Here is a 288,358-nt window from a genome sequence, read left to right as displayed (position 1 = left end):
AATGAAAAAAAAATATTTTACTGAATTCTTGGTTATGTGGTTTTCCTCCTCAGATTTCTGTGCAAGTGTGTGTTTCACAAGGCATATTGAAGTTGTATCACAGGCGAAACAGGCAAACAACTTTGCCATTGCCTAAATACCTCCTGTAAAATGGCAAGGAGCACTGCTTAACCAAGCTCCATTGCAGGAGCATCTCAGAAGAAGAATTTTGCAGGTTCCCAACCCGGGGCTCAGATCTAAGTGGTGACAGTGGCACTATAGGTGTCTGTTGAGACGTCACCTCAATTTTTGCATTTGTGAGATGGTGAGTGTATAAAGCATCGGAGTCTACTAATGAAAAATACAACACAAGTTCCACATATTGCTGGGCCAACTAACTTGACTAGCCCTTACTAAGGGGGAATGCAGGGGAGGAAAATAAGCTGTCTCACTTCTTGCCTTAATCCCCTGCCTGGCTGTTTAGTGAATCATTAACTAAGCACTTGTGTCCGGCAAAACAAAAATGTTTTTTGGGCTGCTTCCACAGACTGCCCCACTGTGCGGAGCCTCGGCCTCTGCAGGAGACGCTGCTGTTTCTCCCAGCTCAGGCACTGCATTTCCAGTGCTTTGGTGCGCAGACAGGTTGAGGATCTGCTCTTGAATCTTGGGGTGAGAAAATGGGGTGTACTAGGGGGAAAGGAGTGATGAAACGCGCTAACTTTGCCTTTGATTCCTCCTCTGTGCTTGTGAGTATTCGGCAATAGGCATGGGGATCCTTTTCTCAGGGTCTACTACTACTGATCTGGAGCTGTTCTCTGAAATGGTGCCAAAGTGGCGATTCTCTGTACTGGGAAAATGATGCCGAAAACCCCCCAGGAGAGGGCTGTACAGTCTGCGAGAGCTACAGAAAAGATGCCTCCCTGCCAAAGGTGGGCTGGTTTTGTCAGTGGCTGCTTTCTGTATTTTCCCCACCGATCCTGCTGCTTGCGCTGAGACCATGGCATGGGTTTGATGCCTCCAGTCCCGCAGGGTGTTGAGGAAGGAGCAGCAGGGCCCAGACAAAGCTCTGCTGAACTCATCTATTCAGGTCAAGTTTACTCATCGTTGTCCTCTTTCCATTAGCCAAGACCGGAGAATGACTGAAATGCCACAACGTTATGAAAAGTGTGAGTGCTCTCATGGTAAATCTGTGCATCCTCCCAACCCTTCTTGGCCAAAAGTGAAGGGCAGCAGTGCAAGGGCACCTTCTCCTGGGGCATCAGTCCTGTCCAAACCACAGGTAAAATGTGAATACCGATATCTCCCTTTGACATGCAAGAGCCATGTATCTGCCAATCCTCAAGCCGTATTTTCTTGGTAAGGAGAGTTGTCTGGACGCAGTACAGTAACAACTGCCTCAGTTTGAGCAGATGTTCTTGTCTGTACTTTGGTTTTGCAGCAAAGTTGGGGAGATGTCATCAAAACATGGGTATATGAAACCTGTTGCAGAATAAAGCCTATATTTATATTTTTCCCAGAAAGTGTCACTACGTTGCATTTAGAGAGTTTTTTAACTGCATTTAGAGAGTTTTTCCAAGACTGCAGGTTCGAGTGCTTAAAAATTATGAAATGACAGCAGCGAATTGCTCAGTTCCACACTAATCCAGCTGTGTCCATGCGCAAGGTAACTGTCCTGACACTTATCCTCCGCAGCAGTGTTATGGTTACAGCCCGACAGGCTGATGTCCCGGGCAGGGACAGCGTTCCTGCCTGGGTCACAGTGACACGATGCTCCTGTTCTCGTTCCTGGTGATATATATACATATATGCACACACACACACACACACACACACATATATATATATAAAAAGCTCTGCTACCCAAACGAGCTCTGCAGTGCTCTGGCACCCTTCGCCCAGCTGGCATCACTGCAAGGAGAGATGTTATTTCGGGGGTAGAGATGAGCTTCCTGTTGCTAGAATTTCTCGGGGTTTTATTTTACAAAGCAAGCGAACAAGTAAATGAAGGGAGGAAGGAAACCGGTCCTGCTCTCGCGCGCTTGCTCTCGCTCGTGCTGGGTAACGGCCTTTTCCAGGTCTGTGCTGTGCAGCCCTCCGTGTAACTCCCCTTGCAAGGCAGCGAGCGGGGCTGCTGCCCCAGCGCAGGCCTGGCGGTTTTATTAGCAGCAGAGCTGCGGGTATTTCCTTTCGTAAACACCGTGCTCACACAGCACCGTGCTGGGCACCTCCGCCTCGGTGCTGCTCTAAGAATAGCCAAGAAAGATAATCTCAGAAGTTGCTCACCTTGCCCCAGGGAATAGGGAAACTCTCTGGGCTCTCCAGCTTCAGATGCACAAGCAGCTACCAGGCATTACTGCATAGCCAATGCACTGTGAGACACTCATCCTTATATATATGTGCATATATATATATTTATAGATGTATAATTCTCCTTTATGTTCTGCTTTGCCTGCTGTTTTCTTTCCTCTGAGGCTGATGCATTCAGTGTTGCATGGGGCTGAGCTCTATGTGTTCTGCCAATCTGCGGCAGTTATTTCTCCCAACCCATGCAGGCAATGGTCGGACAGCACCTGCCGTGCTGGGCTGAGCCTGTCAACTTTCTGAGCAGGCCCTGGGGTGCATGAGGCCTTGTGCAACGAGCAGCAGCCTCCGCAGCCTCTCCGGTCTGGGGCGATAACAGTAGCTGCAAAAAAAATGTGGAGCAGTCCATGTTGGTGTATTATCCTCCAGAAGACCAAATTAAGCCTTAGGATGACTAAGTGCCATTTTAAAGGCCACAGCATGAATCAGTGATTGAACGCCACAGCCTGGCAGTCCAAGCCCCGCTTCTTGCTGCACAGCAGTGCCTCCTTCCCTATATTGAGATGTATACATGGGGCATACATCGCATATCAAACTAACGTAGTTCAGAAGAAACTGGTATATTAATATTTATACTGTAACAATTCCACTGTCCTCCACGCTCTGTAAATAGCAGCACCACAACAATGTGAATTATTCCTTTTATGCAGAACCCCGTCCAGTGAAATAGCTTGTCAATGCAAAATAAAATTTCTGCACAAAAGTTTGACAGCTACATTCATTGTAGGTGTCAATCAAAGAGTCTTAAAGGCTTTATTATCATTGTACAATGTCTGAGCAATCTGCTAGTCCAATATGCCACAAAGTTATTTTCTCACTACTTTTCTTCATTTAAAAAAATAAATACCCACCAATAACTTTTGTCAAACAATGTGAGAGAACTGCAGGAACAGCAAAGAAATCTTTGTTTTTCTTGGGTGTCTGTGGTCTGAAGACTTTCCAGTCTTAACCTACCACGTTATACTAATGTATCACAGCACTTTAGGGTAGATGAGACGTCACTGGAAATGCAGAACATACGAATTAAATTACTGCAGAAAAAATTGGGGCAGACTGAGGGGGACAGGTTGCATTCTTAGCAGGCATGGTGGTGATGGGTTTACAGTTGGCCTTGAAGGACCTCTTCCAACCATAATGATTCTGTTCTAAAAGAAGCGACCTTAACCATTTCACCCTCTTTTTCTTTGTTCTTTCCAGGTGTCGTACATTCCCCCTCTTTTATTCCAGTGTTCCCAACAGGGTTAGGATCAGCCTCTTAACTGATCATGGGTTATTTTCTGGAATGTGGTTTCTTTGTTGAGGTTTGGTTCTAAATAGCCGGTCCAAAGCCCAGACGCTTTCGGGTTGACTTTTCCAGCACGGTCTCTTCCCTGAACACCTCCCGGACCAGATCCCTCATGGCTAAAGCTGCTGCTGAGGAAGGTGAACGTGCAGCCGTCTCCTCAGCAGGCGAGGGGCTCTGGGCGCTGCAGCGGCACCAGGTTCATCCCTTGTGAGGGCAGAAGCGACGGCTGCGTTTGCCCTCTGCACCTCGGCGCGGGAGGCCGAGCAGCCGCGAGAGGGAGCTTGCACGGCTCCGGGAACGTCCCCAGGGGTGATGCCGCCACGCAAGTTAACTCCTCCGGTGCTGCCTGCTTTGCCCCAGCCCCAGGGTCACGCTGGCAGCACCCGTGACGTGTTTCTGCTCGACAGGAGGGTCAGCGTGTGGTCCACCAGTGTCCCCTTTGTGGGCAAGATATGGTACAGTGCTCTTGTGCCACTGCATGCTAACTGCAAATCTGGTTTATGACAATTTTGTAACTTGAGCAGCTTTACTTTATCCTGGACTGGAGTTTAAATTTTATTTCCTGTTTCAATGTGTTTTGGAGGCTGGTTGTTTCTTTTAAGTTGCCAGCTTTGCTGTTAGTGTGCATTGGTGTGCGCTCGGGCTCTTGGGCACAGGTGACAGGTACTGCGGGAGCAATGAAATCACCGTGCTGATCTCCTCTGGTTACTCCTCTCCCATGGGGCTTCCCTGGCTTCCTGTGGGACAGGGTGCCGCTTCTGTGCTGAAGTGTTTTCTGGGCATCTTCCAGCTATGGAGTTAAACAGGCCACAGGAGAATTGCTGCTCTCATGTCTGAGAGTAGAGCAAGGAGATGTTTGGAGAGGATGCTCTTCTACAGAGGGGATGCATGCAGCAGGACCACTGCTTATGACGATTAATACTTATGCAGAAGAAGTGTGGTGTAGATATGGAAAAATGGAGACTATGGGAACTGTGTTGTTAAATCATGTGCTGAGGGAGCTGTGCCATCGGGCTGTGAGCTCCACGTGAGATTTCTCTGAGGCACGCTGTTTGTTGTCACATTATGAGGATGTGCAGCACAGGCAAAGTTAACAATGACTTTGCAACACACAGACTCTACAAGCAACCCAACTGCTCCAAGGCCACCTTTCTTCCTAGAAAAATCTGCTGCAAGAAGGAAATTATCAGTCCACTCTTGGCTTCTGAACTGGTCGGTCAAACAGGGCCTTTCTGAAAGAGGGTGAGATTACATCTTGCGGATGACAACCCTGCTCAAGGGTCTTGGGACCATGTGTCTTTTCCAAGATGTGATGCTAACACATTTTGGTGGCAGCCAGCTCAAGGGAGCTAAATACACAGACTAATGTTTTTGATGGGTGTTCTCAGGGTGCTGGTAGGTCTTGATGCATTCTCGCCACAGACCACGTTACCCTCTTTTCAAGGCCTTGCTCAGGACCTGTCGTAGTGCTGGAGTAGCACTGGCGCAGCAATGGAATAGAAATACTTCAGTGTATCTGCTTCGTGGCAAGCGGCAGAGCGTCCGTCACCTCTGACGGGGCTGATGGTCATGACAGCAACTGTGTTCTGCTTCTGTTTTGCAAAACTCAAATCAGTTGAGCTAAGTTAAGTGACGCTGGCAGGACATATGTTGTAGGTGGGATGGGCTGTGTTTGTCTTGCTTTCTGCCTCCTCAGTGATGCCTCCCGGAGGAAGGGGAGGGCTGTGTCAAAGCCGTGAGGCTGGAGGGAGGCCGAGCGCTGGCTCCTCAGCTTTGGTGCGTGCAGAAGGTGCCGCCTCTCCCTGGAGCTGCCCCAGCGCGGGGCTGCCTTGCCTGCCTGCCTGACCTCCGCGGGAAAAGATGCAATCCTGTGCAGCCTCCGTGCGGCCTCCATGCGGCCTCGTGCATCTGTGTTCACCCAAATATTTCAGCTGAGAACTTCTAGCAGAAAAGAAGTACCGCTGCTTTTGCCAGCTAGGAGCCATTTCCCGTTGTCGCCCACTTTTCGTTGTCATGTGCAACTGTTGTGTTTTTTTCAATGTTTAATGTGACCTAATTGTGCACTTCCACTGTCTGGGAGAATCAGCTGCTCTGGTGTGAGCTGCACTGAAGCTGGGGCCGTCCCAGAGCCCTTACTGCGTCTGCAGCTGGGTGTAAGACACAAGTTCCTTGATTTTTGCTGTATCAGCCCAGCAAAACACTGTGTGGCTGCGTGTGCTGCCAACTGCTCTGTGCTGTGCCTGGTAATGGGTCAACAATTTTCCAAAGAAATATAATGTCCAGCTTTCTAATTTGCTCTAGGGAAAAAAAAAATCCTGTTTCTAATAATCCTCATTTTTAATTCGCATGTTTGATTTGAAGTACATGGAGGTAATGGGATGACCTAGAGGACAAAAAACAAGGCAAGATGAGGAAGAGTGCAACAAAACTGTAATCTTCCATGCTCATGCTAGAGTAGGAAAAGGAATTTTTTGACACTGATGCCTTGGCACTGGCCCCTTCTAGCATTTCTTTCTTTCTTTCTTTTTTTTTTAAAGTCACTGTTGTGTAACTGCAACCGCCAACTTGCCCCTTGCACAAGGAACGTGTGAGTCTGCAGGCTATTTGGAAGTTCTCTTTAGCTCGCACTTGAAAACAGGCCTTCATAAACCACCTGTGGTTAAGATAACTTTTCAGCTTCGCAGCTTAGCCAACTGTCCTAGAAAGGGTTAAAAAGTTGTCCTAGAAAAGTAACCCTGCAAAAGCTGTTCCTGAAAGTCCCTCTGATCCCGAAGTGTTTCCATGCATCAGGAAATCAGTGCATCACGTTCAATCTCTGGCTGGGCGAAAGAATGCAAATAATCTTATGCAGTCTGTATGTATGCACTTGGCTCTTTGAGAGAGTTAAGCTGCAAATTCCAAACCTTGAAAGTTGAGAAATATCAGAAATGCGCTTCTTGACCCTCCGTGTGTCACTGATGACACATGCTCTTGGTGCACGTCCCATTCCTGCTTCCCACCTCCCTGGGTGCTCCTGGCGCTGCTCGGGATGTTGCTCGGGGGATGGCTCAGGGTTCTCTCATGGGGCAGATGCAGCCAGGGGCCAGTCCCTCACCTGGAAGCCCCGGCACGAGGCAGGGGCAGCGGGAGCACGGCCAGGCCTCGCTGGTGTGGGGGGCCGGACCGCGGCCAGGAGAGCCTGTCCTGCTGCGGCGTTCCTGGGTGCTGCACCTCAAGTCATTAAAGACAAAGTTATCCGTATGAAGTACAAAACACATTGTGGGGGAAGCCATAGCTGCCTCTTAGGTTCAGAAGCCCCTCTGGTGCAGGGTCCCTGCCTGGAGGGGGATCTGTGAGGAAACCTGGGGGAAACGTGGCCTGCCACATGAGCGGGGCAATGAGCCTGGTGCCAGCTTGTTAACTGGAAGAGGGTGTTCTCAGGCCACCCCGGCACATGTCCTCAGAGCACGGTGCACTGAACAACTGACATGTTCTGGGCCTACGCTCACCTGCAGTCCATCTACTGCCTCATACCAAGGCTGAGAGGCTGCAGAATGAAGTCTCTCGGGCATCATATACAGAACAGCTAATCCCCCCACCTCAAAGTATCTTCATCTAAGCAAGTTGCTGTTATGTATCAGGGCATACTTCTAAGAAATTCATCAGTCTGGAGGTGGATATGGAGTGCCGGCATTCAGAATTTGAGTATTATGCACTTTAAAAGGTATCTGAATGTTGTCAATCTCCACGCTTCCACCTGAGGGTCTTGCAGTGCTCAAATCACAGTTTCCACCGTGGCAAACCCAAGTTTAGAGTGTCTTTGAGACATTCTAGCACACAGAGAAGGTGGCTCCAGAGGCTGCAGCTGCAGAGACCGACCCCAGAGGGAGATCCCAGCAAGAGGACTCCAGTGCTCCCTGTCTCCCGTTGCCAGTGCTGCTGATCTGAGCGGGAACAAGGACCTCCACTCCTCACTGAGGTCAGAAGAGCAGCAAAAGGTCAGTGCCAGTGAAGGTCCCCAAGTGTTTCCTTCCCAACTGAACCAAACACTACCCAAATGTACAGCGATAAAGGCAGAAACTTCAAAACCAACAATGGGTGTTTCATAACTGAAATGGCGAGTAGAGAGATGAGCCTTTGGGGGATTAAAACAGAGATTTGTCCATCTTGTGTCTCTGGAGCTGGACGCATGCCCGTAGCTGTGGTTCTGAATTGCTTCTTAAGATGGAAGGCATGTGGAAGGGAAATTGCAAAATATGAGATCTGGCAGGATTTCTGCCATTTGAAGTTGGTTATGTTGCAAGACTTTGGCACTGTCAAGACTTAGTCTTGTTTTTGAAGTGTAGACTTTGTGTTAGTTCTAAAATAAGCTTAACAATTAATCTGAACTGGATCTTTACAAGCACCTCTCCCTGTCCTTACAGGAATGCCCTTCAGAATGGCTATAAATAAAAAGTATTGAGTATTACTTAAAAATTGCAAAAGCAATGTGCATCCTGAGTATTAAGACACCATAAACTCTCCAAGCACTGTGTGTGCAAAGAGCTGCTGGGAGCTCTGGGAGCCTCTCTAATGCAGAGAAAGTGCCTCCTCCATTAAGTGTGCACTGTGGTCAACATGGGCTGTCCCTACATGTAGCTGCTTTGGCTGTTAATGACACAAGAAAATGGAATTCATGATTCCTAAAAGTTCTCTTTGTGGCATAGTTTTCCCACGGCTTGTATTTTTATCCTGCTTCTAGTCAAAATATGGATGTTTAGAGGAGCATTTTGGTGGTATAGGGATTTGATTTTTTTTTTATACTTCAGTGAGAAGGCTCTTTTGGTGGCTTCATGTGATGTAGTTCATATCATGCCCAATCATAATTTAAAGTAAGAGAATTGAAGATTCAACCATCACAAATGTCAGACTGAGGAAAGAATCAGATTAGGTCCTGGCCTGTGTGAATTTGCCATGCTGTGTTGTGCTGTGCTTTGGCAAACTTAGCCCCACGCCTTGTGATAAGGGCCTGGTGGACATGTGCGAGCTGTGATTTTGTTATTTTTATTTATTTTTTTCTTATGGATTGTAGCCGATCAGACCTGGAAGGCTGTCTAAAAGCACTCTGGTAGCCTTTGCCAAATTCTAGTCTCAGACTGTTCAATAGTCTGGAGGCAACAGAAATGCTTTTTCAAAAAAATGAGTTTGGCTTCTTAAACACGGGCAAAACAGTGCATGTCAGAACCTCCTTTGGGTGAGCACTGAGACATCTTAGTTGTTTATAAGGAAATACCTAATTGCACCAGACGAAGTGCAGAAAAATTCAGTTATATCTTGACAAAGTTATGCGAAGCTGGAAAAAATATGTAACAGGATATATCAGGCAATTTTTGGTGATAGGTGGCCCTATCACTGTCTACAATAATCCTTTCAGTCAGTCATTTGGTTGAATGCTACCATATTGTGTCTCAAATTGTTATTTTTTTAACTATCCAGTGCTCAGAAGATCAAACACTGACTGAGTTTAGAGGTGCAGAACTCGTGGCTGCTGCCTGCTCCCATCAGTGCTGTACATTTTGCAGTGCCTCAGCTTTTTGTGTGTGTTAAAGCTTCAGCTAAGATTAATTTGGTTCAGAAAAAACAGCCCTATGCAAGAAGGGCTTAAACACACACTTAGATTCTCACACAGCTCTGGCTGACCTACCCTGTTAAGCCTTTAAATTAAACCTATGTTTCCTTGCATTCTTCAGGGTTTCCTTGCAGGTACTTACTAAATGGTCACATGCTGCAGTGTTAGAATGAAATTCAGAATTTCACTGAACACAGACACAAGTGTGGTTTTGCTCTGATTTTCCTGCTTCGGGCATTTACAGCTTCCTGGGTCTTTCTAAACTAAGTGCTGTATATGAAATAATTTTGTTCTACTTAATCTGTTTCTGTAGGAAAAAAGAACATATTTTCCTACATATTATGGAGAGTTATGAAGCAGAGGACTGTTTATTTCTAGATATACTTTTTCTGATTTTTTTTAGTGCTGTCAGCCTTGTCCTGTGTTATTAGGATAGTAGCTTTCAACACTGCCTACTCTTAGATGTAAAGCAGTGAGATCATTTCATTTTGCAATTGGTGGAAAGCTTTGCATTTGCAAATCTTTTCCTGATATAAGATGGAGCAAACTTCCAAAATCTTTCTAATCAAATAATGCATAATGGAAATGGTTTCTTTTGGCAAAACTTGAAAAAATCTAGTAGTTTTGTATTTACTATATTTCATAGATTTTTTTTAACATTTTCAGAATAGAAAATAGAATGGTCTATTATAGAAAGGTTAAAACAGAGCATATTCATCTTATTACATTTCTCCTTTTTACCAACTTATACTGTGAATTTTTTCCCAAAGCTGTAACATTTCACTTTCAGCTGATCAGCATTTTCCAGCAATTTGCAACAACTCTAGTCCATTGCCATAGAAATTTCTTGTCAAACCAACCAACCTGCAGGACTTCACAAACAGCAAGCTATAAAAAATAATCTTTCCTCATTCATTTCCTTCTCTGTAGGAATGCTCAGTTCATCAGTGTCTGGGTCCAAAGTTTCCTTTTTCAATAGTATAAGAAAGTGTCCTGAAACAGGTGGTTTCTTTCTGTCGCTCTTACCACTGAATGGGCCTTATGTGAAATCTTGCTCAGACTTATTTTGAGCTATTATGGACAGAATGCAAGTTAGAGAAATGAGCTGCACTTCATCCAGCAGTTATGTTTTATGAAAATAATGCTGCTGGAAACAGGGATTTAGGATAACAGATTCAGGAGCCTTCACTAAGCAGCCCATAGTACTGCCGAGCACCGTTCTCATAAGCTCAGCACCCAAGCAAAGATACAGCTTTGCCACTATAAAGAAACTGCTCAGGAATAATTTAGAGCATGCTCTCAGAGCCAGTCCAATACAACTATTAATGCCCCCAAAGGGATAAAATTGTCTCTCTTCTGTGCTCTGACTATATCTTTGAACCATTAAATATAAACTCTTTATCTTACCCTGATATATGTGTACATATTTTAAGGGTGAGATAGAAAGCCCGGCAATTAGCTGACTAAACATGTAGGGCAATGAAGATCAGTCAAGACTGAGCACATCCCTGGATCCTACCTGTGCCTCCTGGTTGCTTCTAGCTGTTACATGTCTTGAGTAGAATTACAGGGAAGGGGAAGAAAGGCAGGACTCTGATATCATTCACCCTTCCAGCCCCAACCCCCCAGCTGTCAGGCTTTCTCCATTTGTCTTTCTAACTGCATTACTTAGAAAGGACTTCATTATCTAGTCATACTGGCTTCTAAAATAATGGTACTTTTAGTTCATTGATGAAAACCTTTTCTTCCGCAAGGCCTTTCAGAGTATTTTGCCGCAAACCATGAAGTCTGAAGTAACTGTCTTAACAGTATGGTGGAAGGTTTTGGGTTTGTTTCTTTCTTGGTTGGGTCTCCTTTCCTAGAACTTCCATCTTTCCATGCTGCCATCAAAGAGGTCTACTGGCATCATCAAAGTTTGTTTGAATCTACTCCAAGGATGTTCTTGTAGCATCAGAGATCTGGATCTTGTAGGAATGTGCATGGACCAGATGGAAACCCCCCCAAAATCATTCTCACCATTGAACAACCCCAAAATGATGCCACTCTTCTACACCCCGCCCTTCTGCTTTACCAAGTATGTCGTATCGAATGAGTGCAATCTTGGAACTGGGCTTTGCCTGTATTTATAGTAACCACGCAGGATGTGCAGTGTTCCCGCTTCTTCTCAAAAGAGCCACTCGTAGAGGGGAAAACAGTCTTTCTTGCTCTGCTCCTTAACAAAGATTGCAGTATTCCTTCAGAGCAAAATATGCATGTCATCTGGAAGCAATTACTCCTTTAAAAAGCACTTCTGTGAGTCAACATTGAAAACGCACTCAGCACTGAAAATGAAAACTAATAAACAGTGAAATTTCCAGTTATCCCACAGCCTGAATGACCCACTGGAACAAAGTCATTTCTAGAAAACCTGAGCAGAATAGGCACAAAGCCGGCCTTGGATCCCAAAGCCGTCCAAGCTGTGTTGAGACAAAGGAATAATGTTTGTGTGAAATCAGATGGCCAGAGTGGATTTTGTTCTGGCATATTACAGGAATAGGGGTGAATACAAGAAACCAGATCACGCTAAGAGACCTTGCACATCGAGAAACCTTGTGTTGGAAATAACTAAGCATGGTGCTTGTTGATTTAGAGACAAATCTTACTTTTCAGTGATATCACGCATGGTGATGCTTGCCCCTTTTGCAACAGCCTAATGCAAGATTGTCTTTGCTGATTGACCTTTGCTGATGGATTTGGTCTCAGAGGGCTTCTAGAAAGACCCGATGGCAAAGCAGAGCCTGATGGTCTTAGTTTTCACCAGACATTGCCTTCTGTTTTCATCTGTAACATGGAAGGTGGCTGGGAGGTGGTTTCTCTTCCCTTGGGAGTACCGAGGTGTCCTCTCATACAGCCAGGTTCCTATGGGTCTGCGTGAGGAGACGGTGCGAGGAGTGCAGCAAAGACAGAGCATAGCCTCCCTTAAAGGCTATAAATGCAAATTGTGTTCACGTGGGCTTTTACATCTCAAAGAGCAAAAGCACTTGTAGGAGTCTTTCCAAGCCTTTGCATGATGTAATAACTCTATTAAATTTAATACCAGCTGGAATTGCTTTAGGTGTGCTATGACAGATTCAGCAAAGTATGATGCACAAGAAGCATAGGGCAGCCTTTTTGACCCCTCTCTTGGGACTGGCCAGAAATCCCTAGACAGTACAGAACCAAAATGACCAGATTCTCACCATGTCCAGTACTACCACTCAGAAAGGGTAGAAAGGTGCTTCAGAGGTGCAAACCCACATGGTGGCACTATCAGGGGAGTCAGGAGAGATCCAGAGGACCCATTCCTGCCCCATATATGGTTCAGCAAGCCAGGCCCACTCAGAGGGACCAAGTTTGTGCAGCCTGGCTATGAGAGAGACTAAAAGGGCACCCCTCATGCAGGGACTGGGCTTCGTGAGCAGCAGTTAGTGTGATTTCTAGATAGGTCATTTTATTTAATTACCAGGGAAGAATATGGGGCCTTAGCAGGCCATCCATAGCCTGGTTTCCTAAGGAAACACTTTATCTGATTATGCTGTGTTAGTTTGTCTTCTGGCCACACTTGAAACAAGAGGAAAATACTACATTCCTGTGAGTTTTATGAAAACAAGTGGTTGAGTAGAAAAGAAAGATGCAAGCGTGAGCTCAGCGGTGTTTAAAGGCAGTAAGGTTTAAGTGCCTCATTTCCTGGTATCCTCTGCAAGCCAAAAAAACAATAGCTGGAAGCAAGAGACATGCATGTGAACGTGCATCTTAAGCAACAGCTGAATTACCATGGGGTATCTTAGATTTAAAAAGAAAAAAAAAAAAACACATACAAATTTTGTCAGTAGGATGTGATTGGTAATGCCTGGTGATCTGAGCGTGCTCTGCCTCCATCTTTTAGTCTCTGTATGCACAGATGCTGGGGCAATGTTAGCAGACTGAAAAGTTTCCCTGCCTCCAGGGAAGATGCTCCTTTGGGAAATGTAGGTACATCAATGCAAAAGGAGTGAAGCTATCCCACAGAGTAGCCTTTGCTCTATCTCCCAGTGAGGAGGGATTTGATCCATACAGCTCTTCTGATATTTACTGGCTCCTGACCTTTTTGCCTGGCATTTCTCTGACTCTCTCTCTTGATGCTTGCTGTGACGAATGATCTGACCATTCCTCTCCCCTTTTCACCCCTCCATTTCCCTCGTAACATCGTGCAAACTTCTCTTCACCTGTTCTGGTCACCTCTTTGGGGTGCTGTGCATCTGCTACTGGCTGTTGACAGCAAACTGCTTCTCTCCTGTCCCTTTCATCAGGGCCCTCTGCTCATCAACACAGCCAAGGACAGGGGTATTGGAGGACTCATTAAAACATATTAGTTTTTATACGGTATATTTTTAGGAGAAAGCTGCTGGGGGACCATCAACCTCAAACCCTCTGTCTCCCATCACTGTTCATCTACTTGTCAGGTGCTTGCCTCAGGGATCTGAGGATTCCCTGCCCTCCTGCCATAGGGTGGAGGCAGCAGAATTAACATTAATTAACAGCAGTAAGAGATGAACAAGAATGGAAATGGGTCCCTGTTCGAGGTGGCAGGAGAACCCAGGAGAGATTGTGGCTGATCTCCAAAGGTCCCTTCCAACCTTAACGATTCTGTGATTCTGTGTGTTGGTTTGTGTGCCCCACGCAGACAGAGACACGGTCCATGTTGAACATGCCAGTGGGCCACCAGAAGGAAAAGGCAGAAGTTTGCCTCTACGCTTGTTGGGGCAAAGACTTGTTGATTAGCTAGTTGAAAAAGGGTGCATCTTTTAGTTAGGAATAATGGCCTGGATAAGGGGGAGAGAGAGATCTGAGTAAAATTAAATCTGTCTGGAACTGGTAAATAAAAAAAAGAAAAAAACTTCAGAGGAGAACAGACTGTTAAAGCAACTGTGTTCACCAAGTGGCCAGATAAGCTGAGAAAGGCTCCCTGAGAAGCTGTAGAAGCTATGACCTGAGATGGCAAATATGCAGCGGAAAGGAGCTACATGATAGGTGCTTAAACACCTTCTTTCATTTTCCACAAGATGGGAATAATATTTATTGTCAAGGGCTGCAGGAAACTCAACTGTTTAATGGTCAGGCAGATCTTTGAGTACCTCCAGTTCTCCAGAACGGCTAGGTGGTAGTGCTGATGAACATATTTGTGCTGATAAACATTGTGCCCAATTTGCATGCCAGCTGGATCAGCTACTTACTTGCTATTCTTTTTGCAACCATAATTTTTATCATAAATATTTTCCAGACGTACATCAGTAGCTCATATCGCTTGGCTGGCAAGTCTAAGACAAGTCTGTCTTAGTAAGCCAGACGGTTTGTATAAAACAAGCTGACTCTGTACCCTATAAAGTGGTCATTTCCTGTTGCTTTTGCTTCTCTGATCTCTTTCTTATTACCTACGGTACATCTGCATGCGAATGACAGCAGGGCAAAACTGTTACTGCTCCACAGGCATTACCAAAGGAAATGCTGTTTTGCCAGCTTGCAAGTATTTTCAGCATTGTACTTCTTTCTAGTGAAAAACTACATGGAAAATAACTTTAGGTTTGCTGGGTTTTGAAGGGAGGGATGTAGACCCCAGTTCTTGAGCTCGAAAGGACATTTGGCAGCTGTGTGAAAATGCAGCACTGCAATGAAGGTGTCACCCTGAATTGTGGGACCCATGCAGGAAAAGAGGGCAAAAAGCCGCATGGACACTTGGGGTGAGGGTAAGGTGATAAAGAAAGACTGAATTGTGAAGGGAGAAAACGAGAAGGCAATGGAGCTGATATGCAGAAAGGGGCAGGAAGAAGGAAGAGAAGATTGGGAGGACGTTAAAACAGCAGATAAGGTCCTGTATGTGTCGCAGCCCTCTAAGGGGCTACAGAAGGTGGATCTGGATAGGATTTCTTTCCCATTTTGGGGAGGCAGGGAGGTTTTTAGCAACCTGGAGCAAGGTCAGGTTCTTCAGTCCATCTGAGCTTTTCCAAACGATATTGTTATATGGTGTTAAAGAGTAGTTACGGCTTGGGATGAGAGCAGGAGGCGCAGATTTGGGGGGGCTTTGCCTGTGTTTTCTGTCCGTCTCGAGGTTACCTGCAGTGGTCCCCAGGCAGCACCACCGGACTTCACTTCACCCTTGCTAAGCAGTAGCTGCACTGGCATATCCAAGATATGCAGCCAAGCTCTCTTCAAAATCCTGCTGCTTAGTTTGATGCCCAAAGCAGTGGCTATGCTCTTCCAAAACTGTTGGCAGTCTACTGTGCAACTGCATGGTATGGCTGGAAGGTGTTACCTTAAAGAAGTTATTTGGTCAGGCCCGAGCTCTGTCTAAGCATGCCAGGACATCTTTTTATACCGTTTACTGTCAATTTCTCCAAGATTATCACTTATATCACTTTCACATACTCTTTACTCTGGGCAGATAAGCAGTGAGGAGAGAATTTGTTTTATTTTGGTGTCCTGACCTAAGGGATTTGCTCAATTTATCTGATGGCACCTAGAGGACATGACAAAATATCTGTTATTGATGAATCAACAAGGCTGGCTTAATAAGTTATATGGGTATTTATTTGCACTTTTAAAAGCTTGGCCCTGTTGATAACTGGTGTGTAATTTAAATTCTCTTTCCTGGGGTTTGCCAGAGTGCAAAGGGGTCCATGTGAGAAATGCTGTGTGCTTGGGTCATTTTTTTAGATCATGGGTGCAGTGAAGAAACAGATTGTCCAGTTCTAAATATATTGCCCTTGAGAGACGTGAAATAAATCCACAGATTAAAAGAGATGCCTAGTTCCCAGTTGAAAATCTTACTGTATAACATCAGTGTTTGGCTGCCCTTCTGATAAACTTGGAGAAGAACTGATTTCCATTTTACTCCTTTCAAAATGAAAGACATTTGAGGATTGTCATTCAATAAGAATGTACCAATTCTAAGAATTTCTAAACAGGTCCTACTTTATAATGAGTGACAGCGGGAGCCTAGATTTATGGTAAGATTATTTGGTTAAATGTAGCCTGGAGGAATGAAAAATGAGCAGCTTAAAAAAAGAAAATTGCTGAATATCTTGGCAATGAAATTGCCTGATTTATGAGAAATACTGAGTTATCTCTCTACAAACAGACTTCGGAGAGTGATTTTAGGTCTGTGCCCTTTGGAGGGGTAGCTCCATATTAAACGAACATCTGGTGCACCTACTTCTTGGGAAGGATCATGGGGCAGATTCTCTTTAGACAGATCTGAACCTGGGTCTGGATCCAGACAGATCTGGATGTTAAGCTGCCTTAAATGGATGTTAAGCTGCCTTAAATGGGTGTTGGTGTCGCCCTTTCTCAGCTTTGGCTCTCCAGGATGAGTAGATGTGGAGGGAGCGAGGCAGGCTTGGCTGCTGAGCCCTTGGGATCCCTGCGGAAAGATCTCCGGGGGTGATAAACCACAGAGGGCTGGAGGAGCCCGGGGGCTGTGCTAAAGTGAAGCAGGTGTCTGGCAGGTTCAGGGCCAGATGGTGAAACTGAAAGACATTTTGGTCCCTTCACCCTTGCAGGCCCTGCCATAAGGATGGTCCATGCTTGTCATGGTTGGATGTACACATGGTTGCTGTTGGCTGAAACAAATGACCATGAGACCTCCAAAGCAAGAGGTGACAAACCCCAGGCAACATTTATAACAGTTATGGATGAAGTCATGGCTCTGTTGAAGTCTTTTTTCATTCTGTATTGACTTCAGTGGGACCCCTAATTTTCCTGTAATGATTTTTGCATATGTGTATGCATTGGCATACATGTATACGTGAATTCTAGAGGCAGAGAGAACTGTTTTTTTTTTTTTTTTTCTTTTTTCCCAAGGGCTAAGCTAAGCATCCAGGGGGTGCCAGTTCTTCCTAAATTTTCCATTCATTTGTCTGCACAAAATTTATACTGTGTATGTCACCAGGAATCTTGTTTTTGTCTATGAGAAGCTAGCTGTCTGTACTGAAGACATAGTAGTTATTTGACTAAAATAAGAACCCCAGCTTCAAATAAGAAACCAAAACCCAAACCCACAGATTTTTTTTCAAGGTCTAAAAAAGCTGCATTTCTTTTTAAATGAGTCTCTCAGTGCTTACTCTGAACTTGCAGCCCTGCAAGACACTGAGCTGTTTTTAAGCACATGCTAAGCTTGAAGTCAGTGGAGCATGTGCTTTAAGCAAGTGCTTAAAGCTAAGCTGGTGCTCATGGACTTGCTGATGAGGGACAGAGCTTTCAGTGTTTTCCTCAGTGGCATCTTACATTTCAAAGGAAGGACCTTTGTTTTGCCAAACGGTTCATTTGTGTTTTGCTATGTGCTGAGAGCTCAGGATAATCCCATTTGGAGGCAAGCACAGACGAGGGAATGCTACACTTGGGAAAAGTTATTTTCAGTAGCTCTGTTTTCTCTGACCCCATTTTCCTAATTAGGATCAGTTAATGCTGACAGATGGATTCACAGAAATTAAGCCCCTCTTTATGGTGCAAACAAGTCAATGAGGCCTGGAGTTGGGCCTTGCTTTAGTAGAAGTAAAATAAAGAGCTCCTGTGGCTTTTAATTCCTTTTTATTTAGTTACTTAATTGAACCTGTACTGTTCTTCATTTGTAATTGATTACTACACAGAAAAGGTAATGAAACAGAAAACTTTATTTTCTCTCCAGTGATTTTTACGGTTATCATGAAAATGTTTTCATGCTTCCTTTTGGGACATAAAAATTCTCAATATAGGCAAAGGGAAATCAATGCTAGTTAATTGAAGCTATTTACATGGTTGGAAGATTAAAAGTTTTTTTTTAAATTTTATTTTTTTACAGTAACTCAGGTAAGGTTTTTCAGAATGAGAAATAAACTGACATTTTATTGTTCCTTTTTATTTTCAAAGCTGGATCTGCAAAGTTTGAGGAATGAGTTCCAGAACTCACTGAAGCCAAATGGGAATCGTTCCACCTATTTCAATGGCTTTGGATCATACTTGGGAAACACATATTCAAGACATGTTTATGTATGTGTATATATATACACACACACGCACAGGCGCCTCTGCTCCACATGCAATTTGTCATAACTTGGATTAATGTTTGAGTAAGATAACAAATGAAAAAATGATATCTTTAGCAGCTGTATTTTTTTTTCTGTATTTAAAGACAAGCTGATGTAAATTGTCCAATTCTATTATTCCATTTAAATCTCATTCCTTCTTATATGTATCTCTGTTCTTTCAATTCAGGAAACGTGTCCTTCTTCCTTTTGTAAATGTTCTTCCATCTCTTTTTCTCCATTTTTATTTGTTGCACAGGGCAAGGACCCCTTGGACTCAATTTACCCAGTGCCAACAAGGTCCTCAGCTGTCCTACCCTTTGTGAAGCTATGGGTATTTCTTCATGATGCATAGAGCTGCCTGAGAGTTAAAGAACTTAAGTCTGAAACTATAAATGAGGTGCCAATTTTCCCCACCCTTTGCCTTTGTGCATGCAGCTTTTTGCCTTCAAGCAATTTTAATAAAGACTGTGTAACAACATGGTGTTGGCATAGCATGAGCAACATTATTCCATCTGTTTCTAGGCAAATGTAAAAGCATGTGTTAGTATAACATTAAGGTTCCAATTTTCAACAGTTAAAACTCAGGCAACAGTGAAGTTACAGACTGCTTTTCAAAGCTATTTAGTGATTTTTTCACTGTCTTTGTTTTGGGGAACTCAACTTCAGGCACCTTTACAAAAGGTCTCACATTCAAAGAGTGCTGAGCACTGGGCTGTGGAAACTGAGGTTCTCTTAGCTATTTTGGTTTGTGCAGCCAAAATCATTGCTTTTTGCTGACAGTGTTGCAAGGCTAATATGTTATAGTCTATTCAGTCTCTCATTGTAGAGATGAATGAGGGCTGTAGAAGTGTATTTGCAAACATTTATCTTAAGTTTTAAATGAATTAACCATATATTATGTAGGAGCTATAGCATGTTCTCTTCAGCCCTTTGCCAAACCTAGATGAAAAAAAAAGGAGCTTTAAAGGGAATATTCTGTGCTCCCTGGAATTGGGATCCTAACACCTATTTTTATTTGCTATTTTGTTAGTAGTCAAGCAAATAATTATAAAGATACATCAGGTAGAGTTTTTACTAAACATCCCAATTTAAATGGTGATGATAGAATATTCTGTCAGTGCAATAATGACTATTTGTGCCAAAGGCTCATTTTAAGAGTTATACTGGTACAGTCAGGAAACAAAGCAATGCAGCATGTGGCTTCCTGGCATTCGTACCTAGTGAGAACAGCTTTCACTGTCAGTGCTGCAAACTCAAAACAATATTCATGGGGAGATATTGAACCACACAGAGAAGTATGATCACACAAGGTACTGAGCAAATAACGTTGAGCAAACATGCCCCTTGGTACGAATCATGCTCTCGGCTTCTGCGGTAGGAAATTCTGTCAATAAAGAATTAATACAGAATAAATAGTATGAAATTAATAATAATAAAGCTGTTCTGCCATTTCAAGGGAAGATAGCTGTTACTGAATTATGTTCAAGTGACAAAATCATCTCTACTCCTTTATCATACCCAAACTTAACCTGGTGGTTTGGGCACTGTCTTTTGGAAATGTCTTAGAGATGTCATAGATGGATTTGTGGAGGCGACTTTCAAATGAAAATTGCTTTCTGTATTTCTTCTTTCTTACATGGCATTGCCTCCATGTTAGCTAAAGGGCAGCATGAAGCCGCTGCACTGCGTGATGGATTCCCCGGGCAGGTCCACAGTCAAACAGCCAAGACTGGATATCCCCAGATGACCAGGACTTCACCTTTCTGCTTCTGGCACCAAAGACAGAAGTCATGTCTGTGGACTGAGCCTGCAAGTAAGCACTTAACTCTGAGCACCTGCTTCAGTCCTGTTTGGAAATTCTTATTTTCCAAAGAAAAGACTTTGGTTTTCCAAATATCTGCCGGGCAAAGGAGAATGAAAAACAAGCAAAGGGAAAACATGAATAGATTCTGTTTTTAAATATCCCAAGCAATTCTGTAAATAATGAACAATGACCTACCTGAAAGTTCCTAGAGAAAAGGTACAGTCCTGCACAAGCAATTTGTTTCCTTCCTAGTTTAAATGATCATCAGTTCATGGAGCAGAGAAGGTACCATGCCATAGGTGAGTGACCACCTAGCACAACTATTAAATATTTAACAGCAAAGCACAGAACAAGGGTAATCTGAAGGTTATTTTGAGAAAGCTTTTTAGTAAATATTCATAAACAAACACACATTGAGAGAATAAAGGTCAAGTTGTCAATGATCCATTAACTGATCTTAGATTAGATGTGTAATACTAATGATTCAGATAACGTTGCTACTGCTGATGTCGCAGGACTGTGCACTAGCATCCATGGCTGTTGGCTTGATTCAGAAAAACCAACAGGACTTGGTTGTCTTCAAGTGGCTGACTCCTGTAGGATATTTAAAGTTTTCTATAATAGCTGGATTAGTTCAAGGCCTTTTTGAGGTCATCCTTTGAGTGACGTTGTATTAAGTATGCACTAAAAATATCTACCTTTTTTAACAGGTGTTATACAAAAATAATGGAGAAATAAAATTCTTTATTTAGAAAAGAACTGCTGTGTATGCTAGATAAGGATACTACTCCATATCTGACACAACAGTTTCTTTTTGTGGCTGCTCTCTGTGGTGCTTGCAGTAAATTCCATGTTTGTCACCTGGCTGACGAACCTTTCCATGGGCTGTCGTTCAGAGAGGTTTGGTGGTGGAGGGGTGGCTGTGGTTCTTTCTGCTTTCTCTGCTTCCTTCTTGTAGCTAAGCTAGTTTGCTGTGGATGCCATCGCCTGCTATAGCAGGCCACAGAAAAGCCTACTTTTAATATGGCTGATGTGGTGTCTGCTAGGCTTGTTTGCAAACAGACCCAAGCACATGCTGGGAAGTGGCCTCCCTTGGTAGCTCTTCATCCTTTCTGTGCATGTGGCTCCTTCTGTACTCTCCCTACAGCACCATGTGCATGAGATTGACCTTCTGAAGGGCCAGCATCGAGCAGCTCTGTGCTCCTGCTGAGACCAGCACAGGCCCTGCTTGCTGACCTTTTGCAGCCCTGTTCCATGAGCAAGGCCCCCGGTGACCAGTAATATAAAAAAAATGCCGACCACAAGAGCTGGCTGCCTTGCAATCCGCATTGTCTTCATGCAGTGTGACTCATCTGAGTCGTCAAGCTGCACCCCCATAAAAATGGCTTTTCTAGGGCTGTAGAAACCACAAGATCCCATTACAAGCTGTTTCGCTTTCAGTGGCTCCTAATAGGAGGTCAGCAGTAATCAGAATAAAGGAAACCTTAACTCGGTCTCAGGTTCCCTCTTCCCGCTTTAGTAAATAAAAACAGAATTGGCTCACCAGTAAAGGCATTTTAGCTCAGATGCGTCTCCTTCACGCACAAGGCACCCCTGCCTGGCTGGCTGGCAGTGGACTGCAGGTGTCCGCTCAGTTCCTTGTTCCTTGTCTTTCTGCAAAACCAATTTGCTCTTGGAAGGTGCATTTCAGCTGCTGCAGATGGCTCTTTTTCATTCACATATATGATTTTGGGGCTTTAATTACCAAGTGCTTTTTACGTCTGGTGGGGGGGTCACTCAGATTTGGGACAAGCTATTGAATACAAATACAGAGGTCAGGGGTGTAATGGGCTCTGTGTTGCGTTTCATGTTGAAGTAAGACTGTTGCTGGGGCTCCGAGACCTACCCAGACAGAGCTTGCTAGATGACTTTAATGTCAGCATGAGTGTATGGAATATAATGCAAAGAATTTATGGGAAAATGAAAGAAAAATGTGATTTGTTGCTTTCTCCATGCTGCTATCGTCGTTTTAAGCTCAATGGGGGTCTGTGGGATAGCAGGAGGTGACTCATGGCCTGGACACCAGCACATTTATCCCGTGTCTGTTGGCTCAGGGCTACGGACTGAAATCGCTGGCTCTGCTCCGATACACAGCAGTAACATGTCTGGTCTTGCTTGGATCTGCTTGAGAAGTGCTACTTACTTTCCTTATCCATGCTCTCTCCGTATGAAATCTCCCAGCGCATGAGTAACTGTCCTCCCCCACAGGGCGAGCGTGTTCGGGGAACCTCTCAGCAGCACACGTGAGGGGGCTGCTTTTTCTTGGAGTGCTTTATTTGAATGTGTGAAGGAAAAATATCTAAAAACGTCTGGTAATTGCAGGTGGGGAGATGGCTCTGTGGCAAATGCAGCTCCTCTGGGCACAGCCTGTGGGAGGTTAGGAAGTCGTGTAACTGCAGGGATGGTTCTTTCCCAGCTGAAGCGGCTGGTCCTGTTATAGGAATCGTTTTCTGGAAGCCAGTGACAGGCAAAAGCATTCTCAAATCTTTACTCCTGGCAAGGAGAAAGAGAAGGGAAGTTTTTAGTGCAGGCCTCTGAATCTCTGTTTCAATCAGCTGCTGAAATGGGAGGACCTCATAATGAAAAATGAAACGTGGACTTAATGTTTCATTTATACCAGAAGGCCTGAGTCCTTTGGAGATCCGGCTCAGTTGTGCTGTTTTTAGTAACTGTGTGCCTGTCACCTTCTTTCAGTCTCATCGAATGAGGAAAAGTGAAGAAAAGCAAGGACCTTTTGGTCCAAGGTGACTCCCTGCAGGATAAATAGCATGTGGTGACAGATCAGAGGCAATAGCAGGCTCCCCTGCCTAGGACAATACTCAGTTGATGGCTGATGACACAAGTACTTCTGTCCCATGGATTTTACTGGAATCTAGATGTTTCTGGCCTGTGACAGGTAGTGAAGAGACATTTTCAGGTTTTTATTAAAAAGTCTTTCAAAACAGCATCTTCCACAAGGTCATCAGTATCAACAGCACAGGTGCCTCTTAGAAGCCCTAAAGATGAGAGTAAGAGGATTTCAATAAAAAAAAAATGCTATTTCCACTCCCTTCTTTAGACGTTGTTGTTGATCATCTTCATGGCTGTCATTTTATGGCTTTATTTTTGCAGTACCAAGCGGTCCCTAATGGGGCATTCGCTTATAGTTAGAATCTAGAGTTTATTTGGCTAAAATTGAAAAGAATATACTTTCTTTGGCTTGTTTCTGTTGTTTAGTTTACTTGCTTCCCACTGCTTGGGAATTGCCTAAAAGAAAATCACAAAAATAAAAAACTCTGCCCCACACTATGGTGATGAGCCCCAAGGAGAAAAGCAGGCTGCCTCATTTTTAGTACAGAGCAAAAACACTTAATCTGGGAACACCCAAAGATACGTCAGGCTGCGTTAGAGGTAGAATTAATCCATTCAAACACATGAATAGAAAGGGTTTTGTGTTGCTCTTAAGCAAAGCTTAGATATTGCAGTGAGTGTTCTGCCTGGCTTTAGTAGTAACTTCTGACAAAGTCACTGCAGCATGCTCTACAGTAAACAGTATATTAAAGTATCCTCCAAAATCCTAGAGCAAATGCTGAGTATTTGAAGATTTAAAATAATTCACACCCTGTCAGCTGCAGAAATGGGAACGGTGTTAACCTAGAGGATGTGAATTGGCTCTTTTGCTGGGAGGTAGATCCATGAGCTTCAGTTTGGAACATCACTCAAAAACGGTCCCACAATGATGGGATAATTTACGTTGGAACAATGTGTGTATGTAAGTGTATATGAAATGCACATAGTAGGTGACCTGAAGATAATCAGATGAAAATATTCATGGACATCAACTTAAAAATCAGCTTCTTGTCTAATTATCTAACACATATGAAGCACAACAAGCACAAATTCTTTTAAACAATTATTTCCTAAACTCCCACTTTGCCTTCACCTTTTCAAACTCACAATTAGAGCAAAATGTGGAGCTTAACTGATTAGGATTATGCGTATCAGGTTTTACCTTTGCTTTCCAGCTTCTGCAGGAAAATTGTACGTGACCCCTTGAATAAAATGTAATGCAAATCCAAACTGAATATATGGGGCTTTTAGATATGATATTGCATGTCCCGGCCTGCTGTGTTCATTAGCTCTCCTCAGAAGGACACCTGAAGAGATGGTTTGGTACACATTCGCTTGTACACAAGAGCTTTTTTTTTTTTTTTTTTTTTCAGTGTAAAAAAGGCCATTTGCTTTCTTTTAGTCTCCCCTACTAAGCCTATGAAAGCAGCTCCTGGAGCCCAGCATGCCTTTGCTTTGCAGCTCTGGCATTTAGGAGCATCCTCCAGTGCAGCACAAAGCCTGGGAAACAACCATCGCGCTCCTCCAACCTGGGAACAGCGCAAGGCTGGTGAGAGAACCTGTTTTAGCAAGTATCTATCTTAGACATGTGCAGCAGACGTGGTTGCACCAAAGCTGGGCTAAGACATGCAAGGTTTAGAAACAGTAAAGCTTGCAGGTGTGTCTGTCTGTGCAGAATAGGTGATTCAGCAGCACCTGGAGCTGACAGAGTGTAAGTACTCGCTGGAAGGACTGGCATGTACGAGATCATCTGGGCCTTCCTTGCAAACCTCTGTCATACAATATACATAACAAAATAGCCCTTTTTTAATGACTTCGTGGAGTACAAAAAGAGAACAGAAATGGAAGAGATATATGTGAGGAAGATATTTTTTGCTCTAAATCAATGAGTAGTGGACAGGAAGGAACTTGAAAGTTATGTTTATTAAGAAGTTGCTATGCTTTGTGTTTAAGTGGGTGCTGGAAAGGATAAAATCCTGTTTTCCTCCTCCTTTTGAATGAGCATGATGGGGTTCAACTGCAGAAATTTTAGCATAGATTAAGTGCCAGGTATCTGAAGCAAACTGTAGCGAATCCCATTACCTCTATTGCATTGGACAAAGTCAGAGTTTACTTCCTATTTTTGCAGCATGGCAACATGGTTTCCTCACCTGTGTTTGCTTAACTGGGCAACAGATGAGCTCAGAGTGAACAGGTCAATTCAGGAATCAGATGGGCCTACACAGATCAAAATGCTGGTAAGTGCCAATGTGCACAACGGGGAGTTTTCCTACATAAAAGCAGCAGATTAGTCTCAGTGCTCTTGATCACTGAAAGCTCCCATTTTATTATTGGACTGAAGTGGAATTTAAGCAGTAGCTGTAGCCACAAGCACACTGCCTCTGAGTTGGGGTAAACATGCACCATCTCGTGGAAATGGTGCAGAATTTATTCCCACTCTTAACTTAATCCTGTGTGGAAAATTAAGATCTAAGAATTACATTAAAATATAATTGATTTATGAATATATGGAGATTTGAATCCTGATGTGAGTTATTTGAACAGATGCCACATAATAATAATTGCACAGAAAAAAAAAACAACCTGCTGCCCCACCTATCTGGTTGTATTAGTGGAATTTAATGACTTAGTAAATAAGACATGTCCTCTGGCATGTGCACGTTCTGCTGGAAACTGTTCAGATGGCAGTCCAGAGCCCTCAGCCCAGCAGAAACAGCATAACTGGCTAGAAAGTGTCTCACTGGCATCACTAGCAGAGGTGGGAAACCCAAGGGAAGTGTACAGGGGCAAGTTTGCTCTGCTGTTTGTAATTAAAGATTGCCCCTTGCCTTGTACTGCAGCACTATCTGATTAATTTCCTGTGCCCTCCCTCTGTTACCTGCCCAGCAGCATCTGAGGCTTTGCTTGTCGTCTGCTAGGGGCTTCTTACCTTCACATCTTGTATAAAATATAAAATAATTATCTAGTTTACTAGAAGTGTGCTGCTTTTGCCTTTTTGCTAAGTTAGTTTATTATCTTAATTTTAAGCATGTGCTTTTGCTGTGTCCTGCCTCTTGTTTCCGCGCGTGTCTGGGAAGGCAGGGCAGGACCCTCCTGTCCTAATGGGGTTCTCCGTCCTCCTTGCAGAGAGGAGGCCAGGGGCAGAGCCAGGCACCTGGAGGGTATGGAAGCAGGATACTACAGGAACACGCAGGAAGTAATTGCTGATCACGGGAGGCAGCAGGGCACTTGGTGCCCTTATTCCACCCATCTGCAGTGCTCTGCTTTCCTCTCTGCCTCTGCTTTTCCTCCAGCGGAATCTGCTGCACCAAGGCAAGGAGAAACTTTGTGGCCTTTAAAGTGAACGAAAGAGGAAGAAAGATGCTTTACTGTTTTGTTGTGTGGAGCAAAACCCTGCGTTTAAACACAGCAAAGGAATCCTGTGGTGCCTTTCCCCTCACCTTAGCAGAAGTGCAGCATCATGCAGCAGGACAAGGCAGGGGGACGCCAGTGGATGAAGAAATAGGGGTGGGAGGGAAGATGCAGGATATGAGCATTCCCTTTTCCAGAGCTTTACAGGGCTCGGGAGAGATGAGCACAACTCCAGTAAGACCAGGGCATTCAGCATGGTGGTAGCAGCTTTCATTTTTCAGCTTTGAGCCGCACGCTTTTTTGTCATTTCTAAGACTGCAGAGCTGATGATTCAGGCCATCCAAAGTCACACAAAGAACCATCTCTTGTTGGAGCCCTTCATTTACTAATGATTTTAACACAGTTTTAATCGGCAAGTCAGAAGTCCAGTAAAGGACAAATCGCTGAAAATAATGAAGTAAAGCCATCTCTAGTGTTAATGTTCAGTTCCTTTATGCACATGGTTATAAAAACCAAATCATTCTCCCTTGTCTCTGCCAATATGTAGTTTCAGAGGAGAAATGAGCAATGCAGTGACTAGCTACCATTTGGTTTCCTTACAGAGATTGCATGTGGCAGCATCTTGTTGCCATGATTATTGTATGAACTAGCTAAGAAGTTAAATATTTCATTATGGAGATTTTGTTGTTTGTACTGATCTCCCATGGATTCATAATTGAAGACATCACAAAAAAGAAAAGAAAAAAGAAAAAAACACTAACCCTCTATCAAGAAATTGTGTGTGTAGCTGACCTACATATGTTTCTTGTTCCTCGTTATGAATGGGTTTCTTTTTAATATAACTCTTGGCTCAGCTAAAACCATACTACTGACTTTATTGATACTATTGGCCTAGAATGTTTTTAATAACAGAGAATTTGTTGGGAGAGAGCATGAATTGGTTGTCAGTGCTTGGACACTCAAAATTGAACTGCTGATCAAATGTTCAAAATATGACTTATATTAATGATCGCTTTCCATTTCTTTTTCCATAACCATTGGGCCAGAAGCCAAAAACTGACAGTGTGGCAGCTCCATTTAATAGCTACAGTCTGGAATTCAGGCTCCAGGCTTCTATTCCTGACTGAATTTCTCGTGTTTTTCAGAATTTTTATTTTTTCATTTTGGCAGGAAAAACTAAAAATGAATTTAGGCAAGCCTGAAATAAATCCTCCTTCCATTTTATTTTCCTGGGTAGTGGTCAGGCTGACAAGTCAGCTATTACACAGTTCTTTCTATTAGTCCTCCTATGGTTCTTATAAATCTAGAGTCCTACCAGAGTGTTCCTCAGCACCCTGCCTTCTTCCACAGCCATGGTAAAATAGACATGGAATCAAAGTGTTTCTCGTGGGCACCTTTGTGTCTTCTACCTATGAAAATATAGAAGGTAGAGTAAACAAGGCAAGATCTTTTATTTTTTTAACTGAGTTCAGCTCCAAATAAGTTGCGTTTTTGCGGATAAACCTGTACTTCCATGTCTGTGCTGGGATTATCAGCCCACCAGTGCTGTTCTTCCCTTCTTTTGACCTGCACATGACTCTCTTGGCAATGTGGTGTGCAAACTGGTTATTCACACTCCGCTGAAGTACCGTTCAGCTAACAGATAGGAAAGTCCTAGGCCAGGGAGAGGCAGGGAGAAGCAGAGTTTTGCTGTGGGAAGAAATACTGTGTCCGAACAGGAGCCCATGGCTGGTGGGGAGCCCGGGGCACCCCTGCTTGCTGCTCTGTCAGCACCCCCAGCTCAGAGCTTTTCTTCTGCAGCTGTGGGAGGGAATTAAAAAAAAAAAAAAAGGTTAATCCAGGATTAATGATGTCAAATTCCCTAAATGCAGAGTCATAAATTCAGGATAGACATTCCAAGGATACCAGACCAAGTAGGTCATCTGTCAGTACTAGTACAACAATTCAAAGCTCCTTAGACCTTCTTGTCCAGCACCTTTTCCTTGCTCTAAAAGCAAGATGTGAAATCTCCTTGTCTCATGGACTGGCAAAGGAGCCTATTGCCACTATAACTTACTGCCATATTGCTACACTTCTAACCAGATTTCCAGAAATGCCTGCTGAAAGACATGCACAAGAGCTGATTTACCCTCATAACAGTATCTTTCTCCAGAACAAATCCCTTTCTCCTTTCTCTGACTCAATATTTCTCAATAGTCATTTTTTTTTTTTTTTTTGCCTGTACTGTCATCGTCTGGAATTTGCCTTCAAGTTAATCTTGTTAGCTAATGTTTGCACCATGCTTGAAAGGTCTGCAAGACTAAAATTAACTATTATTTCACTCGTTTCTTTTCCTGATACTCTTTCCAAGTCAAGATCACACACACACAGAAATATAATTCCCCAGCCTATGGTCTTACTTCTCATAGCAGATCCCTGCTTTCTGCTCAACCCCTGTCTCTAATCCCTATGTTGTGAGAAATCTGTTGTTGCACTGGTGAGAGTTAGGCGCTGTTAAGCATTTCATATTTTAATTATGGTGCTGGCTTTATGTGTTCTTGTGCAGTGTACATCTCGTGCATCCATCTGTCTATTTTATTGGCCACAGACCTCTCAGTATCTTCTGTGTTTTTCACCAGCGTATCAAGAAGAGGGGAAAGATGCTGAGTGTGAGGGAAGTTTTGGAGGATGTGGAAAAAATTGTCCTGAGAGTGGATGAACTATTAGGGGCATAGACTTGGTTTTGTAGTTTCTTCTTCTCTCACCCCTAACCCCAAGAGATTCATATGTAAGGGAGATTTTTATAGAAATAGAAAAACATACTCTTCAGAAAAAAAGCAGCAAGTATCAGGTCCCTGATGCAGAGTGTGCGGTTCAGAGTAGTTAATGCAAATATATAATGGGATGTAATCCCAGAATCCCAGAACAAAGCCTTCTGCTTTGGAAACAACTATTTTCCTGGAAATATTAAAAAAATAATAAAATCAGGTTATATTTATTAGACTTAAAGCTGTTGGGTTAGATTCAGAGTAAGTGGTTAAAGTTTGGAAAAAAGAATATACTAAAAATGGAGCCCAAGAATAGGAAGTGCTGAGTACTGGTGTCTATAATATGACAGAAATTGATTACAACAGTGGGTTTTTTTGTTTGTTTGTTTGTTTTCCTGGAGTGCATATAAGCATTCAGCAGTAGAGCCTAGCTAGGGCAGAGAGGGAAAAAAAAAATCTCTTTTGTGGTAGTTTTGCTTCCTGAGGGAAAGATCAATTTCCAGTTGTGATGAGTTTAAGTAAGCTGTATCAGCATGTGCCAGCAGAAACGATCTGATTTCTGCTGAGTTACTCTTGATTTGCAGTGCTGCGAGATCTTTCAATGGTAAAAAGTCAAAAGAGCTGGGCTATCAGCTGAGCTTCTTCCAGCTGTGAATTCAGTTTTGTGCCTTGCTCTGATGAGACAGGAAAAAAAAAAAGCACATTGCTGTAAACGTATGTAAAGCGCTGCTGCTCTTGCTGTGTCAGAGGTGGGCACGAGTGAGACGGGCTGCAGCGGGAGCAGCAGCCCCCCGTTTGCTCTCTGTGCTCGTGGCAGCTGGCGTCGGTGACACCCCGTGTCAGGTGGGAAGAGCCAGCGGGGCTCTGCAGGGCACTGCTTGCTGCTTTGTCTCTCGGTTCTCCAGGCTGATGGATGCGGCAGAGCAGGTACCCGGAGCAGCTGATGTTAAACGTTGCCGTTGCTGCAGCCCAGCTGCAGGATGTTCCCGCAGCCGTGAGGACTCGGTCGAGCCGGGCAGCCCCACCAGCCCCCTCTGGGACTGCGTGGGCTGAGCTCACGCAGCTCTAAAACGCGGGCTTGGACGCCTGCTGCCCAGCACAGCTCTTGGCTGTGCTCTGACAGGCCCGTGGCCAAGGTGTCCTGGGAGCCTCGGGGTGCTCTCGTCCTGTCCTTGCTCTGCCTGCTGCATCAAATCTTTCTTTTCCCTGGCCATGGCATCTCTAGCTACTCTCCAGTCTATCAGAAATCTGCATCTCACTTTCTGCTCTTTGTCCCTTTGTTTGTACAGAGAAAGGCAAGAGCAGAAAGGAGGCTCCTCTGCTACAAGGATTACTGTCAAAGATGTTACTGAGGCCATGAACCCACCAGGCTTCAGAAAAAAATGGACAATTTCAGACACAATGCTTGGATAGATTGGAGAGAGCCACCACATCATTAAGTTTTTGGACTCTGTTTCAGGTAGGTTACCTAGTCTTCAGATTTCACTTTTTACACTCCCCAGCAATCCCTACCTCTGACTTTATATTCCAACTTGGTAATTCCACCTGTACTTACTGAGCTGCTTCAGTTGGGAAGGGGATCTATTTATCTACTTCACCCATCCGTTGTGTTTTCTTTTTCTGGGAGACTTGCCAGCTTTGGCTGAAATCTCTCTACTACTGTCTTGCTGAAAGAGAGAGGTTCCCTAGTCTTTTGAAGTCAGCAAACACGATTACTTTGGTCTGTCCCTAGAATCTTTAGCGAAATTGTCCTGTCAGAGCAGAGCAGAGCATGTTTTTGCTCTGTAGACACAACCTGGGGCCTTTTCCCATCGCTCAAGAGTCACAGCCCACACCTATCCCAGACCCTCGCCAGCAGGATGTTTGTGCCTCAGTGAATCCAGTCACGCCTATGGCACCAGAGCCCCTCAGAAACTCAAACTTCTGCTTTAATGAAAAATTTGAGCCAATTTCTGGTGAAGCAAATTTACTGATCTTGGCTTGGTGACCTTTCTCTCCTCCAAAAGCAGTCTTGAATCTGAAAAGTTTTATGACACTATCAGCACTCATGACAGTGCTAGAGTCAGTGAGGAATTTTCCATGTATGCTCTGAAAGGAAAAAAAAAAAAAAAAAAAAAGAGAGACTGTCCTTAAAATTGAAGGACTGACCAAAACACCCTGATGAGGCATTAAGGCATCAGTGAGTCACATCGTGGGATGGGCTAAATAATAATACAAAATAGCTGCTTGTTTCTATTCCTTTCTGGGGCCAGAAAGTTAATTCTTTGTCACTGACTGGTTTCCTTCTTCAGTGAATTACTAACTGCAATTTATGACAAAATAATTTGTTTGGGAAATTATTCCTTTTGGGGAAAGAAATTTAAAAAGAAAAAAAAAAGAGCAAGAGGGAACCTCCTGCTCTTCCTATTCAGCAAAACAAAGAGAATGTTGTTCAGAAAAGTCTGATAGCATGGAATGGGCTAACCCTTGCTTTGGATTTTGTTTGACTAATTGTTCTGAAAGTGGATGGGGCAGTGCCCATGGGAGAAAGTTGTGTTACTTTTTTCCCCTCCTAAATACACATTGGAGAGAAGCAAACAGTTTTACTGTGAAAAACAGCTTACATTCCCCAGGTGTAATATTGTCCTTGGCAAACATGATTTTGCCAAATCATTCTGTTCTGGTAATATTTGTGTTATGATAAGCAGTTTACCAGGACATCTCTGGATTAAATCAAAAAGTATCTACCAAAAAGATCCGTCTTCTGTGATCTACATTCAGTGCTTCTGTGGATGGGTGTGCCTTACTCAGGGCAGAGGATCAGGATTTTGGAGCAAAATGTGCCAAAAGATGAGGTTGTGGCGGAATTCTGTCATCCACAGTCATGGTTTTCCACACTGTAGGAAGAACCTGTTTGTTCCTAATCCTGTCATGACTCTGCAAGTGTGAGTGCCCATTCTGAGTGCCTCTCTTATACCCCCACCTGGGAAAGCCCAGAAAATACTAATGAGGGATTAAGGTCCTAGTGTTTGTTAAACTACATGGAAAAAGCCAACATATTTGTAAAAGCGAGGAAGGGTCAGATTTAGCAGACGTTGTCTGAGCAATTCAGGTTGAATGTTAAACTGTGCAGCAAAAGTAGCTCGGTCTTACAGATATAGTACAAATTAAAACATCAGCCTGTACATCTGGTCATGCTGAGGTCATGCACAAAGAGAGCAGAGTTAAGGCTGTATGGGTGAGTACTTTGGTCAAATTCAGCCTTCAGGAAAGTTGTAACAATTCAGGATTTGTCAGTGAATGCAAGGATATTTTGCTCTCAGCTGTAATACAATTATATAAATAGTCTCAGACTCCAAAAGCATGTCTTGGTATGCAATAATGGATTTCTGACTTTCATTTAAATGTTCAGCAATGAGCTTATTCTACTTGCAAGAAAAATGAGATGTCTTCTTCCATCATCCACTGTTATGGGAAGCTGTTTTGCTGATGCAGAGAATGGAAACTTGGCTATCTCTAAGCTTGATGTCCTAGACTACAGAATCAGATTAGCAGTCCTGTAGCGGGTGTTTTATTTTATGGTATTAGGGAAGATGAATGATGGCTATGTTTGGGAAAACTGTTTTCATAATTTAAGAGAAGAGAATCAGGTCATTGGTGATCCAGATTTTGTCATAAGTAATTTGAAAGCTGTCTGTGGGTTCAGCTGAAAGCCATTTGGAGTAAAGGAGAAAAATTTATATTAATGTGCATTGGATCTGAGTGAGCATCTTGAGAAAACAATATTTTACGATCATCTTGGCTCTCTGGGCTTTCCATATAAAGCAGTTCGCAATTTATTTGCAAGTTCTGGGAGAGTCCAGTTGTTCTTTTCTAGCTCTTTCTTTAAAAAAAACCTGTGCTCCACAGATGCCTTTAAGAAAAGTATCCAAATGCTGCCAATGTTAGCTAAAACTTCAGAAGACTGAGCCAAACTAACAGACTTAATTTTTCCTTCCTTCCACCTTCTATTTTTCACTCTTTTCCTCACCACTGCAACTAAAAATAATGTGCCCTGCTTGCCTCATTTGCTAACTAAAACACGTATACCTACTTGTTTAACTGTAATTTTAGTTTCACTTTGATTGATGGCTCAAGGAGGAAAGGTTTGAATTTTTGTCTTGTACAGACACATTCAACTTACTTGGCAAGTCTGTTAGATGCGTTGCCTTTGTAGTCGTCACACAAGGCTAGAGCTTCCCAAGTGATTGGGCAAAGTTTAAATGAATTTGGGAGTTTTTTGCTTGTTGGCAGTGTGTTTTTTTTGTTTTGTTTTGTTTTGTTTCTCTTAGCTAGTGCTTTAATAAGGTCAATAAAGGACTTGATGTTTTGGAATTATGATCACACACCTCCTGAGTGAAGTGCAGCCAAATTTGCAGCTGCAGCTCTCTTCCTACATGTGCCGTTCAATGGGTTTATGGGAACCGATGGAGCAGAGCGCTCGGCTGCCAGGCGGGAAGGTTAGGCTGTTGTTGTTGGCTCGGGCCCAGGTATTAAAATACCTTGCATGTAGCTGAATGCAAGAGGCATGTCGAAGTGGTGTTACCAGAAAAGTGCTGCTTGAAGATGGGTCCCTTAGAAAAACTTAAATCATGTTAATGCCTGTTCTCATAGCGCCATGCTAGTACTTGAGGAAGAAAAAATTGCTTCATTTTCATTTATTTTATTTTATTTTTTAATTTAATGGCTTCATTCCTAATTTCAGTCAAGGGGTCGAGCACCTTGCCTGTCTGTTAGTCCATGAGCAGTGTGAGAGACTGTTTCTATATGAAGTCCTTCCTCTATAAGAAGGCTAGAAAAAAGAAGAGACAAATCCAAGTGGTCCAGAAGGAGTCTGAAGCCACTGTTCACTTAATATTATTTGTAAGTAACTAATGCAGAGCAACTCTGGCAAGATAAAAACAACCCTATATGCTATAGGTGACTAGCTACTGAGGAATACTGAAAGAAGGTGTATCAATATACATCCTTTCAGCAATCAGAGGCTTTATCCTCAGCATCTGGACCATCAAGATCCAGGAACTGGTTGACTTGCCCTCCACCAATAGTATTTCATCTCCTTCTGAACTCATGCAGACTTTTTTCTGCCACAAATGGCCATGACAATGATGACTAGGGGTAATCCTATTTCCTCTTGAAATACAGGAATGAGTTGTGCATTTAATTCTTCTATTGTATGAAAAATCATTTTCTTTTGACTTTTCTGTTTTGTTTTGTCTTAAATTTGCTTCCAGAAAGTGTGCCTGGATGCTCGGTGTTTATTTCACTAGAGGGATGATTATAAAAATAAAAGGTTCAGCTAAAACACCTTGTCCATTGGAGACAGACTTCCACCCAGCTCTGCTGATGAGAAAACTCCCTAATCCACTTGAGATAAAATTAGCTGGGAGATGTTAGTCTCTCATTAGAAACGTGGGAGTGATATCTTCAGGTGGTAGCAGTAGATCTAGAAGAGAAACATCTGTTCATGCCTCATGCTGTGAAAAGCAGCTTGTAAAACACGTGAGGTGAGCACTGAATGGCTTTCCCTGAACTGGTCCGTCTGAACTTGAGGGAGCATCTCTGTGTTAGCATGGTTTGCTTGTTATATCTTATTTCAGGTTTGGCTGGACTTTGTTGTCTTTGGGCACACAGTCTATGTCTCCTTGTGTGTGTGTCTTAAACAGTCATGCAAGTAAACGAAGTCTAATAATACATGTGTGAAATTGCCAGTCCGTTCATTTCTCTGCCCTCGTTTCTTTGTAATCAGCAGATGAAATAATTCCCGAAAACGCAGAGGAGGCTAGGCTATCCATGCCATGCCTGCAGAAAGCACACGTTTTAAATCACGGTTTTAGAGCTTATTTATACAGCTAAATGTCATATGTTTAAAAATAATGAGTTTATTCAGTAAGAAAAATTCTCCACACAGTGATTAATTAAGGGAAGGAGACTCATTCTCAGCATAACAGCCAGCTAGAACTATTCCAGGCGTTCTCATGAAGTCAATTACCTGTTGGCAAATCTGTTCATTCCACCAAGTCAGTCCAAATTCAACAGCTAGAAATAACAAAGCAAGGTCATATAGCGTGAAGCAGTAATTTTTTCATAATTGCTTGTGCATCTCTCATCGTAACATGTCAATCAGATTCTGAGACAACAAACTGCTTTTGAAATTTAAAGTTAAAAATAGTGGGGCTTAGGCAAACAGCAGCTTAGCTGTTTTTCATAGTAAAACATTTTGGTTTTTTGCTCATGTGTATATATATATCTCCTTGAAAAAGTGAATGACAGTTTAAAAATAAGTTAAGAATAGCATTCTTAAAACCACATCTGTGATTTAAGAGTCACCATCAGTCACTGACTCTTTAGCATTTCATCTTATAGTGAATTTAATGTGAAAGAAAATGGCAGCGTCCTAGAGCATTGTCACAAAATTGCAACTGCTGCTTTCCAGGATCATCATCTTGGTTTACGGGCAGTTGCTGAACACACACAGAAACCCATGGACAGTTTGATCTGCCTTGTTTGCTTGTTTATTCTTTCCTGTTTGCTTGTTCTTTCAGCTGACAGATTTGTGTAGGCCCCAACTGAGCAACATCGGATGAACTATAAAGACAATGAGGCGGTTGCTGGACTCAGTATCCTCCTCATTTAGCTCCCTTGCCCCCTACTTTCAGGGTTTCGTAGTGGAGTTGTAAGTGCACATTTTATAGTGAAACAACAGTTCAGAAATGATTTTTCCCCGTTAAATTTAAAGACATCATTTTAGTCACTCACAAGATATTCTAAGAAACAGAGGACAAGGGAATAAAACATTTTGAAAAGCTTGGTGCCTCAAATTGATTCCGAGAGGGAGTTGTTATTTGTCTCTTCTTCATAAAAGAGATCTGAGATCCAATAATTTTAACATATTAGCAGCATACCGCTAAGTATTAAATGAATATGTTGACTAGGGCTGGGACTGCCCTTTTCCACTGCATTCATAACATGTCTTGTCTAGTAAAAAGAAAAATGATAATTGCAGGTATTTACTCAGTTGACAGACCAGAAAAGCTCCAGCAGAATTGTTCTTGTCTCTGAAGTAAATTAAATGCACCTCTTAAAACTTTCTAATTACATATTTACCCAAGAAACTTTTCTGGGGTGTAGGGTAAATACTACCGAGCTTATAGGAAACTGGTTGAAAGGGTTTTATCCTTTCTTTCCTTTTCGTTTACACAAGTACCAAACTTATGACATAACCTAAAAGCAGTTCAGTCAGGAAATTCAAAACTCTGTTTGATCATGTGTTCCTAACTCGTTGTAGTGGTAGTCTTTCCCCTTAAAAAAGTAACATCTCTGTCAGATGTATAGTAACTTCAAATCGGTAGGGTGGAGTTTCTTTGATTGGTATCTTGAGGTTATTTATAAGGTGCTTTCAATATTCAAAATTTTTGTTTTGTTTTTCAAATATGTTTTCTATCATTCCTATTCGGGATGGACCTTCTGCTGCTCTATACAAATAAAGACTCTGTCTAATTGAGAGTGTGTGTTGGTCAGGGAAAATGAGATGGAAAGATGGTGCCAAGATGGAGCCAAGAGGTGAGGTGAAGAGGCAGTTGTGTCTTGAGAAAGGATAAAGCGGAAGCTGAAGGGATCTGGGCTGGCAGTGCAGGGAAAGGATGGAAGTCAGGGGAAGTTTGTACATACTAATATTTTTAAAGCAGCAAAATCCTCAGTTCTGCTGAGAGAAATACAGAAAAACAGCTCCTTATTTTCTGTGGAACTACTCCTGTTTTCATGCTGTTTCTAACATCCAGCCTTGCGTAACGAAGAAGTTTTTTGGAGATATTTTTAACTTGTATACCAAAAAAAAAAAAAAGTGGGTCTTTGTTTTCTGATTATGCCTGTGAAGGAAGAATCCTACTGATTCCCATTGCTGTGACGTACAGCAGCATTTGTTTGTATTCTAGGCAGGGGGAGTGAAACAATCCCACATTCAGAGGAAAACACTTAATGAATCCACATACATAAATGTGCCACCAATAGAGAGCCTTAGCAACAAAATGGATCATTACCCACACAAAGGAGAAAGATGACTGAAAACCATAAAATGCGTGTTCCCTGCAGTACCCATGAGTGAGACAATGCTATGCAGATTTCTGTGACTTATGGTGTTCCAGTTTACTGTTTTCTAGGTTTGTACCTGAGGAGAAAGAAAAGACCCAAGAGATGGCAAAGAGCTCCCTTGTTTCATCTGCCCATTTTCTTCAGTATGTTTGAAAGATTTCAAACAGGAGGCAGATATTCTTTGTTTTGCAGCCATGATATTCTTCAGATATACAAGCAATACTGCAGTACAGACCAGCAAAGAAGAAAAGACTAGTAATAATCTGCTTTTGTAAAGCATCTTTCATATGAAGACTTCAAAAGGTGGCAGATATTGTCTCAATGTGTCAGTGGGATAGGTAAGTACTATTAATCCAATTTTATAGTGGGAGAAATCTGAATATCAGAGATCTGAGAACACTGCTTCCCACCTGTGGAGTTATAAACAACTGACAGCTGAAAGTATTATATTGCTCTTAAATTCCACTCCTTAAGTGCAATTTAGCCTTTTACTTTCCATATTTTGTTTATCAAAACTTCTGCTTCTGTAGTCACAGATTATAGAATAGGCAAAGGTAGGGAGGGATGTGAAATATGAGCAGTCATTCCTGAGGTGTATAACATGTATCTGAAGTTAGTTGCAAGGTCCTAAACAGGCATTTCATAAATGTGTCAAAATGGACATTGATTTCTTTCTTAAATTTCCTTTAAACCTGAAACTGTTTAACCTACCAATCTGTTGCTTGTCTAAGTTTCCATAGCATGGACAGATTTCCCGAGAACTTTTGTCCCTAATGATACTAGTGGCTTTTCAGAAGTCATAGGCATGTTAAACATTGATTACTAGCTACCAGTAGTCAATAACGTCACTTCCATTTTTTCCAGTAGGTACTTCAGAGATATAAGGGACTAATAAGAAAATTATATTCATTATTAAAAGATGAACCTAAAAACACTGCAGTCTACAAGGGATGAACATCACAGAACAGTTTTCGGTTCTCAGGACATACGCCTTTCCTTCTAGGAGGGGATATATATTGAGGTAGGCTTGCTTAATGGGTTGGAGACCTCAGCTCCTGGACTGATACATGCTTAACCTTTTATATGCAAGGGTTTGTCTTTGCCTTACCTGTGCTAATAAAAACCATGCAACACAAGATGTATTCATATAGTAATCATTCCTCATGCTGCCTTTCCTGGGCTAAGAGATTTAACATATCCTTGGATGCTGCTGTATACTATGTGTGGTTTGGGTACGCTGCAACAGCCTAAACAGAGTGGGTGAAGATAGATGGGTGAGATGTCATTTAAAGAAAGGAAAGGGGCTGGAGCTCTTTCTTGCTATTTGATCGGTGCATGAGACCTCAGAACAAGACCCAGTAGCAGGGCTGAGAGATAACAGAAATAGCACAGCATGTCTTAAATTGAGTTTGGACTCCTGAGTCCCAAGCTTTTAGCAAGACCAAGCGGTGCAGAGAGTTACCTAGGCAGTTTTCTAGAAAAATCTGATTTTGGAAAGAGCCCTGTGAGAATATCTGAAAATCTCATTAGGAGTCTGTTTATACTTTTGAGCACCAGCAATTTTCTGCTGAAAGTCTTCTGTACATTTGCACACCCCACAGAGATATAACACAGAACTTACTGGAGGACAGCTCAAACTGGATTACTTCCTTAATTTGGTTAATAAGAGAGGTGGAGTCCCATCGTTCTGGCCTGTGAGAAAGTGGAAACTTCAGCACACAGCAACCGAAAGAAAAAGAGAACAGGATGAAAAGCATCTGCAAAACACTGAGCATTTATAAAGAGAGAGGGAGATGTAAAAATATTGCCTAGTTCAACACTAGATGAAGGTGAAGAACTGCCCTGTGTATTTTGGATATCTAAGATTTTTGAAGTGAAAGTAAAAAATAAACCACAAAAAGCAGAAAATGTCCACAGAGTTGCCAACAGAAATAAACCCAGGGTGTCTGTCTGGGTATTATTTGGGTTGGGCTCTGCACTTGCACTGAAAACATCTCCAAATCTCGTCAGTAATTATGCTTCAGAGCAGGGCAGAACTAGGGACAAGGACAAGAATCCTCCTCTCCTCCATCTATTTTACTCACACCTCACTTAAAATATGCAAATGAAAAACTGGGAATAGTCACTCTTTGGAGACAGGCTTTGATCTTGCAAGAACTACTCAATCTTTGTATTAAAGTAGGCTGTATTAATAATTAGTGCCTTTGACCATTCTCCACTCTTCACTAGAGATGAAGAGAGCAGCTGAGCAAAAAGACTTGGTAGTTCTGAATGTTCTCCAACACTGGATGCCTAAAAAAGAAACTCAACATATTGCAAATCACTGGGAGGAATTTTCTTGTCTGCAGGTACAGTTAAAGAAGCCTTTAAGGAGAAAAATGAAAGAATATTTTGATTCCGTATGTGTAATATCTTTAATGACTAGTTTAGATCTCTACAGAACTTTTTAGGAGATGTATAGTTCCTTGTAAAGTATGCTAATGGAAAAACACCAGCACTACAAAGATGAGCATTAGCTTGAATTAATAGCACTAGGAGGGAAAAAAAAAAAAAGAATGAGCAAACTCTACGATCAGCAGCCATAGCCAAGATAAATACCACCTCTGTGGAATTAGATCTACTGCTAACACCAAGAGCCCATGATATGACCTTTTAAAAACGCATGTTTCATAAATGGAAAAATGAACTAATGAGGCTGCTGATGAAGCTTTCAAGAAATTGGACTGCTCAGTTATCCGTTAACATGGCAAAACCTTTGCCAACCCAGCAGTGAGGGAGGGAGCAAGGGAGGATTAGATGTTTTCCTTGTCAAATAAACCTATACAGAAGTTCGATAGTACAAAAGTTGATGGGGACTTCTTACTGCTAGAGACATTGAACCAAAATTGTTTTGTGAAGTGCTGATGTTCATTGCCTTTGGTGACAACTCCAATTTTGTAAGCAGAGAGTCTCATAGTGGTGCCGGTGTTTGCCACTGCTGCAGGGTGTGGGAATCATGAGCCTGACATTCCTTGTGCAGCAAGTGGAAGAAGTGCAACCAAGAAAACGGAGCCGTGCCTGTGGAGAAGGAACTGGATGAAAGGGAAACAGACTTCAGGCCTTTGCTGTGAAGAGTCCTCTCATGTACTTGAGGTACATTTTGGGACAGGACATACCCAAGGTTTGGGGACATCGTGTTGAGCTGAGGTTTCTTCTCATGACCTCCATGCTGCACCTCACCACAGGGCACAGCTGTGGGTTCAACGTGGGGTGCATAACGTGGGGTGCACTGTCCCAGGACAGTGCACGTCCTCCAAGCTAGTGCACATCCTCCAAGCTACTACACTGAGCAGAAAGGGAGGCTCTGGGCCCACAGCCTGTGTCAGCAGTCCCAGAGTCTGTGTGTGAGGCTGTGAGCACCATGAGGATTCAAGAGCAGGGACTGCAGGCGCAGAGGCCAGGGCATTGCTCTGACAAGCAGTGCTAAATGCCAGCTTTGTTAGTGTGTGTGGCAAGTTACCAAGAACTCAGCACATTCCTGAACGTGGGGAGCCTGGCATCGGGGATGAAAAATGAGCTGTGAAATCATAATGATAATAATGGGATTCAATGAGGCAGAGGCAATCCACATTTCTTTCATTGATCCTGGCTTGTGGCACCAACACTACTTAACAGACTTTTATTTGTGGTGATCTTTTCTATCATTTTCAGAAGTAGACACTCAGGTGGTCTCTCATTCTAGAGCTAGAATGTAGCATTTTTTAATTGGAAGTAATATTTGCACAGTATTTAAGTGAGGCAAGTACCTCAGAACAATTGCCCATGAAGATTAGTAGTTTTAGGAAAGGTTTTCTACTCATTTATAATAAACTGAATGCATTTGTGCTCTTCTGGCTTGTGGTCAAGAAACGTTGGTGGTGCTGAACTTCATGCACACATATTTAAGGCAAGCCCATAAGATCCAGAGAATAACAAATATTGACCCTCTTTTGTCAACAGAAAAGCAAGTGCAAGACTGTGGGAAGATCACATTTCATTGTCAAAACAAATATTTCATGTATTCTTTCTGCTTTCAGCTCAGCTGTAGTTGTTGATGCTAAGAGATTGAAATCCCTGCTCCTTCAGTTTGTCTCTATTCAAGAAATTGTTCATATGTCAAATTCCCTGGGATTCTTGGGGTCCTGGTGGGCCCCATTCATGTGACCTTCAATACCATATCTCACACTGCTTGCTAGGGACACGTTGCTTTACCCTTGGACTACTCTGGAAAGGGCCTGGGGAAAGGCTTGGGCTCCTGTGCACGTGATCTAGAGCACCAAGTTGACAAGGCCTCACTACACCATTTCCATGAGAAATGTCTGCAAGTTACTGTGAAATCACTTATTTCAGGTAGGTTAAGGTAAAATGGAAGGGAAAATACTACTTTATTAGGGCAAGCAAACAGTTGCAGATATTACTGGGCAGCTCACCTCTACTTCGTGCTGTTATCGGGTGGTTTTTTGCCAGATCGTTTCTTTGAGCCTGTATCCCACGAGGCTGCACCGACGTGCGGGCCAGCCCAGCGAGAGGCAGGTGAAGGAAGGCGCCGCTGGCTCCAGGCCTCTCTGTGAGCACAGCCGGGCTCCGCGTGCTTCTCCTGCAGCATCTCTGCCTGCGGGGCCAGCCGCTCCGCATCCGTCTGCTTGTAGCAACGATACTCCTATGGCTGTCGGAACGAGTTGGTTGCGTGTGAGCCCCATCGGACTTTCACTGAGACTTGGCATGACGGTGATTGGCCACCTGGGGACAGCTTTTCTCCTAGGGATTACTGCAATGGATGGGTGGATGGAAATCCCCGCTGGTGCACAGAGCTGCCCCTCCAAGCAGCTGTGAAGTGCCCAGGCACTCAGGGAAGCTTGCGCAGAGTTTCAGACTGATGGCTGAGCCATAAAGGGGCTCGTATTTGCAAGCAGACATAATATAAGTTATGCTTCACCACATCACACATAAATTATGCAGCCCACACCTAAGCAGTGCATCTTTAAATGCTCATTTTGTTTTGTTACTGGACAAAAACACTGCGCTAGATGTTATTTAATTAGAGAAGGCTTGGGTAGTTATTTTTCTAGTTCTCCTTTTCACGTACAAGTCAGGTCACATGGGTTCCTAAATTCAGTTCTTTGGAAAAGAGTTGGTAAGAGTTGGTATCAAGTTACAGACTGGATAACTGGGCAACGAGAAATCTTATGCAGTTCAACAAAGACAAGTGCAAGGTCCTGCACTTAGGGAGGAGTAATCCCAGACACCAGTACAGGCTGGGGACCAACCTTGTGGAGAGCAGCTCTGCAGAGAGGGACCTGGACGACGTGGTGGACAACAAGTTGACCATGAGGCAGCAGTGTGCCCTCGTGGCCAAGAAGGCCAATGGGATCCTGGGGTGCATTAAGAAGAGCGTCTCCAGCAGGTCGAGGGAGGTGATCCTGCCCCTCTACTCAGCCCTGGTGAGGCCACATCTGGAGTACTGTGTCCAGTTCTGGGCTCCACAGTACAAGAGGGATGTGGAGCTGCTGGAGAGAGTCCAGCGCAGGGCTACAAGGATGATCAGGGGCCTGGAACATCTGCCCTACGAGGAGAGGCTGAGGGAGCTGGGCCTGTTCAGCCTGGAGGAGAGAAGGCTGAGAGGGGATCTAATCAGTGTCTATAAGCACTTCAAGGGAGAGAGTGCAGAGGATGGTGCTGGTCTCTTTTCATTGGTGGCCAGCGATAGAACTAGAGGAAACGGCCACAAACTGAAGCACCAAAAGTTCCACAGGAACTTAAGGAAAAATTTCTTAACAGTGAGGGTGACAGAGCCCTGGAACAGGCTGCCCAGAGAAGTTGTGGAGTCTCCTTCTCTGGAGATCTTCAAAACCCGCTTGGATGCAGTCCTGTGCCACGTGCTCTAGGTGACCCTGCGTGTGCAGGGGGGTTGGACTAGATGATCTCTAGAGGTCCCTTCCAACCTTGAGCATTCTGTGATTCATTCTATGATTCTAAATCTTTATTTTTGCGATCTGGACGGTATCACTCAGTGTCATGTCCAACATTCTCCAGTGAAGACTATGAAACTATGAAAAAAAACACACAACAAGAAGAAACAAACAAAAAAAAAAGAGATGAAAGTAAAGAGAAGAGATGAAGAGTGCAGCCCAGTGCTTTCTTTCTGTAATCAAATTGCACTCAGTGTAGATCTTTAAAATCTAGTTTAACATTTATCATGGACCATGATTATTTTTTCTCCCAGGAAAACATATGTGTGTTGAACCTAAAGGTGAAAAAATAATAGAAGTGCTATGAAGATTATATTTTCCTCTTGTTCCATATGAAAGGACTGACCATGGCAAGTTCGGATCAAAAGCAGAGGCGCCTGAGGCATTTATTTCAAATGTGTGGGATTGAGGAGAGATCTGGGGGAGGATTGCAGCCCTCAGGAGCACCATGGCAGCTCAGCAGATGTGCGTATCCATTTCTCCACCAGGCAGGTCTGGGCAGCTGAGGGGTCATGGCTGCATAAGCCAGTGTGAATCAGAGGTCTATACCAAATACCCAAGAAAGAGTCCCTCAAAAACAACAGAAGTTATATGCAGGGGGAGACAACCACGTCTCTTGGCAACATGTATATTGGTGGGGCTTTGGAAAACTAATGTAGGTGACATGTATAGGCAAAGTGCGCTGGAATAAGGTGTTCCAAGAGAATCAATTTCACCTTAAAATGCATCAGGCAGCAGCCCCAAGCCCATATCAGTTTGATGACAGGGCTGTAGGGCAAGGTAGGCTCGTCAGTGCCTCTCTGCAGAGCCCTGCTCCTGTGGGCCTTCTGCATCTCCAGATGGGTTAGCTGGTTTCTGCTTACGTAACTACTTCTGTTTTCAATGAGTCAAAGTGAAAAGGTGAGTGTTGGCCCCAAGGATGCTGGTGGATGAATGAAATACTAAAAAATAGGGAAGTCATGGGGAATTAAGTCAAGATTCTGGTCAAACCATAACTCATACTGCTGTAACAGAGAGCTAAACAAACTCTGAAAAAAAAATTTCTTTTTTCTTTGTAAAGGTTCTGCTAATGAGTGACTCAACCTTACATAAGAAGAGAAGTCTGGATGGGGCATAACAAATGTGAGTCACTACAATGCATTTAAAAATTTTCTGTGGGGCTCTTTCTTACAGGGTCTTTGGTCTTTAAAGAGGTAAGGGAAAGGCAAAGGGGAAAGGAAAAATGGAAAGAGAAAGGAGAGTTGCTTCAAAATTTATATAGCTATAAATACAGATGAGATTATGCAAAACATAAGAAAATGTCACTTGCCTCTCTTTGCATAAATACATGATAAGAAGATGGTAAAAGCACATACAAGGCAATTTTCACAGGAGAAGCAAAGTGCAAGACTATGGTAAAAAAAGACCAGACATACTACAGACATGAATTTATGAAGATACAACAACTAGACCGTGAATTTCATTGCTTTATCCTTTTGCAAAACGAGGCTTTCTACTGTTGTTCAGGGTGTGAAGCCTGGGGCACACACAGATCATGTCTGTTTGAGGATATTATTCCCTCACCCCGGCACCCTCACACTCTCAAACATTACTTAGGTGACCTTTGCAGTCTGCTGCAATAACCACCCATGTCTGAAAAAACTACTGCTCCCAGGGCAGACATATTTTATGGCATGCGGACAGACACTGAATCTACCTTGCTTTTGGAGCTTTTCTACCTAAATAAAAATTTTGGAGAGTGACAACCCTATCTTTTGTTTCAGTCATCTCCAGAAGCCCTCTGGTTAATCAGTTTTCCTTTCCCTTCCAGTCACCACATTTGGAAGCTGGAATATTTGCTTATATTGGAAACAAAGCATTAAGTTGCTTGAGCTGTGTCTGAGTCACCCTGTAGAATCCATTGCGAAAGCAAGAAAAAAAGAAAGAGAGAGGTTCAGGTTCTAACCTGAATATCCAGCTATCACCCGTCTGGTCTCCTTGAAGCAGATAACTCCCATTTGGTTTAATATGAAATATTCTTAGTAAATGCTAAAGTTTTTTCATGTCCCAGAGTCAATTCCAAGTTTTACCTTTCTTTTTGAAAATCACAGTCACTCAAGGGCTAAGTGGCTTGTGCTTTTCATCTTTGTCCCTCTCAAATATTGAAAATGTTGGATGTGCTCTTGTTCTTAGAGAAAAGCCCAATATACCCTTATGCCAGAGCACTCCTCTGATAAGGTCTATGAAGACTTTGCAGAAGTTACTTCAGAGGAAACCTCTAAAACCAAAAACAGTTTTGGGAAGGCAATATCAAATCAATCAGTTATGAAGAAGATAACTGATTTAAATAACACCTGGAGATAAAATTAGAAGTGAGTAGAAATATGAAGTACTATTAAAAGGATCTAGGAATATAGCCCATTCTCAGTTTTTGGTTGGTTTCTAACTCTGGAGAGCAGGTGAAAACGTATCTCATAAAATGAGGTTCCTGGAAAAAAGCTCAAATTCCAGATGGCTGATACCATCCAGGCACCAGCTGTGAGTAGGTAATAAAGTCTGCTTTTAAAAAGACATAAGCAGTGCCAAGCTGCTCGTGCTGCACTTAGGGGGCTTGTTCTGCTGATTTCAACTAGTTTTAAGAGGGATAGGCACCCAGGGTTTGCACACAGTCCTTGCTGTGAGTCTCCTCTTTTTAATTGTCATTAGACTGTGTAGCCTGTACTGAAAAAAACCTCTCATTTTGGGAGGAGTGAAACCTATGTCAAACCACATCAAGGAGCAGGCTGGATATGCTCTCCATGAAGATGTAGCTCAGGATGCTTAAAGAGTCCACAGCAATCTCCAGAAGAGGAAAGATTTATTTATTTATTTATTTATTCCACTGGCCAGGATGTACAGGGGCCTGCTGTCCTCTGCATATCAATTTATCAGGGTAAGGAGCAGGGAAGAGGGGAAACAGGGAGCAGGAAGGAACATTGTTTTTGCACAAGCTCCTGGTGCTTGAGGAAGGAGGAAAGAGAACACAGATGAGAAGAGAAAGCTGAAGCTCAGGGCAAGACATACCAAAGGTAGATAGGGCTGGGAGCAACTGTATGAATTTATTGAAAGGTCTCAGGTGTCAGAGGCAAAGACTGAATCAGACTTCCAGATCCCTCTCTGCTAGTAAAAGTGTTTGGGATGTCCTTAGCTCGTGGTGGACATAAGGGCCTATTCCTTGCAAACAGTCAGAAGTTTATGTTTTGATGCTGGCTGGATTGCCACCTCCAGATGACTTAGTTTGGCTTCTTGCCAGATGTGCACCTCTGTGCTGAGACCCAGCTCCTGCAGCCGTGTTCAGAGCCGGGTGTGCAAGCACCTGGGGACACAACTGGTGGTGTATGAAATGAATGCATATATAATATATATATGTATGCACACTAAGCACACACGCTCTTATCTTTTTGCATGTGGAAGGGTTCATCTCTTATGAGATGTTATCAAACACAACTCAGCTACCAGGAAACCAGTTTATCTTTGAGTTATTATTACATCTAGGTTGCTACGGAGTATTTCATGCTACAAAGGGGTAAGGGGCATAGGACCAACTCTTACAGCAGAGCAGATGAGATAAGTAAAACTGTGAGGATTTCTTGTTCTTGTTTTTGTTCTTGTTGTCACAGAAGAATACAAATTAGATGTTGTTTGAATGAATGTACGTTACCTAACTGCTCCCAAGGTAATACTAGATTGCCTGGAAAAAAAAAGAGTTTTTGAGGATCTGAAATTAAACAACACATAAAATAGAACTTAGCCTGTTCTTCTGAAAAGAAGAAAAAAAAATACAAGGGAAAAAAAGTTTTCTCTGTTGTTCCTAAATGGAATAGTTTACTTCAATATTTTCAAAATAAAGCATTGCCTTTCCATTTTAACATAGTACTATTTGGTATAAAGATACGCCTTTTCTTCCTTCCTTCCTTCCTTCCTTCCTTCCTTCCTTCCTTCCTTCCTTCCTTCCTTCCTTCCTTCCTTCCTTCCTTCCTTCCTTCCTTCCTTCCTTCCTTCCTTCCTTCCTTCCTTCCTTCCTTCCTTCCTTCCTTCCTTCCTTCCTTCCTTCCTTCCTTCCTTCCTTCCTTCCTCCCTTCCTCCCTTCCTCCCTTCCTCCCTTCCTTCCTTTTTTCTTTTTTCTTTTTTTCTTTTTTTTTGAAGAGGGTCATTAGAAATATGTTGGGGCACAATATCATGCCCCATGCACTCTTCCTAAATTTCGTTTTAACTGTTTGTAGCAGATGAGGCATTGGATGTATCTCTTTGAGTTGGTCATTCTGGCAAGGACAGTTCTTGCCTGTTTGGATCCTACTAGCCTGTCTTTCGTTATGGCATTGAGCTATACATATGTTCAGCATTCAGCCGGTAGCATTCAGCCTTTTCTGAATTAACTGCAGTTATTTAAATGACTGAATAATTTAAAATGACAAACAGACTGGAAACTGTGTAGGGTTTATAATTTTCTGGGAACAATTTCAGATAGAGAAGAAAGTGAGGAATGAGAACTCTGGCCTGCAGTATCAGCTTGGTCTTCATGTGTGTTTCTGGAGATCATGGTCAAACCCCTTCCAAAGGACCAAGTCCTGCCATGCTCTGAGAATCGCTTGTTGCTTCCCCTCCAGGGAACACGGCTGCAGTCCTTTCTGCAGGATCACGTGGAAACATCCAGGATTTCCTGCTTTCATGAAACATGAAAGTATAGTCAGACTTACCTGCCTTGTGGGGAGGTGGCAGCTGACACCTCCCTCGGGTTTTCAAGGTGTTTAGCATCTTCATGTGAAAAGAAATAGCTACAGTGTTGATACAGAAAAGTGAATGAGCACTTTTGGGGCAGATTTATTTGCATATTTTGCAGAAATGTTTGTCAGAACCAAGGATGAATCAATGACATGCTCAGCTAAAGCAAGAAGGATTTGAAGTTTTGTTGTGGTGGTGGTTGTCGTGGTTGTTGCTGTTGCTTCTGGAGTGCTTCTGCTTCCTCTCATTTCCAGGGAATGAGAGAACCAGCTGGCATAGAAATCTGTCTCACCCCTGTTTTTTCCATTTCTTTTCCATGTCTTTCTCTTCTCTTTGCACCAGCTACACGCAACTCTGTTGAGCAAGCTGAGTGATGAGGCTTTGCAGAGGCAAACAAGGGAGTGAAAGGCTGCTTTGCGCTCTGTTTAATGTAAAGCTGTTATCAGGTTCTGCTTTTTAAAAAAGAGCGTCTTCCTAACAGGCCCGGTACAGAAAAAAAAAATGGCTGAATCTATGAGTTCTCGCAGGCAGATGTCGATCCTTCATCTAACCAATGTTTTGTCTGCTCCCTACTAGACCATTTTGCTGGTATGTAAATGGTTCACTCTCATTTGGCCCTGAATAGTTGCTTCATAGAGATCTACTGCTCCCTGACATGGTGGTGCCTTGGTTGCTTTACCTGTAAGCCCACTTATGCAGGTACTGTTTTTCCAAGTTCTTCATCTAAATTAATAATACTAAGGGAGACAAAATTATCTCAATTGCTCTTTTCACTTAGATAGAGCACTTGCTGAGATAAAGGAAATAATGATATGCATCTTTTTCACCTTGTTTGAACAATAACCATACTCCAGGAGACAGAAGACTGATTTCACCAAGATGGGGACCAAAGGTTTTCCAGTGTGTGTGGAAAACTGTGCGTCTGCAGCACTAGCCAAGATATGGGATGAAACTGGATTTTAGTCAGTCTTGCATGACACTGGATCTGGAAAATGACTGGACTAGTACTCAGGGCTTCATGCAGGTCTGGCCAGTCCTGCTGTCACTTGGAGGTGACCTGGTGTAAGTCACTAGGGCTTTTTGCTGTGATACAAAGCGAGTTAGAAACTTCCACTGCTTTCCTTGCAATGTTGCAAAACTTGCCTTGCCCAAGAGAGCAGGCTATGGGTGAAGGTGGTGCTCCTGACACAAGCGACCTTTCAATTTTAGAAACTACTACTCTACTCTTACTTGTGGTCAGAGGATAGATAATATTTTTCTTTATTTTATCAGCTTACTGGCTGTTCTCATGTTATGGTCTCTGTCTGGGGAGGGCTGTAGAGCCAGCAGCCTAGAGTCTATGCCAAGAGGACTGACGTATTTGTACATTCCTAATGAAAATTTGGGATGAGCGATGGCAGCCCACTTTCCAGCCTCCTAGATGCTCCTTCATGCAAAAGTCTTCAGGTGTGAGTTTTCAGGTAAGAGACTGCCTTGTGGGATTTTTGGTGTATTAGCCTTCCAGTAGGGAATACCAGAGTAGGTGGGCACGTGCACCGTTTGACCACAAGAGAGACCAACAGGCTAAGACATCCTATGAAACCCTGTGAAGTTGTCTGGTGGGAGCAAGATCTTTCTTGTGTATTTTGCTAGCTTTGCTAAGCCACTTCTCTGCCTGTGGCTCCTGGGGTCCCAGGGGAAGTCCCCAGACCAGGGCTGAGGCTGCTTTGCTGCAGCGAGGGCAGCAGAAGGGCTGTGGGCCATGGGTGTCCTCTGGGCTCGGTGCCGCTGAGCTCAGTGGAAATTATGTCCTTGGCAGTAGGACTAGACCTTATTGCATTTCAGAAGTGACGTTACTAGTGCAGTTGCCCCTTTACAGAAACCCTGGCTTTACTCAGTGCTCTGCAGTATATCTCAGTGAACCTGACGCTGATGACAGAGGCCCCTTGCTTGTACAAGCCTCAGTTCCTTTCTGCTCTAAATTGCTCCTTTCATACAGGAGAGCTTTTTAAGCATTAATAGCATTTTTTTTTTTAAGGAAAACCTTGTCAAAGAAACAATGTCCCTTGAAGATCTGTCTTCCCAGCATCCTACAGCACTAGGGACACAACCTTGGGAGAGTTATTTAAAGTTATATATGTTTAATTGCATCCTCTAACTAAGCAAAATACTGGGACCTCAATATAATTCCATTCAAGGTGACCTGTGCATGGTTGTGTTGTCTGGACAAATCATGATGCCACTATTATAAGGACACTCATTGGCCAAAAATGATCAGCCTGTGATGTGCTGTGGCTTACTGTATAAAACTGCCCAATGCCTAAGAAGATGTTGGTATAACCATGCAAGGAGATCTTGGTCTCATGGAAGCCACTGGCAAGGATCCTACTGGGCTTGTATTAGCCAGAGCTTCCTCTTCTTGCCATTAGTGGAGGAGCAGAAGAAATGGGCTGCACGAGTGAGGGCTCTTGTTCTGCTGCTGTGTCGTGCACAGGAAATACTGTGGTTATGAATGTCCTACTGTCTTAGACAAGAGATTGACCTACAGACTTCATGGTTGTAAATATATCTGTCGCTCAGGAGTCCATCACGGTATCACATGGACTGATATGGAGGCAGACTTACCCCTTTCTCCTAAGTGAGTTTACATCCCCAAACAACCTCAGAGCTGGTGTGTACCTGCTAGGGAGGTTGCTCTTCCTCAGCTGTTGTTTTTGGCCAGTCATTTGCAGTAGGTAAGGCCAGTGGCTGTGCAGAGATTACCGAATTGGAACAGTGTGTTCCCAGGCTTTGTGCACTCATCTACAAAACAAAAGTCAGTATCAGGGAAAGTTTATGACCTCCAGGTTTCTGGCACCTGCCTGAAAACTGTTGCCAGCTGATGGCTGCTTCAGGAGGCTCTGTGCAATGAATTGGTGATTAGAGTTCAGTTCCTGTTGACAGGCGTCCGCTGTACAACCTCCGCAATTGGCAACCTCGGTGGCAGGCACAGCAGAGAGGTCCAAGACTGAAGGAGCAGGAAAAATAAACAGTGCTCTCATAACAGGATGTGACTGCCTTGCTTCCATGATTCATATCCCGAATGAGCAGCAATCACCCGGACCGGCGCAGCTCCATGACCAGACCTGTGGCCTACTGGCTCCACTTCCAGTTCCAGGAGACTTACTGATATTGCTGCTGTTTGTAAGGAAACTGCTCCAGGCCTTTTTTTTTTTTTTTTTTTTACTGGAATTAGCACTCTTGACTATCTTGGGTTATGAAAACTTTTGGCCTCAATGAGAGCTCTCAATGGGACTTTGTAGAGCTGCTGGTGCTACCTGGAATATAGAGTCATTAAAAGCGGAGTCTGCCTCACCTTATAGCCCTTCCTCTGGATCTGGTCTGATCATTAATCACAGAGAAAGGTGGTGAGATTTTTGACAAAAATGCTCCTCCTTTACATAGTCCAACTGGCTTTGAGGTAAATTGAGCTTCCTTTTGAACGACCAGAAAATTCCCGGCTGCTACTACACAGACTTGTCTGGCATTTCCGTGCCCTTCCCGAGGAGTTTTGAGGACCGTTTTCACCCCAGCGAATGTTCTGAGAAAGAGGAAGATGGAAGATACTTTAGCTGATGCCTGGGGAAAAAAAAGAGTTTTTATGATACACTCACAGCATCAGGAAAAAAAAAAAAAGAAGGAAAAAAAAAAAAAGCATCTTCCTCAGATACATACCTATCCAAACTCAAGTTCTGTACAGATGTCTTCCCAGATCCCTGCAAGATGGATTCTTCTATCTCCCTAAAGGCTATTTTTTTTCTAAATGCTTGCACTTCTCCTTTCAGAAAGACCAAACCCCTGCACCTGACAACAATTTTTATAGCCTGCTTTCTATTTCATAACTAAATTTATCTGCTGACAGAAATTGCAGTAGTTCTGCTACTTGTGCTTTCTCTATGCCTTTATCAAGTAATTTTTGGTAAAAAGAAAAAAAAGGTGCTACACCAGCTTGGTGGGGAAAAGGAGAAGAGAAACCCAAAGATCTTTTCTGAAGTTCTTGTGCCACTGCAATGACTGCAGCAAAACAGGACTTTGCTGAGGTTGAATTTATTCAGTCCCATAGAAATGTTTCTGTGCAAGAATTTGTGTTTCTCATGTATCTTGGTGAGCTGTGTTCCCAAAAAGTCCCAGGTCCCTGTCCCACATGGCTACTGACCTGTTGCATGTGTCGTGGTTCCCCTTTGCTACAGACAAACCACACTGTAAGGCAGAAATCCTCCCCTGGCCATAGCTGGTGGCCTGGGCATGGCTATCAGATGTCTGAGACGCTCTTGTGTCTTGATGGCCTCACGAGGTTCAGGTTAGATATTAGGAAAAAATTCTACATGAAAAGAGTGTCAAAACATTGGAACAGACTGCCCAGGGAAGTGGTGGAGTCACTGTTCCTGGCAGTGTTCAAGAAACATGCAGATGAGGCACTTAGGGTTTAGCAGGCCTGGTGGTGACAGGTTTATGATTGGACTTAATGATCTTGAAGGTCGTTTTCAACCATAGAGATTCTATGATGCCACTTTCTACCTTCTGATACTCTGTGGTCCTCTGTTGCCATGGAGGCTTAATATTTATTTATGTTGTTGTTGAGGCAACCTATGTTGCAGGGCTGCAAATACCTGGGAAAGCAGGCCTGCCTTGAAACTTTAGTGGTCCAAGTATGTGACAAAGTGCAGTGGTCAACGAAGCTAACAGCTGTGGGAAAGCTAAACTGACTGTAGATGAGCACTAGAAAGTGAGGATGGAGGTTGTAAATGAGGCTGTTAGCTGTAGATCATGAGCTGACCTCAACATCTGCTCATGCTTTCCCTTCAGGCACCACAGGGGATGCTCTGCAGACTGCTGCTCTGAAGGATCTGAGCAGAGGTGGATGCTCAGGAGGGATGGAGGAGGTGGGAGGAGGAGAGGGAGCTGGTCGTTCCTGGGATTCCTGGCAGTGCAGAAGCCAAAAACCCTCCCTGCCGGGTGAAACTCCCAGTCTCTGCAGGCTGGAGGTAAGGTTGTGGGGTCTGCCCAGCTCCTGGGGAGGACTGGGGCGCTTGTAAGGTGATTTTATCCTCACAGCAAAATCATGAAAATCATGGGCCAATTTTTAAGGCCACAAAAAGTGAAAGAACTCCCCGGCGTGATTGCACTGTTTGATTTGAACAAAAAAAGCTTGCCTAAAGCAGAGCAGCAGATCAAAAAGGAGTTGAGCACTCCCAGCAGCTTGGTAGCTTTCTCAAGTGATCTCAGATATTTTTAGTAAGCTCAGATTTTTTTTTCCTCTATGGAATTAGTTTCCTTGGACAGGAGATTAAGGACTTCTAAATTAATTAGTGATTTCAGTTTCTGCCATCCTTGCATGTTGCTGCAATGGAGTCGCAGGGCAGTCTCCCAGTTGCCCTACTGCTATTACAGAACCAAAAAGGTTAATAATGACACAACCCAAAATTAATGGATCTGTTTAGGTGTGGGATACTTCATTATCCTGTAGAATGGACATCTGATATTTGTATAGAATTAAATTCATACTCCTGCACAGACATGGTCTGGCTATCACTTATCAGAGAGTTTTCATGATGAATTATGAACCAGACTTGTGTTGGCTTTTTCCACAGGGTAAATTCCACTTGACTTGGACAGATTCCTGCAGTGGTTCATTTAATAGACAAGGAAGTGTCTTAAAGGTCGAATGTTGAATTACTGAAGAAAAATATATTTGATCTGTGGTCAAAGTGTTAGAAACCCAGGCCATCATTTAGACAGGCATTGCAGCTACCACCGAAGCTAAACAGATAAAATTAGTAATCTTAATTCCAAAAGCAGAGATGGAGGGAAGGGGGATTGTCGTTAATTTCTGTAGTGTCAAGATACACGTTCTTTATAGACCGTGAGCCCAGAAAGTGGAGCTGACACAGTCTGTACTGACTCTAGAAACAGCTCTCACACATTATATTACTAGAAGACGTCAGCTTAGTCCCTACAAGGGACTGTACTCTTCCCTGTGACTGTATTTTGTTTGACTGTAGCGCATGAAGTGTCACCCAGCTGTGCAGTCTGGAGGTCTCACCTGAGGTGCTCTCACATCCTCCGTCACCTAGAGTTTCAAAGCTCCTTTAATTTTCTCTCCGAAGCTATTGAATTAAATGAGAGCTTTTCCATTGACATCATGGCGTTATTTTTACTCTTAATACATAATACATTGTTTAAAATGTAAGTCTTAATGTCCTTATCCAGTCTGCAGACATCCAAGTTAAATATGAATAAACAGAGAGAGAGAGAGAAAAAAGAAAAAAAGAAAAAAAAAAAAAAGTTTAAGAGATTTCTGCATGTCTGCTAGCGGGAGATCTTGGCTAATGCCAAAAGGCAGTGAGTGGGAAAGGCTGTCTCTTGTCTAGGAATTCAGAGTCTGTGGCACCTCTCGGCAGCCAGGACGCAGCACCACTGAGATATGTTCTATCAGAAAAGCAAACTGAACCTCTCATGCAGTGGATAGACCAATAAGAAAGTTAATGTCAAAAAGCTTGTATATTTATGTTAATTAAGTCTGCCACAATGTTTTCCTTCTATTTTTAGCCTGATTTTCTAAGGAAATGAGGGTTATTCAGTGGCAGTGTCTGCCTGTCCATTTGTTGGCCTCCTTTCTTCCTCCCGATAACTTTCAAACAGTTGGCTGATTTTGGCCAGTTTGGAAAAACCAGGAGACACTTCAAAGACATGACAACTTTTATGAATTTCATTGGGACTGGTGGAAATTTTCCAAAGATTAATAGCCCTTCACTGTAAAGCACTGCTCAGTAGCCTATTACTCTTCCCATTTGCCCCACTAATCAACACACAAGAAACACCTGCCCTCTCACCATACGAGTGGCTTCAAAGCAGCTGCATGGGGTACAGTCCTTTGCTCTCCAGCAGCTCAATGCAGAAGTGCAGGTTTTGTTGGCATCCAAGGGGATGCCACAGGCGAGCTGGAAGGGACGGAAGGGGAACTGTAGGGATGGGAAATAGAAATAAGTGAGACACTGAGGGTTTTTCTGGGATTTGGCTATTTTTGAGGGACTAGCAGACATCAGAGAACCTGGGGATTTTTGATGGGCTGAGGGATTCAGAGTGGCCCCAGAGATGCTCCTGGGAAGGGAGCAGGCTAATTTCAGCAGTAATTTGAAGGGGACAAACTGTACTTTTTTGCTTCATCTACTAAGAGAAAAAATTATTTTATTAAGCTCTTTTTTGGCAATGTTATAAGAGGGAATGATATGCAGAAACTGTGCTCTCCCGGCTCCTTTGGGGCTGCGCTGAGGCGGATGGTGACTCTTGTTTGTGATCAGGTATGACCTGAAATCGCACATACCTTCTGCTGCCTGAGCTAGTTACAGCACCCGCCGAGTCTCTTCGCCTCCAGGACTTAGTTTTTCTTAAAAGGGCGACTTCTTTGCCGTGGTCATACCACTTGGAGCCAAGCTGATTAAATGGAGTCTGTGTGAGCAGTTCCTCATACAACATGAGGAGGATCCGGCTCCACAGCTATGTGAAAACTTAGACTCGCTTGGACGGTGACCAGGATGCCGTGATAGATGAAGCACAGGCCGTCTGTGTGTCATTAAGGAACCGGGAGAGCCAATTCGGTCCAGACAGTCAACAATGAATTGCTGACACTTCCAGCTCTGCTGGGGCTAAAAATTACCAGCATACACATCTGAGCTGTATCAGTGGGAACACACGAGGATTAGACTCTTTTCGTGACGGTTGCATTTTTATTGTGAGTAATCTGATGAGAGCCTGATGCTGGCCAATATAGCCATTCTTTCCTTGTGATTCTTTTGCCATCTGAAGTGTTGTTAGTCTTAATGACATAATTATTCCTTATATGTTCACTTCTTTCTTTCTTTCTTTTTTTTTTTTTTGAGTTATAATTAGTTTCCTTGAGAGGCATCAGCTTTAATGCTTGGGTAGTTTTCTGAGAAGCTGGGACCGAAAGAGGCTTTTGGGAAATGACAATTACAGGCCCATGGTTTTTATTTGGTATGCTTTATTTTAGGTTTCATCTATGCTGAAAGCTCTTGTTGGCTGGTGGAATATGGATTGAATCAGTGAAATTAGACAACTTCAGTACCCCTCCCTCAATGAAAACATACAAAGAACTTGTATATTGACTGCGAGTAAAGTGGCTTTGCTGAATTTATACAGTGCAGAACAAAATGAACCTCCCATTCCCCAGGTTTGTGCTCACTGAACTTTTTTGAAAGTTTATCTCAACAGAAAAAAATGTAATCAATGTATATAGGTGTGTGTCAGCCATATCCTATAAATATCCTATAAAACAAAAACAGTATAGATTAGCCATCAAGATAATTCTAACAAGATGAGAATGTTTAGTTATTATACATAGGAAAACTCACAAATAAATAAGCATAAGGCTCATAAATGACCTTGTAACCTTCTCCCACTTTCCCTTTCCAATGTCAGCCCAAGTTGACACCTGCTTATTTCTGGGACCTTGGGGTAGCCTCCAAAATCCCAGATGGCAATTACTGCACCCAAAGAGAGGCGCTAGAGCCAGACAGGGATTTAAGCATCAGTAGAAGAAAACAGTTATGGAAACTTGTTACCAGTTGCACAGGTTGTCACACTTAGTGGTGTGACACAGGCTGTTAGTTGCCTATTGCATGATGCTGTGGCCACATGTCATGGCTGAGGCAGAACAACATTTTTAGAGAGATTTGTTGGGACACACTAGGCTAAAGGCTGCCACAGCACCAATAGAAAAAAAATATGGTTTGCCTGTAGTTTAAGGTGTGTTCTGCAGAAGAAAAAAAAAAAAAGTGAGGAAGATGATTAATGCTGGTTCATCTGAAATGTCTCATATGTCCTGCCTGGGTGGGAAGTTGCTTCATCGACCATACATGGTTTGGATTCTGGGCTCTGCTCCCCACGCTACTGTCCCGCCATGTCCTGTGGTTGGAGCAGAATGGTGGAAAGTCACCCCCTTCCCAGTGCCAGGAGGCTGGGGCTGGCTGGGGAGCACCCTGTAGAGATGGGCGCAGAGAGGGGCTCCAGCTCTGCCTCCAAGGGATTTGCAGGCTACACCGCAGTGCGGGGGGAAACCAGGGCTTATGGGAGGCTGCAACTGGTCTCCCTCCAATAGAAAGCCCATGGCAGCTAGAAGTGAACCCTCCCCTTATTTCCCTTAACCTCTATTTTTTTCCTTATTTACAGTGTCTTGGAGAACGATGTATCCATGCTAGTTTTGCCGGTCTCTTGCAAAGGGCTTCCAGTCTCTTAGTTCAAATGGATTATTACTCCCACACGGAAAAGCTCATCTACTGGCAGGGTCAGTGACATAACTTGTTTGTATAGACTCAATGCAACTTAAAGGGGGATCAAAAAAAAAAAAAAAGGAAAGAGGAGAAAAGAGAGGAAAAAAAAAATTCCTTCAGCATCTAGTACTTGTCACTTGTGTGTCCTGTCAGAAAAGTTGTGATCTTGGATTTTTCGGAATGGTGTGGCCCCAAGTGACTGTAATGGGGAGGAATAGTCTGTGTGTCTGTTGCTTGGGCTTGGAGAGAGTGCACTACATAGTTTTCATTTTCTTCATGCATGATTAAAAGTAAAGACACAGAAATCTTGGCTCTAGCAGTGGGAACCATGCAGATGTGGACCGAATGGAAAACTAATTTTTAATTTTTTTAGTTTTGCTGCTATGCCACCACTTCCCGTGACCCAAAGGATAGTTTTGTCAGGTGTTTTCTTGCAGAACGCGCGAGGACACGGGTTAGCAATTTCAGTGCTCGGCACCGCAGACTGAGGCTGCAGGGGGGTGGCTGCCCAGACACCCCAGAGCTGCAGCCCCACTGCGCGCCCAGGCTCGCGGCGCTCTCGTCGTGCGCACCTTGCCCTCTGCAAGGTCGCGTCCGCCCGCCCCGGTGCCGGCAGCGCTGCCGAGGGCGCCGCGGGCACCGCGCGCTGCCACTGCGCAAGGTCACCCGGGAGAGCAGAGTAGAGTTTCACCGCTGCAGAGCTGGGTTCAAATTCTGCTCTGGGTCATGGAGGGAATTATGTTTAACGGTTTTTAATCCCTTGGGAAGCTTTCCAGTCCATGGGGATATCTCTGCTTAATCACTCCCGCAGGGTCACTCTTGCTCAAGATACAACTTGTTCAGGGACTTTTATGGATTTTTGTTCACTTGCTTGCTTTAAAGTGAAGCTGTTTTTTCATTTAACTTGGAGTTGCTTGTGAAAAGTGTCTCTTTTTCGTTGTCTCTTCTGCATGGAAAAGCTGAATATCCTTCTTCCGTCTGATGGGACATTGCAACAACTCCTGGAAACTTATTTGGGAGTAAGGCATGCAAAGGGGTTATGGGAGCATGAGGTGCCTAAACCACAATTGTCCTGAGACACCCATAGAAATTTCCAAATTGAAGTAGTTCAGATGGGTCCGATGTAGCTAACTCTTTGCTAACTCTTTGCTGGCCTATGCCTGTCAACTATACCCTGAGGCACAATTAGACTTTGAAAGAGGAGAGGAATGGCAAATGGGACAATCTCTGCCTGCACCTTTGCATTTCAGTTCCAATCTCAACAGGCCAACTTTTATGATATAGCAGCAGTGTAATTTGCCCTGCTTCAATAGCAGCATGCGATTACATATTACTGGCTTGTTAGAAATCTGATGATCGCCTAAAGTTTTAGGCAAGGGGCATATTTATTAAGCAAGTACAGAGTGCTCAAATGATGCCAGCAATAACAATCTGTAAACTACAGATGAGGTGAACTGAGTAGCATGTTATCTCTCTGTGTTTAAATTTTTGCACATTTTGGCAACCTCCTTAAAGAAAGCAAGAGCTGGACTGTCAGCACTGATTTCAGCTTTGCGATGCTTGGCTTTCTATTTATAACAGACATGAAAGAGGTCCTGAAGGCAGCCTGTCTTGTCAGTGTTTTAAAAATTCACTCATGTCTGCAGTATTTGCTTTAATTTAAATATTTGTCATGGTTAACGAAAGATAGCCTAGGAAAGGGGGAGCAAGGCAAGTTTCACAGGTCCCGTCAGTTTGTTTGTGCTGCTTTCCTGGTTGTGCTCAAAAATAGTCTTGTACAAAAGGTTATGAAGCTCTGCAGATGGCAAAGTGGGCAATGTCCGTGGCTAAGGGGATTTGACTTCATGCAGTTATCCGGGAGCCTTGGAGAGTATATGGAGAGTACCTGGCCTATCTTATTTATAGCAACTGTTAAAATGTAAAGAGCCTATTTTGAGTGCTGTGCTTCTGTGCTGAGACAATTTCCTAGTGTCGTCTTTATGTGGCCTGAGAAACGCACACAGGGAGAAGAACCTCTGACTATATTTCCAGTTCCAAAACTGGCCGTGGTTTCCCACTGCAGCAAGTGTGTCATTGTAAGTAATAATAATAATAATAATAATAAACAGACATGCTCATATCATTTAATAAGCATTAGAGGCTGCTCTTACTTCAATTCACATTGTATAACTTTGGGCAAAATTCAGACTCTCCAGTGGCTGCTAATTAATTTGTTTTCATCTTATACTTTACTGAGATCCAGATTGGCACCAAAGCCCAAAGGGAAGAATCTAGCTGTCAGAAAGCGAATGTCTATAATGAGCACAAGGTGTGGACAGAAACCACATAGTTGTCACACTGCAGCTATGGCATGAAAGATGCTATTGTTTCTATACTGCCTCCCATAAGGGAGAGAGGTATTTGAGGAGTACAGACGACTGTGATTAAGGGAGACAGCTACATGGAAAGCTGTCATTGTATGCTCCACATGCTGAAACGGAGTAGTGTGCGGGAACAAGGCTGTTGGAAGTATTTTTAAAAATTTTAAGCTCATGGATGAATAACAAAAATATCTAAGCATTAGTTAAACGCTGCTAATCCATGCAGCCTTGTCCAGCAGGGAACACAGGATTCAGAGCGGGGAAGCTGAAGTTTTCTTCCTGACTCTAGTGCTAGTTTCTCTAGAACCTCAGGAAGGAATATATTCCACTGCCTTTGTGCACTTCGGATCAGCTTTTCTCTAAAATTCTTCTGTTTGCTAGCATAAGTCCCAAATCATTGTCCAGTATTGTCTGTAAATTATATTGGGACCCTGGGGTGAATAGCTAGAGAAGTATGAGGTTTTAGGTAATCATTAATGTTTTTATGCATCCGACCCTTTGCTGAGGGACAGTGGACTCTCTTGGCCTGTGCACTCGTGCCAGCCTCCCACAGACAATAATATCTGTTGAAATAGTCTGGGAATGAACTCTAGAGCTGTCACTCTTAAAATAGTTTTAATGCAGTCTAGTGACCATAGAGAGTAACCCTAAAGTACAGTATCTCTTTCCATACAGCATGGCACCATGCATGCCTGTATCTCAGGCAAATACTTAATGCTGCTTTTAATCATTACATGTGTGAACTCTACCTGGTTGCTCTTGCAACATCTTATTTTCCCTGTGACACTTCAGGGAATCTGTGGCATCTTCAGAAGTACCCTTGAAAAGGTGCATGAGTAGGAAGTAAGCCTCTGCTTTAAATAGGTTGCATCACCACAAATGACCTGAGTGGTGAAGCAAGACTGTGCAAGGCTAGTGGATAGCAAAGGATAAAAAACAGGAGGGTGATGCATGTCTCATTCAGTGACTGCAAGTTCCCTCCCTGCTTTCCGAGCAGAGCGCTGTGCTGCTCATTAAGCCTTACAAACCTGAGCAAGGCAGCATGGAAACCAACAGCTCAGTTGACCTCCCAGCCGCTGGAGTCGTAGCGAGGTGGTAATGGTCATGCAGGAGCAGATTTTACTGGCCCCCGTTGTGTAGCTGCAGAAATAACCGAGCTGTAGTCTCCAGGCCTGCACCAGCAGCAGACAGCCCTTGCTGAGGATGCAGTGGGAGGTGTGGGGGCTGCCTCCTGCTCGTTTTTAGCAAGAGAACATCTCTGCAGCTCACCATACCACCTTCTGCAAAATGACAACCAACATATGACTTGGGTTTGAAATCCTTGCAGCTGATGGAAAAACAATTATGATCTCATTAAAATTCTTTGTAGACAGCCAAGAAAAGGAAGATAATGTCAGAGGAAAGGTGATCTGTAGGACAGTACCAAGAATTCTCTTAAGTTAAGCCTGTCATTAGGCAGGAGCACAGGAGGTGCTAATTGTACAGTGCTTTTCATTCATCCCACAAAGAATAATTAACACTTTCCCTTCTGCCTTTCCTCCCACTGACATGAATGGGTTCAATGCACATGTCCTCAGGCAGTTGTCCTCCTCTGGAGTCATATGTTCAGGAGATTTTTGCTGATAGATTTCATCTGCTGACTGTTGAACAGGAATTGTTATTAGTCATGTGAAGGAATGCTGGTTTCATTAACCCCTTTGTATGTCTTCACTTCTTCTCCTGATACAGAATTTATTGCCACAAGATGAGGAATCACTGCAAGAACAAGCGTGCACTTGCTTGTAGGTAAGCACATGCTCAAGGACTGCCCTGAATAGGGAAGGACATGTCAGGGAGAGCTCATACCTTGAAAGTGGGCTCCAATGTGCTCTTGTGAAGCGAGCACGGGCACTCCTTGGTCCCTGGCAGGCCTCTGAGGATTTTGCATTGAGACTGATATCTTGCCTGGCTGATGGGAACAAAAGCTCTTGCAAAGTGTGGGCTCAGCCCTGCCCTGCTGGCGTGAGACTTGCTCTGATCAGATCTGCTCCCGGGTAATATTGCTAAGGGCAGAGCTACATTCTCTTGCACAGAAGATATTAACCCAGTTTGGATATCTGCCTGACCTCCTACATTCATCTTGACAATTCAATAGGGTTTATTCACTTCTTTTTAACCTGGAGTGAGATAGTGCATATTGCTCTCTACCCCAATAGTAGCTACACTTCAGGATTTGGGTGAAGTGATCCATATACAGCTTACAGCTGTCAATTTCTATTCCACATAAATAATTTGGCTTGTTTAATTAATGATTGCAAAGCTCTCTGACATTCTTGCTTGAAAATACTATTGGCAAGAATAACAACATGAAACTTTAGAACCTGTCATCCCCTCAAGCCCATTCCACCAAGGTGAGAACAGCCTCCACTGCCAGCGGCCATGGGACATTTGGGCACCCCCACCTCACCAAAGGACTCCTGCACATTCATAGAATCATAGAATGCTTAGGGTTGGAAGGGACCTCTAGAGATCATCTAGTCCAACCCCCCTGCATGCGCAGGGACACCTAAAGCACGTGGCGCAGGACTGCATCCAAGCGGGTTTTGAAGATCTCCAGAGAAGGAGACTCCACAACCTCTCTGGGCAGCCTGTTCCAGTGCTCTGTCACCATCACTGTTAAGAAATTTTTCCTTAAGTTCCTATGGAATTTTTGATGTTTCAGTTTCCGGCCATTTCCTCTAGTCCTATCAGTGGCCACCACTGAAAAGAGACCATCCCCGTCCTCTGCACTCCCTCCCTTGAGGTATTTATATACACTGATTAGATCCCCTCTCAGCCTTCTCTTCTCCAGGCTGAACAGGCCCAGCTCCCTCAGCCTCTCCTCATAGGGCAGATGTTCCAGGCCCCTGATCATCCTCGTAGCCCTGCGCTGGACTCTCTCCAGCAGCTCCACATCCCTCTTGTACTGTGGAGCCCAGAACTGGACACAGTACTCCAGATGCGGCCTCACCAGGGCTGAGTAGAGGGGCAGGATCACCTCCCTCGACCTGCTGGAGATGCTCTTCTTAATGCAGCCCAGGATCCCATTGGCCTTCTTGGCCACGAGGGCACACTGCTGCCTCATGGTCAACTTGTCGTCCACCATGACACCCAGGTCTTTCTCCGCAGAGCTGCTCTCCACAAGCTCGGTCCCCAGCCTGTACTGGTGTCTGGGGTTATTCCTCCCCAGGTGCAGGACCTTGCACTTGGCCTTGTTGAATTGCATGAGATTCCTTGGTCCACTCTCTAGCTCCATGACTAGACTGCGTGTTTTCTCATGTCTTCATGTATACGCTCTGCTGAAAGCACCCAGTCCAATTTGCACTCCAGCAATGTCAGACTGAACTTGGTCTTGAGGGAGGAAGAATTGAGTGGGTAAAACAGGATGTCAGGATCACATTCCTTCAAATTTCTATAGTGCACTGAGATTATTCCCGTCTAAGCACAACTAGTCGTATATGAAATCAGTCATGAAGGGTGTTCTTCTTTGGACCAGTCTGCCTATGGCTACATTGTTATTACTTTGATTTTGCCCAGCTTTTGATTTCATTCACAGAGTCTTCACCATCCATCTGTGAAGCTTATGTTCCCCTAACATTAAGCAAAACCTTAAAGAAAGAAGTAGGAAACGAGAATCCTTTGGTGGTTTGCTGACAGCTAAAATGGAAATCCTAAATCGATATCCTAAAATGGATAAACCTGATTGCAAAGCTGATTGCAAAGTAACTGTTAGTAACTGGTGTACTGCTCGGCACGGAGATATGAAGGAGGTGAAAGCATGTGGAGTTTTGGGGAATAAAATGTTGCAGGCTGGTACTGTAAGTGAGGTGCTCTCTCCAGCAATGAAGAAATCATATTTTGTTAGAGTCAGGGAGCTGTTTGCTTATGGGATCGATAATGCTTGTAGACACAGATCATCATCCTACACGTCTACAGATGTTACTGGAGTGGTAATAACAGCTAGAGAATTCCACACACAGGGTGTAGTGTTTAATATAAAAGTTTACTTGGAAGATACATGATGTTACCCAGAATTTTTTGATTTAGCAGAGAGATACAGCACTATACTGAAATCACAGTACAAGTGTATACAATTAGCAAAGGATAGTAATTGCAACATACAGTTCAATCACAACATCAACATGATTCCAAGTACCAGTGTCTATAATATGCACAGCATCCCACCAGGGGGTAACCCTAAATGCTGGGAAGAAGTGCATGGGTTGAAGCGAGTTCACTTGAAGTTGCTCTCTTCAGAATTCCTTTGGAAATTGTTTAGGTTTTATACTCTGTTGGGCTGAGATGCATCTACACTTCCCCCATGTTGGCTGGGCTGCCTCCAAGAGAAGCATCTACGCCTGGTCCAATTAACAGCTATGGGTGGCTTATTTACAGCAAAGGTCACCCTCCAGTCCCCTTTGTGTTGAGATAAAATCAGGTCTCTGTGCAACAACTATGAATAAGGAGTCACATCCTACACGGCTGCTGAGCTTCCTGGGGCACCTTGTCCTGTGAGCCTCTTCCCATTGCAGGGCTCATTGTTCAGTCACGGAGGTTCCCACACGGATGAGGAGCAGTTACCCATCTGGATATCTCCAACCAGCCTGGGCGCCTGTTTTAGCTTCATTCCTTCATAATCTGCATGAGCAAACAAAATCAACTGAACTGAAAAACGCAGGGGAAGCACTTCCAAAATAGCCACTATAGCCCCCACCCTCCACACTGGAAAGGTAGGCCAAAACAAAATCTGTTGTGATTTTGACACAATTTCTTTGCTGCAACGAAGAGGTACTTGTGTAAGGGCTGTAAATGCAACTCAGAGCTGTTGGTGATTGTGAGGGAAAATCTCTGTTGGTTCAGGAGACTTATCAGCTACCCAACTTTCTGAAATACCATGATTTGGCATATCTAAGAAGATTATCCTGCTGGGCACCCAAATCTGGAGGCAACTTTTAAACTCAGTTTTGTTTTTTTCCTATTTGAAATGGAGGGAGTGTTTCTAATAGGAAGCCCATTCTTACAGCGATATTAACTTGAAAGTTAATCATAGTTCTGGCCCCAGATGGTTACAATGCATCTGCTTCTCCATCTGTGGGAGTCTTAAAGGATACTTGATAGCAGTCCAAATAAGTGTTTAAAAATTCCATCAAATAAAGGCAAAATAACAAGATAGTATAATGCAGCCAGCCAAAGGAAATAAAGATGGTACAAGTGCTCGAGGCTCTCAGCTACACTGCATAGATTTCACCTGGAATACAGATTATTGTGTGGCCAGCACAAGGTGTAACTCACTGTAAGTACACTCAAAATGTTCTACCTATTCCTATTTTCAGCATGAAAATATGATTGAAATGCACTCCCTGGTTTGCCGTGGACATGAAACTTACAATTAGATAAAATATAAACATATGTAAACAAAATGTATTTCAGCCATATTATGTTATATGTTTTTGCATGTGGAGCTCTGTAAGTAAAATTGCTCTGTAATTTGATTTCAAAACAGCCAGCACTCTTTTCCATAGCAGGAGCCCCTGATAAGTCAAGAACTATTTACAGTCTCCTTCTGTCCTCCCTGTAAACCAAGGCAAGAAAAATATAGGAATCTCTAGGCTGAGGTGTGAGATGCAGTATAGATGAGCAAATGTGTATCAGACCTTACTGAAAACATTATTAGATCAACTGATGACTTACAACAGAGATGGAGCTAATTTAAATCCTGTTTGGAGCCTTCTGGGCCCCTCTGAGGCATATAGAGAGGCCAGTGATGATAAGGCCTGAGAGTGTGGGAAGCTTAAGGTGCTGCAAAGCTTGGCCCAAAGCTCAGTGAAGCAAAGGAAGACTCTTATGGTGTATGAATACTGCATGTGCTGTGGGACTTAGCTTTTTGCAGAGCAGTTATCCCAAACACGAAGTTGCAAGAAATCCACTAAACCTCAGCCCCATTCCGGGTGAGGGTTATATGGGATAGCAGGGAGGAAGGAGTTTCCCACTCAAGCTGAGTGTGATGACAAAGTTAATTTCTGGACCATTTTCCAGAGTTACATCCAAAGCTATGGGAGAGATAAGCATGGCTCTCCACACTGAGAGCTGAGATGTGAAGAACACAGGGAGTCAGTAACACACATCTTCCAGGAGCAAGAAGGGAAGGGTAGAGGGAAATGGGCATGACCCTCACCTCACCTTGTTTGATCTGCTCGCCAGAGCCAAGACTGTGACAGCAAACTGCATCACTGCCTTGGATGCAGCAGCTTCCTTCTCTTCTGGGGCAAGCACTGACTATTGCACTTAAGTAACCCCTCTCAAGGCATTACTTAACCTTTATAGGTAACACCTTTACAGCTACCTCTATCAAGGCCCTGTGATAATGGTTTGCAAACAGGAATCACATATTTTGCTTTGCCATAATGAACAGCAGTACCTGGGAGCAGCCCTGCTGTCACAGAGACTTACTGCTATAGCCTGAAAAAGCTCCTGTTTCTGGTATGAATCATACAAGGGCTGCTATTTGTGTTGCTTGTCAAAAGATATAGCAGAAGTTCGCTGAGCAACAGGCAAAGTATGTAAATCCAGACATCATAACAACATGTTACCTCAGGAATAAGTATCACAATAGGTAACACTGCTGGGGACAAACCATTAGTGTATGCTGCGCTGTGTAAATAGTACTGCAAACAACACTGTGTACAAGCATCTGTATTTACAATGCTCCTTACAATTACTAATGCCACACACAGCAATTCTGTATTAAAATTTGTATTTGTTATTTAACACATTGCTTGGGTCTGATTTACAGTTTGGTTCCAAGTCCTAAGTGAATTGCAATTATTTTGGCAGTTATTAATTGTGTAAATTGATGTGCAGAAGTTTATCTCATGGTATCCAATCTGTTTTTTATGGCTGCTATTTTATTGCTCTGTGATTGCTTTAGGGCTGGCTATGCTCCCCAGTCCTTACAAGTTAAAAACAAGTTTTGATATATTTGTTCACTTAAATGTAAGGTTGGGGGAAGAGGATTCATTAGTAATTTGAGGGGTTGTGCATTTCATCTTCCTGAGTATTTCCCATTAGTTTCTAATGCAGTTTCTTTAAGTCTGTGGTATAGCAGTGTTTCATATAAAAGGAATAATAATGTTTCCCTGAATAGGTGACAAAAAGTTGTGATGCATCTTCTGTTTAGGCAGGAAAGAGAGACTCCAAGAAGAAACAGTGCTCCTCAGTGAGGCGCAGATGTATCACTGGTGTAACATCATGACACCGCTACAAATTTCTCAGCAGAACGTGGGTCATGGGATAGGAAGGCCTTGGCCTTTTCCAGTATTGAATATCCTCATCCCTCAGATTTCTTTTTCTTAGAGACATTCCTCCTCTGCCTAGGGCAGCAGTCAGAGCCGGAATCAATAACAGTGATCAAGGAAATCATATCATAGAATCACAGAATCACAGAACGGTTAAGGTTGGAAGGGACCTCTAGAGATCATCTAGTCCAACCCCCCTGCACACACAGGGTCACCTAGAGCACATGGCACAGGACTGCATCCAAGCGGGTTTTGAAGATCTCCAGAGAAGGAGACTCCACAACCTCTCTGGGCAGCCTGTTCCAGGGCTCTGTCATCCTCACTGTGAAGAAATTTTTCCTTAAGTTCCTGTGGAACTTTTGGTGTTTCAGTTTCCGGCCGTTTCCTCTAGTTCTATCGCTGGCCACCAATGAAAAGGGGCCAGCACCATCCTCCTCACTCCCTCCCTTGAGATACTTATAGGCACTGATCAGGTCCCCTCTCAGCCTTCTCTTCTCCAGGCTGAACAGGCCCAGCTCCCTCAGCCTCTCCTCATAGGGCAGATGTTCCAGGCCCCTGATCGTCTTTGTGGCCCTGCGCTGCACTCTCCAGCAGCTCCACATCCCTCTTGTACTGTGGAACCCGGAACTGGACACAATACTCCAGATGTGGCCTCACCAGGCCTGAGTAGAGGGGCAGGATCACCTCCCTCAACCTGCTGGAGACGCTCTTCTTAACGCACCCGAGGATCCCATTGGCCTTCTTGGCCACGAGGGCACCCTGCTGCCTCATGGCCAACTTGTCCACCATGACGCCCAGGTCCCTCTCTGCAAAGCTGCTCTCCAGAAGGTCAGTCCCCAGCCTGTACTGGTGTCTGGGGTTATTTCTCCCCAGGTGCAGGACCTTGCACTTGGAAGGGGGTCACATCATGGGACACAGGGTCATGATAGCTGGTCCCCAGCAGAGTTAGAAGAAAGGGATTTGCTGGCCCAATTCCAGGTCAGAGGCTCTCTAAGAGACCATTAAGTCTGAAACTCCAAGAAAGCAGAGACACATACTACCTTCTCTCAAAAAGTTGCAGTGCTTGTCCTTAGCAGCTGCTTCTTGGACACACGTGTAAATACAACTAAATCAAACACTTCCTTTTCTGAGCTTCTGCAACATGGAAACACCCTTAGGGTTTTAATGCAAGCTTTGGCTTATAGCCATTATTTCCAGTAATAATGAGTTGAATGATTGCTGCCATCAAGTCCCATCTGCAACACATAACAAAGAAAAATATTTCAATTATTTATCAAGAAGAACTTCTTTACTGTGACGGTGACAGAGCACTGGAACAGGCTGTCCAGAGGGGTCGTGGAGTCTCCTTCTCTGGAGGTCTTCAAAACCCTCCTGGATGCCACCCTCTGCCACGTGCTCTAGGTGACCCTCCTGGAGCAAGAGGATTGGACTAGATGATCTCCAGAGGTCCCTTCCAACCTCAACCATGCTGTGATTCTGTGATCAAAAGAAGCAATAGGAAACAAGCCTTTTTCTTCTGGTCCCAAACTATGGTTTCAGCTAGTTCGGAAAACTAGAAAGTGGAAAAATCTGATTTTAGATCATCATTTTAGATCATCATTTTAGATGGCAACTGTAAAATATGATAAAGTAGGTGAATATAAAGTTAGTGGCTTGGAGATACAGAGCGAGCCTGTGATACAGTGATTAGTAAAGGACCTTTGGGTAGATAGTGTTTATCTCACTGATATCTGGACTAGGCCTGAACTTGTTAGACATGACACTTCAATCTAAGAGTAGATTAGTACAGCAGCTCTTTACTGAAAGACATACATACTCCATCCTGCTAACTTCATCACAGACAAATTTTCCTGATACCTATAAATTCCCTATTAAGAACATCCAAACCGGATCATGCCTGGAATGGTAATAAGCAGAATGTGAGCATATTCAGTAATGCCTTCATATCTCTGGGCATGGTCTTGTCTCCCCATCTTTATATAGGCCTCTTTAAGAGTCTCATCTTAGGCCGAAAGACCAGAAGACATGGGGATATTTTTAAGTGTTTGATATAATGTGGTGCAGGTTGGCCTTTCAGTCTTGATGAGGGCTGTACTCTTTTGCCTCCAGCAAAGATAGACTCATCAAAGTAGTTTTGGTTTTGGGAAAGGATTTCTGCTGGTGTGAGCTGCCCAGGAACATAGGCTGAGGAGCTGTTTACAACGCGAGAAAGAGAGAAAAGAGTGAATTTGAAGTGCCTGGAGGAAAGAACATCAAGAGGACAATGCATCCTCTTCTGCCAAGGAGTTTATTAAGTCTAGCCTGAATTTTATGGGTCGAGGAACTTTGGATACTGCTACCCAAATGATTAGTCATGTCTGTTCTGAAAAGCTCACAAAGTTGTGGAGCGCTGTTGGTTGCCTGGCTTCTTTACAGTGGGAGGAAGACTTTAACAGATAAACTAGGTAGCTCTTGTGATAAATTCCAGTGAAGAGAGCATGGCTACAATCATGAGGGACAAGAGAAGAGTACAAATCAAGATGAAGGATGGTAAAAAGGAGGAATTTGGCCATCCTGAATGACTGTTCTGGAGATGGAGTAGTTTGTCTGTGGAATTAACATGTGAGGAGACTTAGGCTAGGAATAATATGAACAAGGCTATATAAAAGTGTGGAAACAGATTCTTCTCAAAAGCTTGTACTGACAGGACAAGGAACAAGATGCACCTGTTGCAATGGAGGAAATTCTGATTAGATATTAGGAGTTTTTTCTCACTGTGGGGGTGGAGTAGCACTAGAGGGATGGACAGGTGTCTGGAGAAAATATCTGATCTCCAACCTTGGGGATACCCAAAACTCAACTAGACAAGGTCCTGAGCAGCATGACCTCAGTGAGCCCTGCTCTGTGCAAGCGGTTGGCCCAGATAACCTAAAGAGACATCTTCCAGTCTGAATTATTCTGATGATTGCTAAATTATTCCTGTGTTTCTAATGAATTTAGACCTCATGGCTGAAGACTGAAGGACCTAGTGCATGAAGATGGTATATGACTAGGCTGGAGTCACTGATCAATTTAGTACGTTTCATAACTGTAATTTTATTGGGAACCTGAGAGCTGCAAGTTTAAAGACTCTATGAGGCAAGAAATGATTTGCTTACTCATATCACTAAGAAATGCTTGTATTTATCCTGTCCAGCATTGGCAGTTGAAGACTTTTGCTCTTTTGTGATGCCTTGAAACCCAGCAGAAGGTTATTTCCCTTGAAAGCTGCCTTTTTATGAATACTCTGATAAAAACTTCAAAAGTCTCCAGTCCCCTGGAGTCCCCTCAGCCAAGACTTGGTCTGCAGAGGAGAAACTTCAAGCAAATGAGCAGCCAGATGGATCAAGCAACTGCTTTGTGCTACTCGCTGTTGTTGAGGGATGCTCAGGTGAGAACATTGTTGGTTCTTCATCACAATGATGATATTCTGCCTTGCAGTAGATGAATTGCTGAATTACTGTTTATGTCAATAGTCTGCTGGAAAGCAAAATCTAGGGAACAGCTCTGATATACTTCAACTGCTCTCTGTGGGGGAGATAGTAATTCATTCCATGTCCATAATTCATACCATGTCTGTGATGCTGGTATGTCACATAGTTTATTAAAATTGAGAGCAACTGCTTCCAGTATAAAGCTTAGCTGTAAGCATGCATTTCAGTAACCATCTGAAATACTATATGTAAGAGCTTCTTAAGAAGTAGGCTTATTTAGCTGGAGAAATACCACTAACAGAGGGGTAGGGGTACATTAGTTTCGACAAACGGCCATTTTTCAGTCAGATTTAGAGTATGGGGTTTCATGGAGATGCATGGGAAAGAGTTTGGTGGTACCAACAACAGTGCCTCAGATGCCTGCAGCAGCTGGTTATATGTTTGTCCCCCAAAAGCAGTTCCTTGTCTTGGCATGAGCACACGCATGTGTGCGCGCTGTGTGCAGTCTGTTTGATTACTCTTGTCAGGCGTAGCCTGGCAAAGATGCGGTGTTTCCTACACGAACTGCCATCTATTCCCAGCTTGCAAGTGAAAGGCTAAACATTAAGCAGAAACTAGCAACATTCCAGTTTTGCAGTACATTTTAATTTTCGGCAGTTTTTATTCTGCCATATACCCAACACCCTCTTAAGGGAGAAAAGGCAACATAATTAGCATGGGATAGATTTGGTTCAATTTACTGTTTCCTTTCATTATTCCATTCGTCGGAGGAACTACTTAGAGAGAAGGATTTTCACAATATTTTGTATGGTCCAAGTTTTCAGAGTTTTTTTTCTTTTTTTTTTTAAAGAAAGTGCTACTTTAGAGGTTACACTTTCAGAAGCCACTGGTTTTCAGCCATTTTGGATGCACTGAGGAGACAGTAAGAACTAAAAAGAAAAAAAAAAAAGATGATTTTTCCCTTTACCAGCAGAAACATCTTCCTCTGAGTCTTATTAAAGCAGTATCTGCCTCCATTAATAAAATAAACTGATACATAATCACTACCAATCTTAATGTTGGGGCTGAATGACCCAATTTAGTACACTCATCTAGGCTGTGTCCTAATCCTTCAGCCTCTCTCATATTATCTGGGTAAAGAGACAAGGTGCAGATGCTGGCCAGAAGTTCAGGTTCTCATGAAGTTATCTCTACAGTGGAGCTTGGCTGTGCTGTGTAAATTCTCTGATCTCTACTTCTTGGACTCGAGCTTCAAAGCCAGCACAAAAACTAGCCATGCAGGATTTATACTTGGAGGTGCAGTTGGTGTAACTCAGATCAGTCAAACAGCAAGATGACTTGGCGAGGGAAACAACAGTAGCATATGAAGCTCCTTTTATATTATTTTTTTCCATTAGCTTTACTGAGCCTGTCTTCCTTCAGTGTCTCAGACATGGTGAAGATGGTCATTTCAGAGGTGTTTTCAAACTTTTGTAGATCTAGTTAACTAGTTCAGGGACACTTGTTTTAGAGATGAATATGACCTTTTCTCTGTGGTTTGTCTTTCTTTCTGTGATTCCCTCCTGTTTTTCTGTGTTTATTCCACGTGGGTGCGTCCATTTCCAGTGAAAGACACCTGTGTGCTTTGGAGCGGCTTGCCCAAGGATGACGAGACAAGTGCGTCAATAGCTGTAAATAAATGTGAATCTGCGAGAAAATCCAGTTCTCCAAAAATAACCAATGAAAACAAACACGGGGAGGCGTGTTGTCCTTCTATCCCTGCAGCAGGCCTCATCCAAGCTCCTCCGAGGTTCGTGGGCACCCACCGGTGAGGAGGTGGCACCGTGGTGCTGTCCAGGTCCCCTTCACTTCCCCTTCCCCCAAAAGCTAGTGGCCATTGTCCCTTGGTGCCAGGTTCCTGGCAGACACCACGATGTCCTTACATGACTGCTGGTGCCGGGGAGATTCGCCAGGAAAACGGGACTCATCAATGGAGCCATGGGAGAAGTGACAGTGTCTGCTTTAAGACTTGACTTGTTCTTTCTTTCTTCTTCTTTTTTAAAAAGCACTAACAATATTATTTTTCCTCTCCCAAAACAGATAGATCTGAATCCCTGACTTGCAAGTGTTTTTTCCATAAGCATATTATATCTTTGAAAAAGAAATCAGTTTTTCCAGTTGCCTTCTTAATCTCACAAGTTTTTCTCCTTCTCTCCCCATCACCAGATACACTGTCTCAGATGATGAAGAGGCTCTTCTCTGGAGGAAGAGAGCACATGACTAGCACAGAAAAATATTTCCACCAAAGTTTTCAAGGTGCCTGGTGATTATGGGGTCCTCTGTTTCAAACACTGAATTTGAAACATAAAGTGACTGAACTTGCTGCCCTTTGATCCTCAGTACTATCTGAGGTATGTTAAACTGGCATGCAAGATCATACTCATTTCCAGTCTAAACCTTATCTCAGGCCTTCAAAAATCTAGTTTCCATACTTCTTCTTCTTCTCTGGATCAGAAGATTGGTTCAAAAGAGATAAGTAGGAGCTTTAATATAAACAAATGCACACAAATAAATAAACACTTTGCTCTTTTTAAGAGCTTTTTTTTTTTTGACTTTTAGATTCATGTATTGAAGCGCAGTCACATTGGAATCTAGCTGATCCTGGCTTTCAGAAGCAAAAGACTGCCTTGCTTCATAACTAATTGACTAGCTAAATAGGGCTAAAATAAAAAAAAAATGCACAGCTGAAGTAGCTTTCCCACATGGGTTATATCTACACTAATTTAAGCCAGGCCTGAGTAGAGAGGATTGATCTCTGTAAATGAATGCTGTTATGCCACTGTCTGGATAGGGTTGCAGATCATTTTCTGTGCTTGTCTAGCACTGATCTTCTCCTTCTTGCCATTCTGCACAATCTCTCCCGTTCCTGAGCTTGTGAGCCCTGTGGCTCCTGCCTCCTGCTTTTCCACCAGCTGCTCAGCAGTTCCCTGCTGCCTGTCTCAGCCTCCCCTCAGGAAAGGATGTGGGATGGTGACTACTGGCCTTTGCCAATGAGGTACAACTGGTGCTACTTGTGTTCTCCACTGCTTGGTCTAAGTCATGATTTTCACTTTTGAGATTTCCTGTTTAGTCTTGTTTGAAATGGAGGATGTTGGCGGAGACTTCCTCCCTCTCAGGCACAAGCACCCGGAGGCACGACGGGTATTTACTGAGCATTCCTTAAGGAATGACTCAACATGGGAAACGCTCTCACAACTCCTACGTGACTCCATGAAAACAGCCCTGCCAATGCTCTGAAGCCTGAAAACAAGTGAAGAGCAGGGCTGCAAGCAGTTAACTTCAAATAGCTCATTTTCTCTCGTCTCTGCACCAATTCCTGTCATGTTGCATTACATGTAAACAACTCAAACTTAATGACATGTCTTTCAGTCAAAACTGGTATGGCTTTTCGGTCTGAGCAGATTAATTGCAGTAACAATTAAAAGGATATAACAATATAAAGGGATGTTGCCTGAATTGAGTTTCTATTGCTTCTTGGGATACAATATTTTATGTGGATGTAAAGCCACGTTTTCTGCTGGCATGACTTTATTGACTTCTGCGGAAAAATAAAATACCCCTGTAAAATCCATAAACCAGTATGGTCTGCATGCTATTATAGTAAAGAAATGTTATGAGCTTCTGTAAACTAGATGTGTCAAATCAGATGCCAATTCCTACGGAAATAGAATTGCCGGAGAATGGAGGAACTAGGAATATTTTGCACTGGAGGTGACACTTGTGGAAAAAATCTTTCAGCACTTTATGGCTTTTGAGGTGTCTCTCGCCTTCACTTTTTTGGTGGCCTTGTCTTCTCTCTGAACAGATTGCTCTTACAGCTTGTCTTGTTATTCTTTTTGGTTTTATTCCTATGTGCTCTCATGCTCTTTGGCTATTCTGGTGACAGTTACTCCATTTTGCAGCCATTCTATAGACCTCAACTCAGGAGTCCTGAGACACAAGTTCTAACAGGATTAATGTGAGGAACTTTGATGAAGTCTCTCTAAATATGTTCTTGGAGAAGTTCCTCAGTGCTTTAGTGATGGAATTTTCACCTTTATTTCTTTCCCTCCTGTTTCTTCCTTCTAAACAACTCATATCAGGAAATAAAGTGAGTAATTAACCCATTTTTAAAACTATTTTTCTTGGGGGTGAGTGAGGAGAAAGAGTATTGGAGATATCTCTGAGAAAGATGCATTAATGCATAGCTACTTGGCTTGGTCTTTTCTTTTGTAAGCTTTTTGATTTGGTTGCATAAAGGCGCTTTCTGAAGATGCTGGGGTTTGTTTCCAATTTGCAGAATGGTGTGGGTGATTAGGAGTGATCTTTGCTCATCAAAGAGAGTTCAGAGGGGTGTGGTTTGTTTTTTCATGGCTTTTTTTGTGGTGTTTTAATTTCTGTGTAACTGTACCAGTAGGGGTGACTTACTTTTGGGGGATATGTAAGCTTGCCAATGCAATTCCCTCAGTCCACATTGCTGGACTAAAATTAAAAGTCAGAAATATGCTGCAGCAAGTGCCAATGTGTGCTTGTTTTGCCTCCTGCTGAGTTATTAGGACTGCAGCAGTTTCACTTTTATAGGACTAGCACATTTCATAAAACAGGAGACACTTTAGATGTAATATTTGCAGTATTGTGTTTCAGTATAACAGTCCTGCCTGACACTGGGGACCAAACCAAAGGTGCTAGATGGAAAAGTACAAACTGCTGCACTTTGAACTAAAGCTGTGCCTATTGGCACAGGGGAGCATGTAATTCATATCTCCAATGGGATATGTTACATATAGATCATGTTAAATCACTCTACAGAACTGGAGATATTTAAACCATCACTGTAGGACCCTCAAAGAGTATAAAAATAGGGAAAAAAATGAGTCAAATCATTGAACACTTTTTTTTTTTTTTTTTTTTTTTTTTTTTTTGGCAGGTTTATTTCCTGTTTCTATGGAAGTAGACTCTTCTTCCCTGGTCATGTCTACAAGGCATCCCATTTATTTTATATGGTAGCGATGCCCATTTGTCTCTTGAAGGTTGTCTCTTGTGTATGTTCTTGTTTTGGTTTGGTTTTCTTCCTGTTTTATTTTCATGATTTATTCAGCCTATCTTGTTAACCTTTACTTCTTTGACAAGTACATAGAGCTTTCATCTCAGATTACATTTTGTGTGTAATTTTTGCTTCTTATGAAAAACTTCAGATGAAATATTACTTAATTGTCCAATGAGTGCATGAAATTGGATGACCAATGAACTGCTTTTTGAGGGTGACATTAATAACTGAGTTATGAATACTGGAGCAAGGTACAATTGTTTTTCTCATGAGAATGTTTACCTGTTCTTGAGACACAGGCTGTTGGGAATACAACAAAGCGTACAACAGAATCAGGTGTTCATTTAAAAAAAAAAAAAAAAGTGACATCTCTCTATAAAGGGATTTTTAAACAGAAGCATTAATGCCACTTGGGCATTACTGATTAATTGTGTAACTGAATAACACGATTTCTTTTACAGCTGTGGTGGCAAAGCATCAGGGAACTGGTAGCCCTGAAAATGAGTGTGAATCTTCCCTAGCTCAGCACTCCCAAAGCAATGTGGGCTAGGGCACATGGTGGTGACTAGATGGGCAAAAAGAATATGCAGTGTAACCAGACAAAGATGGAAGTCAAAAGTAGGAAGGGTTTTAAAGCAACTGTGGTCATCTCCAGAGTCTGCCAGTTAAGAACTGTTCCTGGTAGTAGAAATCAGATTTAATTGAACACTTACAATCTGTTGCACTTCCTAGTTGTAAGTAAGTATCGGTAACTGAAAACAGGATTATGTTTCCTGCTTTCTTCGGACCCCACTCTGTAATGAGCCATAGCCATGCCCAGAGCCATGTGCTGAGAGCCCCTCTTGCCTAGTGAAGTGGCATGTCCATGACATGTGGACACCTTCACCTCTGGGTCACTCCTGGCCACCAGCAGTGGCCAGAAGCTGTGATCACCTACCTGATCTCTCATGTTCCGGATGAGGCACCTGCTAGAACCTCTGCACTGTGAAATCCCCTGTGTCAAACACTGCCCAGAGCTGCCTCAAGTCCTCCTTTGAACTTCTTCAGTGCCAGCATTATGAGGGAGGACACCCATCCCTGACTGCTGTAGATGTAAGGTGGGTAAATGCATGAGCTCAGTTACCCTGCACTTCTGGCCAACAAAAGCACTTCAGCAGCATCTGCAAAAACACAAGTCAGTCCAAGCAGAGGTCGCTTTCCAGGAGATCAGATTTACTTTCTATTACTGGAAATATGCAATTTCCTTTTTATCTCTTTTGTTTTCGCCATACATTTTTCTTCAAAGTGACTGCCTAAGTGTGGGTTTTTTGTGTGTGTGTTCTTTTCTTTTTTTTTTTTTTTTTTTTGCTGTTTGTTTGTTTTTAATAAGAAACTTGTGAGTTATTGCTTAAAATTAGGGTTATATATAATATTTGCAAATCTTGGTATAAGCTGACATTTGACATGTTACTGTATTTATTTTATTCTAGCGTACTAAAACACAGTGTGTAAAGGCAGTAAGAAAAAAAATATTATCTGAGTGCAATGGGCATTGAATCAGATCTTCGTGTGACTGGTAATCCATAGGTTTCTGCCTGTATAACATGGTATGAAAGAAGCGCTAGTTCTCAGAGGTACTGTCAGCCAAGGATGACAGCTGCTCTGTGCTGTGTGTTTGCAACTTGTCCTTCTTGTCAGCGGACATCTCCGCCGCTGAAGGCAATGGAGATGTCCCTACGCGAGTGGTGGAAAGGCATCTAGCTGCACTTAGCAACTGCTACTTCGTGTTAAGCCGTTACCAGACAAAGAATTAGCCCAGACTCCGTTGTGACGTCCCCCAAACCTGAACCCACTGTTACAGGGCTATATTTAAACAAGCACAGGAAAGGGTCTAAAGACTCTCTGACCCTGGTGAATGGAGGATTACTTCTTTCCTAAAGTGGAAGGGGAATGTCAGAAGATAGGATTACTTGTGTCTGTCGGTGTGTTTTTGCTGCCTGGTGGGTCAGCTGGAGTTCATCATCTCCAGACACCGTGGAGGTGGCTCCAGAGCACTTCAGCAATTCCTAGCTCCAGTGGCCTGAAATTGGGAAGAATTTCATAGCATGTCTGAAAGCCAAGAGCTTCTTAAACTGTTAATTCAATAAAGAAGAGTGAACCACTGGGCAAGTCCCTGGAAGGTAGACTAAATCGAGCTAATTTGTTATGTAATCCCTTTTTAATGTGGAGAATTAAGGTGACGGCAAGATGACTATGTGTTTAATTCTCCAAATAATTACTGGTGGGTACTGACATTAAAGATGGGAGAGAGCAAGTTTAATTTCTGCTTGTTGTTTTCAAAATGTGCCAAAGTCTTACTTCACACCAGTGAGGAAAGGCAAGAATTTGTGTGTTCCATATGCATGAAGTAACAGTTGGCTCAAATCACTGAGGGGAGAAAAATAAAAAACCACAAAAGCCCAGCAACCCCAACTGTCACTTGCTGACAATTTCTTGACTCTCACTGCTAAAAATAAATAAATAAATAAATAAAGCATGGCCTCACACAGAGTATTGCACCCAAGTAAACTTTGATTTCTGATCTTCTCTGAAGCAAATAATTTGCTGAGATGCCAATGCTAACCTCAGTTTTCCAACCTCCTCTTTCCCCCTTTTTTTGGGAGTGCTATCATGGACAGTCCTGGAGCAGGATGAGAAGGAAAGTGGGGATGAAGAGAACACCTGACTCAAGCTGGGCCCTGTTCCTCTGCACTGCTAGAGCTGGGCATGCTGTAAGGACCGTTCATTGTAAACAACGTTCACCCTGCTCACAGCGATGCTACCACATCAATCAGGGTCATGGAATGTATGTCCTTCCTCCACCAGTGTTAGTGGATTTACCCCAGAACAACTAGAGGTGTCCTTATCTGCACTGCCTGCCTCTAACTACAGACCATATGTTTTCAGGTAGTCCTGGCCTTTCTTTGGTGTTAGGGCTATGGCACTCTCTGAGGTCACCATCAATGCCCTGTTGGTGACCACAGACCTAACTCCTTCTATAGGAGTAGACACTCACAGCCACCACTGCCTAAATGAATATACACTATGTATAAAAATACTCTGAGTAAATATATGTGTTTTTTGAGAATAGAAACATCTCATATAACACATAAGTGCTCTGTACTGTTCTTCTATTATTTATTCTCTTGCTGATTGGTATTTGTATTCCTTAATTTATGTGTATTTGAAAAAAGATGAGCTGAGGATATAATTTTTGAGCCTAGAAAGCATGTACTGCTGGTGGGCAAATTCATATCGAGGGTTAATTTCTGCATGTTTCCTATCAAATCCCTCCAGAATCGCACACATATACTCTTCTATTTTATTGTTGACTAGAATATTACTTGTAAGCTAAAGCTTGCTTGTTCAGATAACTTTCTCATTTTCTTTTTAAAGAAAGAAAGAAATTGGGTTTGCAGTTTGGCATGTTTCTTGTTTTCAGGCTATGTTGATTATCTGTATGGTTTACTCCAGGCTTCCTGTGACTGACAGCTTGTTATCTCACCTCATGAAAATCATGCATGACTTCTGGGAGCCATCTATCAAAAGGGGAAAATATACCAAGATGCTGGTACTTTCTACCTAATTAGCTGAGCTGATGGTTGTTCAACGAACCTATTAACTGCTTGAAATTACTTGTATCTTGCAGGTACAGTACTGCAGGATCTTTCTCCATAATTCTTAAATAGCAAATGCTCTCCCTGTCAAGTGACCTAGCCTAGCTTCTCTCATCTCCTGGTTCCTGGGTCCAGCTGGTCTTACTCATGTCCTGTCTCTCCAGAAGTAATGGCTGCGGGTGAACATGGCCACTGCCTCTCACTTCCATCCTCTGACAACAGCTTCAGTTCAAGGTTCAAGCTGGTCAGTGAAGCATCGAAACACCTTCTTAGCTCTAAGCACTTCATACCTCTCATTTCATTGATTAAGGATGGATTTAAGTACTTATTTGCAGTCCATGGCTAGCCAGCATGTCAATGGCTTCTTTTCCAGAAGCCAGAAAAGGAAAGCAGGAGTCAGCCCTGACAGCCCTGTTCCACAGGAATAGTCCGCTTTCTAGTAGTGATGGGCAACAACATTGAAACCTTTCATGATGTTCTGAAGTGGTGGTGGGTAAGAAGTGCCCTGCTTGTTGTTGGGGATCATGTTTCCTCCATTCCCAGAAACCTGGTCCTGACTTGTAAAGAAAGAGGTGGAAAGCATCTCCCCACTTCCTCTGGCTATGGGTCACAGGCTACGACCCTGCCCTCTGGGGCACAACCCATGGTGGTAGCATGGTTGGGGAGCCTGACCTTCCTGCCACAGCCATGGAAATCTCAGTTCCCCAGCACAGGCCTGGTGGAGGCAGCCCTGCCCTGTATCTTCAGTCTTGTATCACCAGCCCCCAGCCACCCGCACAAGCCTGTTCCCTCCTGTGCCTCCTCCCACCATCAGTTTACCTTTAACAGTGGAGTGTGTATGTTTAAGGACAGGTTAAAGCATAAAGACAAGAGCATCATTACCTCATGGTGTTTGAGTGGGTTCTAGCTGGGCTTGTAAAGTCTAAGCGCTTCATCCAGACTGTGACTTGGTAAAGAAATAACTGATCACAAAGGTAAGAGGAAAAATAAACAGACCACATTCATTTGGATGTCAGAAACTCTCTGTAGGCATGGTGGCAAAATGAAATTGAATGTGCTGAACTGTGGCCAGTTACAGACTCTTCTTTTTCACACTGGTTCCGACAGATGAATTTAGAAGTTACACGTGTCCCAGGAGGAAGGGTTGAAGGGTGGCATGTAGTAATCTGTCTCAGATCAAGACTTTTCATACCATTTTTGGCTGGTGTTTAGAAGTATTCTTGGAAGCTTTACAATAGTCTTATTTTGCTTGTATTGGTGTGCATTATCATTTGCATTTATGGCAATGAAAAAGGAGGTTGGCTTAGGACTAGCTGTCACTGGCTTCCTGAGGAGTAGATGAGCCAAGCTAGTAACTGACCTTGACCAGCTGGCAAACCTCTGTCTTGGCCCCTGTACTCCAGAGGTGACTGAACCCAGCCAGTTTCTGGCTCTGGGGGAGAGTGGACTGCTATGTCCACCAGAACCTTGGCAGAGCTTCAGCTGTAACCAGCTTTATTTAAAGGCTTATTTAGAACATACACTAGAGCATATTCTGCTCTCAGTTACACCAGGTAAAAATATGACATAAGTTTCTGGCCATGCTTCATCTCTTTTGTGCTGCCACAGCAACAAAGGGAGCAGAGAAAGCTCTGCTCAGGCCTTCAGCGTGAAGGAGCCCTTCTGCAAAGGAGCCATCTGGCTTGAGCAGCCCTTGCCCTTGCTCTGCTCTCCATGCTGCAATGTTGGGATCGCAGTCACACAGAAACTCTGGGCTGCCAACGTGGTGAGTGGCACGGCTCTGTGGGAAGAGCCCTGCAGCCTCAGTGCCTTGTGCTGGTGGGTGCAGCTAAGCTGTGCCGGGGGGTTTGCCCAGCGTCCAAAAGGTGCAGCCAGCAGGCATGGCTGGTTGTATGCCACCCGTGACACCTCTCACCACTGTGAGCAGAACTGAGCGCCTCTGCTGATGTGAGGCTTTCAAGTTGTGTAGCTGAAAATTGTCGTGTTCAGTCGGAAAAGTGCCTGTAGTCAACCTTGGGAGTTCCTCTTTCTGAACATAGATGGTATCTATCATTGTCTTGCTTTGGAAAAACCTTGTGCAAATCCCTGTATTTTTTTTAAGCCGACCAGTGAACTATCAGACAAAAAAGAAAGCATCATATGTCAATTCTGAATATGTACTTGCTGTGAATAAACACAAAGACCTATTCATTGCTCCTAGTGCTCACATAACTGACACATTAAATCACTCTCTAGCTGTGAAGATGATGGTGGTCTAATAACTAAAACTGTCTAACACTTTCCATTAGAAAGTCTAGTTTTTAACTGTTCATAATTTTGCCAGACTTTAGTTTTCTGAGCTGAGATTTCCCAGGCTGTGTGTCACCACAGACTGAATTTTTGTGTGTGGAAAGACCTACATGAGCAGGCATGGCATTTCCAAGCTCATGTGTCACGCTGTTCTCTGAAAAGTCACTTGGACACAATTTTTCAGGGACTAACTGTGAATCTTTCCATTTGTGAGTGACCAGCAAAAACATTCAGAGCTCCCCAGAGGTCAGTGCTTAAGGCGATGCTGGCCTTGTAAACATCAGAGTGCAAGGGAGTCAATACCTGAAGCTCTCAAATTGGTAGATTTTCTTGATTGTTTTAACCTTTTCCTTATCTTTTCCAGAGTGATCAAAACAGCTCTTATCTTATAATAGACTGCACTTTGATCCCTTGATGTATCTAGCCCCATATTAAAGCCCGTGTTGTGGACAAAGTAGTTTTGAGCAGACTGAGATTATGTTACCAAGGAGCAGGTTGGGAGGGTGGCATCTAATGGCTTAAGGCCGAGTCCATCTCGGGTTTGAGTAGTATGTCTACTATCAGCTCTCCTCGGCTTACCCTTTACCTTCACTACTACAGCCACTCAGCCACTACTGCCTTATTGCAAACCAATGTTTCCTGTCCGATGGCATCAGGACCAGATTTTCAGATCTCCATGCTGCCTGGAGCAGCAGTCTGAAGTTGAAAGCTCCTGGAGTGGAATGAGCTTGACAGCCCTTAGAATGTCTCCTCTTTGGTCCTTTGAATCCATTTTTTTTCCACTTCCTGCCAATATTTCTCTTTTGGGGAAATCAACAGGAGGAGCTTTCAAGCTGAACTGAGTTGCCCCAGGTGGGGTGCTTGTGCTGGGAGGCCATCAGCTGACCAGAAATCAGTTGCATCAGTTGCATGAGAGTCAGGAGTGGGATAGGGTTGAGTGAACAAGAGATAACCTTGAGAATAAGGTGATATTTATGGTGTATCCACAGATGACAATTCAACTGCAGATTCGAGGAACTGTGTTCAAAGCATTGTAGCCTATATAGCCCTTTCCTTTTTCCTATGAATATTTTTTATTAAAGGAATTTTACAAGACCCTAGAAAGGACTTCTAGCTGCCACAGGAATCTGAGAAGACTTTTGTTAAAGTCACTGGAGGAGTTCTGCCCTAACCACTGGTGAAAGCCAGAAAAAGAAAAATCGTATCTTAATTAAAAACTCCTTTTGTATTATGTTTTCCAAAAGGGGCCTAGTAGGATCTAGGAACTGTCTAAAGATAGATTTTACACTTTCCCAGGATACTTTCATTTAACTACAGGACCTTTCAGATGAAAGGTACATTTAGAGCTTGCTCTGAAATAGCTGAATTAAACCAAATAGCTTGGGTGCAGCTAGTAACAGAATTCCAGGAGCACAGTGGTCAGCATAGTCTGAAAAAAAAACTATTTTTTGTACTCAGTGGGTTTTACGGTTGTGCCGTGTTTTGTAATGGTGCTAGCAGTGCCTTAGTTGGCTAATTTAAAGGTACTTAGCTATGTCAGTGCCTTCCTGCAGTTTTAATAAGGTCTGTGGCAGCGATATATCTGCAATCAGAAATTGTCATCATCTTGCTCTGCCAACACTGTGTAATACTCAGCATAAATCCTTAAGCCAGACCTTAGGAAATTAATCTGGCTCCTATAAACATTTTCTAATAGGAGGAAGCAAAATGTGTGTGACCTGCCAAATCTCCTTCTCTCATAGGTAGGACTTCATATGTGGGTGGTGTTCTTTTCCTTTGGTGACTAAATAAAAGAGTCCCTTTATTTTTCTATAGTGGAAAGACCATGCATTATAGAGATCAAACTGAACCATATTCAGTAAACTGCAGATGTACTTAAGTTTCTGTTATATATTTGATTTTATTCCTATTCCTCACTTTGTTGAAGTTATCCCAATGAACCTAAAACTTCACAGGCATAATCTTATTCTGGGATAGATTTTCTGGAAGAGTTGAAGGAAACTGGACAAGGTGTTTAAGAGATATGATGCTTAAAAAAAATGAGATCATCTGCTTGGAGATTTTCCTAAAGACTTTTTGGCTTGTCATTTCCTGAAAATTCCTTTGCCTGGAGATTCAAAAATATTTTAAATCTGTTGGTCTTGGCTGGAAGTGGTGCCTTAGAGTAGTTTTGGGCTGTCTGGTGACAGAATTATTTGGTTATTGAAAGCAGTTTATGCCTGTGTGTGTGTGTGTCTCTGTGTGCTTTGTGTTCTTTGGAGATCTTAGTTCCACTAGTCAGTGCCAACATGCTCATAAACTTATAACGGCATGTGTAAAGTTTCTAAACAACTCCACATGCATCCTAAACATACACATTCCTTCTGTAAAACTAGTCCTATCTCCATGTTCTGCTGTCCAAAACGCTTACCCGGGTGTTTCCTGACATCCAGTCCCCACTGAGGCTGACAGCGTTGTTGCATGGTCACCTCCTCATGATCCCTGGAGATGTCTCCCAAAGGAAGCAGCATTCAGGTCTCATAGGTCTCATTCTAATGTTACAAAAGTCATACCTGCCATGATCTGTGCCAATGTGTCATGCGGATGGATGTGAGTCACAGACATTGATACTTAAGTCAATATTATTTTTTCACCATGTATGTTTTGTGGCTTATTTCTGCTTTTATGACAAAATACTTTCAGAGGCCAAATGCTGTTATTCTTAAACAGAACTTATTTCAAAACATATGCCTAAGGCTTTCTCAAACTTGGGCCATTTTTAAAATGTTTCTTGAAGTGTGACCAAGAAGAGGCAAATTGCTAGACAACTTTGAAAGTCTCATTAAATAAGAAGAATGCGACATCTGGAAATGGTATAGTTGTGTTACACCACTGCACTAATGCAGCCTTGTGGGATAACTGTTTACATGCTGCATCATCCCTTTTGCTTATACAGAAGGCTGTAGAGTAGCAACATCATCAGTAAAGCCCATATCAGTGACCATGGGACATTGGTCATGTCTCCTAAGACCTGATTTTTGGTCAATAGCATTACCAGGCCTTACCATTTAAACCTTTATCTTCACTGAGTCCCTACTCTATTTTGCTATTGTTGAAGCCCCTGACCTACAAACTGCTCAAGTCTGTGACTGTATTTGTGGAGAGTATGACTGTTTTCTCTGTTCTTTATTCTTCCCTCAGCATCTATTCCTGGCCGCTTTCTGAGACAAGCTGTTGGCCTAGGTGGACCTTCGTTCTGACTAGTCAGCTGGTCAGTAAAAACAAAACCAAAAATACCTTAATAGTATTTTTACTTTCTGGACAATCTGGGTTTAAACATGCTCGGTAGAAAAGTGGTCAGGTTTTGCGCTTGGACCCTACCGTCAGTGAGCATGCTTTGACAGGACCGCGAAGGACATTCCTTGTTGTAGCTTGCAGCAGAGGAAGTGAATGTGGCACCACTGTCCTCCAGCAAGTGCAGATGGCTGTTGTTCTCTGGGACTGAAGCAGAAAGCCTGCCTGGAAAACAGAACTGAAAAACAAGCTTTTAGGGAGTTTGAAGAGGGCAGGTGGCTTATGGGGGTAAGAAAGAAGCTGAGGTGTAAAACTGATATCCAGAGGGACTGGGGGAAAGCTGAAATGTGGCTGAATCAAGAAGAATCTAGAGAGATTACATGGAGAAGAAAGTCGTACAGTAGGGTGAAAGAAGAATGATTTGTGGTCTTAAAGGAAAACTAAGATCACTGCAGGTTCATGAGGACCTGGAGCAGAGCTTGGGCTTTCTGTGTTTTAGCAGGCCTCTGCCCTTGGCTAAGGCGAGTCATCTCTCATCTCTGCACAAATACTGCCTGCCATAGATTCAGAAAGAGACTTGGACTGGAGGAGATCTGGAGAAGTGCTGTACTCCACCCTTCTGCTTCAAAACAAAAGCAAATTATAGTCTTATTAATGCAAGCTATGGTATCCTGCCTTGGACATTAAACTTCAATGTGTAATCTAGATCTCTCAAGCTGAAATTCATATATATTGGGTTATAGTTCTGTAGATATGAGTCTTTTTGATCCATCTATCTAGAACAGGTCATTTTCTTGCTCTTTGCAACAGCTTTTTACATGCCTGAAAACTATTATTAAACCTCTCTTCTCCTTTCTTCCTAATTGTCTCCCCTTTAGGCAAAAATATCCCATTTCTTACAGTCTTTCCTCATGATTTCTGGACTCCACTCATTCTTCTTGATCTACTCTGGCCTTTTTCCAACTAGTCCACTTTTTTTTTTTTAAAGTAAGGGCAGGATACTGTCTACTAGGTGAGTCTTTATGAGTGGGGAGTGGACCAGAAGGACTCTTTCAATTATCTTGAAGGCCCTTTAGACACCTCAGTGTCATCTTTGCCTTTTCTGTGGGGGCGAAAAAAAACACATGGCTTTGCCATTCATGCTCAGCTTGTGATCTATTGCATTCCATCCATTTTAGATGACTTCTCTTAATTTATCAAGACCACTTTAAATTCTGATTGTGTCATCCATCATACTTGCAGCCCTTTGTAGCTCCATCTGCAAGTTTAATAATCATTCTTCATATTACATCATCTGTGGCTTCAATGAACATGTCAAATAAAACTAGATACATGCCCAAGACTCACAGAATTCCATGCAAAATGTGTATTTTGATAAATATTATCAACAAGAACTCTGAAGATACAATTATCTAATCAGATTTGACCCCAAGTCCTTTCCTACAGCAATTCCATTTCTGTCATGATTCACTAGCTTGGTCATGAGAGTATTATAGGAAATAATGTTGAAATTCTTTAAAAAAAAATAGAAGAAGAAAAAGAAACCTATATAATATCTGCAGCTTTCCCTATGTAACAAGATCATTTACCCTTCCATAGACAGGCAAATTAGTGTGACTGAGTTTATTCTTGGCAAATCCATTATTAGCTGCTACTCATTTCCTTCTTATTTCTAAAAGAAACAGATGTACACTAAAACTTTCCTGGGGATTGAAATTAGGTTTGCTAAATTATGAATTTCCTTTACAAAAAGGCAGGTATTAAATTCATTCTGCCCAGTTTGTAATCCAGCCTCCAGAAGATCATGTACTGACATCATTTCAACTGCCCTTTAAGTCTCCTAAGGTGATCAGGCCCAGGCAATTTGAAAATATCTAAATTAGCTGATTACTTTCTAAGTAGGTTTACCATATTTTAGGCAGAAATTCTAAGCTTTTATCCCTGGTACTAATTGCACTTGTCTGCTTGCTGTTGACTTTATTAGTAAAGATGGATTAAAAAGGAAAAAAAAATGCATTAAACTCTTCAGCTATTTAATATCCTCTGCTGATAGTGTCCCCTGTCTTTGAGTTGTGGCCCAAACTTTTCTGTTTTCTTCTTACAATATTCTTGTTTCTTTTTCCTTTTGATAAGTGTTGCTCGTTGCAGCTTCTGTGCTTTGCCCTTATGGCTGGTAGACAGACAGACACACACACGAACGGGGCATTGTACCAGATTCTCAGTCATCTGACCTAGTTTCTGTTTAGCAGATATAATCCTCTCTTCTGCTTGAGGACAATTTAAAAAGTTGTGAATTAGCTGACTTCTCTTGAATTTCCTTGCAATCCTCCAAACTGGTATAGTTCTGCACTTCCTCTGTTAACAGCATGTCTTGCAGAAACTGACAGCTCTCCTTAATTTGCTTTTCCCTTAGACTTGCTTCCTATGAGATATTCCTTCCCCAGTCTGAGTTTATTGACATCTGCCTTCTCTGAATCTAGTGCTGTCAGTCACTAGGTTGGATCAAGTGGCAGAAGTTGACACTATATTCTGTGCAGCACCAATTCTTATAAAATGTACTATCTGGCAGTATATTTTGTAGTCATATGCTACACTGCCCTCTATTTAAGTGCAAAACTGCCACTCAGCTGAAGAAGACGGTGACAATTTGAATATGTATTGGCTGGAAGGGTTCGGATGCGATTCAGAAGTTGGAATGAAGAACAGGAAGGAAAATGTAAGTGCTGAAAAACCTTCTGTAAGGTGTTAGCAGCTGCCCTTGTAACAGCTCCTGCTCCATGTGAACAGAGCAGCTGTGCTGCTGAAATGCTTAGGACTCGGATGCTTTGTGGTAATAAATGATGTAGACCAAGGGACATAATGACCCCTGATGTAATTCATTTGCTAAAAGCTAACAACACGATTGATAAGCAGCTGTTTCAAGGGGCGACGGGCAGACCACAAGACTGCAAATGGGCGGGGGGAAGGAAGGGAAAAAAAAGCACTAAGCTTCACTTGAAGCAAAAATTCTGGTCAGACCACACTGGGACTATGCCTTATAAGAACAGTGACAGAAGCTCTTATCAATGCCTATGCAAAACCAGTAAGAGCTCAAGTTCTACAGAAAAGTGTCTAATATTCCTTAGTGACTGTTGTGAGCACTCAGAGGATCCTCTCACCATCAAACTCCTGATATCAATCAGGGAGGCCAAATCTGGTACTTATACTGCAAAGGCTTCCTGTTACCTAGTAATATTTACTGGTAATATTAAAATGCAAGTTCGTTTACTTGCATTTCAAGTAAACTTGGAGACTCTAAGCGATGAAAGTTAATTATCAGTAATCATATCTCAGCTATGATCAAATTTTGTGGGAGCTGTAAACTAATCAAAACACAGACATCCTAATGGGAACGTGATGTTGGAAGACACAGGAGCAGGCGTTGGCCGATAATCTGTGCAGGGGTGATGCTACAGTGAAATCCCCACTCCCAGGTGCACCAAGCTGCATGCTGCGGGGAAGGAATGGGCAGTGTTGACACGCTATCTAGTGGCTGCACCAGTTATGACTTTAGTCCTGAATTCCTCTTACTGCTCTTGTGAATTGCTTGTGTGAGAACAGTACTTCAGCTGAAATCAGGACTTGTAAACCTTTAGTAATTCTGCACAGAATCCAAGATATTTTGAGGTCCTAGGTAATTAAGAAAAATAACAAAAAAGGTTCTAAAATCTTTGTGAATTTGCAGCCCCTCTGGATGGTTGTTCTTGTGATTAATAATATTCCAATGGTCACTGGATAAACAGTACAGATTTTTCTCTTCCATAGGCCAAGTATGTCTCAGAGGACCAATAAACAAAGGTCCTGTTTGTCAATAGCTCAAGAAGCAGAGTCTTTTCAAATATTTTCTTTGCTTGCTATGTTGTTTGATACATGAGGTAGAAGATTACAACCTCAAACCTTTGACAAAACCACGTGTAGTTCACAGTAGTGCAAGGCCAGATGTGTTCTGCACTAATTGAGGCAGGGAAATCCAACACTCTTCCCCTCAGGATCATAGACTAGGAAGAGGTGTAAAACATGCAACAGGCTTTTGCTTTCTGTTCCTGCCAAAGGTGTGCTTGACCTTCAGAAAATCATGCCCTCTTTTGCTTAATTTTTCTTATCTGTTAAACAGAGAGACTACTACTTTATAGAAGCAAAAATAGTCTTGTGAGTCTGTTGCAAAGACCCACTTTTATATATATTAAACATAAATATATAATTTTACATATGCGTGTATTTGATTCCATATGACCTGTACCAGTTTGTTTACAGTCCTATGAGCTACAGCTAGCACATAAACTTATTTTTTAAAATTAAGTCTGGCCGTGCTAGCAGTTTTATATGCGTATTTGTTTTGGAAGGCTAAGTAAAGACACGATGCTGCGGGTTTCAGCTTGGACAGCATTTCTTGAATTGTTCTTTTTCTTGGAAAGCAAAAGCACTAATTTGGTATTTCTTCATGCATTGTGAAATGCAACTCACATTTGTTCTGTTTTAGGTAAATTCTGTACTTAATGTTGTTTTAACTTGTACTAAATCAGGTTGAAAATAATTTGAAAAAATGTTGTCCACATTACCTATATTTATTTTTTATATGTAGCTGCTACTGTGCATGTCATGTCACTTACTATACAGTAGTGTTTGAGAAAGTTGCTGGACTGCTTAAGGATTTATAGCTCAGTCTCTAAGATCAGCTCCTGGCTTTTCTGGCCATTCCAATTTACAAGGAAACCATATTTTCTCAGAATAGGGCAAAAAATGCCAGTTTTTCTTTCACCTGAAATATATCCAATGCTCAGAGGTTTATGGAATAAACACATAAAGTTGACAGGTTTAGAGGTAACCTGCTTTAAATGCTCAAAGCTGAGGAGCTTAATCTTCTTTCCCCTCCCTCTCCCCCCAGCATTTTCTATACTTACCTTTGAATCAACATTCACTCCAGACTAATCACCCTGATAAATGGTATAACAAAAATGCTTTGAGGAATTTAGATTTTTTTGAGGAGTTTTTAAGATTACTGCCAGTAATGGAGCCAGGCTTAGAAATACAACAAAAAACTAGGTACATTCCAGGATTTCCTGCATTACACTTCGAGCTCCAAAGTGCATGAATCCCAACTTTTTATTGCTTGTATAGCCTGCACAAGCAATACCCTGACAGAGAGTGTCAAAATAATCAGCTGTTGCGAGAAAAAAAAAAAAAAAAGAATCGGACACTCGGCATTCATTGCACAAACATTTAAAACAAAGAAATAATTTCTTTTACAAATGTATTTCTCTTGTATAAGAATAATTTTGTAAAGAAAATAGCTCTTTATACATTTTACAGAAATATGCTAACATTTATATTTTCTATTCATGGATAATGATTAAATGCAATTTAAGATTTCGGCTATGCTTTATAGTTACCACATATCAATAAAGCAACAATACATCACTGTAATATCCTTAGGCTACTGCACTTATCAAGTATTGCGTCAACACAGCAAAAACACTCCTAGGACCATGTTCATCTGCAGACATTCAAGTATCTTGAAACTCTTAGTTATGAAATACCTTTGCATTTTTCTAAAAGTAATACCGTAATTTAAGTGTCAAGGAATAGGAATCTAAACCTCAGCAAGGCAGCAGTACTTTCTCACTTAGATTACCCCACTGGCTAATACTGTAAGAACCAATTGGTACAGAAGCTTTTATACTTAAACCAGCTTACTGTTAACATGACCTTCAAAACGAGATAGCAGAAGCTACTCTAGTAAATGCTACACAGCATTAATAAACATATAAATGTTGTAAAAATATTTTAATTTTCTTTAAAAAAGACCATTCAAAGTAGAGAAAAATCCAAAATACTACACTATAAAAAGTAAATCTGTGAAGGATGAGAAGAAATCGAGAAACATGTACATATTTATATATAAAATATAAGGGTATGCTAGAAAGTACATAAATTTAAAAAAATACTCAATTTCTTCAAAGACAGTGTTGAAGTCCATGTGGTATCCCATAGAGCTCAAGTATAAACCACATTCAAATACTTTTCTCTGCAAATGCTGTTTCAAGCACTTGTACTCATATGCAGATTTTCTTTGAAAATGAGTATGAAATATGGAAATGTCTCCTCACAGTACTCACAATATGTAGTCATGTTCTCTGGCTTTCCAACTATTTTATCCATTTAAATAAAATAGGTAGGCAAACTGAATTTCAGTAGAAAATTGAAATTTAGATTACATGGGATCTATTAAGTATTCACACATAGCTATTTTAAAGAGTTTGTCAGCTGTGTGAGTACTGTTGATGTTTCTGTGCTTCAAGATTCAAATGTGTAGCTACATTTAGTCAAGCTTGGCTCTTCAAGTTAGCCAGTCACATACAATTTTCAAACGAAATCAGTTGGAATTGATACATCTTCTCATGAATGTTGCAGCACAAAGGTTGATATGAAACAGTAATGAATCACATTATACTGGGTCACATTTCCACATAGCTAAAAGGAGAAAGAACCTCCTCGCAAACCCTTACTCCAGGGATTTTGCAAATTCTGCATAGTCAATGTATCCATCATTGTTCTTATCGTCATCTCTTAAAACATCATCTATTAGACTAATTAGTTCTTCTTCTTTCATTGCCTGGGTATGTTCGCCACCTTCCTAGAAAAGCAAAAACCACATTAAAGAATTTAGCAGGTCCCACTTTGTGACATACACGGCACATTACTGACAACTAGCTGCTTAGATTGCAAAACATCTTGTTACTTAAGTCTTGTTACAGCAAACTATTCAACATCAGTTCACAAACATGTTGACTTACTGAAAGAACAGACTAGTGGAAAACAAAAGAAAAAGCAGGTTAGGTACATTGCAGCTTAGCTTCAGCATAATTCTTAGTATCATCCCTTAGAAATAAAGGTGTCAGCAGTTAATTATTCTTTCCTTGGCTTTGTATCTTCTGACACAGATGGGCACAATAAGTTACATCGTTTTGAACTTCCAAAAGATTGCTAGGAGATATTGTGTTAATATTATTTTCCCAAGAACTGTATCTTCCTGCTTAGTCTTTAAATGCTCCCAGTTGTACAGAGTATTTGCATTTACAAAAGGGTAACAAACAAAAGCACACCATGATCTACTCTCCTAATTATATGCAAGAAGTTTCCTACAGTTTGCACATCTGTAGCAGTAGCAGTTGTGAGTTGAAGATAACATTCTTAGAAATATAAGTTACACTGTATTGTATGCTATTTTCATAAGCTCTTATCACCATTATTCCATTCTGGCCACAGTTTTCCAATTTCCCCTTTTCCTCTCACAATCCCTGGCTACAAAATCATTTCCACTCCAGAGGATGTAAAGTTGAAACCAGGATTGAGTCATCTTGGAACACTGTCAAGTGACATGAAAAGGTGTGATAGACCTCATCCACTTATAAATCAAACCAAAACTGAAAGAGGAAGAGGTCTCATTTTCAAACAAAACCACTCCCTTGTGACTGTACTGCAACACTGTAAATGTTCTATTGCAAGTTGTTTTTAGAAAGCCTGGACTGTTTCCAAGGACGCATGCTATTACGGTATTCCACCTACCTCTTTGTGGACATGGGATATAGCAGCAGCAAGTTCTAATCCATCTAGCAGATTATTGCCATCGTAATCATGCATTTTGAAATAATGAAGCTGCAGCTCTTGTGGAGACATCTCAGACTCCGGTTTCTCAATAACACCTTCCAAATGTTCCATGATGTGGCTTAGGAAAAAAAAAAATCAGTTAATATTTAATACACTGTTTACATCATCTGTAGTATTTGATCACGTAGTCAAATACATAGGCCCTGTTTCTAAAAGCACGAGCAAACACGAGGACCAAAAGCCCCAACCTTAACCAACCTTTGTACACCCTTCATCCTAGTACAGTACAGGTCCGTACTGTACTGGCCTTTGGAACAATTTAGACAGCTGTTCTTCCTCTCACCTACTTAGACTGGGTTTGGGTTATCAAAACAACCCAAATGATGCCCCAGATTCCTTTATGGCCACCTTTTAAAGCAAAGGAACTGTAGGAAAATCTTTCATAGCAAAATATGGGATATACTAGGGACTTTATTGCTATCACACTTTTTTTGTGTGCATGAAGAAGCAATTGAGAACAAATTTCTAACTGTCCAAATAAAAGTTTTGTCCAGAGCATGTTGATCTAGATAAGTAGAATTATTGTAAGAAACTCTATACAGTATAAATAGGGCTAAAGGTCCTAGGGAGAGCTTTCTGGATCCTGTATCTCTAGTAAACTTGATGAACAAACCTATCTTCGTATCTGACTCCAGCTATTCATACAACATCCTTAGATGAAAAGGTGCCTCAGGCTTAAGCCCAACTTGCATAACAACATTTAAGAGAAAAGCAAATCATTGGGAAGTAAAGTTTACATTTTCAGGACATGGAACACATACTCTTTATCTTGTACCAGGTTCTTATCAAGCCGAATATTTGCATGTTGACTCTCTCCCACAGACTCCCCAGCTAAGGCAGAGATGAAGCAAGCAGCCACAAGGGAGAACAGCAGCCACGTTCTACAATTCCACAGGGCCATCGTGATCCCCTAGAAAAAGAGAACGGGATGAAAAATGCAGTCTCTAAGGGGCTTAGGATGCACAAAGCTACTTTTCCTCAACACTTCAACCCCTTAAAAAGCTGAGGTCTCCAATTAAGGCATTTTTATGAAGGATCTGACAGTAAGTAGTTTTCAAAGAACAGCTCGTTTCACACTGAGAATGTGCGGTGCCTTGCCCCCTCCAGGGCTCCAAATATTTTCTGGCAACTTCATGCCTTTTCCCCTCACACCTCTCCTACCAGCACGGGGGCAAAGGTGGCTCAGAGTGCCAGAGGAGCTGCTTCTGGTTGGAGAGTTTGTTAAGATCTCATGTATTAACAAACTTATTTACACAACTCGCAGTATTTCACGGTGCTCGTAGCTCTTACTTCCCTTCACCAGGTCAGGCGCCTGCCGTATGGAGGCCAGCAGAAGAGCTCCTGATTTATTTTTTTTCTTTTTTGATTCCTTGTCCCCCGCAGCCTCTGGGGAAGCACACTCCGGCGCCAGGGTCCCCTGTAATAACGGCTACGCAAGCAGAGCCGTTAACCCGCCACCGCAGCGCCCGTTACAGCACGCCGGGCCGGAGCAACCCCACGCTGGGCCTCACCCCCCTTCCCCCCGGTGGGGCCCCACCCGCCGCCCCGTGCCGGGGCCCGCCCGCCCGCGGCGCCGCGCACGCACCCGCACGCGCCCGCCGACGGCTCCGGCTCCCGAGCAGGCGGCGCGACCTCCGGCCCGGGCCGGCCACCATCCCCAGCGCCGCCTCCGCGCCGGCGCACGCGCGCGCCCCGCCCCGCCGCTCCTTCCCGCCCATTGGCTGCGCCCGCCCCCGGGGCTGGCGACGTCACCGCTCCGGGTACTTCACGTCGCGGGGGTGGCGCCTGCGCGTGCGGGGCAGCACGTGCGGGCGGCGGCGGCGCCGCGTGCGCGGGGCGGGGCGGGGCGGCGCGGGGCGGCGCGGCCGTTGGCGGTGGTAACGGCCGTTAACGGCTCCCTGCCCCGCAACTGTCCGCGCAGGCGCGCGGGGAGGCCGCGGCGTTGGGGATGCCGCTGGGTGGGATTCCCTCCTGTAGGAGCGGTCCGGGCTAGTCCTGAGCAGCTGCGGAGGGCTGGCAGGAAGGCGGGCGGTTCTTGCCCTCGGTGAGGGGCTCGAAGCGTGGGTGGTACCAGTGAAAGCATCGGGGGTCGTGGCTGTCTTGCTGTGCCGGTTTAGCTAAACTCTTTTTAAGTGTCTCTTCTGAGCCCGCGTAAGTGATGCTTTAAGTACAAAACCTCCTCGCTGGAGCAGAGTATGTGGGATTTTCTGTGCACAGTGTCCCTTACTTCCCATTCTCCCTCCCCTTTTTGTGTTTTAACTTCTCATGCAGCACCACCCAGCGTGTTACAGGGCTGCTTGGCTTTCTTTTCCCTCTTCCCCTGCTGCTTTGCAAGGTGCTGCGCTCACTGTCACTTCCAGCGCTTCTTTCCCTTCGGACACCCGATGTTCGTGTGAATGGGAAAGGGCAGCGCTTCCCCGCTCATCACTGCGTGTTGCGCCCAGGCAGTTGCTTCTCTGGAGAACGAAGGAGCAGCAACCCTCGTGCACCGGAGATGATGATGGTGATGAAGGCCCCTCAGAACAGCGCAACCGCCGGGTACCCGTTAAGCAGCCGGGCCCCGTGCGGCCGAGAGCGGCGGCGGCTGCGGGCGGGCGGTGCAGCCGCTCGCCGGGCCGGGGCGGAGCGCGGCGGGGCGGGGCGGCGCTAAGATGGCGGCCAAGGGCTCGCACGGGCACGTGAAGCTGGAGGGGGAGGTCGAGCGGAGCCGCGCCGAGGGCCGCTGGGGCCGCCTGCAGCGCCTGGCGCGGCAGCTGCAGCCGGCGGCCGGCGCGCCGCGCAAAGCGGCGGGCGCGCAGCACGCGGGTGAGCGGGGCGCGCGCGGCCGGCACGGGCCGCGGGGCGGAGCGGGGGCCGGCGGCTGCGCGGGCCGGGAGGGCTGCGAGCCGCGACGGGGCACTGGAGGGGGGCCCCGAGCGAGCTGAGCTGCGGCTTCCTGCTGCTCGCGGCGTCTCCCTGCGGTGCAACGGGAGAGCCGGCGGGGGCGGAGGGGCCGCGCCCCGCTTAGCGGCGCTGCCCTCGTGCCGAGCTCAGGAGTATCCGAACGCGGCTGGCGAGCAGTGCTAGGTACCGCTTTCTTCGGTGAGCGAAAGCCTCTGCTGGCGCCTTCAGGCTACGCTTCTGAAAACCAGAAATATTTACAACCTCTTGATGTTAGTGACCCCTATTCTCTCTCTGGGACTTCTCTGCACCCGCTCTTGCATCTACCTGGTGGGTCGCATCGTCCCAGCCGAGGCGGCTCGTGCCTCCTGCCCGCTCTGTTACGTGAGATTGCTGTGCCTTGGAGTCGCATCGTCCGTCTTGTCTGCGCATACTGCACATCTTTATAGTTGTTGTTCAGAGAACCAAAGCCCCTTTTCTAGAGCAGTGTTTATAAGAAGGGGGCCTGGAGTTTATCAGAGCTTGCTGGGATACCGTACCGAAAGCAGGGCTTTCTCACAGCTGGGAAAGTGTGTCTATGGGGGGAAGGGTTGGCAGCTTTATATATATTTATTTACAAGACTTTTTAAGTGCATGCCCTATGTTGAGAACCACACAGCTGATCTTTGAGCTTAGTTTTATTTCAGCGGCACTTTGCAGAAATGCAAAGAGCATCATGCAGTTTGGGGGCATTAGCAGTGAAAGAGCTGTTACTCGTTTGTTTCCCTTTAATTAAGAGGAATAGCAGCAGTATGTTTGTTGTAAAAACATTATTCGTTAATCCGTTGCTGTCAGTGTAATTTGCTGGTAATGAATGAATCATGCTCTGCTATTGCTACAGACCTTTTACCCTGTAAGGACCAAGCCAGTTCCGTGTTTCTAAAAACAATAGCATGTCTAGATGGGATTTTTTTTAAACGATAATATTTCCTTTAGAGATTTTGTATGTGTGCTTATTTCTTTGTTGTGCATGTTCTTTTATACACAATTAAGTTTAGCAAAGATGTTAATGACCTTACCTGAGCGCTCTTCAGCATTGTGTGGAAACGGTGGTGTATGTGTAAAGAAAACCACCTTTGAGTGCGGTGTGTGCCACTGTCTGCTCCGCTCGCCTGGTCCTTGAGATGGCTTTCAGAGCTATTTTATATACGCACCCCACTCTGTGCAAGTTAGATTATTAACTGTATACCTGCAATTGAGTAGGTAAAATACGACTTCAATGCGACATGCAACCAAACACTTTATATTTTGTTGTTGTTTTGGATTACGAAAAGAATTGATTAATGCTGTGTGTGTGTGTATACAGAATAAGTGTGACTAAGCTATCCCACAGACTTAAAATAGAGAAAGAGACTACTGTTTCCTCTGTGTTGTAGAGGTGGAAAAAATCTATGTACAGTGTAGCACTTTGAGCTTTGATTTACAAAACCAAGACTTTTGTTTTGACTCAGCTTGAGCTAGACGGTTGAACGAGGACCTAGTTGTATGGATGAAGAACTGTAGAACTGAACCCATCACACAAGGACTGCCAGAATAGTGACAGATGAATCATTTTACTTGCATGATCCTTTGCACTGTATCCAGCACTATCACCTGTGTTTGAATTACTCTCCAGGGGAGCTGCGAATAGGCATGGATCTTGATGTAGAGAGAAATCCATGCAGCGTATTAATTATTTTACAAGGTCAACCTTAAGTTTGTCTGTGATAATGGATATATAGGATATTTCTAAGCAAAATCTTTAATTATTTTCTTTCAACAAAACATTGAAAGTTTCTGATGGAGTCAGTGCTCTTCAGTGAAATAAATAGCTTAGCCATAGTCCAAAGCATCCACTTCATGCTTGTGCATTTGTAAATTTAAAGCATGCACTTGAATGTTTGCTAAGATAGGGCCTGATTTTTAAACATAATTTTGTGATGAAAATTCAGAACAATTGCATGACCGATAACATGAAAATGAACTATCCTGTCAAAATTAAAGCATCTGACTAGGGAAAAATCTTCAAGTTAAAAGGAAATGTCTTTTTTCTTTTTCATAGAAGATGCAGTGTTTCCAATACCTAAAAGTTAATATATCTTCCTTTTTCTATGCACTAGTTCTTCTTAGACCTCACTTTGAGTTGCTGTTGATCTGTGTTTTTTTTTTTTTTATTATTATTACTATTTATTGGCGATACAATGCTAACTGATGTTTCTTCTTGATTGATTTGTGTTTGCAGAGGACTACGTCAGTATGCTGCTTGCAGAGGCCCTGCTGGAAGAGTGCTTGAAGGAAAACTTTGCCAAACTGAAGGACTCCATTCCACTAGCAGAAAAGAATGAACCGAAACTGAATGACGCGAAAAAGTATTTGACCAATATCTTAAACAGAGGAAAACTACCAGTAAGTGTGTTATGTAGGTGTAACTCTTACGCAGCTGCCGCTTCTGTCATGCAAAGGGTCTGCATTGCTTGTTCATATTTCTCTGCTTGATGTAGGGTGCTCCATTACTAAATATCAGTAACATGCTGGGAATTCACCACCTCTCTGCAGTGTTATCTCTTGGGAAACTTAACTTTTTTGAGTATAAAAAAGCATGTGCTTGTTTTCTCTTACACGTGCGCACACACACACACCTCATACATATATATAGCCTCTTTATTTCTGATTAGAAATAAGTGCTCCTAAGTGTTCAGCAGCAGCCCGTAGTGATGGGACATGGCTACATGACAGTGCAGATTGGTGCCACAGCCTAGTGAGCTGTTCCTGGGCTGAGGGAATTCTATGCGCCTGGCCAGCTCTAGGTCTCACACTGTCAGGCACTTGAGATTGTGGTAAAAGTCCAGGATTACAGCATCGTTTCCCATCCCTGCCAGAGCAGTTATGCGAGGGCTGGTTTAAATTCCTCTGTTTTAGTTTGCAGTCAGGGCACATGGCAGGTTGCTGCCCATCCCCAGGCTGCACAGCTTTAGGAGCGTTTTAAGACTCTGTGACTCAATGACTGTTGCTGTGTTGGTGTCCTTGGATGCACTATAGCAAAAATGACTTTAAAGAGGAAATAAGAATTACAAGAATCTGAAGTTCTAGATTTGTTATACTACGATTGTGCTTGAAACTTACTGGATAGTTAGCTTGGAAGCATATATTTCCCTTAATTCTGTTATTTTCTAGAGAACATGTGTTTTTAGCTGCTCTTCTGGGGGAGATCCTTGTTTTTAGCTTCTTGGCAGCTTTTTGATTGATTGATTGATTGGCTAATTTTTGTTTGTTTAGAGGGGGAAGGGAGATTTGTTGAACCCTTTGGTTTTTGTTGTGTTTTTCTCCCCCTCGCTTAGGCCTGGGGAGCAGTCAAAGCCCCTGTGAGTTCTTGTGGGTCTTGGTATTGGCAGTTGTCACAGTCCGTACATCCAGGTTTTTTTCTTAGTGACGACTTGCTTACATGTGCAAGATGGACCCTGTGTTGTAGTCTATTCAGCATGTATTGAAAAAATGAGGGTGTAGGTTTGGGAGCCTTTTCATGCTTTCTGGTCTATAAGGAGGGTCTGTAAAAATTTACTTATTTTACTTTTTTTTTTTATTGGGATTTTGTTTTTCTTACGGATTTGTGTGCATGCTTTCAGTCTTTCAGACCAAACAAAACCTTACAGGTAGTAAGAATACATTCTGTATTGTTTGTGGTGTGTGTTTGGGGCCTTTCTTGCTCATCACTCTGTGCAGAGGAGAAAGGAGTGTTCGACTAGAGGGTCAGGCTCTCTGCCCAGTTCTTCAAAAGCAGGGGAATCGTGTGCATATGCGAGTAGTTCTAACAAGGTTAGTTTTACGTGCAGTTCATGCTTGCTGAATCACTAGCTCTGCTGAACCCAGTGAGGTGGCTGGTAAACTGTGTGTTCCCAAACTGAGCTCTGAAGTAGCTACCTGGTCCTTGTCACCTGCTGCTCCTGTGGGTGTAGCACTAAGATCTCTCTAGACACTTAAGTCTTTCCTAATATGGTTGGTCTGTGAAGCCGGCACAATTGAAAATAAAGCATTTTGTGTCTGCCTAATGCAGGGTTGGTCTGAACTGCCTTTTTTGTTTGTTTTTTGCCCCTTTGTATCCTACCATGTAAACACTTCCCCCCCCCCCCCTCTCGTTTCAGCCTAAGTATATGACAGAAGCTATGCTGATCCTAGGAAAGCTTCATTATGTGGAGGGATCCTACAGAGATGCCATCAGCATGTATGCAAGAGCTGGAATTGATGACCTCTCAATAGCAAATGCACCACTGTACATGCTACGTTTGGTAACGGAAGCCTTTGTTATTAAAGGTAAAGGACCATGTAAATATTTCTGAAACGTCCTGTGTTTAGATTGAAGATGAAGGGACTTCAAGTGGTTTAGTTGGAGCAGAGTTAGGCCAATGCTTTTGCTTTTAGAAAATCCCACTAGTAAGGTCTGTGTAGTTTAAAAATAAAGGCATTGTGGAGTCTTAGTCCATGGTTTTTAAACTTGGCTGATGTTTAGTGAAGAGTTTGAAAGTAGCGGAAATCTTGTGATAACTGTGACTGTGAGTCAGCAACACCCTTGAGCCTGTGTCCTCTTCAGGAAAATCTAAATCAAGCTTTGTTGAATCGGGGCCTATGCTTTTGCTTAGAAGGAGTTCATCTACCTGCAAATTTGAATGACTTCAGTGAAATAAGCAGGTCTATTTTTCCAAGTTTCAAACTTTGGACTAACAGAATATGTGCTTTGAAAGCAAGTAATATGTTTTTGCAATGCATGTTGCACAGTATTGGGCACTATGTACAAACAGGAGTCTCTCCTACCTCTTAATTCTACAGACCTTGTCACTTTCTGAGAGATCTTAGTGAAAGCGTTCTCTAAGTAGTGAATTTGCATTCTGTTTTTGTCAGTGGGGAAGGAAGATCCCAGTAAATTACTGACACGGGGGAAAAATATCAGTAGTCTTCTCCTTCGTTTGCTTTCAGTTCCTTTATAAATGTTGCTCAAGTACTGCTACCTATCTACTGCTTTCTACTCTTTTCAGCATGTCCACCAGCTAATTAGGTGAATGAGAACTGTGATGATCAGATACCTTCAACTGGTATGTAAAAGACTGAACCCAAATCAACCCCAAAAAGTGTTTGACTGGGCTGCTAGTATTAATGATGATAATTTGGGTGTTTCATGATCTCACACAGTCATTCTGCTTTTTGAAAACCTGTTTGTGCTGCTTTGCTTGCTTTGGATTTGTTTTCTGTGGCACTGAGTGAATCTGCTTTATTAAAAAGCTGTTGTGGAGCAAAACTGATTTAGCTGTAACTTGCACTAACACTGGGATGGGGCGGGGAGTGAGTGACTGCAGTGCACTTATATCTGAGTATTTGAGAGCAAGCAATGGTGCATTCGAATGGTGCAATGCTCTGCATTCTGCAGAGCTTCACCGATTTCACTAGGGAAAAGGCTCTAGATGAGGTGCGAGTGTGATGGTAAACTATGCATGAGCACAGGTGAAATAACACTGCTCCTGTAAGGCTGCTTCTATGGGAGCTGGCTCCCTTCACCTTTTGGTAGGCTGGGCCCTATTTTCCTTTTTTTGCCATGTGAGCTAGCACGGAACATGAATGCTCTTTTGTTATTGTGCAGTTTTGAGGAACACCTGCCATCCCAACATAACCTCTGTGCTGTTCCTATGCCACACCCTTTATCTCTCATGATTATTTTCAGATTAGCCAAAGCCACCAAGGGCACAATAAGTCACACAACATTGCACCAAAGCTACCAAGGGCATGATAAGTCACACGGCATAGCACCAGAGTCTCTGACAAATAAGGAAGTCTATCTGAGTGGAGCTTGTCCAGCTGAGTTTGGAGAGGGAACAGATTGTTGGGATCACTGTAACCTTATTCCATGTGCTGGAGCTCCTGGTCTTGATGGAAGCGAGCCTCAAATGCTATGAGTTTTCACTGAAAACTATGGTGATAGTGTAGATTTAAATTTTCAGTTCAAAATATGTCCACCCAGACTAGCTCTGGAGGACAAGTGTCAGATGATCAATTTGAACTACTTTAAACTTATTTACTACCTATTTATTTCTATAATAGTATATAGATTTTCATATTCTCCTTTCATTAGTTATCTATGAAGAAATTCTGTTTATCCATGCTACCTTATCGCCTTTGGTTGAACTACTCAACTTAGACAAGCTGAAACCAGCTTCAAAAAATTCTTGAACATCACTAGTGGTAAATTTTGTGCAAGGATCATACAGGAAACAATCCCAAAGATTTACCTGCTTTCAAAGCAGAACTTAGGTTCTCCGCTTGATTCCTTTTTCAGTTTTGGCAATATTGGGAGAAGGAAGTCTATTTTTATATAATAATCTTGTTTATCCAGCATTAGTTACTTTACAACTTCATAAAACTTGAGTGTGATCCTGAAACCACCTTGACTTTGTTTAGCCAGTGTGTTACTATTGCAGAGTTGTACCTGTATGATGAATGGCAGTATCAGCTCTCCAGCAAGGGAAATGGAAGAAAGGAAAAGCAAAGGCAAACCAATATATAACCTGAAGGAGACAGATACCCTAGTTCCTCCTAGGGTTTAAAAAAAAAAAAAAAAGTTTGCTTTCATATAGCACCATTCATGTGTAATGACATTGAAGGTCACACATGGAGCTAAATCTCTATGGACTGCTCTGAAGATTTCTAGAATGCAGTAGGTTTGTGTTATGGTGACAAGCAGTCCGTATTAGAAGTTTTGTTATTGTAATAAAACCCCTTTTCTTGTACATTACTTTTTTCTTTCTGGCCTCACTCAGGCTTCCACCCAAATATCAAGCAGTAAACACTGAAGTTATTTATAAATGCGGAGACCAGCTGACAAGTTGCAGGAGAAAGAAGAGACAGTACAGAACCCTTCCAATATCTCAGTGGAAGAGATATTTTCTGTCTGGCTGGCATCTTCTGCCTGGCCTGTTTCTAGGCCTCTAAGCTGAGGGAAGAGAAACTTGGCATCCTTCTGTGGATGCTGTGAGTGGAGCCCTGACAATTTTTTAAAAAAGCCCTTTTTTTCTTTTAATTTTTTAGCAGTGACTACTTGTAACCTCTAATTGTAACTTCATAACTAGTTGTGGTGTGGTTGGTCTGTATACGTCTGTCTCTCTCCCTCCACCTGCCATGAGGTTAATTATTCTTAAAACCTCTGCTCAGTTTACTGCATTGCGTAGTGTCTCGTGCGAGCAGTTCTGCCTGTTGCATAAAACAGAATTGAGTAAGCACACTTGTTTGTGTTTTGCTTCTGCTGAACTTGGGATGTGTGGCTTTGTTATCTGGTGGTGTACGCTCAGAACAATGAGAAAAAAACAACATCAGAAAAACTGTCAGGGTCCACTGTTTTGCCTCTGGCTGTGCTTGCTGCAGACACTCTGCAGGGATCCCTGTTGGCTCTGGTGGAAAAGGCTTCTTGGAAGTAGGATAGGTCAATGCCTAATCCTTTACAAGACAAAGTACATTTCCGGCCAGGACTTGAGCATGCCTAGGTTCCAGGTTTGTAGTATGGCTGTGTATGTACGTAACTTTCATAGCAATATAGTGTTTAGGACCAAATATATCTCCATAAGCTGAGCTGTAGCAGAAGGCGCCTGTCGCCAGCAGGGCAGGGCTGACGTGGCTTGTGGGTGCTTCCCCACGGCGTCCACGGGCCTCCAGCTGACTGCTGCGCGTGCAGGCGAGATGAGGCAGCGCTGCGCAGAGCAACGCCCTGCGTGTCCGGCCCTGCTGCCTGAACTTCACCCGTGTGCATGGGTGTGCCTGGACACTGGCAACCAGCTCGAGCTGTGAGTGCACGCTACAGGATTGCAAAGCTTTGGGCTGATTTTCTAGGGAAACTGTCCCACTGCCTCTCTCTGCTTTTCCTCCCTGTCTATTGTCCAATAATTTTACTGTCATTGACTAATTCCAGCTCAGTACACTAGAGAAGTAGGAATTTCAAAGGTACAGAATGGGTTTCGGTTCTGGGGTGATTCATTGTGTCCCCAGTGGTGCGTGATATGAGGTGCTTGGTGTTGGGCAGTGCTGCCCCCTCTTCAGCACCTGGGAAAGGAGGCTAAATAGTATTGTTTGTGGGTGTCTAAAGTTGGGTGTGATATAACCCTTGTAAATTTGTTTTAAAACATTCTTGAGAACAGGTGGCAAAGCACAGTAGAGAACTTTGTTCTAAGGAATCAAAAGGCCGCACTGTCAGCTCAGCCTGTGTTAGATGCCAGAAAAATCCCCATGCAGGTGAATGTTATATCATACTGTGACTCTGGGAAACTCTCATCAGAGACTGCATGTTGTTAGCCACAAGTCCAGCTGCGTGGATGAGGAAAGGGGCTTTGTTGTATTAGCGTCATGGGGCACTGTTTATGTTGTTGTTTAACCTAGTCAAGTTGTTTGAAGATCTTTAAAATCTGTAACTTGGTGTTTTCAGGACAAAACTATAAGCCCATGACGCTAACTGCACTGGCTGGGAGTAGCGCGTGAGCTTTAAGGGACAGCATGAGTGCTCCTGGTAGCTGTGGGTTGGTGAAAGCCAAGCTCTGAAATCAGCACATGAGGGTTATTCCTGCATGTGATGGTGCTGAACAATCTGGAGCTCAGTCTGGTGTGTTTTTTTTTTTTTTTTCCTCCTTCCTTTCCTAAAGCACAAACTGCTGATCCTATGTTTTTTCCCATTTCTCTGTTTCATTTTAAGATACTGTGTTAATGAGGTCCTTATTGCTTAGAAGGATATTGCTACTTCTTCTTTCTCCCCACGTGAAGTCTTTGTCTTGGGTTTGTCATACTGGAAGTGGTGGTGTTGGAGGTTATGTTAGTGTCCTGAATGGAAAATGGTGGCATCAAGTAGAAACAATGAACAGAATAACTGATCTTTTGCTCAGCCTATCTGAAAACTGCCCACTTGGTTTTAATCGGAATTTTAAATGGCCAACAAAAACCTTAATTATGAATTATTTTTGAACTTACTTTGTGTTGTGTTTATTAGTTTGCTTCTTACAGAGGATATTTTTGTTGGTTTTCAGAACAATTAAAAACGTGAGGGTTTGCAGTCACTAAACATAATCATGGCATTAAAATTGTGCTTTTTAGTTAATCGGCAGATATTTCCTCATTTGTTCACACTCTTGATTAGTGTCTTAAATTTTATTGTTTGTGCCATTCATTATTTTCTAATATGTTTGTCTGCAGGATGACTAATTTTCCTGCATATGATTTCTTTCAGACTGTATTTGTACAAATTAGAGTAAGAGGTACAATGTTCAAAGATGTTTTTGTCATAAAGCTGAATTCTGAGAAATGTACCTCTTTCTCTCTACTGTTCAAGGTTTTGATTAAAGTAAGTAAATCTTTTCAGTTAAATGAATGTCACTTGCTGCAGGTAGCTTGAACTTATAATCACTCTCTCCAACATTTCAGAACTGGTAACCTTCCAGTCATACCAGTTTTTGTTGTTTTTTTAGCATATGGATTAGAAGAGGAAGACCAGCTTGCTTGGATGAATTTATGCAACCAAAACTTTGTTGGTTCATCATCTTTGAAAGGCTAATCATTGGACTAAATTAGTGGAGTGAACTGAAAATAAAACATTTCTTCCTTTCCTCCTGGAGGAAGGATCTGGTTATTTTAACGACTGATTTCAGCACTTTGTTAAACTGATTTCATATTCTTGACCGGTGACTTCGGTAGTTTAATTTTTACCGATTGCTATCAATCGGGTTTGCTAGGGTCTATTCTGTGTTATTCACTGAAGCAGTCTCACTTTTAAATAGAATTCTACTAGAAATAGGATTTCCAGTTAGTTTGGATGGTAATACTCTTTTTGAGGAAGGCTGATGCTTGGCTGTATACAGCCATGTTAACCTAGGTTTTGTTTAAGATGGTACACTGACATGTAGTGTTGTCCTCCGTATCCTTAACTACTCTTTCTGTCTCTTGGTAGCTGCTCACTGAGGTTAACTTGATCAGGATTTTCTGCTGCTCCTGTGACTAAATAGAACTGATAGAACAACAGAGAAAAATCTGTTGTTTGGTTTCTTGTTCTTAATAAAACAAGGAAAGATTCCCTGCTCTGACAAACAAATTCATTTTTGTTAGAATTCTGTCACTAGAAATTTGTCTTTTTCTGAGGTCAGTAAAAATGGAAGGGACTCATCCCTGAGCATTAAGGGGGAACGTTCCTCTGAACAGAGCCTGGGTAATAAAACTAGTTTTCTTGTCTTGCCTGACAGGCAAATTGACTCCCAGCCAGGAGGATTTATGATGCAATACGATACTGAAAACTGAGTAACCACCAATAAGGCATTTTGTTGGCAGAACTTGTTTTCATTTTTGCTTGACAAAACCTGCTTTTTTAAAATGTTGATCCACATTTGAGCGAGACTGTTCCATGTCTAATGTATACTTCAAAGTGCTGCTGTTGGTAATTACAGCAACTATACAGGAAACATGCTGCTTATTTATGTTGGCATCGGAGTAGCTGTCTGATAGGCAAAAGCCCCAGTTTGTAGATGCTGATTTCTTGATAAAAGGGACTTGTACAAGTCTAGCTGGTTTCTCATTTCAGAATTGTCTTGAAATCCTAGTGATGCTAGAGTTCTCTTACACTGTTGAAGTGCTGGCTTCGAAGCCGTTGCAGCCGGTGAGTTGAGTGCCCCAGCTTTCCAGCTCAGGTGTGAAGGACCGGAGTTGCGCAGCTCAGCCCTGGTGTTCTTGATACTTAAACTGCCTGAGGCAGTCAGTGAGGTTAGAGCTTACGGCTACGATCCTTGAATTTGTCTTGCTGTAGTATAGGTGAGTTCTGTTCTTTTCCCCTATTTGCATTTTGTAAGCAGTTTGGGCCATCAGTGTTATGCATTGGGTGCATAAATGCAACATGGGGTGTGATTTTTAGGCTTGTGAACAAAGGCTGCCTGATGGCATCAAAGTGCAAATAACTGAATTTTACTGGAAAAAGAAAATAGTATGTTCTTCCTTAATTAGTGTGGCCTGGTTTCTGTGGTGGTAAGATCTTGTGCCCTGTTCCCCTCTCATACCCTTCTACACACAGTATCATAGAATCATAGAATGCTTAAGGTTGGAAGGGACCTCTAGAGATCATCTAGTCCAACCCCCCTGCACACGCAGGGTCACCTAGAGCATGTGACACAGGACTGCGTCCAAGCGGGTTTTGAAGATCTCCAGAGAAGGAGACTCCGCAACCTCTCTGGGCAGCCTGTTCCAGTGCTCTGTCACCCTCACTGTTAAGAAATTTTTCCTTAAGTTCCTGTGGAACTTTGGGTGTTTCAGTTTGTGGCCATTACCTCTAGTTCTGTCTGCATGTATACATTCATGTGCTGAACTTGCACGGGCATAAAACCTTCCTCCTTTCCTGTATTCTGGTGCCAGATGCATTAGGAGGTACAAGAACAGTCTCAACCTGCTTTCCTGAGGAGTATGAGTAAGGAATGCACAATTTTTAAGTGTAGTAACATGAGAAAAAATGTTATAGTGGTATTTTCACTAAAATTACAAATCTGTTCACTTAGCCTAAGCTAGAGGGAGCCTTTAGATGGCTCTGATGCTGTCCCTGGGCTGGAGCTGTGCTGTGAGGGTGACAGTGGTGTGTCAGATGCCGGGCACTGGCTGGCTGCCAGTACTGGCACTGGCTTTGGGAACAAGTGAGCAGCAGCCGGGGTCGCTGAGGCTGTGCCTTCATACACTGCCATAGAGTGTGCTCACTGGTGAGCTCTTCTCCTGGGGTCGTGAACTTGCTTCCAGCTTTTTGCATTCTTCTGCTCCATGAGGATGCATTTCGATGTGTGGTTTACCCTGGAGTAAGTTCTGGACAGGTGAACAAGCTTGCTAGTTGTCATCTAATAATTTAAGGTAGAACTAGCTTGAGAGCTTGATGTGAATCAGTGCAGTTTAATAGGAATTAGCCTCTTTACCGCCTCCTGCTCCCAGAGAAGAAACACAGTCGCAGTGGTTGTGCCTGCAGCTGTACTAGAATTTTCTCACAAATGATGATGCCTGGCCATGATGCAGAGGAATTCAAACTGAATAAACTAGTCATCTCCTCCATCTCTCTGTCCCTTGCACCACATCCATCCTATTTTTGTTCTCAGCTTCTGTCCACTGAATTTACACAAGGGGAAAAAATGTCATTCTTGCAGCATGCCAGGCAAGTGTATGGACATAGATGGTGCTAAGTTGTTCTCTCCATGCAGGGCCCTAAGGGAATGCAGATCCCGTCAATCAGCTGGGGCATCTCTTTAGCTGCTGTAAGGTATAACCTGGCAATGGAGGAGTCCACTTATACCAGTCCACTTTAATATGTCATTTGTTAAAGCCAAGGTGCAAAGATCGTCCAGGAGGCTTAAGGGCAACCAGCTGATAGGTGAGAGGTTTTGATATGGTAGTGTAAATAAGCATTTTGATGATAAAGGCTTGTGAAAGAGCTTTTTGATTAAGATGAGCCAATTTTCCTACACAGGAACAAGTCTCCTAAGTTTTACTTTAACTAGGCAGCCATGAGCAAGTTATTTAAATTTTCAGGCTGTGTTTGACCCTTAAAAGGGCTGGGGAGAAGGTCGTCAGCAAAACGTTAGTCTGGGTTCCTGGGGTTTTCTGCTTTTCCCCCTTTGAGCCTTTTAGATGAAAGTGACTGTGAGGTTATCATGGATTGCTGTGGTTGCTATTGTGATTGTAAAGGACTGTTGCTACAGAGGCAATGATGAAAGATCTTCCCCATGCTGCTCTCCTGCAAAACAAAACTCTTCTTTCTCCTTTCTTCCCCTTTCCAAAAGGTGTAATACAAATGTCCTCACCATCTAGACCTTCTAGGGTGTTTTTTTTTTTTTTCTTTTTATTTGCATTGCAAGTAAATGGTGCTAGGAGCTTCTTATTCAATAGCTGGGGAAAGGAGTATCAAGATGAGTGATGTGAATTATTTAAGCTGCTGTGAATTTTGTCAGGGATAACATGCAGTGCTGCATCTTGCCTATATTGAACTAATTCAGACTGTTGAATTGCAACAAGCCAAAGCAAATTTTTATTTTCCAAGACTCCATAGTGTAAGAGCACAGCCCTCAAACAGCCTATGAAGACCCCCCAAGAGTGTCTAAGAAAATTTACTGCTGCTTTTAAAATAGAGATGGTTTGGTTGTGCCTTTCAGTTTTGTGGTCTTTCAAAAGGTTAAGTGTTTGGTATTTTGCTGAGCTTTAAGTCATTAAGTATAAATTATATATATGTATTCTTTTGAAGAGCTTGTCTTAAAATAGTCTTGTTTCAGTGCTGACTGGTTTCCTAGAGCCACCCTTCCAACACAGGCTGTGGCTGGGTATGTAAGCCCTTCCCCTGGGGATGGCCGCCTCGAGTGACCTGCCGTCCCCGCGGGGCAACGTGATCACAGCCAGTCTCCGGGCAGTGGTTGCCGTACAATATATTCATGCCACCGTTTACCTCAAGGTAAATGATTTATGTTCCCGTGACCTGAGAAAAGCTGTCACATGCTGTGAGCGCAGCATCATGCTCTGGCTTCCGGCCAGAATTACCTGTCTGTGCTGCTTGTGAGCATGGGCGCTGTCACCTTGCTCTGCAGCCTGGGGCTGAGGCTGTTGGCAGGACGGGAGCTTCTACCCTAAGCTATCTTTCACTTAGAGTTCCCTTGGCTGTGTTTGATGCTGGCGGACACCGGGACCCAGCACGGAGTCCTCCCCTGGGTGCTGTGGCCTGCCTTTGGTTTCTGCCTTAAATTGCCATCTACCTCTGCCTCTGGACTGTGGACATGTAGCAGCTACTGGCTAGACCTGTGCATGCGAAGGGTTTAAAATAGTGTCCTGCTACTGCTGCTTCTGATGACTAGTGCCTGTGCATGCGCTGTTTTCCAGCAGTTATGTTAATGCAGCTGTGAACGTGAAGCTATGAGCAAGTATTGACAGGAAAATGAAAAGAACCTGTGGGTGGATTAGCTTCTCCCTCCTGCTCAGGAGCAGCAATGCTGCTATTTGATGAACTAGTGAATGAATTGGCAGGGAAAAAGAAGCAAGTCACCTTAGCTTGCTGTTCTCCTCAGTAGTAATGCTGTCTCCATCCACGCTCAGAGGTTTTCAAGACCAGACCAGGTAAAGTCCTGACCAGCCTCATCTGACCTCATAGCTGCCTTTGCTTTGAGCAGGAGACTGATCTACACACCTTCTGAGATTCCCCTCCATCCTGAATTTTTCTGTTGTGCAGTGTCCATTTGCAAGTGTGTGCTCCAGCTCTGCTAATAACTTTACCTGCAAGTATTAGAGCCTGATGATATACTCTCTTCTCTTGGGAAGGACTGGATAAAAGGTTGGGAAATAAGCTTTCATAAAATGCCCCCTTTTAGGTTTCCGTGAATGCTAGATGCTAGCAGTGTGTTTCATTTGCAGGAAGGATTTTCAGTCAGTTATACTTCTTGTAAACCTTTTTTGGTTTTATTTTTGGCATAAATGCAGATTAGCTTTAAAAAGAGAGAAGAAGGGAGAAAGATTATAGAGAGATCAAGGAAAGAGATGAAGCTATGGCAGAACTAGAGAAAGTGAATGGAAGCCTTATCTTTGTTGAGGAAAGAGAACTATTATTTCTGGGCATAGTAGGCTGCTGCCTCTGAAGTGGGTGGAAAGTAAATGGTTTATTCTCTTAAAATAACCATGAAATAAGTCTTTCATTAATTCTTAAACTTAGACCAAACTCCATTAGAAAGCTCTATTTTCACTATATATTTTTATGGTGTTCGATATATAAAAAAAAAATGGACATCAGATTCAATAAAACTATTTTAAAGTAGATATAAACTAGTATTATCTTAACATGGTTGACTGTGATACCCACTAACGGCTTGGGTAAATACCTAACCCAAGCGGTTTTAAGAGTGAATAAATTTGTGCTTTTCCGGGAGGTCATGCTTTCTTGCTAAATGCACTATGCAGTATCGTGTATTTTGCAGGTGTCTGAGACTTCTGAGGGGGCTGTGCTAAATTCAAAATGGAAGAGGCAGGGAAGAGCTAGCGAGGTTCTTGCTAGCAGGGCTGGGCAGCCTAATTTGCACTGTTGTCACAGAGTGGTTAAGGACTCCGCCCTGGGATGGGGCACAGCAAGATGGGGAACCCTTTTGCTGTTGTTTTCTACTTTATCTACTGACTTTGCATTCTGCTTGCTCTAACTGCCCTTCTTACCGCATTTTTTGGTGGGGAAAATGGCCCTGTTGGGGTCTGTGGAGGATTTTATACCCTGACTGCATCAGTTCAGCACATGTGGTATTAGTGGAAAAAAGTGTGACTCATGTTGCATCATGAGGGTCATTTTCCTTTTTTCCGTTTACAAGTTGACAGTTGTGTGTGGTGTAGCCTGGTGTATCTGTGTGTTAATGCATCATGTACTGCTTGACATTTACAGAGGCATGGCTCTTAGTGGCAGGAAAAGATGGGAGGGTGCCAGCAGTGGCCTTTCTTACTTTTCTGGGGCTATTTACTTTGCCATCTCTGATCAGCTCCAGCTCTATCCTGTGCCCTGTATGGATGGACATGTTTGCTGTCAGTATTTGGGAGTCTGAGTGAGGACTGTTTACTCTTTCTCCTGTATCTGAGCTTAGAGATAGTAGCTCCCTGCAGTGGGTTGCAGCACAGATGTAAACGACTGTTTATCAGACTGTTCTCTGACATCTCCCACAATAACCGCCCCCGCACAGGCTGTGCCACGATGGCTCTTGCAGCCTGATGAGGTGCTGCTTGTGTGTGGATGTTGGGGGGTTGTAGTGGGCTTCTTCTGGGGTCCTTGCCCCACTTTGCATGGAAAGGGGTGATGACTCTGACATAGACATGTTTTTGAATTTATGTTCAGTTGTGGGGGTTGATCAGAAATTCAGGACTAAATTAAAATTGGGGCAGATCAGAGAAGAATATTTGTAAGTTACTCATCATAGCTTCAGCACTTTGTAGCTCCTTATCTTTTTCTGTGTAGGGAGTGGATATCCTCCTCTCCCCCTCATGACATAGCAACAGGGTGAGGAAATAGAAGCTTTGAAATAATAGAGAGAAACATAATCGAGAGTTCAAGACTTTGCAGACAGGTTGGAAAACAAGGTCCTCTAATGCAAGATAGATATCGGTAGAAGGGTGAGAACATGGAATGGGGTGTTGTTAATATATCATCATACCCTCCCTCCCCCTTTTCATTTTGAAGTAAATCCATTCCCTCTGCTCCAGCCAGGCCAGCATTTCTGATAGGGTTTATCCTGCTAGATAGGTCCTTGGGGTCTGTGCTTTGCACTTCTGGGGCATCTGACCTTCTTAGTGCCCTGAGTAAGCTGCTTGTGTCTGACTTGCATGCAAAACAGCAAGTAGGGAACCCCCAAGCATGGTTACCAAGGGGATAAAGCTTGAAAAGTAAACAAATGTAGGACTGATGGGGAACCTCAGACTCCTGCAGTGAGAATGCTCTGACCGCATCCTTCGTGGGAGGGAGATCTGGCAGCCTTTGCAGCTCCCTGGAGCTTGGGATGAGGCCGCAGGAGCACTGTGCTCAGGCGCCTGGGATTATGCTGGCCTAGGCAAGGACAACTCCTGGTGCGTGAGAAAGCTCCTCATGATGGGCAGAAACCCTGGGCTTACACTGCAGCAATCTAAATGACTTATTTTGGGGAGCCCGTCTAGACTGCTAAAATATAGCTTCTTTTCTTGCCACATTTGTAGACCTATATCAGGAATAATAGGATTTTGTTCTACACCTTGCATTTTTTATCCATTTTTAGGGAGAGAATCTATTAGGAAACATGTATTAAACTGTTTACAGCTCCTGTGGGCTGCTAGACATACGTGTAGTTCCCTTTGGTTTAAAAGGCCTGACTTTCCGAGCAGTAGTATCATGCGCATCCAGTGTAGCCTAAGACCTGTGCAGATCAGTGCATAAAATCAGTGAGTGGAAATGTAGCATCCCCAAAGAGATTTGGAGATGTAAAGGATGTGGTAGCAGGTTGCCAGATACACAGACACACCAGCCAGGGGTCTGGTAATAAAAGATTTTCATGTCTGGACAATAGCTGTGGGTCTTCAATTAACTTATTCTATGTTTGTAAGAGGTAGAAGAAAGTTTGAGTAGTACAAAAAAAAATTTCTTCTAGGTAAAGAGATCAAATTGTGATTAAAGAATTTCTTGTGGCCTGCCAAGAGTTTACTCCATGTCCACTTGCAATTCACTTGTGTTCACATTTTCCAAGAGAGGCTTCAGATTTTTTACTTTGATATCTTCTAAGTTTTCTCTTAAACTGTTAAGCTTCATGTGGAATAGTGGATGCCTAGAAAATATCAAACCAGGTTCCAGTTCCAAGGTGTTTCAGGAATGGCACTTTTGTTGCAGCACCCAAAACCTATAGCTGTCTTGGAAATTAAGCCCTTAATTTCTCTGCTTACTTATTGCTACCAGAAGGATTGTATGTCCTTTCTTTATAAGCCTTTGAAAGATGCTATAGAAGTGTGCAGGGTCACCATTAGACCTCAAATTTCCTTGTGTGCCTAAGAATTTTATGTTTCTGATGTTCGTGAAAGTCAGAAACCTCTGGAACAAGGGGAAAATCCCTGAATTTTTCACATAAGGAAAAGCTTTCCTAATAAATGAAAGGAGAAAACAACGATGTTGCTTTGTGTGGGCTTTGGCATGCAAAGATGCTGCTGTTTTGCAGGTCTGTCGCTGGAGCGCTCAACCAACTCTGTTGCTTCACGTGCTCGTCTGTGTGAAAGGGAGGAGGAAGTCATGGCCTGTTTTGAGACAGCATGTGTCATTGCTCAAGTGTACTTGCAGGAGCTTGAAAAGGTAAGAAATGAGCTTGAAGTGTTTCTTGGTGACCTAGGTGGAACTTCCAGGAATTTTGACAGCAGGATTGTGGTGCGATGCCATGTACTCATAGACAATAAGGAGTAAAAGCCATTTCTGCAAGAGTTGGTCTCAGTATTTTAATGGGATGGCACAGCTTTTCTGTGTAACCAATTGCAAAATAGCTGTTTACCTGGTCTCTGACAATTTGCTCTGAAAATAAAGTATGGAAACCTGTTCTGTCTGCAGTAAAGCACTGAATGCTTCAGATATACTCAGGTCTTAGCTCAAGTTGAACTCTTACTAAGGAGAGGTCACTAACATTTACCTGGCAAATGTCACCATGAAGAAATCCAAGACCTTGTACACATCTGCTGTGTAAGTACCCACAACAGGGGGCACTGAGATCCCTAACAAGCTGGAAGTACCACTTTTGGTTGACTGTGGCAGTTTAGCTGCCGAAGATTTGGCTTTTTCAGGTGACACTGGAAGGATCTAGCTCCCTAGCAAGGAGCTGGCACTCAGCAGTTGGCGAGGACGCCAAGATGGGTGCTGTGAGCCCCATGCCATAGCTCAGTTAGAGTCTCTGTGCATGAGGCTCTCTGCAGCTTTGCCTTGCTGCATTTAATGGGCACGCACCATAAGTGCCCTTTCTTGCACCATACTTTTTGTGCTTGACACGTAACGTGTCACCTACTGTTCAGTCTGTTAACTGTTACCTCTTCTGACCAGTTATTTTTTGCTGTCATCAGCAACAATTCCGGGTTTTAACTGCATTAAAACTAAGAAAACTGCTAAATATGTATATAAAAATGCATTAAGAAAGCCACCTGACAAGTTTTTAGTCTGTTCCTTTTTAAGAAAAGGCTAAATGATTTTTGAAATTCAGAATAATTAAGTGCTGTCCTTCACTTTCAGAAGGACAACCTCCTGGAAATAGCAGGTACTTTAACTGTTTTTACTGATAGCTTGTCTGCCAAATACAAAAAGAGTTGGAATTGCAATTCATTCATTTTTTGGGCCTGGAGAGACAAGGATGCAGGCTTCCTGACTGATGTACTGAAAGTCCATAGGTCTCCAGTTGTGGGTGAAAAACTCTGCCCTGAAGACTCTATAGAGGAAGACTCCCAGGAACAAAAGCTCTTTTTTTGCTAACATTGTAAGGCACAGTTTCTAAGAAAGCCAAAACTGAGAAGGGGTTGATGGGAGAAGCAGGAAAGGGCTAAGATTCTTCCATCAAGGCTTCTTTTAAAGATTTGTAGGAGAGGATTAGCTGTGTTGCGTTAGCTAAACACTCTTAAAAGTGACATTAATGCTTTGTGTGCAAGGTGTTGGGTTAATGTAGTTGGAGTAGCACTTGAGACACTCGCTGTTAGTGCTCAACTTCCTACTTACTTTAAAGTTGCAAATAACATTTCAAAACTCACCTTGCATACCTTCTTGTCATGGAAGTCATTGTATAGTTTCTTTCCCAACTGCCTTGAGAGGATTTTGAGTAGCTAATGAAGATAAGTTGTCAGGCAGTCTAAAGAAGAATCTGGTGATGGAAGCTAACGTTTTGTTGTTTGAGTTACCTCTTTGGCTACTAAGAAATGGCTATTCAAGCAGTTATTCTGTAATTCCATTGCTTGATCTCTCTTCCCCTTGCAGACCTTAAACAACACGCATTCAAGGAATTTAAAGGGCAGCAACGAGACTTACTCGGAGTTTGAACTGTCCTACTTCCTGGAAGCAGCTCTCCAGAGTGCCTATGTAGCCCGTTTAAAGAAGGGGTAGGTGAATGCACGTGTTTAATAAAAGTAGATAATAAGAGATAACGTTGAATGTTTTGTCTTAGGGCAAAGCTTGTTCCTTTGTATCTGTATTGCGCTGTTTTTTTGTCTGTTGTTGTTGCTGATTCACTTCAAGTTTCCTCAGCGTCCTTTCTTCCATCCTATTTCCCCATCTCTCTCCACCCTTAAGTAGGGTGGAGTTGAATAGTTTTGTTATTTTGGCACTGCTCTGATCCCTGTGGAGATGAGAGTTTGACCGCAGAGTTAGAGGGTGGAACTGATGAGTGCTTTTAGAAGCTGAGTGCTAAACCAAGCTACATGGCTTGGTTTAGAGCTTTAAGTTCTTAATGGCTTTTTTGTTACTATTTTGTGGTGTTTTTTTCCCCTCTCAAGTTTTGGTCAAACCTGAAAATCTGTGTTTTTTACTAGAGGGAATGCATCCAGGAAGCACGGTTCTCCTGAAATACAGGTCTCGGTGAACCTCATACTGTCAAGAGGAGAGTTGGTATCTGCAAGCTTACAGTGAGCTTGAGCTGTGGGAAATGTTTTCAAGAACAATAAAAAAAGAATTAGTATGCAGCCTCTTCAGGTCTCCTGCCCTGAAAACCAAATGCAACTTCAGAACGTAACAATTTGGTAGCTGATGAAGGAATTGGTGTGAGAAGAGAATGTCCTTTTTACTATATGTAAATATGATTAAAAGGATATGTAAATATCTTACATGCAAATATAAGATATTACATATGTAAATAATACTTATAAGAATCTGTCCTTCCTTAGTCTTGTGTGGATAGCATGGTATCCCACTTGTTTTCAGAAGCGCATGTTGATTTTTTCCATTTTTCTGTGTGTGCTATCGCTGACCAACAATTTACAGCCTCTCCTTTTTTTTAATTATTAGCTAGTCATCTCTGAAAATACTTAATTTTGGTTACGTATTCATGTTTTTTGCTGAATAAAATACAGAAGCACAGGGAAATAGGAGAAAATGAGAGAAAGGTGGAAAATGAAAGAAAAGTGGAAACAGAGCAAAAATCATGATTTAAATTATTTTTCGAAAATGGATACCATTTTTGAATCATTTAGTAAGAAGTTTGCCCTTATCGTGATTTTGTTTTGTTGTGTTTTTTCCCCAAGAATGAATTTACGTGTAATAACGAATAGTAGGGCCTATTCTTTCAAATTAAGCCAGGGTTAAGAGTCAGTATGTCCAGTGAAGTGCACTTGTAAGCATATTAAATGACTCTTTCAATCAAATGAACCATTTCAGTCAAATGCCTCCCTATACCAAGACAGTGCAGAGTTGTAAGTATGAGGCATAGACTCAGTATCATCTGAGTAACAGGGAACAGATTTTGTGGTTTTACCGTGGAGTAAAACCCCATGGATGGGGCCTGACCAGGCTATGTTGCCTATGGCTGTCTGCATGGCAAATAAGTCTCAGCTCTTGCCAGTAAACTCCTTAGCTAGGTAATAAAATAAAATCTCCTTTAAAACGTATGGCATTGAAGCACGTTTTGAATAACAAACTTGCTCCTTTTCATTTCATTTGGCAACATTTTACATTCAACCTCTGAGTTCAGTATATCCAGTGGACTTTTTAGCTGCCACTCTGGGCACTACTTGCTCCCTGCCCATGTTATTTTAATGATGGCCTTAAGAGGGATAAAAAAAACCCTCCACAGGATTGTAATTTGGAATCAAAATACCTGTGTGAATTAAGCATTGCCTTTGCTATAAGCTGCATTGCTGCAACAGCAGCAAAATGTTCCCTGAGCCCATCTCCAGATGAAAGAACTGTCATGTTAATTGCTGTGGAGCTACGTGGATACAACAAAACATCATTCCCCTTCCTCTGCTTCCAGCACAAATTGGGAATCTGGGCCAATAAGCCTAGAGGGCCGGTGGGAGGGAGATGCATGGACTTGAGAGTGTGCAGCTTGTCCCTGCGTGCGGTGGCGTGTCTCGGTGAGTGCTTCTGCCGCGAGAGGGCACAGGCACCATTGCGATGTGCTTGGGGAGGAGAAGGGAAATGGGGGAAGGGAAGGAGAGCTTTCATGGGTATGACGATTCCTCTGCCTGACACTAAGCAGCTCCAAGAAACACTTTTGTTCTCCTTGTGGCTTTCAGGTAGAAAATAGGCCCTGAATGCCCACGCTGACAGGGGGAGTTCTTGAAGGCTGGGATGTTCCTTCCCACTGCTACATGTTTACAGAGAAATCGGCAGTGACTTATCCTTTTCAGGAGAGCCCATGTCAGGCAGATGAACTGAGGGATATCTGTGGTGCTCTGCTTTTGCACTTGCTCCTGCTGGCAGCCTTTCAGAGTGAGTCAGGGATGCATTTTTCTTTAAAATTTGCAGTGAAAAGCAGGCACTGGTGCACCTTCTTCCTATGCATCCACACAGAGCCAAGGTCCCTCCTTCTCCTCGCTTGTAAGGAATAGCAAGTCTTACAGCTGTGGAAATCCCAAACACTCTGCATACACATTTAGTACTGTGTTGCTGCAGGCAAATCTGCAATTTTTTTCCCTGCCACACTGTCTGAAAAAAGGCTTTATTTTATTATTTCAGGGAATAGCATTGCTGATGTGGATGCAGACTGTGTCTGCAGGCAGATGTCTTTACTGCAGGAAGCAGCCTGCTATGCTGGATTTGGGATTTTTTTTCACTTTTTTTTTTCTCTCTACTAACGTGGAGATGAGGTGTCCTTTTATTTCATGCTACAAGTATTATTACTTTATACTGTTAGGGAGCCTTTGGACTCTGGCTCTATTGGGCTAATCCTAGTAGTCTCTTGGGGTAAATGGAATTCGCCTGTGGTGTTTTTGTTTAGCAGCATTTGAAGGATGTATGGAGTTTCACATGGATAAGGAAAAAGCCAGAGTTTTCCAGGGGAAGTAGTCAATTTAAGAAGCCCTGCATGGGCTGCTTCTGAAGAAACTGGCTTTCTGAAAAACAAGTGTTAAACACTTATAAAGTATCATATTTCTTTATGGCCTCTCAGTTAAGGACCTGAATTACTTTGAAAACCCCTGATGAAAATGCCTACTGAGGAACACTTTTGCACTGTTGCTTCCTCTTTCCTCCCTCTTCCTGTTGGTTGGCAAGCAGCCTCCCTTTGTGTTTGAGATCTTATAGGCTTCTGCTGCAGGGACCCTTTCAAAGAGCAGCTCCATTTCCGAGTTGCTTTACAGCAGAATCTAATGAACGAGGGCAGGCAGGGCGGTCCCACCAGACTGCTCTCCTCTCCTGAGCAACCTGCATGGCCTTTCTTGACAGACTTCCTGTGTCGTTTATCCCTTCTTTGGTCTTCTTGTCTGGGATAGGAGCTGGAAGTCTGGGAGTAAGTCTTGCTGCTGGTTGGGTGGGTCTAGGTAAGTGCTAAGCTCTGTCTTGTTGAGAGCCTCGCTTCTGCTAGGCTGCTCTCAGGGAACTCTAGTGTGCCTTGGCTTGGTGACCTGGCTTGTCTGGGGTCTCCATAGCAACATGAGGTCTCTTTTAGTTGTGTTTTGTGCCTATGCGTGAACAGCTGTTCAAAGAGAGAGTACGAATTTTTAGAAACCTGCCAAAGAGATGCTAAGGTTCAAAGGCAGCTGTGTAAGTGCTGCTGCTGGCCGAGTGGGCTGGGTACAGCTTTCCTCTGGAGAGATGGAGCTGCAAGCTGTTGGGCGGACAGACAGGCATCTCGGGATGATCCCCATCATCTCTGAGGCGACCTGTCTTCATGGCTGCTGAACAGGGACTAAGAGCGTGATCTCCTAATGCTGTTGTTGGGGAACAGTCTCTGCAGAGCCATGTTCCCAAGGTCCGCTTCAGTTCATCACCAATATTTGTGTATTCATTTGTACAAAAAAAAGTGTTTATCTTCATGGATTTTAAAAACAGAAATGTGGTATTAATCAAATGATATGACTTAAATTATATGAGTGTTTTGATTCATGAACTGCTAATTAATTACTCTGTATTAATAGGGTATTTTTAAAACCAAAGCAGGTTCCATGCTAAGGTGCTCTCTGCTGTCACAGCTTATACCTACAGATTTCCTTGCCCTTCTTTATTAAATAGGCTGTAATTGAATCCAAAACCATATTTCATCGTGGTTTTTCAAATGCTCTTTTGCCACTCTTGTGGCTAAAGCCAAAGCAGTTTATTTAATGACCACATACTTTTCCTCCTTCCTTTTTCATTCATCTTAGCAGTGCAGTAGGGCCATATGGAGGCTTTCAGCTCTTTAAATTTCTGTGGCCAAGAGTTTGCTTCTGCTGCCCTGCTTTGCACGTGCGCTACCTGGAATATCCATGGAGCCTCTCTCCGAGTCCTGAGGAGGCTCAGGATTGCTTAGTTTCAGATCAAGACAAGGTCAAGTGGATTCAGCACAAGTTGCCAAAGGTTATATATGCTCATCTGCATCTGCTTAATTCTGTTGAATCTATTCTACTGACTTCTTTAGGTCCCACTTTCAACAGTCTCTTTAAGTGCATCTTTAACATAGGAATAGTCCCTGTTGCTGTGAGCAGAGCAGCTCAGGTGTTGAACAGGAGATGTGTGCCCAGATGGTCTCACGGCTCCAAGTGCTGGAGTGCAGCAAGATTTGTGTGCAAGCTGCTGGCAGGGTGCCCTGTCACCTGTCGTGACTCGCTGGTGTGCAGTGAAGTTCAAAACAAAAAGCTGCCAGACAGCATCCTTGCTCCTGTAGCAATGTGTTGGAATCAAACACTGTGCGTTTTGCAGGCTGCCCAACTGCTCAGAGCCAGGAGCACTGAGAGCTTCTGCCTAGGAAGTGTGCGGTGGTGACAGCTTCTCCTGGCTTGCCAGTTTTTGCCTTGCTCCCTTCCTTTGAACGTATTTCAACCCTGGCTAGTTGTGAAATGACAGCAATTTATCATTTATTTTTTCCATTCAGTTCAGTTTGTCTTATTTCCTCTACCCACAAAGCAAGCTACTCGGGGAACTTTTTCTTTTTTTCTTGTGACTTTTTCTTTAGGTTTTTTGTCTCCATGTACTGTCTCAAAAATGGCATTCATGGGCTTTGCAAATGGTCACTAATCTTCTCTCTGACACTAGTTAATGGCATTCATCAAAACCTTATGCAAACAAATACCATCGCAACAAGAAGCCTAAAGCTCCGTGTTTTTAAAGTGTTGTGGGACAATATTGCAGCATAACTGCTCTTTCCAGCCCCATATGCAGCCCTAAGAGGTACAGGAAATGACAATGTTTTTAACTAACTGAGGGGAGTAATTGGGGAGCTCCTTTTTATATATTTGGGGGAATTTCTTGTTTTAATTATCAGATAGTGCAAATCTGAGATTACTCGGAAGGTAACAATAATTGCAGAACTGATTTATTCTCAGTGTACGAACAGTTCTGTTGGCTTCAGTTGGCTTAAGTGCTTCGTTAATGTCCACAATTGCATCTGTGTGTAAATATTGTCTTCCCCCCTGCCCAAAAAATCTACTTGAGGTCTTTGCCTCTAATTGGAGAGTGCTGAAACACTGAAGTCCAAGCAACTTAAAAACAAACAAAAAACAACAACGACAAAAAAAACAACTTGAGGTTTTTTGTCTTTGATAAACATCAAGGTCATTACTTCAGGTCTAGTAGAAGAAAAAAAAGAGAAGGGATTATCTCCATAGAGACAAATCTCCAGTGATTTTTTTTCCCATCTTTTTTTTTTTTTTTTTCATCTTGTCTGGTTGTCGTATCAGAAAAATCAGGACTTTTCTAGTGATTTGTATTTCTCTGGGCAGCTTCTACCTGTACTCATTCCATGAAAATGAGTAGCTGTCCTGTATCTCTTTTAGCTCCCCTGGGCTTTATACTGGAAGAGCTTCCAGGCTGCAAGTGTGTTGCCCAATCTGCTCAGTGTTAAATTTTTCCTGTTGCCTCCTCTTTCAGCGCTCACAGTACAATTAAGATACCACTTGACAACAAGGCTGCTTGAACTGCTCATGGTCTACGCAAAGTAATGTGATTTTTAGCTTAACCCTCTTTCATTGCAGGTTAAGCTCTGCTTGCAGACAGTTACTACAACTCAGCTGGCTGATAATAAGCTGCTTAAACTCCTGTAATTTCATCATGTGCCTGGACCATCAGGCACAAGGCATTTAAGCACCACCTAAAAGGAATCATCATTTGAAAGCATCACATAAGCTCAGTATAATTCAAACAAGTGCAGTCTGTATGTATGACGAGGAATGTGGATGCTTTTAAGAAGAAGCATCTGCTTTATAAACATGAGCTACGAAAGGCTTCCAAATGTCCCCTCTGTTCCTCAAATGTGAATGTGATCTTCTCCCAGGAAGCCATCTGGAGCAGGCAGCTCCAGTCGCTGCCTTGCTCGCTGCCGTTGTCCTAGCGGTGCCTCCGAGCGACTCGTGTCGCTGCCGTGCACCCTGCCTGCCGGAGTGATCGGGGTTTCCTTGGTTTGTTGGCCTCAGTGTCAAGCTTGTTGCCCAGCTTTGGCTCGTCGTAAGAATATTTCATGTCAAACATGTTCTGTGTTTTTGTTCTGATTTTTTTATTTTTATTTTTTGTACCTTCACCTTTAGAAATATTGTGAAAGGAATGAGGAGTCTACGAGAAGTGTTGCGAACCGTGGAAACAAAAGCTACTCAGACCTTCAAAATGGTAAGAGGAATGAATGGGAAGGTGGTGTAATCGGCTTATGCAGGAGTTCTCTCTGTTTCTTAACTGTGACAGTACGACAAAAATTATTTTTTCTTTTGTTGACTGATGCCTCAGTTGGTCTCCTGTGAGTGCTGTGTGTAGTGATGCACTTAATTCAAGGAGCTGTCCAACTGAAACTGCTGAGCCTTCGGACCCGGACATGTGGGCTGCTTTGTGCTGAAAGCTGTGCTGGTTTTCTGCAGTGTGATTTCTAGCCGTGGTATGAAGGGAGGTGTATTCAGCCTGCCATTGCTGTCTCCAGGTGATAATGTCTCATTTTTTCCTCCCCCCCTTTTTTTTTCTGTGCATGTGTGCACAGCTTTTACATTAGCATGTAGCAGCACTTAGTGCTTCTGCTTCTTGTAAGAAGCTGGAAGTTTTATTTAGGCTGATTTTTTACAGTGTTCCTGTAAAGGTCCTTTCAATGTGGTACAGTCCAGGATGATTTTATTTTTCCTTTTTGGGGGGGAGGGGGAGCGGGGATGTTGGCATTCTACCTCCCCTTATTCTGAGTGTCTCTGGCAAAGAAATCATGGAGAAATGCCCGTTTAATTGCTTAGACATTTAAATGGATCTTCCCTGTCTCCCCTTTAAGAGGTCTTGCCTTGCCTTGAAGTTCCTCTGGAGGTGATAGATCAACAGCATACAGAATAGCTGTTTTAAGAACATGAATGAAAACTGCGAGCTGAAAACCACAAATATTGATATACCAACCTTTGTGCTTGGTCAGCTTCATTTGTGTAACCTCAGAAAAGCTCTGAGAAGGAGGCAGACAGGGTTTGCAGTCTGGAGGTGGAGAGTGCCAGGTTCCAGTGACCTACGGTGTGTCTAGCTCGCATGCAGATCCAGGGCTAGCCTGAGAGAGAGACTATAGAAAGCGTGTGCAGCGTGCGCTTTGTCACCTGCATTTCCCTGGCTTGGAATGTTGCTCACTTCTGTCACTTTTTTGTATTATTTTGGGATTTCTATGCCTTAGGTGATTCCCCCCGCACCCCCTTGTATCACCTTTTATGTCTAGTCAAGGATACAGATGCATGTGGAAGCGTGTGTGGGGCATTAGAAAAGGTAACTTAAATAATTGTCACACTCAAGTGGTCATATCCTCTTCTAGATTGAGATCAGGACTCGGGGGAATTTCTTGCTCACCTTTTTTATTGTTTTGCCGAAATGAATATGACCATCTGCTGTTCCTGTACCGGAACAGAATGTGGCACACGAAGGCTCCTGTCCCCATGCTGCTCGGGAGCTGCACAACACCCCGGAGGGGATTTCTCCGTAAGGGGAAACTTGCAGGTGTTCATCCAATAGCTTTTCCTGCCATTGCCATTTTACTGGAAGTTGTATTTTCATTTACTTCTGTATTTTTAAAGAGCTGTCAAGAGGGCAAAAGCAGGAACGTGCTTAATTAAACAAGTTTTTCAGGCATGAAAGTGAAACACATGATTTTTTTTTCCCCTCATTTGTGGGATCACAGTGTACTCTAAGCATAATGATGCTTAAATGCAGTAATAACATAAATCAGAGTCTTGGCATGTTCTGCTTTGTTTGGTCTTATTCAGAACAAGAGTGAAGCTAATTTACAGGGCTACCATGTTAAAGTGTATGTTAAAGTCAAAGGTACTAGGAGTATTTGGCGCTTGTCTTGAAAGGCTGATCCCAAATTGTGTTCTTAGTTCTGTGCAAACAAGTAGAAATCTTTCCATTACTGCCACTTTTTTTTCCCCTTCCCTCTAAGGCTGTTGAAAAAAAATATAGGAGAGTTGGGTCCTCAGGGTAAAACTGACTAAATAATTACACACTGAGATGATAAAATGATATTGGCTAATGTTGCAGTGCCCAAGGCCATTTTGCTCATGGTTACTTGCTATAAAAAGCATAGAAGAGCCCAGTTAAAAACAGAAGGTTTTCTGTAATTTGTCAGTAAGAGCACACGGAGGTCTCAGGATTTCCAGGGACTTGTGTGAGACACGATTTCTTTGAGGTACCCCCAGACATTCAAAACAGTTTGCTGTTTTGCTGAGTGTGTCAATGAAACCGCTTTCTGATATTTAAGAGACTATGCTCGCTAGTGCAGTTGCGTTTTAGATTAACTTGGTGACTTCTTGTGTCAAGATAAAAATAAAGAGCTTTGCATCAAATGCATTTTTTTTTCCTGGAACTTTCCTTTAACCTGAGTGTAATTTATTTGGTCCTATAGATGTCATGCCTGAACAAATCAATCATACTGTCCCCGATTTTAAAACTGAAGCCGCTCTTGGTGACTTCATACTACATCTTTTATGTGTAGCTTTTCTTGCAGGGGGTGTGTGCAGTTCTGGGTGTAAATTGTGAATAAAATGCAAGTATTAGGACAGAAAATGTGTTTACATGTTCCATGCTATATTTGGTGTATAGTAAAGCATGCAGTGGTTTTTAGAATTCCTAAAAGATACCTTTCCTTTGGCTTCTCTGTGCATGTTTCCATGCATGTCTGCTTATGATGCAAAGAAATAGAGGTCTGTTTGATGTGCCTAAACAGGGACAAATGCCAAAGAGAGTTTTGTAAAATAAAGTTGACTTGCTCCATTTTGGACCAAGCTTGCCAGCTTTGGAGTGTTAAGTTAGGGATATGAGCTGGAGAGCAGGTATTCAGGGCCCCCTAGCTGCTTGCTGCTCTAAAGGGGGCATGGTTATTGTCGTTTCAACGTAAGGTTTCTAACCTTCTTCTCACTGTTACTGCAACAAAAAGAAAAGAGAAGCAGTACTGAGCTGAAGCTGTTGAAGCTTGCAGGAAGAGAGACACAGACAGCTAAAGGTTTGTCCTTTTAGGATAGGAAGCAGCCCCTGGGCTGAGCCTTGCGTGCAAATCCTGATGCTGAAAAAGCAACAGCCATCGTACTCTAACATAATAACATTTGCAAGATAGTTTGAGCTGTCCATGTGGCGATCACTTGTCCACGTTTGCTAATGTATCACTTGCTCTCAGGCCTTTTTCCTGCTGATGCCTATGTGTGTGTGCGCGTGCATATATATATATATATATATATATGTATGTATTTTTCCCTACTGCCTTGCACTAAGACTGTGTAAATGCAGAAGTAGAGTCTTTGCAGAGGAGGAAAGCAACTCCAACTGCTGCTGTTGACTTTATTTTTATCAGCAATTTTAGCTGCTTCATCTCTCAACTGAAGAACCCAGAGTTCTGTATTGTTGTTGGTACGTCTGCTTCCAGAGATGGGAAGTGGGGAGAGGATGATCATGTGTGTGAGAAGGCTCCACTGATACCTCTTTCCCATGTTGTTCACTCATCTTTAGACTGCAGCCAAACAGCTAGCCCAAGTGCTTCTCCATTCCTTAAGCGAAGACTGTTATTGGAGCCCTTTATCCGATCCTCTTCCTGAGTTCATGAACAAGGAAGATCAGTCTTATATTAGCAATCTTCTTCATCGGAGGCCTCAGCTATACGCAGGAGAGAAGTAAGCACTTTCTGTTGTTTTGGTTTATTGTCAGAAGGAAGAGTGAGCACTCTTTGGTATTGCTAATTATGTCACTGATTCATGTAGCTGTTCTGTGTGCTTTCATTTTTAACTTTTCATCAAAAGGTCTACTTTAAAAATAAAACATTAAACCTGGAGTGTTTGATATCTTTTTTCCACAGGAAGGAAGAAAAAACAACCAAATAGTTGCCTTTGCTGTGAAAAGGAAATAATCTATTTATGGTTCAGAATAGCTCATCTAGGGTATGTTGTAGAGCTTTTAATTGTGTGAACCTGCAAAAGAAGCTATTGCCTAACAAATGAATCATACATGAGATGTTTCAAGTTACTGCGGCTGTTGTGAACTGAGAAAAAGGCTGATAGGGATAATTCTTGACCTCCTTCAAAAAACATGTTTTGTCTTTCAGCCTGTACTGCCCTCAAGACAACGTAGAAGAGGCTCTTCTTCTCCTCTTAATCAGTGAATCTATGGTAAGCCAAAAATGAGTTTCTAATAATAGTGGCATGAGGGAATAATATCTAGCATTTCCATGGCAAGTCTTTTGGAGCACTTTTGCACAGTACAGAGAATCCCCACTTACAAAATCTTTCTCAGATAGCCAGAAACAGTCAGCTGCAGGACAGGAAATGCTATTTCTTCTTCCTTAGTGACACCATATTTACTAAACGGAACTTCGTGGTGGGTTATAGGGAACTATCAAGAAGAGCATTTTTTTTTCTTTTTCTTTTGTGTTTCTGAAACTGTTTGAAGGGGCTTAAGCTTGCAGATTTTTTCTCTCTGAACACCCACCTACATTATTTCTTCTGTTTACAAATAATTACATTGCTTATAACAAAAGAGCATTAAATTAATAAACTCCCCGATGCTTCTGAACACACAGAACATTTATTAAAAAATAAAGACAAAAATGGAAGTGTATCAGTTAAGATTACTAGTATGCAATCCTATGTTGCAGTCTTTCATGCAACATAGGATTATGTGGTGTTCTGCCTGACACCTATTACAATGTGAACAACTTCGTAAAGAAAGAGCCCAATAGAATGTTCTTGTTTTTCAGAAGGAGGAAATGCCTGTTACCAAGAAATACAGACTTTGGAGTGAAATAAGCTGTGCGTTTTTAGGACCTAAGAATGGGTAGTAAGAGAATGGAAGTGTATGAAATTCTCGTGGATTTCTGTCTGTGAACATTATGCATTTTCTGTGTGTGAACCTTATGAAGTTATTCGAGGCTGATCCCATAGTGTTCTAACTCTTCCAGTTTGACCTAACCTCTCAAATATGTATTTAATTTTAAGTATCACAGTGGTCCTGTTATCTTTGCTTGAATTGGTATACTTAAACTGAAATACATGCATACCTGCCCTTGCTGAATTTGGCCAGAATACTCTGAATCCTTTGAGATTGATCTCTGTAGGCAGAAATTTTTTGCCTTTACTATAGTTGCATGTAATGTTCAGGAGACAGATGTTTCCATTCAAACACTCTAAATGTGTGGACCTATGGATTAAGAATGGGAGGAATTACAATGCTAGGCATGATGGTGATTCCTGTTAATGGATGTTTGCAGAGTACAATAACCTGTTATTCCTTAGTCTGCAGGGATACTATTTTAGCTGTTTCAGTCTGAGTAGCATTTGCTATTTATGGTGCTGATGATAAAGAGGGTCTTGTCATGTGCAGAAACATTCATTATGAATGCACTGAAACAAATAGATTTCTTCTATTTATAGCATCAGTTTCCGACAAAAGTCTGAGGGAAAGGAAAAAGGAGGGGAAAACACTTGTCTAGAAAATGACAAAGTAACCTTTGGTACCTTTCAGGTTCTGAGTAGATGCAAACCTACAGGAAAACTGAAGATTTTTATCTGAAAATGTGTAAAGAACGTTGTTTAAATTCTGGGTAGTCATTTATAATCAAAGTGAAATTTGAAGAACTCGGAGCATCACTGACCCTGTTACAGAAGAGCTTGCAGACAGTTTTCAGGCAAGGTGAAAGAGAGAATGTCAGGCAAATACAACCTTTCTGTTTTTATTTTTGGCTACTTGATTTTATTTATTTTTTCTTCTTTGGCTCAAGGCATCTCCTTACCTTCAAAATTCTGAAAGAAAAACTTAACAATTTTATGTAGTCTACCTTTGGAATTAAGGAAAAGAATGAGGAAGCAACGCCCCACAAAACGTGACACTGACTTAACCACGTTCATTTGAGCGTTATTATACTTTGCATCTCTCTTGTATTTTCAAGGGCTTCTCTGCAATTAGAAAGTCTTGCTGTAGCTGGAAGTGGAGAGATACATTTATTTCTTGGACTCTGTGAGCTAGTGCTTTTAGAACATCACAAGCAGCGTTAGACTTCTGATTAAACTAAGAAGAGCTCCTGTCAGGAGAGCTGCTCCGAGCAGGAGGGCAGGGTCAGGGATCTAGAGTGGTGTCAGCACCGACTGCTGCAGCCTTCCCCAGCGCTGGGCTCCCTGTCAGAAAGACCTTGTGGGACCTTGAATGCTGCAGTCTTGTTCTGCTGAGGGGAATAAGTTTTCTATTTTATTCGGTATGTGAAATAGCAGCCTGACCCCATAATTATGTTATGAAAGAAGCAGCATAAAAATGCTGTTGATAGGGTCTGGACTGCTGTGCTCACTTCAGGACTAAATAAGAAAGCTTGTGCTTACTTTAGTGCTGTCTTCTATATATGGGGCCTTTCTGGAGGTAAATGCAAGGCATTTTGATCTGCTGTACATAAAGCAATAAATAATTAACGGTTCCATAGTGAAAGGCTGCAGGAACCATAAATTATTTTTTGGGGTTTTGGGGAACCAAAACTGGAGCCTTCCTCTTCTGTTAGCGTTGTGGGGCTTTGTAGCATTAGACTTGCCAAGAGTTTATCATCACGTTAGTGAAAATATAGGACACGTGTACAGAAATAAAGCTACAACAGGAATGTGTTTCCTAAATAAAGGAATAGAGGGAGCAATCTTATTTTTCAAATATATTTGAAAATCATAAACATTTGCCTGCAGTTCTGCTATTACAGTAACTGGAAGGGGAGAAATTTTGTTTAGTACATGACATATGCAACAATAGCATAGTCCCTTTCAGGACTGGAAGGCAAACTGTGTTCAGTCTAGATGCATGTTCCTGATTTTCAGCACTCCAAAAGGAGCTGAAGTGGAGCAGAATTGGGCAGGTAGGGCACACAGAAGGATCATCAGCACGTGAGGGACAAGCAGAGCAAAGACCTGCTGGGGAAGAGCATCATCACAGAACCACAAAGCAAATGCATGAGAAATTTGGTGAACACAGGAGAAGGAGACAGGGTTATGTGTTGAGTTTTATATTTTTGAAGAAATAAACAGCTCAGATGTTTCCCCTCTGGCCCCGAGCAATCCAGTTTCACTGACTCTGCCTCTGAGCTGAAGTATGTAAGGGAATTTTTTTCTTCTCTTTAGATGGATGAATGGCAGAGTAGAATTCTTTTGTAGCTTCAAAATGTGTCTGTAGCTTCATATTAAACAGGGCCTGTTTCATCTCTGCAGTCTTCGGAGCTGTTTTCTGTATTCTTTCTGTCGTGTTGAAACTGGGTCCTATTTTCCTAAGCTAAGGCATCTCGGTGAACACTGAGAAGCATCCCAGTTGTTGAGTTTGGCAAGGGCTCCTCTGCAGTGACAGCTGTTATTTAGTTCCCGTGCTTGGCTATGGAGCCCTCTTGAAGGAATCTAGTGAAACAAATCAGGCAGTCTGGAGGTTGCCACAGTCAAGGCTGTTTTAGGGGTTTGAGGCCTCATGGCTCGAATCTCATTCGTTGTGCAGAGCCCAAATTGCTCTATGCATGTGGCTCTGAGGGGGAAAACGCCTTTCCTTCAAACCCAGGCAGCAGCCAGTTTGCAACAGTCTTTATAAGCTCAGGATGATATATTCCTGTCAGGCATTGGCAAGTGGATTAGTTTATTATTAAACTGCTAGTCCTATCGCTTGTTGGCTTTAACCCAACAACCCAAAGCAACGGCCTGTGCTGTGCGGACGGCCCCCACGTTCCGGGTGACTTGTGCTGTGGGGAGTGGGCATGGGGCATTCTTCAGGGCTGACCCCTAACTGCAATTTTGTTTGTTTTAATAACCGCTGCCTGGAGAGCCCTCCAAGGTGACTGCACTGCCCCTTTTAATCAATCAAAAGTTTCTCAGAGCCTGGCATGGGGCACTTGCTATTAGTTTTGTGTTTACTTTTGAGGTAAAAAATAGAGCACTTTATTTACATTTGGAAATCTTCTGTTCTTGAGCATGGAGTCTAAAGTACAATGTAGAATTCTTTTTCAGCCCTGGTCAATGCTGGCTCTTACTGCTAGAGCTTCTGGCTGATGTGGCTCCACCAAACAGGTATCACTGGTTTTGGTTGTTTTGTTTTGTTTTTCAGCTCTGTCACTTCAGCCAAACTGAAAATGAACTTTCTTTTATCCAAAACCAAAAAATTCTCTGCCTGGGCAACAAAGATTAGAAAGGTCATCCCCATCTTATCTCCTATTTGAATCCCTAAAGGCAATTTGATCTTAGAGAGCCTGAGAGCATTCAGCAGAAGGTGAAGGGGGAAGTAAGATACTAGGATTTGTCCTCCTCTTTACTCACAGGAGCAAACTTACAGTTGCGAGAGTGCTTTTAAGGGATCATCATTCAACACATTCAGTTTTCAACGCAGTGACTGGAAACGGGTTGGCTGCTCTCTGGATTGCTGTCTTGACCTAGGCCAAGTTTTGTGTTGCCCTCCCAGTCGCCAGCCCACGTGACTCCCCAACTGGCCTGCGGGGCAGAGCTCTGCTTCCCAGGCCTGCACCGGTGATGGACTGCAGAATGTGCCAGTGGGATATGCATCTCTCTGGTAGTTTCCTCTTGAATAAGTAGTTGTGATCTGGGTTTCTTTGTTAGGGTAGAAAATGTTTTTTTCCTTCCCTCTGCTTTGCATTAGTAAGTCCTGCTTCCAAACTTGCAAGGCATATGCAAATGCTTGGAAGGTAGCAACTTTCTAAATGGAGATTATTGATAGAAAGTGTATGACTTGGGTAAATGAGACAGTACCCCCACACCCATCTTACTCTGCTGGCTACAGTACTTCCTTACTTCCTTCTGTCCTTCCCTGGGAATGGGTCTGTTCTCTCAGTGATGCTTCCAGAATGAGTTCTGCTGTACCAGGAGCCATTAAAATACACCTGATGAAAGATATAGTAGTCATTTTTATTAACAAGTGCTAGAGCCAGAGGAAAATACGAGTATTCACATGCTATTAAGTTTTTAAGGATAATTCAAGTCTCTGATACATTTTTGTAAACTGACTGTGTTGCTGGGCAGCACGTGGGCAAATATATATGGGCAAAGATGGGCAAAAAAGCCCATATATTTTATTTGCATTGTCATTTTCTGGCAACTTATACTAGGTATCTAATTCTGTTGTCTGTAAACTGCTGATACATATTACTCAAACTCATTGAGGCAAAGGAAAAAAAAAAGTAACAATATTTAGAATCAATACCCTCTTGTGAGCCAAATCCTCAGTAACTTAGGCAGTGATTTCTTGTGAGGATGACTTGCTTGTTTGCTATGGTTTGAGGAGTTTGTTCACTACCTTGATGTCTCTTGACACAGAGTAGCTTTCTTGTTTCCCAACCATGGGCTGCTGTCACAGGCAAAAGTCTTTGCTAGTCTCTGCTCTTTGTGCTGGAGGTGAGGGAGTAATTTGGCTTCCCAGCCTGTGTTTATCAGCTGTTTCACAGAGATATCTGGATGATGTATGAATAATTTGTGAGATTTTGCCTACCAGAAATGAGACAGATGCCATATAGATCACACAGTCTTCATTTTCTGTGTTTCTGGCCTGAAATGGAGCCAGCTGTGGTCTGTAAGAGCACTTTTTGGGATGGTCACAAGTATGCTTCTTGCCTGTTCCGCCTACCTCCCATTTTCATTGCAGCACAGCAGTCAACCCAGAATATTTTCTGTGCGTGTGTTAATGGGGGAGCCTTCAAGGGCTGTGCAGAGAGTGTGAGTAACCTAGATGAAAAGCCTCTAGCCTCTCCAGTGTGAATGGATCCCAGCCGTTGCAAAGACCTCATTCATTTCTTGGCAGTAGCAGCAAAACAGCCAGTACAATGAAGAATCTGGGGACATGGCCTAAATATTTCCTAGCCCTTAGCAGTACAGATATGAATTGCATGAATTCAGAGGTTTATTGTCAACCTGACATACGTGGCATTTGTGTTTTTTCCTCTCGATGTTACTATTGAACCACACCAATTACATGATTACAGTACACTGTGTGAGATACACTGCCTTTCTGTATATAATATGCTTGTGGTGGAGTGGTAATTACGTCCACTGTGAAAAGGCACAAGCTGACTGTTAGGATGCCCACGAATTAGGGGGCAGGCGGCAGGCCCTCATTACAGATTTTAATAGCTTTCTGTAATAAAAGAAAAAAGTGTGTGTGAGGGGTGCCATATATAAGATTGAGCAATTAAAGATACTTCATAACTATGCGTGAAATATACTCTATTATAATTCATATGAGTGCTTGGTGTTGTATTAAGCAGCACATCTCTGCTGTGGTAAAATTTAATTTTCTGCCACGTAACTGCGTGCATAGCAACTGCTGAGGTAATGACTGCGTTTGCTGCAGCTCTCGTCCTTTCTGCAGATGCATGTAATAAACATGCCATAAATAGGCTGTAGCTGTCATGCGGCCATGGCGTAGGAGTCCCGGTGAGGCACAGCGAAGCCACAGTTTATCCAGCGCGCAGGTGAGTAGATCACGTGCAAGGATGTGGAGGAAGACACGCACTGTGCAGTTGGGCAGGGCTGTTAGTTGCGTTGCGGGCATCTTTCCTGCCCTCCTGAGAGTCCCACCAGGCTGTGTTGCCTGCGCTGGCCCTGGGGAGCCCTGCTGAGCAGCTCTGGGTTGGGAGTCAGGACTGAAGCAGGAGACGGATAGCACCTGTAGCAGGATTTTTCACTGTCCCCTTGAAATTAGCCGATAAATTGAGACAGGCTGAGAGGAGATTTGATCAACATGTTCAAGTACCTGAGGAGTGATTGTAGGGAGGATGGGGCCAGGCTCTTTTCCGTGGTGGCCAGTGACAGTATGAGGGGTAACAGGTGTAAGTTGAAACACAGGAAGTTTAATCTCCATGTGAGGAGGAACTTCTTTATTGTGAGGGTGACAGAGCACTGACTGCCCAGAGAAGTTGTGGAGTCTCCTTCTCTGGAGATCTTCAAAACCCACCTGTGCCACGTGCTCTAGGTGTCCCTGCTGGAGCAGGGGGGTTGGACTAGATGATCTCCAGAGGTCCCTTCCAACCTCAACCATTCTGGGATTTCTGTGAAACCAAGGTTGGCTAATGATAATCCAGATCCCAGTACCGTGCATTCTGAGAGGCAGACCATAGGAGCATGTTGATTTTTCCTGAGTGCATTTTTAGAAACCACGATTCAGATTTCCTTCCTCCACCCTCCTGTATATACCATTACAGTGGTAAGTGGCTCCTTGGGCCTCGTGATGATGGCCATTGTTGCGGGTGCTGTGCTTCCCCTTCTTGTTAATGTTCGGGGACTTCGATAGGAGATCTGCGCTATTTTGTTATTTTTCTCGGAGCTCCGTCCCCTGGAATTCCATGCTAATGCAAGAGCGTTGTCTTGATAATCGACGACTAGACTTTGCAATTGGAAATAGGGTCAGCATTTACATTACTATAAGAGCAAATGTTGGGATACAAATGACTTCATGAGTTTGCTCAGTGGCAGCTCCTACGTATGCCAGGGGAGAGCAAGCAATAGAATACAGGCTAGCTCTGGCTTTGAGGCTTGATAGCTCGAACAAAATAAGCAGATTTATGATGCTTTTAATGGAATATTAGCCTTTCCTGAGAGTATGTTTTTAAGTACTGTCTGTCTCGGAAAAGTACAATGCGTTCTATGTGATGGGTCAATTTTAGCATGTTTTTTCCTTGTAAAATATGACATGTTCCGGCAGGATATGGACATGTTGGTGCTCGTAGCACCAATATTTGTTAGCAGGAATTTAATGAAATCATTTGTTAATTTTCTATCTTCACAAATGCATCAGCTTAAAAATCAGTTTGATATTAGATGATGCCAAAAAAAGCATCATGACTCTGATATGTGGTTGATTATCAGATTGCAGAGCATGGGGGTGCTATCTCAGTAGCTATTTTCTACAAACAATTGTCATAACAATGTAACTGGTGCAGAAAATTTGTTAATGCTTTTTTGTATATGTAGGAAGATTCACTTAGCAGTAAGGATCATTCTAAATATGACTTTTCTTTAGCTTTCTTTTTAGAGGAGCTATCTCGGGACTATTCTGCATATATTTTTATTTTAACTCCTCACTTTCTTTTATGGCAGCAATCTCAGGATAAGTCTGAGGAAAGCACAATTTTATTTTTTGAAAGAGCAAATTTTTTTTGTCTGTTTCCAAGATTTTTCTGTCTGAAGTTAGTGTCATTTTTTCATGAAACCCATTGTTCTGAACCAGTTTTTTTAAATCACAAAACCTACTTTTTGGAGCAACATGGAAAAGAATATTTTCATTGCTGCAAGAATTGCTGTTAGTTAGTTTGCATGCAATACCCTGGGCTGAACTTGGTCTGTTTGCCTTTAACTGCGATTGCCATTTAGCCCTTGCTTGTGATTGTGTTAGTTGTCAGTAATTGTGTTTGCTGTCTCGGCTGGAGGCTCTGATGAAGAATGCTTGGAACTGGGGCATTACACAGATAATATCAGGATGAAACAGCTGCAGCTTAATCATAATGATATATGCGTGGGCCTTGAGAGCTGCATATTCTGGAAATTTTTATTACACTTAATTCCTATGTTTCACCTTTTTAGGAAAATCTCTCTCTGCAATTGAAAGAAATAGACATAAAATTATAGTAATAAGTATTATGAAACAAATCTCATAGCCTCCCTGCTTTAGGGAGGAAGTGGTATTTGTTTGTTTTTGCCTCAGGTGAAACTCTTGGCAATCTCCTAATTTTTCTGATCTTTTAGATGTCTAGACCTGAGTGTCTCGTGTTGCAGCTGGAAGGCCCAGGGCAGGGAGGGTATCGGGGCTGTCAGTCAGAGCTGCTGCAGCAGCAGAGAGCGCTGCCCTGCTCTGAGGTTGCGCCGTCTGTGGGAGGGCCTGCGTGTGCTGAAATCGGAGAGGCTTTTCTCATTACTCTGGGATCAGTTTTTTCCCCTCTTTGTCCTCAGAAAACAGGCTGGGGATTTGACAAATTTCAGTCTCATATGGCCTGATATGTTGGAACATTTCTTAGATATTGCTGGACTGGTAACTTTGTGAGAAGTGTAGTTTCTTTTAAATAGATGCAGGCTGAGTAATGCAGTGAAAGATTATGGATAATAAATACTCGTAGTATGCTCTAATTCTTTGCTATTGCATTGGCCAGACCTTTGGTGAGAAAATCTGATGATCAAGGTAACATTTTTAAAAAAGTAAAAAATGAGTAGCAGAAAGGATTAAAACAGCACACATTGGGAAGTAACGAAGCACAGGTGCAGAAGACAACTACATCCTTAGCTGATAGACATTTTTATCACAGCTGCAAGTGATAATCAGAAATGTTTTTAAGGATGGTCTTGGATTTCTGCTTGTTGGAGAATCTTATATGGTAGGTCTACTCAAATTGCTTTAATTTTTTGAAATAAATCAAAATGAAGTTATTCCCAGCCATTCCTTTCGGTACATACAGCTGTCTTCCTGAATTTGCCTTATGTAGGCAAGTAAGTCTACTTTCATGGGGAAGCATCTTTCTTACTTGAGGATTTAAAAAAAAAAAAAAAAAAAAAGCTTCTTGATGAACAGTGCTGTGGATGACAGGACTCTGTGGAGGTGCTGGTTCTCTTGCTTTGCTCTCGCGAGCTCTGATGCCCCAACTGTGTCTTTGCTCAGGCCAACCGGGACGCAGTCATCAGCCGTGCCCCGGAGCAGCAGGATGACCGAGCCGTCAGCCTCCAGGATGCCTCTGCAGTCTATGACCTCCTCAGCATCACGCTGGGCAGGAGAGGCCAGTACGTCATGCTTTCTGAGGTACCTCCTCTTGAGTTTTGCTCAAATTCCCACCCAAATTTTGCAATAAAAACCTGTATTTTGGTAACAATTGTTGACTGTTGGTAGGGGAAGTGAAGAGGAAGCGAAGTACATGGTGATTACTGGAAATCGCTACAGATCTATGAAAGAACAAGCCAAAAATATGCATAGAAATGTTTGAGACACCAACTAATTTGAATGTAGGCACTTGAATAGAGTGGCCCTGATTTGGAGTGATGCTGTGTACCAGCAGAGAGACATATCTGAGAAGACGAAAAAGGTCTTTTTTTATTTTAAAAAACAAACAAACAAAAACCCCAAAACAAACAAACAAAACCCCTGGTCACTCCTCATTTGATTGCTGAGCTGTGCTAAGGCAGTAGGCTTGGAAAAAAGATGTCAAAAAAGAAGAATCTGACACTTCTTTCAATATCCACTTCTCAGTGTTTGGAAAGAGCCATGAAGTTCGCATTTGATGAATTCCACCTCTGGTACCAACTTGCTCTGTCCATGGTCGCTTGTGGAAAGGTAAGTTTCAAACCAAAAGAGCTAAAAAGCTCCTTTTTACCTCTGCCAGAGTGTACCTGGATTAATTGGATGTGCAGAATCATGTATTTGGGCTTGGTAAGGCAGCCTGTGTTAAAGGCTGATACCCTTGTTGCAGACTGCAGTTGTGCTTTATAATTAGTATCAGTTTTGCATGTGGGATTTTGTGTATCAGTTATTCGCATAGTGTTTGCTCCTCGTTGTCAAGGGGAAAACAGACTTTGTGTGTAACTGTGGACTGCAGAGCAGTATGCAGTTGTCCAGTTTCTCTTTAGATTAGTCATAAATGCGCCTAGAAAAGAAAGATTGTTTGAGAGACTGTCATCAACTTACACTGTGGTTTTGAGCAGTTGACTTAACCTCTCTAAGCTGTGGCTTCTCCATCTGATAAAGGAATTTTAAATGTATTTTTTTGAAGACGTATTGTGAGTATTAATTTTCTGAAGTTCTTTAATCTTGCTATAAAAGATACTATAGAAAAACAAACCCTGTGTAAATGCATGTGCAGGCATGTGTTTTAATATGCTTGTTTGTTGCTTTCTTTTTGGTATAATATTTGTTAAAGCTGCCACTGAGATGAGTAAAGTCTTCCTGCAAAAGACATTCAGAGGAAGTACGAGCTTTTCTTTATTTGCCTTAAAAGTGGTGGGATGTTGCAGGATAAACAAATCCTTTTAACCTGTTCATTCCAGCACTGCACAGAACACTTCACATGCCCTTATGCTCTCTGCCCAGCGCGTATAAGGGGTGGGCAGGGACTACCAGTTACTTTATTTAAGGGACTGCTTGTTGGGCAAGTGATAACTGCTTTTGACCTTTTATGGATCTAAGCTGTGTTGGAAGTAGCAGCCTTGGAGTGAAAGCTGGACCTAAGTCTACAGTGTCATACTTTTGGAAAGTCATTGCCATCTTGTGATGCAAAAATGACAGCAGAGCTTGCAAGAGCTCTGAAGGGATTCCTTGGCTTTTATGAGCACAGACAAAACCTTATCTGGAACACTGGCTGTTGCCGTGCTTCATATTTCAAGAAAATGGGAGTCTCAAAAAAAAAAAAAAAAGAATGGGAAGGGGGTGGCTGTAGGTATAGGAGATAGAACTGTGGATTTTTTTTTTCTTTTTTAACCCTGAAGGGGGAATAATGGGTCCAAGAGAAATAAGTCTTCAAGTGCTACTGCAAGGGACTGTTAATCTTGTCTGTGATGGACAGGACAAAATGCGATGGCTTTCAGCTGCAGCAAGAAGAGTTCATGAGGCACAAGTACAGGAGGAGTGGCACCCTGGAAAAGGATCCCGATCACCCAGAGGGGCTGTGTGGTGTCTGTTGCTGGAGATCTGTGGAATATCCTAGACAAAATACCAGTCAGCAGTGATCCCCCTGTCTGTGCCCCTCAGAGTGGACTTGAGGGCCTGGACTGGGGCCTCATGAACTCTGTGTTGCGACTCGGTGGTTATTTCATAAATCAGCTATATCTGTTACAAGCAGAAAGGAGATACCAAACCTCTGACAGAGCAGATAGTCACTGCAGGAACAGCAGGGAGCTGAAGGGAAATGTTTTGTAAGAGAGAGGCTCACAAATTCCTGTAGGGATTCTTGACAAGCGTTTTGAAACGCGATTATAAATACAAAACTGGTAACTAGGCTCAATCACATGCAGGGAAACCCAAAGCGACTGCTGGTAGAGCCAAACAATGAGCTTGGTGCCCTGGTGCTAATACCTCACGCCGGCCTGGGCCTACGTCAGGTGCTGGCTTTAGAAGTCAGGTCCAGCTCCCCTTGGCATTCAGCTGGAATTAGCACGTAGCTGCCCTGGGGGCCTTTGCAAATCCTCAGGATACCTGATCTCTTGCTCCTCAGGACAACAATGACAAGACAGGCTAGGAAGGAAAGGCACATTAGCTTCCCATAAACACTGCCAATAAAGGCCTTTCCGGATGGACAACCTGGTTCTCCGGAGCAGACGAAGCTGCAGCTGCAGTAATCTGCTGGAGAACAAATCTGGATATATAGCTGTTGATGGCTGAGGCGGTAGCTGAATAGGGAGAGTAATTATGGTTTAATCTTAAACCAGTAGGAGTAGAGATGGGGCCTGCTATTTTAGCCTCTAACAGGTTGTGTGCTGTATGATCTTCTGCCTCCCTAGTAGATGTTACATTTGTGGTATGAAAAGAAAAAAAAAAAGGGGGGGGTGGATTTGAGAAAAAAATGCACAGAGCAACTTAAGTAACTGTCCTTACGATGGTCCCTTCCTTTCAGTCTTTTTAAATGTCATGTGTGCCTGCCTGAATTTTAAATATTTAAGTGGGTAAAATGGCCTGATCTTGGCAATTGATGTAACAGCTCTAAATGTTCTAAGCCTTATATGGGGCAGAGGGAATTCCCTTACCCAACAATCCCATCTGTGCAGCATTTTATTTCTAATCCCAAAGTATTCCCTGAGGATTCCTGCCGTATACTCTGCAATGCGTCATCTTGCTAATGGGAGATGTGGCATACATTTTTACGCTGTTTTGCAGCCTGCTAGCAGGACAGAGCTCACTTCAATGTGAGCACTCCAGTGCAGTGGGAAGAGCTGGTGAGGAGGCAGAATGCAGAGCACATTTGTGCTTTTTCAGGTAAAATACCTGTTTCCACCTGTCTGTTGCAGACAATTCCTGATCTCTCATTCTTGGTAATGAGGTCTCACATCCTGCAATGCTCCTTGTTCTCAGGATCATGCTCATAAATGTCGAATATGACAGGAACCCTTTTGTCAATTTACAAATGCTGGAAACTTCACTTTTTCTTTAAAACATATTTTTATACATATTTTAAACATATTTTAAGTCTGCCCTTTAAAAAAAAAATGTTGTAAAGCCTGTCTTGCCCTCTCTTCCGCACTACATTTCACTTATTTTACTTTGCATATTGAACTTTTTCAGGTCAAATCAATTGAATTCAACTTCAAACTATTTTCACTCTCTTCCAGGCAACAAATTGCCAATGGTGGCTGTCATTTTTCGCAAGTGCTCAGTCTGAATGTCAAGTCAGCCACCTAGGCTCATTACTGTATGTATGCTTGAGTTTACACATTATTTGAAAAAGCATGTCTCTTAACAAAAATAGACACATCACTTTAGAAAGTTCTTACAGAGCAAGTGACGCCTTAGGGCTTCATAAAACAGTGAATGAGAAAGCTCAGAGAAGCATAACCTTCCTGTCTGTCTTCTATCCACTTAAGTGGTAGAAATAATGGAGTGACAGTGATTTTGCTTTCCTATGCTTCCCCATGCCTTGCATACTGAGGAAGATAGTGTGCTTTGGTTGGTTTTAAATTTTGTATTAGAGGAGGTATTCTTGGCAATGTATTTATAGTGAATTGTGTGTTTTCTGAACAAAAGGAGTATATTTTCTACAGAAGACTTAAAATCCAGCAAGAAATTTGCAAGACTTGTAGGCAGTCTTAGATAAAGCTCTGAGAAAGCCTAGGCAATGGCAGAGATAGCTACTTTAAGAAGAGTATCCTGAGAGGCCCTTTATTGCCAAGCACAGTGCTTGATAGACAAGGAAGACGCTTAAATCAGTGGAATGCAGCACCCCTGTTCTTCCATGCTGCTGCTGGAAGCCTGGAGGCTGAACCTCCCAGCTGCTGGAGGTGGCTCGTGCTGGTGGTAACCCTCAGGATTCAATAGTGTGACCAGCAGAGGCTGGGTGGCTCTAGCAGCTCCCTGGCCCTGCCGCCTGCAGGCAGGCTGCAGTCAGGCGGGTGAGTGGGGCGAGAGCCCAAAGCTGATGTCCTGCAGAGTCCTCAGCCTCTGGGATGAGCTGCTGACCCGCTGCCAAATGAGTGGACACATAAACAGTTCTTCAGAAAGCCTTCCGCACCAGTATCCCTGTCTGTGCCATTAGCTGTGATGCTGCCTGAGGGAAAGGTGAGTTGGTAACACAGGTGGCATGGTTTGAGCAATACAAAACAGTGGTAATCTCTCTTCTGACTCCCAATCCAAGGAGACAGAATTTGTGTTTAATGACATTCATATGTAGCTTTTCTATAGGTGAGAGGAGTATCTTTAGGGGTGGCTGTGAAATTACTCTATGAATGCCATATACCTACCTGTTCTCAAAGCTCTGGGTACCAAAACTGAGTTATTCAACTCTGAACAGTCTTACAGGGATCTTTCATGCCCAGTGGGCTTGGGTTCTGTAGGGCTTTTAGAGTATTCACTGCATAGAAGCATCTTTCATGCATAAATATAATGTTTCTGCTTGATTAGTGGATTAGAAGCTGTAGGGCTGCCTGTATGTGCCCTGATGGGAGGCCTGGGAAGCAATGCAGTCTGGGGTCAGCTCAGAGCAACCCAGAGTATCTGCTGGGAGGGGATGGACCTGCTCTTGTCCTCTGTACTCACGTAGGGGCTGAGGAGCAGGAAGAGGTGCATAAGGCAAGAGCTACGTTGAAAGGGCGGTGGGGGGGAGTCCCTGTGAGGGGCGAGTGCTGCTAAGGCTGGGGCTAAGCTCTGCCTGGTGCGGTGCAGAGGGAGTTGGTCCTGTCCTTTGGGGCCTCTGCAGGAGGACAGGGCTCCTCTCCACTGGGGTTGGCCTTGCGGTGTTGCTGCTCTGCCCTTGGCAGGGAGCTGAACGCAGGCTCGCGTGGGGCTTGCGCTGGTGCTCGCAGCCTTCCTAGGATTTTGAAAGCAGCCTTGCACATGTGTGAACTTTGATTTTTGGAGCTCCTCGAGTTGCACACCAGCTGCAGCCAAATAATGGGCAGCTAATATCCAAGCTGCTCCCATCTGTGTTGCACCCAGAAAAAGGAATACTTCCCCTTACTTAAAAGTGTGGCAAAAGCACATGCATTTAACAGCTTCCAAGGAGCTTCAAGTTTGACTCAGACATGCCTATAATGCTGACATACAGCTCTCCAGAAGGCTAGAAGGAAAGTTATAAATATATTTGATACATGATTCCGCAGCAAGGGCAGACGAATTTTATGATTTAGGCTGTTCCTTCTGCTGGTTCCTTTGCAAAAGCTTAGGCTGGTTGCTAGGCAACCAGCACACCAAAAAAGTACATTTCTTTTTGCATTGCAGGCAGGAACCTTGGGAACAGCAGAGGCCTCGATGCCTCCTTAAATAGCATTGCTAGCAAATGGCAGTCAAAATATTGAACCTTCATTGGTTAAAGATCCTCTTACGAAGGTCAGCCATCTAGGGGATATTCAATAGTTTGGTTTCTTTTGGTTGAAAGGAAAGATTAGAAGGGGGGAGTGTATGAGCTGTAAGAATGGAAACAAATGGAAATTTCCAAGGATTTCTGACTGTCAAGCAGGTTACATAGGTGGGCTATATAACTGCCTTTGGGCTTAGTTCTCTTGTCTTGAAAAAAGTGGGAAGGGTGCCGTTGGTCACATTATCAACGGCTGCTATAAGGTCCTAAATTCTAGAATTTAGGAGGGCCTTCTAGATGTCAATTTTGGAAGCTGCTTAATTGTGATGCTCCTGTTAGCTAAACACAGACTAAAAAGGAGATGAACTGATCCCTATCAATTGAGTGAAGTAAGTACGAGAGGGGAATCGTGTTCAAGCTGAGGGCTTCACAGAAATGTAGAAATTCAATGGGAAGTTATCATCACAGTGAGTAATTCATGAGTTCTCAATTGCTGTCTCACCTTTATCTGTCGTTTTCCTTCCTTGGTCCAAGGGCACGTATAGCTAGATGGCTATGTAGGGGCCAGGGAATACTAATTAATCCTAATCTTGCATATTGATGAAAGATTCTCCCTGCTTCCCCATGATTCCCCATTGTATCCAATGATACATCGGCTTGCAAGATAGGGCCACACCGGAAATAAAGCAGTTCTGGTCACGGAGACTCATCTGGAGACCAAACTGCAAGGTGAACTGGGACTCTGGCCATCTACTAAGTCCATGTTCTCGTGGAGCCACTTTCTTCCCTCTGGCTGAAGGGTATTGCCCAAAAAGCAAAGGAGTAGAAAATCTTCTGGGATCTCTGCAAAAGTTAAGCACCCATTAGTATTGTCAGGTCTGCTTGACATGATTCACTGGGTAGAGTCTCCTACTCCTTTACTTAACGTTCATTTTTTTTTTTTAAATCTTCTGAAAATGCAATGATTTCTCTTTAATCCTGTTTGCTTTTGTTGCTTTGGTAGAGGTAGAAGAGAAGAATAGGGGAAGCATGGATAAATATCTAATGTTGGAGTGAGCAAGGAGAACCAGCATTTGGACAGCATCTCCGCATTTATATAAATTGATGACAGAATCACTTTGTTTTTTTTAAGAGTAAGCAAAGTCCTTTCTCTGCTGGCCATAAGCAAGCATATTTGAAGCGTATACTTGCACACTTCATTATATAATTAGAGAATGAGGAAGGGGGGGGGGTGCATTTAGTACTTGGATATAATTTTTTCCTTACATTATAACTCCCTTGTAGGATTTCAAAACCCCTGTCATTCCTCAGGGGAAACTGAGGACCCCACCTTTCCCCTAGGGAAGGCTAAAACTTCCCTCTGATTTCTCACTGCAGATTGACGGTCCTGCCCCTCATATTGACTGGGGTGCACAGAGCTCTTTCAAGGGTCTGCATGGAAAGCAACCGTTTATCAGTATTGGTCATTACATCCCTGCAACTGCCTTTACTAATTTTCTTTCCAGGAATGATTGTGGAACATGCAGAAGGAAAAAATTTATATTCGAGTAGATTGGGTTGGGAAAATGTGGTAAATGGCCTCCTATAGATACTGGATTTCAACACAAACACTGGTACCATGCCATTTGCATGTCTCCACTACAAAAACCACAATGCTAAAGAAGGATAGAGATGCCCAGCTGAGCTAATAAAGATTCTTAGGATTCCTTACACAGTTCATGCTGTTTGATTGCCAAATATTCCCATTAAGGCAGCATTTTTGTTCCATAGCCCTGATTTGAGCTCTGTGCCTTCTTGTCCATAACAAAAAGAGGATGCTCATGAATCTTCTTTAACTTGATGAGGATCCTTAAGCTGGAACTTAAGGAGTTCCTACTCTTACATCAGACCTCCCACAGAAAAAGTTGAAACCCCCATAAGGCAGCTATGGGTGAGCATCTCATTTCTCTTAAAAGCTGTTTCTGTGTAATGGGTGTATGGGGGGAACTTAAAAGACTTTCTCCCAGAGAGGAGTCAAATGAGATCCAGAGGCAAATCCCTGATTTCCTAAAATTCTTGAGAACTGGTTTCATTGCAGTGTTAATAACCCATCAATTAGAAAGCCAAACTGAAAGAGCTTAAATTGTAGCCTGAATTTTGATGTGAGCCCTTCTGAAGCTCAAGATCATTAGTGAGAAGTACGAACTTGCTTGGACTTCAAGCTCTGAACTTCTCAAAATGTTCCTCACCAATAAATCTAATTATTATTGCCTTGCAGTGATTCTTACAAACAATGCGCTTGGCTGCCTGGTCCACCCACACTAAGTGAAGGAATATGAACATTTTAATTATCAGATTATTTCAGTGTTGCACAAACATTGCTTCATATTAAATATTTTCAGACCAATGACACATTTGTATTCCGTGCTCTGAGTGAATGATACTTGTTCCCTGCCTACTAATGGCTATAATTAATATCTCTAAAGCACCTTGATATTATATTTCACGCCAGTCTCCCCTAAGTAAGGTCACTGTGAGAGTGAGATTTTTCTCTACTGCCTTTCCTTGGCCAACATTTTCATCTGTATATAATTTCTGCTGAGTAAGCTGTCAAGGTGAAATTAATTTTTTACAGTGCAGCTGGGGAGAAACATACTGCCCTGCTTCTAAAACCATTCCCAGTCCATATGTATAGCTGCAAATTTTATGAATGTCTCAAGTGACATCTCCACCGATGCTTTAGAAGCGCTGTAGAAGCGGCAGCTCTCGCTTTGTAAATTAAAGCTCAGACGGTTGTGAGTGCATGTGGTAAAGTAACCCTGCTCATGAGGCACCAGGGCATAGATGCAGGGCCGGATTTTCTGCTGTGCTGCCTTCGGTTGTCGTGGTGGTGCTGTGGCCTCCTGAAACGCTTCTGGACAGCACTGGCAAATGCTCCGCAGCTCAAGGCTAGCGGATGCTGCGGAGTTGGCCTGTGTCCTGTGGAGCAACCTTGCTCAGTAGACAGACTCCAGACGGGGAGCGAGCAGAGTTCAAGAGGAGCTGGCAAGGAGTTGGGTTTTATCTCTTTTTTTCAGGTAAGCAGCAGAACAGATCTTACAACTATGGCATAAATCAGAACAGGCCTCTGGTGGCTCTGCCCTGGGCTAGCGCTGGCTGTGCTGGCCCCTGGGGCTGCGACTCGCTCCCAGGTGCCTCCTGCTTTCCCTTCATCAAGTTTTCCTTCAAGCTGCTTACGCAGAACTGAGAAACCACTGCCAAGTTTGATGGAGCACCGCTTCCCTACAGTGCAGGGTAGCAGCCTACTAGAGGAGTAGATGCCATTAAAACCCAAAACACTATTTCTTCTAAACAAAAGATACCAAGAAGTTTCGTTCTTGGGGAGATACTAGTCATCTAGTAACAGCAGAGTGCAGTGATGAGTTTGCATTTCTTTCTCTGCCTTCTCCTTACCTCAGACTGGTGTAGTAGTGACTTTGAGCAGCAGTGTGAGCTCTAGAACAGAGTTTACTGAGTCTCAGTAAACTTGAGTCTTATTGAGCCCTGAAACAGGCTTTCCTTCCAGCGTTAGACAAATTGTGAATCATGCATTTGCAATTGTAAAATAGCAAATATTTTGATACTTCTCTTAGTTTTATGTTCTGTGTAGAACAGGGCATGCAATTGCTCTTCAGCTCTGGTGCGGGGTGAGGGAGGGGAAGTGCTGATGCCAGGGGCAGCGCGAGGCTGCGGCAGGGACTGGCCGTCGTATGGGGCGAGCGCAGCACCATGTGCTGACAGGAGCACTGCTGGGAGGGCCCTGGGGCACCACAGACAGGGCCAGGAGCTGATGTAAGGAGCCCTTGGTGCGGCTCTGCCAGCCCTATATCTGCCAGTAGTGTTTACTACTCTCCTATGTCATGCTGTGAAAGGCCATGACTGGTTCATTTGCTTCTGCGAGTGAGTTCTCAGAGGAAGGAGAAGCCTTTGGGTCTTGGGACAGTGGGAAAGTGTTTAGAAGTAATTGGGAATGTATGGAAAAATTCTGAGGGGAAAAAAAAAATCCTGGGGCTCACAAGAGTCAGTGCTCAAGGGGAGAATCTGGGGCTTTGGGTTCTCTAATGAGAGAGTTAAAAACTTCTAAGAGACTAGGCCAGTGGGGGTGGTGTGGGCTTGAAAGTAGTAGTAGTAGGGCAAGTTCTTTCACACTGCTATCTGCTGCTCATGCCTTCTGATCAGCATCTTAGACTATACCTTTCCTCATTTCCCTTTAAACTTCCTGAAATATAGATGTGTATGTGCTACAAAGAGCAATCTAGTGTTTGTGGAGCACATTAAATATCAAAAGGACTATGTAACTGCTAAGCTTAGTAAGCATTATTCATTAATGGTAGCCTAACATAGAAGACAGCAAGAATTCAGTGGGTTTTCTTTCCAGTGTGCTTTCCACCCGCATGAAGTTTATTCTTCTCCCTGCTGAAAAATGTTCTGCTCTGCAGTTGTCACCTCCACCCACCCTTAGCATGGTGGGATCTCAGCTCTATTGTTGCATGTTCTGGAACTGGAGAGGGCAGAAAGCAAAAGCTGCAGAACAGACTAATTGAGCTACACAAACCTCTGTTTAGTTGGCTCAAATGCAATGTGCTGAAGGGTAATCTCTTTGTGATTTTTATTTTATTTTTTGGTGTGCTGGAAGATGGCTCTGTGTGCGGTAGGGACAACTGTTGCAAAGCGCTTGTGCCTTGGGAGGGCACAGTTAAAATAATCGGAGTGTTGGCGTCTGAGTACAAGCGCAGCCAGAGATGCTGCTTTGGCACGTTCCCCCTGGGACAGGGAGCGTGTGCACTTGTGCACACGCGTGTGCACATGCGGGTGGAGGTGGGACTGGAGTTGCCAACTTGTTGCTGACACGTTTTTTGTTCTACTTCATACCACTATTTTGTATGTTCCCCTGAAATATCTTGTCTGGGCTCTGTGCAGGCATTGTCTAATCAGCTGTTTGTTTATTTCTACCCTCTCTCTCCCCCTCCTTCTCCTCTAGTCAGCATATGCGGTGTCAGTGCTCAAGGAGTGTGCTAAGCTGCGACCTGCAGATCCCACCGTTCCTCTCCTGGCTGCCAAGGTCTGCATTGGGCCCCTGCACTGGGTAAGCAAGCTGATGCAATTCTTATGTAACGTGTCGGGTACCGCAGTGACAGTGCCATGGTGGAGCTGCAGACGGGGAGGAAGGAGAGGAAGGGGAATTCCCATTAAAAATCTCGTAAGCACACACATGTGTGCATCCAAATGAACAAAAATTCATCATAAATTTTAGCAGTAAGTCCAACCCAAACTGAATGTTGCTGGCATATTAAACAAAGGGTGTGGGGAGGGGAGTCATAACAGCACCTTGGGGATTGCTCCTTCAAGGGAATATCCGGAGTGAAATTGGCCACCCTTGTAGCCCCTGGAAGACAAAAGTTAATCATTGTAAGTGGGTCTGGTTGTTGGACTGTCAGCCAGTTCAGCTCTGCTGGACGGCTCGATCCTTTGTTCCTGAAGCTGCTGTGTCAGGGTTTTCCATTCTGGATGCACTAACGTATGCCCCAGAAGCGGGGTGGGAGTGGAAGTCTGTGCCTGTGAAATCCTGATTATTCCAAGGAGCAGAAACATCTGTCAGTCTTTTTGCTGCGGTTTAATTAACTGAATGGCAGGCTGCTGTTTTCACCTCTGTCCTCACCACAAGGTGTCCCTGCAGTCAGTGAAGGATTAGAGTTGCTAATATAAGTCAAACAAAGACGGGAAAGCAAGAAAGAAAATACCAGAAGAATCTGCCCAGGTTTGGGGGAAAATTGTAGAGACTAAATTTGTTGTGTCCTGTCACCCTCTCTGCCACCAATCCCCTACATCACTGTTTGATGCAAGCCTATATTATTTAGAAGAACTTGAGTTATATCAGTGAGGAGATCTGGTCTTAAATGTTTTTGAATGAGCTTTGCTCTTCTGAATTATAATGGGGCTAAGATCATCTGTGACTCAGAAAAGATTGAGACACACCTTGTTACAGGGAAAAAAAAATCTCTCAGGCCAGAGGGCCTTGACAGCAGCCTTGCAGAATTTATCCAGCCTCTCTCTGTTCTTTAGTAATTTAGCCCTCCTGTACCTTTAGCTCGATATCTCCATTTTAAGGGTTGAAAGTTCTATACACAGCGAATTGCTTTTATTAAAGAATGTTTTTATTGATACATAGAGACTTGAAAACAGTATCTAAGCCAGACCTAAGATCTGTGTTGAACATTGTTATTAATAGATCTATTGATGTAACTTTCAAAGCAAGGTTGTCTTGTCATTAGTATAAAACATCATCAAGTATATTAAATATTTCTCAGTGTAGGCTCTCAGCTAGAGGAGCTCCATGGGCTAAGTGGCTGCATTCTTAGGGAGCCACCGTGTGGGACTACAAGGCCACGATGCCACTTCTAGCAGTTCTGCAGTCTCAATTCTTGTCAGCAGAATATTTGTTACTTTAGAGAAGAATCTTTCTCTGAGATCAGGCTAGTTTTGACCTAGAAGCCTCAATTTTAGTATGGAGAATAAATTTGGGGTCTCGGTATTTCAAATTATCCTCCTGCCTTTCTGCTTTATGAACATGGATCCAACAAGGAGGAGGCACAGAATGAATGAGGGGAAGAGCTCTGCTGATAACAGAGTAACAGAGAAGAACAAGTTGGGAAATTGAAAGCTGGACCAACATGAGAGGGTGAAGTTGAGAATCCTGAAAGGAGAGAGCAAGGCAAATAGCAGAATCACAATCCTAGGCCTCAGAAGAGCGAACGTTGGTTTCTTTAGGGACCTGCTTTTGGAAGAATTCCATGAGTTATGGTCCTGGAGAGAAGAAGAGTCCAGGATGGCTGGTTTGTTTTTCGAGGATCACCTCTTCAGGAAAGATTCATCCTGGTATATAGGAAGTTGATCAAGTATCAGCAGCAGGAGGCCTGCATAGCTGAATGAGAAAATCCTTACTAAAGTGAAGCATAAAAGGGAGAGTACAGGAGGTTAAAACAGGGACAGATGATCCAGGAGGAACATAGAGACACTGCCCAAGTGTGAAGGGGCAGCGTTAGGGAAGTCAGACCTTGTCTGGAGTTGATTCTGGTAGGGAGGTGAATGGCAAAAAGAAAGGTTTCTACAGGTATATCAGCAGCAAAAGAAAAGCTAGGGAAAATGTAGATGTGCTCCTGAACAGGGCCTAGGACCTGGTGATAAAGACCACAGAAGGCTGAGGTACTCTGTGCTACTTTTGCCAGTTTTTACTGCTAAGGTTTGCCCTCAGAACCTCTGGAAACCCGTGGGAAGGTATGGAGCAGGAAGACTTCTGTGAGGAAGACTCACCCTCAGTGGAGGAGGATCAAGTTAGGAAACATTTAAGCAGCCTGAATGAACACAAGTCCATGGGACTCGATGGGGTGTACTTACAAGTGCCAAGGCACCTGACTGATGTCATTGTGAGGCCACTGTCAATCCTTGAAGAGCCATGATGATTAGGGGACTTTGCTGAGGGCTTGAAGAAAAAAAGTGCTACTTCTTTCTTCAAGAGGGGCAAGGAGGAGAAGAAAAAAACTGCTTTAAGGGCAAGAAAGTGTTTGGGAATTGGGCTTCACCCATATGATGCCCTTGTTCAATGAGATGACTGGATCTTCATCTTCAGGAGAGCTACCTGGACTGAAGGGTTGTGATCAGTGGCTGGAGATGGCGAACTTCTGGTGTACCTGAGAGGAATCATACTTAGGCTAGTGCTGCTCAAATGCTCCCCGGATGTTATGGATGATGGGGCAGAGTGTACCCTCAGGAAGCTTGCAGATGATGTAAAAGCAAGAGGTATGGCTGATAAACAAGATGCTTGTGCTTCTACTCAGGGGGACCTCAGCAGTCTGGAGAATTTGGTCAACAGGAATCTCATGAAGTTCAGCCAAGGAAAATGCCAAATGTCGTATTTGGAGAGCTGTGTCCAGTGCTGGGCTCCCCAGCACAAGACAGACAACAGACATATGGGAACAAGCCCAACAAAGGGGGTATACTCAAAACCCAGCTGTATCTCAGAAACCTCTTCTAGTTTTCCCTGCCATGAGAAATGGGCTGGACCAGGTGACTTGCTGAGGTTCCTTTCAATTTCTGTAATTCTGTAATATATCCTGATATATCCACTAGAGTCTCAGTTCTGGCTATTGAACTTCAAGCAGACAACAAATAGCAAATCTCTGACCTCAAAAAGTTGAATTAAGTTCTAGCAAATGCACTTTACCAGAGTTGTTGGTATTTGTTGAGGTGAAAGGGCTGGGTTTCTGTACTGTGAGAAAAGAAATAGCATAGGATCTTTCTCTCTTGCGTGTGCTAGCTCAGCATTTACCCAATTTTCAGTACTAAGGCTTGAATTTCAAACTGAGCCCTTTAGCTGTGTCTACCACTTGTGATGACAAGGGTGAACTGTCAGGGTCAAGACACAGTCAGGGTGAAGAGCTGAATGTACAGTTAAGAGCCTAAATTGAAGATGTTTCAATTATATTCATTACTACTTTCTCAGAACATCCTTTTGAATCTGCCAGTACAGTTAGTATGTAGAAAATGCATCTTCTCTTGAAGTGTCTCTATAGCAAGGTAATTCAGCCATAAATCTGTCCTCAGGCAGTCCAGGATCTCCAGATTTCATATACGACAGGTGATCAAACGACAGTGTAAGCCTAAATAAATAGGAGAAAGAAGGAAGAAAGTTCTCCAATTGCTGTTCTTTTTGACTGTGTGAAACACTTTTTTTCAGTGATTTTTAGATCAGACCCTCACACAGAACTGGGATGTGGCCTGAAATGCAAATGTTATTTCCCAAGAGCCTGATCTTACTGCAGTATTCTGGAGTGGAACCTGACAGACTAAAACTAAATGAAAAATCCCTGTCCCCTCTTCCTTTCACTCTGGGGCTTATGCTCTACCCTTATGCCAAAGTTCTGATGGAACTGTACAAGCCTTATGCTTAGAGGTAGCAAGAGGGGGAAACTCAAGCATTTTTTGGAGAGAAAAAAAGAAAAAAATGTTAGTGATATGAGTTAGAAATGTTAGAAATAGTTAGAAATGCTCATGATATTACTGACAAACTCCTTTGCCTAATAAAGATCTTCCTGCTTAGGTGAGCTGTTTTTCTAAATGTCATCCTTACAGTAATTATTTGCATTTAAATTACATGGCAATCAAATCAGAATTGAATCATTTAAACTGGAAGTGAACAAGTTATTCAATGCCAATATAAATAGAAAACAGGATAGGCAGGGCACTGGAAGAGTTTGATAGTTTATATATTACATATTAACAGTCAACCACTCAAACATACCTTGCTTTTCAGAAAGAAAATATGATTAATTTCTCAATTAGGAAATATACGTATGTACTTGATTGCTGGTGAATAAGGAAAAGAGTGAAGTCTGATCACCATTTATAAAAATCTCCTGCATCTGCCTGCTGTCTGCTTTTGGTGCAGTATTGTACCTAATTTGTTTATAGTCCACAGAAAAGCAATATTTTAGACTTTTTTTTCAAGTAACTGACATAATTTAATGTCATTTATTCTGCGGGATAGTTGCAGAATGTCATGAGGAACAGTTTTTTGTTTGTTTGTTTCTCCTCATGAATCAGACGGTCATTTTGTGTTGCTGGCTTTGTTCATATTGATATTTTGGCACACTTTAGGAGCCAAAAATAAATATTAATTGAAATGTATTTAACGACATACAACATTGAGGATGCCCAAATCAGATGAAACAATCTTGCAAATGCAGAATAAATCAAAATAAAAGCATACATTCATAATGTGCCGTGCAAATCGATATGTATCAGAGCCTGATGTGGACAAGAGCCGAACGCCCCCAGCTCCTGCTGTGACGGTTTAACCAGATTATTAGCTGATGCGAGCTGGCACTGCTCCACTAATGTTTTGTTGGCACCAGGCTGGTTTACACCAGCGGATGATATGCTGTCACCAAGCCCAGCTTTCAGGACTGGGCCTGCAATAAGCTGCTGAGGGAGGTAGGCAATGTTTTCATCATTCTGTTTTCAAATTACAGATTTTTCACAAATAAAACAAGGCAGGGGGAACAGTAAAACAATATTCTGTTAGTTCTACAGCTTATGCCAGTTGTCTTAGAGAAGCAAAAAGCTTCCAAAACACGTGCACCTGTATAGATAGTGCTTGTCTGGTAAAGATGCAGTTGGACCTGTACTTTATAAAGTCCATGAGATTTTTTAGCAAAATTGGAACTTTTGTTTCATACTATACCTAGCACGTTACACAGGTGTATTTTAAATGTTTTAGTGAGTTCAACATCAGTTTTAAGGCACCATGCTACCTAGCACTCCTAGTTTGCCAAGGTTTGAACACAGCCATTTGTCTAACTCATGTCAGTAATTCTAATAAGTGTATAGAAAGCTGTCTTTAGACTTTAGCCATCTGTCTTCTAGCTCTCTAGAAAATGCTGTGAAATGTTCGACTATGGAAGCTTGGAGCATCATTTTAAATTTTCACTAGTAACTTAATATGACCTACAGTAGCTTGTCCACACTGTAGTTGTTCTGCCTTGCTCCAATACAAATTCAGAGTGCTAGTAACGAAAAGACTTATTGCAGTTCCCTTCTTCACTTGGCCTTCCTTGGCATAGCCTCAGCTGAATGCAAACTTGCCTATTTTGGCAATGATTTTGAGTTGCAGCATGAGTTGCTTTTCATAGCACAATGCTGCTAATTTCATGAGTAATTTGGGTTGTCCAGGTGTATTTTCTGCCCCAACTGGGTGCTGAATACTAAAAAAGGAGATTCTGGCTATAGGCAAATATTAAATACTGATTTTTTTTTCTGTTTTATGGTCTTATTTAAAGGTATTTAGGGCCACCAGGATGCTTTATTGTGCTTTTTTGTTGTTATTTTTTCCTGCATTGTGGTTTTGGTGGAGGTTCTCTCTAGGTCTTTGTATTTGGATTCTGCTAGTCTAGATTCTGCTAGATTCTGCTTAGTTTTGGGATTATCTCAAATGTTCTAGGACTCTGCCCTAACAGAGAGGAAGACACAAGTCACAAAACACATTCTTAGTATTTTCAGTGGCTCACAGTCAATACCATAGGAATAGCCTTGCATACTCCTGAATGATGCCAGTGCTCTGGGACGGTATGAATTTGCTCTTTGACTGACGGAGAGACTTCATCCCAGGGCAAAGGCTGCAGCACAAGATGTCACTGGGCCTTCTAGCAAAACTTCCTTCACTGATCTGAATTCTCAGGCCCTGGCGTGCACAACCAAGCGCTCTGGTGCAGTGCTCCGCTGTCAGGACAGACGCTGCCATCAGTCAGAGCAAAGGAAAAATAAAGTGGGACCAGGACACACCGTAGAGGCTGGCATAAAGAGTCAGTTGGACCTGACTTCAGGTCCAATCGCAATGTGTGTGGGATTTGTCAGAATGAAGATTTAGGACCATAGTACTTCTGCAGTAATAGTTTATCATCACTTGCTCGGGCTGCTTAATCTGATAGAGCTGCTTCTATCTGATGTTGACCCTGTCTCTATAGAAAACAAATATTGTGAATGTGCTCATACCTGGTCATTTAGGAGCCCTGGAGCTACATGGAGCTTTTGCTGCTACATTTAGCTTTTAGCTACATTTAGCTTTTGCTGCTGTACAAATAATATTGAAAGATCAAATCTAGACCCTTTACCTGAATTATGTGACCTGCTGAGAAGGCTGTCTAAAAGACTGTCATCACTAGGGAGAGAGGCTAGTGAGCAAGCAAGGATAAGGAGATTAGAGATTTTCTCCGTCCTCTAAAAAGATGTTCTTGTTCACATCACACATGCTTTTTCTGGGGCAATTCCAAGGTTTTAGACATCAAAGATGGCCAAGAATCTTGTCTTCTATTCACCTCCCTTGTAAATAAACCACCTTTTCTGCAGTGCAGGGAAAGGTCTGCATGTTCCTAAATGCAGGGCTGAGCAGGTGGGCAGGCTTAGCAATGGTGACATGTAGAAAACGCTGAATAGTCCAGCAATAGAAAGCAAGAGATTTTTGTTTCCTGACACAGTGTGATTTATTTTGTGTTCTGTTGTTGTAAACAGCTGTGGGGTTCAACCTTTTTACTATAATACACCTTTCTGACCCCTTTTTTCTTACGCATTTTTCTTCTTTCTCTTCTTTCTCTACTACCAATATTTCATTCTTTTTGTCTGTGTTTGTTTGTGTTTAGTGTCCACACCTACAAGCCACTATGCCAAAAATGATAATGAGGTGAATTCTTCTAGTTAACTGCCCACCACATGCAGTTTTAAAGTGGTATTTTTGTGTAGATGCCCTTTCCGTAGGGTTTGACCCTTCATTTACTCAGATCTTGCTCCCTCTTGCTGGGATCCAGGCTGCCCTGTTCGACCCACCTTCTCGTCTGCTCCGTGTTCTGTCTCCTGCCTCCACCTCCCTCCTTTGCAGCGGGAGCAGCTGCCCTTTCCGGGCTGCTGCCCCTCAGCAACCTGCTTGGCCTTCATTGTTCCCAGTCAGGGCTGGTGGGAACTGACCGCAGCTCCTGGTCCTGGAGGGTGTGGATTCAGTGGAGCTGGGCGTGAGCCCTTCTAAAAACAAGCTGGGTGGTGGCTGCAAACCAGCTGGGTGGCCACAGGCCAGGGGACAGCACCTGCTGTTCCCCACTGCCTTGTCAGTGTGCCCATGGGCTTGGCCCAAGCGGTCACCAGAACCTCCGGTCAAATAGCAGGGCTAGTTGCAACAGCAGCTCCCTGTTTTAGGGAAAGCTTCCCTTGGGGTTATGTAGCAAACGACTGCTCCAGTTCCATCAAAGGTGATGGAGGGGGTGGGAGGGAAAAAAAAATAGCCCACAATATTGCAATCTTATCAGCATCACTTTGCAGTTGGGCAGTGTGTTTCTCTCCAGGTGCCTGGCGTGTGCCCTTCAAGTTGAGGAGCGGTTATGTAGCTAGGGCTTCTGGGTGCCTCCTCACAGGCTGTGCAGGTAGAATTCAAAATAAAAGGGGTTTGTTTTAGGTTGTTTTCTCCAGAACCTGCTTTCTTCCACCCAGGGAGCCTCTTCCCTCTCCCTCCAACCTGTGGTTCTACCCCTTTTGCCGTGAGCTGTTCAGTATGAAGTATGCAGAATATAGCAATAGTAAGGGGGAAGTTGGAGAGGTGTCTTTGGGACTTCCTTCTGAGAAAATAACAAACTGATGATAAGGGAGGTCGATTCAGGCTGTTACCTGCACATGGATACCCAAAGAATCCGCTTTTTGGTAGTGCTGGTGGCACTGCTAGTGAGCAGATTCACTCAGACGTTTCCCAGTCACAGCACTTGAGGACGCGGGGCATCCTGTGGCTCAGAGCTTGCGGAAAGGGCCTGGAGGATGCAACAGAAAGTTTCAGTCCGTATTCCTCACCCTTCTTGAGTCAGTGCTGTGATGTCCTGGCATGGGAGCTCTCCTCTGAAGTGAACGAACTGTTTAGCTTTCCGTTGTATGGAGATGATCACTGAGATCTCAGAGCTTTTGAGAGCCCTGCTGGGTGAGAGCCCCTGTGCCTGGCACCACATGGGGACAAGGGCAAGGGACAGCGGCTCCTGCTGCTGGTGGCATGAAGGAGCTGCAGCTGGAGCAGCCGTGTCTGCTGGGACTGCACATGGACTGGGGCTTCGCTTCTCTGCCCTTTTCTTTATGGGTGCAGCTCCTGTGCTTAAAGGACCCCGTGGGCACAACGGGACTGGCAGATGATAGGTCAGGCTGACTACTCGTCCTGTGGCAAGATGTGGGGAGGGATTTTTCCATGCAGAATGCAGGCAAGATAGGGGCAGTTTGCATCTGGGGGTTGAAACCCCCAGTGAGTGATGCAAGTTGGCTTTTCACACTTGCCCAGAGTGATTGAAGAGTGGGAGCATTGGAGAAGAGGGGGCAGATGGCAGTCACAGCACGGCTGACAGGGGAACTGGCTGAGTGCTGTAAGAAAGACAAATAAACGTTCTTATAAACAGACCCAGCTGCTGAACTATACTGGGATTTACAAGGCCATTTATTTTTGAAGCAGTCTTCAGCTGACCAGGCTTGCTTTTGTGGGAATCGTTGTGACTAGTCAAAATGCTGTTAGTGTTGCTGCAAGTCAATGTTGACAAGAATGGTTGTGCTAGAAGTGTGCTCTCAACCATTCCAAAAAGTTGTATTTTTAATTATTCATACAATAGGTTAAGCTGACACTCACAGGTGGCCCTGGGTGGTGCTGGTGATTTATGCAGCATGGGCCATCAGTCAGGGACTGGAAACTCCATCGGGTGACCGTTCACAGGAACAATGAAGCGAATTCCCTCCAATCTTAAATGTCTCAATTTCAACTCTAGACCTTTCATTAAATCTCCTTAATCTACCTACCCTTGCCCTTGTTTGCTAGCCATTAGAATCTCTTGTATAATGTTTATCATCATCTGATGGAGACTTCTTGAAACAAAGCATCTGTGGGGAGAAGAGACGAGGAAGAAAGCAAGCAAGAATATAGCTGTTTATAGTGGAAAAAGAGGTGCGTAATTAATTTTCTGCAGAGATTTCATGTCTTACATAAAAGTTCCCGGGAGCTGAAGAATTCAGTCATTGTTTCATGGGAAGTTTTTTTTTTTTTTTCCCCTCTGTGCTGAGTTGTGGGATGTTCTCTTCTCCCACGGTCCCAGGCTGCAGTCCAGAACACGCTGCAGCATGTGGCAGGGGGAGGCAGGAGGGCTGTGGGGCTGCGCCTGGGATTGAGACCTCTCCTGGGATGAGCCCTGATCTTCCTGCTCTGACTGGACTTTCAAGGTCCACCTGAGCATTGCGAGCGGCAGCACGACTATTTCTGCTGTTGTCAGAAGCCTTTGGATTATGCCATTAAAGAGGGTCCCTGCTATATAGCTGGGGATCTCCAGCACACCCATGAAGGGGTTTCTCTGTTCCAGTTGGCACTCGGCAAGCATGCGACGCCTGTGCAGTGCTGGTAGTGACGGCCCAGATGGCACGCTGCGTGTTGCTCTGAGGGTTCAGAAACGTGGGAACTTGGCCTGCAGCTAGTTTGAAATGGTCATCTCTAGGATCTCTGCTAGTGAGGAGAAGACAGGAGAAGTGGTGATTGCATCTTCATTCACAGACTTCTCAGCCTTTCTTTGTGTTTGCGCTTCCAGTAAAGGTTTCCTTATATTTGATAACAACTAATGGATGCCAATCCTTTGTATAACTACTGAATATCTTGAAGTGATATAAATAGGCAGCCCCTTGATAGGCTGGCATAGTAGTAGATTCTGTTCATAAATAGAAAATTAATGTATCACTGCAGAATGGAAACTTCTGGTCTGCTGGTACATTTTTGGCTTCATTACAGGTGAGTCCTTTTAGGTATTAAGAAAGTACTAGGCTCTGGAGTCTTGACAATCTAAGTATTAAGACAGTGCATTTCAGTTATGTCTGCAGTACTTGCATTTAAAACAACTGGATTCCAAACAAAACCACGCCACCTCAGAACAAAATAACCCTTTGCTAATGAATCACCTTGTAACAAAAATTTCCAAAATAGGGTTTTTGAGATAGCGTAATGTTGTCTGGTTCTTATTTAGAGATGGCTGCTGGCTGTGGCTGACAGGACCTGCAGACCATCTTGCACTCAAGTGAAGCCTTTGCAGGGTCTGGATCTTTCAAGCATTGGCTGCAGCCTTCATCTCTACCTCTGATTTAGGCCCTTTGAGATATTTAAAGCCTCCCGGTCTTAGTGTTTTCTACTTACAGACAGTGAGTGATGTTAATGAGAATTTAAGTTAGAAATAAAATCTGTCATATAGTAGAAGAATTAACTTATTTTTGGTTAGAAATTAACATTCAAAATGATTGTAAAGGTGCTAAAGCTTTGTGTTTTTATTAGGCTTAAGTCTGTGGAGCAGGCGGAAAGGAAGCCTAGAAGAACAAGTCTGCTCTGTAATAGAAGAGGCAGGCTATATTTTACCATTTTGGAGGCTGTTTCTATTCAGATCGGTGGTGCAAAATGCTTATGTACCCCCAACAGGATTGTATCCTTGCAAAAGATGCAAGGATGCCTACTGTACACCAGCTTTCAGGTCATGCGGTATTTTGGTTCAGAATTTGGGTCCTGAGTTTGCTGCCTCCTTCCTGTAACAGCAGAACTGCAAGTGACAGCTGAATTCAGCCTGCATCGAGGTGCTTTCTTGTTCTACTCTCTTAATGTTTGCTAAGGTTTGAAAACATTTTAGAGCAAAACCAGAAAATTGCAAATTCAAAGATTCCTGTCAGACCTGTCAGTGAACGGTCAGGATGGTAAGTAAGTAGGTTTTTGGTTCACTCTGTGTATTTAAGATAGCGTGATTGGAAGTGAAGTATCAAGATAAGATACAGGTCCTTCATTCACCTTAAACATTTGGAAATGGTTTGAGGTAGACAGCTAAACACAAAGAACATTTATTAAAACTGTGGGGGAGCTAAGGTCTGATAATCTAGCCTTGTATGTCCTCCTTTCTGTGAAAGATTAGCGTGAAAGCCCTCTAAAGACTGGCTCACAAATATAAGAGAGTTAACCTTATTGAAGCAAATATAGTGGAAATACCTATAATTTTCATCTTACCTTCTTTTGCAGCTAGAGGAGGGAGAACACTTTGCTAAAATGGTGATAGACCTGGGCGAGGATGCAGGAGAGTTCTTGGCAAAGGGTTACCTGGCATTGGGCCTCACATACAGTCTTCAAGCTACTGACGGTGAGTTGCTGTGTTTATCAACTACGTTGTGGAAAGCATTTGTATTCGAGCAATGGAATTTTATTAGAAACTTCTAGCAGTGACCAGGCAAGGATAATAATCAAATCACAAGGTAAAGGGGGACTATTCACTTTATTTCAGAAAACCATCTTCCTTATTAATAAAGGCAAAGTCTTTATGTAAAGTAAAAGCCCAAAACATCTCTACTTAGGAGATGTTAAACTTTTTATAGCCAGCAGTTCTTGTATGCTTTACTTGAATGTTTTTAACACATTTCTTTCACTTATTTACACAACAGTCAGTCGAACTTTCCATTTATTTTCATATTTCTATTACCCACTCATAAATCACATAAGGAGATACAATCCAAGAATTGGAGAGAGATGTGCCTGACTTCAGTTCTTGGCATGATACTGATTCCCCACAGAGATCCAACCTCTCTGTGATGCAGCTTTTCTCCGCTTAGAAATAAACAAGATAAAAATATCTCCCCTAGTGGTACCCATGGATGATGAGTAGATACAAACCGCTGAATGTAAAAAATAGATTTTTTTTTAATGTTAATATCTTGGGTTTTGATGACTGGACAATGGGTTCCTGCAGCTTCAGTGTTTGGTAGCCTAAAGGTCTTGAAGTCTCAGTGTTTGGAAGACTTCTGGGTCTGACTTTCATCAAGCTCACAGCTGGGAACAGCCTTTATTTTCTCTGGGGCTCTAACACCCGCCTTCTAACGTAGTTTTTGTGAACAATGGCTGAACTAGTTTGTTTCCTGATCACGTGTGGCAATTCTTCCCTTGTGCCAAGAAATGGTTTCTCTGTTAAGTGTTTCCTGTAGAAACAAACCAACTTCTTCCAGCTAATGAGCCTGAATCAAAGGTAAAGTGACAACTTGCGTGGTATTGTGGCAGTGCAGTGGCCTTGCAAGTTACAGTGAACACCTCCCAGGCATGTATTTGAGGAATACGTGCACTGTGCTCTGCAGTAGTGCAATTCACGGCATGTTTTCAGCCAGGCAGTTCTCTTTGATTCTCCATTTCGCTGCCTCAGTATAGTTCTCCCTGGGAAGTTCACATCAAGAAATGTGTGTCCTTCCTAGCCTGGGCCTGTTTGTTTGTTTGTTTTAATTCATTAAACACTGAGTTCTGGTCAACAACTTAGTTCCTTAGGGAATTTTGCTTAGATTTTGTTTAATTTGTTTCTAAAGCTGTACAAATTCCCAAACACTATTTTCAGAGAGAGGTTTTGTGTGTTAACCCCATTGCAAGTTATTGTCCCCTGCAGGAAAATTTGGTTGGAGCATTTCTAAAGAATGGAGTTGTAGAGGTCTTTGTTGTACTCCGGATCTTTAAGCACTTGGGCCAAAAAAAATCTGAGTCATAAACTTTCTCTTTTTTTTTTCTTCTGGAAGCTAAGTCTTCCTTGAGCTTTCAAGAGATTGGTTGGGATGTCATAATAAGTATTCTTTTTAATATGAAGTACACAGTCTTCACAACAATTGCCTTGGATTTTTTTACCCAGATTAGTATCTGATTTATGTTATGAAACAGTGGAATATCTGCTTTCCCTTTTTCCTGTTGCTAGTCTCTGATTCAGTGTGTCCCGTCCCTCAAATCTTTAAGGGAAACCTGAAAAGTTTGTACATATTGAACAGATCCCCTCTCAATCTTCTCTTCTCCAGGGCAGTGCTAGTTTTAACTGATTTAACAGTTTCTGAGCAAGACTAAAGTTTCCAAGTTATTACCCACAGAAAGATAAGAGAGGCTCAAAACAGTAAACAAGCAACTACTTAGGAAAAAAAAAGTATCATTCTGATGAGGAGAGAGAATGTGGGGAGGTGGAAGGAAGGAGGAATTTGCACAAGGTTTTATAAAGCAGAACACAAATACTAAACAAAATGAGTCATATCACTGCTATATTTGTTCCTCAAATATACGCTTGTGTTACCTATGATAGAGACCTAGCAATTCTCAGGGACAGGAAAGCAGGGGGAAGAACCCAAACAACTGCAATAAACACAACTCCCATCTATTGACTAGTTCAACTTACTATTCTTGATACACTTACAGATATATTATTTTTTACAAATATATTTTTTTTTATTCTTTCACTTGCTTGGTACTTAACTATTACAAAATTTCTGCTAAAAATGCACTTGGCTGTTTTTTAGCTAGATGTGCAAGGTGCAGAGTTCTTCAAAAATGACATTCCCAATTCAGCTTCCCTGTCTTTCAGTATTTCATTTTAGCATTTATTTTCCATGCTGAGGCAATGAACCATGGCACAGGCTCTCTTGCAGTCATATATTTTGTATAGAAGGATAGATTTTCCATTTTAAAATAGAGGAGAGAACTTAGGATTGCTCTCCACAAATAACCTCTTCCCCTATTCTATTTATGACTTTCCACTTGGAATCTATCATGAAGACTGGTAGAAAATTACAACAGCTCTTCAGGTGAGGCTGAAGCACATTTTGATCTCTTTATTTTTTTTAATTAAAATCGAATCATGCATCCACTGAACCTTCTCAGTCATCTCGTTAGCCTGCCATCTCTTTAATTCTCTTCCCAAATCACATCTCATTGTTCCCCTAACCTTCTCCCTAAATTTATCTCTTTTAGCTGGAAGGCCCTTACTGTGCAAATGGCATGCTTAATTTGGAGCATCAGTCCTCAATATTGTCAACTCAAATTTTAACCTATTTATCTCAGTCGGATGCAAATCCAGAGACAGATGGCAAGGTTTCCCACTCGGCTGCAGCTGAAGAAGTGGTTCATATCGTCCATAAGAGGTGGCACTCACTCGTTTCCCAGCTACAAGGAGGCAGTTGACTGTAATTGTAGAATATCGCTGCTGTTTCCACAACATATTTTTACCGTTACTCTCAGTCTGCAAGTCGAACAGCCTTTAGTCAGAAGTCTCGTTGAGCAGAGAGTTGTCCTAGCTTTTCCTTTCTGTTGATGGACAGGGGAGAGACAGTAAAATCTCTGTATTCCCCATTGTATGGCATCCTCAAAACGGTTGTGTAACCCACATAAGGAATCTCCTACTTTCCGTAAGATCAAAATCCGACATATTTCTCTGGATGAATGTTTATAGCTAAGATCAAAAATTTTCCAGTGTCTCTTCAAGCATTTTTATGTGAATGACAATCTCAATTATTTTATTTTTTTCTCTAAGTTTACTTTCTCTGTTACTTCTTTTCAGTATTTGGCAGTGGACTTGAAGAATGAGTTTAAGGCTACTGAGAGTAAAGTGTAACCGACTACTTCTTTAAATGCTGCATTTTGCATGAAAGCCTATGTCTTCAAATTTTTTCTCTAAACTGACCATCTTTTGTCTGATTTTTACTATTTAGGATGGACTTTATGGCATAAGCAATTTTTGATCTTTGTGTTTTGGGAAATAACAAATACTGTTATTCCTCCAAAGTGAAACTCATGTTTTAAAAAGTTGTTGGAAGGCCTAGCAATGAAAAAGGACAGATCACTTTGGCAAAAATAAATTAATTTCAAAGTTTCACTCACTACTGTGTTATAAAATTCAAAGAAACTTTGTATGACTTTTCTAGAAGAGTACTGTTTCAGCTTCTCAGTAAATTAAAGAAGGCTTGATTTTATCAGGTTCTATTTCTTCAATATATACTGCTCAGTCACTTTGTTTTCTGAAGCTTCCATTGACTTGAGACATTAAGTGCAATAGATTCCTAGCAGATTGTTCACAGTTGGACTCTCTACTCATTGCTACTCTGTGCTGTTGATCAGTAGCTCTCAAGCTCGGGATAGGTAGAACAAGAAACAACTGCTGTGTAAAGTCTTAGAAAATAAGAACCACAAGGAGCTAGCCCATGTACTTCTGAACAGCATTTTTTCTTTTCCAGTTTATTTCAGAGCCAAGAAAAGCATGCTTCTCCAAGCTCTTCCTCTATTTCCCTTGCATTTGATGATGGTGACACTCTCATGCTGGCACATCAAGAATCTGATGAGCCTTTTCACCAAGCCTGTTTATGGTTTTGGCTTGGAATTACTTCACATATTAAGAAGTGAGCCTAGGCTGCTTAGGCAGGATCATTAGTCAAGAAATTGGAGATAGCAAAGCAGGCATTAGTGGATAATGCTACACCTGAAGCAACACCCAAAAGTTCGTTGAAATGTTAGCAGAGATGCTGTGTTGCAGTGGGGCTTGCCATAAAGCTGTTTGTCCCTCTTCAACCTGCTGTACCCTCCTACATGAAGATGGTGGTGAAGACAGACAGTTTCTGAGTCAGAATATTCTACTGGTTGCTGCCTTTAGCATATAAACCAACTTGGCAGAGAGATTGTTATGTTCTTGCTGTATCCCCTTCTCCACCCAGAGCCCTGTACTGGCATATGTTAATAGAAAGCTTTTAACACATCAGGTAGGAGAATCAGGAGATTTTCATAAGAAAAAATAAAATAATTTGAAAAATTACAATAAAATACTGTTTTGTACTGTGAATATAAATACCACCAGGCATGTACTGTTTTTATGAGCCCTGTTTGAAATGTTCTGTGGATGTGTAGCTATTTAATTTATTTAATCTGAAACACTGAATTCAACTCTTAAATGACATTGAATCTTGTCCTACAGCTACCCTGAAGGGCGCTCAGGATGAATTAAACAAGAAAGCACTTAAGACTTTGGAGAGGTGAGTAGGAATCTTGCTGATACTTGCATTATTTATTTATTTGGGTGACTCTAAGGTAATTGTTTGCTAAATGTTTTATTTTCTGCCTAAAACCATTCTGTAGATTCCAGCAATAGTCTGTCCAAACTGTTCAAAGGTTTTGATGTCAAAATGTACTCATTCTTTGGTTTGAATGTCCAAAGTAAGTTTCAGAAAATACCTTGCTTGCTACAAAAGAAATAAAACTTTGGCACAGCGAGCTCTGCAGTGCTGGGAGTAGCAGCTCCCTTACAAAGTGTCAGCAGGGAAATGTGGAATATTGGTTTTGTTTCCACTTCTGTCCCAGGGAAGCGTGGAGCCATAGTATGAGAATGCCTTCTGCACCAGGATGTAGGCTGCTGTGGCGTGGAACGGGCTCCACTCCTTCTTTGGAAGGAATTGTATTTTGCCTCTAGTCCAGTAAATCTATTTTTTACGTTTTTTTTTTTTTTTTTTTTTTTTTTTTTTTTTTTTTTTTTTTTTTTAATGCTGTGAGCACTGCTCTGTAACCTGGCATCAATGCCCTGTCCTGCTGGGAGGAGAGGAGATATGGGTCCTGAGCACTGTCCTAGTGAATATTTATATGAGCTCCCTTTCAGAAGGGAGCTAGCAGTAAAAGGAGTTACTGTGCTCTTGTTCTCTGCTGCTGTATGTGTGGGGAATCTGATCCAATAGTTATGCCCTGAAAGTATCTGTGAATTAAACTCCTGTGGTATTATAGTTACCTTGGGTAAAAGTCCTTAAGTAACGTGAGATCAAACACCCTGTCTGTGATTCTGGTGTGTTTGGGAGGCCAGGTGGGAACTTCCTGACTCTGTTGCAAATAAGGCCTGGATGTTTGGGTAGTTAACAGTGTAAATGCAGGTGCCTATAGGCTTCAGATGTCAACTAAGCAGAAGCTGTGATGATCTAAGTCTTGGGCTGAGGTACCTAATTCTGTTTTCAATATTGGCAAAAATGCATTGGCAAAAGCAAAGAAAAACTGAGATCCCTGGTATCTCAAAGTTTTAGGAAGAATTTCATATATTCAGTGGCTTTGTGCAGATATAGCAGATTGAACATGTTAAGACGTGATTCCGGTTATTTCCCCTATGGTGATCAGAAGGATTTAAAACAAGCAAAAAAAAAATCATTTTTCAGAGTAGAAGTATGCTTTAAGTAGTGCAAGTTTCTGGATTCCAGTGCAATATCTTGATTACTGCATAATTTTAATGTAATTGCGATGCTGGATTGCTTTTAGACTGCATTTATTTTTATCCTTTGACCTTTCCCACTGGCTGGGACTTATTTTCTCGGTATCTTAACTCCAGCCAGGAGGCAGGCAAGCTTCTAGGCAAACATTAGGCACTCAGCCTTCAGCCAACAGGGATATCATGACAGTGAGCTGGTTAAGAGTGTCTTCCTATATCCTTGCATTTGCTTTGGTCTTTTCCTTTTTTTTTTAATTCTTTTTTTTTTAACCCTCTTTTTAAAGTGCACATTGAATCTCTCAAGCCACAGTTTGGCCTGTCACTATCCTTTATAATATGTGGCTGCAAGCCTGGATCAAATATTTTTCTTTTGAGGACGCTGCAGAGCAAAGCAACGACCCTTGGTCTCTTTTTGAAGGGACTCTCTTGGTCTCTGCTCCCATCCCCCTTGTGTCCTCTGTCCTCTCTCCTTTTGCTTGTTGTTGGAGAGGCTGCAAGAGGTTTCCCAGGAGCTGCTTCGCAAGGAGGCAGCTCCCTCAGGTCCAGCAGCTCAGGGCAAAGCTATCTTGTGTTTTTTAAAGAAGCATAAACAGTGACTGGCCTATACTAATTGCACTTGGATGTCTTTGGTTGCTTCAGAATCCCTTGAGTGATATCTTGACTTGTAGAGATATAGGCCACAGTCCATATTAAACTAATTAATTCTAGAGCCATTAATTATTAGCATCAAATCCAACAGCTTCTTACTCAGATGACAAGATTACAGTTGAGAGGTGGCTGCCATTAAAATGTTTTGTTTCCTGAAGCAACTGTCTGATTTTTTTTTTTTTTTTAATTGGTGAATGAATAGTTTTGGCAGGATTTTAAAACACCATCCTTGTTCACCTCTTATGTTTCCCTCATGAAGTCTTTGACTTTATGCTTTGGGCAGGGCAGTGCAGGTGCAGTCTTCTCTGTTGCTTTGGAATGCAGCCCAGAACAAGGTCAGAAACATCTCTTTGTGAGGGACCTTCCTCTTCCCCTCCTCTCCCTTGTGAAAAAACATTGCTCTGAGATGGAGCCAGGGGTGAGCTCCCTGTGTCAGCAACTCACTCCATGGATCAGCAAAGGGACAGTCCTGTGCTCCCTGAGCTAGACTGCCCGAGTGGCACCAGCAAGTGCCCTACAGAGCTTCTAGCAAAGTCCAGGAAGCCCCATTTCTGTGTTAGCCTGGCTCAGGGCTTATCACCAGGCTCGCTAGCTCAGGCTCCAGGCTCATGCTCACCCTAAGCTGAGGTAAGCGGGGTTGCTGCGAGAGACAGCTCTGCCTTTGCGGCCCTTTCCTGCGCTGTGCCTTGTGCCAGCCTTCAGGAAGGACTTCTGCATTTGCTCCTGCAGACCCTGCAGTCTGCACTAGCCAAGGGTTCTCTGCAGACCTCACTGCTGCCTGCTGTGGACTAGAAGGTGACATCTGATAGGACAGACCTAAGGTGATCTGTTAGGAGAAGCCAGCCCCTGTTCTGGTCCAGGCTCAGCTCCTGACAATCAAGTTGTCACTTTTCTCTTGGCATCTGCCTCTTCCAAATTAGAAGTCTGCTGTGAGCAGTTACACTAGATGCTGTGGGCTGGGGGATGTTTTGCATGTTTGGGCATGACTTGGCATCGTGCACTTTTGATCTTAATCTTCTAGATAGTTGTCATCACAATAAGGGCAGAAATGATTACTTCTTACCCAACCCAGCCTTCTCTGATTGTTTAAAAGTGCAATATAGAAACAGGTTGGACAACTGTTTTCTTTGTCCTAAATTATTTAAAACAATGCCTTATATGGCTTATATCATAAATTAAGAACTACTTTCTCTCCATCAGAAATCTAAATCCTAAAACATTAAAACATTGTTTTAATGAATTAGCATTGAAGTTGTATAAAATCCTGACGGTTGTGTTTCTTATACCTATCCCAGCTTTTGTGAGCCTGGCTTAGCCAGCAGAGTGTTGATGTTTTCTGATGTGCTCTCCTACCACTGGTCTAGCATTCTGTGTAAAAGGACCAGGTTTAGTTCTGTGCTTGTGCATGACTCATGGCGAAGGGGTTCTGGAAAGTACAGTCTAACAGTCACTTCTCTTTTTGTTTTCCGTGATTGTCTGTAAAGAGCACATGACTTGGCGCCAGAAGATCATCAGATCATCCTCTACATATCACTGCAGCTGGCTCTTGTCAGGCAGGTACGTGCAAAAATTAGAGACTGGGAGAATGACAGTCACACTGGGCAAGAACCAGCCATGCTAAGCAGGGTCCCTTCCTTCCTGTGTGTCATCGGTAGCAAGCGGAATATATTCACAGAGGTTTTTTATTTAAAGCAGTAATTCTACAGCATGTGTGGCCCTCATGGAGAACGGCCTTCCCCAGGGTATAAATTCAGCTCGGACTCTTAAGTAGGGCTGTTCCCCCTTTGAGCAATTGTGTAAGGGTAGGTTGAGTGAGAGCTGTTTGTTCTTGTTCACCGGGTTTCATGCTGGGTCCTGTCGCAGGCCGCTCCAAAGGCTGTCCTGTTACCTCCCGGTTCTGTAAGGCACTGGATCTCATGTTAGCTGCATTTGGAACTGGTTTTCCATACTTGGGTGCCTTCAGTGTTAGGCTTTGACAAGTGCTGGAACTGGCCAAGGAGTGGGATTAGTTGGCATTTGAGTGCTCCTGCAGGTGGTAAGTCATAAAAATTAAACCAGTTTGTAAATACCCTACACTTAAGAAAATTGGGACTGTGGGTTCATGTTTTTTTAAAAAAAAATCTGTCCCTTTTAAAAGCTAGAGGCTTTGTAAGAACAGCCCGTATTTATTAACTGCTTCTCTAGATAGATTTGAAATTTCATCATCTTACTCTCCTCCTTTGGCAGGCTTTCTGCTCACTGCAGTCTTCTCTCCTTAATCTAAACCACAGAGTCGAACAGTTGGATCCTTCTCACTTTCCCGAGCTAATTAGGGGAGCTGTTTGTTCATTAGACTAAACTAATTGTTCCAAGAGAGCACACTCCTGATAATGTCACTTCTGTAACCCTTTCGTAATTACAGCAGTGTGTTGTGAGGAAGCCCGCAATAAGAAAGGATAATTAAAATGGCTTATTTAACTTTGTCATGAGCCTGCTGGCTGGTTTATGAGTGTTCAGGGTCTTGCATTAAAAATGCCCAGCTTCCACTCTTTCTTTCTAAGCTTTTGCCTCTTTTCCTCATTGCCATGAGTATAAAAGCTTTGCAGCTTTTTGACTAGCACTCTAAAAATAAAACAAAGATTTTGGAGTCATGACTCCTTTCCCCTTTTCACTGTCATTGGTCCATTGCATTTTAAATCATTCCCCTTTCTCCCCAGTTGATGTGTGTCCTAACAGTGTTGTTCCATATGTCTCATTTCATCATTTCCATGCCCTCCTGTTCTTTCCATTCAGTCTTTTGTCCTTGTGTTCACTTTCTCCTTTGTCTTTTCTGTCACCTGGGTATTTTTGTCCTTTACATTGTGCCCCTGCTTACCCAGATGTGTGAGCACCGTGTGTGATGTAAAATCGGTCTGACCCCTGCTGTGCTGCTGCTCCTCTTCGCCATCGAGTGCGATATAAATCTTTAACGCATGCTTGGAGAGAGAGGAGATACCTGAGACATCTTTATTTTTAGACTGCTGCAAAATAGCCTACTCTTCTTTTACCAATTTAGTTAATGATAAACATTCGGTAATGCATTTTTAATATCCTTAATTATTTAAAGTATCAAACATATTCTCTTTCTGATTAACTAGATGATAAATGATACTCTGTTTTTTGATAGATTGCCTTAACTATTGAATGTCCCAGGGCTTTCACGGGCTGTGCAGGAGCATTGGCAAATCAGGCCATTGCTATGCAGTAGGCTATAATATAATGACTGAATATTCTGCTCAACAAAAGGCCTTTTTGTTTCCATAGTCAAGGTCAACAGATGAAGTACCTTAGCCAACGCTGAAAAATCTAGGTATCAGCTTGCACAGATAAGAGCGTTTTCACAGAACAAAGCGAGAGAGGCAGCTGGCCGGTAGCGTGCCAAGCAGAGCTTGAGCAATTCTTCATTCTTGGAAGACTCTGTAAAATATTTCCAATACCTCTTGTCTCTGTCAACACTGGGCAGCAAAGAGAGGGGGTAACAGAAAAGCATGAGCTCTGCTCTGGCACGACAAGAACATGAAGGGACGAGGGATGGATGGTTATAAAAGGTTTTTCCGGGGTAATGGCTGAATGCTATTAACAACCAACGTAAGAGATGATGTTGTTAAGCTAGGTGCTTGTGTTTACACCCATGGTGCTGTGTCTCAAAGACTACTGATCTCACTGGAAGGACTTGAGTCAGCCCACAGCATTTTAGAGTGGATTTTTAACCAAAATATGGAGGAGTATGAAATACCCTCTTCTTTAAGGAGGGTCTCCCTTTATTTTTCCCCCAAAGTTGAAGTGCCGCCAGGCCAAGGTCAGTATCTGCTGTGGCCCTTATCGATGCTTGGCCACCAGCCAAGCTGATTGACAAATGAGACTTCCAACCCCCGGCTGCTGCTTCTGCTGCTCCTCCTGTTTCTGTGGTAACAGCATTTAGATCAGCAAAAACAAAGTAGAACGAACATTTTAAAGCTCACTGCCTTTAATGTGTTTCCTTGTTTTTTAGCAGGCCGGTTTCTATGGAAATGGCTCTAGAGAGTCAGAGCTTTTGTTAGTTTCAAGTGATAATTCCTTTTACTTTTTTTTTTTTTCCTTTTTTGAATGCCGTACAAACTAGTATCAGAGAGGTGAAAGCAATAAATGGGTTTTCTTACCATTTTAAAACTTGTGTAATGCTGTTTGATTTGACCTTTCTTTGCATGAAAATAGGAGGGGAAAGGCAGCCAGAGGCCAGCAGCTGAGAATTAGAGGTCTCACTTATCAATTTCATCCGTGGGCTGCCAGCAGGACTAGAAGTTTCAAGTGGCAATATCCAAAAAACAGCTACTGTCTTCCCAAGTGCCTGCATGTGAAAACAAGATAAACACTAGTTAAGAACATTAGAGAAAATCTTTCACTCTTTCTTCCACAGTTTTTATGCTGGTTGCAAGGAGAAGAGATTATTGTCTTGTCTTTGCCCTAGGAGAGGAACTTGGTTTTGACATATACCAAGAGATGCTTCTTTCAGTGGCTGCTGGGAGTGGATAGCTCTGTTTGGTCTGTCTTCCAGACCAACTAGTCCCTCTTCTACTGGCCATCAACATGCAGCTTTTCTGTCTAGGTCCTGGCCTGGATTTTTCTGGTGATCAAAAGCAACTTGTACTAGGAATTAAATAAGAGCTTAAATCATGACAGTGTCACAAGTGCTGATGGTGTGCTGCAAGTCTGTTTTTTAATGGAAGCTTTTCCCAGTTCATTTTTAATAAAAGGCTTGAAAACTCATTTAGATTCACTGCCTATTAAATATTATTTCATTTACTATTCTAAATTTGCAAATTTATTCCAATATTGTGATTTCTTTAATGCTTATACAATTTTCCTTTTTACATCTACAAAGGTAACATCCCAGCATTGCTTGAAAGGAAACATATAACATTGTCAAAATAATTTCTATTATAAGAGGCAGCATCCCAAACAATCCATACTATGCCATTATTTTGATAATGCTGCAAGGTGGTAATTCTGGCTTATTGCAATATCTTTGCTTCTTAAGCAGCATGATTTGAATAATATACCTGTGAGGCATGCAGAACACTAATGGAGCATTCATTAACAGAAAGATGAATTGGAGAAGAGCAGCATCTTCATATTATAGGCCCTATTAGGATTTGTGGTCCAGCTGAAATAAGATTACTTTAAAGCCCAGTGCTTGTAGGGAATTTAAGCTGGCAGTTTACCTCTGATACAACCCTGGAGTTTCAAAGTACCATCTGGGCTGCCACCATCCATCTTTCTCATGTTACATAGCTACTTAAATAAATAAACCGTGGCAATAGATTGTTGATCTCTGCTTTTCAGAAGAAGCTTGCATTGACTGCTGCCAAATATCTTGCTTCTGTTGTTCTAGAAATTTGGTTAGTGCTTTGTTTCATCTGGGCTGTTGCAGGTTGATTTGTAGAATGCTTCCAGTAAAGGAATAGAGTGTTGTTATGTTATTAAAGATAGTTTTTCTGTGTTTTGTCCTCTGCTTCTAATTATGCAGCAGAAGGAGAACTCAGTGTAGGCTACTAATGGTGTTAACAACACTGAGAAATCTTCTCGGGCTCAAGTTAAGTGGTTGGGTGTCAGGGAAGAGGGATTAACTTCCCACAACAGCCACCACTTGTGGCTCTGGTAATCTGATGGTACTGGGGTGAAGTGTTGTCTCGCAGCACTGAAATGAGATGAGACTGTTGAAAGCCCTATGCTACAGAACAGGGGAAAAATAGTTGAGACTATACCCATTTCAACAGCATATGATTGTTTATGAGGCAGAAGTTTGCAGAAGTGGCCACCGATGACTTTGTGCTAAGTCACGTCATACCCACTGCACCTCTGTGAGAGCCTGCTGCCAGCTGCCCTCTTGGGAGTGTGAACTTGCAGTCCTGTGATCATCAAACAGCCATTTTACCTGTATATAGACCCCACAGTGCAAATCAGGTCAAGTAACCTTCCAGTTTATAAGTCCTGCAGTAAAGACACCAATTGCAAATACTACTCTTCCATCTGATTTATACTAGCAAATTAGGATTATCTTTCTAAGTCTTTGAATCACAGAGTGGTTGAGGTTGGAAGGGACCACTGGAAATCATTTGGTCTAAGTCCTGCCCAAAGCAGGGTCAACTAGAGGAAATTGTAGGTTGTGCTGATTCTGAGTTATCTTGTCAGTGCTTGTGTTTTTGACATAGCAATAAAAGTACAGAAAATATCCTAGGAAGCTGCTGAGGGAGCACTGGTGATTTAAGCCGATGTGCTTACTTTACCCTCCCAGTAGACTGTAATAACACATGCGGTTGATTCAAGCAGCTCAGCTGACAAGCAGTAATTCATTGAAGCTGAGAGCTCCGTCACATATCCGAACCTGAACGTAGGCCAGGATATGCAGCAGCTTGGAAGCTTGGGCTAGATGTCAGCCTGGGGTTAGTCTGTGGGTCAGTCGCCTCTATCGCCAGACTTAGAGTCAGCAGGACCAGTGTAATTAAGTACCTTGGTATGAGTGTGCACAATAAGAGTTAAAAGTCATATGGACCCCGCTCCCAGAAGTATACCTGGGATCAGCCAACTCCATAGCAGCTACTTGTTTCTCTCCTTTGCAGCGTGCAAACCATTTCCCAGTGGGATCTGTGGACGCCCTGGGAATTCCACACTGGTGGTATGCCAAGACCGGAGAAGATCTGAAGAGAAGGGTTTTGCTAGGTGGGAAGTCCTCATAGCAGGACAGAAGGAACTGCATTTTGCACCTCTTAAGGAAGGAGAGAGGAGGAAGTTATGAAAAAAAAAAATGCTTTTTTTCGGTTTTGTTTGCCTCAGGCTTCCAGGAGGAAACGTAGACCTGGAATACTTTAACTAGGACTGATTTCAGAGCCTGGAGGGTCTTAAAAAGAAAATTCTCTGTATAAAACTGGTAGCCAAAGGGGGGAAAAAACTATTAAGAACTTCCCTTTTGAAGCAGCCTAAATAGGTATATTTGCATTCATTATAGTTGTTAAGCTTTTTGCCAGGTGGGACTTGATTCTAATGACGTGCTGCTGCCGTGAGTGTCAGGGCTGCTCTTTAGCTAGCTGCCAGCAAAGACATTTCTTTTTCTGACAGCATTCTGAATTCTGACTCTTTTGCACTTGGTGTTCATACTTAGTTTTTATTTTATTGATCCAAATCATGCAAGGCCCTGTACAGCCATCACAAAACCCAAAATGGAGCAGAAATGTGCAGTGCTGTCACCGAGGTGAAGAGGCAGCTGCCTTTCCTAGAAAATGGAGTTGAGAACTCGACTTGCGTAGTGGATCTGTTTACAGCATAGGAGCACCACGTCAAAGTAGGAGGGGGAAGAAGGCATCAGGTCGGCTGCTCCTGTTTATGAACTGTGATGTATTAATGCTGCAGACTTCTTTTTTTAGAATCTGTGGGTTTTTTTTGAAGCAGTGCAGACTTCTAGTTTTGGCAAACTGTTCAAATACTAACAAAATCCTTTCCCATAAGATGCTTCATTAAAATTTCTACAGAATTTCTATTGACTATATTTGTTTCACCTTTGGGAGTGGGATCTGATGTAGGATTGAAATAAAAATGATTCTCTGTATTTCTGCCCCTTTTCCCAGATTTCTGATGCTATAGAACATCTTCAGGAAGCACTGAGACTGTGCAAAGATGACATGAATTCTCTTCATCTGCTGGCCCTCCTCTTTTCAGCTCAGAAACATTATCAGCATGCCTTGGATGTCATCAATATGGCTGTTGCTGAATACCCAGAAAGCTTTAGGTAAGAATTATTGCATGTATTCTTGCATGACTTGATCATCCAGGAATGATCTGTTTTCCTCAGTTGTACACAGGGAGCCCGATAAGCCAAGTGCATTACCAGTGTCTTACTCCACTCTTTGGTGGGCAACAGCACCTTGGGTGACAGAGCCCTGGGACAGGCTGCCCAGAGAGGCTGTGGAGTCTCCTTCTCTGGAGATCTTCAAAACCTGCCTGGATGCCACCCTGTGCCCCATACTCTAGGTGACCCTGCTGGAGCAGGGGGTTGGACTAGATGATCTCTAGAAACCTCCTGCAACCTCAACCATTCTGTGGGCTGTAAAACTCAAATGTGTGAGGCTCAGGCTCTTCTTTTGTTTTCTGTCTTCGTAGTCTTTCTGTTTTTGAAATTAATCATTCTGCTTTTTTACTTTTCCAGTATTTGTCTTTATTGTACTCATATTTTATACATATATATATATACTTTGTTGTATGTCACTTTACAAATGTGGAAAAAAAGGAGATGGGGCAATTATGATGTTGTCTGTCTTCATCACAAACCATTTTATAATTTGGAAATCTGCCTGGGAAAAAGAAAAACTAATTCTTCATGTTTCATCGAAGGATCAGTCCTTTGATACGCATGTGTTACACAAGTTGGAGATAGCACGGCTAATGGAAAAAAAAAGTCAAAAATCACATACTGTATGCAATATGTAGCTCAAAAGATGGTTTGATTGTTTAAGAGCAAGTTTGAACTAGCATAGACTTCTTGGAGCCAGAGGTTTCCACTGCTCTGTGTTTGATTTCATCTTTCATCCATCTAAGTGAGATAAATTCAATTCCTTACAACTTACTGTCATGACCTTTCAAAACATTGAGTCTTGCTTATTCCTTAGAAGCATTCAAGCTACTGTAATATTTTCTGATGATTGCATACCAGCTGAGTTTCTCAGCCAAGCTGCACAAGATGCTGCTGCATTGCTGAATGCCCGGCTTACCTTCAGAATTGTTTGTATTTAACTGCAAATCTTAAACCATGTGTCTTTGTCTTCAGCTAGCTTGTTTTCTCAGTGCGTTGGTGAGGAGAGGGAGTGGCGTCCCGAGGTGCAACCCGTAGGCTGAGTGAGAAGTTGTGTAGACTTGAGCAAGAGGAAGGTGATAAGTGAGACTAAGACTATCTAAATGTGAGCTTGGATATTTTATCTTCTAGCATTGTGATGCTATATCAGCACAAAATGCTTTTTGTTGTAAGCTGCCTGTTGCCATTTTAGGTAGCACCACTGCCCGTGCCTTTATGTATGTGAATAGCCAAGGCCGTCAGTACATATCTTCAAGAATGAAGTGAAAAATAGTCTTGGAGAAGTTCTTGAAACTATGTTCTCCCACCAGCAGCAGTACTACATGAACATGGGTATGACTGAGACAGGGCACAATGCAGTGGCTGCTTTGCTGTATTTTATAGTCTGATGATAGCAAGCGTAGTAAAAGACCTCGTGCTATGCAATCAAAGGTCAAATGTTCCTTGGGTCTTCAAACACGCACAGATAGGTGTTAAGTGTTCTTAGTTAGAAGAAGAAAATGATGCTTTTTATATGAGGAACAGAGCATTTGCCATGTTAGATCAACCAACTGGCACCATTAAGTTCAGGATTTTCCTCTGGTATTGGGTAATAATTTATGCTCCAGCACAGGACAAAACAAACAAAAGCAAATGCACAGGGGCAGCTGGGAGTGCTTTTTGGGTGTCTGGCAATCTGATTTCCCTGAAATTTCTCCTGTGCTTCTCCAAGTGTCAACTTTGTGTATTGGGAGAACCTGGCACAGAATAACAAAATATGTTGTTTCTGGGAGAAGGAAATTAATATTGGCATTGAAAGCTGCAGCTTCATGCTTGCTCCTAGACACATCACAGACATGCTACAGTACGTGCTCCTGGAAGAACCTCTCTTTGCTTCCTGCATGATGTGTGATACGTAACACAGCTGGCAGCAACTCGTCTACAGGGTGCAGCAGCCCAGGAGTCTGGCTCATGGCCTCTGCTGCTCTGGCTAGCCTGTGTCAGCATGGGACTGCCTTGAAACTCCACAGCAGATGACTGCTGAGTGACAGAAGGGAGAAATGATATCAGAATTACAAGGCAGACAGGAGAGGAAAAAAAAAAAAAAAAGAATAATCCTTAAAGAAAAGGAATAACAGGAATCCAGTGAGGGGTGGATGAAGCAAGAATAAAAGAGCATGTCTACAGCTTGGACCACATCTGAAACAGTTCCAGACTTTCTAGGGGTCTAAAGAACAGTTTATGCTAGAAGAGCTTTAAAACTTCTCTGAAGGGAGAGAGATGTGATGCTATAGTGCATTTCTAGTTATAATTGGCTTGAGGAAAGAATGGAGTAAATTTTACTACATGCTGCATGGGATGACTACAGAAGACTTCATATAATAGCATAGATGAGTTCAACTGCAAAATATTAAAGCTCTATTTAAAAGCAGTTGAGCATTTTTCCGAATTTCTATTGATATGAACCAGGCAACTGTGTAATGTGGGGCCTGCAGGCTCCCTTCCTAATGACAACTCTGTTTGGAAGTATAGTTTGATGGCATGTATCACAAAAAGGCATTAAGGGACCGCAGGGTTCTGCAGATAGCAAAAGATGCAAGTATTACCTGAATGCGTATTCTAAACAAGCAAGAGAATAATACATAAAAAATTAAGCTCTTAGTTGGCCCAAACTACTGGCATCTTCTACAGCTTCCATGATCTTTAGCTGCATGTAGTTCATCTGGGTTTGTTCCTGCATTTTTTATTCTCACATTTATCTTTCATATATATCTTACAGAAAGAATCATTTGAGATGTCCCAGGGTTGGTTAGAGTGGATAAAGCTACTGGGAAACAGGCTGTGTTGTTCAGCTCGCGTGCAATGTCCTTTGGTACGAGCCCCATTGCACCAAGCCAAATGTGCCCAGTGGTGCCCTATATGGGATTCTTTACATTTGCATCTTTACTTGACAGTTCGGTGCTTTGTGCAATGCACAGTAAGTAGGATATAAAAGTGCACAGTGAAGGTGCTGAGAGATGGCCTGGAATGTTTTGAGTTTAGGTTTTAGAGAAGAATTTTGAAAAACAGCTGAATATCCAAAAGCACAAATTGTAGGAAAAATACTTCTTGAAAAGTTACATATAACAACATGTTATAGTTATGTATAGTAATACATATATGTAATGTAATGTTATAGTAATGTTATAGTAATGCCACGCAAGATGGAGTAAACCAGAAGAAATACAGTGCCTTGCCATGACTGTGAAGATAGAGGTAATAAAAACCTATGCATAGTAGATACCACCTGAAAAAGTGCTGACTCCTTAGAAGCAGTGACCAGGAAAAAAAGAGAGTGCTGTTATGTTGGGTGACAGTAAGATTTTACAATGAGTTAATGGCTACAGAACCTGCAGTTGCTTTTGGTTTATTCTTCGTGGCATTATCACAGCCACGTCTTGATAGGAGCATGTAAAAATGTTTGGGCTTAGAAGCCTGTTATATTTAAGACCTAACAAGCAGACCTGTTTCGAATTAGTTGGAAGGGAAGACTCCTGACAGTTTCAAGTATCTCCCCTCTAGGTCAAAGATGCTTGTCGTAAGTCTTCCTTGAAGTGGAGTCCTTTGTTTTTTCCAACTTCCAGGTCAGACTTTGGACAGTGATTTACCTAGTATCTGCTGTGACTACCTCCCCACATTTGCCTTAGGGATGGTTTTATCTGAAAGCAATAATATTAGTGAGCACCCACTCTACCCTTCAAGCAGTCTTTTTAAAATGCTGTGTATTTTATTTAGAATGAATTAATTTCCATTTGTAAAGCCTGTATTCACATCTCTCTCATAAGATGTTGCATGCAGAAGTCCCATGGGTCTGACATCCCGTGGAACCTGCTGCAGAAACTGACTGACATGGTGCATCTTTCAGCTGATGATGGTTTATTTTGCTACTGTAAAATTGACTTTGTCTTTCTGATTTCCCCATCTTGGCAGAGACTGCCCAGCTCTCTTTGTCTTTTACCTCTTAAATGGGTTAATTCCCAGCACTAGAGGAAAAAAAATTGTATCTTGTTTGAGGTTGGAGATGGGATATGGAGTTTACGGATACCGTGTTGCTTTATAGTTGCCCCAGTTGCATTGGTTTGAGCTTGTTTTTTCTCTCCTGTATGTTCCCCTCCTAAGTTAGAACAACGTCTTAGGACCGAAGAATTTACAACAGCCAAAACAGCCTTGAATCGCTGCCCAAAGGGACAGCAAAAGTTTTGTTAAATGATCGCATCTTTTTATCTGTGTTGGTTCTGCATCTGGTGCAAAAGTTGTAACTCTTTTAAATGAATAACTGCTAATATTCCTTCTTCTCCCTAAACTATAAGTCATTTATTTGTTGTTTTCCATTTCCCAAAACTAGTTTTAAAAAGAAATAGCAGAAAGCTTTCAGGAAGCACTGCTATTCCTCACAAAGACTCAAAAAAGGGCTGACAGATTGGTGTTTCAGAGGAAAGTAGCTGTCAAATAAAAATTCTTTTATTTTATTGAGATATTTGCTATTCCAAAGTAATTACCACAAATACACTTCAAAAAGCTTACAAGGCCAAGAAATATTAAATGTCTATTTTGGAGACCATCAATAAAAAGGAAGTAAATTTTGCATGCAGTGTGCATTGTGTATGCATTTTGTATGCACTAGGTAGTAGTTCTGTTGCTATTGTTTTAGCAGAAGGCTTTTCTTGCCCTCAACCAGTCCTCAAAATACAAAATCCTCTTCTAGATTAGGATTTACTGACAGCAGATGTCCTTGGCTTCATCGCTACTGCATTAGTTTTATTAAGGGCAGGTGAAGTGATCTTCTGGCAAGATTTATTTGTTGTGGTCTGCTGCAGATTGTTATTGCGGGGTGAATGGCTCTATAGTGTATAAGCAATGTCATTCATCAGGTGCTTCTACTCATTACAGAAAGAAAACGATTTAAAATAAGGGTCTCCAAATGCATGATTAAATTGGCATATCCAGTTTGATTTCTTTCCAAATTACTTTTTTTTTTTTCATGTAGGTTGAAAATAGACAATTCATGCCCCCTTTGAGCAACAGCTTTAGGGGCGCTAGTGCCATACTCCATATTGCTAACAACTGCAAATTAGAACTGTCTTTTTGCCTTTAAAACAACATGAGGAAAAGGAGGCACCTGTATGTAAGCTACCACTTTGCAAACCTTTGTGCTATGCCTGGTCTATACAAGAATTTTTATAGGAGGACACTAGGGACATTTTAATTTTTTCCATCTGTGGGCAATATGATTGCCTATCCTGTAGGAATATTTTATCACTTGGCCTCACTTAGCTTTCAAAGTATGGCTTTAGAGAAGCAGGTCAGTATGTTTATATGACTACAGTTCACTCTTCACAAGACAGTGAAGCCTAGTACATCTTGTGAATGGCCATGGTGATAAAACACAGGTTGCTGAAATTCCAAGCAACAGCTTGCTGAAATTCCCAGAATGTTGCATGTTATTCTGAACTCCTCGTGGGTGCAAGACCTAATGATCACAGGCAGGGCTAAATTAGTGTTTGTAGCTGTAGCGTGTGGTCACGCTAGACCTTTGAGGATAGGGTAGACTGTTCAGGTTGGATAGAGCACAGGATATTCAAATCTGTTAAGGGCAGAGTTTCTACAAGTTGAATCCTTATAGCGGTATGTTCACACTATAACTTCTGCAAGTGACCTGGAGATGTTCTTGTCCCTTTACTGATTCCACAGACAACAATGTGAAGTAATGAAAAACGGGGTTTTGTGCTCAGGGTGATACAATATACTATGCTACATGAATGTTAAAAATCAATTAGGCTTGTATGAGTCACTTAAATAAGAAAGATGAGAAAGAGCTGTATGATGCAGAGTCAGAGAGTTGTTCTGAGTTTTCTTCTACTGACCATGAGTGTTTGCTTTTGTTGGTATAATATGATCTGTTATTGTTTCAGTTAACCTCAAAAACAACTCATATATTGCCTTAACCATGGGTATAATCAAGGGAACTAGTAGCAAAGTTGTGTATTTATATGTCAAAAATAGGAAGGGAAAGCTTTAAGCTAGTCTCCTGTCTCTTATTAATAATTACACAGGAAGAAACAGAATTAATATTTGTGTTAGAGTATCCAAGATAAGATTCCCACTTTGACAGGGGAAATGCAGTATAATACTTTCTCTGACACTTCTGCCTGAACAATTGTGTACTGTCTCATTTAAGATCTCTGTAGTGAGCAACCCTTTTTTTCCTTGGCATTGCAGAAGTAATACAAGGTCTGCAAGTTCATAGGCTTTATTGTAAAAACATGGGAATCAATACCAAACTGCAAGAATAAGCATGGTTAATTTGAGGCAGTTAATATCTGTGAGATTCTCTACTTACAGGTAATTTATTTGTATACAAGTAAGAAATTCCTTAAGGGATTATCAGTAACTTGGTGTTTGAGATTTCAAGTTCAGATTTTGCAGATTTTCCTCTAGATTCCTGGTAAGTGTTTTCAGGGCAGGGTTGTTAGGTTGTTCTTAACATCATTTTTAGTGTTTAGTGACTGTTTATTGCTGGCTGAAAACGAAGCCTGCAAACCACTTTGTGACGGTAATAACTGGTGAAGGTAACTGTTGGTCATTTTAGTTTTGTTGTGCTTCCTTGATGGGCCAGGTCACAGTTCTCGGAATAAATCGTGGCCCTTCAGCAGAGGCAGAGGACAGAAGCAGCAGAGGCTGCTTTCTGAGAAGGCAGAAGGGCAGTTCTGGTTTCCTCCCCTCAAGCGCCCTGTCTTGTGCAGTTCACGTCTTGCCAGGACTTTCCTCCTTCAATAGAGGAAAGGGAGCTTTGCAGTTCCTGCTGGCTCTTCAGTGCAGTGTGTTTTTCTGTCACACTGGTGAGGTGGTCCCCACACACACGTTTTTATTCCTACTAAGTGTCATTTTCTCTTGAGCAACTGCAGGGTGTTCTGCTTCATATTCAAAGGAAGTGGTTAGGAGGCCTGTCTAACTGTGCTGAATGCCAGAATATATTGAAAAATAGCTTATGCAGGTCGACTGGACAGCAATGAGTTGAGTTGTCCCAAGGAGCTCTGCTAGTTGAAGGTTAGCCATGGTGCATCCACATCTACGCTCTCCTAGGTAAATGGGATCACTTGGGGAATGCGATCACTGTGTTTTCTATAGGCTTTTTTTTTTTTTTTTTAATCTCCAAAGGTAGACCTGGATAATGAAGGTTAGAAGGAGAAGCAGAGACTTGTGTCCTGCCTGGAAATCAAGGAGAGAACAAGGGAGATGGTGGTGTTTGTGAGAGAAGCCCTGTCCCTGACTTCTCCTTCAGGTTCCTCTCTGAGGCTGTGCCCACGCGCAGAGGGGCTGCATGCCAGTGCCTCCGTGGCTAACACCTTCTGCTCTAGAGAAATTAGACCCTTCCTGAACTGAGCTCTTTCATGACTGCTTTATTCTACCCATAAAGAAAGGAGGGGGAAAAAAAAGCCCCATATGGCTATTCCTGATTTATGTACATCTACCGAAGGCTGTGGAGAGTCTGCTGTCAAGCAAACAAATGCTGTAGTCCAAAATTGTTTCCTTGGGTTCAGAAGCTCATCAGAAGAGGAGTGGGGAAAGAATAGGGTTTTTTTTTTCTTTTTTTCTTTTTTTCTTTTTTTTTTTTTCCCTTGTCAGGCAATCCAGGATTTTCTGAAACTGTTAAAACAGCATGCAAAGTGATCAGGAGTCTTATTTTGGATTGGGAATTCTTATTTCAGAATGAAAGACATCAGCTTTATTAGCAGTCACTGATTGTTACAGTCATAGCAGGAATATCCAGGTCTCCCATGCAGAGAGGTAGGGATGCCGTGCTTAGCAAATAGCTCTTCAGTGCAGCAAATGTCTTTCCAGGAAGTCTGCAATGCAGGCAGACCATGTTTCTCTCAGATGAGTAGCACGCCCTGATCTCTGTATGAAAGATATTTTCATTTCCATCTGGAAATTTTGGATTTAAGCAATTTCTGCTCTAAAGTCCTAGGAGTATTTCTCTAATGAGAAAAGCACAAATGTTTTTATTTTTATTGGGTTTTCTTCTTCTTGAAAAAGAAGAGGGAGAGGGAAGCATTCAGGCTTTCCGAAAAACTCATCAGGGAAAAGACACTAAGCGCAGTAATTTTTCAGTCACAAAAGTGTTTTTACCTTCTGAAAATAGGGAAAGCCTTTACTCCTCACTGTCAGAAATACTCCTTCTGTTGCCATTGTCAGTAATGTCTGTATGGAACCAAATATGACCATGAGGTCATATCCCAGTACTTCAGTTTGTGTTAGTAAAGGAAAGAAAAAGATGAATGGAGATATTGCAGTCAAGCAAGAGACTGGGAAGAAGTGCATTATCAACATGTCTCTAAAAATAAAGATATCTAAATGTATTACTCAATATGCTAATGTTTTTACAGCACAAAACAGAAAACGCGATTCATGTTTTACCTTTATCTGATGTTTTCTTCTACGTGTATTCCTTAGCAGTATATTTGTGATAAGCCTTCGTATTTAATGAAATCACTGCTGAGGAAGGAAAGGGGAAGATAAGGACAGAGGGCTAAGTGATCTGCTCCAATGTTGTTGTCATTAGCAGACTTTCACTTACGCCTGCAAAATGTGGCTGAGGACCACGTAGGCAGTGTGGGACAGCGTGGAACTGGCTGGAAGCACGAACCGCCAGAGACCTGGCAGGTGAGGAAATGATTGCTGTGACCTGTGCTGCCTATGGCCCTGTCCGCTGGGGAAGGGACAGCAAGCAGGTAGCCAGCATCTCAAATGAAGATCGTACGGAATAAGCAGTTACATTGGTGAAAGTTGTAGTGAAGGGAATGTTGGACCTCTCTGCTTTTCACCTGGAGTATGGCTGTCTGCCGACTCAACACTGGCGATGTGGTGTTTTTCTTGTGTTTTCTCACAAGGTCAGTGTCCTTTTGGTGCTGGTAGAGTATGAAGCACGGTGGGGCTCTGAGCCCACTGAGAACAGCATGTGCCACTGCAGTGCATGTACTGACCAAGAGAGATGGCCAGTTGGTCCTTCCATAGGTGGGTGAGGAGCCAGGAGGAGCTGTATTGTTGACTAAAAGAAGCAGCTTCTCATCCTCAGAGTTCCTGCAACCAGTTGTTCTGCCTGGTTCTTCTGAAATCGTGTATCTACTCCCTTAGGGCAACAGAAAAAAAATCTGTTGTTTGGCTTTATAGTTTTTAGTGATATCAAAAGAGAAATTTAGCTGAGCAGGAAAAACACAGGTCAGCATGAAGCAACGGGCCACAACAGTGTGCTGGGGTCACCTGAAGGCCTGGCGGGTTGTCTCCAGGCCTCCCCAGACCATTGCGGTGGCAGCGCTTGGAGGGGCAGCGGTGACGCAGCGCTGCAAAACTGGCACTTGAGGAGAGGCACGTGTGGCATGTGCCTCCCCCCAGGTGCGCGTGCCGAGGGACGGTGCTCCCTGCCAAATAAGGATGCGGAGCCGGCACACGCCTGCCGCAAGGCCCGCCGCGCGGGGAGCAGCTGGCGCACGCGAGGCCCCGCTTGCAGCGCGCGTCCCCGCAGCCGCTCGCCAGGAGGACGAGCCGAGGCAGCCCAGGTGCCGCACGCGGCCACCGCTTACAGGCTCCTCACGGGGACACGGCTCGCGGCTGCCCAGCTGTTCGCACGGACCCTCCTGCATCTGCTGCGCACCCGGGCTGCCCCTGGCGCTAGACATCAGCTAGCCCAGAGCTATTGGCACAGGCTGCCAGGACGGCGAGCTGAGCAGGTAGAATAGGCATCTAGTCTAGGACTGGGTGCCAGGAAGAAGACCTTGAGAGGGAAAAACCTTAATTGTGTCCTCCTGGTTCCTGGCGTTGTCCTGGCTTGCACAAACGAAGCACGAGCTGTCCCCAAGACATAAAGGTCCCTCATAGTGGGTTAAAACAAAACTACCATTAAAATGCACCTCAGGAAACCCCTGGAAAGTGGCCTGGAGGCAGTGCTAATTTGGGGCACTTCATGCCAGCACCTACCAGCTGGCTGTGTGGTTCTCCTTGGGTGTCTCCTGGGTGACTTTTGGTCTATGTGGGATTGCTTTAATCTATGTTCTTCCCGCGCCCTTCAGCAAGAACGGTTCCTGTGAGGGAGATCGGGGAGCTGGGCTTATGGGTCTGCTCTGGAGAAAAAGCTGGTCAGAGATGTGTGCTGTAGTGCTGTAGTATTGGGAGTTTATTGTTTGGGATTTTTTTTGCATCCTAAGTGCTTGTGTTGAATTAAGGCTTTTTCACATATAATTGCACATAGGAGTCAGAGTAGATAGGATGAATTATCTTTCTATCAGAAATGTTCTTCTGCAACTAGCTAGTGTTTTCCTGTTTATTACTTTAGTGTTAATGCAGATGGAAATGCTTGGAGTCCCCTCTGTTGCCAGGGATATAAACAAAGTGATATCTTAATCAAGAGACTGCACACTGACAGTTTGGAAATGCCAGTTTGAAGAAGGCTTTATTGTCTAGTCCCCTTAAAAAGGAATCAGTATAGATGCACTCTTTAGAGCCTTCACACCAAATGATTTTAAATTTTAACTCCTGAGAAACAGACATTTGCTGTTGTTAGTACAGGATAGCAGGGCAAGAGCATCACCGATGTGGTTGGGGGTGAAGCCTTCTCTGCCGGCTGCCTTGGGATTCTGGAGTGTTTCCTCAGGGACAGTAAGCAGTGGCCTGGGCACCTATAAAAGTCAAGGTTTGCTTACCAGGGATGTACTCCTGTGCAAAATGCTTTGTGGGAAGAGGATGGGAGATGCTATAGGGTAGTGACGTCCATGTGGCCAAGGGAGTCACACGTGCACCTTAGTGTGTTGTGTCTGTGGCACTGTGGGGCAGGAAGACCTGCATCTGGAAACCGTAGGCTCTTGATGTAACTTATGTCCCCTCTTCTTCCTGTCCTCCCATGCACTGTTTTTTTTTTTTTTCCTGTCAGTCATGTTTTGTCTTGTATATCTTAAAGACTGCTTTTGAGTGGAGCACTGTTTCACTTCTTAAAATTTCATTAATTTTTTTTGCAGGCACAACCATATCCAAATCCATCCATTATTGTTTTAAAACGTATTAAATTGCTGTGGAAAGGGAGAGAACAAAGTAAGCTTGACTTAGCTCCTGAATTTCCATAGTAAGATTGATCCTTTCAGATTTTGGGGGGAGCTAGGAAAAGGCATATTATAAACTTCTGCACATTCGTTTCTTAAGCCCTATAATGATGTTGTGGAGGAAGGTACCTAAATAAGCTACTCTGGGGATATTTTATTCAGCTAATTGAACTGCAGTAATAACATTAAAAAGTACATAGATAATTCTAGTACACAGTTTTGTTGCTATAGAAGTCTTCTCGAGATTCCTTAAAGACTAAAACTAAAACATACAGTCCTTGCAATGTGTCTTTTCATTCAAAAATATGCATCAGGTATTAATTTAGATTTTACTCACTTCTTCACCCAAATCCCTTGCAAATCTTAAGGCAAAAACTGTGTTTTAAATATGCTGATGTCCTCTTTTGATCTGATCAAATTGGCTTCTGTACATGGTAGATCCGGTGTCTGATTTTACAAGATATGTATGCTGGGAATTTTGGCTATAAACAATATTGTAGCTGAATGATAATTTCTTTTTTCCTCTAACACAGCATAAGCAAAAGTACAGCATAAATGTTGCAGTGCCACAAAAAGCAAGAAGCAATATTCACAAATTCTGTATTCCAGCAGGTACTCATTATTTGCTTGCATAGGCTAGGCCATTAGTCTGGAATTGGTTGCAAGACATGAGAGAATCAGAAATCACAGTTTTAGGTGTCTCTATGAGCACTGTTATTACAGGGAAGAACCGATGAAGCAATTCTGTATCCAAACTGCACCTTAAGGAAATCATCTTTCTTACGGGATAAGGCAGGGTTGCTCTTTCAGCACTTAGGAGGCTGTAATATACTGCAAGACTTCTTGCCAATGAAAAAGATTCTGTGTTGCTCTGTCATTAAAGACAAAGCCATATCGGGGTTTTCACAAATGAATGAATAAATTCTAACTGCTCTCTCTGATGTGTGAACTCTGGAGTTAACACCACTGATTTCTGCACACTGAGAATAGTACAAAATGTCAGCACCAGCACAGGAAGGAAAAGGAGAGTAAATCGAAAGATACCCTTTCAGTCTTGTGCAGTTTGTGAATCGATCAAAGCTTAAGCTGTGTAGCATACATGGCCTATATCTGACATTTGAGAAATTAAGTAGCTCTATATCAGCACTGTAGTAGAAAAAATCAGTAGTCATTGGTTTGCCCCCAGCCTGGGAGAGATGCTTACTACAGGAAGACTGCAAGTGTACAAATAGAAATGTATTTTCTGTTATTTTCAGCTCTTACAATTCTTATCTTCACTTGCAAGCAGATTCTACTTGGTACTCTTGACCTTTTAAGAAAAAGCTTAGTGTCTAGATTTAAAATGGAGAGAAATAAAGCCACACTGGTCAAGCTCTCTTTTGCTTTGCCCAAGTAGGGGAAAAAAATACAGTTGAGAATTGTGCAGATGGCCTGAATTCAACTGGAACATCGTATGAATATCAGCATCGGATGATTACCTTAACAAGTGAGGTCCTGTCAGCTCTGTGTTTCCACTGGGGTTCTCATAGACCACTTTTCTCGGATTATGCACAATATCAGTTTTTCAGGCTGAAAATATCCCCCAGCAAAGCAAGAGAAAACAAATGTGAAAGCTGAATACATTAACAGAGAGAGGATATTTTATATTTCTTACTGATGTTAAACTTTGTCAAGCTTAAGTGGATAAAAACATGACAAAGCAAAAAATTGCAATGCTGCAGGGTATACTTTTTCATGTGCTCTTCTAACTGGGCACATACATTTTTTTTTTCCATCAACGTCAGTGGCCTCTGAAAAAAAGTTATTAAATTTAATCACCAGTTTCTCCTGTGCACGACAGTCACAGCTAACAGCAGAAGGAGATCTCTGCTCGCCGTGCGCTGTGCCCCGTCCAGCTAAATTCCTGCTGTCGCTGACTGCAGTTTCAGTGTGTATTTGAACAATGTTGATTATGCTTTCAGGACTTAAGTAGTGCCATTAAGCGTTTCCCCATAGTACGTGCTAATGAGTATTAAAGCACTTGGGGTTTGGTGTGTGCATGGAATACACGAGCAGGCCTGAGCACAGAGCTCGCAGTTTCTGAAGTTTGAGGCTGCAGTTGCAGAGCGGTTTTATATAACAAATGCCTCATGCCTTAGTCAGGGCCACTTGTAGTGAAGGTAACTACAGTAACAAAACAAAGTTTCTAGCTAATGAAGGAATATTTCCAAAGAGCAGGACAGCGGCGTTTGATCCAGCCCCTGAAATACGCTTATTTATCAGTTTTGCGTGTGTTACTAATTTAAGACTTACTACTGTATTTTCAAGGCTTTTTAGTCATTTTTGTTGCTTTGGGTGCTTTTATTTTCCTGATGCCTAACACCTGCAGAGGGGCTTGATTTTTCTTGCTTATTCTTTTTTATTTTGTCTTTCTTCAAATGGAAATGTTCAATTTATATTGTTTATTTTTAAGCTGCTTCTTAAAGAAATAAGTTTTTCATACCTTAGATCCTGTTGAACACGTTGGCTGGTTCGAAACACATTTTGACAGTGTGGCAGAGTCCCCAAGATAATTAAGTTCCTGCAAGTTTCCTTGAAGCAAATGGTGGGATTAAGGCCTGAGCCCAGCTGTGAAGGGCGCAGGCTGAGCTGAGCCTTAGACACACGTGAGCGCGAGCACAGCGTATGGCCGGGTTTATGGAACTTAAGTGAGGGTATGTACATACACTCTGTATCTCTATCTGTTTTACATGCTAGTTTGTGTGTATTAGAAGTGATAGTGAAATGAGTAAGGGCAGTAATGCAGGATGATCCGCAGGGTGATTGGCATAGCCGAAAGGCTGAGGTCTTGGAGCGACCCGGAGGAAAAGGCCTCCCTTGGAGATCACGGACTCGAACCTTGGGGTTTTAGAAAGCCTGAAAATGACAGCCTAGTTATATAATGGCAGAAAGAATTATTATTATGTAAATAAGGTGTCATAAAACTTCAGTTGTGAGCTTCTCTGTTGCCAAACCCACGTTACAAGGAGCTTCCGGAAGGCCATTAAAAGGGAGAAGGGCGTTTGCTGAAGCCTGCCCAATCCATAGGACTGGCCCTGTCTCTCCAAGGTGGTAACTACCTTTGGACCATCTACCTCAAAGTTTCCATACACCTACTTGAAAAAAGAAGAATTTTAAAGAGAATCCCCACCCTTTGCTCTTGTTCGTTAATATTTGTCATTTGCTAAGCTTGTTTTCTTCAGTAGCTGGAAAATGAAGGTAGATAAGAGACCTAAATTAACTATATGAACTTCCAGTACAATCAGATGCGTTTTGCTTGGAGTGGGTTCTCCCATCCATTTCCTCTTTCAAGCAACAGCTTCTAGGCCCTGCTAATTCACTCACAAGTGAAATTTCAGTGTTATTTAGGGCACTAGGTGAAATGGAGAGGATGAAAATAGAGGGAAAAATGCAGGGAGAGAGAGCCAAAGTCTGTCGTTTGGAGTTGTGACAAGGTTGAAGACGTATTTGAAGCATTTAGGTGGTTTTCTGAAGCTGTTTGTTCGAATCAGAAAATCTAATAATCTGCCTTTCCTGAATAGTAGGACTCTGTTCCGCTGTAAACAAGGAAAAAATCCAATTTCTTGCAAAAAGCATGCCTCCGTGATGCTGTTTTTCTATAATAAACCATATCAAAGGAACCTTGAGCTCCTTCCAAAGACACTTTGTGTGAACTTCCCAGCATCCCTGAGATGCGTTAAATGTTTTGGGATGACTTTGTATACCAATGAAATGAAACGCTCCTCTGACTGAGGAGGAAGGGAGCAGCTGTTTAATGAGGAATAACAATAGCACATGCCAGATTAGGCTGGAAAGTTAAGAAGAATAATCTACCCATTTGAAGTTGTTGAGATGGTTGAAGTGAGGTAGAGTAGAAAGAGAAGAAGCTTTACCGTAGCATCCGGGCTAACACCTGTGTTCACGCAAAATCAAGGCTTAGGCTCCTTAGTGTCTTCAGTTAATTAGGACCTTGGTTCTACATTTCTTTTAAAATGAATTAATAATTTAAACAGGGATGGGATAGGTATTAAAAAGGATGAATCTTATGGGGACAAATGTAATCTTTAAGACCCAAATAAAAGTAATTTAGTTCTACGTATTAAGAAAAGCTGGCCAGATATTTACAGAATCCATCTATTTCATTTGAAGATTGTTTTTTTTTTTTTTTTTTTCTGCCTAAATCAGCTACAGCAGTAAATCCCATAATAGAAATGTTCTAAAATTAGTAGTTCTGCCTGGATTTTCCATTTTGGCTGCACAATTATAGTTAAGGTTATTAATGAAAAACTAAACTTTGCCTTTCTCTCTGTTTTAGTAAATTAATAATAGGATGAGTTAATGTAGGCAGTAAGTTTAAGGCTTCTGTTTACAAAATATCAGTTTGTCTTGTTTTCTGAAGAGTTTAACGTTGTGTTGTTTTCTAGCGACTGTAAGAATAGAGCAGTCTCTCTATGGTGTCTTTGTGATCCACCAGTTAATGCTTGCATGTTATGCAGGTTCATCCTTTGGGTTCTCTGGAACAAAATTCCTAAAACTGTAGCTCACAGATCCCTGTGGGATCAGTGCAGGGCTCAAAAGCGATTGCCAAGCAGCAGTCAGCAGCAGCTCGGTTCCTGGAATACATGGGGCTGAGAAGCAGTTGTAGTCACTGCTTCTAAGGTGCTTTCTCCTCTAGCCAAGCCATCGCACACACCAAGATTAGTCTGAGGTGCTTCAGGGCTGGTCTGTGCTCCACAACTTAGGAAAAAACGTCTGGAACCATGGGTGGGGGAACATCCTAGCATGGTCAAATATTTCTTTCACTTCTCTAATTCAGACCTCCTTCTTGGGTGGTAATAAACCCTCTAATGACTCATTGGATGAGATAGGTTGCATCAAAACTGTTATTTATGGCAGCAAAAGGAAAACTGGTCACTTGCTTGTGTCCTGGGCTAGCGTAGCCTGTGGGGGAGGAAGGGGAGGTAGGAATCTAGCGCTCTAACTGCTAGGTTAGAGCAAACCAAATAGATGAGGTGTTTCTCAGCTTTAGTAGGGTCTAGATGGTGACTTGTATGAGCTTGGCAGTTTATGTGCTAGGGTGCCTTTCAGTGGCTTTGCAAAGGTGATATTTTTGTACTTGGGGCTTCTCTTGTAATCCTGAATTTAAAGATCAGAATTTGCATCCCTTGGAAACAGCAAATTATGCTCAGAACAGATGGAAGTCTGGAATTTGTGGGCTTGTAAGATTTAGTGGAGCATACATCACCATATTTGAGTGAATGAAGTGCATTTTGTTACTATTTACAATTTTCACTGGAGAAACGAAGCTCTTGGGTGACTGGAATGACACTAAAACTTCCACATTGAGACTGACTGCATGGCATTACCTAAAAAATAAATTTATACCTGGAGAAACCTGAGGAATAAAGCTGTAATCTTGTCATAAAGTGAGAGGAGGATGACAAGGATGGGGAATGCATAACATAAGGTAATTCGTACAATGGAAAGACCCTTGTACATATACCAAATGCAGCTACCCTAGAAAATTACTGTAAGTAAAGAAAGGGCAAAATGAAAATAAATAGGGAAAACGTTATTTGTGCCACAAGTGAAGCATGGAGGGCTTAGAGCTGCTGTTCCTGCTCAGCAGAGCTGGCTGGGCAAGCTGCTGCAGCATGTCCAGGAGCACTGGGTGGCAAACGCTGGGGGCCCTGATAAGGCGAGGGCAGTCAAGTCACGCACTTGTACTACTGGACAAGTAAAATATTCTCATGTACTTCCTAAGGCAGGTGTAGCAAAAAATTATGCCAGTTCATCAGCTCACCCATGAGTTTTTCCTTCTCTCTTAGCTCATATCCTTTGGTAGCCAAGTCCAGCAGCTCATGATCGAGTCAGAACCATGGGGTATATGAAAGCATTAATTCTCCATTGTAGCTTTGAGGAGCTGCCTCGCTCCAGTCACCCCCTCACATCCTTTTCTTTTCTTTCCTCCCAAAGACCCTTTTGTGTGGTAGATGGACTCAATAATACTTTTACACGCTCTTGCCCTGCCCTCACAGTTGTAAATTTAACATGATTTGGCCCTGTGACTTGACACAAGCCTGCAAGAAGGGCTCTCATCACCACTCAGCTTAGTACCTGTATCTGCTGTGGTTTTTGTAGCCAGTCTCTCTGTTAACATCCTCCTTGGAGTCATCTTGTGCTGAAGTCTGAGGAGCAGGATAATTATTTGAAAAAGGATTACAGTTCTGCATCTTTTCCGCTAAGGCCAAAGGAAGTTATTACTTCATCTCATGTTAAATGGCACACAGTTATTTTAAAAACCTTCTGGTTTTCTAATGAATTAAATCTTTTGAAGAACCAAGTACACTGATTTTATCTCTATGTTTCAACAGATTTTAAGCCCTTCTCATACAACGGGATTTAGTTACGGCATATATCTACTGCTGAAATGTCGGTGTCAGATGACTGTGGGTGCATCTTAGTGTTGGAAGTCTATTCCAAAATGTCAAATTTCAGGTGCACACTGCGTTTTGAATTGTTCTTCCTCTGTGTGTCATTCCCTGAGGGAATTAATTATGGTAGGAAATATCACATATATAATGACAGGCTCTGTTAAGCCTTCCTGAGGCAAAACTACCAATCAGGTCAGTAAAGAGCCTGATTCTAGGAGAGCTTGAGTACATTCAGTTGCCTTGGAGTGAATAAGGAATTCTGCCCGGTGTCTTTGGATATCCTTTCAGAAGGATACCTTCAGGAAAGGTACGAGCCTAGTAATGTGGATACAGAGCCTATGATGTAGTGAGATCAGGGAAGAACAGTGCATCTGTGGTCTGGATAAATCAGTTTAGAAAGGAAGGAAATAAGGAGGAAATTGTGTGATCTGAATTACAGCTCGCTTGCGTGCCAGCCTTGTGCAAGAGGCAAAGCAGAGGCACATACCAAGCATCTTTTATGCCTAATGGTAAAACACAGGACAGTGACAATACTATTATGTTTTCAATTTGACATCTGTTCCTCCCTTTCAGACTAGTTTCAAGGAAAAAATGGTACATGCTGCTAAGGTATCAGAAGGCACGGCTTATAAATATGTGCCTCTGATCTAGCCGAGGATGCTCTGTTCTCTCATTCTCCAGGGAGCTCTGTGCTGAATTACCAGGCGCAGGAAACAGAATAAACATGAAGGTCTCATTGTGGCCTGCCAGCAGGGGCCGAGCGCAGGAGGTCAGGCCAGCCCCTTGCCTTCTCCTCCCTCATGTCAGCTGGGGAGATGCCCCCAAAACGAGGTGTTTTCACACAGGGTGTCTCTGTTCAAAGGAAGAAAGGGAAGTACAGAGCTCTGCCACGTGAAATGCTGGGGCTTGCTATTTGTCACCCGTTCTGTTCACTTCATTTTTTCACTTGCAGCATCCTTATGGAAAAAGAACACTTTTTTTTTCTTTCTTTTTTGGTGAGTCACTGCGTACGTTTCAAGGAGTCTTTCTTCCTCTTTTATTTTTACTTTTTTAGTTTGCAGGGCCAAAACCTGAACATGAAGGGATTTAAGGGGCTAAGCAGGGAGGCAGCTTGCCTGAGCTGATGGCAGCCCCTGCTGCACTCCCGGCCTGGGCTTTGTGGCGCTCACGCTTTTGGCTGGGGGCAGTTGCGGAGAACACATGGAGCTCACGGGCCAGCTCCGCAGCAGCCCCCTCTTCCCTTCCCTGGCGAACTGAGCAGAGCTGCTTCCCTCCGGCTGAGCCTCTGCCTGCGAATGCTGAGGTCTCCGTACCTATTTCGGTGCAGCTGTTTGCCCGAAACTTGGCAATGGATAGAGCCTGCAGCAGTATAAAGCACTGCTGCATTACCAAACACATTAAGGTCAGGGGCTGCCAAGTGCTCACCCATTTCTCACCCCTGCTCCTTCCCCAGGCTGTGGGTGAGGAACCCATAAGTAAATCTGGGCGCACTAATCCTATCACCTGCACGGTGCTAAAGCAGCAGGATGGCTTTTAAACCATCGAGCCTGTTTTGTTTTAGCTAGCGTTTAAGTTGTATTTGCAGTTTTCTCCTGAGGTACCTTTTCAGGCTATTCCTGAAAGAAAGCCAAATATTGCCATTTTTGAAAGTTTAAAACATAATGTTTTCCCAAAGGGCTTTCTCCATTACACAGGCAGTGCTTGTGGATCTGTAATACTGTGTTGTCTTTGCTCTGCACATCAGAAGGAGCTGTCATATTGTGCAGAGAATAGATGTTAACAGGTATTGCAGAAAACTAAGCCATTAATCTGATTTAGGCTAAATCTACCATAGGTGGCTTTTTTTTTTTTTTTCATTTTTTCTCTTTTTTGAACCACAGTGTATTTCTCACCTTCCCCTTCAGTTTTTAGCTTTTGCTGACGGTTCTCACTGAAATATGTTAGATACTTCTGAGCCAATGCTGGTTTTGCTTTGTCTCTAACGAGCAGTGACTCAGGTTATTTGCACAGTGCAGCGTGCGCCTGCTGGAGTCACACGTGCCATAGTGAAGTCACTGTGTCTAGAAAGCCTCAGAAATCAAGCTTCACCTTGAAAAAAAAATATGCCATGTGAGCAGGCAGCATCCTTGGGTCAAGCTGTGTAGCTAGGACATTTACAGGAAGAAAATCCAGAAAATTCTTTTATGTTTAATTTTATTTGTGCCAAGAAAACAAAGAATGTTTAAGTTAAATTGAAAAGCACATGCACTTTAACTAACCTAGAAAGTGCATCAGCCTGGCAGAGAACACCATCATTGGCAAAGTTGGTCTCTGAAACCTCAGAACTGACTGAGAGGTTCAGGGCTGCGTGTCCCGACTGCAGGATGCCAAATGGTAGGCACTGGTTTTATTAGGCCAACTTAATGTTGCCAATAGAGGCTTGGGAGAAGATGCAACAGAATGGTCTTCGTTTTAGCACAGTCTGTGCTGTTGAAGCACACTTAGAAAACTCTGGACACTGTCAGCTCTGCAGTAAAGGTTGCGCTCCTACATCTTTCTGCTGCTATTTCTGTGCTGTTTTCAGCTGGTACCAGTGCTGAATAGCCTACATAGTGGTTTTGCCTTGCAGACATTGGCAAATATGATTCCTAATGGTAGCAAAATATCCATTTCTTGCTCTGGGATTTGTTTCTTTTCAATGAAATCAGTGGGTTTATGTCTATTTAGCACAATACAAGTTGCTTCTAGATTCTGTAGGGTTTTTCCCGAAATCCAGGATCTTTTGCCTGTATTTTCTTCATTTCTGTCACTTCCTTCACCTTTTAAGCATGTCTTTCCCCATCTTTTTTCAGACTAGCTTAAAAACTTGCTCACCATCTTTTGCTGAACAAGCTTCTCATATAAAAAGCATTGTCTCTGAACTGTCATATACTATATGATGGTTTGTCCTGGCCAGAACATAGATTGAGACATTGGTTGGCCTCATGCGCCCCAGGACTGGTACCCTGTAGTGAAGTTCAGTGGTGTTTGGCAGATTCATTTCCTTTTTTCTCACCTCCACTGAGACCTGCAGACTGTGAGGTCTAAATATTTCCAGACAGGCTCTAGCCATTCGTGTGTTATTTGCATATACGCTTTGTGCTCTGTGAAGTTAAGCAGTTAGAAGAGCCTCCCATAATCTCTGTCCTCATAAAGAGCTTGATCTACCAAGGATCTTAAATACGTGCTTAATTTTTTAGGAGAAAAATAATTGACTCCTTGTTGACTTCAGCAGGGCTGTTCACATGCTTAAAGATGAGATCTTCCGTAAGTGCTTTGCTGGAGCAGTGCCAAAGCGGTATATAAATCATGGTGCCCCAAAGTAAAATGATGGAAAGAGTGAGGACTGCTCAACAATATTACATAATGTATTTCAAAAAAGAAAAGCTTATTTTAAGCTAAGCTTATTGTTTGTGCAGCAAAGCCAAATTTTGTGGTCTTCTAATTTACTAATATATTGGGGGAATGATGCGGTTTCTGACTGGTAGCTGCAAGTTATCAGTAATATGGAAGATTTCATAAATGTGTCAAGTTGGATAGAAATTTTTTATTAATCCTACAGCTTTTGTGTATTTTATTGTATTTTGTTGCATGATTTATATGACTATCATATGAATATATGATCACACTTTTTTACCTTAACATTAGGTTAATTAGAACGTGTTTTATTTTAGCTTGTGTGAATCTGGATTCTGACTTATATTTCCAGACCTGAGGTGCTTTTAAATGGAGATTTAAGGTGACATGGAGGTTAATGTTAAATATTGTTTTAAGAGCCAAGTTTCTAGTATTGTTTCCTCCAAAAGCTGCCTAAACTACACATGTCCTAAAATACAACAAAAACTACAACAGCACTGTGCAGCACCCAGTTCTGCAGTCTTGAGGAACAGGGAGTATTGGCAGCAAAATAAGTACTTGAACTCTGTCTTGTTAGTGCTCTTGTCTGTCTGATAGGATCTCAGCTGAGGAATTAGAGACCCTAGGCCTGGATTTGTTTTCTGCTTGTGTAAATGGAGTTATTCCAGCGGTCATGATAGCATCAGAGTTCTCAGCTGTGCTCTTCCAGATCAGAGCAGGGTGAATTTACTCAAAAATAAATGTGCTGAAATTGTTAAGAATCGGGTCCAACGACTGAGAAAATATTGTAAAAGTGATGTCTGTTACAGGAGAACTCAACCTGCTCTCCTTCCTATCTACAAATAACAGCTCTGGAGTTGAGAGCTCCAGTATTAAGGGATTAACTGTAAAAGATATGGGGAAGGTGGTGACAAAGACCCTAGTTCTCTGAATGCTTTGGAAAGGTCATTGCCATCATCCCTGTTTTGCAGTTAGAGTTGAAGCACGGGCAGCTGAAGTGACTTGCCCAAGGTGGTTGGAGAGAGTGTGCTAGAGCAAGAAGCCAAATGTGTCCCTTCTGTGTCTCCAGCCCTGGCTAAATATTGGTCAAACTGCTGCCCTGGAGTGAAATACCATGGAGCACAGTTTGCACTGGTCTCTGAAGTTGCACTGACATTGGCACATTTCTTTTTTTGTGTGGGTGTCAAGTTTTCACCCACAAATGAGATACTTGACCACATAGTCCCCTGAATTCAAGTGTCAGGGATCAAATCTGCTGAAGAATCTATGCATCTAATTCCTACCTAATTTATGGTTGAAATTAAATAGAAGGAAATCTTCTAAGTTCCCAGCCCTCAAGTGCCTGCAACCTGGCCTCTATTTTCAAATGTGCTCATGCAGCATCTAGTGCAAAGGAGTCTTCCTTGTAGTTGGAGCCTATCAGAGAAAAAACTATTCAGAGATAAAACACTTGTGAGGAGACACTGGAAAACTAAACCTCCATTTAAAACATACAGAACCATTTCAAGAAAAACTCCATTGCACTGTCCTAAGAGGAGAAGTTGCTTACAAAAACTTGATGAAATCACTGTGCACGGCCAAACTATAGAGCGATATTTCTGTTTAATGTGAAAGCAGCAATTGGCTGAATAATTAGCCTAGTACAGTGTGGTTGTAACTGTTCGATGGCAGTTTCTTTAAGGTAATGGGAATAAAAAGAAAAAAGGAGCAACTGAGAGCAACCTGGTAGCCACATGTATGGAGGTAACCAAGAAATCCTAGCAAATTTTGTCAAATTGTTTGAGTGAAGTGCAAACTGGTGGGTCGGGGTTGATGTTTTCCATTTGCGTGTCAAAGTTGGCATTTCTCTTTCATGTTGTTACAGACATTGACAGTATAACAATTCTATAACAGCCTTGTCCTCTGCTGCTGTCTGCGCTCGCGTCGCCTACGCTTCGGGAGAACAGTTTGTGTTTGGATGTGTCGTTTCCTGTAGAGAAGTTTTGTGGGGATAACGACAATGTCATGGGTTTGAGCAGGTCTCCATTCTGCCAGCTTTCATTGAGAGCATTCAAGAGACACGTGCCTTCATTCGAGCTCTTAGCAGTTTGCCTTCACAGCCAAGATGGGAAACGTTCTTTAGGTCCTGGGATTTCCAGATTTTTCTGTAAATCTGCTAATTGTGGTTTTTGTCTTTATTCAGGCTAGATACGAACTAAAATGCGTGTGCTTTGGGATGACCTATAGACATGTTGTTGCCAGTTCCTCATCAGGGCAAGAGGAAGGTGAACTCTTTTCAGGTGTATCCCCCTAGGACTCCTATATAGGACAGGATGAAAGAAAGCTCAGTGCTTTTATCAGCTCTGCTGACAATTAGCTTCATCCCTGCGTTCTTAACAAAGGGGGAAATATGGCAAATCTGGGATTCAAAATACATGATCCAACTGGACAGAAAAAAGCCTTGAAGGTTACCTGCATTTTTTGTGCCTCCGTGATTAAACATGGCTTAATTCTGAGGCAAGATGAAGAGGAGGAAAACTTTCAATGCTTTTCCCCCCAGCAGATCAGTGTGGTTTTTTTTTCCTCAGAAAAGACTATTAGTTCTCTGTTATTTTTCCCTTTAAGTGCCACCCTGCCTGAATTGAGCAGATAAAGGGGGTTTGTTACAAAATAATCTTCCAGGATAAGGGACAGTCATTGGATGGGCCGTATTAATGTTGAAACATAATTGCCCTCTGCATCGCAAGTGAGTACTATGGAACTGAGTACTAAAATGGGTATATTAGGTTACCAGACTGCCTGCAGATGTGTGTGTCTTGAGAAGTGAAGTTTGGGGCCATGCAGCCCATCAACAGGACCGTCCTTCACTTGACTGCTAGGACACTGCTAGCGGGCGTGAGCCCACGGCTTACAGAGGAAGGCGCTTCAAAAACCACCGCCCGGGACTTGAGCTGTGCCAGTGGCCGCTTGTTTGGTTTTGCTGTGGATTTCTGAAAGGTCAGTGCTGCAATTTATCTGCTCTGGTCATCTCTCCTTCTATTTCCTTCCTACTGTATGTGCAGTAGCTTTCTGAATACTGTGCATCATGAGGGGAGATCTAGAAAATTGTCTTCATCCTGTAAAGTTTTACACAGGCAAAATCTTCCCCACAGTGAAAGCTGTCCCTGCCCTATACAGCAGTGTCACAGTGTTAGTTCACAGGGTAACTGAATTTCTGTGTCTGAGGAAGAGCTTGTCTGTGGGCAGGGCTCCTAAAGGAGACGCCGCCTCTGAGTCAGCTGGGCTTCCTGGGCTGAAGCCTGTTGGTTTGTGGACATATACCAAGTGTCTTGTTTGTTTTATTTATTTCTATTTATTTTATTTTTTATTCGTATTTGTGAGGTAAAAAGGCAGGGAACCATGAGAATGTGCTGTATGTCTTTAAGTATACGATCAATTTATTTTTGTAGGGAAAGTAATAGATAACATGGCACAGCATGAAGTTATAAAAGGAGGTTGCAGTCAGTACTGCTGGCATTAATTTAACTAGAGAATGTGCCCTTAAATGTCAGGAGACTCTGCACGAAGCACTGAGTTATTTGAGAAGACAACAACTTTGATGTTGATGTTATCAACAAAAATGCAGGATATTAAAAGCAGTGTTCCAATTTTGCCGATTTTTTTTTCTCTATTGATAAAATGACGACTGCTTTAGCAAGTGGTCTGGGAAGGTTAATCGAACTCTCATGGTTACGGTGAAAGAGTCTACCTGGAACTGCTTGCCTTGTGCAGAGCCTCGCCGCTGCAGCCAGCGCAGGAGCTGGGAGGCCGAGCGGCTCGTCTGCTGGGAAGGTCCTGCGCTTGCCTCGTACCTTGTGCCCTTGTACCCGCAGATGAAACGAGAGCAGACAATCTGGGCTATAAAAAGAACGCAGGCTGCAATCATGTTTGTGCTGTATCAAAATATAAGAATGGCCCTTCGTGATCAAAGTGAGGGGTTGTCTGTCCTCAGCAGGGTGACGGGTGGATGCGCAGGGCAGGCGCAGAGGAGCGCGGCTGCGGGATGAGCCTTCCCCTCGTGTGTCCTCCCTGCTCCCGGCAGCCGAGCGCTTCAGAGGCTTTCCGAGCCAGAGGTTGCATTAGCTTGTGTTTAATACCCCTGATGGGCCTGTCATCCGTGAATTTATCTAATCCCTTTTTGAACCTATTTGTGTGCCTGCTTCCAGAACATCCTCTAGCAATGGGTTTTGCCCTTTACTTACGCATTGTATGAAAAAGCACTTCATTTGCTCGTTTTAACTCCCCGCCTGATTGCTTTTTTGAATATTCCTTATGCCTTTCATTAAAAGAGCACAGACCACTTTGATTTCCTAATTTTCTTCACACTATTCATGATTTTATAAATCTCTGTCATCTCTCAACCTACTCTCTTCCAGGCTGAGAAGTCTATTTACTATCTCCATATATCAAAAGCGCTCCATAACTTTGATCATTCTTCTTGTCTGCCTCATCCCCTTTCTAGTTCCGTTAGATCAGCTCGTGTCCTCTATCCATCTCTGTCCTCCTTTCACAGTCATTCCCTTAAAGGGGAAAAAAAACAGATTTGGAAGTGCTGCTCCTGGTGAGGGACACCTGGGCTCCACGGCTGCTCCTGTGTGTCAGGAACTTGAATCCACCCTGCCTGGATCCTGTGGGAGACCCTCAGGCCGCCTACCCCACTCCGTGTCAGGACATTCCCTGTTTCCTGGCGCTGCTGCGGGCCCCGCCGAGCAGGCACGGCCTGCCGCCCCCGGAGCCGGGCGGGCGCCCCGCGCTCCCTCCCGCCGCGCACACGCGGCCTCACGCGCGCGCTCCAGAGCATAGCCCCTCGTTTATTTAAAGAAAGCAACAAAATGCAAACAACAAAATGTTAATTGCCGGAGTTCTTCATGGTAGCATATACAGTCGTCCCCACAACCCCTCCGGTTTTCAAATTCCCAAACCAGTGCAGCAGTCGTGTGTAGGAGGTAAAGAATCTGGGTCAGTAAGGGAAGGCCTTGGGAAAAGATCGCATGGCTCTGGTAAAGCTCCAAGAAATATGAATTTTTGAGCAGCTGGCTAGTAAACTGGGGGGTAGTTAATAGCAGTCAGTGAGTGGCAAAGCATACAGATAAATGGCTACATAACCCTCGTTATTCCTAATTTTGTTTCTCGAACTCAAAATCAGTGGAATGTGCTATTGTTTAATGTTATTATTTATTGCTTGTCATACAGTACAGCTCAGAGGTTCCATGATGATGCCATAAAAATGTATATTTAAAAGGCTACATTTCTTACTGAAAAATCCATTTTAAAACAGCTTAGAAATTCCTAATAACTTACTGCTTAGTAAATCTTTATATACTCCTGTAGCATCAAGAATTTATTAGATTATTAATAAACCTAGCAGCTTATAACTTTTCATAAATGTGCTCATAAGCATATATTGTACACAGTATGCACATCTGAACCTTCTGATAGTAAGTATTAATCACTTATTGTTCACAAGTTGTTAATAAATGAAATCTCAATAGATCTCAATATTAGGAAAGAACTGACTGCTACATTTTCTTCAAGGACAATATAAAAGAACTTAAAGGCTGAGCATTTAGCCACACAGGATTAGAAATCTCTCAGGAGGATTAAGTATGTTTGTCCAGTCCTTGAGACTTGTTGAATATTAGCACCTGAAATCAGTATTTATGAAAACAGTTATTGAGTAGTTCCTGAAATCAACCAAAAGACCTTTATTTTGCTGAGACTTTTATTAGGCTTTCCTGTATTTCAGTGCCTATTTTTTTGTCAGTGCTTGGCACGTTTTAGTAACCACTTACGCCTTTTCTCAAACTGAAATAGTGATGCATGTGAAACTTAATTTTAAATGTTCAGAGCTTCATACAAATTAATTTATCTATATAAAAATTTTAATTTGGAAGAATTAACGTAACAATGATAGATAGCTTGTGACAGTAACATGAAATTACATCCGGGATTAGGAGCCCTTTTTTCTAGGTACTGTCCATATGCATGATTAAAAAAAACAAGCAAACAAAAAAACACTGTTAGAGGGAGCTTAGAGTCCGGTATCAGGAGCAAGCACTGGTGATTTTCCATTATAATTGTCCCTTAAATTATACACATTTACAGGAATGATCTCTGGATTTTTTTGCTGCTTTTCCTTATGTGTTAACAATTCATACCTTTGCTTTAGCCAAGATCACTTTGTTTTCATTTTCAGGGACGAGTTACCAATATTGATAATCTTAGTGCTATTTTTTATGTTGAATCTCTTACAAATCTGCTCTGCTTAACATTAAAAGCATCCTGCAAAGGTGCAGTAAAATGATATTAAGAAAATATAATAAAGTGAGATGTGTGCATACATAGTTTTTATGGGGAATTTTATGAGAGTTGTGTGCCCATGCTGATGTGGTAGTACACCTATTAGATTTATGTGTAGCCAGAGAGCTGTCTCTGTAATAAAATCATAAACTTGATATGAGTGACACTGTTACCTACTTCACTTGAGAAGTATTTGTATTTTTCTTCATCTCTTTTTACTGTTGCAGAAGTTCTTAGAAGCTGTGGAATACAGATAGCATGTACAGCCTAATGTACTGACTTTATTTCCACCTTCTAATGGTCACGTTTTACTGCATTACTTTTGTTGCCAGGATGTTTGCTTCCTTTTGCTGTTCGCTCTCTTCCCGTTTGCACTTCTCCCTGCTCCGTTATATTCATTGTGCAAGAACGTGAATGCCACATTCCGGGCGCACCTGGGAGCTCAGAGATTTGGTAGTGGCGCAGAGCAGAGGCAATTGCTGAAGTTATGTGATTTCTTTTTTTTTTTTTTTTTTAACCTTTGTGTGCCTATTTCTTACAACTGATGATAATGTCCTACTGAGACATCATTATGTTTTTGTGACGGTTTTGTTTGTTTCCTATGTTTCACTAATTATTCTCTCTCCTGAGAGAGAATGGTACGTGTTCACCCACAGGAGTTGTATATTCACTGTAAACAGGAGGCATTAGAATGATGAAAAGAAACATATCTGCAATCTGCTTGTCATCTTAATATTTAAGCGTACGGTTTAAATTATTATCTAGTTACTTTGCCTGCCTGCACATGACTAAGCCATCTATATACCTACAGACATGGAACTCTGCTAATATATCCCTACTATATAGTAGTTGACTGTTACCCATTTTTTCATTCCTATGTTCTTCTGTTTCTTAATATTATGACTGGTATCTTTTAACACCCACGGATGCAGAGTTGCTCAGGGATGTGTTTTTCTCCTCTAGGCTCCTTGACCACCACTCTCCTGTCACAAAAGAGAGGTCATGCAGTGGCTAAGAAGACCTTTTGCTGGGAAAACTCATACTGATTTAAAGGATATTTTGTACACTTAAAATAGCATAGATTGGTGGTAGATGCAGTGATTTCATAAACTAGTAGACTACTTTGAATGGATTCATTGCCAGAAGCATGGTAGGCAGTCATGTCATTTCTCCCCATCTGCACAGCACAGTCTAGAGAATTTCATTTATGAACCTCTGCATCAAACCCATACCTTCTGCTTGTGCAATATCAGAGCTTTTCGGAAGGTACCCTGCCTTGCTGAAAAGACATCAAGGCCTACAGAATTAATTGTGCACAGTGTAGTTGCTGCAAAGGCTATTTGCTTTCCTGGTTAAGTATTTGCATTTATTTATAATCTCCATTTGACGAGCTTCAACTTCCAGCACATCCTTGGATCTTCTGATGCCTTTTCTGTTAGATCAAAGACTCACAGTTAGAAATCTCTTCTCTGTGTAGGTGTTTGCAGGGTGGAGCAAAATAATTTCTTTGCTGTTTCTTGGATAAACTAAATCTATAGAGGTTCTTAAGCCTCTTATGAAATATGTTGTTCTAGACTTTGGATCACCAGCATAACCTTTTACTGAACCTCATGCAATTTTTAGCCTCCCTTTAGGATTTACAAACAAGAACTAGACATTAGATTCCAGCGATTCTTGCTGATGCTGCAGACAGAAATAATCACATCTTCTAACTCGTACTTGATAGTGCTTGTGTATATAAGTGCTAACGATTGCTTGACCTCCTCACTGCGTCACTGTTCAAGAACCTCACGTTCCTGAGACTGCAGTCAGTAACACCCTGGCACTCCAGGGAATGAGCTCCCATCCTTGGAGTGTGACATGTTCTTTGCTCCTAAGCACACGATTTCATATTCTGCTGTAGGAAAACAAGCTTTGTTCATACCAGCCCAGCTACCCAAGGGATACAGAAACACTTATTTCAGTGGCCAGTTTCCATCATTAACAACTCCGTTGAGTTTTATCTCGTTTTTACTTCTAGGAGAGCCCTCGAAATAAGTACCTGAGCCATGGTGAGGGCACGTCATTTCAGTTAGGATGCTCAGTGTCTTTAGGAGCAGGAACTGATTTTAAAAGCATTTGTTTTGCTCCAATCTTTGCAAAAAAAGCAAAGGCAAACACTGGAGTAGGTATATAAGATAGTGAAGGGGACAGATAAGTTCCCTCGGTTCTGCATGCTTATCTTTTTCTAGCTTCAGTAGTAAGTTGTGTCATTACCAAATCTGTCTTCTAGCCTCTCCTTGACCTAACTGTGCTAAATTCCAGTGGTCTGGAAATGAAAGTACATATTCTCTAGGTATAAGAACAGCAGCTGCAGTTACGCTAGCTGGAACAAAAATGTACAAGGGCTATCAGTTGTCTTGCCTAGGGGCATAAGAAGATTGACAGCTGGGGTTAGGAAGGAAGAAATGTTTCCTTCCTCTGAGGCATTGTATAATTGACCAGGTATCCTAAGTGTGTGGGGGGTTTTCTTTGTGTTTTTTTTTTTTTTTTTGGCTTTTTTTTGGCTTTTTTTTGTTTTAATTTATTTATTCCCCTACATTGGTCTATAAGAAGATGTCAAGCTAAAAAAAGCAGATTAACTCATGTATTACAGCAATTCATTTTTATTTTATTTTTCATGCTGTCCAAACTAAAATGAGATTCACTGTGTGTTTTGCCTTGTTAACTTTGCAATGTATGGCCTTTAGTGCCGCCCTCCCAGATTTGTGACGCAAATTTGACCGCAGCTGAGGAATATCGTTAATCCTCTCATTTCCTTGTGGGGAATCAAAGTTGAGTCAAATGTAACATTTTGTGTAACGGTGTGGGGATTCTTGTTCTCTTGCAGAGGGGGACGTGAAAAGCAAGTTAAAATGCTGGCTGCTGGGATCTTACTTGAGTGATGCTGATTCTTCACATCCCATTTATGAGACACCAATAAAGCAAAGCAATTCTCTTTCATCTTGCAGCTTACTCTTCACCAAAGTAAAACTGGAATGGGTACACAAAGGACCTGAAGAGGCTCTGGTGACTTGCAGACATATGTTGCAGATGTGGCAGACGGTATATAATGTTTCACAGCACAGGTAGGCTTTCTCCAGTTCAGAGATTGTAACAAAAATGCATTTTTCTTCCTTAATTGTCCAGATATTGAAGTTACTTTGCAAAAAGGATGATAAACAGTACTGTTTAAAAAAGAAATACATGTATTTTTTCCAGCCAGGATTCAAAAAAAAAAAAAAAAAAGAAAAAAAAAGAAAAAAAAGGCAAGAGTTTAAGATTTAAGAAGCAACGTGAACTGTGAGTTTCTGATCTAGATGTTTAAATTGAACATCTCTATCCTTATTCAGGTGTCTAGAATAGAGTAGGGCTGATTTTCCTTTTTTGCCCAGCAGTGATAAGCATCCATTTGCTGTTGTTTAAGTGAGTAAGACAGTAGTGCTTTTTACCACCCAGGAATGTGGAGGGGAGACCCAGTCCTGAGCTGAATAAGTGAAGATAAGTGAAAGCTACCAAGTGATGTTTCTTCCTTCCCAGCCCACTGTGGGTATCGCCCCGGTTGTGATCTCACTATACAATATCTCGGGAAAGTTACCATGAAACGATACTTACCTTTTATGTGTAATGTCCAGAGAGGTTGCATTTGATGGGAAAGAACAGCATATTCGATGGCAACAGTCATTCCAGCAAGTTGCTGAAAGCTTGTAGTATTGCCACAATCTGTGTACGTATTTACATAGGCCTTATAAGCACCAGAACCGTATGTATGGAATAATGCATATCCATGCACACGTTGCCCTTGAGGTATTATTAGAAATTCCTTGTTGCTTTAGCTAATCACCTGCAGACCAAACACAAAAATCAAGATACTAATATAGCAGAAGAGAAATGGCCTCTTATGGGCTGGAACTGCTGATTGCCATAAGTCCCAGACTCCTTGTGTAAGGATTCAGTCTTGTACCTCTCATGCAAATAATCTCTATGCTATAAGTAGGCCTCATGAAGCTGAACAAATCCAACTGAGCAGATAGAACAGAGTAAGACTTACTCTTGCAAGGGAAGACTGCAAACTTGAGCCTGAAGAGAGTAAGGTGGAGAACAGACAAGGAGTTCAACCATGTGTGCTGCATTTGGATCCCAAGACAGTTTTTGGCCTTATAATTAAAAAGCCGAGAAGCAACAACTTTAGACTTTTGATAAGCATCAGCTGTACAAGCCTAAGCACAAGAAAACTGAGGGTTGTTTTTAGGAACTTCTGTGTTTTAGAAACTTTTATGTTATTTCCGTTGAGGCTTTTAGCTTTCTAAAAATACTGCATGCCATGCTCTGTATTGGGAGATACTGCCTGTAGAGTAACAAGAATGAAATTAGTACCTGCAGTATTAAAGACCAGATTCAGTGACCTGGGAAGCCTCTTGTTTGAAGCAAATTGCAGCAGTATCAACTAACAGTAACAAAATACTCTGGATTGGATTTTTATAGGAACTTAAGGGGAAATTTTTGTCAGTAGTATTTGGACACAGGTTTTTTTAGGGCCTCTTGAAAAAAAGAAGACAGCCTTTGTGTAAAGAAAATGGGATCAGGTGTACACAACACTTCACAAATTCAGTCAGTAGCTAATGACTTATACTGTAAAGTTGCATTTTAATTATGTTTGGTTGCATTTGTCTGGCTTTAGTGTCCCAGCTTTGCAGTCTTATTATGACTTTCTCACTAAAGAGCCTTCCAGTGCTTGGTATTTTCTCCCCAGGCAGATACGGATAGGCCATGCTCCAGTTCTTTCTTGTCTTCTTTCTTATGAGTGAGTAACAGTCTGGGTAATAGTAACAGTGAAGTGTTTCCTTCAGCTCTTGTGCCTGTTTTTATTTACTCTCTCAACTGCCTTTTAAAACACGGCCGTTGGAGCTGCATGTGGCATCCCACTATCAGCCTTTCCAGTGTCATACACATGTGGCAAATGCCTTGGCTGCTGTCCCTTCTTTGGTGTGCGGAAAGTCATTCTTGGCTTAAGGCCTTGCTGCAGTTTTGAAGGAGGAGCTCGTGTTCAGCCTTTTTCAGGGACTATAAAGCCTCTGGGAATTACTGTTTTGCAGAATATGCTCCACCTGCTTATTAGGCTGCGATTTCAGTTTGTTTTCCCAGGTAAAAGGCCATGTCTTTGGCCGAATTAAGATGCATTTTGTTGACCAAAGCCACCCCATCAAGACTACTCTGAATGTTCACCTCCTGTTGTCAGTTTTGACTGTGACCAAACCTACGCTATCCAGCCGTCTCCTCAGCTGCCCTTTACGTTGGCACCTAATGTATGAGTTGGTGTTTGGCCATATGCCCGAAACACTGACATCTTGGTGCTGATTACCGCACCAAAACATGTTTTACCTCACAACAGTTAGGTTTTTACAGGCCTCTGCCACACTTAATGGCAGACCATCCCTAAAGCACCTGCAATATGGGGATACACCGGTCATTCCATGGGCGGCTCCCAGCCAAGGCTAGGTAAGGCAGAGGTGCAGCACAGATAATGTAGTTTTTCCTTACATCTTCCACAGCATGGTAATTTCAAATGCAATGTCAGTGTGTGAAACAGTACAAGGCCAGAGGTTTGTGTGAACAAGTCCAACTGCCCAGGAATTCAGGGCCCGCTAACAAAAACTCTAATTTGGATTACAAAGCCCAAATAAAAGGTTAATTAGCTATTGTAAATATGATTATGACTGCCGTGAATGACAATAAGGAGCTGTCAGCACCAGACTGTATAGCTGGCAAGAACAAGATTTTGTTTATCTTTTGTTGTTGTTCTCTGTGATAACAGAATAATCGTGTTTAAAACCAAATAGCAGTCCCAAGCTAATTCTTTTGCTAGCTTAATGCAAATTCAAAGGCAGTCTTGTACAATCCATACCAGAGGCCGGATTAGACTAGAAAAGTGGGCATCCAGAGCAATCAGGGGGTCTGTGATAACTTTTTTCCTGAGGCAACATTGACTGAAGGCTGAGCTGTGCACTTGGAAGTGTGCCAGAAAAAGTGGCAAGGACAGTGACTTTTCCTTTTGATAGTTTGCCCCTTAATGGATGATGAGAGGAGGTATCATCACCATCTGATCCCAGGGCGATGGCAGTCTGTGTGGTGACAGGAAGGCTCAGGAGATCTGCGTTAAGTGGTTTCCATTTAGGCACCCGAGGTTTTATCGGCATTTCCTTTAGAAGACCTCTGCTGAGTACAGAAGTCAAGTCAAAGAGCAGAGAAGATATTCTTCCTTTGATAGTGCAGTGCTATGTAGTAGCTTTTATTTTCCTCCTTCTCCCAAGGAGGAGAACACAATCCCTTTGAAGTGAGGAAATTTGCACCTGTGCGGAAGTGTAGGGGTCCTGTGAACAAATCCTTTGCAGATGAACCCGAGGGACAGTGATGCTTCCTGGGGGGTGTCAGGGGGTTCTCTGATCTGCCTCCAGGCTTGTGCAGTGGTTCACAAAGACCCCAGCAGTTACATAGATCACTGGTGGCAACATCTCCTGGAGACCTTGCTGGCACAGTGTCACTGAACGTTTGATTTCTGCTCCACTTGGAGGGCTGGGGATGTTAAGATGACCCGTTCAAGAGCTACCTGCACCAGGAAGATTGAGTTTTCAGATCCAGTGGAAGTTAGATGAAATTATTGCCTGCTCTGAGGAAAATATGGTCTCCCCGCTGCAAGGTGGTTAAATGACACGGGTTTTATTTCTTTACAGCGGCTCCGAGAAAGAAAGTAGTGTGACAGAAGTGCCAATGATCAAAAAGCATAACGGAATGCACCTCACAATCCCGGATGCTCATGACACTGATTCTGGTGAGGAAACAAGGTTTTTGCTTGCCCATCCTAAATATGTACTTTCATGAGAGACTTTCTGGTGGGGGCGTCTCTGGAATGGGAGTCAGGATCTGGATTCTTCTCTCGGACCTGTTGCAGGGTTACTTCTGTGCCGCTGAGTGAGTCACTGTGGTTTATTTGTACCTTGGCGTCTCCAGTTATAAAAACAAAGACATGGATTCCTGCTTTCTTTTACAAAGCTCTGAGACAAGCATGAAGAGTTTATTACACCTCTGCAATAACTAACTTGGTCCCCTCACAGCTTTAACCATTTTAAGTGTCCTGATCATGCCAGCTAATATTCTGCTTTTGGAAAGCTGAACGTGAATGTCATTTCTACTAGAGCCATGATTGGGTCATGGATTTGTGCATAAACTGTGTGATGCTTGCTATATGGAAAACGTACAGCGACAGTAGCACATACCATCAGATATAAACAACTGAGACATCAAAGCTAATCTTGGGTGAAGGAGACTTCAGAACTATGCTGCTGACTTGTGATTTTATCATGAGTCTCATGATATCTAGTGTTTCCTTTAAAACCCCATCTCTCAAAAGCAGATAATTATGCGAGAAACTTGCTATTTACTTATTTATATATTAGGGAAGAAACTTTGTACCCTTACAGATACAGAGAAATACTTAGGGGGGAAAAAAGACCATTACAAGTTCCAAAAATGGACAAAAAGTATGAAAATGTACTTATTTTTAAAAGCTTTTAAGCAAGCCTTATGCTTCAAGGTCACGAGATAATGGTTTGTTCAGGTCTTAATCTTGGACATCTAATATTGGCAAAACTGAATGCACATACTCAGCATACAGAGCTGGAGAGGAAGGCAAGTTCTTCTTCAATATTACATATATATATATATGTAAAATTGAATAAAAGTCATACATATATATGTATACATATACATGCATACATGTATATGTATGTATATGTGTGTATATATATGTCTGACCTTTAGTCAATTACATGTATATTTGTATATGTATTACATGTCTATATATATACACACACACATATATATGTCTGACTTCAATTACATGTGTGTAACCCCATTTACATTCCCCTAATTTTTAAAATGCATTGCAAGGGCAGGTCTTGAGCATACAAACACTTGGGCATCACAATGTTATTCAGTGTGTCTGCTCTTTTGTTTGCAGTGTTGAGCCCTTAGGGTCTGTATTTATGGCATTGTAATCTTACTGATTCTGTATACATATATTTTTGTAATTTTTGATCTGCTTATGCCACTCCCCTTTGCTGAGGTGAGTCTCCATATTTGGTTTAAATCCTTTTTTTCTCATTGTTTGTATGAATCAATGTTCTGTAGTATTCAGCTTACTTAAAGGCAACAAGATAAATACAGCGCAGGTGAAGGACAAACACAGCACAGGCAGGTAAAGGGGATGTCCTGAATGAATTACATGATATGCTGTTTGGCATGTTGAGAATGATCTGGAAAAGCGAGTGAATGTGGTGGGAAGAAGTTTCCTGGTGATACAAAAACATTTGAAGGTAACGGTGAAGTCCTGCAGATATCCTTCTCATCTCTGGTATAGGGCAGTAAAATGGACTTTCAGTTTTAATGGATACGTGCTGTGAAAGTGGTTTGAAGGATACTGTAGATAGTTTGCAGAAACATCTCACTAAGCAATACTGGGAAAGAAATAGAAAACAAAACAAAAAAAAATGATTATGCCACAGCACATTTGTGTCCATCTAGTTCCTGCTGTGTTACGGGGGCAGTGCTTGGCTTTTGGTGCTCAGCCTGGTTGTATCCTGGGTTTATCCCTGCTCCTTCAGCTCTAGCAGAGGGTGCTCTTGTTCTTTGAGGAATCCCTTGCCTTGCTTTGTAGCGGGCTGCAGAGAGAGAAGCGTGGCCAGGCTCAAGCTGCACCCATCTCGCAGCACAGCTGCGTTTTTTTGAGTGCACTTGTCACCAGCAGAGCCCAAATAACATTTTCATGTTCGGGGGCGCTGCCTTCCTAAGAGCTCCTTCCGGGGAGCATCTCCTCCGCAGCCCTCCCGTGCGGCTCCTGCAGCTTTCCTGACCTGCAGCACCTCCTCCCGAGCAAAGCGCAGGCACCGCCACGCTCCGTCCCATGCCGCTGCAGCCAGGGGTCCAGGTGAGTGTCTGCCCCAGGCCTGGCACAGCTGAGTGCTGTGCACTGTGGTGCTGCATGCCAGAAGGAGCGAATCAGTGGGAAGTATAAGCCTTAAAGCAGCTTTTCACACATGTAAAATGACTTGCACTGAATTCAGCTTGGCTGTAGCTGAGGAATCTTTCCCCTCCTCTTCCTCTGAGAATCTGGGTATTGGTGCTAGTGGAGCTGCACCCCGATGGGGTGAGGGCGGCTGCCAGAGGCCGCGGCCCTTCTCCTCTGCGGCAGCGGGAGGTGCTGTCCCGCCTGGGCCCTCTGAACACGGGAGGAGGGAAGAGTGGCGAGTGCAGCTCTGCCCTGTGCCTCGTCTGCTCTTGCTGCTTTGAAGGAGGGAGGGGGTCTGGGTTTTGCATCATCCTGGAGTAGGCAGCAGTTTCTCCCCTGAAATCCCCCGGGAGCGGGCGGCCGTGTCGCTGCAGCGCCCGGGCGCTGTCACCAAAGGCGGGGGTTACCGCGTCTGTGCTGGGCACCGGCCTCCCCCTCGGTTAGGCCGCAATGAGATTATTTGCTGTGCTAGAAATTTAGTTTGGCTGCCAGGATGATTAATTCCTCTTTATTTTCTTCATCTCCCGCTGACTGAAGCAGCGTTCCTAGCTGAATTCACTGATAGCAGTCAGCTGCCTCGCTCTTTCATTCTTTTTGTGATTTAGTCTTATCTTATAATGCTCTTGCCTGAATTGATTTAGACTAGGGAATTCTGTGTTTCTTATAAGCCTAGTAAATCTACTGTGGTTCATTTCTATTTTGATTTCCATTTTTTTCATCGACGTAAATTGTCAAACCTGATTCTTTTTGGTCTTATGACAATCTTAAAACAATGCTTTAAAATTATTTAGGTATATCTCATATGGCTTATACTCTGAGCTCTTCCACACCAAAACCAATTTTTTTTTGAAAGCGTGGGGAGAAACTTGCACTAAAATAATAAAATGAAGTGATATCTTCTTATGCTAGCATTTGCATGTATGACATTAGGCCTGACATTAAAGTTCTGTTAGGCCGCCTTTTTTTTTTTTTTTTTAGTATGGAAAGATCCATATTTCTTTAGGAAAGACATTTTGCAATGAAACAGAGCCATTTCTCCCTGGCGCTCGGTGCATTTTCGCTCTCCCTCCCTCCCCGCAGGATGGGAGCCACGGCGGTGTGATCCTGCCCGACTCCAGTGCTGCCAGTGCCGTCCCCTGGCTCCGGCGGCACCGCGTCCGAGGGGCTGCCGTGTCGCCCGCCGGCCGATAGAGCTGGTGCCTGCTGCACTCCGAATAGGCCAGGCTGGCCAAGACCTTCTCCTGAAGTGTTATCCTGGGCCGGGGAGCATTTGGGAGCATTCCTGGGAGCAGAGAAGAGGGGCGGGAACAAGCTTGTGTGTGTAGGCTGGGGTGGATGCAGCCTTTCCACCTGGCGTGTATGCACCTGGAGCAAGGAGCCTGATACCGTGCAAGGACAGGAAGGGTCCTCTCCTCTCTGCCTCGTGTGGTTTCCTTCCTTGCTTGAGTTTGAATAGCAAGGAAAAATAAACATCAAAGGACTGGAATGGCAGCAGCTGTTCAGCCTCACAGCCCTATGTGAGCCTCTCCAAGATGCAGCAAGTTGCCTTATGGTGGCATAGTCCCCTTGGATTGATTCAGAAGGGGAAGAGCTCTAAGGGTGCCATCATCTATGGTGAGCCAGACCTAGCTTTGAATGCTCCTGAACAGCATCAGCAGCCATTCACATGGCAAACTGCTTGTTGCATATCCAGTGGAAGAAATGCTGCTGGGGCTTTGCATTGCTTGGGATGAGTGCCTATTAGTTTTTCCTATATTAAACAACCCTTTTCTGACTTAGAATTCCTTGGAGTCATGTTTCAGTGAGATATCTGCTAAGTAGAGGGAGGGAGAAGAGCATGTGTGGGATGGGCAGGGGGAGGAATTCCATACAGTGAAACAGGCTGAAGATTGATCTGTTAAATAAACTGTTAAATAAAATAAATTTGCTGTACAAAGCTGAGCAGCTTTTACTGTACCATTAAAGCCGTAATTACTACATTACTGCTTTGTCATCTCTTGGAGCGTTAGATCAGGCATGTCTTAGAAAACACGTAGGAATTTTAAAAATGCATCGAGGAAGAGCACATTTGCATTTTCCAAGCGAGCCGTGGGAGGCGCGTGCGCTGAGCACTGCAGGGCTCGTTTTGAAGTTCTTCTGCTCAAAATGAATGGCATTCGTTAGCAGTGAGATAATGGCACAGCTATTTCCCCCGGGCTGGGAGCTGCGTCCGCAGCCTCTCCCTAGACATTCATCTTTCTCACAGGCAGGCAGCAGTGCCTCGGGTTGCATAAAAGCCGTGGGCTGCGTTCTGCCCTGCGCCGCGCAGGTGTCTGTGCAAACACGTGTGCGCAGAAACGGGGCTGCCCTCGTGCAGGAGGCTGCTCGGTGCTCGCACGAGCGCCGTCCGGGGGACCGAGCTGCTTCGTCTGCCTCCACCCCGGTCCCCGTGCGTGATCGTGCTGCGTGTCCTCAGCGCTCTCCAGCTGGGAAAGCACCCGCTTCCCTTCAAAAAGCCTGCTTAGTGTGCATATGTGCAATCGGGTTTTTACCCTGCTGTCCTTCGCTTGCACAGAACCATCCCAACTTCTCCAAATGTCTATTCTTAAGATCTACTATTTCTTCAATGTCTGTTCTGCAAGAAGAAGCAGGTTTTAGCTCCAAGATCTTGTGGTCTACAAGGTCATCCTGTAGGGATAAATTGAAGAGTTGTACTAAGCAGGGTGAGGGCTTCAGTCACAGTAACTCTCAAGAGAGAGTGCTTTCAACCTTAGAGTCATGTTAAAGCTGCATACATTAAATTATTTATTTTCCAAAGCTTTAGAAATCAAACTCTGAAATCTCATTTTGTAGCTTCTTGCTTTGCTCTCTTGGTCCTCCTGTGAGAGACTGGCTCACCAGCATAATCCTGCACACTGTACTTGAGGCTATAATCTCTGTCCAGACATTATTTCTGGGAGTAGATGTGACACGACGTTTTGTTTTCAGACATGTGGTTGCCAATTTTACTTTTGCATAGATGTTACCGCACGTAGTAAAGGTTAACATAGTCAAAGCAAATGGAAAAAAAAACAAGCTATAGAACTGTATTGATGTCACTTTGAATCTCTGTGTTATATGAATGGTCCCTACCTACTTTGTGGTGTTTTACTAAGATTGTACATTAATGGGCCATATTTTGTAATTGTGTGGTGAAGATGTGCTTATAAAGCAGAATATTAATAGGTATTATGATGATGTATCCAGTGAGAGGATCCTACTGTCCAAACAAGAAAAATACAGTTGCTTCCCCAAGGGATATTAGGCTGACCTTTATAAAATTGCTGTCTGTCTGTTAATTCACTTTTTTGAGCTGCAGCTTTTGAGTAATTTAGCAATTTGGTGGGTTTTATTGTTTGTTTGTTTGTTTTCAATGAATTAACCTTTTATAAAGCCAAGTTCTCCCAGTGGTTGCACCAAGTGTCAGTGGAAGTCTTAAGACACAAAACTGATGCAGAGGAGCGGAGAATCGGGCCTGCTGTCTAATGAACCAAAGAAACATTATGAAGTATAAAAATGTTCTGATCTTTTGAATTTGTTTGGTCTGTAGGATCACAGCGAGCCTCTTCTGTTGCTGCATCAAGACTGGAACAGGCCATGTCTGAAATAACCATGCAGAGCACTGCACTGAAACAAGGACCTATGCAGCTGTGGACAACTCTTGAACAAATTTGGCTACAAGCTGGTAAGTAGTCCTGGTGTTTGTGGACAATCTGGAATTCCCTTCTGTCCATCATCCAGCGGCAGAGACCATGCAAAAACTGTTCTTAAAAGTGTGACATCCTCAGCAAAGGCTGAGGAAGCTCTAATTCTGAAGAGGTTTCTCTTTTCTTCACACGTTAAAATACTGCTTTGTGGATGTTCTCCATATGCCTCTTATTCATGAAATTCAAAGGTGACAGTGTTTCCTGATGGCGTTTTTGGTGTCAGTTTGAATAAGACAACATAAATATTAATGAAGTAGTTGAAATCAGGGCTACTTCAGCATCTTATACCAGAATAAAATCTGTCCATCTACCCCAGCTGTTTTTTTAAATAGCATTTATTTCATTCAATCTAACAAATATGTAATTGGGGTAGTGTGATTTTTCAGCTTATCTCTATTTTTTTCTTAATACATGGAAAACTTCAGTCTTCAGAAAAATATGTTTTTGAAAGAAGAGGCTTGGCAGAGCAAATGGTAGTTGATAGGGGTACTTATTTTCATTTTGCTTCTTATTTCCCCTTAATAGGACTGGGCAAGCCACATGTTAAACATTATTAGACTGGGAATGTTCCAGTCTTAGCTGAGTGCTAAGTGAAAATCAGTAAGTAAGTTAAAGTCCTCCACTCATTTTTTCCGTGGCTGTTTTTTCCCGGGGACTCGTAGGCTGCATGTCAGTTTGAGACAGTCTTGCAGGGATATCTCAGCTGTGCTTGTGAGAAAGAGCTCTCCCCAGGGGTGACCTCCAAACTTGTGAAAGGGTTTTACGTAGGGCACTCGGTGAGGAACTCAGCATATTCTGCCATTTACATTACAGAATTTCAGGATGGATTAAATATTCTGACCCTGCAGTTTTGCTCTTAGACATGCAGCTTTCCTTCTGCAACTGGGCCCACAATTGTGTACCTAAAATTACATTAGAGTGTTCTGATTACTTCTTAGATCTCTGTGCTACCATTCACAACAAGAAAAGAGAAGAGCCTGCTAGAACCTAGCTGATAATTTGCTGTTCTGGTATGCAGGAGAACCTTTCAAATTCTCATTTTGCTAATCTGTACAGTTGGCAATTCTCATGTAAAACCTGGCAGTCTCACGCTATTCTCAGGAAAGATTTTAATAGCTGGTTTTGTGGGCCTTTTTCTACGAATTAGACTTCACTTCTATAAAATACATTGCATTCTTTTTGTTAGAATATGGCTATTTAAAGAACAAAAGAAATCACCTTATGGAATGAATCCTTTACGTTAATCGCACTTGCTCACCTATTTGCTTGTGAGCAAGCAAATTTCAGTGATTTGCTTGTGGGCTTCAAAATCACTACTAAGGCTTTGATTTATTCGATTTATGCTCCTGACTCAAGACCGGAGAGGAGGTTAGTGGGAGAAATAAAGCGGAGCTTATTGTAGTGAGAAGTCGGGTGTCTGTTGTCCATCATGCTGCAGATTGCTGTAGGCAGTTTACATTTTTGCTGCAGTGTGAAAAGACAAAAGCAATAAAGACCTAGCGCTTGCTGCGACCCAGCTGTGAATGGTTACAATTACTTTTCTCTGTGAATCACTGTGTGCCTTTCTCCAAAGTGTTAATTAAATTCTTCTAACTAGGATTTCTTTTTATCTACTGTAACTTTTCTGTGTTAGTCCATCTTTTTCTTAATCTTTGCTTTGTTTTGTATTTACTCTTACCTGATCTCAAATCAGGATTGATATTTTGCACACATACACTCCAACTGCTGTGCAGTTTCATTACAGAAGTCGGTTGTTATGGGATGCAGTTTAATGAGCTCCTTTGAGGTCCTGCCCATTCTCTGCTAACAGTACCATGGATCTTGAACTGGATTGAGTGAGCAGAAGGGTCCAAAAGACTATCACTGGCCTTGTCTACTGGAAGCCTTCCCATGCGGAAGGAGGGAACAGGAGGAACATGTATGTTCATAAGAAACTAATTAATTCCAAAATAGAACGTAACATTAAAAAAAAAAAAAGAGTAAACAGCAGTTGAGGTCACTATAAATGCTTTTGCATTGCAGCTCCCCCAAAATGAAGAGCTATGTAAAGCAACAGGTGATCAGCACACCTGTGTCCAGAGTCCTTTCATAGTCGTGAGAGATCCACATCAGTGCGCTGGAAATTTCAATTGGGTTTAGCTTGGACTTGTGCTCCTTCCGTCGATGACTCATCCCTCGACTTTAGGCAAATTGCCTGACTTCATACCTCAGTTTCCTATCTCTAAGGAAGGACAGCGTTCATCTGCCTTTGGGAAATGACTTGTTTATTGTTTTTTGTTGTTGTTGTTATTAACACTATAACCTTTTTAGGATGACTCATACATGTTTAGATAAAATCATTACAATTTCCTAACCTCGTACAGTGAATTTATACAAAGCATCCATCTTCTCTAAGCATAGGAAAGACGCTAACAGGATGCAGCTGGCCATGCCTCTGTGTGTAGGCATGGCCTCTAATCCCCTCTGTGTTCCATTAAAGCCATTACGGCTCCCGTGCCTCTTCATATCCCAAGGCCGAAAACTAATGGTACCAACTGACGGATCCAGTTAGCGCGCTCTGTGCTCATGCTGGAAAAAACACATACCAAAAGAAAAAGACTATCCCAAGGCCATATGAGGCTCTTCTTGCTGCCCTCCAGCAATGAAACCTGGCTGCAGAGCCAGCACAAGCGGCAGCACAGGGAGCGTTTGTGTGTGGTGGGGCTGCGAGGTGGAGCTGACTGCGAGGAGCGGTTACTGCCTCACCCTGAACCTGCACCCTGAAGCCAAGCAATCCTCAGCTCGGAGCCGGGAAGCCCTCCTTGTGCTCTCAACTTGTTTAGCAATTGGTGCCCGAGAGCTTGTGCTTTCCCTGAGCAGCGGCTGAAGGCTGAGCCTGTGAACTGTGCTACTCTCTTACCCACTGTAATTAGGATGCTTCTCTTGCACATAAGCAGTAACATAGACTACATGTTGTAATCTCTAACTTTTTTGTGATTATGCCCAGCAGTTATGATGATGATAAAGAAGAAGCTTTGGAAGTGTAACTGTCATTCCAAAAGTGCTGTGCCATAATGTATGTTGCCTCTTGGTTTTCACTACAGTGCCTAGTGGATTTTTTCTTGCCAGTCTGCAAGCTAATCATAGGATCATAGAATCATTATGGTTAGAAAAGACCTTTAGAGATCATCTAGTCCAACCCATATTTTTGTAGCCTCTAATAAGGAACCAAGGAGCTGCTTGATACCTCTTTGGTCTCTAGAAAGAGCTCTCTTCTCTTGCACACATCCCAGTTAAGCCAATTTCTTGCTATTAATCATATGTCCACCCACTTCTTGTTGACCAGCTTGGAGATCAGTCATCTGCAGGAGTGAACATAGCAGGTTGCACAGAAGAGCTGGGGTTGGAAGGTACCTGTGAAAACCCTCTGGTTGAACCTCCTGCACAAACAAGGTCGCCTAGAGCAGTTGCCCAGGACATGCCCATCAGGTTCTGAGTATCTGATGAAGACTCCACCACCTCTCAGTCTCTGTCTCAGGTGTGTTTGGAGGACAGCTAGCAGGCCTACCCTGCTCATTCTACAGGTTTTGCAGCAAAGGCTATTAGTGCCTCTTTCATCCCTTTTAGTAGAGCTCTCTTGTCCTCTCGAAATATGATGGCTTCTTATTAGGCTTTTTCATTAGAAATCCCCAATGTTATCCTTGGCCCCAAGCCCAAGAAGCAGAGCCCCTCTTCTCAGAGCCCCATTTCGGGGGAGCGCTGCGGCCTTCAGGCAGGTGCAGCTCCAGGCCACGTATCTGCATCTCGCCAGAGCCCATTTCTTCTTCTTGGTCAGCTTTGCATGGCTGACGGCTTGAACTCAACTTGGAGGGAAGAAACTCCGGTGCCTTTGGTAGAGCTTGTTAGTGCCTTCCACTTGTTGCCTGAAGAGCTGCAAGCGGGGTCCTGGAGGTTGCAGGTGATGCTGCTGCTACCGTTACAGAGAGAAATCTCTGGCCATGGGACTGCTTGTACCCCTTTTCTTTCCCTTTTTGAACGCATTCCAGTTCTCCTCTTTTCTGTTTAGAAATTACAGCCATGCTTGTCTGCTAAGGAGTATGTATTTGTAATGGTTTGAATTTATGACCAGAATTTACCTTTAATCTACATTTTTACAAGACCACTTTTGACCCAGAGAGCAAAGCAGGGGCAGAAAGGTTTTTTTTAAAAAGAAAGTTTTAAGTTCTTTGGGTAGCTGGAGTGATTTCTTATCTGAAGGATGTGTGGTTATATTTCCAGGCAGTAATAACTGCTTGCACTATTTATACAGCATGTTTTAGAAAGCTGCGAGCCAGTTTTAATAAGAGCGCTATTACTCCAGCTCCTGTTGCTGTATTATTTTAAGCTTTTGCTTTTTTACTACAATGTCCACTTTGTTTGTCTTTACCAGTACTTCATATCTGCCAATTCAGCTTCTTGACTAACCCGATACTTTACCAAATATGGCCACTGGCGGCGGAGGAGGGCTGGTAATTGGATCCAAGCCTGGCTCCGGGCCGGCAGCGCGGGCTGCAGCCTCCCCAGGTAGAGCTGCGCTCGCTTAAAGGTGCACTTGGAGGAAAAACGGCCGGGATACCTGTGCCGGGCGCTCCCAGCGGGGGCTGCAGACCGCTACCTGCCGTCTCAGAAACGGGCTGGAAGTTCATGCTAGGAGAAGGAAAAAAACGTTCTAATGAACACGCCATAAATGAGAAATGTAAAGGGAGCCAACGCAGCAGAGAGCAGTGAGCTAATGGAAAAACATCTGCTCCCCCGAGTTATGTACAGCAGGAACTTCTTTTTTTTCCCTTCACAAAATGCTTGTGATTTATTTATTTTATTCAGTATGGGCCAATTCCTGGGAAACAAGCTTTGTTAGAGGAGATGGGCTTCGTTCCACGAGCAAATGTCGCCGGGATGGGCCCGCGTCCCGCGGGGTGCAGGGACCAGCGCCCCTGCGTGCCCCACGCCGCTGTCTCAGCTCCCTGCGACGCCCGCGCAGCGGGGCACGCTCCCACACAGGCGTTCGGGCACTCTGCTCTCCCTGTGCAGCACTTCTAGCTACCGGGAGCCCCCTCGATTCCCAGCGCTGCTGCTGAAGGGGTTTAGCAGCTGGGGGAGATGTCTGTGCTGGCCCTGCTACAGTAGGGGTGAGACGCTATCCCCTGATGCAGCACTGGTTAGTGAAGCAATTCACGTGTTTTTCTTTACTTTGGGTTTCAGAATTGCCCATTCCCTGTGTGAATGCTTCCGCTGCACGGGCGTGATGATTTCTGTGGCTCTGCACAGGGATATAAAGCAGTGCGGGAAGGTGGAGCCTGGGGAGGGGAAGGGAGGGAGGCTTCTGTCACAAACCTAGCGCTGAGGGGAATGAAGGAATGCCATAAAGATGGCTGCCCTGCAGTATTTGCTTGCTAGGAGGGGCTAGGAGCACTTCAATCTGGAGGTAGAAATGGTAAAGTGAGGTTTGATTGCTTTTAACATTACTGATGAAGTTAAGAAGCCAACTGTGCATCTGTTAAACCTCTCAGTTTAGCAAGCTGTGTCCTAGACTTTCTGGTGCAGGCTCAGCATGATCAAACCCCACATTTCTCCTAATCTGACTGTCCTCAGGGGAACACGAAGTTTTCATCTAGACTCTTCAGGTTATATTTATTTTCTGAAAAAGCTAAAAGGATTCTTTGCCTCATGTCACTACTGGGCACTCTTAATTGCTCCCCTGATTCCTCTGAGGCTTCTGAGTATTTCTCATTGCTGACGCAGGATGGGAAGCTTTGTGCACTGATAATCTAATGGCACAGATGATCTGCAAAGCCCATATGTGTTTTCTCATATTCTGAGGCATGCAAACATGCATGTGCGTGTGTGAACACATGTGAAGGAAAGGACTAGCAGTGCTCCACGCCAAACAGTCTCTAGCTTCTATGCTGGAAAATGGAGAAGAATCTTTTTCACTGCCAGGGGTACCATGAGGATGGCAGAAATATCCACATCCCGCTGTTTCTCAGGAACTTTGGGATGAGGGATAAGATATATCCAGTCTTCAAGGAAGAACAAGACACCAATCAATAGCAGGGAAAGATATGTCTCTGGAAGGAAAATGGGAATTTATACTCAACATGGCTGATATGCCAAAACATAGAAGCCCTTTCTTTGACTATAGTGAGCGATCAATGTTTCAAGAGAGGGCTTAAAAAGTGTAAAAGACATGTTTTGTGTTACATGGGTCAGTGGTGGCCTCATTCCCTGCAATGTGGCGGTTTGCTTCTCATAGCATTTCTGAGTTTCCTCTTGCCAGTGGTTTCATGTGCCAAACCTCCTCTCGACCTGAGAAACTGCTGTTTTGCCACAGGTGAGCAGCATCCCTCTTCTCTTAGAGAAACTAGGTACCCTGTGACAGGCTTTGCTGTATTTCAAATAATTTTTGATCGTACGATTTAGTATGAAGAGTAGCTTGTTGTAACTCTGCCACTTCTAAAGTCTTCACTTCGATGCTGCATTTGTACATGTAGAAGCTCAGTTGCCATTTCAGCCCATTTGATATCTGAAACTTGTAATTTTAAAGTAGGTCTGGGCTGCAGTTAACTACCAGTAGTCATTCTTGCCCTTTTTCTTGCAAAGACAGCCCCTGAGGAGGTAAGTTCGTTGCCTTTTTCAAAAGCGCAAGCAGCCGAGCTTGCACAGGCAGGAACACGCAGCAGGGTCTGTTCGCTCTACCTGTCCTGTGCTGAAGCTGGTGTCCAAGGCAATGACCGCAGCTGGGTGATGGCTTCAGGGCCGCCCCATCTAATCTGCCTGCGGATTGTCAAACTGCAGCGTGCAGGTGGTGTCATAATATGGGGCTATGACTAAACGTCCTCTCAAGGAAAGGCTAGGCAAGGTGGAGGGAGAGCCCTTTGTCATGCTAATAGCTCCACAGGCACCGATGCAATCCCAAAGGAGTGGGCCTTCCTAGCTGGCTAAGGGCTGATGCACTAGCAAGAATTAATAGCTCCTGAAAGCAGATGAATTTCATGGAACAGAAAATACCTCTCAGTGCGCCCCTGCAGGCCGTGTCACCTTCTCAAAGGGCGAGGGGCTGCTCCCCGGTGTGCGGTGCTGCTGGTCGTTTGGCTGTGTTGCATTTGCCTTGTCACTGCGCGGTAGCATTCCTGGGGAGGAGGAGAGCAGATCGGCACTTGGGAGCCAGCTGACAAACTGAATAGGGTGATGCGGAGCAGGCTGCTTGTGGGAGTTAAGTGCTGCATCTTGGATAACACTGAATGTGGTTCGCGAGGAATGAGATTTTAACTCTTGGGTGGTTCACGTCACAGAAATACACTTCAAAGCCATTTCATTTGGGCTAGAATTACAGCTGTTGCTGCTTCTGTGATGACAAGTGCAGTCACTCTTGACACCACTTTGAAACGCTTAGGAAACTGGGAATAGCGTCAGCATTTAAGGTGATGGCAGGCAAATATACTCCTCTGACAAGGCCTGTGATGCAGACATGACTAGATTACATTGTTGCTGCACCTCAAATGGGCTCCTTAACAGAGCCCTGTCAAATAATTTATCTTGGAGAGGGAAAAGGAGTCTGTATGCAGGACATCCAGCTCTGTCGGAGTGCTCTGGGAAGGGCTCTTTGTCCGTGCGATTGCTGCAAGTCTTTGGAGAGCAAGTAGATGATAGGATTCTGGCATTTCTCACTTGATTAAGGATCTTTGCTGTAGATAAGCTTAAATGCCAACAGCAAGATGTCTGGAAGAACTAAGAGCTAATATTAGGAGCTAATGATACATCTGAGTGGAAATAGATGTCACTGTCAGACACTAACCCCCCCCCCACCCCAGCATTAATCCTGGAGTATCAGTGGGAATGTAGCTACAAGGCAGAGCAAAGGAGGCTGTAACCACAAGGGCAGAGAACAGTTCTCTGGGAGAACTGCAAAGCAGGCTGGACAGTATGTGCCATAAGGAAGCATGATATGAACAAGGCAAAAAAGTAAATCACAGTAGGGTGGACCCTGGAGTAAGTGGGTAGCTGCTCTTGGTCTCGGTGCACGCAAGGTCAAACCTTATAGAAGGAGACAGTGAACAGTTCTGTCTGCCTTTGCCCATACACAAGGTGCACGCTGTCTCTGCCCATACCTGTGGGTAAAAATACTCGAGTATTTCCTGCTAATCATCTGCATTCATGGTTTATAGCCTTACTCCAAAGAGGCTCCTAGAGGAGGTGGTACGTCCAGAATGATCATCGTTCTTTGCGCTTTAGCGTTTGCAGAGCCTCTGCTAGTCCTTAGTTCAAAGCAGTTGTAAATTTGTTCAAGCTGTTATGAAGATGGTATAAGAGATTGCAAGGAAGCCTGCAAATATGGCCTTTGGATTCAAAGCTGCAGAGAATGTTGGTATCAAAAGCTATGTAGTCCAAGAGTTTGAGGTTCATCAGCGTTTTCCCTGAAGCACTGAACCTTTCTCGGGATAAGAATTAGAGATCTTCTCTATCTGTTTAACTCTGAGGAGCTACCTCCTGCTTTGGGTGTCACATCTTCTCCCATCAGAACTTCCTTGTGTTCCTTGCTGCTACGTTGGCCAGAATGACCAGAAGTTTATTTACAGCCTGATTAGGTCATGCAAGGAGATATGTGAAATAATCCAGTGGACAGGGAGCTGCTAACACAGGTAATGCAAAGAAAGGCATTTCAGTACAATGGTGAGGAGGAGTATTACCATAGTTGATTTAATTTTTTGGTTTTGATTGCTGCCTCTAGCTGTGCTTTTACTCCATGTTGCGTAAGCGTATCTTGTTCATCTGTAAATAAAATGAGCATGTAATAAAAGTGAAAAATGAGTTTACAGAAAACACATTTTAATGCAGGCCTAGATGATTTCCCTTAATGTCTATTTTTAGCTAGGTGGTGCACTCCTTTCCTTTCTTAACCCAAAGGCACCTCGCATGCTTTTTTTTATACAAATTAGACCTCCCACACCATTAAATCATTTTTATTGACTATTCAGCCTGCAAAGAAATGGACTGAACTTTAATATGCTACATTACCATACCATAAAATACAATTTGTAGATCTTATTTAGATTCTGTGTCGCTGCAGTTCCTCTAAATAATTGTTATTACTGAAGAAGATATACAGGCAACGTTGAAAGAAAGAATAACCACTCTCCATTTGGTATGCATTGAATCACAGGCTCTACGCGATTTCACATCTAAACCCTCTTTCTCCTGGTTCTTTTCTGAAATGAAACAAGTCACATTGCGCTGTTGGTTGCTAATAGAGCTTTTAATATAACAATATCCAGAAATTCTTTTGACTTCAAATAGTACCAAGATTTCACCTCTTCTTTTATGCTGCTCTGTTTTTTCTAACTTTGCAAATGAAGTGTTTTTCTTCAGGCTGTGAATCAGCACTTTGCAGATGCCCATCCTCAGTATTACCACAAGCACAGCATCAGCTGCCAGGCAGCACTTGGCAGGAAAATGCTCTGTTCCCTGGGAAGTGCAAGTAAAATACTGTCCTCCCACAAACTTTGGAATAAGGCTCAGCACATCCTCTGCTTGACAAGATACGTGGCCTTGCTTTCTGTTATTAGAGATAACTGCAACCTCCTGTAGCCAGGGGAGGGGATACGTGCCGAGATTTTGTTGTGATTAAGCAGACAGAAATGCTTATGAGTCACTTTTCAAGAGTTCTCACGGAGAAACTAATGTTGTTCTCGTGTTGACAACCTTAGAGAATGACATTTATCTGTAGCGAAACCTAGGGATGGCTAAGAATCATTTAAGTGTATTCTCCATGTTAGAAGGACCACATCCAATGGGCAAGGCTGTTTAGCCACAATGTCATTTCTGTACACGATCATTGCTAGTGTTCCAGGAGAAGTGCTGCTTGTGATCTCAGCGTCATGTCAGGCAGGCCAAGAAGCAGCCTTCCTATGGTCAGTGCCATTCGCTTAGGAAGCCTTTTGCAGTACAACTTGATAAATCCTGAGAAATGTTGTGAAATTTATGTTTAATGTGAGAGAAGAATTGATAGCAAGTAAGCTGACAGAGTCAAGTGGGATAGTTGCTGGTGGTTGAAGAAAGTAAATGGTAGAATAAGTTCTTCCCAGAGTTCCCTTTTATTTTTCTGCAGAGCATATGTGAGGAAGTAAATGTATGTATGCATAATATAAATAAGTCCTTATAATGCAAGCCTTCTGTTTTTAAAGAGACTCTAAAAACCCAAGAGACAACTATCTCATGAACTAAGCACATGAGCAGAGAAGAACACATTTGATCAATTTTTAAAATGTGGGAATGGTCTTTTAAATAAGTTATTTAATATCCAACTCAGTCAGATGTATCCTGTTACTCTGACATGTTTAAACTTCTCGGTAGACAGTGATGGCTGCTTCTGCTCTTTTTCCCCCCAGATTATTTGGAAATGCATATGACAGCTCCAAGTAGCTACCAGCCGTGCTTGCTTAGGGATCGGTTCGGCATATGTTTACATCGTGATTGAAGAAACACTCTCGTATGTCTTCAAGGCCATCCTCGGTCAGGATAGCACCTAAAAAATGTCCATAAACATGCATATATATATATAGCACTTCATTGAATGGATATTTTTGTAATGTTAATTCACTTATAATAGTAAACACTAACCATAGTAGTAAGCGCTTTGCAGGATCATGCCCTTGTGGTTTAATATTTTTAAGGAAAGAGTGTAATTTATGTGAAGAAATGTGTCTGAATTACTTCAACTAATGGTAGGGTGGTGTTTTATTTTCCTTCCTTTCTTTTTTTTTCAGCTGAACTCTTCATGGAGCAACAGCATCTCAAGGAAGCAGGCTATTGTATCCAGGAGGCAGCTAGTCTTTTCCCCACTTCGCATGCTGTACTGTACATGCGTGGGCGGCTTGCAGAGATGAAAGGCAATTTGGAGGAGGCCAAGCAATTGTATGATGAGGCACTCACAGTGAATCCAGCTGGAGTGGAAATTATGCACAGCCTGGTGAGTTTGCAGGGGCTCAGCTCCATTATAGTGTTTATGTTCCCGATTAACTGTAATAAGAGGGGAGAGGGCTCATGCTTGCTCCGGGTGCCATTGTCTTCCTAATCCTGAAAGCAAGTGACTTTGTTCCAAGAATAAAATGAGTAGCCTGAACCTCTATTTTAATGCTGGATTGAATGTTTTTAATTAATTAGGACTTGTGTTGAAAGTAAATATTTTAATTGATAAATGCTGATAGCTTTGGAAGTCAGTTGACTGCTTTATTATTGTCTTTGCTGCTTTTCCTGCTGTTACGCATTTTAAGAAAGTAGTGCAATGATTTTTGAAAGATGATGTGAACTAAATAGCTACAGAGATACATACAGGGTTTCTGAATCTTGGGCTGGAGTGTTGTGTCTACCCAAAACAAGACGAACTGTTAGTTTACAATGCAGTTCATTTCTTAAACTAAGGCTCTGCTCTAACCTTGTGTAGGGGCTATGGCTCCACATTGCCTTTTCATTAGCACTCCTATTTAGCAAATACTTCTGTTGCACCATCCCCAAAATAAACTTATTTACAAACACAGGGCCTATAGCTTTCAAAGTGTATTGTACAGGGAACTTTGTGGAAGGCTAAGACCCACTTCTGTTATGAAATCAGAACATTTAATCATATTTTATCAGACATGCGTCTTCTTAACTCTAGCCTTTAGGTGTCTCTTAAATTTTAGTAGTCTCAGAGATTTTCTCAACCAATTTAATTTCTACAAGAATTCTCTGTTCAAATGGCCATGTTGTATCTTTGCTAGCAGATCTGTATTCCCTGGCATAAATTTAGCCCCGGTAAGATTGGCAGGCAGTACCAGAACTGAAGGGTTATGAGTACACAAGAGGACAAACATAAAGTGAAGTGATAATTGAGAGAAAATAGTGGAACCCAGAGAGAAGGAATGAAGGACAAGATTTGGTAATAACGAATGATGAGTGTTGCGCTGCAAGTGCAAAACCAGCAAATGAATAGCTAGTGTCCAGGTTGGGAGGAGGTTACAAAACAGCTGTGCACATGGCAGGCTTATGTGCTTTAGGGCTCGGTTGTATTATTTGATTTCTGTCATCCAACCTGTGCAAAATCAGTCTGTGAAAATCTGGAAAGATGGAATGAAATGGCTTGTTTGGTTAGTGTCAGAATTGCAGACAAGTCACCAAGGTCAGAATAGCCATCAAGTTAGGTGCCAAAACCATACTAACAGTTTTAATTTTTGTCCTACTCTATGGGCAAAACCACACATTGTGTCTTCGCACTTCAGTTGTTTGTACTTGTCACAAACCATAACTGTTTGGAATAAAGTTTTCTGACGTGCACATCAGTTCTGGCCCATGAGCAAGCAGGGAAAAGGAAAGACAGACTTGATAACAGAAAGAAAAATAGGGACTGACTGGATAGATTAAAAGAATGAGACTGCATTAAGGAATAAGGCCCAGAGTAGGAGGTGGGTGTGTTGGGAAGGAAGAAATAGAAAGGGCCTTAGATCTTCTTAAAATCCTGAGTCTACCCACCCCTCTGGTGTCAGCAGGTATCAGTGAAAATCAGTTGCTGGGCTGTGTGTCTCGTCCCCCGTAGGTGGCCGTGCTGGCAGCCCGTCGGTCCCACATGTTAGCAAAACAGACAGCAAAGGTCTGTTCTGTCCCTGCAGATATGAGTCATGGGGGCACTTCCAGGATGCCACATGATGCTTTTCCTTTTCATGCTTCTCCAAAAGCTGGGAAATTGCACATGGCAAGTTAGATGCATTTGATGAGCACTACAGAAAAGCTTGTAAAGAAATTAATCATTCTGTCTTCAGACATCAGAATCTTGAATAATATGCAGTAAACAAGGCTTTTAGGGCTATGCATCAAATAAAAAGGGCAAAAATAAAATACTGAATGGCTGCTAGCTAAGCAAATCTGTCCTGTATACTGAAGGAGATAGGGTCCCCATGGAAAACTTAGACTGGGCTTATGCAATTGAAGATATAACATAACAAGTAGTGTAGTTTGCATCTCTTTGCAGTCAAAGGAACACTGAATGCCTTTCTGGAAAGTATATATTAGCCAAGTGCAAGACATACAGTTCTTAAAAATAGGAGTTCTTGAGCACAGTTTTTTCAATTGTACACCTGAGGGAAACAGTATATAAAATGGGTTGTGCAAGAAGCCAAACTCGATTACTAGGTGGTTCCACCTGACTTGAAGCCATGTAAGACACATATAGAGGCAGCTGAAATTAAGTTCACACAGGCTGTTTCAATGCTGGTCTCCCCAAACATTTGAACACTTAGTTTTCCCACTGTAATAATACTTTTGTAAATGTATAACCATTTAGGGAAAGAGGATCTGCTTAGGAAAATTAGTGTTTGACTTAGTGCAATTGCCATCCAGTTGACCTAGTCCACTTTAAGGGAGAGCTGCTGCAGACAGTGCTGGTTCTCCCCAGTGTATCAGTACCAATTAGCAGAGTAGTCCTGTCTCTCCCCTAGGCGCTCAGAACTAGGTTGTCAAGGCTATATTTGGAAAATCCCTACTTGAAGAGCATTGCTGGCTTTAAATGAAGGGCACAAAGGCAGCAATGAATGAGTTCATCAGGTATCAGTAGCTTCAGAGTAGAGCGGCCATCGTAATAAACACAAGCTCCTCCGAAAACCCCTGTGTGTAACTGTGCTGGTGGGGGGTTGCATGAGCGGTCACATTCGTGTGCTCTCCGTGGCACAGAAAGACACCTGGCGTCTTTTGAAATATTAATGGCTTTAAAACTAAGAAAGCACATTTGTAGAGGAGGCGCATTCAGTTTTATTTTGGAAAAACACAGAGAATCAGACTTGGTATTAAGTATGCTACTGGAGAGCAATCTTAATACCAAAGAAATCCTGGTGAGGTGTGTGGACCTACTCCTTTGTCTGAATAGCTGTTTTCTCGCAGAAATGACTAGCTTGACTTGACTCTAAGAAAAAAGTAAGTCTTGTTAAACCCTTAGCAATCTTTTGATTCTTGCTAGGATGAGAATCACTGTCAGAGTGAACAGAGATGTTTGCTCTGTCTCGTGCATTTCTCTCTTCCCTCTCCCTATTAGAACAACCAGTTCTTCTAGTCAGTGTCCTTTCTGGGGCCTGCTTGCAAAGATCATAGAGCACTTTCACCCTCAGTTTGAGGGCTGATGGAGGCTCCGCTGAGTCGGGATCTCTGCAGGTCCAGAAACAAGAGCTAAACCCATATCCTCCCATTTCACACTGAGTGGACAGCCGTGCTAGATGCTAATAACCAAGGCTTACTTCCTCCAGCATATACCCTATTTTGTCACATAACTCTGTAATACATGGCATTTAGGGACTGTGATAACACAACTGACATGTGCCCAACCAAGTCAGAAAATATAACATAAGCCAGGGCAGATGATACCTCCTTGTGAAGTGTTGCACAAATCCACCTGCCTGTGTGTCACTGGAGAAAGACGCTGAGTGGCACGTTCCCTACCACAGTGTGAGCAGCACTATCCTCCCCTTTGATACGGAGGAGGAGAAAATTCATGCCAACATGTTGGATTCGGGTCCTGTAGCTCCATAAATAATAGACCAGGCTAAGCAAAAAGCATGCTGAGGCATTGGGAAGGCACCTGCCCAGCAGCCTTCTCAAGTAGCTCTGTGTTGGACTCAACGTGTCATAGTGCAGGAAGGAGAAAGAGGATCATACATCTAAAAGTAAGTGGGTACCCTCATCTTAGACATTGTGCCAGATTTAATGAAAGCAGCAAGTAGTACCCAATAAACAGTGCAAAAGGAAAATATTTGCTTGACTCACACTGAAGTTTTATTGGTTGCAATGAAAGATTGTAATGATTCTCTACTTCTTCTGAAGCCTGAGGCAAGGGTGATAAGATTGTTATTAGAATGCTGGTTTTGCCCTTTTCACTGCATCATCCCCATATTTGATAATGAAGCAGCGAAATGTATGTTGGGGTTCGGTGAATCGTAAAGGTTAAAAATGAAAGCAGCCTTTGCAATGTGTTCTGTTGTGACAACTTAAACAGGTAGAAAGCATAATTAGTGAAAATATATTAGATCTGTTCCACAGTCAGGTCAAATAGAATATGACTTTACATGTAATGCCGGTTGTGCTAGTCATCATAGTTCTACTTTTTACTACAGGGACTGCCATCTGCACCATAAAACATAGATTGGCAACCCCATGGAATTGCTTTAAAGTGCTGGAAAAGCAAGCGTCCCACTTACCTCAGTGTGAGTGAGCCATTCTGAGACAACCAGTTGACCATGGGCTGTTCTGTGGCCTGTATTTTCTGAGATCAGCCCAGATTTTGGTCTTTTCCTAGGAATGCCTGATTATTTGCTGTGGAAGGTCCCATGTTATATGGAGTTTAGGAGGTATCGGTTACATACCAGCATCACAGTTAGATTACTTGAGGTTAACTGGCCTTTTTACAGTTCTACCATACCCTTTTAAAGAGGAGAAAGTTAGAATTAATAATGAGGTTCTTCAATGCTGCAATGAGCAGCATTGTAAACCCAGTGCTAAAACACTCATCATCCCATGGCCTTCTACTTATACAAATTTTACCTATATACATTTTCATACAAATATAACAGTCTATTCCAAATCATTTATATTAACCCGATCTCGTTACCACAGCTCTGTTTTCATCTCCATGAGCCTGCAGGGGTTGGATTTATTCTGAACGGTCTGCAGCTCTAGTGAATAGATGAATGTGATTTATAGGAGCCAGCAGTGTAACAGTGTTATCTTGAGTCCTTACAGAGGTGTCAGTGTTCCCGTCTGTGAATGCAACATAACCAGCAGGCATGCAATTATACTCTTTGATATATATTTCTGATTTCATTCGGCTTGTCAGAGACATCTTTTTAGCTGGTAGAACACAAATTTCTCTCTGCCGGTGATGCTAGAAGCTGAAGAGCTTGATTAAGAGCAAGTTTTTGTGTAGATTATGGATCTTTTGCCTAAAATCAGTATATTGCTTTTGATTAGATGTGAGTGTTTAAAAACTATATGTTGCTTTGTTTCGATCTTATGCTGTTCTTAATTGTTCAGCTGGATGCAAGGACTGAAAAAAGAAAAACTTTACAAGCACAGGGAGACTTGGAACGGTTTCATTTGGCCATCATTGTGTGCTTAGGATGCAATTTCGTGTTCATTTTGGTAGAAGAGTCAAGCTATTGTCTCCAGACTCACTTTTGGTAGCATCAGGATAATTTGAAGTCTACGGTTTCCACTGATTAGAACATGGAAATGAATTATTTCTGTTCATTTATTTCATTTTAGCTCACAGCATGGATGCTTGTTTTCAAAGGCATCCATTCACATAACAACAACATGTCTTGATTGCCTAATATTTTTAAGGATGACATGCGTTACCTCCTTGGGGATTTGTTTCGTGCTGGTATGAAGTAATCATATAAATCATGGGGCAGATTCTCAGCAAGGGTAAATTATCGTAGCTCCATGATACTGAGGTCTCTATGTCTCGTAAAGTAACTAGGCCTCTAATTAGAAGCATCTTTACCTTGAAACCTCAAGTTGGAATGCTTTCTGTTCTCACACCTGGGAACAAAAGAGCGCAGTCTGCATGTGAATGCTGCTGTTTAGGAGCCAAGGAGCTGCTCCGCGCCCGCGTTTATCCGCTTTGCTCTCTGTCTTGTGGATACGCATACCATGGTCTGCATCCGTTTCCCAGTGACACGTCTTGCTAGTGCTTTATATTTGGGTACAGAGAATTGCACATCCCCATTGAAATGCATCCCTCTCTGTTCAGAGCAACTGTTTATTAGTCCTAATTGTGATGAGGTAGATAACTATCTAAAGACACAAAGCGCTACCTGTTTTTATGGGCTCTGGATATAGCTCGCTCTCGTTGCGTTTGATGCCCCCAGGCTCTTGTTTGTGGGAAGATGTTAAGTTGGTTAGACAATTAGAGAACTGGTAATTTTTATTAAGTAGGCAATTGTACTATTTTTGTGGTAAATTCTGAGAATATTTTTGTTATCACAGCTTCTGTGCAAATGAATACTCTGAATCTTTACAAAATCGCTGTCTTAAGAAGATGAACTTCTGTGGACAGTGATTACAAAATGAATTTCTAGCTGCTCTTTGACAAACAGAAAAGAGAAGCTTTACCACCTACACTATTTTTTTTAATTGGGGAAGTGCATGGATACATCTCCCTTTCCAGAATAGCGTTGCATTTTAGAATTACATTAAGTACTTTTCAGCATTATTGTTATCTTAAGTGTCTTGGGTTGGTATTAAATGTGTTATTTACATTTATTTTCTGGAATTTCTGCATATAAAAAGTGTTTCAAGAGACTGTTTCCAGATTTTGATAGCTGTATTGCCCCCAGTTTTTAATTACATTACGTCAATGGGATCCCTCCTTGGTTGATGTAGCTTCTGAATTGTCATGTAGTAAAATGTAGGTAAGCAGGAAAATAAAAATTAGCTTCACAGATGAAAATGCTTAAGATAAGCCACACCTGGAGTATTGGGTTCAGTTCTGGGCTCCCCACTACAAGAGAGACATGGAGCTTCTAGAGAGGGTCCAGCGGAGAGCCACGAAGATGATTAAGGGACTGGAGCATCTATCTTATGACGAAAGACTAAGCGAGCTGGGCCTGTTTAGTCTGGAGAAGACTGAGAGGGGATCTGATCAACATGTTCAAGTATCTGAGGGGAGAATGTAGGGAGGGTGGGGCCAGGCTCTTCTCTGTGCTGACCAGTGACAGGACAAGGGGCAATGGGTGCAAGTTGAAACACAGGAAGTTCCACCTCCATGTGAGGAAGAACTTCTTTACTGTGAGGGTGACAGAGCACTGCAACAGGCTGCCCAGAGAGGCTGTGGAGTCTCCTTCTCTGGAGATCTTCAAAACGGGCCTAGGTGCCACCCTCTGCTACATGCTCTGAGTGTCCCTGCTGGAGCAGGTCGTTGGACTAGATGATCTCCAGAGGTCCCTTCCAACCTCAACCGTTCTGTGGTATCCCATACGCTGTATCCTCCAAAGCTGAGAAGTCCTGAGTGTTTGTGGGGAATCCTCCCACAGAGGCTCTCTTGCCATTTCCTGAGGAGCGTGATAGAGCACTCAAAGCAAATGTCCCCAGGGCTAGAGCTCCTCGTTTGTGTTCCCAAGCGGAGCCCGGTTTCATGGTTTCTATCAAAACACGTCGGGCTAGGCCCTTGCTCCTGTTATGCAACAGGGTGGGTCCTTCCTCTTGGGGAGAGCAGTGACCTGCAACTCAGTCATTTTCCATGGAAGGCATTTCGCTGCAGAGGTGGAGCCCTGGCTCGCATCGTCCTCTGCACGGCCGGCTTTGCCGTGGGGTCTGCTGTGATTATGTGTCACTAGTTACCCTGGGCCTCTGTAAAATGGGGAGGAAACTACTGAGCTACTTCATCTGGGGCTTGTGGAGCTTAATTAATATCTGCACGTGCTTTCAGATGACAAGCACGCTATACATGCAAAGTCTTATTTGTTCTAATTATATATTCTTGAATCCTTTGGGCTTTCAGACCACAAATTATTTTGGGCAAAGTACTGCAACTGCTCAGCTCAAATGCTGTGCTTTACAGCTTCGGGTACCCTTATGTCCCTTAATGTAAGTAGTGATGAAATCATTATTGTGGTGGGAGTGGGATTCAGCGAGCAGATCTGGGAACAACTCCTGCCTCTCTCAAGGATTTGTTTTCGTTACAGGAGTCTGCCTTGCCTCTGTATTGTGACTTGTCCTCCATTGTATTGATAAATTGTTTCTGCAGTGCTGTGAAGGGCAGAGAGAAACAGGAGCAAATGTAATTCTGAAGACTTTCTAGCACAGCCCACTTCTCTTCCTGGGGATAAGACATGACAACGCCTGCAAAAAATAGCCTTTTGCGGGGGGGGCTGGGGAGTGCTTCCTTTCTGCTCTGACAGTGAATGTATCCTCCTGTTCTGCAAATTCAGTGCAAGCAGAATATCCCTGTACCAGTGCAGTGTTGCAGTTTCCCCTGGTGAGAACAGTTTTGGATTTGTAAGGCAGAGATGACAGAGCTAGAGGCAGAAAAAGCATTAGAGAAGACACTTTGTCACTCATTACGAGCCTTTCCAAAAATGGAGCAACCTTGAACAAAGTGGTTTTTTTTTTTCTTTTTTTCTTTTTTAATTAAGTAAGTAATAGTGACAGAGTCAACAGGAGATTCTGGCAACCCAGAAGAGACTAGTGACGTCCTGTGTGATGCAGTTTGGACAGCTACAGTCTCTGGGACTCTTTAAGTCTACCTAATACGGAGTGTAGAAGAAAACACTGGATGGGTGAATTAAGAAACTGTTTGCTAAGTCCTAGGCTCCAGCAGGATGTTTTTGGACTGCTTTCCTAGTACAAAGCATGTAAGCAGTTTCGCCCACCCCAGTGGGTATTCTCTAGATATGCAGAAATCCCTATATGCTCTTACCAACCTTTCCTATAACGTTGTTTGGGTTCCACACATCACGTTTTTCCAGGGTGTTTGGCAAACAGACAAGTGGTGATACGTATGTGTTTAAGAAGGGAAGTGGTGGGAAAGAGTTGGGGAGGAGGCTATATAAGCAGCAGTGAAAAAAAAGCAAAGACTGCTGCTTATTTTAAAATATTAAAGTAAAACATTGACTGCTTAGAGGGACTGTTTATGTTTTTTTCTTTTCCATTATATGCTGTCCACACGGCCTTTCAACAGCTTGTTTTTTTCCTATTCCATCCTTTGCCTTGTAGGTTTCTGCAGGAGAGGAGCCCAGTCCTGATTTACTTCAGCAGGCTCCTTCGGTACTATTTATTTGCTATTTTATTCCAGAAAGGTAAAATTCTCTACAAAGAAACAGTGAGAGCATGCTTAGGTCAGGAGCTTGTCCTGGTGGTGTTGAAAGATTGTCTGAAAACACGAACAAACGAGGGCCAAGGATTGGGAGGAACTCCTTGCTCTTTGGAAAATAAGACTTGCTAGGAGGGACTTATTACAGGTTTCCTGTTTGTTCCTTGCGCCTTCTAAACCTGTGTGGGTTTTTTATGTGTTGGAAAGACTCCATTTGTTCTCTATTGCCATTTTCTTCTCTTCCTTCCCAATGCTGTTATAAAGCTCCAGTCTATCAGTGAGCTGCCCTTTGATACTGCTAATATGACTTCTGCCAAAGTGCTCAGCAGTGAGAAACTCCAGCTGGAAAGAGAGCAGAGAAAACTGTCTGACCTATGATGGCCAGAGACAGGAGAGAATAGAAGAGCTTGACTTGTCAGGGTAGCAAAACAGAAACTGTGAAGGGTTACATTTGTTCTCCACAGGTACGTGTGCAAATAAATAGAAAATACTATGGACACAGAGAGAAACTGTGTGAGGTAGAGGATGAGGCTGCTGTTTATGTGCTCTAAGTTGGTCCTGAAGCCTGAAGAAGGTTCCTGGCCATCCATGTGGCCTGGATCTGGGGCAGCCTCCTGGCAGGAGGGATGAGAAGGGCAGTGCGACACCTCTGCTGGGGCCTGGAGAGGACCCTGGGAGGGAGCAGAAGGGTCCCCAGGAGCAGGGCTTAACCAAACCCAAAATAGCACTTGCCTACTCCAGCATGCGGTCCGGACTGCCAGGACTGGGGTGGATTCATCCTGCCCTCACATTTGGCCTGAAACCCTGAGTGTCCAGCTAAAAATAAGGTGTCCTGCAGGTCTGCCCACAGTGCTGTCTTCCTATTTCCTTTTTCTGATGAATAATTTCTATTTCCAGAAGCATTTTGTAGTGCATTATTTTGAGCTTTATTACTTTTTAATTAAATTGAGAGTTTGAATGTTAGTAGGGCTTCCCTGGAACACAGCCCTGACCTCCATTTTTATATATATTTTTAATGAGTTGTCAAGTGGCTTGTGGGTATCACGGAGTGGAATGATAGATGTAGCTGGAATCAGGAGAGTTGCATGGAAATTCTCTAAAAAGTAAAGAGCGTTGTGACAGCTCAGCTCAATTGACAAAAATGTCAAGTCAGGTTTAATAGCGTAGTTCCTTATTGAATGAATCCATCCTGTAGGAAGCAGTATGACCTTCCTGTGTGTGTGTACAATATAAAAAATCAATATTAATCCCCTGGGAGGAAAGATATAAGATTAACAGAACATTTGAGTGAGTCTAATGAGAACCACATGGCAAGAATGTTAATTTGGAAAGAGATAGTCATATAAGCTGTCTGAAGACAGTGCAGTAGTTTCCATACGTCACCTATTGCTGTGCATTCGCCTCAGAGACATATCTGCAGGATATAATTTCATGGATCTGCCAGTCTCTTCTGTGGTTTCTTGACAGAACAACGAGGGCTTTTTCAGCTGATCACCTTTCAGTGGGGAGATTTATGACTAGCATAGTTAGACGAGCCTTTCCTGCAGGAGAGGAGGAGAGGGGCTGGAGCAGTTGGGAGCCACGTACCAGCCGAATGTGGGAACTGCATAATCGGAACCAGGCTCGAGCGTCTCTCTCTCGCAGTTGCTCTCTGGAGTCATGCGTTTCGCAGGCATTGTTCACCAAATGTTTGCCTAAATCAGTTCTCATTGCTCGTATTTTGGGAAGTTGGGTGGGTAGCAATTTTTCGGTCATGAATTACTCAATACTCCTTAGCTTTATATGCAATAAACAAAACAATAGGCTTTTATGCTTCCTCTGCTTCTGAGATTGTGCCACTACAATTCCATTTTAAGCCCTTTGAAGTAGTAGATAAAAATTCACACAAACCCGTTCTCAGCATTTGGTTTAGGTAAATGAGTTGGCCAGTGTGTGTCCAGCTGTTGCCCAGGGAGAGGGAATTCTCCAAGGTTGATGCAGAGCCCCTTTTGGTACCTCCCGCTCTGTCTTGCCTTGGGGAAAAGCCTGTGTCTGTCTCTTCCTGAAGATATAGGGAGACTGTAATGGTGGATGTCTGTTTCTGTAGCTCAAATACCCCTCTGAAGTAGTGACACGTGGAGCAGTTAAGTGTCTCCTAGTGCAAGATCTAAGGCAGGAGAAGAGGTAAAATTATATAGGCTTCTTCTAGAGAAGTTATTGCTTTGATGTTTTCATATTTAGCTCTGTTCTCTCATGTCTTGCATTCCCTTGTTCAGCATTCAATTTAATACAAAGAGCAAGCCAATAAAAACATGTTTTCCAGTTGCATTGCTTATCACGATGTATGAGATTTCTAAGCTTGTCTCCAACATAAGAGACTGAGAATAAAAATCAGCCAGAACACAAATGGCAGCATCTCAGCTCTGCCAGGCTGTACGCTGGAGGGTATTTGTTTATGGTTTTTTGCCAGCATTGGTTAAACAGAGGTAAAACTATAAATGTTGCGCAGAGCTTCCCAAATAGGATTTCAGGGGGGACACTGTGACACTAGGTGCCAGCTCCTAACGGAGCCGTTGCGGGAGCGATGCCCGCTGCTCCTCCTAGATCCGAGAGGCAGAGCAGGGAGAGGGAGGGCTGATGAGCTCTGTGTGCGGTTTGCTGCTTTATTTGGGGCCATTCATTTGTTAAGATTTGATGCGTTACTGCCTGTACTGTGTGAGCTCCGCTCTGATTCTTCCCAAATCCAAACAGTGGCTGATGTGACTCTGAATGAGGGACTCGCTTAGTGGCCCTTCGCAGGCTTTACAACAAACCAGGCGAGTCCAGTATCAGCTCTGAGGGAGCAGAGCCAAGTGAGCTGATGTTCAATGCTAACATGCATGGCAAAAGGCTGATTGAGACACACAGAACCTGCCGTGTGTTTTTTGTTTCTTTTTTTAATTGCATTCAGACAAGATGTTCAGTATTTGAGTCAGCTCGGCACTCTTCCAGCTGATGAAAGTGTTGATGATAACTGACACAGTGATGATATGTTAAGTGCGCTTAATATCTTGGCGTACATGTCATGAGGTATGCTAGAATCATAGAATTGAGGTGAGAAAGGACCTTTCCACTGAGCTCAGTTGGTCCAACCTCCCATTCACGGCAGGGCCAATTTCAAAGTCAGAGCAGGTTGTTCAGGCGCTTGTCGAGTGGAGCGCTGAGTATCTCCAAGTACAGATATCCTACCACCTCTCTAGGTCCATGTTCTGATGCTGTGACATTCTTTATGAAGATTTTTTTTCTTAGTATCTAATCAATCCAAATTTCCTTTGCTGCAACCTGTATCTCTTGTATCTCAGCTACCCCCTCAGCTTCCATCCGCGCACGGGGGTCCTGCTGGGCGGGTTCAGCTGTCACCCAGCAGCTCCGGGTCGCTCCCCGCAGAGCGCTGCGCTCGCGCCGCTGGGTGCCCCGCGCGTCGCCGTCGCACGGCGTCGCTCCCTCCCATGTGCCAGGCTTCGCTCTCCAGCCGACGCGCTGCCCCGTCGCGTGGCACCTCCACAGACCTGGCCGCAGCAGGGCCACGCGAGCACTGCGTCACCACGGGGCAGATCGCACGTGCAGACCGTGTCGCGCAAGCAACACTTCTGTATTCAGAATAAGCAAAAGGCAAGTTTGATCAATGCGGAACTGAAATAAAATGTCGAGCTGCCATCTCTGAGTTATTTCGAGGTGCTGGCATAGCACCAACATGGAATTTTTCCGTATCCCGCAGTGCCCCTTGTACAGAAAGGCACACAGTACTTTGTGGTTGCTTGGTTTGTTTTTTCTCACCTTGCAGGCAGTAAGGAACAATGTTGCCCAAGGCAACATGGACAGAAGCAGAGAAATGTCATGGGAAAGTACTAGTCACTGGAAAGCTATTAGGGGAAGGCACCTTCAGTGGGAGAGGCCTTGTAGCCACCACATGATTTTTTGCTTTCTGTGTTTGTTTGCGAACAGCCAACCTGTTAGAACTGTCCTGGCACCCTCTGTAACCCACAACAGGGCTGCATGTGCAAATATACATGTGTACATATCGCAGAGCTGCAAGAACTGTGGCATCGGCCGCTCTTGGGCAGGCTCTGACTTGATTATGAAACGCCAGGCAGAAAGAGCATCTCGGGCATCCATGGAACAGTGTCGCCTTGTGCTTTGGAAAGGGGACTGGTCCCCAGCAGCTCCTGCGGATGAGCCGTGGCCCAGGACAGGCGGGAGGGAGGCCGAGAGGAGCCTCTTGGTGACAGGACTTTCCTCGCAGAATTCCCTGGGCAAGGGCAGGAGGGCTCCTCACCTGCCTGAAGAGCAAAGAGTCTGTGATCCTGAAGCTGGCAGAGCAGCAGTGCAGCTGAAGGCCCTGCTGGACACCCAAAATGAGGAGCCCCCAGCAAAACACCAGCCAGACCTTGGCCCCGGTGTGCCTGAGTTGGCTCGGCGTGGTGACCGTGAGAAGCCGCTGTGCTGTTTAGTAGCGTGGCAAATGCAGTTGCCGCTCTGCGGTAAACTTGCCCTGTGGTCTCCGTCCCTCCCTGCAGTACAAGCAAGAGCTTCCTCTTCTCCCCCAGGCTTGTCAAGCCCATCTGGGTATCGCAGCCCTTAACACCTGCGCTGAACGTGACCCGAAGCAGCACGAGGGCGGCCGTGCGCCGCCGACACCTCACACCCGTTCAGCACGTGGGCGCACGGCATACCAAGCAGGACAGGCTTAATTGGTAGTGAAGGATGAACTATGAATTGTGCTTAAAATAAATTGTCAGGCAGCTCTGCGATTGCAGTTATTTTTTTAAACAAGAAGATAGGCTCCCTTTGCAAATATTCCCCTGCGTGGTGTCGCGTGGAGCAGTTAATGGTGAGCAGATTTGTTGGTTCCATTTGCAGGGTTTTTAATAAGAGAGCAGTATTATTCCCTTGCATCTAACCAAAATCCCTAGAATTTCTGAACCTTTAGTTATAGTAATTTTTGTGCCAGGTTGGCAGGCAGTGGTATTTTCCCTTTGAGGCTGTCACTGTCAGCTCTGCAGAGCACAGGAGTGAGTAATACAGATGAATGATGCTAGGTCAAATTAAAAAAAAAAAAAAAAGAAAAATGCCAGAATAAAGCATTCGTAAAAGCAAATATGAGCCCTTGCTGCATCAGGACACTCAAAGCCTGACATAGAAGTAGAGCTAATAGACTTGTTAACATACAGCCAGACCCCATGGCATTTAAATCTTTTTTTTTTCTGCATGTAGATTATGCACATGATGATCATTAAGGACAGGCTTCTGCAGCTAGAAGCAAATCTCAGTTCTCCTTTTGGCTTCAATGAGAATAAGAGACTCTGCACATATTTCATGCATATTAAGAGCAAAACTGTCCACTGTACCTTCAACACCATGTTTGTAAACTATTTGTGTCCTGTTTGCCTGAAAAGTTTCTTGCTTTGAGAGCAAGACAAGTGAGTAAATGCATGGAGGGACTATGAAAGCCCCAAGCTCTGGAGATTCACAGAATTCTGAGGCAGCAGAAACCCTCATTTCTGGATTCCTTGCTGTTGTTCCTAGAATACCACAAATAGGTCAAACAAGCAACCGTGAAGGCACAGAAATGCTGTTCACTAATAATAAAAGGTTATGCAAGTATTTGGGATAAGTATTAGTTTCAAATTTATGCAGTTGGAAATTATTTTGTTTTAAATATCACCATAGTTACCAGTAGTCAGAAGAGTGTCTCATCTCTCAGATTTCTTAGATTTCTCTGAGAGCTCCTCTGTTATATTTATGCATTATTTGATGCCTGACACAGCAAATTCAGACTGGAAAAAATGCATACACCATTTTAGAGCAACCTCTTATTTCAGGTAATGAATGAGAAACAATCAAAGGAAACAATTTGGAAGTAAACTATAATTTGAAATTAATTTTTCCAAACTAGCAAACCCTACAAGAATAGAAGCCTCACAAAGTAAAAATGACTTGTGTGTGAGATCCCTGAGAGCAGCCTTTCTTTTTTAAACTTGGTCAGCTACACTAAGTGATTTTATCAAGGTAGCTATTGTCAGGAGTAAGAACAGTTGCATAAAGTAGTGCTAGTGCAGGCAGCTATATGACAAGTCACATCCATGTCACACCAAACCCCTTCAAGTCAAATTCATGCAACTGAAATTCTGTAAATAGATTAAATCTCGCTTTTCTTGCACCACTCCCTTTCACAAGTGGGATCTGCTGGCATCAAAAAAGAACCGAAGAGGAGCCTTGTAGGAAGTGCAACCCTGCTATTTCTGCATTCTTTGATCCAGATGACTCTTGCAAACTTTTTCCAGCTCAGTGGTCACAGAGCCTGTCACAGTTTGAGAAGAACCAGAGGGGCTGCTCGCTCTGCATCTTAACTTTGGAAGAGAAGTCCATTTGGAAGAGACTTCTGTAGCTCAGATACCACAGGGATGATGGTGAATAGGGGGAGAGTTTCTAGACCATTACATATTCCCTTTGACTCTTTTTCTTTAGTATGCTCCAGCTTTCAAGACAGGCTGGGTGCAGTGGCATAAAATATCAAAATATCTCAGGAAGGAAAGGGATCAAAATTCTTATAAAAAAAACCTGATCTCTGTCCAGTATGTATTCATTGAGGCTGAAATGGCTACATCTTCATTTTCAGGAGTATTGCTAAAGTTAGAGAAAGTGAGAGGAAAACTTGAGGGCAAAGATATGAGGCCAAACAATTTTGCATTAATCACAAGTGTCTCACTTGGAGAGAAAATGGCAATTTCAGTAATTTTTCAGTGTGAGACAGATCTTTATCCAGGAAACTTATACAATGAAGTGCTTGCAGAAACCTCTAGAAGTAGAACTGTAATGGCTCAGGTATCTATGCCAGCATATTCTAGTGCTTGGGGCAGAGAGAAGGAAGAACCCCTCCTGGAGTGGTTAGGAAGGTTAGTTCTAGTTAAAGGAAGGGGAACCCACAGGCGCCTTGGCCAAGTGCTAGCAGCAGCGTGGTCAGCTATGGTGGCCCCAGCTGTGCGCTGCTGTCCCTTACGGCGCACAGCACAACAACTAAGGGCTTCCACAAGGCTGGGAAACCAGCGTTTCGGGAGTTAAATCGGGGAAGAGGCGCGGTGCAGCCATCCCAAACAGATCCATGGGGCCATGGTAGGAATATTTAAGACACTGCTGTCCAAAACCCTCCAGGCAGTGTTTTTTAACACTCAGCCAGCATACAGACTTAAGGTCAAACAAACTTCAGCTGCAGGAAGACAGATGGGCATGGCATAGCAGGTGTAAAGCTAACTTAAAAATAGAAAGAAAAAAAAACCCATAATGACGGAATGATTTTGATCTTGCTAAAGTGTCTTAAAATTCAAGTTGATGTGTCAATGGAACAAGCATCTCTTCCTTGAATGGCAGCCAATGCGAGCCACAGGGACTGAGCTAAAAGTTGATGCCTGTTGGCTTCTCCTCTAGGATCTGCTCCCACGCTGCCACGTGATCTCCAGCCTCTGCTGCCACAGATTCAGATCAATACCACAACTGTGGCCTTGGGTTCCCTATCCCCCCGTCCCCAGACAACAACAAGAGGCAGAACATGATATTGGCAGGTTGCAGGCCAAAAAATAGCCAGTGGGGTCAAACTGTGCAGCGGCTGCAACAGGAACATGACCCACCGTGGCTTCCTGCATGTGCTTCGAATCCTCTGCACCACGGGGCTGTTTCTGAGCAACGCGGCATATTTATGTATTCAGCACTGTCCCCCTGCTCCTCCCTGCCTTCACCAGCCCTAAATCGATATTCTCATCACATGTTTGGCACAAGCATCTCGTGCTAGCTCTGTCTGGAGCTATTTTGGCTTGCGAGTGATCTTGTGAACAAGTGTGTCCGGCTTGCAAAACCCCAACCGCAGAAGTAAACCTTGGCAGGCTGTTTCCCAGGCAGAGCAATGCCAGCACCTAAGCAGGCCTGAGGAGAAAAGGCCCATCTTGAGACTTCTCCCAAGTGTACACCCCCCAGCCCAGGCCTGCATAGATTTCTGCTCAAGAAACTCCTGCAACTGCCCCTCAGAGCAAGCCAGCAGCGAATGCCAAAAGCAGAACAGGGGCCGGGGAGGGATTTCATTCTCCTACTCGGCCAGATCCTCTCAGTGATAAAGCAAAGTGGGTAAAAGCACAAGACATGTTAACTGAAGCGAGCTGAGCTGTTCCTTCATCAGTGCCTGAGGCTTACTCAGTTTATCCTGCATTTAATTCTGTCATTTTAGGCCCTGATCCTGCACTGATATATAGGAGGGTGACTTTCTCCACCCATGCCTTCAGTCCGTCAAAAAAAGACTTTAACATCATGAAAACCAAACCAGCTACTCTGAAATTTTGCTTAACCCAACCCTGAGCAAATGTATTATTATTTAACTTGAATTTCCAGTTAAAAAAAAAAAAAAGAAGAATCCAGTACTGCACATGAGCAACTTTAGGCAGTTCAGATATACCCCCAAAGCCACAAAATGGAGATGGCATCAGAACATACAGAGTCCTCGACCAGCCACACCCCTTAAAGCCAGTGAAGTTTTGCCAGCATGTCCTAGCTGGAGCTGCAGCTAAGGCTTTTATGGATCTATGTTTGTTTAAAATTGTCTCCAGACTACCTGGAACTAAAGGAGCCAGGATCTTCACAGAGCCTTTGGACGTTGTTTTATTTGTTTTCATTTATGCATGAATTTGTTTCAAAATACCCAACTGAGCAATAAGAAGGGATTGCTTTTAATCGTTAGAGATGGTAGCATGCTGTTTGCATCAAGGACATGCAAAAATAAAGCATCAGCTAAACTGCACTAGGAGACTTTTTTTTTTATTTTCTCTAGGCATTTCTGCAAATAAAACCTCTCCGTCAGGATAAGGCATCATCTATATGCTTGGTTTGCCGTCCCAGAAGGGTTACCCCACTGTGCACAGGCGGTGCACATGGATGCATGTGTGAAAATGGGGCTAAATTCTGCCCTTGCTGAGAACCGTGAGGGAGGGTGGTCGTGGTTACATTGACAGCTGGGATCTGGCCAGTGGTCACCTAACACCCAAACCAGAGAGAACCTGGCCTTGATCCAAGCCCTCTTTAATACAATCAAAAGACGTCAGTGCTGCAGAGCAGATTTTTACATCACATTCATAGGGAGAGCATTGCTAAAGCCTGAGTTTTCTGCTTCCCATGCCCTCCTGCTGCCTGGGTAACTGGTTTAAAATTAGCTTGTGTCCTTTTTATGTTCCATTGGACAACATAGATGCTGGAGAAAAGAACACCTTCTGCCATGCAGCTTTCCATTAACATTAACAGCAACTACTTCCGTGGCTGCTGCTCTCTCCCTTCTCTTGTTTTATGTCTCTTCAGCAATATCCTTCCCTGCCTGAGTGACTGAGGTTATAAAACACGGTAATTATAAATCTCATTGACTGCCTCGCGTTCAAGGGCGTGTTGCCTGCGAGCATAGCTGCGAGCGTGTTACCCAGGAGACTGTCCTGCAGGCTTCAAAACAGAATTGTTCTGACCCAGCGAGCTTGTCGGAGGGGAGAACATTTGGGATGCTGACCTGCTGCCACAGCACAGCAAATGCATTTTTCTCATTTCACAGCAGGGCAACGCCGCAGCACAAAAGGGCCGATACGCTCAAGTATTCTTTTGAGGCATGACTTGCATCTCACTGACAAGTGCTAGGTCGCCAAGGATGGAGCGAGGGAGCCTCGGACAGGGATCACAAGCCAGAAGTCCTGCTGGTCAGCTGTGCAGTTTCAGCAGCTCTCTCCAAACATTCAGTAGTCTTAGACCTTGCTGGGCAAAACCACAAATATCTCAGGCATTATTGCATGGTAGCAGTAAACACCTTCCTACGTTCAAGTCTGGCTGTGCCACTAAGACAGGCTAAAAAGCATTTGAGTGAGTGCCAGCTGGATGTTCTGCCTCGCACCACTAACCTTAGTGTGCTCCAGTGCCATCGTTTTCCCCGGCGATCCGATTCTCGAGTCAGGATCTGTCTGGGTGCTCACCTCAGTCTGAGGGGGTGATTCTCAGTAGTGGTCATGATGCCCTACAGTGAAGAAGCTACGCAAAGCCTTGCCAATCCCCACGCTCCCCAAGTCATTGGAAACCTGAACAGGCTCTCTAGAAAAAAAGGAAAGAAAAAGAAAAGCTTCCCAGGGCAATAGCAAACCCCAAGCACTGCTGTTGCCATCCATATTATCAATTACTGTCAGTGCAAAGAGGAACCTTAGTGCACCGTATTGCCTCGGCAGTTGCTCCACTTTTGCTCAAGCTGGAGAGGGAATTGAGATGCAGAGCAGTCACTACCAGCAGGTGTGCCAATCAATTAAGTCGAACTGGAAACATCCTGCTGAAAATGCCAGTGTTTTCCCAGTGCACCACCGCCATCAGGGGCTTCTGCGGGCATGGCTGTTTGTAGGAGCGGCAGCTGGCGATGCCCCTCGCGCGCTCCGTGTGCGGGCTGCCCTGGCACAGCGGCGCGCGGCTCCTCTCACCCCGCGCCGCTCGGCAGCGCTGCCGCACTGCGGCCTGCCTGGCACCTGGGAGCGATTCTCTCCCTTCCTGCAGCAGGTCCCAGCAAATTCATTTGCCCTTCTCCAAAAACAGAAGCCGCTGTTAGACTCCCACCAAACGCTGCCCCCAGGGCCTCACGTGGTGTAGCTGCTCCGTGGTGGCGGTACCTCAGGTTTTGTCTACAGTTACTCTGCAGAGGCTTCCAGTCGGTTCCAGAAGCTTCCAAGAAAGTTCCAAGTCGGTTACTGGTCATTTGGCTTCATCCCTTACCTATTGTCTCTGGAGGGGCTGCAGCCATTTTTCCCACTCCCTTCAATTCAGTGAAGGGCTCTCTCCAGTTAAAAGCTGGTGAAGCTGAGCCTGCAAACGAGGTATTCAGATATTCAGACCGTCAAGAGCTAGTCCCTAAGTAAAAAGAGAAGTAGCTATTCCTCCCTGCACATGCTTTTAGGCAGCACTATGCTGCTTTAGCGTCTTTGAGAGCTCGTGTAAAGTGAAGTTGGCAGGTCTTGTGGTGCTTCCGTAGGAATGAGGCCTTCTCCAAAGGGTGAACTGCAACTAGATAGTTATGTTGCTAGACCAATTCTGCTACCACTCCCATATGTGCTTGTTATAAGAATAACAAGGCCTTTTCTCAGTGTACTGTATTGCCTCTGAAACTAAAAGACAAGTATTGTGGTGTATTGCTAGGTACCTCAACAACATTTCCCCAAAACCAATTACTGACTGCTGTATTTTGGCTAAATATGTTGAGCTCAAGTTTCCATCTCTAAAAGAGCATCATATCACTTCAGACCGTCAAACAGTCACAGAAATGCAGCGAGATCTGGACAAATTGCGCTGGTGGCGTGGATGAGTAACAGGTTTTTCATGCCTGACTTCCAGGAAGACGGCTGCTATCGAAGTCTCTGGCATGGGTATTACAAGACAATTGGCAGTTGTTTCTCAGCTGGCACATAATCACATCAAAAAAGAAGTACTTGTCTCTTGCTAACAGTCTGAGAGATGCTGTAATCAAGTAGCTTAGATCATCTCCAAGAGGCCTGGGCCTCTGCACAGCCTCATTGCTCAGGTTCACACTAGGGGAAGTCGGGTTGTAAATTATTATAGCAGATTATAGCAGATCATTTACACTAAAATAGCAGTCCTTTCTCCCAGTACAGGATTCAAAAGTGCACCTGTCTATGTAGCCTCTTAGCCAGGAGAGGTGTACAAATGGATTTCAGCCTTTTGATCATTGCTTTAACAACGAAGCAATACACAGTGTGCACACACACACGGCAGTGGTGGAAGTGCTGATTGGGACCTGCACGGCAAGCCAAGAAGCAAGAGGCGTCAAAATGAAGATGTGTATCAAGAAGGCAAGAGCTCCAGCGACTAAAACTTCACACGAACCCATGGTGGTCAGTAGCTATGGGCTTTTTTGCCACCTGTGAGCAGAAGCTATTTGAATCAAAAGGATTCCTGAAAGCAGGATGACTTCTCATGTCAAAGAGCATCCCCACTTTCTCTTATTGCACAGCTTTAAGAGCTGAGAGAATGTATTTGGAAAAAAAAAATAAAAAACAAAAGAACACCCTTCTTAAAATGTCAAAGATAAAACAGTCATTCACATAATTCAAGGAGAAAAATACTTGTTTTGAAGCAGTGCTGAAAAGAATGCAAAGCAAACTATAGCCCAAATGAGTTTCTCCACACGTAATCCAGAGGCCTGTCCTCCAGCCTGTCCCTCCTGCGCCCGCTGGAGTTGCAGAGAGTCCTTGAGTGCGGGTTTGTGCCTGCGGCAGGCTTGCACAATGACGTGCTGCGGTTGGCAGGGTGATTGTGAAACATTTGCTAGCAGGCAAAGGTCTGTGGGAGCAGACATGAGACTGGCAGGTGGGATTTGATAGCAGAGATCTTGTGCAGCTGCCAGAAAATCACAGCCCAGATGCTGGGGCTGAACACATGCTGCCTGGTAAGAGGGATGTTCGGAGGAGGCCAGGAAGCTGGCAAGCGTCTGGCAGGAGAGAATTTGACTCTGCTTCCCCTGCGGCTCTACCTAGTCCTGGCTCTGTGCTCTGGCAAGCCGCAGGGTTTTCTGTGCGCAGTAGGTAGCTAGACATGGGGATGTGCAGCACTTTTTCATTAGCCTGCCCCCCAAAAGCACCTTACTGCATGAGGCATCTCTTCGTCTCTCCAGAAGCTGTCCTAAAACCCTTGCCTATCATCTGCCTCCACCCCCCTTTCCTCCTCTGCATGAGCGGTCTCCTTTGAGCTGCCTTCTCCTCTCACACATTCGTTCTGCAAGGAACATTTTTGCTCAGCTCCTCAGAGACCGTGCTCTTCCCAAGGCCTTGATCTTCCTCGCATTCCTCTCCACCCTTGCTGTATCAGAGACACATGTCCTCCTTGCAATGTGCCAGAGCAGCGAGTGCAAGCGTGACAGCAAAGCAGCGCGGAGCATGGACCAGCCACCTTCCCTCCCGCAGCCACCCAGGTCGGTAGGATGCTAGGTCCACCAGTGCAGCCGAGCAGCAAGGACCTCCGCTCACCCGTGGCTCCCACACTGAGCAAAGCAGGCTGCACTGCTTCAGCCAGGGCAGATCTCCTGGGAATACATGTCCTGTGAGATGGCTCCTCCCAAAAGCGGCACATTGGCCGCGCAGGACTTGCAGGTGCAGGCCGGCGCGGCCTCCTGCGGAGCGGGCTTCTCTGCTGCCTTTCCCTGTGGAGTGATGGCTGCGGGGAACAGCTGCTGTCAGGATGCTGCTTTCTGCCCCTCGGTGCAGCAGTTGCAGCACGGAGCTCCACAAGTCACAAACAGAGGGGTTACCGGGCGCAGGGCAGGGACAGTGGGAGGAACCATAGTTAAAACAAGTTCCAATCTGCGCCTAAGAAGAGTTGTCCCAGGGGATATCCCTTCTGTTTGGCACGTACCTTTTCAGCCCTACCAAACAGGACAAGGGCAGACAACATTTGCCTTTGGAGAAGATGGGCAGTGTCCTTCCAAAACCATGGCTGCTTAGCAGATTCTGTTTTCCCAACTCAGAGGCTTATTGCAGAATCCCAGGAATGTTCCTGTGCTTCAGATATCCCAAAATAACTGCTCTAAGCTCTCCTTAGGGAAAAGCAATCCTTAGAACAGTCTCTTAACTCATTTTTTTTTGTGCAGAAGCCACTGAGCTTGAGGGAGAGAACTTATCTTTTCCTCTAGTCATTCTGGCTCCCACAGGATAAATGAGCATTTTGGATGCTCACATTAAGAAGTTTGTGTATCCACTCAACTTACCATGCGAGGAATCGCGAGCACTTCATTTCCTGGGTTCTGTTTGCCCCAAAAGAAACTCCCCGTCAGTACCTTCCCCCCTGCAAAGCCGCTCACTGGCAGCTTTGGCAGCTGAGCTGCCCGAGCAAATCCCTGTGTGTGCAGCAGGATCAGGGCTCCGAAGCAGCAGCTAGGGGCTGACAGAGCTGCTTGCAGGCCTCTTGCAGCCTCTCTTCCTCTGCAGTCGCCAGGCTTCCTTCCTCCACTCAGAGGAGCCGTCACAAACAAGGTGATACGTGGCTCTACAAAACCAAAGCCGTCAGTCAGACACTTTTGGTAGCCGTTTCCTCTCCTGGGGGAACTGCGCATTTCCCTCATCATCTTGAGCCCAGAGCTGCCCAGATGTTAAAGGCTGCTGTACGGAACCAAACAGACCCACTGTGCAAGCACCAAGGTCGCCATGAGGGTCTGTTAGTGGGAGAGCTGCTGCTCTGCTGCCAGAGCTGCATTAGCCCCATTTCCAAGAAATCTCTCTAGCTCCTGCCTATCCGTGCCAAGCACTTGCATGCCTTTGCCAGGGTAACTTATCCTGTGTGTCCCCGAGGTGCTCATTACCAGGTTATTTGGGCTCTGGCTGCATTACTTTAGAAACCACAGTAAATTCCAGACAGACAAAACTGCCCAGCTCTTCTCCGTTCCCTCCTCTAAGATGTGTGTAACGTTTGACAAAAGAAGCTCCTGCATTTCTTAAAGTGCTCAAGTTTCTGGGGCCTTTCACTCACCCTGGAGAGGAAAACTTGCATCCTGGCCTAGAGATACTGGGCTTGGCCTCATCTCTCCCTAAGTCCAAGTCTGTAGCAGAAGCCTCTCTCCTGAGATCCAGCCTCATCTTCCAGCAGGTTTTTAGCTTTGGTTGTGCTTTCCATGGGCGTTAGCTGCCATGCTGCGATGCTGCGATGGTGCTCGGTGTGGTGGTCCCCGTGCTGCACCTTGCTCTGAGATCAGGTTAAAGTCTAGGAATTTTAGCAGGCAAGTTGCTCATCTACAGCTGAATCTGTAAACGATATTTCCAAAGGTACTCGAGGAACTGTTGAACAGGAGAAGGGGTGGAGTGATCGCTCCTTTTACACTGCAACTTTAAAGCACTGTTTTTCACAAACAAGCAAACCAGTTATATCAGTTTAAGTTCTGTGCTATTTAGGCTGCCTGTTAGCACTAAAGACAGAACACAGTGATAGACTACAGCAGTATAGTGTATAGAACAGTAGAGATGTAAGTAAATAGAAGGGAGGGGACAGGAATTAGCAAGAATCCTAGCTTTGCAGCAGACTGCCATGAGGAATTGCTCTGACCACACTCGGAAGAGGGAAGCACGAGTTTCTTCTTGCCAAGCAAACAGGAAGCAGGAAACATCACAGCTCTCCAGTATCTTTGGCCCATGGACCTCAGAGCACCGCTGCCATTAACACATGTGCAATATTTATCAAAAGGCTTTAATTCTTTATCTTCTCAGTGAGTTCATCCACTCATTCTCTATTGTGCATGTAACAGAAAATACAGCGGTATCTATAATTCAGCAAAAACTCTTCACACGTGCAGGTTCATGATTTATGAGACATTTTAGGTTAAGAGAAGGCAAGGAATCGTGCTCCCCACGGGCCGAGCGGCGGTGGAGCCGGAGCAGGATGCGCTGGCTGGAACGCAGCCCAGCGCTGTGCGTTTCCTCCAGCAGCCCAGCTGGCGTCGAGCGGAGCTGAGCCTCTGCTCCGAGGCTCTCCTTGGAGCAGTGCTGAGGATGTCATCCACAGCATGCGCTATCCCTGAGACTGCCGGTACAGGAAAACCATTCTTAACTATTTCATCTCTCCTCTCAGGAGACATCTGCTGCAGTGTAGATTGACAGGCCATGGGCTTCCATCAGCCACGTCCTCGCTGCCTGCACCCCTCCTTGGAGACCACGCGCTTTCCATGGCGAGTAATGCAGCCAAACTGTCCTTCAGTCCCAAGGCTCATGGAGAGCCCTGGCAGGGCTCAGGTTATTATTTGGGAGAGCCTGTTCATGACTCGTGTGTTGAGACAAGACTTACCCTGCTCAGAGAGACAAAGATAACGTGCATGGGAAATAAGCACATCAGCCCCTCCTTTCCTGTATACCCAGGCATTGAAAATTAGGGAAAGGTCCAGCACTGTTCTGGAGGAAACCTTAGCATCCGGGAATTCCTTATCCATCAGCCACAACACACGGGGGCACTCAGATCAATTGGCCATCCAACTCTTAAGCCTGGACCGTGCCAGCTATTTGCAGCAGGATCTGGCTGTTGGGCACAGTAGAGCACAGGCACCCAGCACCTCTCTGCTGTGAGAACAGGGGCAGAATCGCTCGGGTCTGCAGGGAGGGCTTCATTGCTGCCACAACTTAAAGGTATTTTGCTCACAGTTGTGAGAACTCACTGAGTGCACAAGAAGGGCAAGTTCTAGCCCTCCTCAGCCTGAGAATGTTGAATCTTTTTGTGTTAAAGCAGGTCCTTCGTTTGCACCCCTGCTCCCTAAATCATTTCTGATGGTTTAATGCAAAATGCATTCACAGCCCATGAAGCACAGTGTAGAAGACCCCCTTTCTTGTCAAGTTAGCACTTCTGAGCATTTTGCAAATATGTTGCATGCTTTTTCTCCATTGCTGAGGCCAGTCAGGATCAGTCTTGTGCATTCCTTGAAATATGTGGACATAGCTAGCCTGAACCTCACCCATCTCAATAGGGCTTTCTGCCAGGGCTTTCTCTTTCACTGAGAATTGGAGCCTTAGCTTATAAATTATGTATTATGAATTATTATAATTTACTGGCTTTGCACATCCGAGTGTATATTTTTGCAGACAACAGGAGGAGCTTGAGACCTGTTTGAAGCTGCTGTGCGCTCTGCTGCAGCATTACTATGACAACTGCTAAGAGCTGGTCTTGGAGAAACCCTGCCTTCCCTAGGAAAACAGCATGTGAAACAAATACTGCATTTTGTTAGTCTCGAGCATGCGGCTGAGGCATCTTGTTAGGCTTCTTTGCTTGCTGCTTCATCTCTGTGATGGTCTCGGCAAAGGAAGAACTATCTGGAGAATATTCAGTGCTGCAAACAATTCGGCTTTGAATGAAGCCTGAGTGACGACAATCCAGTGAGGCAGAAAAACAGCATTCTTCTCATTCTTCCTGGGCTTGTACGAGCCTCCCTATGAAGAGATCAGAGCCTCCTGCATGAAATGCTGCCTTAGAGTTTGCTTTCTATGACAGTGAATGTTTTATCATGTTTAAGCTTCAAACACACTACCACCATGAGACGCACCGACTCGCAGCCCATGGGGCAAGCTGAGGACATGGGCTGCTCCTCTCTTTGTCTCTTCACCATGTTTCTTTCTTTTGGTTTTTACTCCCTCTCCAGGGATGTTTCCCCTGCTGCCGCTCTATGGCTGGCAGATCAGCTGTGCGTGGAAGAGGCTGTGGTGGCTTACGTATCTCTGATTCTTCAGACTCACACAGTCTCCCATTACGGTTTTGCAGTTGTATTTCTTTGCTGTATCATCTCATGCTCATCCTTAGGACACAAAGAGGTTTGGGCAAAGGTTGGCAGCTTTCTGCTTCCAGGCTACTGAAGTACCAGAGCTGAAATCGCTGAGTGACGGCTACCGAGCTGAAGCTCCACGCGAAAGCGCGAGTGCTGTGAAGAGTAATGCAGAATCTTGGTGTTTGCTCTTCCCAAATTCTTCAGCAAATGAAGCATTTCAGCATCACTGGCTGATAGGGCATGCAGTTTCCGTGGACATCTTGAAAGAAATCGGAGAAAAACGAGGTCTGAAGTGCAGAATGAGCGCACTCTTACATGAGCACTTTCCTGCACTGTGCATTGGCCTTGCCAACACCTAATCACCTTTCTAGAAAACACATGTCCATCTTGCTGGGTGTAGTAGGGAGTAAGGATACCTGATTTACCCTGAAGTTAGCCAACTAATGCACTAGAAGCAGCCCAGCAGCAAGAGGTCTGCATCATCTGATTTGCTCCTGTTACTTGTTGTATAATGGAACAAAACAGTTCCACTCCCTTGAGAAAAATTGCAAAGAGGACTTCACTGTGGAGGTCAGGTTACACTCTGCAAAGAGAAGCTGCATTCAAAATACATATTAAAGGCAATTTTAAAGGATAAAGAAAGATTCTAGTCCAGTGATACAGGCTCTCCAAAAAAAAAAAAAAAGGAAAGGGAAGGGAAAGGAAGGGAAGGGAAGGCAAGGGAAGGGAAGGGAAGGCAAGGGAAGGGAAGGGAAGGGAAGGGAAGGGAAGGGCCATGCTAGCAAATCAAAAAGCAGCCTTCTGAGAAGGGAAAATTGAAAGAAAAAGCTTTTCCGGACATCTCTTTTCAGTGCAAGTCACTAAGGAAGGAACAAATCTGGGCCACCTTAGTGCAAGCAGACTAGGATGCCAGGTCTAGGAGAACAACAGTCTGTTTTCTGTTAGGTGTTCAAACTAAACAGTAGCAACCAAAATTTTGATTTTCATTACTAAAAATAGCCCCATGAAGATTGTGCATGAAGCTTGTTTTATTCTTCTCTGTGTTATCTTTTCTGACCTATTGAATGAGAATTTTATGAACCAAAAGCCTATAAAGAGATTTTTTCAAACTGTGAAGAAAAACAGGCACAAATCAGGAATTTCAGGACCTCATAGTATGAACTATACTTACTTCTCTTGATGGAAATTGAAAACAAATCACTTCTTTGCCAATGTAAATTGAAATATAGCTCTTCTATATTGCTCACTCTTACTTGCTTACCAGTTACTAGGTATCACATCACTGAAGGCAGGGGAGTCCAACTTGGTGTCATTTTAGAGGTAGGACTGGGTTTGGGTTGGTTTGTTTTGTGGTAGATGGAGAGAAGGACTGAAGGATCTTTGAAAAAGCTGCCCATAAGCTCCTCCCCTCCCCACCTGTCCAATTTTTAAAAGTATATTTAGGACTCCAGCCACCAGCCTAACGCTCCCCAAATCAGAAAACCAAATCCCATATCCCTGCACTGCTGCCGTCATGGCTGGACTAGTTGGGTTTGGCTTTGCCACCATGCTGCATTATAAATGTATTTTCCTTAATTCCTCTAGCTCCTCTTGCATGCTCTGGACTGAAAGCCCAAGCCCCACTGGTCTGGCCCTTGTTTGCACCCCAAGGCTTACCTCCAGCCCCGAAGAACAAAATCAAATTAATCCGCACACACAAATTGCCCTCAGTGAATTAGCACCCAGGCTCTGCAGAGATGCGCCAACGTGACCAGCACGTGGAACACGTGGCCAGCAGGGCCTGTGCGAGCCCTCGCTGGAGCTCCAGAGCAAAAGGATTCCCACCCGCCACTTGGTTTGGTTCTCCTTCCCCTCCGCACTTTTATTTTTCTTCCTATTTATGCAGTGCTTCAGATTAAAAAGAAGCCCGTCCTCCCAGCTTAGTAGGGCTTGTTGCAGAACCAGGCCCTCCGACAAGAAAAGACTCTGCTCAGGGGTACTCACCAGCTTTGGGAGGAAAACAACCGGGGAAAAACTAGAAGTGCCGGTGACAGCCAGGAGGTGGCAGAGGAGCGAGGCCACCTTGTTCGCTGGGCTCTGCATTTCTGCATGGCAAAAAGGCCCCACCGCAGCCCCCAGAGAACACAGCCCAGCGCCACCTTCCTTGGCAGAGAGTGCGGTGGCACCCGTGAGCACGTCCCTGCTTGCATTCACACTAATTGCTCATCTTCCTGAGCACTGACTTTATGGAATTATGCATGCCCAGCAAGCAGATGAGTTTCCATAGAAACTCAGGAACTGAACTTTCATTAGAAAAAATCTTTTTAAGAAAAAAAAAAGTCTTCCAGATAAAAATGCAAATTGCCTGTCAGTGGGTGGCTTTCTGAATTTATATATAATTTTTTTTCCCTTTGCACCGTAGGCAGATTCCAGCTGGACCTACATAGCAACGACACGCAGGCATTGTTTATAGCTAGCCAGACTCCATGGGGAAATAAGAAATTCAGTAGCAAGGAGCAGCACTCAAGTGCAAATACCTCCGGGAAACAAAAAGTGGAGTGTTCAGCGGTGCCCGCTGGCGTAGGCTGCAGCTCGCAGGAGCCGCGGGTGCTCGGCCAGCGGGGGAGCCTGGCCACGGCCGCTGCAGTGGCGCAGCCCCAGCGCGAGCCCCTCCGGCAGCAAGTGCCTCCCTGCGTGCATTTCTCCCCCAGAATGAACCAAATGTTATCTGCTCGTCCAGTAGTTTGCAGTCAGCAGCGTCTCTCTGCTGGCTTTGGGGCACACGAGCTGCCCTTTCTGGGGTTCACGGATGGGCACGCGCGCCAGCACCCCACAGCGCCCACGTACACATGGGCTACCCCTTGTCCCTGCCCCAGGTGCCCGGCCCGCCTGCCTTGGGGGCTCCCCAGCCACCAGGGAGCAGGATCCTCCCCGCTCGTCAGAGGGGCCGGGAGTTTTAGGAAGAGCAATTTTGTGGTTGGGGCCCAGTGTTGGTCTGAGAGCTCACCTCTGTTCTGGACTCCATGGCAGACTCGCTGCAGCCGCGTCTCTCACCCTTTCTCTTCCTCATTATCCCTGTCAAGCTGGTGACTCCCACTCTGATTGCCCACATTCCTCCCAGTCTGCTCCTACACGCTCCCACTCGTCTCCAAGCAGCTACGTCCACACCGAGCTCTCCCTGTGGAGAGCCTGTGTCTGAACACCGGGGAAAGAGCAAGGTTAGGCCTGTTGCCTCATCATTTTTCAACAGAAAGTTAAACCTAAAGGAAAAAACATCTGCATCTTTCTGTAATCAGATGTGGTATTGAATTGATAGCCCGGTCAAAGTTACGTGCAAGGAGGAACCACCTTTATTTGAATAATCACATCCTTCTTAACCCTTCTCTGGCAAAGTAATGTATTTTTGTAGTTATTAGTAACATCATGGCTGTATTTTCTTACAAAAAGGTTTCCAGTACATGGCATGTATTTATTGTGGGCTGGTATTATACATGGCATGCTTTATTGTGGGCTAATATTGTACTATGGACTGTTCTGGTATGGAAACCTTTAATTGCTGGGCATCTTGCCTGAGAAGGGAGTGGAAACAGCGCATTAATACGCTGGGATCCCTCACCCAGCAGCGTGTAAGGACAGCGATGGTCCTGACAAAGTAGCAGGTGCTGAGTGGGCTCTGCTGGGGTCCCTCACCCCGTAGAAGAGCTCTTTAAGCTTGTCCTGCCAAAGGCTCCCTAGAAGGGTGCCCTGCTGTAGGTGCTGGAATACGGGAGGTTTGACACGCTAATGGCCATGGGCTGGGCCCAGGCAGGCACCATGAACATGTTGGTGCTTCCTGAGGCTACAGCTGGTGTCACCCGACAGCGAGATCTGCAGCGCTGGCAAGAGGCTGGTCCCGGTGTGCGCCCGCCGAGGAGGGAGCGGGACACGGGCACCCGCAGCGCGTGGCACGCAGAGCCCAGGGCACTCGCCTGCTGCGCAGTGAAAAGGGAGCCGGGCTCGTTAGGTGCTCTGTGGGTTCAGGCGCATCCATGCGAGCCCTATAGGAAAACATGTTCTTCCTACCACTTCTTTCATCCTCCCCCTCCTGTTCCTTCCAGATGGTTACACCCACTTGTGTCTTTTCTTACCCTAAGGACAGCTTTTTAAGCAAGAATTCTTCATCCTTCTCCTCCCCCACAAAGCTCTAGGCTTTACATGGAGTGCAAATAGCACTTGGACAGAGTGTGCTGATGCTGTTACATACACTCAGCCCTGGCATACAGTTCGAGGCCTGGAGGGGACCTCACCCCCCTAACTATGCTATTTTTTTCAAAAGGAAAGATCTTTCAATTGGAATGTCAAGACCTAGGATCAGAGAGACTTAACTCAGACCCAGCTGGATGTACTGGACACACAAGAGAATGTAGATACTTGGAATAATTGAACCTGTGTGTATTTTCCTGTGGATTAAAAGCAGATGTAAGCCTCTGAGAGTGGGATGCTCCAAGGGCGCTCTTATTAGCATCCCACAGCACCAGTATGTGCTTTCCCAGTAACATACAGCTGGAGCATTTGCAGGGCAGGATCAGTCAAAAAAAGAAAAAAGGCAGAAAAAAAATCACAAATGTTCCTCTAAAATATATACCATAATCAAACAAAAAGCATACATTAGTAGCCAATAGCTTCTCTTCACCATAAATAACAGAACTCTCTCTTAGGACTATGATATCTGCTCTTTTTCTGTCTACCTAGACTGTCAGGAGCTTTTGTGGAGACTCTCAGTCTTTCTGTTGAGCCTCTCAGGTCAGTGGAGAACGGCTGTCCTGGTCTGAAATGCAACAGGAGGGCGGCTGGGGAGAGAGTCTCTGCTTTGCGCTGTTGTTAACCGCTCATCGCTTGTTCACGGACAGGGCCCGGTGCTGAGCAGGCTCGGGAGGAAGGACCTGGCGCAGAAGGTGCTGCGGGACGCCGTGCGGACGCACAACACCAGCCACAGGGCCTGGAACAGCCTCGGGGAAGTCCTGCAAGCGCAGGGCAAAAACGAGGCAGCCGTGGAGTGCTTCCTCACCGCCCTGGACCTCGAATCCAGCAGTCCTGTCATCCCGTTCACTGTCATACCCCGGGAACTTTGAAGCCTCGCCCTTCAGCTAAGCATCTGCACTCAAAGGACAGGCACCAAAGAAACAAAATAATCACAACCACAGAGAAGAAACTCTGGATTCACCAGACAAGTGCCATTGTAACCTGGAATTGAGCAAAACCATTCCAGGATGGGGCTCAGGTCTACATGCTTAGCTGAGAAAAGCCCAACTTTAGGACAATATGCAACGGGCAGGAAAAAAAAAATGCCTTCTTTTGCTTCACAGATGCCTGTTCAAGTTACCAGCAGGAGTGTTGGTTCAAGGTGACTGACTGTAGAATAGTTGATGCTGGAGTGTAGCTGTTCAAAGCACTTGCACCTTTCAATTTTTATTAACATTGAAATGCCCAGACACTGAGTTAAAGCTCAGGCCTGCTCTAAGCAGGAGTAAATGCACCAACTAACTTGAACCAAGATGTGCTTAAGTATGTGATTGTCTCCACATGGATCTGACAAGATAGGAATGACTATTAGACTATATAGACAAGTAATATATACTGTTTACAAAATTATTTCAGCTATTTTGATAATCCTTTTTCTTTCCTTTTTCTTATATATTGCATATACTTGCTATATTTAGTGTGGCGCTTGCCTAAACCAATTTAAGTTAAAAATACCTTTCTTTTTTTTTAAAAGCTGCTATTGGAGCATGATTTGCAGGAGAAGGAAGACCAAAGACTATCAGTTCACATTTGGACTAGTATTAAAGACACACACACGTATGTGTATCTCTCCAAATACATATTTATTGTGAGGACTTTCATGAACTAGCTAGTTAATTACAAACTGCCTGAGCTTCAATCTTACCATTCACACTTTCCAGCACTTTTAGTTTGGAATATCAATATAAACTGCCTGAACTCTGTGCTTTATTTCACTGCTGTTCCGGGCCCAAAAAATCCCATCTTCTCATGACATAAAAGATGGCAGCAGTTTTCTAAGGCAAAATATGCTGAAAGCAGTATGTGTACATATGAATTACCTTTATTTTTTACTGTACCTTGGCTTTTCTATAGAAATTTTATGTTAATGGTACCAAGCTGGAGCCTTTGGTAGGGCGGGATCATTTTGTGGGCCATATCAGCTGCAAGAGTGATCTCCAGGGCCATCTGAGGAGCCCTAATCCACTCGCCCTCCCAACTGCTGGCATTGCAGGAGAGGGGACACAGCTGGCATGCCCCATGCTAAGCTGATCCGTGGTTCTGTCTGACCTCAGCGTGGCCTTTGCAGCAACGTGGAGCTGTAACATGACACATGAGAACCAGCCCTGCGCAGAGCAGGCCCAAGACGAAGGTGGTGGTGCAAAAATGAGTGGCGGGTGCCTCTGTGGCAAAGGTTTGCTGCCGAGCACCCGTTTCCATCCAGAGGAGATTCCTGCCAGTGCACTCTTTCTCACTCTTTCATAAGTGGATTTTTGCACTAAAATATGCCCAACAGTGTAACTCTACCAAGGATTGCCATCTGCAACTAGATCATTCCAGAACTGTTATCTTCAGGCCAGTCGGGTTTGTGTGCGGCCTCCCTGAGATGCGGTTTCCACGGGGTCCCTCCTGCAGCTCCCAGGCGGGCCCTGCCCACACGCAGCGTTTGCTCCCGGAGCGGAGCAGACGGCGGCGGGTTTTGTGCCGCGGGCGCCGGCCGTTCCCCCGCGCCGCGAGCGCGGCCGCCTCGCGCTCCGCTCTGCCGGGGCGGCCGGCCGCCCGGAGCCCTGTTTCCAAGGGAACGGCGCTTCCAGCCGCATTGCTCAGTGCGACAGCAGCAGCACCCGGCGAGGAGGAGGTGTCGAGGAGCAGAGTTACATGAGCCTCGTGGAGAGGAAAAGATGCAGCAGAGACCCGTTTCCTGTGGATGGTGCCGGCTCTGCAGTGCAGGTGGGAGAAGAGCGTGGTGTTGACATAAACTGTAGATTGTTATCTGGATGTCTTGGACCCATTTGCTTCACCAGACATTTTTAGAGCTATTCCGATACTCGTTGCGGTCCACAAGCACCACTTCCAGAATGGGAACAAGCCCTCTGTATAAGACACTAAAAAAAGACAGTGGCAATGCCCCAACGTCACCATTTCCTTGTGTTACTTGTGTCTGCAGAGCACTGCCGGAGTCGCGTCCAGGTGGAGACCTGCAGCTCAGGCTGCGCATCCCTCTCTGAGCAGCCACTTCAGGAGGTGGTGACTCGGCTGGCAGGAAGGTGCCCGTTTCCCAAGCAGCGAGGGAGAAGGCACCGCTCACACTGCCCGGGGGGCACGAAGCGCCCAAGGGCACTGATGTGTTTCTGTGTTCTCTTTTTAATACTTAGGGTTTATAGCCTGAGATTATGTTGTCCTAAATACTCTGCACAGGGCAGGAAAGAGGGCAGTCATTACAGATTTGCAAGTATTCTTTCCATTGGCAAGTATTCTTTTGGTAAATCCTCTCTACTTGCTGCTAGTGCTACCCAGAGTTCTTCCCAAGCTTGCATGCTACTGTGCTCGTAAGTATGTATTTTGTCCTTCCAAATTCAGAAAAAAAAATACAAAGATGACTACAACAAACTCGCAAGTCTAAAATATACAAATGTATGTTCTGTAGCATTGCATTATATCCCTGTGCTGATAAAGCCAACAGACCCACTTCCTTGAGCTCATTAAGCAATAGTTTTGTATAGCAGGAAGCCCCCAGGCTTAATTAAGCCACAGTCTTAGACCGAGAACTTCACATTTACATCCTATCATCCCCCTTGTGAGCGTTATAGATGCTCATAAGCAATGGAAGTCCAGGGGACAATAGTACAAAACCCCCAAATCAGTATTTCACCTCCCTGAGTGCAACAAGGTATTCCTCTATAATTTTAGAAAGGAGGAGGAGAAAAATGCATCTCCGCTTGAGAGAGCCACGCATGCCCAGGTTCCTTCCAGTTAACCGCAGGGTTATTTTCCTTTGAGTCATCAGGGTGCGTACAAAGGGAAAATAATTAGCTCCTATTTTTGCTGCTGCCCAGCACAGGAGCAGTGCTCGCTGTCCCCTCAAACCCCAGGACGTTCGTGCACGGCCGCGAAGCCCGGCCTGCCAGGGAGCTCCGCGGAGGGCTCCGCGTCTCCCGTGGGGCTCCCACTCCGCACGCGCAGCGGCCCCGCGTCCCAGCCACTTCTGCGGAGAACAGTTCAGGCTACTGATTACCGCAGCCTTTCGGAAGCGCTAATTATCTTTTCTTGGTAATCACTAATAAATCCAAATGGAGAGCAGTTCTGGAGGGTGTTTACTTTAGAACTCACTGGCTGGGTACCAAAGCAGGCACAGTGCTGACTGCCGAGGTTTGCCTTGCAGAATTATTGTATCCAAACCAAGTCCCATTTTCAGAGAGCCTTGCCTGTTTTATGCTGCTTTTTAATCATGGCAGAGTGGGAACCGTAGCCTTTTTTTCAGCTCAAAGGGGTCACTGCCGTGATCTTTTTTCAGCCAAACCAGCTGAGATTTGATACTCGCCATCTGGCCCGGCGCAGCGAGGTGGCTGCCCTGGCTGCAGCTGCGCCGTGGGCACGGTCGGCAGGTGGGCGACGAGCCCGAGCAGCCGCGCGCGGAGCTTCTCGCTCCGGCCCGTCCCCACGCGCGTCCCCGCCACGGCTCCCCGTGCTGCTGCAGGGCTGTTCTGCCTCGCAGAGGGCTGGCGAGCGGGGGCATAGACACCTATGTGTTAGAAATGGGAAGTGGCAACGTTCATCGCTGGCGAGTGGGAAGTTGCCACTTGCCAGCAGCAGCCCCCGTCACTCCTCTGACTTCACTCTTGCAAACCTTTAGCTCCTGCAACCCAGCGCACGGTACCGAACAGCCTGATACCAAAGGATGCAGCTCATTTCCCATCCGAGGGCACCTCTTGGCAGAGAAACACGTGCTGTTTTGCAGCCCAACCTGGCAGAAGGGCCGGTGACCCCGCACCGCGGTGGCGGGATGCGGCGTGCGTGCGGCGCTCACGTCCTCTCCTCTGCACGGGCGTCTCGTACTCAACCCTGCCGCTGAATACCACTAACGGGGGGTCACCGGGATCATTTTTCTATGTAACTTAATGTATTTTTTTCTTGTAAGATGTTTTCATCAGATGAATAAATTGACCCTATGGAAAAAAAAAAAGGAAATGCTCTTCATGCGTAGTTGTTTCCTGCCAATTTTGGTACTTTTAATGTATTCATGCCACAGATATTTCAAGCATTATGAAACGGCTATTTGTTATATTAACTGTAACCCAGTGTGCCTAGCAAGCTACCAGTTGCAAAGGGTATTTTGGCCTCCACTCTTGTAGTTCATGGGAAAAAAGCGTGAGCGAGTATGCGAGCAGCATGCTTTAAGAGAGGAACAGAGCCAGGAAAAAGGAGCAAATGTAGCCTCAGATGCTTGGATTTATGGGGAATTTAAGCAAGCATCTTACTTTTCTTGTACTATTTCCACTAAAAATAAACAAAAGATAGTGTGAGAAACACTATCGTCAAGTAATGCGCAACTACTATGCCATCAAATTTATGGACTCACCTTATTTTGTCCACAACATCATTAATCACCTCTTTTTACAAACAGCTACTCCTGTGGTTATTTGGAATTAAACATTTTCATTCAAGAGCTTCCAGAGAATTCTTAGCATTTACACGTTAATCTTCTGGGCAAGTTTCAAGAGGGCCTTCTTAAAAAGCCAGACCCTAAGTTTCATACCTGAATGGCATCAGGCAGAGGGTTCTTGAAGAGCATTTCTTGGTAATTGTTGTGGCTGGTTTGGATTATGAGTGCATCACTATCACTCAAGCAGAACGTGATTCCTCTGCAGCAGTAGCAGAACTGAGTCCTTCAGCAGATGCTGCCAAGTCCTAAAACCTGGAAAATGGAAGCACACAGCAACACTTGGCCCCTCGCTCCTCCCACGAGACCTGCTCACAGGCAACGAGCAGCAGCTGCTCTGAGGCTGAGGGACGAGCAGGGCCGTCGAGGCTCTCCTGAACCCAAGGGCAACTGAACCCAGACTGAAGCTGCGGAATTTTATTGTTCAGTTCCCCCCGGGAGCACTCGGCAGGGAAAGGAAAACAGGCTTGACAGCTCCTCTGCTTCCGTGCTAGCCACAGTGCAGTGCTTCTTGTCCTGCCGGCGTTGCATGATGTGTAATAGTCCCTGTGTGTCTAAAGGGGAGGAAATCAGACTTATTTCCTCCTGCTTATTGGAAGGCGCTTTGGGTGGCTAAGATGCTCACAGCCTTCACTCACAATCACTTCCCTCCTTGCTAAAGAACTTACCTGCACTTGGTAAGTAATTCTGACATGACATCTTTACAAGTTCATTGCAAATATTTTTAGTAGCCTATTCAGCCCACCACCACTTCTGTCCTCCTGCAGCGTGGGGAGAACCACCTGGAGCACCTACAGTAAATACCGGGTACTTAGAAGCCCCATAAGCAACTAGGGCCGAGATGAGGGGCATTGCTGCTGCTGCCCAGATACTCCCTTCGGCACAACTGAACCTACAGACGCTGTAAGACCCATCAGGTTTTTCTGGAGTCACCAATGCAGCAACCTCTATTTTGTCCCTCCCTTGGGAGATGTTAAATTTCAAGCACTGATGCCCAAGCCAGACTTTGAAAGTAGAGAAATGCATATCCTACTAATTTTTGAAAAGACCAGTGTTAGAGAAAGTGGAAGTGAGCATCATTTTGTTGTAAACAGCCATCATTATAGCATTAAACTGGCTCATGGCTGTCAAACTAGGTTCTTATGATGCATGTTGTCTCCAGAATGAAGAGCAATGGGTAAAAAAGTCCCCACATGTCCCCCGACTGAAAGGCAAAATCCAAAGGTTTACTCAGTGCTCCAGGTTGACAGAATAAAGGTGTTCAAAGACAGATGGAAAAAAACCAACCCTGCGGGTGAGTGCTCTGGGTTTGCAGAAGTGCTGCGTCCAGCTCTGATCCCATGCGAGGCTGATGCAGCAGCTGGGGCGAGTTGGCTGACGCAGGTAAGCTGGACCTGCTCGACACCCACGTGTGGCAGAACATATGGTCCCGAATACAGCAGAAACAGCAAGTGCGGCCAGCTCTCCTCAAGAGGCAAAAGAGCAATCACCAAGCTGCAAAAACGGGAAAAAGAAAAACATTTTCCTTGACGAAAACCTCTCAGAGAGGCAAAGCCCATTCATTGGCACTACTGACACAAACACGTAAAATCAAGGCTGGGATTGTTAGAGCACGTGTGGAGCGGCCCCTTTGCAGACCCCGGCTGCCGAAGCCCCCGCGGCCCCGGTGCTGCCGCCAGCGGCGCCGCAGCCCGAGCGCAGGCCCCGCGCAGGGCCCGGCCTGTGCCCAGCGCTCACTGACGTCCAAAGGACACCGCAGTCCTTGAAGCAAAAGATCCATTACATTACGGATGACAAGTCAGACATCTTTTTTTATAATGCAGCTGCTTACCATATCATAATTAGGCCTGGGAACGAGTGTGTTTATAAATTAATCAGGGGCAAGCATGCCTGCGTTTTGTTGTCTGGTGAGAGCAGCTGACATAGGCTCTCTGCCTGCGCAGCAAGGGGTCCAGTTTCAGAAGGATGGAGGTTCAAGGCGGTACTGATTATATGCGGCCCGCCTAGGTTAGAGGTGCTTTTGTGATGGGTGTAAATGGCATCGTCTGGCGGAGACAATTAGCAAATGAGCCGCTGCCCCACAAGCGGATTTGCAGCCTTAGAGTCTCCCCTCCTGGGCTGACAACAAATAGAAATTTGAGATGATGTCTCGGGTTTCCAAAACAGGAAGCCGCTAAATCAGAAAGCGAGCAGGAGCAGTTCATTGCCCAGCTAGAGCGATGCTGCTCACGGCTCCCCTTGGAGGATATTGGAGTGTTTTTACAAGGGCAGCAAGGGAGGCATTTCATACCCATTTTCATTGCACAGAGAAAAAAAAAATCAAGTAATCTGGGAAATGGGACAAGAGAGAACTTTTTATATTTTATTTATTTATTTATTTGGGCAGAACTGGTTAGATGGCCCTTACTGGAGCCTGGCTCTTCCCTCCAGCCCCAGGGCAGTTCTATCTCCCTCCCTTGTCTACCGCGTCCTGGCGGGAGAGGCCCCCTTCAAATGAGGGGGGTCTGTGCTCAGCATTTCTCAGGTTTCCTCGGAAGAGGGAAGCAGAAGCAGCGCTCGTTGCGTTGGTGCAGGGAGATGCCTTCCTCCCTGCAACACCAGCCCAGGGCCCGTGGAGAGCCGGGCTATGGGGGGCCCATGGGAGGGCCGGGCTATGGGGTGCCCTCACCCAGCCCCAGCGGCCCAGGCCTGCGCTCCGCGCGCCGCTGCATCGAGGGGTTGACCTACCCCAGCTGCAGCTTCGGGGTTTTAGTTACTTCGGCTCTCAAATGTCCCATCATCCCCTTTGCGGCCTCACAAAGAGGTTTCTGTTCAAACTGCTAACTGAAAACTAAAAAAAAAGGAGAAAAAGAGAAAATATACATTTGCTTCATGTTGCATTCCAAAGGAAAACTTTGGAGAATTTCAATTAAATAAAAAGAAGAAACTTCCAATTAAATAAAATATTGTTCTGTCTAACGGAAGTCCTCAGTAGTATCTTCAACAATTCACATTTGCATGACCAGAAGTTTTGAGAGAATTGCCAGAGGGGAGAGCATTTTGAAACAAAAATGCAAGATGTTTAATCCACAAACAAGCTACACAGGACATTTAAATTTTCCATTCTGTCTTCTTGCCAAGAACTTCTCAAAGTTATCTCAAACCTTTACATGGCTCCATTTTCCTAGAACTTTGCTCTTCAGCAAATCGCGTACTGAGAAGAGTTTAAGCAGGGCCTTCCAGCCCTGGTGCTTGTTCCTGCGTGGGGCGCGTGCAGGAGCTGCTGCTGGGGAAGCCTCCTCAAGGAATTTGCTGGCGGGCACATGGAGCTGTACATAGGCAGACTGGTGCATAGGATATGACCTTTCCAGAAAGGACGTGCTCAGGGTCCCTTACGAGTAGCCACAGACACCCCGGGGATCTGCACAGCACAGTCTGAACACCAGCAACTTAGCCGTTTTCTCTAGATTCTATTAGAGCTTCTTAATTAAAAGTCCTCTTCGGGGACTAAACTGAATTGGAAACCATGGTGATCACGTAGGTCAATCACGCGCAGAGATGATGATTGTATTTGCGAGAGTGAGGTGGGAGATGAGCGCGTGCGTGTGCACGGGTGTGTGCTGAAGAGCTTTAAGGAAAAAAACCAGCCCAAATACCTGTAAAAGCAAAGAGCACGTACGTTCTGCAGAAGAACAGCAGAGGGTCCAGCCTCTGCTACTGAATTAGATCCACACGTCACTACTGAATTAGGCAAAAGCAACTGTCTCGAACCATTTCTTCTACTTTCGCCTCACTGAACATTTCATCAATTGGGTTGGTAGTTGATCCAGTTTCTCAAATCCTTGCATGCACTTTCGCACTCATGTTGGTGACTGCACCAGGAACATCAAAACGCCAACTAAGCAGCCATGTGTCCAAACATCCCACGTGAGAGAGAAAGGCTGGTATATATAAAAACAGAAAGATTCAAGCAGCATGCAGTGGCCTCCATTACTTCATCATGCAAAAACTAAGATCTAAAGAGATGCTTAATATCGGTGAAGTGTTTCTGTTCAAGAACTGAATTCCACATTTCCTATTGCTAGGAAGTATTCATTTGTGATCAGAGAATGCTGAAGTGATATACACAGTTAGCTTTAGTTTCAACTCACAAATCATCGTACTTTGGTTATAGGACAATAAAGATAGTTTTAAAACCGAAGCTGTTTTGGCTTTACTGACAAGAACAGCTTCAAAAGTCATATATTTTTCCTACAGATTATTACATGCCATATGAGGCATGTATGAGGAAGTAATAAAATATCACTTTAATCTATTGTACTATTACCATCATCTTTTTTTTCCCCACTTATAAAAAGAAAAAAAATATATAAATAGGTACAATATATGTTCTTCCTGTAAGTCTCCGTCAGCTTTCATTAATCTTTGCAAATTACAACTGTTAGCCAGGGACTTTTACAAACTCTGCACTTTGGTTGTTCGAGCCCATGTGAGAAACACTTCGTATTGCTGAGAAATCTTCCAATCTTGACATGCAGGAATAACCTGTTATAACCTCTAGCAATAAGTAAGACTGTTCACATAACTCATAGGAGGTTGAATTGGATCTGTTGATCCATAACCTCCCTAAATTAGCAGTTTCTTACAAGCTGCATCATTTGATAGGGTGAAAATGAAACACCAGAGCATGGAGGCTACAGGAATTTCCGTCCTCCACCACCGTGATCTCCAGCCCCTGCTCGATCCTCCGCTCTCCCTGGCGGGCCCTGCAGCACCCTCCGTGCCTGCTCCTGCTTTCCCGAACCGGCACGGGTGCCGCTCCGGACTCACCGCACACAGACGTTACGGATAAAGCAGCACAGGATGCTGAAGCGCAGAAGCAGGAAAAACTGTTTTTCTCCCTTTTTCTTTTCCCTGCTTCCTCTGCAGTTAACTAATTGCAAAACTGATACATGGTGATGCCTAGGACACACTAGGCTTCAAGACCAACACAACCCAGATTCCAGCCTTTTCAACCAGCTCCAGCGCTGCAGAGCTGTAAGAAGGCTGGAATTTCAGTCAGGCTGATTTTATTTGTTGCTCTTTCATTGCAGGATGACGGGGGTTGTTTGTTAGCTTTAATTATTGCAAATAGGCTTTTACTGAAACTTTCCCCTCCAGGCCAAAGCTTCATCCACTCGTATTAATAGCACTCGAAATACATCAGTGGAAGGCAATAGCCTTCTCTATCCACTACCTAGTCATGAGTGCAGCTATGGAAGACACAGGAATGAAACAGAGTCAAACCTGGCTAGCAATGGCAGCTGCTCCTCCAGTAACAGCAGAAACAGCTCAATGCACCAGGAAAGCAGAGTCAAACCCCACAGATCCTGGATACGATAAACGGGGGGCACCAGCCTGTTCAGGGCTTACCAGAATCACTGCCTGCTTTCAGTTTGACTAGCGTGTCCCCAAAGACACTCTAAGCACTTCAAACCTACTGAACCTTTTTTTTTTTTTCCATTGCCTTCACTTCGCAGCCCCGTATTTCCACACTAAGCAGCTGGCAGCACGATGGCAATGGAAACACAGCAGGTTGCACCTGCGGTAGCTTCTCCTCAGGTACCAAGATCACAGCCCTCCCGGTAATCAGTGTAGGCCATGATCTTGGCGCAGAACAAGTCAAAAATCAGGTTAACAAGGTCGCTTGAAAATGTTAACAATTCATCACTAGCTTTAGAACTGCCGTCGCAAAGAAAAAAAACACATATAGCAAGCTTCAGATGCTGTAGTAATGAAAATAGCAACCAGTTTCGATCTCTGCACACGCAAGTCCCTGTTGTAGTCCATTTATTTGTGGGTTAGTTGTACTGCGAGTGCCATTCCTGATGCCTCCTGATTCCTCTGCTCTGATGGAATATAGTGGAATCCACACTCCTGTTGGCGTTGCCTTGCCCCTGCTAGCAGTCTTCCATCCAGGAACATGGGCATATTGAGCATCAGTTTCCTAACCAAAGAAGGCCTCTTGCCAGAAAAATTACTCTTCTCATTTCCCTCATCCTAATTTACTGTTGGAGATACAGTTTCCATAGCAAAATGTTAGTCCTATAGGCAAATCCCAATAAAGCCTATACATTGAAGCTTTCCACTTGAGATCCATATTCACCCACCGAAACCAAAGCTCTTCTTTCTCAACAAGACTTTTGCCCTTCATCATTTGGGTCTGGTTTTGAAAGTCTTTGCACACAGGACACATCTTGGCTCTTTTTATAGGCAGATGCATGAGAGCATCAAGAGCGCCTTCTTTCCGCCTCCTATACAGTCAGTATGTTCAACCTTGCAGCTGTACCTAAAATCTCAAATCTGCAGCATGTTTTCAGACAACACAGAGAAACCAAAGCAGCGGCATTAATAAACACAGCCCCAGGAGCTCTGCAAAGGTTAAGTGAGTTCTACAGAGTAATCCATTGTGCTAATGAGTTTGCTACAACAAGGGGCTCCGTGCGCAGCTACTGCGTCGTCACCGTTCATTTGTGTGTCTGTATAATTCATGGTGGTGCAAAACAAATTCCTGTGCAAAGTGTCCTACCGGCTGAAGTGAGGCTGTAATATTCTTCCAGAGCTTGTTCATTACAATATGCTCTGGCACGGAGTCCAGAGGGAGAGGAAGACATTAAACATTAAGCAAACAATTGCTGTTGTCCTCCAGAGGGCCTAGCTTGGTAAACGCTTATGTTAACGCTATACAAAAGACCGGAGTATTAGGGTGGAATTCGAACGATGAAGGGAGGGAAGCACCTCATGCTCAACTGCAGGAGATCTGGGGGGATAACTAACAGCATCTAGATTTTTATCCGAGAAGATGAGACCTCATCCTCTCATAGATGCAAACTGTACACCCCTGAGAACTAATTGTCACTGGCAAACAGAGAAGACAAAACAAAAAACATTTCCAGTGTTTTCTATCCACAAAGCTGAAACACTCCCCTGTGTGTTTTCAATTTAACTAAAATAGATCGCTGTGTATAAACAGGCACCCTATCTGCATCATTCATATTTGATGGACTAGTCAGTATAACAGATACTTTCATCCATCCCGTAAGTGATGAGAAACTAGACACTTCAGTGTCTTGTGCTCCTCTCAGTTAACATGAGTGGCAGCAACTGTTATTCTAGGCTCCTTAGCATGTAATGTTTGATGGAAAGACAGGAAAAAATTGAGATGTATTTAGTGAAACCAAGTATAACAAAAGTAACTTCCATGACCAAACGCTCCCAGGAGGGTACATAGGAAAGCTCTTGCCAGGCTTGTTAGCAGCAACCCAACCATTCTTTGCTTAGGCAGTAGAGGCCATATGATAATAGTACTCCTATCAGGTTAAAAAGTAAATTACAGAAGAGAGAGGGCACGATCTCAAGATGACTTCATTTATATTGGCAGGGAAGCTCAAAGGTGGCCGAGAGCACGGTGACCAGAGATGGTAAAATATGCATTGGGTAGATGGGCTTGTGTTTCAGTTTTGGTTTTGCACGGAAGACCTCACATGCCTATTAAAATAAGACGTACGTGAGCAGACTTAAACACTTAAACTTCCTTCTGCTTGGAGGGACAGGAGTAGCTAACTGACTGACACGGCAACAAGCGCAACATTGAGGAGATGGCACATGAAGACAGGAACCGCTCCTGCTCCGGGCACACACTGTGATAAACGAGCCCCTGGCACCACCGAGATGGAGGGTTTGGCAGTGCCGGCAACGCAGCGCAAAAAAAAAACTAATTCAACATAAGTGGTTTTTTTGTTTTTTTTTTTTTTTTTTGTTGTTGTTGTTTTTGTGTGTTTTTGTTTTTGAGGGATCATGTAGACTGACCAAGAGAAAAGATCCCCCCGTCCTTCTCACCCCCGCACCTGCAGTATTGGAGTTGGAGGGGGCGGGAGGGAAGGGAAAGGAGGCCGAAGTTTGGAAGGGCTGAGACCTAGAAGTAGCAGGTGAGAAGGAGGTCCCTACCCTGTTTCAGGACGTACCTCAGGGAGGTTCACTGGGCCTCCCAGCAGCGAGAGTTTCCACACAACTCACTGTGCAAACTAAGGCGTTAATACCTTGAGAAATAAAATTCGGCTTCTTCATTTGTGGCCTTGCTGGGCAGGGCAGTTGCAGCCCAGCTTTAAGTCTCTGTTCTGAAGCACGAGCTGAGAGGAAGAATATTGCAACTTTCATTTTCTCCTCTGGGAAGGAACTGGAGAAGGTTTGCATGAAGGTCATTTTAATACTCAGCCAAAGCTCCAAGAACTGCCAGACACACAGTGCTATTTTTTCCAAATAAAGAATTAGTAACTACATGGATATAAAACTTTCTCCTCTCAGTTCAGCTAGCAGGTCCTTCCCTATTCCCAAAGGAGCACAGTCATTTCTCGGGCATGTTTTTAAACGTGCCACTGAGATCGGAACAGGAAACGGCCTGTGCTTGCTGAGGGCCTTTATGGCACGGGGCCTCCGTAAGGACTGAGGGAGCAGAGGATGCGGAGAGCCAGGGCAGAGCGGGAGCGGGACTCAGCTAAACCCGCGCTCGGAGCTACCCTGGAGCCAGGACTACCTTTAGCTTCCGAAAGCCTCCTTGGTGGGTGCTATAACTTGCTTACAGCTAAGGTGGGCAGATCACTTCTCTCAGTTACTAAGAATACAGCCGGGGAAACATTACCCTCCAAATCACTTTAATATGCATCACGCTGCCACATATACTTCATGACTCCATTTGCATCCTATGGGTCAGTTCAGTTCAAACCTACGGCCGCTGCCAAGTGCACGCAGCTCGTAGCTCTTCCCTCTCACACTGCAAAGCAAAGGGAGAGCAGGAGACAAGGAGCTTTTCCATGAGGCACCTGTGGGAAGGCAAAGGTGCAGCTCCCCTTGTGCCCCGCGCCCTTGCTTGCACTCACTGAAGGCCAGCCGTGAAGGAGGAGAGTCGCCCAGGATGCACAAGGACAAACTCCTTGACTTAACGCGGTGGGGCGGATGGAGAATGCTGTAGCAGGTTCGTTTTTAAGTGAAATCAACCCAATTTTGAGACATGCACAGGACCACCTTTGAGGGTTCCCATTTTCTTGCAAAGTGAATGAGCAACTGATGATCACAGGGCAATGTGGATTTCAGAAGTACTGCTGAGGTGGCCACCAGCGGTGAAGGCCACATGTGTTGCATACACAGAAGCACCACAAGAGACAGGGAACAAGAGTCTCTGGCTCCCTGCCTTTCATCTCCATGTGCAAAAAATCTGCCACAGAGGGACCAAGGCTGGGAGCTGCCCTTTCTCTGTTCCTTACCCCTCTGATAGGCAAATACAGCTGGAAACTCACCCAAGCTGCATGTTCAGCTGTGCTCTACACATGGCTTGATACAGGAGGAAGAAATATTGCAGATTTGAACAAATATGGCGCTGCTCCCAGGCTAATATGGCTTTTGGGGGCTCCAGACAAAAGCAGGACCGACCTTTCCATCCTATACCTCTTTGCTAGGAGTGTCTGAAGCCCTGAAAAGCCAGGCAGCCACCAAGGATTTGTGTGTATTCCTTATCTTAAACGATTGCTTAGCAACAGACTTTAACCAAGGACATGTTTGTGAAACTGCCAGGCATGCCCATATACGCTGAGGGCAAGGCCATAAACACACCTTTCCCAATTATCTCTGCTGGGATCACATATGGCGCTGATGATCGAAGTGCGCGGAAGGCTGTCAGCGGTGCAGGTTCTCGGGGCTTTTGCAATGCTAAGCAAGTGCTCCTGACCCGCATGAATCCCGGCCTGCTCACTGCAGAAAGGGATCTGCACAAACCAAGCAGCCTGCGCGAGGAACAAGAGCACAACGGGGGTCAACACGGTGCCACTTTGCGACTGCTCCTCCCACGGGGAGCGAGGTGCTGCACACGTTTGTACGGCAAGCATCAGGCGTTCCACCAACAACCTGCTACGTGCAGATATTGTGGAAGAACCCCGTTTAAATAAATAAATAAATAAATAAAAATGTGGCTTAAACGTAACTTTGGATGTCATCTAGGTGGCTATCAGCTATTCTACAGTCAGTCAGCAGGGCAAGGCTTAAGAACAGCAGCACATCTGAAACGGGATTCATCAGGCACTCCCGGGTTGTACTTCTCCACCATGTTACGCAGGAACTATTTTTCCTCTTCCAGCTACCAGTCTGTAATTTACCACTGCAAGCCATAATGTAAATATAATGTATAATAATATAATAATATAATGTAAATATAACCCACACCCAAGATTCCAGGGCCTGGAAAGAAATGCAGGCACAAGGGACCATCCCACCTCACTGCCAGAAGCTGTATCACCAAGCTCAAGAGGTCGGCAGTGCACTTGAGCAAGGACTGCATGGGGACAGCTCACAGACACACCTGCAGATAAGGGATCCTTTCCTTCGCATAGCTGTTCTTCTCCTATGACACGGGAAGAGAAGCTGAATTTCACTTTATATTTCAGCTCCTGGGAGATGAACCGCTTTGCTGTGCAGAGCAGGGGCAAGACTAAAGCAAGCGCGAAGGCTGTGGAACAGCCAGCGGCGCTATGGGGAGCGCGCCGGGCGGGATCCCGCAGCCCTCCTCCCACAGGCACTAAGGAACCGCGGGTGCAGGCGAGGCCATCCCAGGCCACGGCAGCACACGCTGCCATCCTCCTCTCCACGGCGTCCCCCGGGCTCCAGCATCCCGGCTGCGCGTGCACGGTTCACAGAGGGGCAGTTTCGGAAGTGAAGAGGAAGTCGGTCGGACTCCCGGAGCGGTTTTGCTCGGTGGCTCTCCCTCTGGTTTCACAATAATTGCTAAACCACTTTTTACATGGCAACGTTTTAACGACGCACATCATCACTCCAAATGCTTGGGGAGGCAGCAGGTAACCCCGGATGATCCTTATCCTTGTTGCCACATGCCCGTAACACCTTTGCCCAAGGCAAAGGCAAAAGCAGAACACACCGAAACTCCTGTCAGTGCGGTGCAATGTGTTCCTTGGGGTCCAGGGTATTTCCAGTGACACAGAGCAAAATCCTTAATATTCAGCAAGAGCTACTGCGAAGGAAGACAAGCCCTTCCAGCTGGAGGAAATATGATGTGCTGAATAGTAAAGAGCAGACAGCATGTTAAAGTAGTCCCCTGTGGACATCCCTGTTGTAAACAGTATCATCTCAGAGCTGACTTAGAGCTGAGCTGCACGCTAGGCTTGCAGCAGCTTTAGAAACCCCAGGTTTGAATGATTTATTTGAGACCCTTCCTGGTCTCGAAGCTCCGAGAGGAGCAGCAGCTGCGCAAGTGCAGCCCTCGTGCAGTCAGGAACGCATCATCTCAAGACATGCCCGTGCTGTCGGCCTTACAGGCAGGACTGAAACGGATACTCAGCTGTGGGATGCGCTGAACTCCCACTTCCCGCGCTGATGGCAAACCGTGCACGCTCCAGCTTTACCACGTTTCTCACAGTTAAGAGGAGAATTGGGAATAAAGGGAGGCAGGAGAAAGAGCAGGATGCCCCTCCACCCCCAAATCTCATCTCGGTGGTTGCAGCTTACAGCCCAGAAAACCAGATTCAGCCCCATTTCCCAAACATAGATACTTTCCAGGTAGCCCACCCAATGTGGGAAGGCAGAGCATGGCCCTGCGTGGGGTGCAGGGGAAGGAGAGGGGTCCTCTGTCAGCAGGGTCAAGCCCTCTTGCCAGTGCTCAGGAGGCACAAGGAAGAGAGGGGATTAAGATCCTTAGGAAACACAGCTCTCCCTTTATTCTTGTGCAGATAAATATTTGAAAGCACCTATAAAGAAAACTCAGCCAAGCGTCCCCTGCTACCTTGAAGGCGGCCACATCCGTACAATGGGATCCACATCTCCATAGGCAGCAACACAAGAAGGAGGTTGAATACATCAAGTTTGCAGGCTGCAAATTTATCTGCTGATTTCTACAGATACCATTTTGTCTAGATACCTGCTTTTTTATTATCCATGAAAGGATAATTTTTTATTTTATGCAAAAAGGATAATTTTGCACTACAAGATGGGAATATCCCAGTGCCAATATCTCAGTGCTTGTTTTCAAAAATGAGAAGGGGGAACAGCAAAGCCACCTGCTCAGAGGGGGAACCACGGGGTCATACCAGCAGAGACATAATTAATGGCAACAAAAACTACTAATGAAGTTGCTGGGTTTTTATCCACCGGTCTTTTCCATCCATTCAAGGAAGAAAGAGAAGACCGTGTACCTGCTTCTCACAGTAACTCATTAAGCCAGGCACCACAGATCCGCTTACAGAAGAGGCAATTTGAGAGCAAAGGCTAGCCCTTCAGCTGGCACAAGTCAGGAGTCATCTTGGGTGGACACCAGCTGAAGCTTTAGTTGGAGGGCACACTGGAGCAAATGGGGAAGGGGGGCTGGAAGGCTCCAGAATCGGGGTCAAGCTTTGAACCTTTCTCAGAGAACTAAGCTAAGCCCACGGGCAAACTGCAGGAGCGATGGCTGCCTGCTGGGCTGCCCTTCTCCTTCGCGTGGGATAACACGACAAGCAGTAGGCACAAAGTGTCCTTTTGGGGCTCCCTTCCACTCCCAGTGGCTTTGCCATGTTAACACCATGCTGACCGCAGTGAGCCTGCACCTAACCACCACTACAGGAAGCCAGAAGCATTCAGAAAATTATATTTTTATCTTAGCAATAACTTCCTCTCTTTAGCCAGCGTTTCCAAATGCCTCTCCAAACCCCTTCCAGGTCATTTCTGCGCTAGAGGTGAGGAAGGGACCTCTGAGAGACCTGCACTACCAGCCCCTCTGCTTGGCAAGCCTGACACAGCATAGCAAAACAGGCAAGATCCCTTTGCACCTTCTCCAACTAGTAAGTTGCAGAGAATCAGCTGTCCCAAAGAGCACCTAGGTGCAATGAGACCCCTCACCATGCATGTCACTGCAGTCATTTAGACGGGGTACAGGGCAGTCTCTTGCACACAGAGATCTGCAGATCCATGGGATCGGGCAACTTGCACGTTATGAAGCGTTCACAACGCAGGAACAGATGGCCACCTAAGCTCTCCTCTACCTTAGCATGAGAGTTTCATCCTGTCTCTGCAGCAGCAATGACCTTTAGGTTATTCAGATTGCAAGAGAGTCCAAAGTCTCCTCTGAGATTGGATTTCACCTGAGCCGGGCGCTGTAAAACTGCAGGGTCCTTCCCGCCAGTGTTTACAGTTTAACTAGGTAACGGCTGGGATTGCTAACAGAGACCAGGGATGTGACTTGTCCTTGGATGTGCAGCAGGGCACAGAGGGGGACTAAAGCAGAAGCTGCACTTCCATAATATCCCCACAGCGCTGCAGGCCAGCCAGGAAGCACGCGGTCCCCAACTGCAATCTCCTCCCACACCCCTTGAGAGGCCTGTGCTGCAGCGATGACAAGCAAGCCTGGCAAAACTGGTTGATACCTGCGAGATAACATTATGGCCAATACTTAAAATGATTCCCATGTGCCTAAATGCAGTAAATCACTATTTTATCTCAGATCCTTAGCTGGTTACTGATTAGCAGAGCCTACGGTGTCATCACAAAGACTTCACATAGGTTGCGCTCACAAGGTGATGCTCACCCCAGGATCAGGCAGCACCAGGACTCCAGTGTTTTACCAATCCCACGTGACATGAAGGTCTCCTCCAGGTGGAGGCAACCCCTTGGTGATAGCCCAAAGTCTCCCCGCAGCAAGAAATACCAGAAGATATTGCAGCTCTCTGCTTTGATGTGTCTCAATCAAAGGGAGATTTATCACGCCTGATAAGGGTGTCTCTCCCACCCCTGCATTTCCCCATTTGTCTCCGCCTCCTTTGAGGCAGCTACACCCCTATCAGCAGAAAGGGTGGAGCAGATTTTTCCATTACAAAAAGAGACAACACAAAATTAGTTCTCCCCTGGGTGTGTCGGGGGGACCCACCCTGGCTCCTAGAGGGGTGGAAAGCACCACAGGAACCACCAAGCACTTCATGGGGAGGAGGAGGTGGTTCCCCGCCGCTCCCTTTGCTTCTCCCAGGTCTCCATGCCGTGTCCGGGCGCTCGCTGCCGGCTCCACGCGGCGCGCGGGGCCTGAGCGCCCCACAGCCGCCTCACGCCGCCTCGGCTCCCCCTGGGCGCTGCGCCGGGCCTCGCGCAGGGCCTCTTCCCCCCCGCCAGGAAAGCAGCATCGCCAGGACCCCTGCAGAGCAGCAGCTGAGCCAGGATGGGCTTTTCCCTCATTAGCAACTGGATTGGCAGTGCGGGGGCGTCAGCGCGTGCACTGCTGGGGCAGAGGAGACCGTCGCGCACCGGACTCCAGCGCGACCCCACGAGCTCGGCTGCCGAACCCAGAACCCGCACGTTGATGGCCCTTCGGAGCCAGACCTGCGCCTCCCAAGCGGGTCACAGCCACAGAACTTTGGGGAAAGCTTCTCTTGCCCAAGGAGCCCCAGGAACCACATGGATACAGCACAGCCAGGAAGGTCTCCTGGTGGCAAACAGCATGAGATGCCCCCATCCCACTCAACCCTCTCAGTTAGCGCAACCCCAGATTTTCCACAACTTCTCTTTATTCTCTTCTATGCCAGGGTGAGCAGTCACGGAAGCAAACTGCTTCCCCTGATCTCATCAAAAACTGTCTGGACTCTATAAATAGCTCCAGCAAGCTTTACTACCCAGTTCCTGATGTATTTCTTCCAGAAACCCGGTGCCACCAGCCATGCCTGTCACTGGTGCCTGCTTCACAGCCACCTCCACCTGCGAGTCCTCCTGTCCCACACGGCACTGGGCAGCTGATGCCACTTGCTCCTGCGTCTCCCTCCTTCCTTCCCTCCTCTGCGCGATGCTACTGGCAGAACAAACCAGGACACACAGCGATGCCTCAGACCAGCAACCCTGCAACCACTTCTTAGACTTCAGATCTCATCTTGAGCTTAGCAGCACTTAGGAATACTGCCAGAACAGTTGCACAGAGTCAGCAAAGAGCAGCAGCAGTGAATTTAACAAGGCCTGGGTTTATACACTTTATTTAAACTTATTCTACCTTTTCTTTGACTGTGCTCTGTTTAATTTGCATTAAGGCCCTATTATTTCACTCATCTAAGCAAAAACATGAAACTTTAGCCCTCTCTGGGAATGCACTCTGACATATCTGCAGCACACGTGTAGCATTTCATCAAGAAAGCAACCTGTGTTTTTACCATTGCTTTAAAGTCAAAAAAGTAAATTTTGCATCCCTGCAAAGTGTTCAGTGAAAGCCTCAGGAAGGAGGGTCCTTGCACCGTGCCAGGCAACTGCACTGGTCAGAAGGCATTTCTGGCATGCTTTAAACACAAGGAAATGCTCACTCCTAACTGAAAACGGTTGAACTTGTTTTCCCTTTAGTCTACATGCATGAAGCCAAGTTCAAAAGGAAACCGACCAGAAAAATTCAGCTCAATATGTTGAGTTTCAAAAAGTTATAAGCAATTGCAAGTACCAGAAAAGGAGCAAAGATAGAATTAAAAACACTTTAGCAACCTCAACCCGTGCAGAAAGTGCCACTCGCAGCAGACCCCCCCCAAAACCAAAATTACTTAATGCACACATTCCTACACTAAATTATTCATTGACCTATGTGCAATTCTGAACTGCCAGAAAATACATTTCCATAGCTTGCTTATTTTATTGTTGTCAGATTAGGACTTTTACTTAGTTTTCAGAGCCTTTTTTTTTTCTTTACATAAAGTGTGTTCCTACTTGCACTGCCACAAGCTTGTTCAGGTTTGTTCTTTCTCTTTTTTTGAACAGTTCTTCAACCTCTCCCCCTCCCCAGTTCCTAAAACCTTGCACTTCCCCTGAACCTCCTGGCCTGTAACTCTCACTTCACTTTCCATTTCTCCCCAGCTTCCTCTCAGATTTCTCCTTTTCTAGCCCCTTTACTTCCCCGCACCCTCGCTGCAGCACAAACACTTGCCGAGCGCCCTCGCTGCCCATGCGAGGACGGCTTCTCCGGGCAAACTCCTGCATCTGCGGCCTCCCGGCTGCACAGGCGGCTCCTTGGCCCATCTCGGACTCCTTGGCCCGGCTCCGCTGCATCATCCCTGGGGCCCGGCGCTGACGCTCTGCCCAACCAGCTCTACCCTGACGCTGGGTCTGGCCATCATGCAGCGACAGGGAGGTCTCCTGCTGTCAGAGCGTGATGCGGCACCACTTTTCCCAGTACCCTTGCACCGAGTGCGCAGTGCTACCCGTTAAAAAGTCATTTTTTTTGTCAGCAATGGTCCCATTTTTCTCTGGGTGGAGAGCAGGAAATAATTGTGCTCTTTTGGGTATTCCTTCGGCAAGTCCAATGTGATGAGGAAATGTGTCTGGGGAGAGGGAACGGTGCCTTCACTCGGGAAGAGAAGTTTGTAAATTGGCACGATCGTGTTTTATTCTAAAACCCAGCTGCACTGCTGAAGAAGATGCTGTGCTCCTGACCCAAGCTAGCAATAGTTCGCGGCTGCTTTGGAAACTGTCTTGTTGGTTCATAGGATCCAGGCCCTGGTGTATCCTGTACAGATGGAAAAAAATCAAATAAATAAGGGAGGAACAAAGAGTAAACTCCCAAATTAGGACTCTTAGAAAATCAAAAGGGCTTCATTTTTGAGCATGATGCAGCAGAAGTGCCTGAAATCTCCAAAGAAGACCTGAGCCTCCATGCCATGTATCTTTAGCCATTTTCAGTCAGAGATCTCAGATGTAGTCTTCAAAGGATGGCAGTGCCGTTGTTATCTCTACATGTGAAAGGGAAAACTGAATTGCAGAAAAATGAAATGACTTGCCCGTGGCCAGCACCCCTCTTTGCTTCCATTCGAGCGCACTACTGAGCAATGCTGCTTGCAGAGCCCAGAATCAGCGCCCAGGAAGAGCTCCAGAGCTCGCATATTTACACGCATGTACAACCCAGTGGATTTGATTCACTGATTCATGCACTTATCAGGAAGCATAAATCTCTGAAAAATCAAGGCTAAGAGACAGGGTGAAGTGACTGAGAGGTTTATGAGGAGCGGCCATCGGCAAACCCAGTGAGAGAAGAAGGAAGGTAGATGGATTGAGAAGTTCAGAGAAACCAGACAGACCAGAGAACATCACGGACCTCGCTCCCTAATACTATCCCATTCCCTTGCCTGCTTTAGCCCCTCTCGTTCCAGCCTGATGCAGTTTCTTGCAGCTGCCTTGGCCCAAATTAAAGCTTTAGTAACTTAAGGAGGGAGGAGAGGGCTCCAGAGAGAGGAAAAGGAAGGGAATGACTGTGCAGTGAGGAGGAGGAGGCTACTATTCCATTTGCCCTGGGGTCTGAAAGAGCAGGCCTGGTTGCAGCACAGCTGCCTAATCATTGCCAGCGTTTTATGCAATGCTGCCATATGTTAATGAAAATACACGCTATTTATGGGTATGTTAACCCAAAAAGGGAAATGGTGGAAAGGTGCAAAATCTGTTCCAGAAGTTTGTTGAGAAAGAATTTTCTTTCATTTCACCAAGATTGCTATCCTGAAATGCTTCTCCCAGCATCCAGTCCTTTACACTCTCTCCCCTAGGCTGTCATGCTTTTCCGCAGCCTGTCCCGTTCCTGAAAAGCAACAAAATTGAGTTTCCTTCCTAAAAAGATAATTCTGTCTGCATGCCTCTGTCCTCCCCCTCTTCTCCCGTATACCCAGACTAGAAAAATCTCTCAAGCTTAACTGTCACAGCCAACCTATTGCTCATGCCATGCTGATAGCCGTGACTAGCAGGATTTGAGTGGTTGCCAGCCTCAGCTGGGTTTACATAAACGGCTGAAATGCTTGCACCAGGGCTCAAAACCTCAGTGCCAAAAGTTGCTTCTGCACAGCTAACCTTCCTTCAGAGTATTTTCTTTCCACAGCCACAGTCTCACCTTTCTCAGCCACAGGAAATGTTTCCGAAACTGATTCTTGGTAATTGTTTCTTTTAGAGATGACCCCGAGTGATTAATTTCAGGCCGTGGAGACACACTATTTATCGGATAATATTTCAGATTACTCACTGAGCGGACTGGCAGCATCCTGGGTACTTTGGACTGGAAACATGAGCACACGGTGCGAGGCGGTTCACGCCTTACTTCATAGTGACCTGGGCCTGGGCCTTCCTTCTACAAGAGCAAACAGAAAATGGATTTATCCAGTGGCAGATTCCTCTGTCCCTTCCTTGAGCAACTCAAAAATGTCCAGGTGGTCTCATCATAGGGTGAAACCTTCTGCTTAAAAATGTGTGGATTTTGGCAGGAGCCCTGTAGGGCTCCTGGTCACCTCTGTCCCAGGGCTCATCCGAGCCGGGTCAGGCACCGAGTGGCCCCTCTTGGCCCAGCTGGTGAGCAGGGGACAGAAACGGCACAAGTCCTCGTTCCCAGCCCTGCAGATCACTGCGGGTTGGAAAAGAGGTCACGAATCCCTATTTTGTAATTTTGCAGTATAATTAGTTCAGAGACAGCACACTGTGACCCCATTACCTGCCCTCTGCTCTCAGCACCACCGTCTTCACTTAGCAGGAGGCGAGAGAAACTAGAGTAATGCACTTGATTTTTATTTCCCACTTTTTTTTTTCCCCAGGAATATTACCCTAAAAAAAAAAAAAAAGGAAAAAAGAAAGAAAGAAAAGAGAGCAACCGTCTGTTGCCTCTTTTGCAGCGATGGTGAGCAGTGTGTGATCCAGGCCACACAGCAAGGCACTTTCTGTCCATGACTTCTGCACCAGATGGGGCAGGATTTCGGCCATTAACTTATATTTTCTAACATATTCTTTCGCTCCTTCCTTGCTTTCGGCAGTCAGCAGGGAGAGGATTTCTCTCTTTGATGCTGAAAGGGATTCCAAGCAGAGCAGCAGCTTGATTACAGTATCAGGGCCTGCATGCTAATGGCTCTGTGATAAAGACTGGGATCTATCAGCAGGCATGAGCAATTTAAACAAATTCCAAGAGAAAGCCTGTCTTCCAACAAAGAAATAAACTGTCTCCCCACAGGATCTGCAGCCACTCAACCACTGAAGAGCTATGCTAGTGCAGAGGGAGCCTGGGGTGAAATTCAATATGAAATAATCATAAACCATTTAATTGATATTATCCAAGCTGAAGAGTAATGCAAGTAAGCAAGCACAAATAAGTGATGGGGCTTTCTAAAAAAAAACTCTTTAGCTTTAAATGTACAAAGTATTACTTCCATATCTATATAGGCATACAAGCCTTTTTCATGTTACTTGGAATTTTATAGGACTGTAAAACAGAATATATTTGGAATAAGACATTGAAATAAGATAATGATCTCCTGCAGCTATAGAAATTAAGAAGAAAATGGAGATGGGTATACATTTTCTTCTCCAAGGAACAGATAAATGTACTGCGGCCATTGCTTTTCTCCAGAGAAAGGCTCACTGTATTGCATTCTGTGGTTTTCTAAATAACCTTCCTCTAATGGAGGCAATATGGAGAGAGATGGAGTCAGGCACATGCTAACCACGCTGACTGGTCCTGGGCCTGACTTGAATATCCAGACACTTGTGACAATTTAAGTAATAGCTGAAAAGGAACTCTTCATAGAACCTATTCTTGAAGAAACTTTAAAAAGTCCTTCTTGTGACACATATTTTCTTTTCAGCACTGTCTAAACAGTCTGAAGTCTTTGGTCTAAGTAGACCAAAGCCACTGTTCACCAAGGCTTATTTTCTTTGGATGCAGATCATTATGGCTATCATGTTAATTGGGCTACTTGGATTTAAGATATTTCATACAGAAGATTGAATTAGATCAGACAAGTGATGATGACTAGAGAGCAGAAGGAATAAAGATGTTTTTTCTGCAGATCTAGGCAGATGGGCATGACAGGTTAAATGAATGACAGGTGCCAACAGAGACACATACAGCTCCATGGTTCTAGTAGGGAATTCTTGGAAAACTAACCGCAATAAATTGACACGGCAGCATTTCTCAGAAAGACCCTACTCTCCTCACAGACAGAAATTTCAAGGTATCATTTCAAGTTTTTGTGTTTTTTTTAGAACTTAAGCCAGTGAGATCCTTCCCTCCCGGAATGAAGGCTGACGCACGCTTTGCCTTTGCACTGGGGGTCATTTCCCATTTTTATTTCCTATAATTACATGCTGGTCATTTCCACCTTTTCACCTCTCCAGCCCTTCAGCTGTGTGTCTTCCAGAATTTAGTGGTAGACCTGAATTATTACAGTGACTTGTTTCTGCTCTCTAGTATTGTACCAGGATAAAAACAGACCCATTTTAGAGAGCTATTATCTCCATTTAAGAAGCAATAAAACTGAAGCACGTAGATGTTAAACAATAGCCAAGAGGAGGAACGAAAGCCATTGCTCAAATGGAGAGGTGTATTTCCTACCCTCGCTATTCTGAAGCCAACTGACCTTGACAATACAGAACAACATTTACTCGTACATGATTTTGCTCTTAACATTTTTTTTTCCTTTTTGCTTGCTACCATAATCATTTACTTGAAGTGTTTGGTGTTAATTACAGTAAACATTTTTCCATTTCTGTACAGATGGGAAATGCACTAGAATATAACTGCATGGTTCTAGTTCATCATCTGCTCATCTCTTGATAGAGATCAATATAGATTAGAGGTAAGTCTGTTTATCCATATTCATTTTTGAAAAACCAAAATGATATTCAACAGATTTATAATTAAGCAGAAGTGATGATGTTTTTGTACAGCTTAGCTAAATGGATTTGCCACCATGCATTAGAGTAGAAGCTATGAAAGCAGACCAGATGTTACACTTTTATTTTCCTCTGTGCCGCAACCTGCATCCTAAACAAAGCTTGAGGTCAAAGTTTTCAAACTTGGGGATCTCATATTAGTTTTCTAAAGTTAAGTGGCTTGATTTAAAGAGGAATGAACAGCCCCAGCTAGCACGAAAATCTGAATTTTCTCAGAATTGTGTGTCCAAACACAGTGGCAACTTTAAGTTCCCAAGCCTGTTGCACTCAGAGTTTCTCATGAAGCTTTTGTCTTGCTGCTGGAGATGATGGCCTAAGCACAAAGATCAGGCAGGACTTTTTTACATCAGATTCTTACTTCCTTGCATGACAACTAATGCTGACGGGATAAAAGCCCTGCAGGCTCAGAAAACTCAGGAGATATTCAGAACATTTTGTAAGAACTGTCTTTTGTAAGAACTATCTCTGATATCTTCCTTCTCTCCAGTACCAGCTGAGGGAAGGTCCTGCTGATTTTGCTGGAAATACTTTGTTGAAAGCCTGAGGTATAAAAAAGATAGATTGCACAAGACAGTACAAAGCACCTGAGACCAAAAGCCATAAACAAGTACCTTTGTGTTCAAGTTCCTGGTATCAGCTGTGTTGGCAACCATTGAACTCTGTGCACTTGCTGAGGACGTAGAGGGCCCACAAGTCTCATCTTCTCACTGGCTCAATTTGGGCAGAACTAGATGCTGTAGGTAAATTCTTTCCTCACTGAAATGAGATGTCTTTGATGGAGGCAGGATTTCACAAGATTTTGTATTCCATTCACAATGAAATCACTCTGGTTAGTCATGAGACAGAGCCACCAGGAATGTACTCCTCACATCACGGAAAAGAATAGGCTTGGGCAAGGACCTATTAAAATCAAATTATACAACTGCTTCCACGCAGAGCTGGTTTCTCCAATTATTAGCCACCGTCATGTGTGTCCTGGGTGACTCACAGATCTTACGTTGTCCATCAAGACCAAAAGCCATTTGCAGTTAGATAAAAGTCCTCAAAATGTATTCCTTAAAATGTATAGCTCACAGCGTTTGGAGCATCAGCAACTGTAATGTGAATCATCTCGAAGCACTGAAAGTTTGTTTGTTTTTACTACAGTTTGTAACAAAAAGCATGTCTAATAGCTCTTAGAAACTGCAAGATGGCCCCAGTCAAGCAGTAAAGCATCTGTGTGGATACTGATGGAGAGTGGTTTTGCTCAATGCATTCAGTCTGTAGCAGCCTGGCTTTCCAACATGCCATGCAGGCAGCACTCCTTCAGTTCAGCCAATACAGTGAGAATGTAGCAAAGAATAAAAAGTGCTCAAGTCAAATTATTATTTTTAGAATTAAAAGGAGATAGACAATTATTTCTCAGTTCTGAGGTCTCTTTAATTTCAACTGGCTCTTTAAAACAGTAATTTACGCTTTGAGCCTCCACAATACTTACACTATTTTTGTTCATGCAAACACTTTTAGGGAAGTTAATACACGTGGAAGGAACTTCTTATGAGTAATGGTTTCTGAATAAACAGGGATTTTTAAAGAGATGTAGTTGTTTACTCTATACTAGGGTTTTTAAAAATTGCCTGAGGACATCATTAGTATCTTTAGGCAGTTTTATATATATATATTTATGTATTCTAAAACTGTCCTTTAGCCTCTTGGACTGATTAACGGAACATTTCTTCGGGTGAATAAATAATTCAATGCCTTGCAAGAATATTCCAATCACAGTTGATTATAAATTAGCATTCATTTTAACTGATGCAAATAATCATGCCAATGTCACAGCAAATACATTGGCAAGAATTACATATGGAGAGTATAATGTAAACAAGAAGCTGAGAACTCCATTACCTGCTCGTGCATCGCTGTCAGTGATTTCTAAGAATTTCATCCTTGTTTAGACTACATTCAGACTGCCTAGAATGATGTGCTATGTATAAACAGTAGATGCACCCTTTTTCTTTGGTGGCATAATCAGCAACAAGAAGTAGAACTGTCTCCTTTGCTACCAGTCTCAATGCATGCTCAGGATACTGGAAAATAAAGTATCTTCCTTGGATAGGCTCCCATGATAGGCTGGACTCCCCAAAACTAAAGGAATTTGATTAAGAGGAAAGGCATAACTCAACACTAGTAAGTAATTTTGCATTTTTATGCAGAATCAAAGCAAAATATGAATTCTTGTGGCACTGTGGAGCTTAGTTTTCCCTCCCTGCTGCTGTGAATGACCAGTAGAGATACTGTCCTTACTGCATTACATCCTTGCTTTTTCCCCTCCACGAATTCACATCCATATTTTGTGAGATAACAAAGTCTCAGAGTAAGAAAATGCATGTCTGCATGTTCTGTTCCAGTCTGCAGAGCAAAATGCTGCCTGTGACTTTTTTTTTTTTTTTTTTTAACCATAGTCCTCCTGTCTTTGTTCATAGATAAGAGTTGCTGTGAGGCTGTGTGAGCTGCTGCTTCTCTTTATATATAAATAAATATATATATAATATATATGTTTTTACCCAGTAGCCTTTCAGCATCCAAACAAGTTTAGGCTGTCCAGAGCAGAATTACAAATGAATGCTTCGTTCCTGAGATACTCTGATTCCTGCTCTTCATTCATAGAAATGTAATTTTTACTAGCTCTGTATAAATTAAATACAGACCCATACTACTAAGTGCTTTAATGTGCATATATATAGATATATATCAAAATATATATAAATATATAAAGCATATACTGGCCCCATTTTTTGTTTTTGTTAAGGTCACCTTAAAGGTTTATTTCTGATTAGACTTGTTAGAGGCCAGTTAAGGCCCTCACATTATTTCAGGATCTCTGTTATTTCAGGGTAACAGGAGAGCTAACTGGGAGCACTAGTTAGGAAAGTCCCTTCTGATGCGAAACTCAAGTCCCAGCTGTATCCCCTGTTTGCACACACAGACCTTGCACTAGACCATTCTGTGGCTCAGGTTTTCCTCTGCATAACCAAACCTCATTTTAAGCACAAACTTGAGAGCTAACTTGAAGCCCAAACAAGAAAAACCCTCACCACAATCAAAGCAATTCAAAAAAGGCACTTCTAGTTATATTTGGAGGCTGATCTCAGCCATTAAGAAAATATATAGCAACTCTGTGGAGAGGAAAAACACTGATGTTAAAATAGCCCTAGCATATTATGTAATGCGTTTTTCTTTGCATTTATATATTTGTTTCTAATAGCCATTTTATTTTTACTGGGAAATGAGCTGAAGTCTGTATTTTTGGACAGATTATTCGATCCTCAGTTCTGTTCCAAACCAAAAACAAATAATATTTTTAGCCACAGCAAATTTGGGTAATGTTGATTAATTATGACAGCTTTCCCTGCTTCTCAAGAAGTTTCAGGTTATGAGATGCATCTAGAAAGAAAATGTACATTTTCCTGTACAAACCGAATGGATCTTGGACACCCGAGCTAAAAAAAAAAAAAATCAAAATAATACTTCTACTAGCCAATTTTGAATACTAATTTTCTCTAAGAGCATCTTATATGTGTCTCCAGAGTAAAACCGTGGTCTTTAAAAGCTGTTGTCCTGTCTGTTTATCTGTTTATAACCATTATGTCGGTTAATGTATATCTGTTACTCCCACCCTTCCCCCACCTTATTTTTGATTGTTTAGTCGGGTACAGAACAACGTTTTTGCACATTCAGAACATCTCAGACTTTTTCACGTAGCACTTCATTATGTTTATCTACAGAAAAGGGTTGAGAAGTTGGGGTTGTTCAGATAACAGGGCATTTCACTCAGCCATCACATTTTGACATTTGATAAGTAATTAAGTAAAGGAAAGAACAGCTGTTAAGAAAATGCTTAGTGACAGCCTGTAGATGATTTAAGGCCAATTCATGAACCACATAATCCCCATTTAAATCTAAAATGTCATGAGATGAACAGCAAAAAAAAATTGCATGATGCTTTTGCAGTCTAGCAAAGAATTAGCCTTCATCAGCTTCAGTAATGGAATGTGCCATCACACACACACGTGATGCTCCATGAGAAGCTTAACTCTCATATCCTAAAGACCACATAACAACTTCATGACAAACAGAAAATACAAAATGCAATAAACAGTTACAAAAGAAAGCAGCTTGCTGAATGGCTTGCTTAAACTCCAGCAGCATTTCCCTTTGCTTTCATTCTGTTTAGCTTTGCATGTCAGTAACTTTAAAAAAGAAACCAGATAGATCAAAGTTGGCATATTAGAAATAAAAATTAGTGGTAAGCTAACACTGTGATTAAGATAAAGAAGAAGGGGCAAAAAAGCAGCATGGGACAAGCGTGACCAAAGTGGCAGGTGACAAAGGAGAGCAGGTTTGTGAATGAAGAGCATTCTGGCAGAGCTCCTGCGCGCAGGAACTGCCGCTTGCACCGCAGCTAAACCCTGCTCGTGCGGGCCCAGGGATGACATAATGAGCACCGATAAAAGGGGATTTTTAGTTTTCATGATACATAAGGGAAATACACGATTTTTCCCCTACGGACATACCTTCTTGAAGATTTTCTTAACTGGGTCTTAGCCACAGTACTTTTAGAGTGATATTAATAGATGTCTCTTAGCTCTTCAAGAATTTTGACCTCAAATGGCAGTGGTAGTAGGTGGAGTATGTGCCAAGCCACATACTAGCCAGCACATGCCATACTGTCAGTGCAAATACTGCCCTTCTGCTGCTACAACTACTTCATTGAGGGCTGATATTATTCCAGGAGAAGGGTTCAACTTGTGATAATTAATAATAGCTATTACAAATGCACCAAAAGAGAAGTAGGAAACAAGGCATAAGCACCTAACACTGCTCTCAGTAGACACAGGCTGGAACAGGTTTGTAGCAGCCTCCCAGAGGAGCGGACAGGGTTGCTGTGTTCTTTCTGTGCTTGCAGATGCATTCCTGTATACATTTGGCAGGTTCAAATATCCTGGTCAGAGGAAGATGTGAACAAGTCCATTTGGCTGGATGTTATGTCACATGGGACTGGTTTTAAATTATTGAGATGTTTTCCCCTTCTTTCGAAGAAAGGAAGCTTGCCATTGAGCAGGCTTGGGGAAAACTTACATTCTGCTTTTATACCCAGGAGGGGGAACACAGTTTTGAAGTATGGAGCATATGGAGCCTGGGGGGAAGTACCAAGAGACCTGCTGAACACAGGGTCCTGGTGCACAGGTTAAGGAAAACAACACAAGCGGTGAGTACAGAGAGACACGGGCATAAGACCCATCAGGCAAACACATCGCTGAAGTGGCAGAACAAGTACTGCAGTGTCAGAGCACTAGAAGAAACAAGTGTCAAGACTTCACCCAAGAGGGGACAACATGCAAGGGGTCGTGTCTGCAGCCTGCTCGAGCGATGGAGGGAACGCTTCCCCGGGGCAGTGCCGGTTCTGACCCGCACCAGCAGCTGCCCGGCTCTCCTCAACCTGCAGCTCCCCTTCAGAGGCCACGTCAGGCCCTCCATGTTAGCAGCAGGGGAAGGAAGAGCATGACCAAGCTATGTTTGGAGGCCCGCGCTTCCTCCCTCCGTGCTAAAACAAAAAGTGTCCATACTTCCTTGAATAACAGCTGGGCTAATAAACGATTGGGTTCCTGACTTATAAACCTCTGCAGATTTGACTTGGGAGTGATTTGTTAAGCAAAGATGATTAATGGGGAAAGGCATTTCCTGGCATGATTGAGAGATCTGAGGACCCCAGGTAAAACTTGGAGCCCTCAATCCTGGCAGTCACAAACCATCAAGATCATCGCTGCTGAAGACTGTTTCTTTTTTCAGTGAAACGAATGTTGGGCATGTAAAATGTGGAAGTGACAAAAAAGTATTTTTTTTATGTGGAGAAGGTGACATACAGCAATAGACAGGAGACTGTTAATAGCAGCCATCTCCTGGCAGTTAATACCAGGATGAAAATAGAACAAAAAACCAAACGGAAAATAGGACTTGTGTGTATTTTGTTATGTTTCTAATTCAGAATTGATGCACAACACAGAGACATGGCTTTTACAAAATCCCTTTCCTCACCATAAGTGTACAGCAGGCTATTCACAGGATGCTGATATGCATTTATGAAATTGAAAAGCTAGCTCCCATAGATTGTGTCATCATGGTGATGGTGAGATTTAGGAGACGATTGCTTTTGAGATTACACAGGGTATCTGACATAGATGTCGGTCTGGACACCGTTTGTAACTATGTGTTAGCTTGAGGCTAAATGAGAAGGGCTTCCGGCACAGGACGATTACCCAGTAAAATAAATAGGAAGTGTAAAGCTGCTCTTAAAAACCACTAGCCAAACAGACCTCATCTGTCAATAAAGCACACCGGATTTGGGCTGAAATTCCAGGCAGGGTTGGAAGTGCAATTTTAAAGGATGTTACAGCTCATTTGTTGCAAAATGCTGTATAGTAGCAGTATCAATAACTCATTTGAGAAGTTGCTGTTTACACAGAATGACTCTCCTATCAAAATAGGCTGCCTGGCACTGAGCAGTTAATGAGATCCTAGAGGATTTCCAAATAAAAGGTTAACATTTATTTAACTGAGAAGCTCTGTCCCTTGATAATTTGTACTAACACAATCCTCTGCTATACTTTCAAGTAAACACTGAGGAACTGTACTGATGTTTATTTGATCTCTTAAAGGTACTGCTCTTTCTAGAACTACGAATGTGACAGATACAACACAGCTAATTTCTTTCACAGTATAAAATCCTCTTCTCATTTCCATCAGATATCTAGAAATTAATGGTACCTTCAGATTGCTAATTGGCCAATAGATTCCCAAAGGAAAAGGGTCTACTTACTGTGACCAGTACTGCCAAGACCATGGCTGACTTGAGTATGAATTCCTGACAGGACTAGGGCAAAATGTACACAAGCTGATGATTCTGGTTTTTAAAATGTGAACTAGCAGCTACAATAAATTGCCTTTTACAGTAGGAACTTCTATATGTATATTTGTGTATATATTTCCAGATTCAGTGCCAAGTATATCTCAGGTGATTGCAGGAGATGTGTTAGTAACTACTCTGCTTATGAGCCGGTGAGAGGAGAGTCACCAGCATCAGGTGGAGCTCAGCCTCGTGAAAGACGACGGATCTTCGGCCTCATAAAAAGCCGTGCAAGGAGCATGTTGTCCTTGAAATGCACCTGGTTTTGCCAAGCTCGAGGGCGGGGAGTGGAGGGGGGAATGCAGAAGCGTTGAGGGAAGTACCACCCACATTTTCATATTTCAGATGACATCCAGCGGAGCGCTCTCAGCACTGTTGTTTTCACTTCTCAGTTGTGCTGGGGGAAGAGCAATCTGCCAGGGCTCTGCCTACTCCCTGCCTGCGTTCTGCCAAGAGAGCTCCACGGGGAACGTGTGGGCAGCGGCGCCGAGCTCCCCGGAGCAGCAGGGCTGCACTTCAGCCCTCCCTTATGCGCCCTGCACGCCGCAAGGGGCTGACGAAGGGGCAGCGATGCTGCAGTTTAGGCATCAATAAATACAAACATTCGGATCTTATCGGACCGTATGGGTGTTGGAGACACAGAGTGTTTTCAGTTTAAGAGTGCAGACTTGATTTGGGCAGCCAGATTATAAAGTTAACTGTGAATCCAATAAGTTTTGGCTTTTCCTCTGGCTCTGAATTATCACCTTCCTTTGTTTTGAGCAGCCTGCCGGAATTGCTTGCTCTGGGGCTGAAGCTTTGCCTTTTATGGCTTACAGATTTTGTGGCTAATTGCAAAGAAAGAAAGCCACTTTTGGAAAGCCTGGCCAATGCATGCATGAATCACAGCAGCAAGCCATTGCTTCTGTCTCCCAACATGTATCATGGAACTATTTTCTTCCATTCCTTTTGTAGTACAGTACATTCCACGCTTTGAATCATTTTTTCATGCAAAAATAGAAGCCAGTGATGACTCTACGTTCACTTTATAACAGAACATCAAGAAATGGCAGCCTGTAAGTAAAGTGCCAGGTTTAGCGGAGTTGAAATGAACTGCTGCACAGACGGGTTTGAGTGTCAGCTGCAGAGAGATTAATAGAGGCCTAACCAAATGTTTCCTAAAAAAAAAAAATACCAAAAAAGAATAAATTATGTTCCTTGGGTAAGATCCAAACTGCCACATAAATGTGACAGGCCCAAAAGGGGCTTGGATATTGTAACACTAAATAATGCCATACCTAAAAGCAAAAACACTGTGAAGTGCTGTCATTTACAACGCCGAGGTAGGTGCTCGTGTTCCCTGTGCATGAGAGGAAGGAACTAAGCAGCTAAGAATCAGATCTAGTGCAATCTGCACCATGCTGGGCTGGGGGAAGCGGAACGCTCAGGCCGGGCCATGGTTTGGCCGCCTCTCCCGCAGCGCGGGCCTGGTTGGCCGGGTGGCCGCGCTGAGCTCGGCCTCCTGCACGCGGGGCCCGCACAGCGCCAGGCCGAGCCGCCGGGGAGGCCGCGCACGTGGGCCCGGACTCACGGCCACCCTAACCCACGTGGCCGCCGGAGCCGGCACCCCCCGGGACGTGAGCCGAGAAAGGCTGCGGCTTCCTGCAAGAGACCCTGCAGACGTTCCCTCACGTGCCTTAGGCCATGGCAGATGAACGTTGACTGGAGACTCCATGGTTTGTCAGCTGCTCAGCGTGGACGATCATTTAGCTCCGCTAGAGGAAGGAACTGCATTAATACTCCTTTTCCAATTCAGAAAATTAACTCAGGTGAGCTTAGATACCGACTGTGAAAGCTCAGTGACTTTGTCCCAAGTAGTCGCCCCTGAGGTAGTTGTTCCTCTAGTGTTAGAATAATTTGGGTATTCTCCAGAGAAAATGCATCCAAGTGGCTTTTTTTACAGGAGGTTCTGTAACTGGAGAGTTATTAAGCGAGGCGCAGGTATGAAATACAGCTAGCTCAGAGTTACACGGGTTGGCATTGTTACCACAGG

At 43.7% G+C, this 288,358-nt stretch overlaps 2 protein-coding genes across 3 annotated transcripts; one reads left to right on the top strand and one right to left on the bottom strand.

Annotated features, from left to right (window-relative positions):
* Positions 1 to 91,018: 91,018 nt before the first annotated feature.
* Positions 91,019 to 93,206, bottom strand: MCFD2 (multiple coagulation factor deficiency 2, ER cargo receptor complex subunit). The gene is made up of 3 exons (XM_010212196.2): positions 93,038 to 93,206; positions 92,175 to 92,334; positions 91,019 to 91,242 (listed from the first exon to the last, which is right to left on the bottom strand). The coding sequence occupies exons 1-3, from the start codon at positions 93,175 to 93,177 to the stop codon at positions 91,111 to 91,113; spliced, it is 432 nt and encodes a 143-aa protein (XP_010210498.2). The 5' UTR covers positions 93,178 to 93,206; the 3' UTR covers positions 91,019 to 91,110.
* Positions 93,207 to 94,924: 1,718 nt separating this feature from the next.
* Positions 94,925 to 254,305, top strand: TTC7A (tetratricopeptide repeat domain 7A). Of its 2 annotated transcripts, XM_088524277.1 has the most exons (20): positions 94,925 to 95,081; positions 97,417 to 97,580; positions 99,314 to 99,482; positions 112,880 to 113,010; positions 114,661 to 114,782; positions 121,335 to 121,413; positions 124,747 to 124,907; positions 125,336 to 125,399; positions 134,881 to 135,018; positions 135,463 to 135,546; positions 145,707 to 145,811; positions 157,317 to 157,434; positions 162,043 to 162,100; positions 165,441 to 165,513; positions 171,576 to 171,736; positions 202,040 to 202,156; positions 205,799 to 205,896; positions 211,700 to 211,834; positions 222,638 to 222,840; positions 253,876 to 254,305. In XM_088524277.1, exons 1-20 carry the CDS (start codon positions 94,928 to 94,930, stop codon positions 254,095 to 254,097), a joined length of 2,556 nt encoding a protein of 851 aa, XP_088380403.1. In that variant the 5' UTR covers positions 94,925 to 94,927; the 3' UTR covers positions 254,098 to 254,305. The 2 variants fall into 2 exon arrangements, with proteins under 2 accessions (XP_088380403.1, XP_088380402.1); XM_088524276.1 differs by lacking the exons at positions 94,925 to 95,081; positions 97,417 to 97,580; positions 99,314 to 99,482 and adding an exon at positions 100,208 to 100,258.
* The last annotated feature ends 34,053 nt before the right edge of the window (positions 254,306 to 288,358 follow it).

This window comes from Tinamus guttatus, unplaced genomic scaffold (genome assembly GCF_059628265.1).
Source record: "Tinamus guttatus ecotype Peru unplaced genomic scaffold, ASM5962826v1 Tinamus_guttatus_pri_ptg000208l, whole genome shotgun sequence".
Lineage (NCBI taxonomy): Eukaryota > Metazoa > Chordata > Aves > Tinamiformes > Tinamidae > Tinamus > Tinamus guttatus.
This window is presented reverse-complemented; position numbering and strand designations above follow the sequence as displayed.

Bases quoted from the DNA above. Each gene is read 5' to 3' on its own strand.
- MCFD2 (XM_010212196.2), bottom strand. From the start codon at position 93,177: ATGGCCCTGTGGAATTGTAGAACGTGGCTGCTGTTCTCCCTTGTGGCT. The intron at 92,335-93,037 runs GTATGTGTTCCA...TTTTTTCCTAAG, and splicing joins AACCTGGTACAAGATAAAGA to CCACATCATGGAACATTTGG. The intron at 91,243-92,174 runs GTAGGTGGAATA...TTGCTTTTCTAG, and splicing joins TATCCCATGTCCACAAAGAG to GAAGGTGGCGAACATACCCA.
- TTC7A (XM_088524277.1), top strand. From the start codon at position 94,928: ATGGCGGCCAAGGGCTCGCACGGGCACGTGAAGCTGGAGGGGGAGGTC. The intron at 95,082-97,416 runs GTGAGCGGGGCG...TTGTGTTTGCAG, and splicing joins GGCGGGCGCGCAGCACGCGG to AGGACTACGTCAGTATGCTG. The intron at 113,011-114,660 runs GTAAGAAATGAG...TTCCCCTTGCAG, and splicing joins ACTTGCAGGAGCTTGAAAAG to ACCTTAAACAACACGCATTC.